The sequence below is a fragment of the Helicoverpa zea genome, chromosome 24, assembly GCF_022581195.2.
Source record: "Helicoverpa zea isolate HzStark_Cry1AcR chromosome 24, ilHelZeax1.1, whole genome shotgun sequence".
Classification (NCBI taxonomy): Eukaryota; Metazoa; Arthropoda; class Insecta; order Lepidoptera; family Noctuidae; genus Helicoverpa; species Helicoverpa zea.
Window position 1 is genome coordinate 7,657,206 of NC_061475.1, and position 221,580 is coordinate 7,878,785.

The following is a 221,580-nucleotide window of genomic DNA, read 5'->3' on the forward strand; positions in this document are numbered from 1 at the left end:
AATAATTGCATTTTTCTCTGTCCACTTTGAATCCGGCGCGAAAACGCTTGTCAGTGTCATGTCGTCACTTGTGACGTCACGACTGAAATTACAAGATGCAAGTAAACAACGCTCGTGCAATAATTAAGTTTTTTGTGTTATTAAAAATGAATTCGAAAGTGCATAGGTGTTGTGGGGTCCCCCAATGTAAGAACACATCCAAAACAACTCCTGATAAGTTATTTGTGTACGTTCCTCACAATAAAAAAATACGAAACAAGTGGCTTAAACTTGCAAGGCGAGATTCAAAAGCAATATTGCCCAGGGTACAACTTTATTTTTGTGAAGATCACTTTGATGTAAGTTATTACATAGTTCTCTAGATTCTAGCATAGTTTATAATGTAAATACCTATTTCGAGGTTAGGTTTCATCTCTCATTGTTTTTTAATTAAACTAGTATACTTACATGGAAGTTTTAACATTTCTAAATTCAGCTGAACAAAAATCTTTATTTGATGCCAAAAACTTTCCCAGCATTATGATATCATTTCTAGGCAAATTAGCGCTGTTTGCCTTGATAAATCCGGGCTCCATAACTCGTGTTATAAACAATTAATTAATTAGAAACAAAGATCGCAGTGGAAGTTCACAATAACGAAATGTGACGTTCGCGCGCTTTCGCGCGAGTTGTTTTCAGAGATGACGTCACGAGCTCTGATTGGTGTTCAAGATATCATGGCGGATTGCCTTATTTCGTAATTTTATTTTATAAAAATACATATTAATCACATTATTAATAAAGAAAACAATGCGCGTTTTATATTCCAAGCTTCAAGTTTAATTTAATAAATATATTATTTTAATGATTTTTTATTACTGTCATCATGCCTATTAAGTATCTACATAATTGTAATTTTAACTGTGTTAATAACTGCAACGGTAAATTAGTAAAATAGTGCGGTAAATTACCTAGTAATTAGTTAAACAATCTTTATCTTTAGTGGTAAAACGGACCACAGTATGAATTCACGGTAATTCGTCACAGATGACATGTAGAGGTAGGTAACAGGAATTCGACACAATAGAAAATTATGTTCATTACATATATTGTTGTTAGTAAATACTATGTTATTTTGAAATGTAGACAACCTTTCCTCGAACTGAAGTGACGTAGACCCATGTGGTCATAACCTAGTTGCTATATAGAAATGTGTGCCTATTACATACATACTAATTAATTAAATTATATGGAAACGTATGCCGAAAACCGCAAATGTTATATAGCACTAGCAAACCTGGCGAACTCCATTTCGTTTTATGTTAGTTTGTTTGTTGATTAAAAGATAAAGATTTTTCTTTTTGTTTTATATTTGATTTTCTTTGCTATAAACCTCACGGAGCCCGAGACCTTTTCAACGAATGGAAAACCGTGGAAATCGGTTTGAGCGTTTTGGAGTTATAGCGTCAAGAAGGAAAACCCGACTTATTTTTATATAGTAGATTATATCAGGAACTATTCCAATTTGAAATGTCAAGTTATCGAGTTCAGTTTTTGAGAATTGGTGCTTTAGACGACTTATTACCACATAGCAACTGAGAGTCTTGAAAAGTCGTGTAAAATGATTAGCTAAGTACGTGAGTAAAAACATGTTAAAATTGCCTACCAATTTATTTTATTATGTAGGTACAATTATTTGCCTCCTAATTACCACGACCGCACGCGACTACCTACATAGTTGGGGATAATAATTATTAGTATTACACAAAACGGTGACGTTTAATGACGTTTTATGATGATGCAACTATTACATAGGATCTTTCAGGGTCTACGTGATTGGTAACATGTTTGAAATAAGCCCTTTTGTTGAGCAAATCAAGATAATTAAAATACTAGGTTAGTAGCTACTTAATAACGTTACTGCGATTGATCAGAAAGTAGCTTTCAGTTGGTATCGGTATCTAAGACGGATGACCAACGCTTCATGTGTAGGAAAACCATAATTTATGGTACGTATACGTACTAATAAGACGTAGAGAAATTCATGACGGTCGCACGAGCCGATGAATAAGAGGTGAAGCTGCTAGTAACGCTGTCTATTCATGGATGGGTGACCATTTATATCATAGCTAGATTCTCGATGGGTATCTATTTCTCTGCCTTTACTGTTAATGTCCAATCGTGTCGAAAAAGTGCTGGTTTTCAGTCTACTTTGAATAAGTGAGTGTCTATCTTATCTTTATCAGAACCTCGGCTGTTGATCATTCCATCTTACCAAAGGGTAGTTCTGTTGTGGAGTTCATATTATACCTACTTCTAAACCATAATGTAACACCTTCTCTACACGTTGTGGAATGCAGATAAATAATATGAACATAAGCAAGCAGTGATTTCCAAAAAGTATTGTTGCTCAGCTAGCGCCGTGGTTGGTTGACCCCAATTAAATCGGGAAAAGGTTAGACATATGATTACACTAAAAAGTGGGAAAAACATCAATGATGTTATAATGTTATGGTGTATAGTATATAATAATAATATTGTTAACTGTGACGTTTTATGTGTAATAGCTTATGTCGATTACGTAGCGCTTACGTCATTGATGCATCAAATAAACAAATGTGACAATAAACAAATGGGGACGGTTATTATTTTTATTTAAACCAGCTGTTTTCTGCAGTTTCTCCAACGTTACCATGTCCCGGGAAACGGTGGCGTTCACGAATAACGTTGCTTTCTTTTCGTGTTAGAAGAGTTTTCAAAACTGCCTTTTTTAGATCCAGCTGATTATATGCCGACACTATATTATATATCGACACCTAGTTTGTAACATTTTTTTTCTAACCGTACAGTATTTAGGGATTTGCCATTTCAGAAGTAACTTGCTGCAAGCAAAGACCAAGCCCATTGTCATAGACAACATAAATGTCTCAGTTTCCTTAAAACAACTGTTTAATACTTCTTCTTTCTCCTGCCCTGTTCCCAAATATTACTTGGGGTCGGCGCAATATGTCATTTTCTTCCATTTTCCCCTATCACTCGTCATACTGACAATCACTCCCTTCCTATTCATATCATCTTTCAGGCAATCCATCCATCTTTTCTTAGGTCTTCCTCTTCCTCTCCATCCATCTACATTCATACTTAGCACACACTTTGTTGCATGCGTATCATCCCTCCTCATTACATGTCCATACCACGACAATCTTCTACTTCTCATCTTTTCTGTAACTGGCGCTACTTTCAGACTTCCTCTAATGTAATCATTCCTCACTTTATCCATTCTTATAACACCACACATCCATCTCAGCATTCTCATTTCTGTTACATGCACTCTCTTCTCGTCCCTCAACTGTTTAATACTAGTACTTTAAAAAATATGTGAAAAATCAAAGTAAACAGTTGTTTTAAGAAATCTGACGTTTATGTGGTCGGTGCTTTATATAAGGACATCCGCTGAAGTATGTGGTAGATATACCGAAATTAATTTCAAATGCACAATGGATAAGTACTAACGGATTAGCCCGAAATCGGCTGCATCCAATTTAACGATGTGCTTAGTTAATTACATAATTTTAGCATATAGCTACGTACTTACCTGTTTAATTTTCCTCTGGCCTTGCTGGCCTCAAAATAATAATGTGGCCCAAATGTAATTTGAGTGCCTAATGAACAATCAGACGTGATATCAAGATCTAAACTACTTATTTCTCACCTTATCCATACTTACCAGTTACTCCACAAAACTATCTCAACATTCTCATATCTGCAGGAAATCTTTTGAAACTGAACTCTTCTGGACTTACTTTGAAATCGTTTCTGCATTGATAAATTGTATTTTCATCCCACCATCTCGGAAAGAGTAGTTTTACGCTTTGATATCTGAGCGCAAAAGCCGTTTTTATCCTCTAGAGCGGCAAAGTGATTTGAATTTAGAACATCGTGTGCAATACTCCATTTGTGACAATCTTTATAAGACTTTTCAAAAAATTACATATTAAACAAATAAAATACTGCTTAAAATAATTATTCAATTAATTAAGTAATTTTTATTATTGTTTTTACATAGATTTTTAACCTCGTTTCATTTTTAAACTGAGTTTTCAAATAAATGATCTTTAATAGGTGCTTCTTTTTAATTTGATACTCATATGTGCGCGCCATTTTGTTTTTTTTTTTGCATTTAGTAATTTCCTCGATGAGGTGGGATGAAAAGTTACGTGTTGCACTCGAGTGCAAAGACTTTTCACCTTGTGCTCTTTTGATTCCCTCGCTATCGCTCAGGATTCTAATTATTGAAACACTCGCTACGCTCGTGTTTCAATTTTAGAATCCTTCGGTTGCTCGGTCATCAAAATTGAGCCCGTGGTTAAAAAGCAACTTTGCACTCTTGTATAACAAATAACTATTATTTTCTATATATACAAGAAGTGACCGCACCTTACAGTTTCTTGTATCTTATAGTAGCTATAGGTACCTTTAATTTATTTTGTTATATGTGTGTGTTTTTACCTGTAGTTTATAGGATAATGGGAATTCTAAAGTGTGCCACCTGGATCGGCATCTTATCGCAGTAGGTAAAAAACAATGGAATAGCCATTAGAAACAATTGCTGGATAATATTGTTTCCTTAACAACAGATCCGATGTTTTGATGTGCAGCAATCAAATGTGAGGAAAATAATAAATTTAATGGTGCCCGTTATCTCATGGGATATTTAGTGATGTCACTGTTTATGGCAAAACTGGAGTAGCTACATCTCTATGCTGAATATTTGTAACTTAAGTTTAAGGTCATTTAGGCCCAAGTGTGACAACATAAACTTCACTTATAATGAAAAAAAAAACAATTGTTTGCTATGAATTTTCACGTTAAATTTTCAGCCGTTTTAAAAAAATCAGACGTTTATGCTGTTGGTGTAAATTGGCCTTGTACAATGTAGTGCCATGATGAAAGTGTAAATAATTAAAACATGTGCACACAATGGAGTTTATCTCTAGTCAGGTCACATAACATTTTGACCTCATTTGAGAAATCACACGACTTCGTATACACACTTCCATATTTCACACTTACAACTGGCCTTCCATTTATCTGTAGATTTATGGTAAGAAGTATTGTAATAGAACAGAATTTTGTGAGACGAGGAAAAAGCAATAAAACACACAGTTTGGGGGACATAATATTGTTATAATTTTCACCATTTTTATATCAATTACATACGTATCTTCTTAACTAATAGTTTAGTAAATCGGAAGGTTCTAATGTACCTATTTTAGTGGAAACTTATAGAATAAATTAATGCAGATAGTAAAAACTTGTACCAAATGGACATTATACATGCTTTTTAGAGAAAAGACAATGCTTTAAAAATTGCGTATTAGGCTTTCTAATACATTTTACAATATTCTTTATTATAGTATTTATTCCAACTGCAGTTAATTCCAATATTCAAAACAGACAACTTTGCAAATGAGTGTTTCATTCAATATGTCATATTTGGCGAGTAATGACGTTGATATAAAATGATGTAAGCGACACTGTGAATTTTAATAAAGTTTTGTATTGAATGAAATTTACTACAGTCCTATTTAGGATTATTTATTTTTTTGTTTGTTTGTTTTACAAGGACAGTTTTTTATTTGTATTGTAAATATGTTAATATCTGTGTAAATAAATGTACTTAAGATTATTAATATGCGTTGTTGGTCGTTAATATCTAGTTATATCTCAGATCATATTTTGAGATTCTGTGGTAAGTGTCAAAAACTATGCCAAGTTAAATTTTATTTTAAACCCCTGGTATTGCCTCAACACCGTTTTTATTATGTATTCTGCATGTGTCATTGCACTCATGAAAAGTAAAAGGAAAAAATGCAGGTAATTGCGTGCAGTTGCGAAATTATGCACTTTTGATGTCATCAATTTGAGAAACTTCCAAGAAAGTCTGTAATTTGCAGTTTTGCTTGACTACGGCCCAGGGTATTTATTTTCACTTACATTAAAAATATATACAGTTTTAAAGATTTTGCTCGAAAGAGAAATTGTGGCAGTTCTTAAAGATATGAATTGGAAAATCTAAATCTTGTGAAAAATCTCGTTTAAATACCTAACAGTTTCGAAAATTACCACCTCCTCCCTACCTCCCTTTGACAATAATGATGCTCAGTTGTAATTAAGTATTATCAGATGTATTTTTCAATATTATAAAGTGCGAGCTCTATATACCTAATACTTTTTGCTAACAAATAATACATGACAAAACCCAACATCACTTATTGAGCATTGAAATTATATTATTTTAATTCAGAGTAAGCCAATTTCCACTAAAACAGATACATTGAATAGGAAGTTAATTCGGTGACATTAAAATGGACGTTCATTCAACTCAACTCAGATATGTGAACATCTACCCTACAGATCTATAAACACACTTACACTAGTTTACATATAAACTTATTACATATAGCATTCAGTACTGCTCGTTGCAAACTATATAGAAAAAGTTAAAAATCAAAACGAGCGAATAGTTTCTAAGATATATATAAAACTATGTTTATTTTTCGAAAGATTTTTTTTTAGCCTTTAGCTTTGAATATCCACGCTTTTGATGATAGATAGCTACCTATTATACATAGTGTTATTTAGGTAACATAAGCAATCCTAATATTTGCTGTCACTTACATGGTTTTAAGCTATTTTCTTTACATGCAGCGTGAAAAACATTGTCTACCTAAAAAACTACAATATTGATCTATAAAACGCTATATTTAAATATATATGTATAATATATTATAAACATTGTGACATATATGTATAGTACGCAAAGATATTTCACAGACACTCAATTAAAGTGCGGTTCCATGAATGCGATTATTTGTCGCTTACAAGGTGAGTTTTCAACGATATGTGTCTGGATTCTGTTAGTCTTAAAATACTAAGGTTTAAACTATTATTAAACTTTATTAAAATTAACAGAATATTTATTGATTATTATAGGTAATATAAATACTAAATAAAATTGTGCTCAACACAATTGTATCAAAATCTTTTGTAAATTATTCAAAAACATATAAAAAGAGTCGACGGGATATTTTCACAGTCGCATTCATGAGACCCCCTTTACTAAGAAGACATTTTCAAGTCAAAGATATGTTGTTAGTGTATATTTCTCAAAGAATTCTCACATTACAATATAGTATACTACAAATTGTTAGAAAACACGAACATTGACAGAATTTGACACGATCAATTGTCATCAACAATTATTTATTTTTATAGTAAATTTTCGTTACCATGTTTTTGTTGATAGCAATCGGCGCATTACAAAGTCTTACGGGACAACAGTAAAGTCTATCAAATCGGTAGATTATTAATATTCATTGAAAATAAAGTAATAGCAAAAAAATAGTTGAACCTTTTCAATATATGTAATGTTAACAAATTGATATTATTTCCCTTAAAACCTATACATTTTTATATTTTGAAAATCTTATACACTATTGTCCTGAACCCAATCGTTTTGGGATTTTTCATTGTTCACTTTGAAAACACGGAACACGAATTTTAATTTTGATTTTTCGCGATTTTCAACCAGGATCTAGAAATTTTTTACCGATTTTTTTGCAACTACTGTTATGGTAGATTTACAAAAGCATCATAGAATCTAACTACTTTTCGAATTAAGTAGATTGACACCATTAATCAACCAAATGCATCATGTAAATACGTAGGAAATTATAATTATAACGTCATAATTTTCCCCCAAAAATACATTATAACTCCACAGATATGGTAATTTCAAATTAATCAGCTATTCAGGACTTTTTTTTATTTTTGTGTCATCTTCCCATTTGGAGTACAATTTTGCAATTATGTAAATAAACAGATAGTTTTGTCTGTACCTTGAAATATCTCTTTTGAAATAAATTAGAGCAAGAAAATCGGTGTCATTCATATTTGTTACATTAATCATAAAATTGTATCTTTATGATTGATAATCAATAATCAAGGAGGATTCAATTTCGCATTCCGTGTTCCATGGTGAAACGTTTCGTCATATTATATTTGTATATGTATACAATATTTCTCGAATATAGCATATTCGCATACTCACTTGCAGTGTCCGGTGAAAATTATGTAATTTTTATCGTGCTTTATTTTTTTCGATGTTTCTCATCCTGTAACAAAAAATATATTATTTTTACATAAACATAATAATAGTTATACCACAGATTATATAATAGTTACTACGTAACAGATAAATCACTCCATACAAAAAAGTCCATACCTACTGTTATAAGCACCTACAAGTTCCCCAACTACCTACAAATTCCTATCTGCGTTATAAAATGAACCTTAAAAGCTCGAGCGCTTGATTGTTATTCCAATGCGATAGCGCACAGTTCAGTGACCGCAACCGTGCCGTGGCCGTGCTTAGGGTTGCTTCTTACAATTTATTAATATTTAAGTAGGAAAACAAAGTTACGCTTATTTTAAGAGAGCCATTTTTAAAACTGAGTTTTTAAATAAAAAGTAATATCAAGAATATTTTTCTTTAGTTAACTATTGTATTGCCTACTAAAATGGAGTATGGGTATATATTACTAACTAAATATTATTACCTAATACGTAAGCATAGGTAAGTACTTAAGTAAAGCTTTCGTCAAAATCAAAGTCGGTTTCCAACTATTTTTCGAGCACAAGTGCCATACCCCATATGGTACAACTCCGTCGAGTGTGTTGATACATACCTAAAATTGGTTTCTGCGTAGCGACACGCGTAATGTTCCGAGTTGTCATTAAGTTGGAACTATACCTACTTACACTCGAGATGTGTTTTGAGCTACAAAACTCACAATACAGTTCATATAACTAAGTAGGTATCTAAAGTAAAATAAGTACCTAATGATCTCTGTTGTTAAAATCATAAAGTAGAAATGTATTAATTTATAAAAAAAAATAGAATTACTAGATAAGTTCATACATATAAAATGTTTCTAAATCTTACAATAGTAGCATATAAACCAACACAACTCAAAATAATCCATCAGTTTGTGAGGTAGCTTAAAAAACCTAATAAAAACCAACAGCATAACATGCCATGAAATAAAAATAATAATATTAGAGCGCGCGCGGCGCGTGTGACTGTTGAAAGCCCTGAGCCGCGTGGGGCTACCGGTAACCCAGCGAGCGGTAGGCATTTATCGCGCGCAAGTACGTCGAGTGACAGAGGCCTGGTTATACTTTCACGTATACTTCGTTGCAACGGAATTGGCACTGTTTTATACATAACCAATATGTCAATGAGATGTGTAAAGCATTATCTAATACAAAAAAAAACCGGCCAAGTGCGAGTCGGAATCACGGACTAACGGTTCCCTACCATTATTTAAAAAAATGAGCATAAAAATCACGTTTGTTGTATGGGAGCCCCCAAAATATTTATTTTATTCTAGTTTTCAGTATTTTTGTTACAGCGGCAACAGAACATCATCTGTGAAAATTTCAACTCTCTAACTATCACGGTTCATGAGATACAGCCTGGTGACAGACGGACAGACGGACGGACGGACAGAGGAGCAAAAACAATAGGGTCCCGTTTTACCCTTTGGGTAGGGAACCCTAAAAAACCAATATGTGAATGAGATTTGTAAAGCATTACCTAATACAAAAAAAATAATTTAAGTTCAAAATAGGACGGAGTTTTGCGTCACTAAAAGTAAAAAAATACAAATATCCGTATTGACAACCACCTCCTTTTTGAGAAGTCACTTAATAGTGTATTGTAACTAACACTTCATAACATTACCAAATACGTATGTGGGATAAACTTAATTAATATAATGTCCATAGTATCGTGACCACATTGGCGCACTTTTCCTGTATTAGAAGGGTACTGAAAAGCATCATTATAATTGTTAGTGTTTCTATGGAATTCATATTCCATGAAGCCCCTAGCAAAGGTATATTCACACTTTGTTTAATAATTTGTTCATGAAATAGTAATAATGTTACTTAAACGAATTCGAGTTATGAGCTAGTTTAATTAAATTGGCTGGTATTAGAATCTCTGACATTCCTCCACACAGTTATTTGGGGGACCCGATACCCAATTTCTGACTTCCAGTCAGGCGTTCTGGCTTTTGACTACTCGTAACGCCTGCCAAAGATGTTCAAATGACTGTCGGGAGCCATTAGTTTACAAACGCAACACGAAAGATATCATCACGTAAAATCGAATTAAAATTATTGTTATCATGAATACATTGTCTTTTTTTATGGCGTTGTATGGCGGAGTTATACCATTTAACTATAACGATAACCAAACCATTTTCAGTTAGCAAAACGCCGGTTTGACCAATGGGCTGATTAGTGGTACAACTTGACCTTAACACTTTAAATTCAGTTGTACCCTTATAAGGTATTGTTCTATTTAACTTGCATATTTCACTAGTTTCCTACCTTCCTTATAAGGCATTACGTCAAAGTGAAAGTTTTCCGGTAAACCCACAGAACTTAATTACCACAATAATGAATTAGGTGTTCTTTGCAAATTAGAATGACGTAAAAAGTGGTCACCGTCGTCACTGAATAAAATGTTCGAATAGAATAGGTTTACCTAGGTACTCAAATTGCTATAGGTATCTACTACTAATTTTTTACCTACACGCAAAAGTTTGCTCGTCTTTCACACAAAAACTACTGAATGGCTTTGATAAAACTTGGCAATAATTGTATATGTGTAGCTTACTAGCTGCTGCAAGTAGTGACACGCGCTTTCTGAGGTAACAACTTTCCGCGCCCGAATAAAAAGAAACCTACATATATGTTATATTATTACACATATTTATTTTTATTTTAGGTAATATTTAGGCAATTATTCATCACGTCAGAAATGTGTTAATAATTAATTATTAAGGAAAACTTCTTTAATTATATTAATTTAACATAATTTCTTTATCTAATTATTTTATGTTCGGGTCGAAGGTTGATTTCTCTTTCGTCAATATTTAATGTATGAATCATTGTAATCGTTGCAAATGTGTATACATGTATACATGTATGGATGTTTGTTCTAGTTTCACACAAAAATTAACTTGGCAGTAATATTGCTCTTACATCAGAATATCATATAGGTTTCTTTTTATCTGGCGGAAGGAAGTTCTCTCAAGAAGAGGTTGAAACCGCTCATCATCTCCCGAGCCTTTTCCCAACTGTTAAGGTCGGCTTCCAGTCTACCCGGATGCGACTGAGCACCAGTGTTTACAAGGAGCGTCTGCCTATCTAATCTCTTCAACCAAGTTAGACTGGTATAGTAAGTTCAACTCGGTCTTGCGCGCGGCCTTATGTGTGGGTAACCCTTGTACATATACAGTGACTTTGTGTGCGTGACAAGAGGTACAGTCGGGTACAAATACAGTTATTTAGGGGTTACGGCTGTTTAAAGAAAACAGTTATTACGTAATTTAATGTTTATTTATTTATAATGATTCTGAATCGCTCCTTGAAAAATCAAATGATGAATTTTGCATTTTTAGTCCACACTTTTATTTATTGTCCTCGTACCCCGAGCTAGAAAATATGTAAGAAGTATTTAATTCATCTTAGATATTTTACCTCATTTATTTCTTAGGTACTGTCAATGTCAATTTGAAAAAACGTATGAGAAAATAATGAAAAACTGTAAAATGTAATAATAAAAAGCTTTGAATGTTGTTTCATTTTTTGAAACGCTACCTGACTCCTTAAACATTTTCTCCGTGAAGAACTAGACATTTTTGTAAACGACTGTACCCATAAGAAAAAGCGATAAGAACACGTCATGCTCGGACGACGTCACTGTCACACGAACGAAAGTTGTATATTTACAAGCCGACGCACACATAGGGCCGCGCGCAAATCTGAGTTGAACTATCTATATCAGACTTAATGGCTTCTGACTACCCGTAACGACTGCCAAGAATATTCGTTGACAGCCGGGACCTACAGTTATACGTGCCCTCCGAAACGCAGCCATTGGTGTCCAAGACGTCAAAAGCATGACAATCGTTATTTACTAGGGAAAAGTGTTGAATTTTCCTCTTTAATTGTATTAATTACAATTTCTTTATCATATCAATGTAAGTTCGGGTCAAAGTTTATTTATTATTTCGTCAATATTTATTTCATGACTCACTACTATCTCACGTTTTGTGGTTAAAATTACTTTCATATCACATGTCGATTATAACATTTTGCCAAAGTACGGTACAAAAACGTAAATATTAGATATAAAGCTAACTAAATGAATACGTTAATAGAATACAAATCGAGAACACCTAAAAGCAACAGATTTTTCCTGATTTAAGGTCTACCACAGTGTTACATGGAATCTACCAATAAAAGAATAACATCCAATATTCCATCTTTTTGTTGTTTTGCTTAATTAGAGATAGATTATGCCCATTTTCACCAACAATCTCTTAACGTTTCCCTAACTTAGTGTCACTTAGAATAAGGGCTCCCCCAATACATAAAGGTATAAGGGACACTTAACTTTGGTGAAAACGAAATTGGTATTAAGTGTCCCCTAAATTCTCTTACACATACAAATACCTAAATTTAGGGATCCCCCCTAAATTTAGGTATTTGTTGGTGAAAATGGGCATAACAGACACATAAATAATGGCCAACTCCTATCATTAGCACGCATAAGAACACGTAGAAAGAATATTGCCAATGGCCTTAAAATGCAATTTACTATATAGAGATACCTTAAAATTAAGATTAAAGGCCATACAAAATATCTAGTCATTATGTTTCTTTCTAATTCGTTAAGAACAGGGACCAAGTAGATAATTATTGAATAACATGGATTTTCTATTATATTGACCTTCCTCATAATTAGAACTACACATATGAACATCATATGTTGTAACAATGGCGTATGTAAATAACGGGAAATCCGATCCTTTAGAATTTATCACTCGTGGTTACATTACTACACATAATTTTGTATAAGAAATATACCTACCTATTTTGCCAAACGAAAATAAACTTTAATTTCTATCCTATAACTTTTCATTTAGTTTGCTACGCTTAAACGAATTAGAGATTTAAATTCATATGTTAAGAATCTAAATTATGTGAAAACCAAGTATAATATGTTAAAATTATCTATTGTAATATATAATAAAAAGTATTTTTTTTTGTTTATTTCTTTGTAGCCTCCTAAACTAATGAATCGATTTAAAAAAAAAACTTTCACTGTTTAGAAAGCTACACTCTTCCCGAGTAATATCTATACATATAATAAAATGGTAGGAAAGTTAAAACTGTACATTGAATATTTTTTTAAAAGAATACTTGGGGGGTGATCCATAATCGATTCTGAACCCAAATATGTAGTTTTTAGAATTTTTGTCTGTATGTCTGTTTGTCTGTATGTTTGTCTCGGATAAACTCAAAAAGTACTGCATGGATTTAAATCAAATTTTGCATGACTATTACCTGGGGGCCGGTTCAACACATAGACTATATATTATCACGCTATCACTTAGGGGGGTTGAGCAATGAATGATTAAATAAACGAAATTGGAAATTCTATATTGTTCACGCAGACGAAGTCGCGGGCAACAGCTAGTAGGCTATATTTTATCTGGAAACGGGCTACAGTTGACCCGAGAAGCAGACGAAACAACTAGTAACTTATAAAGAGCAGAGAAACAGAACAATTATTATTCAATAATAACTATGGGTTTTCTAATACCTACCTAACCTTCATACTACATAGAAATATATTTACACACATCATACTAAGTATTGTATCAATTTCGTATTTCAATAACGGGAAATCATTGGATTTCCTTTGAGTTTATTTTGCGTATATTGTGCATAGTTACAAAGTAATTACTACACATAACTACAATACTATGAGATAAAAAAATATTTATTTATTTAATACTTTATGTACATTTAATACAATGGCGCACTTAAGTAATATAAATATAGGAGGAAGAATACGAAAATAGTCTTTATTTCTATGCTATAAGTTAGTTTTTCATATAGCAAGGTCTTTTGCAGAAAGTCGAAAGTTTGTTATGCTTAAGCGAATTCACCTAAGTTTTAAATCCATGTGTTAAGAACCTTAATCATATTACATTCAAGTATAGAAAGTTCACTTTATATTACACTAGCCGTTTTCCCGCGGTTTTACCCGCGTCCCGTGGTAACTACTGCCCGTACCGGGATAAAATATAGCCTATGTTACTCGTGGATAATGTAGCTTTCGAATGGTGAAAGAATTTTTAAAAACGGTCAGTAGTTTTTGAGCCTATTCATTACAACCAAACAAACAAACAAAGTTTTCCTCTTTATAATATTAGTATAGATTACAAAGTAGGTTCTACATATTACTGCATTTACATTTACATACTTATTGTGAGATCAATAAAATATTTATTTATTTAATACTTTATGCTCATTTTGTACAATGGCGCACTTAACGAATAAAAATATAGGAGGCGGAATACGCAAATATCAATCGAAAATAGTCTTTATTTCTATGCTGTAAGTTAGTTTTTAATATAGCAAGGCCTTTTGCAGAAAATCAAAAGTTTGTTATGCCTAAGCGAATTTACCTAAGTTTTAAATTCATGTGTTAAGAATCGTAATCATATTACATTCAAGTATAGAAAGTTCACTTTATATTACACTACCCGTTTTCCCGCGGTTTTACCCGCGTCCCGTGGTAACTACTGCCCGTACCGGAATAAAATATAGCCTACGTTACTCGTGGATAATGTAGCTTTCGAATGGTGAAAGAATTTTTAAAAACGGTCAGTAGTTTTTGAGCCTATTCATTACAACCAAACAAACAAACAAAGTTTTCCTCTTTATAATATTAGTATAGATTACAAAGTAGGTTCTACATATTACTGCATTTACATTTACATACTTATTGTGAGATCAATAAAATATTTATTTATTTAATACTTTATGCTCATTTTGTACAATGGCGCACTTAACGAATAAAAATATAGGAGGCGGAATACGCAAATATCAATCGAAAATAGTCTTTATTTCTATGCTGTAAGTTAGTTTTTAATATAGCAAGGCCTTTTGCAGAAAATCAAAAGTTTGTTATGCCTAAGCGAATTCACCTAAGTTTTAAATTAATGTGTTACACATCTTAATCATATTACATTCAAGTACAGCAAGTGTACTTTACATTACACTAGCTGTTTCACGCGGTTTCACCCGCGTCCCGGGGAAGCTTCTTCCCGTACCCGGGTAAAACATAGCCCATGTTCAGCGCAGATAGTTTAGCTTCCTAACAGTGAAAGTATTAAATTTCGGAGTAGCGCTGCCATCCGTCCGGGTTTCCCCGGATTTGTCCTCGTTTGGAGGCCGTCCGGGGGCCGTCCGGGCGGGGTTTCAAGAAGTGTCCGGGGAAAACCCGGACACTTTTCATGTAAGGAAGCACCTCATTGGATTTAAGTATGTGTTAATAGTAAATGGATTACAAATTAGGTACTATTTTGTTTAAAAAAATCGTACTCCTTCGGGGAAAAAATGCGATTTACGCCAATTGTCCGGGTTTTTTTAATGTTTGTCCGGGTTTGGTGAAATTCGAGATGGCAGCCCTATTTCGGAGAATATACATTTCGAACATGGAATGGCGTTTTACGAGCAGATGTTAACAAATCTGCTATTTCAATGTTATTGTATTCTAATTTGTAATTAGAAAAATTTCATACTGAAAATAGCTTTCCTATTGATTGTTTTAAAAACAATAAATATACGTGGAATTTCCAGTTTAATTACGTAGATTATTTTTCCGACCCAAATATCGACCAATAGAATTGCACCATTCGACGTCACGTGGTACAACCTACATGGTATTATACTGAAAATTTTTTGAATATTTTCTCTGGTCGTTGCTACGTCAAACTGACAGGTTGTGGCCGACATTTGGGACGGAAAAATAATCTCCCGAATACCATACACCCAGTTTCACCTACATCCTGAAGGAACTAAGTCCCGCATCCGGATAAAAAAGTAGTCTACATGTTATTCTGATGTTATAGCTAAAATACTGATAAGTTTCATCAAAATATTCAAGGTGTTCTCAATAAAAACAAATATTAGGTAAATAATAAAATATGCTGATAATTTCTTGATATTGAAATAGATGGCTAGCAATGTCGGGAACACGGTCAAAGCTACCGGTGGTTAGTACCTTTTTTAACGACGTCAAAAATCATCAAATGACCCCTCCCGCTGTGGGTTAGCAGCGGTGTGGGAGTGTCAGACTCTTACTGACTAAAAACCGTCGTGTTCCGTCGTAGCCCTATTATGTACCAGGGCCGCGGTAACTCTTTCGAACAATCCCGCAGCACCGGTGGTTAGTACCTCAGACATAGAAGCCCTACTCACGATACGCTCCATTTCAAGGAATACCGCTTTTTGAATCAGTCCCCTGTCACAGCCACCAAACGAGAACCGAGTATTAATAAAGTGTGCATGTAACTATTACGGTGTAAAAAAATATATCTTTCAAAAAGAATTAAATTATTCATTTCTGCGAGAAAAAACATTAATTGAGATCGGTTAAGCGACAGTTTCGGTCAAAGGTAAAAGAAAATTAAATTCAAACTAAATTATTCTTAATAGTATCTTGCATTTAGTGACAAACACACATGTTTACAAGTTTAAAATGATATCACTGCGTTAGCATGCTATATGCGTCAGTCCACTGTAAAAGGTACCATATTGGTGTTGGCACTTACTACATTGTGTTTCTATAGTCTAAGCAAACTGGTACTGTTTGTATTTCTAAACGACTTAAGCGCCAAAGTTCATAAGGTTGATTTTCTCATGGCATTGACACATTACATATGTAGTGCAACGCAACAAAATTTCGTAAAAACCGAACTGGTACCTACTATTTTGATCTAATTAAACCGGGTGCAAATATGTTTTGGTAATATTAGTAATATTGTTGATCAACAAACTACGAATCATTCGTGAATTATATATGTGTTTACAACTTGAGAATTTGGGGTTAACCAAATTATGACCAGGTGTCAAATTGCCGTCATTTGGTTATCGTTATAGTTGCATGGTGTAACCCACCCTTACTTACATATTTTAATAATTCTATTCCAATAACCATAATCTAATCGAGATGGTTATTCCTTTTTGTCTCAATCCATCCAAAGGTTGTCAGTAAGAAATCACTTTTAGTAATAAGACCGACCCATTGTGCCACCGACTTTAAAATCACATGGCGTATAAAGATTATATCTATGTATCTATCTGTTGAATTTAAACACTCGAGTCAGAGAATAAAGAATTGTTAAATTAAGAATTTTACTTTGTGTTGGCTGAACGGATGACGGTAAGAGAAAGTACCTAGCGAGTACCAAAGATAACAAAACAATTAAATCAGAACAAAACATACCAAGAAGGCGAAAATTTTAATTTATTTTAATCATTTTCTTATTTTAGTTCTTTTTCTTATTTTACTTTCAATTGTAAAGTTAATGTTACCAATGGGAATTTCCCCATCGCCGCTTACTTTAAAAATAGTATTCAATGTTGTAATTTTGTATGAATCAGTTTGTTTTACAAACTTATATTAACAATTTTTAATGACGTACGGTATACCTGACGTTTACATGTAGTCAATTACCTACGTTTTATATGCATATTTTATGTAGTTATAAGGTTAAGGTAGGTTTTTCACTGACTCATAAGTGTATTGAACTTTTAGGTCATCATCAGCCTGTTTAATTAACACGCTTATGTAAGCTTCACTTGCAACTAACTAGGTAGGTATGTAAGAAAATCTCGGAATCTTAATTTTATCCACTTACTTACCGGTCGCTGTGGTTATTATTATTTTTTAACGATGTCAAAAATCATCAAATGACACCTCCCGCTGTGGGTCAGCGGCGGAGAGGGAGTGTCAGACTGTTACTGACTAAAAACCGTCGTGTTCCGTCGTAGGCCTTTTATGTACCAGGGCTGCGGTAACTCTTTCGAACAATCCCGCAGCCCCGGCAGGCCTCGGCCCTGCTGGGCCCCGCTGGGGACTTACCTACCGATCTTCGATCAGGATGAAAGTTTGCCCACGCTCTGAGTTCTGATGACAATACATGACTAGCATGTTTTTTAAACTATATTTTTTTATTATCCCACTACAGGGCACAGGACTCTTCTCATACAGAGAAGGAATGAGCGTTTATCACCACGCTTGCTCAAGGTGGGAGCGATTTCAAGACTTTAAAGTCCAGGTTTCCTCAAGATGTCTTCCTTCACATACTTAGTTATCAATGTCCAAATAAACTAAAAGTGCATATAACTAAGAAAGGTTAAATTGGTGACGTAGAATCGATCCCGAAAACTCTTACACGAGTTGCAAGTCCTTTTAACCACTAGGCCACCGCAATTTCCTTTTAATTACTAGCGGTTTTGCCTGGTTTTACCCGTGTTCTTAGAATATTATTTGCAGTACCTGGAGTTTGATGAGTATGTGATTGAGTAAACTATTTCGAATATGAATTATATAAAACTAGCTTTCCGCCCGCGGTTTCACCCGCGTCCCGAGATAACTGCTTCCCGTAGCCGGATGGTGACAAAATCTATCCTATGTCCTTCTCCTGGCTCTAAACTAGCTCCCTGCCAATTTTCAGCTAAATTGGTTTAGCCGTTCTTGAGTTATATATAAGTGGAGTAACTAACGCGACTTTCTTTTTTATATATAGATTTCTTTTATATCAGTTCAGCAGTTTTATGTTGTAAGGTAGGTAATAAACTTTCATATTTTTATATTATTATCCAGCATTGTTTTAAACGCAAAAATTGTGTAGGTACCTACCAAATTTTTTTCCTTAGGTATATTTCGTCACCGATGATGACGAAATAGAAGAATTTTACTTTGTGTTGGCTGAACGGATGACGGTAAGAGAAAGTACCTATTTCTCTTACCGTCATCCGTTCAGCCAACACAAAGTAAAATTCTTAATTTAACAATTCTTTATTCTCTGACTCGAGTGTTTAAATTCAACAGATAGATACATAGATATAATCTTTATACGCCATGTGATTTTAAAGTCGGTGGCACAATGGGTCGGTCTTATTGCTAAAAGTGATTTCTTACTGACAACCTTTGGAAGGATTGAGGCAAAAAGGAATAACCATCTCGATTAGATATGGTTATTGGAATAGAATTATTAAAGTAAGGGTGGGTTACATCATGCAACTATAACGATAATCAAATGACGGCAATTTGACACCTGGTCATAATTTGGTTAACCTCAAATTCTCAAGTTGTAAACACATATGTTATTCACGAATGATTCGTAGTTTGTTGATCAACAATATTACTAATATTACCAAAACATATTTGCACCCGGTTTAATTAGATCAAAATAGTAGGTACCAGTTCGGTTTTTACGAAATTTTGTTGCGTTGCACTACATATGTAATGTGTCAATGCCATGAGAAAATCAACCTTATGAACTTTGGCGCTTAAGTCGTTTAGAAATACAAACAGTACCAGTTTGCTTAGACTATAGAAACACAATGTAGTAAGTGCCAACACCAATATGGTACCTTTTACAGTGGACTGACGCATATAGCATGCTAACGCAGTGATATCATTTTAAACTTGTAAACATGTGTGTTTGTCACTAAATGCAAGATACTATTAAGAATAATTTAGTTTGAATTTAATTTTCTTTTACCTTTGACCGAAACTGTCGCTTAGCCATCATCCTCCGAGCCTTTTCCCAATCATGTTGGGGTCGGCTTCCAGTCTAACCGGATTCAGCTGAGTACCAGTGCTTTACAAGAAGCGACTGCCTATCTGACCTCCTCAACCCAGTTTCCCGGGCAACCCGATACCCCTTGGTTAGACTGGTGTCAGACTTACTGGCTTCTGACTACCCGTAACGACTGCCAAGGATGTTCAATGACAGCCGGGACCTACAGTTTAACGTGCCATCCGAAACACAGAAAATGGTGTCTAAGATATACTTAGAAAGTACATACAAACTTAGAAAAGTTGCATTGGTACTTGCCTGACCTAGGATGGAACCCGCGCTGTCGCTTAACCGATCTCAATTAATGTTTTTTCTCGCAGAAATGAATAATTTAATTCTTTTTGAAAGATATATTTTTTTACACCGTAATACATGCACACTTTATTAATACTCGGTTCTCGTTTGGTGGCTGTGACAGGGGACTGATTCAAAAAGCGGTATTCCTTGAAATGGAGCGTATCGTGAGTAGGGCTTCTATGTCTGAGGTATTAACCACCGGTGCTGCGGGATTGTTCGAAAGAGTTACCGCGGCCCTGGTAAATAAAAGGGCTACGACGGAACACGACGGTTTTTAGTCAGTAAGAGTCTGACACTCCCACACCGCTGCTAACCCACAGCGGGATGATTTTTGACGTCGTTAAAAAAGGTACTAACCACCGGTAGCTTTGACCGTGTTCCCGACATTGCTAGCCATCTATTTCAATATCAAGAAATGATCAGCATATTTTATTATTTACCTAATATTTGTTTTTATTGAGAACACCTTGAATATTTTGATGATACTTGGCAGTATTTTAGCTATAACATCGGAATAACATGTAGACTACTTTTTTATCCGGATGCGGGACGTAGTTCCTTCAGGATGTAGGTGAAACTGGGTGTATGCTAGCTAAGTATAAGTTTACATTTATTTATTTATTTATTTCATATAGGTTCTTCACAGCTGACAATCTTAATACATAAATTATAAACATAACAATACGCCAATTAAGAAGCACACAGTATATAATAATTTTAGTTGAGAGTAAACAAGCTGAAATATACATAGATTAGAATAGAATATACAAAAACTATTTGACATATATGTATTATTACACTTTATGATTTACGTGTATGTGTGTGTGTGTGTGTGTTCATGCGTGTGGGTATATATGTATATATTTGATAGGTTTGTAATCAATTGTGATCCGTATTGGTTATTTTAGTATAAGAGGTTAAGGGTTGAAAGGGTTTTTTTTTCATTTAAATTAACTTATTATGGCACTACTTATTCTGGGACAAAGATTCTAGTATAAGTTTTCTGTACGAGGAACGAGATGTGTTAAAAGGATCTAGTGAAGAGAACTTGCTGTTGTATATCGCTGGAATGCGGTTGTAGGGGGACATTTTATAGTAATTTGTTCTGGCGGAGGGCACCATTAATAATGAAGTGTGTCTTGTGCGTCTGCTGGGAACCTTAAAAAATATTTTTTCTATTAATTCTGGGCAATCAAATTTGTTATCAATAATGTCAAATAGGAATAACATGTCGGTTAGGTCACGTCTTTCTTCCAATGTATTTATTTTATGGTAATCACAAGATTCTTCATACGAATTGTTAAAAATTTTAGCTTTGTAATTAAGATGTTTAATAAATTTATGTTGAATGTTTTCAATATTATTAATATGAATTTTAAAAAATGGTCTCCAAATTACATTAGCAAATTCGAGTATACTTCTAACGTAACTAAAATAAAGCATCTTAAGGCATTGCAAATCTTTGAATGGTTTACTGTTGCGAATCACAAACCCTAGGGATTTATAAGCTTTACTAATGATGTGATCTATATGCGCCCTAAAGGTGAATTTGCTGTCTAGAATGACGCCTAAGTCCCTTACCTCTGACGTTCTGGGGATAGTTTCGGTGCAAATACGGTAGTCGTAATCGATTGTGTGTTTTTTCCTGGTAAAACTTATTATTTGACATTTCTGAGTGTTGACATTTATTTTATTATTATGATAATAAGTTGTAAGCCGATTTAAGTCTGATTGTAGTAGCAGGCAGTCTTCAATAGTAACGATTTTACGAAATATTTTTTTGTCGTCCGCATAAAGAAGGTGTTTTGAGTGATGAAAACAGTCCGGTATATCAAACAGGTATATATTGTAAAGAAGAGGGGATAACAACGATCCTTGAGGCACGCCCGAAGTGACATCAACAAAGTCTGACCTGTAGCCGCCCATCACTACTGCTTGACGCCTGTTTCTCAAATATGAATCTAACCAGCGCAAGAGGTTACCCTTTATACCCACAGCATATAGTTTTGATATCAAAATGGAATAATTTACACGATCGAGAGCTTTTTCGAAATCGGTATACACGACGTCTATTTGAGCGTTTTCCATATTTGAGATTACATATTAATGATTCAATTTCTATGTTTTATGGGAAGGCCCACCATACCGTTTTAAATCACAAATCCCACCAGATAAGAAAGCATGAAGTCTACGTCATAACATTGTATGTACACAGAATTTCTTACATACACTTCTATATGGAAATACCGAGCTAAAATCGGATTGAGGAAAATTGTATTTATTGTTTATTTAGTAAATATGTGTATTTATGGCGTATATAATTATTTAGAAATGTATGTCAGTGATTTTGATTCTTAATTTCTTACAACCAAAATAGGTGTGCAATTTTAAATCAAATATTAAGCTATATATATAGTATTAATTATGCTTATGCCTAAGTATTAACTGCGTAGATCTATTGATTAGAAGGTTAAGCAATGCTTGGCGCGGTCGGTCCGTGAATGGGTTGCCATCTTTTCAAGTGACAAGTTCCTCTGAGTTTCGGCAGCTACGATAAATTGGTGGGCCCCGGCTTCCATTTGAACATCTTTGACATTCGTTATGAGTAATCAGAAGCTAGCAAGTCTGACAAGCAGGCTTACCAAGAGACATAGAGAGTCAGTCCGTCTGTCATCAGGCTGTATGTCATGTACCGCTATAGTTAGACTGATAACATTTTCACAGAAGACCTATTTCTGATGCTGCTGTAATAAATACTGAAGTTTAGAAATACAATAAATATTTTACGGGTTCCCATGCAACAAAACAGATTTTTGTGCGCGAGTTCAACTCGCGATTGGGTGTTTTGTTTTAGTTTCGTTGTTCTGTCTTAGTAAGTTGTTTGCCTTTTATTATTATAACACGGACAACAATCATGTAATTAAATAATATAGTAAAAATAAATACATTACCTAGCGTATCTTAGGCGCGGATCGGTCGTTGCAGTGTTTGTTGCGGCGTAACGTGGCGCCGCGTTTGATCTGCTCCATCAGCGAAGTATGGCAGATTCGAGGGTCGGGCTGTCAGTACAAAATAAATAATTTATTTCTAATCACGGTGACATAAATAAGAGTCAGTCATTACAAACAACGGAAATTCTTCCTTGAAAACTGACAGCTGTCAACTGGTCAAAACATTCGATACTCCTAACTTTATCTCTGCTTTACACATGAGGTTGTAAATTATAAAAACGAAAAATGACTGCTGTGGTTAAACCACTGAATGGATTAGGTTATTTCTTTACAATTCACCATAGAATATCATAAAGTATATGTATAGGATTTAATGTGATTAGGTACGACACACCCAACATACTTTTTTTATGGGAAGTCATACCTGTGCATGTGCATTGATGATGTCCCGCACGGTGTTGGCGCGGGTGTTGTCAAGTTGGCGCCGTTGCTGCTGTATGGTGGCTGACAGCTTGTCCAGGAACGCGGGTTGTACTGCGCTCGGGACAGTACCTAGGAAATAAATATATGTCAGAGTCAAAGTCAAAATCGTTTATTAAGTAGGCTATTTAGATTAGTACGCAAATGCTTGTGCACTATGATATGTCCTGCGCAGATGGCAAATCTCCTAAAATGAGAACAGAAGCCGTAGCCGATAACCGGCTAGGAGGACATCATCATCATCACTTTTTAACGTCAAAATTACAAAAATGACAGCACTCCCAAAACGCCAACCTTTTACCACTTTCTCAGAAGAAGCGGCGAAGAAGAAACTTCTCAGCAACTATTATGAATAGATTACACTAGTTTACAGTACATTTGTTGCCGGGATTTTTTAAGCTGTTGTTGACTACTCATATTTAACCATATTTGAAACTATTAGTAGTTTTTTTTATCAGCTCTAGTTTTTGAGATACAGCTAAGTGCGGTTTAAAGAGAAAAAACGTGTATTTACCTTAAAGAATATTTGTTTAAAAATTATATTAATTGTTAAGTTCCAAAAAACTTGACTTTAAAGCTCTTCTCTTATGTGTAGACTTTGGGAAATGGCGTATCAGAGACCAGCAATAGTCAGACATCATTTAAATCCCAGAAACCCTGATAACGTTCTTCCATGACACGTTAATCTTGATGCATAGGTACGTTCTCCCTGCTCTTCGCTCATATCTCCTAAATTTTCCGGAAATCTGTCCAGATGACTGAAGAGGAAGTGAGTTTATGCTCAAATTGCATCCCATATCTCTTAATTGTAAGAGCAGGTCTTCGACAAGTTCAACATAATTTTCATTATAATTTTTCAAAATTCAATATAATTTTTATTCTCTGAAAGTTCAGGTGAATGCTGCACTGGACGCTGAACACATGTACTACTTCGGTTTTGCCATTTAGCTCGATTTTTGGTGTTTAAGCTGTTTATGTTCACGCTACAAAAGTAAGAGTCGTCGAGATGATTTTTCGATTATTTCCAAATAGTTCGTGTTTTAAGTTTAAAAGTACTTCTTTTACCACTTTTCCATAATCTTAAGTATTCAACGCACGATTTACAAACACGATCAGGAGCCCAAGATTTGTAATTTTTATCCAACAACATTCCAAAATATAAAAAATAAGTATTTTTAAGCGTCTCTGATGACATTTCTACTCTTCTCAAACACATATTTTCCACATAAGTAACAAACATGGTTTGGATTGTTCAAACAACGCCTCCTTGAACTACTCATGTTGTAAAAACTTCACATATTTGTATAATTACACTAAAATACGTACTTTAGCGACTGAAAAAGGTTCAGAAAAGAGAAAGTCAATAACAAGTAAAGTCGAGCTACAAAAAAATTTTTGCGGGTGTAATTAATAAAAACTAAACATAAGTGAATGTTACCAACCATTAAATCCACGGCAACAGGCAAAAAGTTTGATTTTGTAAACTAGTGTTATATTCAAATTATATAAAAAAAATAGGTACCTTTAAAGAGAAAGAACCGCATGTATTATTTGATTAACTCTCGTAAAATTCCTACATTAAAAAACTTGTACCCTACAATAGAACACTAAAAAGCCTTAAAACAATAATGTTATTTAGTACTAAAAGTAAATAAATACCTTTCCCCTTAGCGGGCGGGTCTGCGGGCGCGATGCTGGAGATGGCGCGGCGCGGGCTGCGCGGCGACGCGGGCGACAGCTTCGCGCTCAGGCTCGCGATCAGACCGCCTTCTGGAATATATTATGCTGGATAATCACTCCTACATACGGTGAGATGAAACAAAATATTTATTATACAACAATAGTAAAAGAATCGAGACCATCCGAAGCGGTACGGCATTTTTAGGTGCCCAGTAAACAGCAAAGCCAGACAAATAGAATGGCAATAAAGTTGAAATTCACTATGTAATAAAGAGGTATGTTCTTACGCAACGACAGGGGCGGGCAGGGCAGGCAACCGTGTCGTATCGTTAAGTAGTGGGTGTCCATGACACTTAATTTCGGTCTAAACAATTTCTATCAGCACTTTGTAACCAGGCGGCAGTGTTCTAGCTAGGGCAACGCTAGGGAACTGAGTATGTTGTGCCGTTAAGTAGTTATTTTATATTTGTACATACGTTCTAAATGATGTCTGTCAGCACTGTGTGAGCGGACGGCGATGTTTTTGCGTAGCGCCAGGGGACTGAGTGTGTCGTGCCGCGACATGTTGTTGAAGCCGGCTATTATTTTATTATTAGATATTAATATTAATATTTGTACTTACGTTCTAAATGATGTCTGTCAGCACTGTGTGAGCGGGCCGCGATGTTCTTGCGCAGCGCCAGGGGACTGAGTGTGTCGTGTCGTGACATGTTGTTGAAGTCGGCTATTAATTTATTATTAGATATTAATATTTGCACTTACGTTCTAAATGATGTCTGTCAGCACTGTGTGAGCGGACGGCGATATTTTTGCGCAGCGCCAGGGGACTGAGTGTGTCGTGCCGCGACATGTTGTTGAAGCCGGCTATTATTTTATTATTAGATATTAATATTAATATTTGTACTTACGTTCTAAATGATGTCTGTCAGCACTGTGTGAGCGGGCGGCGATGTTCTTGCGCAGCGCCAGGGGACTGAGTGTGTCGTGTCGGGACATGTTGTTGAAGCCGGCTATTATTTCCGACGGTTGAGCGTAAATCGTGTTGTTACCGTATTTCTTTTCTTGCTGCATTTTGAAGCCTGCGAATGGAAAAATGTTTTGACAATATAATTTAATTTACCTTACGTTTTCACACAATTAGGCACAACATTCCCTTTATTTTTTTCCGTGAGGGTAACTTTGTTGTTTACTATTTCTTGAGTAGGCACTACACCTTAAAAATATCAGGAATAGCAAATTGTTATTTTTTTTTTACAAAAACCACCGGACCCGATTCGTTTCTTTCATTCAGGGCTAGCTAGCCCAGTAATTGAGAAAGGTTATAAGGCTACTTTTAGTTCGGAGAAGTTCTCAAGCGACCTAACGGAGATTAATATTTCATTACATGTTTTTTTTTTTTTTATAATAATTCTTTTTCTTGTATAACTCACCCGTCTGTCCATAATGTGACTCGTTAGAGACTCTAGGCCCGAAGCTAGAGAACGAGTTGTTCTCGCCGTAGCTCGGCGTCGACGGCGACGACCCGTGCGGCGATCCGCGACTTTCGCCGTAAATCGCTGCCAAGAAATTATGAAATCAGTTGTAAAATCGTTGATGATTTAGAGTAGATATCTAAGAAGACACTACACTAAGAAGTGGTGAAAGGGGGGCGTTTTGGGTGCTTTAAGTAATTTTGACGTGAAAAAGTGTTAATAACTAGCCTAGTTTCAATAAACGTTTTTGACTTTGACTATCTAAAGCATGGTATACCCACTTTATAGTCATAATTACAAGATTTGAACAAAGGTTCAATATATGAATACCTATACTTCTATGTTAATAAAATAAAGAGGACGCATTTATTTGTTTGTTTATCCCACAGGCTTAAAAACTTCTGAACCAATCTGAAAAATTCTTTCACTCTGGCGCCTGTTGCTACATAATGAGCAATTAACCTAATTAATAAACCCGCAATTATCTATTAGGCGTAGAAAGATACGAACTTGCATCAAAATATCAAAATGGAACTTACAAATATAGCTAACACCAACACAAGTTATTATTTATTTCTAAAAAAAATAAAAAATAACTCACCAGCATTCAACAAATCCGAGTTCGAACTATTCAAACTATTCTTCCTCACGTACATAGAATTCTCGACATACGCCATAATTCTGTGTCCTGTCTGCCCGTAAATAGGGTTCAAATTCCCAGTGCTATTCAAACTTGTTGACGACGAAAAATTGCTCTTAGCTTGTTGGAAGGTAGACAGAGATGGGGTGGTGGGGGATTGTGGGTTGGCGTTATTCTGATTTTGGTTCTGACTTTGTAGTTGCTGTAAGCTTCGGCGGACGATGCCTGGGGAGGCTGGCATGTGTTTTAGCTCGGTCAGTTGTTTCACTGTTTCTGCTACGTTTATGTGAGCTGGAAGTAAAAATGATAGTGAATTTTTATGTAATCTTCCGATTGAATATAAGGAAATGTCTTCATTACTTCTTATAAAGAAGAAACGATTCGTTTTATAAAAGAACGTAGATTCAGTGACATTATATAACCACTATACTATTCTTAGAGAAAACGAATCGTTTTTCTAAATAGGAACTCGACTAAGAGTTTGTCGGAAGAGGTAAGTTCTTGTTTTCAGATGCAATACTCAGATGAAATCCTTTTCCTGATGTATAAAAGAAAATAATGTGCACTACAGCGTCTAGAAACAATGATTATGTCTCGTTTCAGCATTGTGCATCAAGCAAGTGCACGTAGTGAAAATAAGCTCATTTTATGCAGTTTGGAAACTTACCATTATTGTGTTAAAAAAAAAATAAGAAAACGAAAGAAAAACTACTGAACTAATTTAGATAAAATTCGAGTTTTTGGTGAAAGCTCGAGAGCTGACTCTAAGAATAGACATAGGTTAATGTTTATCCTGATGCAGCCCTAAGAAAGGACACAGGCTACTTTCTATTCTGGAATGGGAAGTTGTTCCCTCGACACGCAGGTGGATTTGCGGGGGAGCGCTGGTTATATGTTTTGGTGTATTATTTTATCACACAAACCAAAACTTCTTCTATCCCTCTAAAAAATTGGTTGTCTGGAAAAAAATCGCCGTTTAACGATAAGACCGCCAATTTTACTGTTCTTTGTGTGATTTTCTGTGTTGTTAATTCAATAAAGAATAATCTAATCTAAAACTAATAACTAAAAAGTGCACAAAATATGTATACGGTCATAATCACCGGCGTCGGCGTCGGGCTGTAGCAAGAAGGCGGGTGGTGGCGGCAGGTTGTCCGCTTCGGTACATAGCTGGGGGCTTTGGGTGTTCTGTGGAGGAAATATAGTTTGTTTTAACACAATACTCTTTATAGATTGTTTGTGTAAGACGCAACTGTATTGTGGTTTTATGAGCTTAGTCTGAATTAAATGACGAAGTAAATTTGTGTTTTTTTTTTTATATGGTCAGATGGACTGGTTTTGGGTGTTTAACTTGTAGACTCTTACCGTCTTACCACAAAAACTTTTAAACGTCAGTTTATGCCTTGTCTAAAAAAATGTCAAATTATGACGTTGACATATGGTTCATTTTGCAGCCAAAATTTTATTAGACAAGTGTAAAACAGGGTTTAAAGTTTTTGTAGTAAGTCCCTTATGCTTTATTAGTCTCTTCAAGTTAAAAGTAAGTCGATAAAAATTAAACACATATGAAGGTCCTCTCGTTTGAGACTTCTACAATGGGAGAAAAGAGTTAACATAATAAAGTTTTCGAAATCTCGGTTTGCAACTAAATTCCTTACATGCGTACGCGCATATGACACATGTCCACACTATGAACTTTGTTTCTGCAAAGCAACTTGCGCCATGTTGCGGACGGAACTTTTGACTTTAATTTTAAGTTATTTTCAATATCTAATAATTTACCGTGTTCTAACTAAAGAAATATAAAAATATTTAGGTATAGCATCAGTTTCTGACCTGTTGTCCCCTCTGAGGCCGCGAGATGGAAGAAGACCGTCGCACGGGCGGCGGCGGCTTGCCCAGCGAGCTCGACGACCCGCGACGGCACCATACTGATGCTGGAACATAATTATATATGTTAAATTTTAGCGCTAAATAAATTATTATGTAACTAAAGAATAGGTAAAAAACTTAAAACATAGATTAACCTTTGAATAAACACGAAGGAAAACTATAGGATAGGTAATTCGTTTTAGATGAAACAATAATGGTTTCTTCAAATATGGTGATGGCATGTGGCATGCAAAGGTTTTTGAGCTAAGTACTATTGGCGGGTAAAATTAATAAAAGTGAAGATTACCTGTCTTATATAATGGTAAGAAATTAATCCTAAATAAAGCTATAATAATAATTTGTAACTTAAAACATGCAAACAAATTAAATAAAATCTCGTGCTTTTCAACTCCTAAACAAAAACAACACAGTATAAAAAATCTTATCGTATGTAAATGGGTGAATACTTACAATTTCAGCACTAACGATAACTTTTAGCCTTATAAACGCTCTATAAGTACTTACTTTAAGATTCTGCTGATTTTGACGCCTTAAATAGGTTTCTTTCCACCACAGACCTTATAAAGTACTAGACTAGCCTTAAGACACTTAAATATCTCACCAGTTATTAAGCCTTCATTTTACTCACCTTTTACAGGCTGCAAGCTGTTGATACCTCTTTCTACCTGAAGTCTATGACACCTCTATTACCACAGACCTAATAAAATACTATACTAGCCCTCAAAACCGTAACCATTTCGATCAAAACTCCTGACCAGTCATAGAAACAGGTCTACGTTTGGGCACAGCTGGCTTCTTGCCGATGGTCGCGAAGGCTGGAGTCTCACTCGCCTCGTCTAAACACCTGACGGCTTCTTCCCGACTCCCGAGAAATATGGAATAACTCTAGCCAATAGTAATCTTACCTATTACGATCAAGAGTTTTTATAACTCTTTGGAATATTCTAGAAGTTCACTTCTGCCATAGGCCTTGTAAAAAACTAGACTAGCATTAGGTCACTTTTTTGTAGCTAATTATTTTACCCGTCATAGATCCGTAATCTTACCTTTTACAATCAAAAGCTGTTGATAACTTTTTCTTCCATGACAGTTTTATCACCACAGATCTTACAAAGAACTAGACTAGCCCTCAAAACCGTCACCATTTTGAGCAAAATTCCTCACCAGTCATAGAAACAGGTCTACGTTTGGGCACAGCTGGCTTCTTGCCGATGGTCGCGAAGGCTGGAGTCTCACTCGCCTCGTCTAAACACCTGACGGCTTCTTCCAGACTCCCGAGAGATATGGAGAAGGATTCCCTTGCGCTGGCCACTGATGCCTCGCTGTCACGGCGTAGGGTGACAATTTCGGATTCGACTGATTTTGCAAAAAAATTGGCATGCAAAGCGTGGTTACAAACATAAAATAAAAATTATAAAGTGGGTGAAAAACTAACTTAAGGATATCTATGCTTATAAGTTATCTTTAACAGGGCCTTTAATTCAAAATTATGATGATATTTGGCTTCATGAAACATTAGTCTATTATGAGATCATTTGATTTTGTATTTGATTTTCCCAGAGTAAGTAGTTTCGGGTAATTATTTGAAAAAATAGTCAGCAAATAAACAATATCAATAATTCTACAATTTTGATTGAAATTGGCACATGTGTATTGTGTATTTTTCCATGGCATTGTTATTAAACAATTCTTTAATTCGACAAAAAATTGCTTAACTAATATTTAAAAAGAAGAAAATTTAAAAAAATACAATAAAACTACTACAACATACCAACATCAACACAAATCACGAACATCTAACAAACAAATTTACACAGCACACTTGCTAATCTAAAATGAACCTCATATATGTACATCGATATACATATTCAAATCACTCAACAACAATTATATGAAGGAACTGAATTATGGCGAATGTTAGGGACATCATCATTTCATCCCCCGAGCCTTTTCCCAACTATGTTGGGGTCGGCTTCCAGTCTAACCGGATTCAGCTGAGTACCAGTGTGCTACAAGGAGCGACTGCTCTATCTGACCTCCTCAACCCAGTTACCCGGGTAACCCGATATCCCTTGGTTAGACTGATGTCAGACTTACTGGCTTCTGAATACCCGTAAGGACTGCCAAGGATGTTTAATTACAGCTGGGACCTATAGTTTAACGTGCCATGTAAGGGACACCAAATCAAAGATTTTATTTTTTACCGAATTCCTTAAAAGCAAGAGGTTCTCAATTATTCATATAACAAGTACGGCACCACAGTATAATGTGTTATATTATTATCTTGTTGATAAAGAAAAATCCAGATTTCTGTAAGTTTGTATAATTTTTCATGTTTGTAATAAGTCAACGGAACCACTGTTATTATTCTTTGTATAAGAAGATCTCAATCTTATCGATCCACTTTAAAACAATAACATAATGAGAATGAGGGTTCCTCTCATTAACTTTGAAGTAAAATAAATATTTTTGAAATTTTAGGCTTTAGAATTTCCCCGGCAACATAACCATCTGTTTTCCTTAAAACAATTATTTACCAAAGTAAACAATTAATTATAATGTAAAGTAAAAATTTAACTTATTAAAATTTTGATATATCCCATCATATATAAAATTTTGATATATCAATGATAACTAAAATTATAAACAGTTGTATTAAGAAAACTGATACAATGATAACGTTGAACTTATTTCAACTTCTTCCCTAATTCTCTAACATCGCCATAACCCAATCCCCTCAACAAACAAACGCCATTCTAAAAACACTCCTATACACCACTACATAAGGTCTATATTCTTACCATCAGGGTGCTGCACTTGGTGTTGGAGCGCGTGGTCTTCGGCAGCGAAAGCACCCTGACTGCCGTAACCGCTGGACGATTCTAGTGACGATTCACTGGCACTGCTTTCTGAGCACACCTGGAATTTAAGAACGAAATAATATTTATGAGACCGTTTTATTTTTTATGATAGTTTAGGACAAATGCCTTGAAAATATTGTAATGATTCCAAATTAATATTCTGTAACACCATTTAATGTAACTTTATTTATTTGCAAGTTAATACTTTCTCTTTGACTTTGCATATTTGTACAATTTAAAATCTCTCTTCTCTCAAGCACCAATGTGTGTTGGATTCTAGGACACAGGCCAGAACCAATGTAACTGTTGTAAGTTGCATATATTGTCTAAGTTTATATTGGATACCAATGACTAAATTTAAGTGAAGGAAAGCGTCTGAAAAGAAATCTGGACCATAAAGTCTAAAATCGACGAACCCGCTTTGATCAAGCGTTCCCCTCTATATGAAAAGAGGCCTGTATCCTGCAGTGGGACTATAAAATGGCTGATGATGATGCAAGTTTAGGTAAAATACCTTGAAATATGGTCAAGATTTTTCTTAATAGCAATTTACTTCTACTTTTATCCAAGGTCACCTATCAGCTAGTAACAGTACAGAAGAAGACTATAATACATATATTGTAACTATCATAAACATTTACAAGATATATATAAAACAATGATTAATTGGAGGGAAAGTTATGGCTATCATAAAATAATAAAAAAAAAACAAACAACAATGTTGGGAAACTTCATAAGATCATTGTATTAAATCTAAGCATACTCAGTTATTATTATTTTGTAAAACAAAACATAAGTATAGTACCATTTTCCTAATCTAAATATGGACCTAATTGTATGACAATTAGTAAGGAGGCAGCTTAGACCAGAGGGAAGGTCTTAGGAAATTTTTAAACCCTATGCAGGTACAGAAAATAGCTCTCAAGGATGAAATTGCAAGCGGACGCTGGTTATCCATAACGTAACACGGGATTTTAGACTCCCAAAATATAATCAATGTTATATTACTCTTTCAAAATTCAAAAGGTGTAACAATCATTGTAATAAAGTCACAGATGATACAAACAGATATTGTTATGGTGTGGTCGCATATGAAGCTATACGACGAGACGGTTAGATCGAAGTTTTCATACTTGAAACAATGATATGTTTACAGCCTTGAGTGAAGTAAGTCGGATTGAATGGTCTTGATACTTTTGTAATAGAGTATTCAATTGATTGACTTCAAATTTGGCCTATGAGGGAATCGAACCCGTGTCTACTAAGTACGAAAAATGAAAACATTCATCTCCGGCGATTATGAATCCAGATAGGTAGTTCATGCAATAACCCTAAGCTGATTTCTGCTGCCGATGTTTCTCAAACAAATAACACAGAAGATGAAAGTCGGCATAGCTAAACATAGTGTTACTTGTGAGATGATGGTAGAGATAGAGTTGGGAAGAAGAAAACATGTTGATCCCAAATAAAATTGTATTGTAATTTTCCGATTTGTTTTAACCCTAACACAATCAAGTTATTGGTAGTTTAAGTAACCCTTAAAGTATCAAGTCGCGTCGCTCCCCACACAGTGCGATCTCAATGAGCGCTAAGCAATATAACTGGACGAGCATGTAACGTGACGTAACATCGCCGGCAGTCGCGCGCGCGTCGTCGCAACGATAACACATAATCAGTCGAATATATAATTCTATTTAGTTATACTAGCCATGGTTACAGCCGGCTTCAAAATATTAGTCAATCTACTGTAAGTATAGTTTTTCATTAATTTTGGAGAATTTTCTTTCATTTTTGTGCGAACCGTAACGATTTGCGTGGAAAGTGTTCTAAAAGAAAACAAAAACAATTTTCTTGTAACGTTTCACCCGCGTTCCGAAGGATCTACTCCGCGCAACCGGATAAAAAAGTAGCTTTTTTTCTTTCTTGACAAATGAGCTATGTAACAGTGAAATATTTAAATAAAATCGGTCTTGTAATTCCTCAAATCAGCTCGAGCATACAAACACTTCTTGAGTTTCATAATATTGGTAACAGAGATAGTACCCAATCGCGAAAACATGAAACAGTTTTATTCCTGAAAGTTTTTTCAGGTAAAACGACGACGTCTCGTTATTTATAACTTTACATGGCTCAAACACAGAAGTAATAGTGTTATCGCAATTCTACGATAAGGAAGGCATTTTACGCTAGGTAGGCCATACCAATGGTATTTCTCTAATATCTGTGTGTTTGTTTTTCCTTTTGGATATATTTTTTTACACACTAATGTATAATAGTAGATACTATCTAGTGTCCCGTTTAACTTTTATCCAGGAAAGAGACATTTTATCCTAACTTGGATCGTGTGTGTTCAAACACTTCCCGAGGGCTACTTCGCACACCCGGATTATAAGTACCCTTGCTTAATAAGTGGCGTATTTAACTACTGCGAAAGTTTTTCAAATCGAACCAGTAGTTCCTAAGATTAGGGCGGTCAAGCATGCAAACCATCTCTTCAGCTTTATAATATTAGTACAATTATAATAAATAGATCATAAATAGATTCTGTTTTTGCGCTTTCGCAACAAAACAGCTTAACCATACATGGAATTTCCTATAGAAATTGATTGGTCTTTAGAGACACATTTCTTAGCCGGCCTCGTATAGTTATTTCTTCAGCGAAACGAAGACAGCTAGTTTACCATAACCAAGATGTTGAGCGTCCGTTTACAAAACATAAGCTTTATGTCGGTACTTCAAACAATTCATTGTTTAGTCTACACGCTACTTAAGAGGCTCCTGATACTTATGTACTTCTTACATATAATGAGATAATATGACGTCCTCTTAGCTTATCGGCTTCGGCAGCTGTTCTCATATAAGGAGATCAGCCAGCTGTGCAGGACATATTATAGTACACAAGCCTTACCATATTATTATAAAGAGGAAATATTTGATTGTTTGTTTGCTATGAATCGGTTCAGAAATTACTCGACCTATTTGAGTCTTTCACTGCAGGGCTAGCTACATTAGACCCGACGAACATAGTCTATATTTTATCCCAGTACGAGTTCCATGGGACGCGGGTGAAACCGCGTGAAAACGGCCAATTAGGTAATAAAAAATACCATTTTCACAAAGAAAAAATTGTGAAAGCAATTATGGTATTATGGATAATTATTTTAAAATTTCTAAATCTAGCGTGCAGAAAATAAGATTCGGTTCGGCTAAGTGGGCGTTAATAATCACTTGAGAATGCTACTAATAATATTATGTGTAAATACTATGCTTTTCATTCAATATAAAATTTATAACCGTGAACCACTTTTATTATTTCACAGACATTAATATTTTCAAATCGTGTGTCGGAAACATGGGCCTATTAATATTTATTTATTAAGATACATTACAAAATCAATTAAACGGTGGGGAATAGGACTTCAACTGGTGACTAATAAAAATCGTCATCACAGCCTTTTTATCGTCCCACTGCTGGGCTGCGGCCTCCTCTCACACGGAGAAGGATTGAGCATTAATCACCACGCTTGCTCATTGCGGGTTGGCGATTTCAGACTTTATAGTCCAGTAGTAATAATAACCTTGGAATATTCGCCAGCTAATTAATTATACGGGCAATTTTACTATATAAAAATATGAATTACATTTTTCAGAATCGCTGTAAACATCCGACACATACAAGCATGGTGAGTTCATACATTTCTAAGAAATTGATTAAAAACGCTCCAAATACTTGCGTTTTATCTGAATTTTAACGATTGAAATCCAAGCGTCGCGTCGTATGAAAATACTGCGCATAGTTAATTCCATAGACTCATACAAATTGCGTCGCTATTTAATTACTTACTAGTAAAAACCCATAATCTAGTAGCGTTGTTGCGTAATCTTACAAACAATTGTGATTTTTAAACCTTGGGTCATGGAATTTTCGTATTTACTTTTACATCGGTTTGAAGACAATAAAACTGTATGTAAATATTTATGTAAATAAATATGCTCAGGCATAGATATTGCCCTGCTTGAACATTTTATCTGAAACTATTAATGTAATATAATAAAATGTTTACCTATTTATTTTTCCTTCTCACATAATCAGATTTTTTACTTGAGAAAATGTTTTTGGAATCGATTCTTCTATCAATTGTATGAAAAATGTATTATCTTTTTTTAACTATCAAAAGATATTAAGGACACATAGAATACTATATTTAGAATAACTGCAAAAACAAAAAACACAGGTAACAATTATTTTTAGAAAACTGACATTCATATTGTCGGCGAACTTGAGCAATATGACCCACTAACCGTACAATTATGTATTTGCTTTTTTATTTATTATACTTTTTGCACACATTTTACAAAATGAGAAAACAATGTAAAAAGGCGGTCTTAACGCTTTAGGCGTTCTCTACCAGTCAACCTTTAGGTAGAGAAATTTAATAACAGCAGCAATTATCTCTTTCCAGCCCCCTAGAAGACGTAGAACTCAAAGCAGCGTACAAATCAGGAGAGATCCACGACCAAGACCCTCCGATAACGTTGGAAAAGATCAAGACTAAGCTGAAAGAGAGTGAGATCTTCGACTGGGAGGACCCGGGTCTTACTGAGAGGGAGAAGAAAGAGATGAGCAAGCTGTTTGATACTGTTGAGATTATGGTAAGAGTATTTTTTTCTAAGTTTTGCTAGTTTCCGCCCGCGGTTTTGTACACGTCAGGAAATTACTTCCCGCTCATGGATAAAAAGCTACTTACTACTTAATCTTACTACATTTTATTGAAAACTTGGATTATTTACTGCGCATTTCTATTACCTATTTATTCGTTGTTTTGCGAATTGATGACATGATTAATATGGCTAACGGCAATGTCAAAATTCAATCTTCAATCGCAAATGAACGTATAGGTTATAGAACTCTTCAGCTAGAAAACCCCAGAGATAGTAAAGGCTACTTGATATTTTTGTGCATTTGAATACCAGTAGTTTCTTTAGAAAGTTAAGTAGCTAACATTTCATGAGAAATTAAGGAATAACATTTCTTGTATCAAAAATTAAATACATTCTAAATAATCATTATGCCTGTTTCAGACGACATCGAGGACCCGTCAGCCGTCGAGCGTACAAAATATGTTCTCATCACTACGTTTAGTCGAAAGAGTGGTTAAAAAACAACTGAAAGAGGGGCAGATTTCTGAAGCTCTAGCTGCTAAATTCAATTGGGACAAACTGTGAGTATAATACTTTAAAAAATATAGAATTTAAACTTCCAAACTATCTGTAAATAAACTTACGTTTTTATGTAAATAATAATAGACTAAGGTGTCTTTGAAATAATGAACAGATTACTTTTCGATAGTGAAAGTTTTTCTTCCTTTAAAGTCAGGTTCTTATTTAGAAGATTTTGCCCACTCTTTGATTATTTTAAATAAAACTCCATTAAAATTTTAAAGAAATATTCATAAAAATCTCTTCCAAAAAGTTATACGTAAATCAAAAGCAAACCTTGCTTTGACAAATAAATAAAACTCTATAATTTTGTGTAATAAAATTTTATCGATATCATTCCAGCGCAATCACATCCCTACCATAAGCAATAGGTAAGAAAAATGTTATATAAAATCGAGTGAGGTCTCATTGTCGCAGGATCGCACCCACTACATCATTGCAGAAATTATTAGAAGCCACTTATGATACCAAGGAGTGAAACCTGATGACATTCTTGTTTGCAGATCGAATCGTCAAAGGCGCGAGAAACCATCGTACTTATTGGACAAAACGACCAACATGAGAATTTTTAATATTCACTAATTTTTTTTGTGTAGTTGTAGGATTAAAGTAAGGCTGGGACGCATCAATTAGAAGTTATAGATCCATCGATATAATTGTCGATATGTTTTTTATCGAACTGTTATACAGGACTATTTTTGTATGAGACCATTTGTATGTTAATTTATTTCAACTTTTGTAAGACATAGGTGAATTAAATATTATTATATTCCTCATTAAACGAGTATGTCACATGACTGGTTGATAATAGATTAAGATTGATGCGAATCAGTAAATTATTTTTTATTTATTTTTGACTGATGTACGATATACTTTTTTTACTAACAAATAAAGTGGTGTAAAAATTGCGTTGTTTTATTGATACCAAAGGAAGTATACCTTTTTTCTACTTTGTAATATTATTTTAAGTAATCTTTATTTATTTTATACCTTCTAGTTTCTACGGCCTAAGGGAACTCTTTCCCGCACCTAGATAAGGAGTAAATATATCCTTCTCCTGATTCTAACGTACAACTCCATAAATTTTCAGTAAAGTCTGCTTAGCTATTCTTGCGTATATAATATAGTTGAGTGTATAATACAGTGTAACTTACACAACTTTTTTACATACATACCTAGATTAATAAATATAAGCAAAATCAATATAGATTCAGCAGGATATAAAAAAAAACGTAAAACGTCATAATTCTTGTTGCTACAATAGGTATTGTTGGCAAGATAAGTATATAGATAGATGCTAAAACACAAACAAACAACCTGATATAACATACCTTCTCCTGTTGCGGATGTTCGGCGTTGTGCTGCTGCGCACGCGACGCCGCCAGTGTCGCTAGCTCCGACATGTTCACGTACAGGGCTTGTGGCATTTCTGTTAGAGAAAAGTAAAAGTTTAAGAGCAATAGGGAAATTTTATGATTTCTTGCTCACAGGAAAATGGTAGGCACTGGAAACTAAAAAAATAGTCTTGAAAAAGTTATAGGAGATATCTATGATTTATTTAAGTTCAGATGTCATTTTTATATCTTTGACAGTTGTTACGGGTAGGGTAGAAGCCAGACAGTCTGACAGCTTGCCTTATAAAGTGCTAACGTGTTGCCGATTAACTGAGTTGAGGAGGTGAGATAGGCAATCGCTCCATGTAAAACACTAGGCGCTAACCACAGCATAATGTTAAGCAAATAAATATATTGGTGTCGAGCTTTCACCAGCGATTTCAACGGCTACTCCACGCACTCAGGTAAAAAGCACTCTTCTTAGATAAATGGACTATCTAAGAATGCAATAATTTACAAATCGCTCTGAGATTAGCAAGTTCAATTAAACAAATAAACTCTTGAGATTTATAGTATGTATCCGAATATTATACCTAGTGATTATAATAATATGTTTACCTTTAGTAAGATGTGGTGGTAAAGATGAGGGTTTTGTCGGCTTGAACTCCTGTTGGCAAGTGTTCGCGTTGCCCGATTTGTTAGGCACGGCTGGGCGCTCTAGTGATGAGCATCTCTGTGGAAATATGTTGAAAATATAGTGGTGTGGTAGAGGATTAATAAAATGAAAAGATATTAAAGATTTTGGAGCACATAAGGCAAAGAAAGGGTTGGTTTGCAATTAAATTAAATGTGTAAAAAAGTTCAATTACATATAATAAGAAATTGGTTAGTTTGTTTTGGAATAATTTCTGGGTTAAATTGGCATTGTGATTATTAGAAAACTGATAATGTACATTTCTGTTAAATCTAGTTAAAAAAAAAAACTGTACAAATGTTGCTAACCACTTTTTAAATAATTATTTAGAATTTACATTTAAAACACACTCGTGCATATAACCTTTTTGATGTTAGGTAACACATTTCAGTTATTAAAATTTTTTGAAACATACATATCAAACCTTACAACCAAGATTTCACATAGGTATTGGTTTGTCTTTTTTGCTAAAAGAGTGTACATTTATTACTGAAACCCCAAAGTTCATAGATGTTAATGTCTTCAGAAAGCCATTACATATAACAATAGTAACTCACAGTGGGCAGCGGCGGTCGTGCATATATCTGCGTGTCTCTCGGCGCGTCTGCGTCGGCGCGCGCGAACGTGTGCGCGCACAGCGCCGCGCGCGCGTGCCCGCGCTCGTACGCTGTGAGGGAACAAATACATACTATATTCTAATGAACACATAGTAAACTGGACTAAAGTTAGGAGCATATTGGGAGTCAGTAGGTACAACATGTTCTGCTTAAATACCTCCATATCGTTACGTAATATTACGTCTTATGCCAGCTCTAAGATAATGACGAAAATCCCCGTAAATAGGCGTGAATCTGAATGTGGATAGTTTCCGCGGGGGCTCTCGCATATCTAGACACACGGCAGTGTGTCCGCCAAGTTCGAGCAAAAAAAGCGACACACCGGCCGTGGGTTATATTACACGAACCATTTCGGGCCAAATTCGACCCCCCTGTAACTCAAAATCTATTTTATTTAAGCATATCAAATTTCTAGTATCTGTTGAGACTCCCTCACTTATCTAAAATACAAAATTTCATTAATATACCTATTGTAGGTCTTGAGATATTGACGTCAGAAAATCGCTATTTTTACTATACACTCACTGACTGACTGACTGACTCACTCATCAAAAACCTAGACCACTTCCAATGGTCGTATTGACTTGAAATTTGGCATGGAGGTAGGTCTTTATGTCAAGGTAAAGGGAAAAATCTGAAAATGGCCAAGTGTGAGTCGGTTTCAAAATAATGAAGGTGTTTTATACCCGGTGTAAATTTATACCCCAAAGGAACTAAAACGAACTAAATTTATCTATATTTATATAATATATCTTCGAATGGTCGTACCGATCTGAAATTCGTTACAAAGGTTTTTATTTAGTCAAAGTAAAGTAAAAATCTGAAAACGGCCAAGTGTGAATCACTTTCGAAAATAACGAATGTGTAACTTTGATACACGAACATAATATATGATAACATGTCATGTCAGTCAGTTGGTAAATCTAGTCCATTAAGTTAATCTAGTTCATTTCTTTGTAAGAAACATAGTGCATATTAAAAAATCTGAAAGATAGTATAAATGAGACATTTCTTTAACTAACTTCATCATAAGAAAAAAATAAAATAAACAACCTTACAAAAATAAATGAAATCCCACCCAAAACAAAAATGTGAAAGACTGCCAAGTTCGATAATATGGGAATGCTTCGCCTATAAAAGAAGTGAGATCTGAATAAGTACCAAGTTCCATAAACATACCTCAGTTAAAAATAGTTACTTTTTAATGATGTTACTTGGCAAGTTTTAATAGAAAATTAAATACTTGATTCATTTTAGTTTGTTGTTTAGTTTGTTTGTTGCGTTTAGTAGGTTTATAACAAGGTGTGTGAAAACTTGCCAAGTAACATCATTAAAAAGTAACTATTTTTTAACTTATTCAGATCTCACTTCTTTTATAGGCGAAGCATTCCCATATTATCGAACTTGGCAGTCTTTCACATTTTTGTTTTGGGTGGGATTCAAACCTATACCCAAATTATGTAAAAAGTCCCGCGAATTTTCGGCAAGAGTACGGAGCCGCCATAACATTACGTCAATTACATAACATCTGAAAGATGTTCAATTCAAACAATCTATCCACCATTTCTCTCGTCCTCTTCCTTTACATTCATACTTTGACATGATCCTCGAAACATCAAAAAATTGAATCAGTCATCATAGACAGATACTCTCAGATTTATAATAAAAAAAACTAGCTGACCCGGCGAACTTCGTACCGCCTAATTATTGGATAAACTTTATTATTTTCGCAATTTTTTCTTATTTGCTCACCGTTTAAACCTTCCCTGGCCCTCTACAAACATTTTAAAACCAAAAAAAGCAAAATCGGTCCAGCCATTATCGAGTTTTAGTGAGACTAACGAACAGCAATTCATTTTTATATATAAGACTAGCTGTCCCGGCGAACTTCGTACCGCCTAATTATTAGTATTACACAATACTTTTTTTTTCTTATTTGCTCACCGTTTAAACCTTCCCTGGACCTCTACGAACATTTTAAAACCAAAATTAACCAAATCGGTCCCGTCATTCTCGAGTTTTAGTGAGACTAACGAACAGCAATTCATTTTTATATATAAGAAGATAAGAAGAAGATAAGATGTACATAATAAAACGTATTTACCTGCTGAAATAGTATGTGGTCTTCCTCCCATGATGGCCGAAGCAGCCCTCTCAAATTGTGCCGTGTCCTTCAAATCTGGCCAAGTTGCTGATGCTGGCAATTTTAAAAAAGAATGATCAAACATTTTGAGTTAACAGAAACCTACCTACAAAAAGAACCATAAAGTTTCTCAGCCATTCTTCTCCATAGAAAGCTAATTTTGGAATGGACCACTGCTTATTTGTATTTTATGAACATCAAAGGCCTAAATGAAATAAAACGGTGACTTATAAACGAGTGAGGATGAATGAGGAACGAGAAGTTTAAAATGATATTTTTTAAGTACAAGCAACAAACCTAACTTTTTAACCTTATTGGCAAACTAGACGATATAATATTGAATTAATATTCCTAGAATATGCAATGAATTTAGGTGACTTTTTAATAGCACAATATTTCCATGTTCATTTTGCTTAATTTAAGTGCTAATCTACATCAATGAAGCGTGATCTTCATCGTTCGCGTACTAATAATGTAATAATGTAAGTACTTCAAAGTAACTTTGTCAAGTAACATACCTGCATTACTGATGACGTCATGTGCATCGGTGTGTTCGTCATCAATGTGGCTCTTCGCCTGAGTGATACACTCGCTGCTCACGCTCTGATTGTCCGAACCCTACACATATTATAAACAAAAAATAATTACTTTATCGTCAAAACGACTGTTTTTACTTAAATAACTGTTTTAATTTGTAAATTGAACGTGACTATTCATAGTAGGTAATGTAGAGATGTAGTATTTAGTTAGATACTCTTTGGTGTTTTATATTTAATACCTGGCCGGACAATGATGTAAATATGTTCGATTAGAAATAGAATAGGTTTTGATATTGAAGTTTGTCACTTCACCCCCGAGTCAGAAAATAAACCAAAGTTAAAGTTCCTTTTAATGTTTTAATTAAATATCCTGAAGATCCCCGGTTCCTAGCGCGCCACGCGCTACAGTAAACAGTTGTTTTAAGAAAACTAACGTTTATAATATTCAATGAAATGAAAAGCGGAATGCTATATCAGGTATATAGCATTCGTTCAATAATTTGTGAATTTATCAGGAACAGTCAGACAGACTTTCTTATCCTAAGTAATTTAGAGATTAAAAAAAACTTATAATCACTAAACCATCTAAGGTAGGGAAAGTGTATATCTAAATAATACAAGCAACACTCCTATCTACAACAAACAAACTAAAGCAACTTTGGACAAAAAAAGCAAATTTTTATATAACTTTACAGATTCTAATATTTCTTTCCATATTTCCCATTGTGTTGCAAATCTTAATAAAATAATAAAAAAGTTTTGGCAAATTATTTCACTGTTTGGCTTGTATGGTTGAGCCAAGTGACATATTATGCTATGTCTTACCATCCCCAGTTAGAAGCCAGTTTAATCACGTTAAGACGCGACTTAGAGTTTTCCACCCATTTTTACTATATTTATATTATATATCAAAGTACATTATATCTATTTACATTGTCAACGTAGAGCGAGCGTCGCTGTAAGGCGTCTTGCGACCTGAAGCCTGAATCCGCGCTGCATACACTCGACAGCCGGAACGCGGACTGAGAGTAACAGAACATAAACAAGCAACTAAATAAAACATTTAAAGCAACAAATAATGTAAAAAAGCAAAAAAAAACATTGAATAAAAACTAAAAAAATATATTTAAAAAAAAGCGTGGGGTGCATGGTGTCAATAGTTATAAATATTTTATTTACAGATAATGAGTACAGTGATTTTCATTTCGATAATATCTTAAAAAGCACCCCACGCTTTTTTTAAATATTTTTAGGGTTCCGTACCTCAAAAGGAAAAAACGGAACCCTTATAGGATCACTTTGTTGTCCGTCTGTCTGTCTGTCTGTCTGTCTGTCTGTCTGTCTGTCTGTCAAGACCCTTTATCTCAAGAACGCGTGGACGTATCAAGCTGAAATTCACATGAAATACTCAGGTCTATTGTCCCTTTAAGCTGTGAAAATATCAAACTTCTAAGCCAAGCCAATCAAAAGATACAGCCGATTATGTCGATATTTTCAACAAATTTTCGACACTCGCAAAGGAATCAAAACCTACAGGATACTTCCCGTAAACTCAGAGTCTTGAAATTTGGCATGAAGCATAGTCATATAATGCAAATATAGGAAAAATTGCGAAAATCTCATTTTTTTAGTTATATAATATAAAAAAAAATATTTTAATAAAATGAAACTTACTACCTTATTTCTTACGAACGAATAAAGGTATCAAATTGAAATTTATACCAAATACCTAGGTCTATTGTCCCTTTAGGCAGTGAAAAAATCAAACTTCTAAGTTAACGCGATCAAAAGATACAGCAGTTATACCGCCACCTTAGACGAATTTCCGCCACACGCTAGGGAATCAAAACCTACAAGGTACTTCCCGTGAACTCAGAATCTTGAAATTCGGCACGAAGCAGCGTTATATAGTACAGATAAAGGAAAAATTGCGAAAATGATAAATTTGAAGTTACATAAAATATTAAAATATTATTTTTGCTTACATGACATAAAATATTTTTTTAATAATTATAAACTTACTACCTACCCTTTTTCACATGAACGCGTAGAGATATTAAAGTTGAAATTCATATCAAACACTTCTTAAATTATGATTGCCTCTAAACTGTGAAAAATTTTAAATCATTCAAAGGTCATTGGGCACCTTAGTATGGAAATCATACCCACGGCGGATACGAACGAAATATAGCACAGTATAATGATAAAGGCTCTGATTTACTATGGCATTAGTCGCATCAATGTGAACCATGGGAATCTAGAGAAAATCAGGTGTAAACATCAAATATTTTCCTCATTTCAATGGGAATTTAAACAACCAAGTTTGACGGATTTGAGAAATCATTTCTTTGTAGTGAAAGAGTATACTCGCCGTTTATTTCCATTGTCATCAGGTCAGGATCTGATGATGGAAATCCTGAGAAATCGAGGGCAACTATCAGAAATTGTAGGCATGCATAGGATTAAAACTTGATTCTCAGATGTGTGTCTGGTGATACTATCAAACAGTGAAGGTTTAGAGCTTACCTGATGATGAAGACGTGAGAAAGTCGAGAGAACTCTATGTATGTTTAAAAAAATAAAAGATCCCATTAGTAGTGAATTCTCATCACCTAAAATAAAATAAGCTCCAACACAAGGTTACGTTATAAATTGTAAACGAGTTCCCATAACTATATCTGATCTTTGCTATCGATCCCACAATGGCAGTTAAACCTATCTATGTGGAAAGACTTCGCCACTACGAATAAAATAAGCCCAAACACGTGGTAGTTGCAACATCTCCATAATCAAATCAGCTCCAAACCTTCACTGTTTACCAGTACCCTCAAAAATATACTCACATGTCTGGTTTTGACTCGATGCGTGCCTACAATATTCAAGAGTTGCCCTCGATTTCTCTGGGTTTCCAGATCCTCATCAGGTCCTGGTCATCCGAATTGGCATCTTCCTTCTTTATGAAAAGTCTTTAACAATAAAAACTAGCATTGCAACCTGTACAATCGTCTGCAACTGCTTGTCTTTTATATTTTTCAAACGATCCTGGACATTCGTCTCCATGGAATTTTAATAAAATATTTATATTCAAAGAAACGTCATACCATTCTCCACGATTTAAAACTACTTTGATTCATGTCCACCAATTTTACAAAGCGGGTCAGATATGCCCAATGACCTTTAAGACATAATTAGTTATTTTCAATCAGATTTCTGAATGATGACTATAAAATGTTGTATATAAATAACTTTAATAAAATAACTTTTACAAGGTACTGGCCTACTATTTTAGTTATATTATAAAATAAAAAATATTACCTATTTTGACTCTCACGACATTACCATAACTATGATTGTTCTAAACTGAACGGTTGGCACGAGACTCACTTTTTATCTATACAGGATTTGTACGGAACCCTCGGTGCGCGAGTCCGACTCGCACTTGGCCGGTTTTATTTTTTGTATTCACACTATTATTAATTTATATTCATTGAAATTTTTAACACTGTTTTCTTAATTTAAATTCATTAAAATTTATTTTCTATTTTTTCGTTCGTTTTTCTATAAAAAGCGTGTCTTTAGTTTTTTTAAACTATTATTTATTTTCTAATTTTTAGTTTGTTTTAAAACTATTATTTGTTTTGTAGAATTAAAATTCTCTTTAGTATACAAAAATTTGTCAATATTAGAGAAAACGGCTAAAGATAATTATTGGAAATAAAAATTAACACCGAGTCCTGCCTTATCGACTGAAGAGAAAAATTCTAGAAAATTCTAATTAATTTTCTTACCTTATCGACTATAGATGAAAATTATATAAATTAACAAAAATCATATTTTGCAAATTGAAAAGCCTAGAAGTCGGTGTCTAATGGATGTTACTAAGTTAATTTTGCCACCGACTTCTAGGCCGATGCACCTAAAATTAGTTTTTTTTTTTGCTTTTTAGTGTTTTGGGAAGTCGGTTTAATTTTTTTGTAAAAAGGTTATTTATTTAAAGCTTTTCAGTGATACGAATAGTTGTCACTATCCATACAAGTGGGAAGTTCTCATCAATACAAAGAATATAAGTCCAAACGAGGTATTTTACATATTCAGTTGTCGAGTTCCCTCGACTTTCTCTGGTCTCCATCATCAGGTCAGCTCCAAACCTTCACTGTTGCATAGGTCTTGTCAATACGAATAATTTAAGCCCAAACACGAGGTAGTTTACATATTCAGTTGTCGAGTTCCCTCGACTTTCTCTGGTCTCCATCATCAGGTAAGCTCCAAACCTTCACTGTTGCAAAGGTCTTGTCAATACAAATAATTTAAGCCCAAACACGAGGTAGTTTACGTATTCAGTTGTCGAGTTCCCTCGACCCTCTCTGGTCTCCATCATCAGGTCAGCTCCAAATCTTCACAGTTGAATAGTGCTTTTAGGCGTACACCTGAGTGTCAAGTTTTTACCCTATGTATGCCTACAACTTTCGATGGTTGCCCTCGATTTCTCAGGGTTTCCATCATCAGATCCTGACCTGATGACTATGGGACCAACTGGCAGCTATTCCGAGTCGAACAAAAAAAGAATCGCGTAAATCGGTCTATAAACCTCGGAGTAATCGATGTGTATGTGTAACCTCCTCCTTTTTGGGAAGTCGGTTAAAAATGGAATAATTTTATCAAATTAGTGTATTGTCATCGGTCCTCAATAAATCTACAAAGTTTGAACGAAATCTGGCCGTTTAAAGTGGGTCAAAATCGCGCCCAAAGAAGTCGGTTACAAACCTACAAACATACAGGTGAAGCTAATAAAAAGCGTGTAAAAAGTAATCATGATAAGCAACATAATTCATTAAAAAATTAAGCTAGTGCTAAGAACTCTATGTTTGTCTTTAAAGTGACTAGGTTAGTTGGAAAGTGTATGAAAATGCATTTATTCAAAAAAATACTGAAATCAGCACTTTTTTAATTACTACTGATACTTTTATTTTTATGTTCAATGTTTTGTTTATGTTATTTGAACCCAAAAAAAAAATCAAAGCTTATGTCGTTGCTAATAAAAACACCTTAATAGTAGAAACGAACCACAATGAACTGGCAACACTTAAACAACGCAGTGTTATCCACCAACAAAAGTAAATACATCTATCATGCCAGTATCTGTCTAAAATACAAAACTTTTGCATCAAATGAAATAAAAAAATCCGTAGCTATACTTCACACACTTTACAACAACCAAAACACAACACTTTGCCAATATTATATCATAGCTACATTCTACACACACACTATTACAATATCTATCACATGCACACAAACACATACGTCTGTAAGTACCTGTGTGAGACAGTGGTGCGAGTCGCTGGTGGGCGCGGGGAGGGTGCCGGCGGATGACGCGTTCGATATCGGGGTCGAGCAACTCACTGTCGACCCTGAAACACCTGGAAATTTAAAAATCTGTATGTTAATGTATAGGTACATATTTAGTAATCTTCTCGGGGTTGTGGGATTGTTCGAAAGTGTTACCGCAGCCTTGGTACACAACATGCTACAGGTGGAATAAAGATGGGTCAGTAAAAGTAAAACTCTCTCTCGCTGCATTCACAGAGGTAGGGGGGTTATCTGATTTCATGTACCAAAATATGGGCAAGCCTCGACTCATTTGTGTCTTCATTGTCGATTGTCGATTGATCGAGGCTAAATAAATAAATCGGCATGTGATATAAAAAATATATGTAGTTACTTTATAAGACTAATTTTGCATTGATGCTACAAAACCTATGTAATTCTTGACTTTGGGCATACAACTTAGTTCTATTTAAAATCACAGATAATAAACCTAAAGGTTCACACATGAACAGCACGGCATATAGCTGCTGTTGTTAAGTGCAAGTTCGCTGTCACCACGTACATATTGGCAATTTTATATGGCAAGTTAATCACTGGGTTAGAGCCGTTCATGTTTATTGTTTTTTTATTAGAGTGTGACCGAGTTGATGGCGTAGCAATTTTCCTCTTAAACTTTCAAAAACTCACCATGCTGCGTATGATCAGAGCACTGGCTGTTGAGCGAGGATATAGAAGTGAGTGAGGACTTGCGGCTGCCGAGCCGCGACGCCGACGGCGAGTGCGGCGCCGACCCACTCTCCGCCCAGCCGCTGTAGCAGGACTTTATGTCGCATATCACCTGGAGAGAAATAAAATGAAATATCTGGTTTAACAGTTACAGATATCAAAAACCTTTGTTATCTACATTCAAAAGGAGAAAAGCCAGAGATTAAATTTATCTGAGACACAGGCATAGCAGGCAAAAACTTACGAAAGAAATCTATGTCAGTTTGCTAAATCATCTGCCAAACCTTCACAACTATATTGAGATGGAGTTCCAGGGCCACTAAATGTAGCAGATTACCGGGGTTTAGCATATAGCTCCTCAGCCCAGTTACCCGGACAACCCCAACTCAACCCCTCTCCCCTCTCTAAAATTTGGCTTATTTTCGTTTTTTTTTTCAGCAATCCGCAATCCACTGCTTCCCGGCGACTTTAGTCGGAACTTCGGTCCATCTAGCGGTACTTCTAAATCAAGCAATACGAGTATGTACCTGTAAACTAGCAGCAGGTAAGGTCCTAGGCTCGGCCGTGTGTCGGATGAGCTGCTCGCTGCCCTCCTGCAGGTGCCCAACCTCCGCTAGCATTGCCACTTCACACTCCTGGAACATACAATGATACCTGTTGAAGTTTGATCTGACAATAAAAGTAAAGATTACATTAAGATACATTTCCGTTACGATCAAAATTTGTGAAACCCCCCGTAGTGACCCCGTATGTGAAAGGTGCACCGATAACATTAATACGCGAAGATTTTTTGAAAACCTGAATGCTGTTTTACGGAGACTGGCATTTTTTTTTTCAATGAGATCCATTTTTGGATATGTCAAGAAAAAATCGCAAGATTTTTCCAGAGCCTTGCGGCAGTGCAATTTAAATGATGATCGAAATGTAAATGGTTTAATTTATGTTATGGCTATGTGTGACTGGCCTCTGGATAGCCTCAGTCAAAGGACATCAAACCATCCATCGTGGGTTATTTTCCCGAAGTTTTTACAAAAGCCAGCTATGCATCTGTGGACAGGCCTTCTTTAGTTCATAAAGATGAACTAAAGAAGGCCTGTCTGCCTATCTGCCTCCACGACACAAAAACTAAATCAGCTCACCACAACGGGATTCAGCAGCGACACGAAGTGACAGAAGCGGCTTCGTTCCTCGATGAGCGCGGCTTTCACCGCCTTCTCTTCCATGTCTTCTAGTTGTTGTTTACGCTCTTGTATATCCTGAAAGAGACGAAACGAAATTATGTAAAACTGTTGCTGTTTATCAGTACTTTATTATTGAAGTTTAAAATGATCGCATATATGGGCATATGTTTCAACGCCTGTAATTTTTAAATAGCAAGAATGAATTCTTCAATTTAGCTAGTTTTGTGTCAGGCGCTTGTAGTGTAGTTATAGATATATCTACTGTGCGGATTGGGATCCTATTATTTATACATCGACTACATACATAACCACTACAGGGTACAGGGCTCTTCTCGTACAGAGAGAGAATGAGATAAATCACCACCCATACTTAAGGCAGATTGGCGACTTTAGATCCAGGTTTCCTCAAGATGTCTTACTTTACTTACCTACATGCTCACTGAATATTTTATATTCAGTCCCCCCGTTACACCCCGTTAGTATCAAAGTTCAATAATCGTTTCGTTTTACCCGAGTTGGTCAGTAATCAACCCATCACAATAACAACAATTCAACATTAATCTTAGAACAACGATTTATACTCTTTCACCCCTCACCTGCATACAAACATCAGCCCTCTTCTTAGCATCGGGCGGCGCTCGCCTCGCCTTCCGCGCATGTCGCTGCGCCTCCGTCACCCTGCGACGCAGTTCCGCGCGGGCACGCTTGCACTCCCGCGCGTGTTCGCGGGAGAGAGCACCAGTTGAGCAAGTGCCGCGACGCCATTCGTCCGCTCGCTCTGACAGCGGTGTTATTAAAGTGTCCATTAGGACGCTGAAAAGAGATTTTGTTAAGTTAGTTTTTACACAAGTGCATCATTATCAGCCTTTGGTTTTCCTACTGCAGGATATATGACTCTTTTCATACAGAGAGCGAATGAACATTAATCACCACGTTTTCTTAAGGCGGATTGGCGATTGTTTTGCATTTTCATTCACCTTTAATAAGCTATTGGTGTCCAAGAGACCCTTAGAAAGTACATATTTAAATTATAATGTTACGCAGCCTACTTGCGGGACTTTCAATCTATCCACACACTCGTACTTGAGAGGCAAGTACTAAGGCTACCACTAGCTCACCACGAATCAGCCTTTTTCAGGCAAAAACCTAACTAAACATTGAGCATAGTATCTGGACATTTCTGCATCACATTTGTAGTCTATACTAATATTACAAAGCTGAAAAATTATTGTTTGAACGCGCTCAGAAACCACTGTTCCGATTTGAAGCATTCCCATATATCGAGGACTACATTTTATACGGATGAGGTAAGTACTTTTTATCCGGCTGCGCGAGTTAGCATCTACGCGAGAGAAACCGTATGAAAAAGTTAGCAAGGTATATACCACACAGAGTACTCCCCTATTGCAGCACACAAGGAAAACCCAGTCTCCAAATGCAGTCGAGTAAAACCCGTTTTATCTAGCACCGGGAGTCAGGTTATCTGGACAATCATAATATTGAAGTGTACGAGGTCATGCACGGTCGACGGACGAGTAATAATATAACTTGTCAGAGAACAGGAAAATATTTAGTTTATATCTTGTAGTGTATGTGTATGTGTGAGAAATGTTGTTTGTTTACTTTTTGAGTTGTGTGTGATATTTACGTGGTTTGTAATAATTTTGGTCTAATGGGGGTAAATAAACTAGTGTGAAAAAATATGTACCCCTAAATATTGCATTGACTTTTGTATACATTTTATTTATCCCCATTGTTTACATAAAATGTAGTTTCTTAGTATGTTCTGCGCAAACTGGTTGATCTGCTTACATGAGAGCAGGCGCCATGGTCGAAATCAGCCTTACACGGCACTATTATTTATCCCCAAATCAATATTGATACGTTTGTCTGTTCAATTAGCAAAGTTTAAATACGGTTAAACCCCATGCGTAGCTAGCTAGCAGAAGCTACCATAATAACATACTATCAGATGAACAAGTTGATTTCTTTGTCTCAGTAGTTTAGTAGACAAACTGGGTCCTATAAGAAAAAAAAGACAATAAACTGGTAAAACTAGGGTTATATCAATCCTTATGGACTGGTTTATTTTTCTATACAATTAAAGTAGTGTTTTTCGTAATAATAGTGTAAGTGTTTGTTATACTTAATGGGGTGTTTTCGTACCGTGAAATCGACATTGCGCGTGATAACTTAATAACAACTAACAACATTTACGATGTAACGAATGACATTCTGTTCGCTACCAATTGGTTTGTAATGGGTCGTTTAATGGTCACAACAAATGTAGACCATAGAAGTGCTTAATTTTATTTATTCATACAATGGAAGCGGTCGAATATGGAGCAAGCTACCAATTGGCAGACGTTTACGCAAAGAGAGTTGAGGCAGCTTCAATGAGTTATGGCGGCTGTTCTCATATAAGGAGATTAGCCAACTGCGCAGGACTGACATGAACGTGCTCTCCGATGCACGTATGTATAACATCACCAACTTCCAGGCTCCGGGATGGTTTGTGTAAGTATTTACAACCCACAAAACGATTTCGTCCCGACCCGGGAATCGGACCCGAGACCTCGTGCACAGCAGTCGCACATGCGTCAGCTAGACCAATGAGGCCACAGTCATATCATATGATATCGGTTATTGCATTCCATAATGTATAAATTAGGTGTAAAATATAAAATAATAGAGGTAGATACAATTAGGGACCCTGATGGGCACAGCAAAATAATAACAGATTGAGTAATAAATACTATTGTCACTTAAAAACATGTAGGTACAATAAAAGGGATCATGTTGTGTGAACACGCTTTATGTTGACCACAAATTACAGTTAAATATGTCTGACGTTACAACAGTAGTAAGACGTCACTGAATCTTTCAACTTTTTTATTTTATATCTGTGGTTTTGTGCGGTATTGTGACGCACATACATTTTCTGGTCTACTCGCTCTAGCAAACAGTGACAAATTGCGTGCGAACATTTCTATAATATTAGCGAAATGATAACTTTTGTGTGCTAACACGTGCTTTCAGTGGGACATGCGCCGATTCGTACATATTTTACAAATAGTTCGCGCATTTTTGCAAAGAATTTTGGTGGAATTACAACAATCATTAAGGTATGACAATGTATTGCATTACACCAAAATTCTTTGCGAAAAATGTAATTATACTTTTGTATTAATGTCCTGGTGGTCTATTGGGTAAAGAAACAACCTCTCAAGTATGAGTGTGTGGGTTCGGTTTCAGGTCAGGCAAGCATCAATGAACCTTTTCTAAGTTTGCATGTATCTTACTTTCTAAGTAAATCAATCTACTATAAAGTATAGACTATATGTCTGTGCCTAAAGTAGAAATAATACAGAATCTTATATACTCAGTACTTTGTTTATAGAAAATTATCAAATGACCCCTCCTGGTGCAGCGTGAGGGAGTGTCATACTCTTACTGGCTAAAACCTACCATGTTCCTTTTTAAGCCCTTTATGTACCAGGGCCGCGGTAACTCTTTCGAACTATCCCGCAGCCCTGGCAGGATGTACTCAGTACTGAGGTACAATTAAGTGCAATGACGTCACAATCCATGTTACCTTACCTTATAAACGTCTTCATCCTCGTCTCGATAGCTCTGTGACGTAGACAGACGCGCGTCAAAGCGGTACCGATCTCCTTAGTTGCACCTGTAACGAGGAAATTATTGTTTAGGAGGATATTGCTTATTGATATAGGTATAAGATGAAGATGATATATTGTGTGCGAAACCACGTCGTAAACATATTCCGTCTTACCACAAAAACTTTTAAACGTCAGTTTATGCCTTGTCTAAAAAAATGTCAAATTATGACGTTGACATATGGTTCATTTTGCAGCCAAAATTTTATTAGACAAGGGTAAAACAGGGTTTAAAGTTTTTGTAGTAAGGCCCATTATCTTTTGTATAACCCTTCCTCAATAACTAAATGTAGCTGAGTATTAGTATTTTGCAGTGGGCAAAGAACTGCTTATCGGACCTCCTCTACTCATTTATCAGAGGCACACAATACCATTCTTAAGACTGTTACCCTAACCCTCTTATTATAAAAACTGCCGCAAGTAGTGGTTTAAACCAGACTGAAGACGTCTTGGTTTGTTACGGTACTTACGATAGTCTTTACATCCTTATTACAAAACGTAGACTAAGAGAAGACTGTTTGGTACTTCGATTTGTCTGTGGTTGAAATAATATCCACAGATTATAAGCAACAAATACTTAAATCATTCGTTCAATCGTTCCGAATTCTATGCGCCGTTCCTTTTTACATTATTTTGTTAAGTCTATTTTGATGAAAAATAATTAACTATGATAATAAAAAATATATCTCTGCAGTTGAAAAGATTACTTTTTATTATTTAAAGGTAATTTTATATTTCTAGTATCTTTTAACGATATACGTGATCCAATTATTCTCTTTTAAACAACTATCGAGTTTGCGTGTATAACGGAACGTCAGCGCGCGTATCCGAGTTATGTTTTGTTTTTAGGTTAGAAATAACTTGGATTATTTTCATCTCGATTTAAATGATTAAATAAGACGTTGTGCATCTAATTAGAACCTCTTCAAAATTAAGTGCACAATAACTTACACACAGAATATCGTGTGCATTAAATTACCACAAAATGAAACAACATAAAAGTAGAAAATTATATTTTATTCCGATGTCTATTTATACAGTTAAACGCACTGATACATGTTGGACACTGTTCTTCATCACACAATCTTGTTCCCTTTCTCATCTTGGCATTTTTGTACATTTTAGCGAGCTTCCAGTCTTTTACAAACATTGCATATTACTGGCAGAGATACGGCGTGTAAAACGCCAAAATAGTCTTGAATCTGTAAATAAACAGTAGACTGTATGATAATCTGATATATTTTCGGAGTTTCATCAAAATCCATGTGGTAGTTTATGCGTGGAACGTAAACAAACATCCATAATAAAAACTTCCTCTCTTATACAATTAATTAGGATGTTTTGGCAACCTACTTGCACTGTAAGGGCTACTTACTTTATGGCGAGCCCAGTTGAGCATCATATCATCATCCTGGATTATCATCATGCATTCAATTGACTATTATTTCGAAAAACGTAAATCGATATTTACATCGAAAATTGTCGTCAGGTAATTTGAAGAGATTTTCTCGATGACGCACTCTGTTGGGTCCCCGGACACTCTCAATAGTATTCTAACACATCCAAGTATTCTAAATCACACATATTTATATCCACTTTCGTTTTTTTTCATCACAAAACAAATAACCTCAAAAGTAAATAATGTCGGAATTTGACGTTTGTCGACTAAGTACTGCAGTTAAACCATAGTTAAACTAGGGGGCTCGATGGTTTATCTTTTGTACTACAGATAGTAATAGGACTTGCGATAAACTGCGTTTTGTAATAACGTTTTTTCAAGGTCGTACTTAAAGCTGGATTAAAGGTAGTACAAAAGCCGATACTTATTTGATACCGCGTTTTATAATAAGAGGGTGAAAGTCTAACAGTAAGTTCAGTTAAGAATCACTAAATGTTACGATTATCAAAAAGTACAAAGGACGGCTGTTCTGGTCTCATAATTTAAAGTTCTACATGACGCAGTAACTCGTCATGACTTAGATGGTCACCCATTCTTGGACCTACCTCACCAAGAGTATTGACTTTTGATCGGTCGATCCGTGTAACTTTGCCACTAAAGGTCTCTGCACACAGCGGGTGCGGCGCGGCGGGACGGGACGGGACGCGACACTGAGCAGTTGTAATGTACTAGATATTACGCGTCGCGTCGCGTGGGACGGCTCTGTGTGGCGGCCTCCGTAATAATAATATAAAATAATAGCTTTTTTACACTATCAGACTAAGGAACTTCGTCAAAAGCCAAATAAATTCCGGAATGTCCGTGAATATCAACAAGGTTATAAAACATGCACTTTTATGAAGGTGCATCAACATTATTATGACAATAATTTATGGAGTAGATATGGTATTTATCACGGCTTGACCGAAGATCAAGACCACCGTGATACACTATCATTTTAATTAACAATAACAGAAATATAACGGCAGCTATTTGAAACTGGACAAAAAAGTGATGATATGGAAGCCTGATTGCTCGCAATGTACGAGTTTTTAAACCTAAATGATTAAATTAGAACCTAAATAAAATATACTTAACCACTTCACTGTCCACGATGTAGACACAATAGTTAAACAATCGGTGTGTATCACATATGACTCATGGAACAGGGAAATTATTAAACGCTAAAGATAATGCTAAAATATTGTAGCAGTTGGTATACCAATATATGGCGTGAACCCGTGGGATATAACTAGTAGCTACCTTCTCAGTAATACTATTCCCTGTTTCGTTACAGGTCCTAAAAGTGTTTTCACACCAGCAGTTTTGTCGGAGGTAGGTACTTAGGTATACGCTCGATGACAAATAAAACTTACGCAGGAATTTGTTGTCAATTGTTCATTTTCGCTCATAAACCGGCCATAGATCCCGAACGAGGCCGCGCGAAAAAACCACTAGTGTGGAAACGTTCAAAAGGAAAATATTGAAAGGAAACCTGGATTAACCGAACACGATAAATTATTGTAGACGTAAATATCCCTGACAGGTAAATTAAGCTCATTAAAGTGACTCATATGTCGTATCATAAATTATTTTTATGCATAAAAATACATTTCGCAACAATAGCCAATCTTTTAACTTACCCGTACTTGCTTTTTCCCTATTATGATATTTTTTGTTAAATTTTCAACCGTGATATCACAGAATAAGGTTTAAAATGTCTTAATTGTGACGATTCTTGCGTTTCTGTTTTGGTAAATACCAGGCCTAAGAGATAACTACATTATAGGCTTTTAATTAGCTCAGATTAATATTTATCCTGTTTAAATTGTACACACAATAATAAGTTAGTATTAATTAAAACCGCATTTAACGAGGTCGCAAAAGATAACACCATATTACATTAATTGGTCTTAACAAGGGTCCAGGTAAGAGGTAAGATAGACGGTCGCTCCATGTAAAACACTGGTACTCAGCCAGATCTGGTCATACTTGGAAGCCACCACAACACAGTTGGAAAAAGGCTAGACACACAGTCTAGCTTACTTAGCTACAAGCATTTTGAAACTGACTATCCTCGAAATACTCAAACAAAACTTTAAGTTCTACTTAAAACTATTTCTGTAGCAGAATACGTAACGTAAGAGTGGCAGAGAGAAATAATGATGTTTGAGATTAACGTTCCACTAATCAGCCGTAAGTAATTTTTCTTGTTAAGAATTAACTGTCATCGCATTTTCAAGTGAAAAACTAACTACCGGTACTTATTCGTGTTCGGTAATACACTTATAAAAACAATACATAAGGATGGCTTTGCAATAACAATGTTTTTTGTGGTTTAAAAGTAGCTCATATTGTTCCAATTTACCTACTTATGCGAAAACAAAAACAAGAATACGTGCGTTTATGTGTAATAATGATACAATAGAAATAACATATAAGTGGCTTTTTCCTTAAAAGTTACGTAGGCTTCTATTTAACTACTGGAACCAAGACCAGGTGAAAACAAAAAACAAAATAAGTGACCTAGGCAATATTAGGCATGTAAATCCATAGATGCAATAATTTCTATGTCAAGTCATGATTGCTACACGTAGATATAACATCAAAATAAAAATTGTTTATTGTTCCAACACTTCAGAAGTTCAGACTTTCCTTATTTCAGAGAAAATGTAGCTAATGACGTATCTTAGAACCACCGCTGACAAAACAGCTTCCTCTAATAACCGAATTCAATTTAGTTTAACCATTTAAGCGGTCAAACTTAGAACACCATTTTTTTCCATCGGGAGTCAAACAGTCGGATCGCATACAAAAATCCTTCTAATTCAGCTTAAGATATTTTGCCCAGATTTTTACATGTTTTTTCTAGAAAACACTTGTATGTAAAAGGATAAAATAATTATAACTCCAAAAATGATTAAGTCTAACGGTAAAAATGATTCAGATGAAAAGGAAAAAGCGCTAATTTAACAGAAAATAAAGCTTAGTCACTTAAGAATCAACACCGTTATTAATTTATCCTCTCATTTTTCCCTAGTTTTAAAAAGGGCCGTTAAGGAAAATATGGAAATTTCTGCTTATAAGAGGAAAAATGGATCATTAACTTAATCATTTAATTATAAGACGTCTTTTGTTTTACAATCCAGTAAAAATTAAAAAGCCATCAGCTTTTTCAAAAATGTTATTTGTTGAAAAACCCCAACGAAATACTTGAAATTCCTTAAAACTCCCTTCCTCAAAATATTTGCCCATACCTATTAAGTTAAGTATTTAAATATACATATGTATCAAAAGTCTGCAAAAGACGTACATGATACTACAGGTTATAGGTTAAAAAGAAATAAAACACACACTGCGCATTTTTTTCCTGTTCCAGCTAATTCTAGAGATAGTTTACTGAGAAGAGATTGAAAAATTCTCCGACTACAATTTAAATTACCTATGTGATGTGATTTTCCTTACACCCAAAGCAGTAACCAACCAGCAATATAGGGATTTAAAAATATTGTGACCTATTAACTTCGCAACATCCCATCTTTCATCGAATTATAATGAAAAGATGAGATGAAAGTTTTAAAATTCAAACATTTTTGACTACTAAACATGTAATGAACTTTATTATAAGTAAGAATAAATGAAGCCAAACGTCTTCTAATTCTCCCTACTTCCAGTATTCAATAAGCACCAAAATAATTACTTTTACGTCAGTCAAAATGATATAAGTATCATCGAACATTAATGCCCATTTTCACCAACAAATACCTAAATTAAGGGATCCCCTAAGAGCGTTTACGGAACACTTAATAAGAATTTCGTTTTCACCAAAGTTTAGGTATCCCTTATCCATAGTTATTTATGTCAAAATTGGGAGAGCCCTTATTCTAAGTGGCACTTAGATTAAGAGATTGTTGGTGAAAATGGGCATAAGTCACCAAATATGGACTCCCAATTAATAATGTATAAACTATCATCAAAATCAGTCTACACAAATCTATCAGACCGTAGAGGAACACTAATATAATGGGGCATTCCGACGTGAAATCACTATACTTACTTGGAGACCAGTTCTGCGCAAATATTCGTCATCATTACCAACTATGTTCAAGCTATTATGAACTGTCTGTCCAAAAATATAGAGGTTGTAATCGCCTGAGGGTCTGACGTCACTCGGTATCCATGTGAGATGGTCCGTCGCCTCAACATATTGAGCATAGGATCGTCTCAGAGAGCACAGTTTGTCTGACCACCGACCAGCGCGGACGGGTTTCTGTGTTAGTGTTCAATAAAATATGCGGTGATATTTTTTCTATACAAAAAAAAAAACAACATACAAAAATGAATTTGTTCATCCTTGCCGTTTTCGCTGCGAGCGCCTGCTTTGTAAATGGACGTAAGTATTTTGGTATTACCCACATGTTTTTTTTTTTCATTAAGGAAGTTGGTTGAAAAAACTTTTTTTCGCGTATTCTGTGTAGCATCGTGTGCGAATTAGTGTACATATAAGTTCTTCGAACATCATAATATTTGCTTTATTATGTTTTATTTAAAGTTTCGACGGACAAAGGCCTTCAAGATTTGACTTTATCCTATTTTGAATGGCGGGGTTTTACCCAAACGTAATATGGACATAAATAAACAGTTTTTATTCAAACAGCGGTATTGTTAAACAATGTTTTTTTGTGCTTATTGTTATTGAAATATCATAGGAATAACGTTATTTTTACCTAATTAGTTTCTAATGTGAATAGCAATAGAAAAGCTTTCAATAAGATAAGAACAAGTAACTTATCGTTTTAATTATCATAATAGCATTTTAACAGGTTTGTTAATTTCATTAACTTTGTAATAAAGAAATCAACATCGCAGTAATTACTTCTGAAATTAAGAGCTTAATAAACGATTAAAACAACCAAAGACGATAAGACAATACATTGAAAACCAAAATAGTATTTTATCAAACAGTACAAAAACAATGACTATTAATTTTCAACTAAACGTGGTGCTAAAGTCTCCATATCTGAAAAAATATCTTAATTATCGTAACATACATTATTGGTGTTACTTCAAAAACTTAAACATGTGTCGAACACTTGTCTAAAAAAGTGTGGCTTCAAAATGGACCTTATTTCAGCGTCATAATCGAACATTTTTTTAGACAAGTACTAAACTGATGTTTAATTTTTTTTGTGGAATGACTGAATATGACCAGCATAATGTTTTGATGAACCATAACAAATCTAAAATGATTTCGAACCTTAACCAATAACACATTAGCAACAAATCGACTCCAACTACAAATCCGAAAAATTTAACAAGCCTTCTAGTTTTCACTAACGAGCTCAAAAACACGGCTTTGCTTAATGTAATCATGAGCAGATTTATATTAACAAATCGATTTTATCCGACACGACAAAGTAGGTATTCACAATTTAATTGAACATGGACGCGACATGAGCCAAGTAAATGGCTATTGTTACCGATTATGAGGGTTTATTTTTGCTTGTTATTTAGCCTCATTATTTTTATTTTAAGGCGGTTGCACCCGGGTTACGAAGAAACTGCTTCATGTATGCGGATCAAATAATATAGCCTATGATACTCACATAAAAATTGAGATCCTACAAAATCCTACAATTTGTGTCTTTGTAGGATTTTGTAGGATCTCAATTTTTCAAACAAACTTTTCATTCTTCATAACATGAACGTAGACATGTCCAATTTTGGACATAGGATGGAAAAACTGTAGTTTAGGACAGCCTCCTTAGAGATGGCGAGAGAATATAATACGAAGGATTGCAAGCAGAAATGTTTAAGGCATAAGTAAAGGTCGAATGAACCAAGGAGATTTTAGTTATACCTACAACTTTTGGTACGGTTGAGATAAAAATGATGTACATTGATTTTACGATCTACCTTCAACTATAGACATTAAACTCATGACATGAAACTTAAATTCAACAAAATATGTGCTAGACACGTGACAGTAATAAAAACCGATAAGAATGCTTGACAGTGTTTTAATCGCCAAATAAATCAATTCAGACATAAATTGTTTATTTTACGTCTCAAAAGATAAGGATGATTGCAATAAACATCAACAATATATTAATATCAGGTAATAACAACTGCATACTTATATAAAAACATATATGTAAGTTAAAATATACATGAAACCGGTTCAGTAATTGCATAGTTCATGTCCAAAGGGTATTTACCTCTTTGCGGTACCTTCAAGGAATGTCCTTAACTGATGAGTAACCGATACATTTAATGAGAGGAAGTAGGTACATATGATGACGAAGGTTTATATTACCTTCACAGGTAGGTAGGTAGGTATATATTCAATGTAAAGTTGATAGTAATTGAAGAAGAATAAAAGGTTAAAGACATTAAGGGAAAACTATAAATTATACAAGAAAATGTTCAAAAAGCAAAATACTTGTTAAGTACATCAAAGTGTAGCCCTACGTAACAAAAATTAAAACCAGGCAAAAAGACTTATCAATAAAAGAATAATACTTATTATACCGAGGAAAACGAAAAAATAAGTAATGGACCAAAGTACTTAAGTTTTCCATGACTTCCCATAAATTGATTAGCCGGACAAGCTTCTAAATACCAAAAAGGTTTTGTATCAGGTCAACGAATCTTATGACCTTACCGACATATAAGACAAACAAACAAACTTGACCGTATCAAATCAATTACCTAAGTCGAGTATTTTATTGCTCCTTAATTTTCCACAACAATAAGATATTAAAATCAGGACTTAAAAGGCGAAATTTAATTTTTAAGTACAACTTTTGAGATAATCTTTAACATAGAACTAAAACGGTAAATAAGCCTAAGTTTAATAAGTATGCAGTTGAAATGCATCTAAGGCACGCAAACTAACTAACTTCTGACTCTAATGAAGAACATTTGATAACCACAAATGATAAAGATAAAGTAAGTAATGAACATGCTAGTGGGTTTTCACAAATTGCAGAAGATATTTCGAAATTGATAAACTAACTAAAACACTAACGTAAAGCTGCATCCTCATAAACAAATTATTTATGTACACGGTAAACACACACGAAAGAAGTAGAAGTAACATAAAATAGTACAAAGGTACTGCTTATTTGTAATGAAATCACTTCCAGCAGACCCGTTGGAGATATTTCATCATCATCCTCCTGCCCTTATCCCAATTTTATTTGGGGTCGGCGCAGCATGTTTTCTCCTTCCATACTGTTCTATGTGCCGTCATCTCACAAGTAATATTCTTTCTTACCATATCTACTTGCACACACTCCATCCATCGTTTCTTTGTTCTTCTTCTTCCACTATATCCGTCCACGTTCATACGTATCTTGGAAAGATATTATATGGTGAATGAAGTCCATCTTGATTTCTTCTACCGACAGGTAGTTGGGTAGACTTCTGGTACCATTCTGCTAAGCTTTCCTATTTTCTAATCCGTAATACTTAGTTAAAACGTTCCAGATTTTCTCAAGCTAGATATTTGTAAAAGAGTTATCGCATCATTCTTATCAAAGAAATTATACGTCTGTTGTATTTCCTATACATTGTGTATAAGTATGACCTATGACTTCATTAGATAAGTATTATCTATACTTATATAATTTGCATTAGTCTTTGCACTTGATACGCAATCAGGTGAATTAGTTATTTCAGATTTATTAGTGTTATGGTTTCATTTCTCCCTTTTGTATTGTTTTCATTATGCAGTGGATTCTCTTCTGGTTATGCATCTCAATGATTATATTCTTAACTTTCAAGTTCAGAAGCTAAACAGTAATTATTAATAGTGTTATCATATTTTTGATATTGCAACATTCATTTTATCCGATATTTCGTCATTTAATAACTAACTAGCTGGTGCCCGCGACTCCGTCTGCGCAGGTTTAGTATTTCGAACAATATGTTTACAAATTGTAGCCTATGTGTTATTCTGATGTATAAGCTATATTATTGTAAAGTTTCATTAACATCCATTCAGTAGTTTTTGCGTGAAAGAGTAACAAACATCCATACATACAAACTTTCGCGTTTATAATATTAGTAGGATAAGGAAAATGGTGTACTTGAACTCTTTAAACTATTATGAGGAAAATCTTTAAAATCCCACATGCTGTTTATCATTTACGTCGTTTAATTTAAAATCTAGACTTTTGTTTAAATAATTAATGTTATCTCAAATAAACGCAATGTAATATTGTTTATTTGAGAAATTAACAGTGTTCTTATTATGATAGTACTAGGTAAAACAAGTCACACATATGTGACAATCAGAAACCGGTCCTAAAATATGAAAATGTAATTTGATTTGTTACCATCCATGCATTAAAAAATAATGAGAAGAAATATTAGTAACAATATGTATATCGGATTGAAGGCATTGTTTCAAAAATAGCTGGGTAACCCAACAAAGGATTCAATTTTCTGCTCGCGTAATTGCCTAATTCAATCATGCACACAATATTTTAATAAGTATTATAAACAAAAATAAATAACTTGTTAAACACAGCGAACAAAAAAATAATCAAATACATATATGAATTTTAGAAACCTCAAAAATTATTTTCAAATGATCATTACAACAAACTAAGCAATACTTGATGCAATTTAATTGATCAACGAAGAACTACAAGCATCTGAAGCACATGGGAACCTGTTGCCCTTTCAAACAGGATTTCTAGAAACTAGTCTTAATCCTGTTCTGGATATAGATAATTTGTATTTATAAGACGACAGCATTAGACAGGGTGACTGACAAGCTAAGTTTCTAATAGTTAAACTTATAAAAGATTAAGAAAAAGGAAACGATAGTATAGGTAGATTTTGATGATATTTTAATTTTCCTAACGGTGAGTAGTCTTAAAGCTATTTGACTCGGATTATCAGAAAAAACATGTAACAAGATAGCAACCGAATTTTCAAAACTTGTTGCTGATTAAACAGTGTAGGTCAAATAAAACTATGATTTATTGTTTACGAATATATTTCCCATTAAATTATCTTCAAATTTAACAGGAAAAGTCATCGTAATACTATTACAAGATGTACCTAATATATAAAACAAAATACATAAGATAACATTGAAACCAAAAAATGGTAGGTAAAGTAAGATGTTGATAAACACAGCAATACTGATGAAACTAAATAAAATAAAACCAGTAACAAGCCAGACATGTTAGACAGACCAACACACGAAGACATAAAGAAATAGTTTTCCAAAGAATACCAAAAAAAGTCAGGGATTACATTAGTGGTCTCAATAACTAACCATAAGTGTAATGTAAGTTGATTGTCCAAGTATACAACCTCTTCTATTTATGAGTCATAGTTTGTTGTATGTTTAGTTCGAGTCATTTTAAGTCTAAAATATTATGTAGTGTTGTTTTTATGTATTCCGTAACACCATCATATTTTATAAAACCAATTTCGTCACTATCACTTATCTGGAGATCCCAAAGTCTTGTGAACTTCTGGACCTTACTAAGGTACTGATTTCTCTACAGTGAGCCTTTTATTAAATCATTATACCTATACCAGCGTATAGCGTACAGTGGTAAGTGTATTCTTTTAAAAAATTACCCCAACGTGCAAAATCGACATAGGCTCATGATTTCTTTCTTTGACAGTCCCAGAAAGTAATACATTATCGAATGGTATGTCATCACTAGTTAGTTATTAATTTTCATCATATTAAAGTTTATTTTGTCAATTCACTTACTCTGTTTCGACAGAACAACAAACCACAGCTGCAACCAGTACACGAGGTAAACTCTTATTGACAACTATGAAATCTTTTCTTGTTTTTGTCAGCAAGCCAAAACTTATGTTAAAAAACAATAAAATCCCATTAGACGATGATTAATGCACAATCCTACTCCGTGTGAGAGGAGGCCTGTGCCCAGCAGTGGGACGATAAAAAAGCTGTAACAGTAAACAATGATGACTAAAGAAATCTTTATTCGGACTGAACTTTATTGATTCCACTAGTAAGAGAACGGATAGTTAATCTTCCTATTTCATTTGCACAGGAACTAATACTCCGGAGGGTAAGTTAAATAAGACTTTAGAAGACATTTTGATTAATCCAGTAGAGCATGATCAATAAGGAATACGAAATCTTTAGTTATTTGTTTTAAACAATTTTAATAACTTCCCTGTCCCATGAATCAGATGTGATACAGACGGATTGTTTAACTTTTGTCAATATCGTGGACAGAGAAGTGGTCAATATACGAAACACCAAATATTCAAATCTTTACTTATTTATTGACCCTTTTAGAAGCAGAAGTAGTGACTGAGTTTGCAATCCAGGGTGAGTTATAGATAGTACCTCTAGATGACAAAAGAAAATGAATGAGACTAGTTTTAATACTCACAGATGATGAAGTGATGTATAAACAAAGCAATATTTTTTGACAGATAAATTCATGGAATATTATCCACATATTGTAATCATTAAGCCCATGGGTAAGTTCTTAATAGATTCTGTTTGGAGTAGGATAAACTATTGTTACTTATTTATTTCATGCATATCAAAACTACACTCATTTTTGTACGTATGGTTTTTCTTCTTCCCTTCCAGCTTTGGATTCCAAAATCTGGAGTTGTTTTTATATCTTTCAATAATTATTCGAGTGACCTATTAGGAATTACGAATACTCTAAAAGCGTTTATGGTTTGACTGATATTCTCAGCTTTGAACTTTTTGGTCTTTAAGAACATTCTTGCGTTTTTTTTTCCACATTTTATATTCGGAAAAACGATAAATATTAGCCATCATTTTTGACAGGCAATTCGATGAAACAGTTTTCCAGCTATAATATGCCTAATTTCGTGCCATACAACGGTGAGTTTCTTTGTCATGATTGGATTTTGGTAGTTACAAGTGTGTTGTTAAAATAAAAATATTTACTTGAAAACTACTTTCACAGAACCCGGAAAACAATGTAAGTTTCATTTGCAATAAGATATAGAAAATACTGTTTTTGCTTAGTTTTATTCCAAATTCTTTTTTTTTTTAATACTTATATTGCTTATATATCGACAGATCAATATTGGAAGGTTTATACACCTGGGCAAATCCGTAAGTTTTTAATATTACTTGAAAGAACTCGTTTTTGCTAGCGGTTTCACCCACAATTCGTTAGCTCTCCGGGAACCGGGTAAAAACCTACCCTTCCTCGATAAATGAGTAATAAAATATATTTTTTTATATATTTTTTTTACATTTTATATTCGGAATAAGGATAAATATTAACCACTATTTTTGACAGGCAATTCGATGAAAAAGTTTTTTTTTTTTTTCATATTAATCCAGTAGACCTGATATTAGTGCATTCAAACAAACTCTTTAATAAGTTATTAAGAAAAAAATATATAATTACACAATGTTTTGCCATTTTTTTTTTACAAACTAATGAAAACTATTATTTCAACATTTCAACAGTTCAATCAATAATGCCGCCTGTAGTTTATACTACAAACGTACCCCAAAGTAAGTTTTATTGCGTTTTCATATATTTTTTAATACTTGATTCTTGATAATTATTTACATAGAATTTATTCACAAAAATAAACCAACTATTTATTATTAGATGGGGTACCCAATCCTGTTATTGCAAATCAAGTTGAAAACCCGATTAAACAACCAGTAATAAATCGCCAAGACTGTAAGTTATTTTACTTAACACGTTTTTAATCTTTAGGTGAATATTACCAGGAATAAGTAATATAACACTACGATTTGAAACTACTGCCTACTTGGACCAAAATATGCCTATCACTCGGCGACAGTGTGGCTTCCCAAGAGTGAAAGAATTTTTCAGTAGTTTCGAAGCTTTTAAATGAACGAAAAAAAAAACATCTATATAATATTAGTATAGGTACCCACTTAGATATCAACTTCACTGAAGCAAAAATTCAGGAAAATAAACATGATAACGGCAGTTTCGAAAATAAAAATATGAGGAAAAAGTAGTCGTAAATTATATTATCATACAACTATTGTTTTGTTTGTTTAAAGAAACTAATCATCAACATATAAAGAGTATATACTATACCAGTGAATAATTACTTCTGTGGAATTCCCTTAGCCCACTTATAAAATGGTATTTATAATATACACTACCGGTCTTACCGCGGTTCGGCCCGTAACGGGATACTTAAACTAGCATAGCATAGCATATGTTACTCGGGAAGAGTGTAGCTTCCCAGCAGTGTACGACTCAAATCTGTTCAGTAGAACCTAGGGTATAAACAAACAAAAAATGTTTCAAAATATTTGTATAGATTACGTTTTATTTGTCAGACCTTGAAGCAAATGCTACCAAGCTACCTGAACCTCATACAAGGGGTGAGTTAGTAAATTGAATTAGCACCTATTGATGTTAGTTTCTCTGTTACTCCCGTCTTGTTCTTGTCTTTGGCAACTCCTCTTGTCTTGTCCTCAATCATCGATTTTGATGAAACTTTTAATAGTTTGAACATCTATGCATAAGCTTTCGTCTTTAAAATACAACAAATACAAGCAAACTTACATTTAATACAAATTCCTGACTCATATTTTCAATTCTCTAGATACTGAATTCGGAACTACTGGTAAGTTAAATGTATTTCATTTGATAATGAAGTTTTCCCGATAAACCACTGGCTGTATATCGGCCGATATATGGCATTTCATATGGCCGAAAATTTGTTGTCAGTGAACTTGGCCCTAAAAGTTTAGAAGATCCAAGAATTATAATCTATACAGTTTTTAAAGAATCAGTTCGGTTAAGGGAATTATAATACCATAAATTCATATATTCTACTAAAAATACCACACTACCGATGTTTATGAATAATATTTTTAAAATATGAAAACTTTAGAAGCGCCAGCAAGTGGAAGCACAGAAAACCTCGGTACCAACACCCTTGTACAAACAGGTACTATTGAACAAACTTCCACTGGTAAGTTGTTTGAAAAACAATGATTTTTATATCTGTGTTTTTCTTTAAAAAGCTGTATTTTCTACATTACGCGCTTAAAAGTACCTCCATAGACTTTTATTTCAATAATCCATCAAGATCTTCGTTATAAGGCGTTATGGGGCTGTCTCTTGCAAAATTGACCTTCAAAAGGGCCTGTGTGATGTTCAGCCTACTTTGAATAAAATAACTTTTATAACTTAACTATCTTCAAATCTCCTTTATCTTTAAAAATAAATGTCAAATAAACAATTTCTTGTACCCGTAAAAGAAAATTGAATTTGCGAAAAATACTTATAGTGCCGGATCAGGTACCGTTACTCGTTTGTTAACATTTTCGACAACAGGAAATTACTAAATAGAGAAATCGGAATATAATTCATTACATACAAACAAAGTAGCTGTGTGAAAAAACATAATGTACATTTGCATAAAGAACATTATTAAAAATTATCAAATTATTAATACTGTAGAACAGCAGATTTTCAATTACAAAACATGAGCCGAACTTACATAAAATTCATTTTAAAAACATTGTAAAATTCGTAATACTTTCGAAGTAAATGTTATTTATATTAATTATAATTATTAATACCGTAGAACCGCCGATTACCGAAGAACCAACTACAGGTAAGTTTTCACAAATCGAGAATTTTCACTCAGTTTTACTTACTTTACTTTTTTTGCCGTAAGTAGTTTGTAATATCTTGTCGTAAATCTTTTTAACTTATGTAAATCGTGGTAGGTTATGATACTTGTGTTATTAATTTTCTTGGTGTACAATAAAGAATAATCTATCTACCAATCTTTTTTTAAAAAAGGTGCTTTGTAACCCATTCCTTTTTCAGCCAAAGGTTTGCCTACGATTACCCTCAATGATCCTTCATAGTTTAATTGTTTAAAAAAATATATTTCTCTCTGCGTTTCAGCATGTATGGTTGTGTTATCACCTGCCTAGGCGTTTCCTATTATCATCTAATTCAATGCTTTTCTATTTCTTCCAGAAAATTCTTGCCAGACGCCTAGCGGCGGCAGTGGCGAGTGCATTTCGGTCTACAACTGTCAAGTTCTTCTGGCCCTGGTCAACAAGAAGGATAGGACCAGCGAAGATGTGGATCTGCTGAAGAGATCGCAATGTGGACACGTTGGAAAGACACCAGCAGTAAGTATTACTGATAAAAGAGATTTACTTGACAGCTTTTCGTTACGAATTATGAATTAAATCCAAAATCCAATTTTCCTTTGCCAATTATACCTACACTTGTATATGTGTTCGTATACATACTTTTTTGACATTATACCACACAATACTGAACACAATTGTCTTAGTAAAATAATATAGATAAAGTTAAATACAATGCTAGGAATGCAAATGCCACGAAAATAAACGTCAAAACAATTTATATTTTAACGTACAAAGCAACACACAATCATTGTTATATGCTGCTTTAAATGTCATCAATATCCAAACGAACTTTGCCCTGACATTTAGAACCATGATTCAATAAGGTAGGATTTAAAAATGGTGGCAATGCTTTACTCTGAAGTGCGATCAATCCACTGACAGACACCCCTTGAGACGGAGGCTCAATGAATTCAGTGTCATCGATCAAGCTTTTTATACCTTCCTTTTTGATTTCCAATTCGGTTTCCTGGTCCACATTCATTTCACTTTTTATTTTCTTTATCCCCTTCAAATTTTAATATGCGTGAAAACTTTCTGACTGTTTTCTTTAGGATGTGAATTACCAAATGTGCTTAAACGAGAATATAGCATCACAGTTGTCCATTTAAAGAAAACCGATTCTTTATTTAGAACATATTTTCTTTTGTCCTTCATAGCTTTGTGATAAGACATCTACCACTCCTAATTTAAGTACGTCCCCCTTCAATTGAAGCACTTAATCTTTATGCACTAATTCCTATACATAAACTAACACATCTACTTAAATTTTCAGGTGTGCTGTCCCAAAGCTCAGCAGCAAGGTAACTGCTTCACGCCTGAAGGCAAGGTTGGGCAATGCATCAGCTTGTACTCTTGTCCTCATCTTGCTAATATGCTCAAACCTCCCGTGCCTGCCGAGAGTATCAGTTACGTGCAACGATCAAGGTGAGGGGATGCATCATTTCATATTTAAATCAGCTACGTAGATTTGGCTGCGGGATTGTTCAAAAGAGCTACCGCGGCCCTGGTACATAAAAGGCCTACGACGGAACACGACGGTTTTTAGTCAGTCAGAGTCTGACACTCCCTCACCGCTGTTAACAGTGCTAACCCACAGCGGTAGGGGTCACTTATTGATTTTTGACGTCGTTCGTAGCTTTTGATGTTTGAAATTAAATATTGCACTAAGCAAGATAAATTAAATAATCTTAGTGAAACCAACTCTGCACGTCTATTTGTATTAGCAGAAAAGGAACTACAAAACTTTAAATTAGAAGAAACACTAGATGCTAATCATTTAGCTGTACATACAGAATCATACGATCACAGAATAAATGTAGTATTCAAATCACCACAGTGTAAAACAGGGGAATCCTCAATACTAGTAGTTGATGACGTAATAACAGTTAATAACACTGGCAGACGAGGAAACATTGCAACAATAATAAAGAAACCTGTCAGACTGCTATAGGAATGTCAAGGTTTCAATGTTATTGATATACCTACGAATTTTAGAGATGATTTTTGAGAAATTCAGGTTATTGGTGACCTTTCTTTTGGACATTCAAAATCCGAAAAGAATCAATTTTCATTAAATAAATAAAAAAATACAAGTCAGGAACCCGAAGATCTTCAAAATGTATTCAAATCTAATCAACCAAGTATTGGAGACGTATGCAAATAAAGCAAAGTAATATAAACCGATGCACTTTCAAGGATATTGACTGTTTTATAAAGGTGCATACATTTACATTAAAGAGGAGGATCGTCTAGTCATTAGCCTATCATTCTACCCAGATGACTAAGTGTTGGAACAATTAAGTCAAGTTGATAATTAAGTACACAACTCTTTAAACCAGTTACAAATAAAACGTTTTATCAAAAACCTGTTTGGACGAGTTGTGATGGTAATTGAGGAAAACGTCTCATTATTGTTTCTGATAGAAGCTCCAACTCGGTATCTTAAATTTTGAATTCACTCAGTAAAAATATTTCTCTTTATAAATAGGTAGTAAAAACTATCGCTAAAAACTTATCGTATTATTTTTGAGACTTCGGGAAGCGAGTTCGATAAAATAAAAGGTTATGAAAGGTCAAAGAAGATAATATTTACACTAATCTTATAAGACTGAACTTGATCTTGCTATAACATTCACTATTAACCATAATTTTGTGAATAATCCAATCCTAGCTACAAAAAGAATACCGGAATGACCAAGAGTAGACGCACCGCTTGAAGCAGGATGTTATTGCAAAAAAGACGTGTAACTCACCTTATAGATGTATCAACTAAAAAACGAAAATCAAATGCGTAATAGAATCTATTAGTCTGTTACTTAACACAGATCAGATCATCTTACTTGACACATAAGAGGAAAGATTTGTTGCGTTATGCGGAATAGGCATTTTGGTTACCTTCGTTTTGGAAGTGTTTATGCAAGACAATCATAACGCAAGGAAAAAATATTCAAGGCCTTTTGCAGGTAGTTCTAGTGATCAAAGTAAGAGTAACCTACCATAAACTGTAAGCATTGAACATTTCATGAAATATGTACTGATGAAAAACAAACTTTATTTTACAGATGCGAGGGCCCAGAGCAATACAGCGTCTGCTGCGGTCCAGCTCCGAGTCGCAACCCATCCGTGCTGCCTCAAGGCAACTGTGATTCCAAGATGTCTGCCTTCCCCCCTGACCCGAGCTCAGGTTGCTGTGGTTTGGACAGCAGAGTCGGCAACAAGATCGTGGGTTAGTATAGCTGAAGAAGCTTATGCATGTCTGGTGTTTTTGGGTTAAATCTGCATTTATGACAAGATTCAGTGGTTTGTTTGTTTAATTCAAGTTCTTACAAATGCTTTTTCCTAGAATCAAATTGTAATTCATGTATGATGTCTGGAGGTGAACATCTGTTAATCGCCAGCAGTATTTCCCAAATTACATACATAAACTTATTCCCACAAAATTAAAATTCCAGGAGGAACAGCGACTACAGTAGACCAGTACCCGTGGCTGGTAATGATTGAGTACGTCAAGCTGGGAGTCACGAAACTGCTTTGTGGAGGAGCTCTCATCAGCGGCAAATATGTCCTGACCGCTGGGCATTGTGTGGCTGGAGCAGTTCTTGATATTGGCACACCGTAAGTAGATTATTTAGTATTATGTGGTGTTTTGAAAGAAAAAAAGGGATCTAATTGTAACTATGAATTGAAGATAAATGAAACGATGTGCTTTTACAATGTTGAATCCCATCAGTGAAAAGCCTCCCAAACTTTCAAAAGCTTTATACATCAACTTCTGTTTAATCTGTAGTCAAGAAACAATTTGGCAAAATCGTTGACACTAAGATATAATCCAACTTTAAAGAGAGAAGTAGTGTAACTTAGAACCATACTATAGGATTTTCAATTGCAGGAATAATAATCGACCCCGAATGAGTATCAGTAATCATCAAATTATAGACCAAACGACACATAACCTTTCAATTCTCCTTCCAGCCGGAGAGTACGTTTGGGAGAATACGACATTTCCCACGAAGGCGCCGACTGCGCTCCAGTAGAGGCTGGTGGTGAAGACTGTACTGAAGGAGTGACGAGGATCGAGATTGAGAAGGTCATTCCTCACCCGCAGTACAACCCAGTCAGCGCTTTGAAGAGGAACGATATTGCTTTGTTGAGACTGAAGGAGAATGCTCCGTTCACAGGTTTGTATGCGGTTCTTTTTGATTACTGGCTACTGATATAATTAATTCTGATTATAAGTGCCCCATAATTTTGCTACACGTAATATCAACATAAACACACCACAGCCATTAAGATGGGTTTAGGACTATTCTACAAAACTACTTGTACTATCAGGAATCTCGTTTCATTCCTGTTACAGAAAAGTTAAAAAGTGTCGCTATATTTGGAGTAATATTTTCATCTTCAATATTTCAGACTTCATCCGTCCCATCTGCTTGCCCAACAAGGACCTGACACTGCCTGAGAATACTCCTCAAAACTTCAGTTTGTACGCCGCCGGTTGGGGTGCCGTCAGCACACGACAATCTTTCAGCAACGTCAAACTTCACGTTGAATTGCCTTTCGTTAGCCAGGATGTAAGTAATCATATTCTTTGTTTATTTGACCAGGTACAACACCAGTCCCTTTTTTTATGGGAAATCACCAAACGATTCCTCCGGCTGTGGGTTAGCAGTGTGAGGGAGTGTCAGACTCTTACACAAAACCCATTATGTCACTTCGTAGGCCTTTTATATAACAGGGCCGCGGTAACTCTTTCGAACAATCCCGCAGGCCCGGACAACACAAGTCCTGACTTCTTCGTGATTCTTCAATTTCGTATACCTAGAGGTTTTTTGTTACAATGATGTCTAAACCTGTTTTTGATTTGTAGGTTGTCTAAAACTGTTATTTCTTTCCCCAGAGATGCCAACCTGCCTACAGCCAGCCCGGTCGCAGTGTGACCCTATGGCAAGGTCAGCTGTGTGCCGGAGGTGTTACCGGCAAGGACTCATGCAAGGGAGACTCTGGCGGTCCCCTCATGTTCGAAGATGGAAGGACCTATGAAGTCATCGGTGTCGTCAGTTTTGGACCCGTTCCTTGTGGCATGGAAGGCATTCCTGGTGTCTACAGCAAAGTATACGAATATCTGGACTGGATTAGGACCACTATTGTTCCTTAAATTACTTTTATTTTGACGTATAGTGACCTGAACCAACTCAGATATTTTTGATAGAAATGCATTTTTTTTTCTCGAAGTATAATTTCGTTGTCGTGTTAAGTGTATGTAGTCAATGCAAAAGTGAGATTTTGAGCATAATATTTAAAACTAAACTGTTTAAAATTAGGTCACTACCAGCGCTTATTTAATAATAAGACTCGTCCATGACTCAATTTGTTATATCTGGCCGTAATAAACTATAATGATCATTTTTGTTGCTTAGTTATCATGAAATATAGACCTTTTTGATACATAAGAAAATTTTGCGCCATCATTTCGTTCTTGATTTGGTACTTCAACTATTTCGATATTATTCGTATCAATCTTACTATGTCTTCCCGTTTCTTGTGCATTTAAGCGTAAATTCTGCTCAAGATTTCCAACATAGAATGCGTCACTCTAACTTTTAAGATTAACATAATTTAAGTCAAATAAGTATACTTAACTATTATTATGCTTCTTGTTGAACAAGTAAGGATTGAAGGTTGATAGTTTTTCAAATCTTGCGTCACTGTCATTGATTTCAATAGTTATTTTATTTTCTGTATCTTATTTCTGACTATCAATCTCTTTCCTTCGCTCCGTAGTACAGCTCACGCGATGCAAAGATCTCAAGACTGTTCAACTTCAGATGAGATAGTTCGTAAGTCAAACAACGTCTATTGAGATTACTACTATTAATAAATAAGTGTGAGATTTTTCTCAATACTGTAGTTTTTCTTTATATCCTAATCACGTGTATACGCCAATATTAGACCCATAGTCATCATTGAAGTTATACTCTCAGTATACCACAGTATGCTCGTTTGCAAATCACCTATGCTATCCTATGCTTTTCAAATGGCTCTTAGGTATGACAGATGACTCATTTATACTACTTGTCAAATCATGCTTGATTCTTGGACCAATTTTAAATACTATCACAAGTTTTCCTAAGAACTTACAAAATTCCATCGCAATAAAACTTACGATATTTCGGCTTTGCAATTTGTAGTACACCTTGTGTAGTAGAGTGAGATTAAACTACACCTAACTTATAAAGTAAGTAGAACTCAAATATAACTTACCTCTAGCATTCGTGGCAGCGTCTGCAATCTTCTGGAATGCGTCCAGGAAGGCTGCAATCGCAACCAGGGCTGACCTGCCAAATTGGAAAGCGAAGTTCAGATCGATAAGCTTATGTCCTTGTCTCATATCTATATCAAGGATGGAAACAAGTTATTCATCATCAAAATGCCATTTTTTTCGATAAATACCAAACTTCTGCCTGCTAAACTACCTAATTGGCACATATATTTTAATATCTTCATTTACTTTTCCCACCTATATGTTTGTCATTTCTGTGTCAGTGTTCTTTTTTTTTTAAACTATCTCGGCATACTATAGTAAGCCTGGACATAAGACAGTATTTCTAAGGGATCAGGATGAAAAACTATTTCAAATTGCAGAGACATTCACATTTGCACATATACCTACAACTGCTTAAATAAAATCTACATCAAACAAACATGAAAACCTCAAATACCAAACCGCAGCCGTGACCTTTACAAACGAAATATTTACTGGACAAGACGCACACAACAATAACTCTTTTATGTTCGGATCAGATGCAGTCGTATCATTGTCAATTTGCGAGTCAATAGCCACTCAATTGTCGTTCAGTGTACTTCTGTTACATTGCAATGAAGGGGGGTTATATTTCGCGAGTACGAATTGTATGATTGCACTTGAAAGGTCAGTAAAATGTATTACATTGCAATTGTTTTGACGATGTGAGGTTAAGTTTTTGCTACCCTTTTTATTCGTGGTGGTGCATTTGTGTACTGTTGTGAATTTGTTTCCTAATTTATTTGGAAGTAGTTACTTCTCAATAAGGTAATATTACACTAATATCACACTCGGCCTCTGCTTACGACTGACTACCGAACTACCAGGATATATAACTGTATCAAAAGATGTTCAACTACTTACTTCAATGCTGAGTGGAGTTTCGTAGCTTTTGATATAAACTCCTCCCACATCGGTGCGCTGTTCTGTGAACAAAGAACGAAATAACATTAGTTATAGAATTCACGATTTTCAGTCATTTACCCCAAACTTCACTAGCAGTAATCCTGAACTTAGTTTATATGTATGCGAGAGTGAGAATTAAAATCATAAGGACAGCACGTCACGAAAGCCAAAAATCATTTAAACCGTGATGATCGAATTGATCCATCAGTGTAAGCCATTTATCAATCAGCTGGTAAAAGCAATACATTAGCGCCTGCGGATAAACGAACAGCAATCAATCACATTAGTGCTATCCTGATTGTTTGCTGTTACATGTTTTTCAATTAATATTTTGGTTACGATTTACAACAGGGCTGAACGTATGTTTAATGTTATTATATCGTGGTTTTGTTTCAATTCACCTATCTCTTAAGAATCCATTCTCACAACTATGCAAATAAATAAGTCAAAAAATAAAGATTTTTAGTCTTCTACATAGGAAAAAACAATTTACCCTGCGCAGTAAGTCATGTTTTTCTATAGTTAGTTTTACGATGGACAATAATATAATGGTACTACTTTTAGGACTAAAGGTTATGGCACATTATAGCGGCACCGCAACAGCACGGCTCCACACCAGCATTTAAGTTGTCATTCAATTTAGAGCATTAAATCGTGTATATTATAATATATTTCGTAATGTCAATATGAAAAAGCCAACGGCGAGCAGTCAGCGTGCTTGCCGCTTCCACACAACTCGACTCGCCGCCCGCGTGCTGCAAGCGAGCGGTCCTCATGCGTACAGCGCGCCGACGGCGTGCTAATTGCGCGCCGACTCCGAGCCGGCAGCGAAACAACGTCATTACGTCGTGTTCAATCATAACATCAATCATAATTTATTAAATTTATTTATTAAATTTATTAAATTTATTAAATTACAAGGCACACCAACAACTTATTTACAAATGCTACGCAGATATTAGTATAGAATTGATAGTTCTGTGTAAATAAATCACTTACAGGCGTGCACAGCGCTCTCAGATAATAGCGTGGTCGGCTGTAAATAACTTAAATCAATAAAATAAAATTAAAAGTAACTAAAACATAAACTATACAATTAAGAAATTAAAATAAAATAATACAAAATTTGATAAATTAGACAATTAAATTAAACAAAATTAAATCAAGTAATAAATCAATAAAATTAACGAGATCCAACCATAAAAAAAAACTTAATTAACAATATTTATTGATGGGAGATCAGTGAGAACTACGAATCAATCCTTCTTTTATAATTTTAGAGCGAAATTGGGAGAGAGCATCCGAAAAGATATCAATGTCAGCATCTTGATTACTGGCACTGATCTTATTGTAAGTGACCATCATCCTATTAAGGGGAGCGGAGCGTCCCAGGTTTGTACGACAGCTTTTACTCACAAATGTACTACGTGCCCTAACCGATCTCACCCGACACCCGCGAGGAACGTCTAATTTGATCTGTTCAAGCAGTTCGGGAGTGCATGTTTGACCGTTCACTATCTTGAAAAGCAGAACCATATCCGCCAGAATCCTACGATCTTGCAGAGAAGACAGTCGTCTTAAAATAATATTGAGTTTGCGGTGACAGCAAGCTTACACCTCGCGGCCGGCGCGCGGCCGGCGCGCCAACGGCGAGCGGACGGCGCGCCGACGGCGAGCGGACAGCGCGTGGTTGGCGCGCTGGCAGCTAGCCGTAGTCTTGATTCGAGGCGACGCCGTGCTGCAGCCGTGCTGTTGCGGTGCTGCTATAATGTGCCACAAGCTTAAGTCTTTATCTATCAAAGATAGGAAGATAAGCCTCTAAAGACTAAGGAGGCTTTATGGAATTTGCTTTTGTTTTAGTAGTTCTTCTCCCTTAGTTCCAACTATACCAAGCACTATAATAAATACCCAAATTCCAGTTAAAGTGAGTCTTCCTAATTCATAAAACCTTCAACTCAATTTTCAACTTTATGACCTAAATCCCAAAATCGACATTCCCTTAAAGAAGCCGAAATGTATCTCAAGGTGGTCACTGAATGGACGGACGGGAGCAATTTGTGAGTACAGGTGAACGGATAGATGGTAATTGTTTCACTGTACACATGAAGGATGAACTTGTTTAGTTACTTAAACCGTCTGTTTTGAGAATCATTTTTCTGCCGAAGAAGCTGCAGATGCAAAAGGACATGTAAATGCCGATTTAATTCTGGTGTGTTAAATGAAAATATGTCAAAATCAAAAGCACAATTTTTGTAATAGAAGTGCTCAAAAAATTTGTGTTAAGATAAATCCTCAGGATGACGTATCAGTTTACAAAATTAGACTTCATAATGTTGTAGGTAAAAAATAACGAAAAAAGATAGATCCTTGTGTATCGGACTATGCAAAACTGGTTTCTTATTTCATAAGGAAAAAGTATTCAAAAGAACTTGTATGCGAAGATGAAATACTAATCAACTCCTTGATTGACAGGGTAAATAAAAATCACACAATACCTAGGTAATGTTTTAATATCAATAGACTTTAAATTAACTATTGTACCTAAGTGTATATCCTCAATAATACTTTGAAAAGACTATAGTCTTACAAAAACTGAGTTCAGTTATTTATTAATTAAATCTGAGCATGTTTTTACAGTGAGATGATTGCCTATTTCGGTAAATTAATCAGTAATTCACTGAAGACCTTCAATTGTCCAAAACACTAATCAAAAAGCAATATACCAAGTCATTTCAAGGTTCCATTTAATATGCCTTGACTTGCCCTTAACATCGTCAATAAAATTCCATTCAACACTACAAAACGCCAAATCACTTCTAATAAAATCTACGAACAAAACAATAAATTCATTATAATAACGACCTTTTCATTGATTACATTAACTAAAATGAAGATGACGTGCTCACTCAACTATTCATTGGGTTTAATCGAATTGTATGCGAAACAAAAAAATTGGGAACAATCAGATTCGCAAATGGGGACGATGGAACAATTCGGTCATCGTTGATTGCAAATGAAGTTATGAATGTTAATGACTGCAGACTATTAAGACATTAAGAAAGACTAGACTTGAATATTGATTGTAAAAAAAATGAAAGCAATTGATTTGCTTGATCACATTATCCGCAAGTACGTCACAAATAGGTTGTAAACGTTTAAGAGACCGATAAGCACGGAGCATGCAAGTTTAATCGTTTCCCACGTTACCAATTTACTCATATCGTGTAGCAGTAGTTAATGCCTGGGAAAAAATGTCCTTAGTCCTTAGGTGAGTTTCAATCTAACACAATACCCAGTTTTATGAAAATCACCTGAAATTATGAGATAGGTAGGCGCTTGGCGGTAGGTACGCTCAAAAATACGTCATTTGATACAGCTATGTAGCTACTCAGATGAAAGAAGACACACAAGTAAAATTTGTGTAAGGGCAGAAGAATGATGAGCGGGGAAGCACATTGATTTATTTTCGCTGTAAACGAATTGTGCCTCCACAAGAACAAATTAAACAATCGTTTCCCTAAATAGAATTAATAACCTACAGCTAAAAATAAAAGAAGCGTGGGCAGACCTGATAATAATATCATACGCCTACGATGTTTTGTACGAAGATTGTTTTCCCGTGGGCGTAATCAAACTCAATCAGAATTAAGACGCAATCGTTTAGGTCTTCAGATATAATGGTAATTTGATTAAGATGTTATCCTTCTAAATCTCATTAATCTATTTGAAGATTAGATTCTTCCAAAAAGCTCAAAGCTTCTAGAAACTAATTTATGAGTCTGTTAATTGCAAGCAGAAGAATTTTCTATAAAAACTGGACGTTGAAGAAAACTTAAAAGCTACAAACAATTACGCACATCAGCCAGAGTTTTTGCTGAATCAACGTCTAAAATCTTCGAAATGTTTGTTGCTGTTATAGAAATCTGACCAAGCGAGATTGTTTTACCAGTCTTTTTTTTTTTCAAAATCAGGATTCTACAGACATCTGTCTGACCGATATCAACGTAATGCCAACGACAAAAAAAAAACTTTTAATATTGCAGACCTAAGCAACAACCTTAAAACAAAACCAGCCAGGTAGGGATCCCGCTTGTATACAAAGTATATCAAATCAGCGTAGAATTTCACTTAAATGACTGAAATTTTAACATTGAAAAAGTCTGGTATCACAGCCGAGACAAACCAACCGCCTCTTTGGAAGTCAATGCGTATATTTAACAGAGGACGGAAGTCTAGTATCTACCTATATAGAGTAATCGCCTCTTTGGTAGTCAATGGACCTATATTCAGCAGAGGATGATATTATATGGTACTGGATGGTGTCCTATGGCAGAGATGATGATGATGATGAATAGTGAAACTTTAGCAACACAATATCGAAACAATAATAAAACAATTCACTTCGTAACGGTGATTGACTTACCGCTTAGAATGAATTGCAAGAAGTTTTTGTTCGTATTCAATGTATTTGTTAACCTTTATTATCAAGGCAGCTATACACTGAAGCTAGCGCCGCTGAACCGGAGACTACAGCCGTTGGATTTGTCCATGTTCCGATGTTCCTAAGCCTCTTGTAATACTACGCCTTTGAAGAAAACTAGGTTTATCTACACATGTATTGCAATCCCCTTATTTTTGTGAAACAAGCACATTTTTGTCAAATTACTTTTAACAAGTTCGTAATTAATCGTAATAGCATCAACCATCTTGATCTAAAATCTAAAAGTCTTATATCTATGGCTCCCCAATCATTAAAAATTGTATGTTCTCCAAATTGTAATCCAATAATATGACGGACAGCTTGTCATCTAGTGCGACATACATTTGTCAAACGAATTTGTGACCCGTGAGAACTATCAACAAAGTTGTATGTAAATGCTTTTATCAGTTTTTCAAATGTTATCAGCTGTTGACCGTCATCCCTGTTTAGGGTATCAAAAGTAGAAAGTTGTTTGTTTGTCTGGTACGGAATATGTACTCCAAAAACATAGCCAACCTTTAAGACTCAGAAACATTACAAATCATTCACTGATCGACTGCCCTCATCCTTATTTCATTGGAGCTTTACGCTGCATGTCTACTTCCGTACTTTTTATGTAGGTATTATCCTTTTCGGTCATATCATCTTCAACACAACTAATATAATACGTCTATATTTACAAACCCTCCCAAAGCCCAGCAAAACCAAAAGTACACTTACTTTACTCGACAATCCTTGATAGAAGACCTCATACTCATAAAACTGTTGCTAATATTAGTATGACCCCTAATCTCTGTTGATTTAGGATCTGTGGCGTAATTATAGGTGAACCCGATCAACTGAGAGGGGTCTATTGAAACATGTGTCAAAGGTTCCATATAGGTATGTATAAGAAGGTTGTATAAAAGGCTTATAGCCGTGGCAGCGGTCAGTAACCTCTTTTCTAAGTGTAGCAAACCTTTTAAGAAGAAGTTTATGGCTTGTTGTGCAAGAGTTACTAGTGTAGGACTTTTAAGTAAGTTGCTATGGGTGATTATTGTGTGGGATGCTGAACTATACTGAGTAATTAGATAAGTAAATAGTCTTCTTATTTGGATAAAATGTTTAGACGTTGTTGTATTTTTAGGTGTACTAAATTTTATTGCCGTCATAGTTATTATGTTTCTGTAAAAAATAATAGCGTACAAGATAATCAAGACCATCGCAACAACATCAGAAAGATGTATAATGCATCCTACCATCACACAGAAATATCTACACAATTTGCCTACTCAAAAACAATTAAGGCCCTGCACATACCAATTATACCACAAATACACCAATGTTTCATAAACAGAAAGGAGCTCAAAGGACCTTTACACAGGCAAAATTAATAAATCAAAAATAACTCCATCATAAAACGCTGAAAGATGAAAGGCCTTATTTGTTAAACATCACTTTCAAATAGAACCCAGCAACACCTTTCCATTGAAAGCTGAACCAAAGGACCAAATATACAAAACCACATTAATTACTTAATACAAGCCAGAAATACTCCTACTGGGGGAAATTCTATTTTTGATTCGAACAATTAACCCTCTTAGCCTACGCATATACCACAGACTAAACAATCGGCCGACTGTTGGCCCGGTGGTTTGAATTATTATTTGTTTGAAAATCGTGAATTCAATCAAAGTTTTTAGTCTGTCTGATACCGGACAAATATCTGATCTACGATCTCATCTGATCTATTCTTACGTGAGCATTTCCATTCTTCTTCATACTTATGTCTTTTCAATGTATTCCATTAATAGCTAGCTGTTCTGTATTATAATCTATTGATAACGAGTTGAGTATAAATTTATAATAAGCTCTATATTGCGTGCCTACCGTGTAATATACTGTTATTAATTAATTAATTAATTGTTAATATATTGTTATTCCTTTCTTCTTCTTCTTTCTCCTGCCCTGTTCCCAAATTTTACTTGGGGTCGGCGCAATATGTCATTTTCTTCCATTTTCCCCTGTCACTCGTCATACTGACACTCACTCCCTTCCTATTCATATCATCTTTCAGGTAATCCATCCATCTTTTCTTAGGTCTTCCTCTTCCTCTCCATCCATCTACATTCATACTTAGCACACACTTTGTTGCATGCGTATCATCCCTCCTCATTACATGCCCATACCACGACAATCTTCTACTTCTCATCTTTTCTGTAACTGGCGCTACTTTCAGACTTCCTCTAATGTAATCATTCCTCACTTTATCCATTCTTGTAACACCACACATCCATCTCAGCATTCTCATTTCTGCTACATGCACTCTCTTCTCATCCCTCTTTTTCAATGCCCAACACTCCGATCCATACAGGACGACAGGTTTAATGACAGATTTGTAAATTTTGCCCTTCAGTTTGAGGGGCATCCGCGCATCATTTTGACGCATTGTTATTCCTTTCAAATAAAATAAAAATAAAATACTGATTTATGAGCCCAAACTAACTATCGGCCGACTAAAAGTTTGCAGTGTGTTTGTACTCTTAGGGAAGGGGGATCCAACCCTTCAATATGGAACGCACTCATGTAGCCACGGTTCGGACAGTCCGAAAGCTCTTGAAGCGCGATAATGTTTGTGTCACATGCTACGCGTTTAGAGAGGACGATACGATGACGACACGATGATGATGGAGTGTACTTCCATGGACGGTGGACAGGTTATGCAGTGGAACCAAACGTGTAAGGATGATTGTTTGGTGATCGGTTAAATCAATCACACTCAAGAGTGTGATAATAACATTCTAGTTCGGGTGTAGGTATATCTGCAAGGGTCATCCATATTACCAGACCGGTTTGCGTCCCTTATAACCTGATAATGAAGAGTAATACTGTATCGAACTTACATTTTAAAGTGAACGTAAGTATTATATTTTGTAAACCCATAATGATGCACCGTTCTTACTTCTTTCAAAAGATTTCTTTAAACTAAGACAAGATCCTCCATGTTCTAAGAAAATAAAAGCTTTACTACAACCGACACGAGCACGACACGATCTCACATTAAACATTTACTACACAAATCCTACATCCAAGCCTCGTGCATTTATTACTAAAGAACATGTTAAAGTCATATAAAGTAGTTGCCAAGGCCAAAGAAAGATCCGAAAGGGTAGGATAGACCCTTCCATATCCCGGTCTCAAGGCCCAAGGGTCATAATTGACGGCTAAAGCTAGTTCAGCCGTAATAATATCTGAGTGTCACGCGACAGCCGTTACGCTTTACGATACGACAGCGGAGTAGGAAGATGCCACTTTTGTTTTAAAAGGTTGTTTTGCCTTGTTTTGGGTTTTTATCTAGACTTGTAGATTTTGGTACATACTTTTTGGATGGATGGCGCGGATTAAAGATGTTAGTAATTCTTCTATGAAAACCTCTACAAATCATCAAGGTATATACCGAAAACAATATCTAGGTATTTAAGTACATCTAAAGAGAAATTTGTCACTTAACATAATGTAGTAAATATAGCAAGAAAAATCATACCAAGAGATTCCTCACTAAATGCCTCGTCATTTACGCTGATGACCATTAAACTCACTTGTATAGGTACTATTACATAAACCAGAACTGATACAACCTTTAAAAGAGAAACTCTATACAAAACAAACACATCAACTGACAATAACGACAATTTGTTTACTTCCATACAGCTGACCCAGTTATTATGAAAATCGCACGTCGCATCGTCACCGTACCGTGTAAGTGATGCTATAAAAGTCAATGACCCGGCTGGGCCTTGTTAGGGGCAAAGCTAGAGTTGGCTAAAGGAGCCTTTAGGCCTTGGGAGAAGCAAGCTTTCGCGAATGGGAATTTCGAGGTCTTTGACGGTGAATTTGGTGATCATTATTTGTTACTAGGAAGCGTAGTCATAACATTCACTATGATCGCTCTAGCAAAGGTCGAGTCTCTGACTATTACGATGTTTGTCAAGACTGAGCTAGTAACTGAAAACAATACAAATTCTTGAGAAAAAGTCCTATAATACGGTCCAGCCGTGTTTGTTTGAAGTTTGAACAAAGATGGATAGTATAGATAGTACTATAATAGGTTAGATTACATCATGGAAGAACTACGGCGACCCACTATGTGCAGACAATCGTAAGACAAGTATTGTGGTAATGAATAAATAATGGGAAGGCTTTTATGAAATTGCATAAACTATGGAACATAAGGAATTATTTGCTTTAGATAGTGTAAGCAAATATAAAACAGGACGTCCTGTTATAAGGTAGAAGAGTAAGGTTATAAACACAGCTTCAACTGCAAGAATTGATGGTGCAATATAATGTTATACTGCCACAGATTTAATCTCATATTTATTACACATACGGAAGGACAGGTGGCGGCCTATTTTTGGGTTTATCTGATGTCATAAAATATCTAATGACTCCTGTGTTTGAGGAAATGTTCGAAAAATCTGTGTCAAAGACATTGACAATTGTGACACGGCTGCAAGTTAGCTTTACAAGTCTAATAAAAATATCCAATAAAACTCCTCCAATGCTATGAGGATGTCGGCTTTTTACGGGCGAAAAGTTTCAAGATGTAATGAGTCCGGAGTCACCTCTTAATCGTTCTATCCTAAATGCTGAAACAAGATAACCTTAGAGATGACGCGACTAGCGGAAAAGTCGTGATATTGGAAAGAACCCTGAAGAGAAATCAAGTAATATTGATAAAAGATTTGTTGCTGTGGAGTCCACAAATACTTTCAAGCTTCATAATCTTAATTCCCATGGAACGGTTACTGGGGCACTAGATCACAGCAAACTTATAAAACTAATGAGAATACTTCAAACTCTTGAAATAAACCAAAGTTTACATATTCCGCAACCACAAAATCATATCACACCACATTTTGACCCAGTCATAACTCGTTGCATCTAAATAACCTGAAATAAAACCATTTCATCGCTTCACCCCGCCAATATAAACTGTTTGGTTTAAACACGGAGCAAGGAAACATGACCGGAGATGCTATAATGCAAGTAGGTCAGCCGCCTTCTTCTAAGTCAAATGTGTACGGTGGGCATGACCAAAACGGTCAGTTAAGAGTGAACTGACGAGGCGTTCGGATTCCTTGATACATATGTCAACGATATTTGGTATTAAAAAAAATAGTCAGGTCCAAAGAAGGCGTATAAGGGCGAAAACGGTAACGTTCCTCGTACGCATTTTGGCGCGCTACATTCCTAGAGGAGTTCCGTTATCGAACCTCTGCTAGTCATTTTGTTCTCTTTGGCTCGGAACGTAAACTTGCAAGTCTGTAGACGCGAAATTGTGTAACCGAGGTTCTGTAAACCCGAGGCCGAGGTGTGTGCACAAGTCGTTAACGTAAACGTAATTGTAACCGTCTAATGGGATGGTATATTTGAGGTTTGTGTTAGAACGGTTCATGGGTAATTGAACTACTAAATAACTATTAGCGAAAGTTAAGTACTACGCTAGATAGGCATACGGCGTTAGTCTAGGCATAAACCCAAATAAAGCAATAATACTAGTAGTTAGAAGACAATAGACTTCTAGATCAACAAAAATGTATTGAAGATTTCTTTAGTCGATGCAATTATTTTCATGAGAACTATAGTGTCCATATAGGTCGCCATTAACAAGTTTATGTCTAAAAATGGAATTCCAACCTTTGTGAGTACCATAGCCACATCTCTGTATACCCCTTACAGCAAAACAGACATGATATCACATAATGTCATAATTCAAAGTTCATCATTACATCAGACCATTATATCCACTCCTCAGTCATTGATAACTTTCAAGAAACAAAAGAAGAATACTCCTTAACTCAAGAGTCAGAGGCGTGACGATTAAATACTTTTTGCAACGATTTGGGCTCGTTTCAACGGTCGTTGAACATGAGATCAGCAATGACTTCTGTCATACAGTCTTGCGAATCTGTTTGGGCCTAAGAGGAAGGGAAGATAGCGGAGATGCCATAAGGAAGATAGGTCAGGCGGCTTCTTGTAGGTCAAGCAACATACGGTAGGCGTGATCGGTTACTAAAACTAACGAGATGTTCGGGTTCTGTCAAATCAAAACTTATCTGTCAAGAATTGTTCTAGATTGATTGGTGATTTTATTTCGAAAGGGCGAGTTCTAGGTTTAAGGTGGATCTAGTGAAATTCCTCGTCCCCCGAACACCCGCATTTTCGCGCGTTACGTTCTTAGGAGATTTTACGTTATGACATCTCCGCTAGACGTTTTGTTTTCCAAGGTTTGGGCTGTTCATGGAACATTTATGTTAGTTTCTTGATTTATAGCTTCGGCTAGGTCAATGACCGAATGTACAAATGTTTGAGGAGCATCATCTTTGCCTATCATTACATGGTTCGTGAGTTTACTCTTCATGTCTTTGTAGTCCAAAACGGTTTTTGGGTTTGCTGTTTGATAATGACTTTCTGTAATAATGTATGTAGATGTACGAACATGATATGTGTCGGCCACGAATTAAAGTTGGTTCTTCAAAAAATAATTATGCCATATTTTTTAAAATTTATTACAGTTAAGCCATAAACTGATTTAATAACTTTTATAATATCATTTCACATGTGATATTTTACTTTTAACTTAGACTTCCTATTCGCAATTATTCAATAACATTATCTTAAATAGTAATAGTAATACCATACTTTAACATAAACACCCTACTTATCGTTCAACGAGACAAAAATAATGACGGAATAGGAACAGTTTCCACTGTAAACCAAATGTAGGATTGTCAGAATTCATTCAATGATTCTGAATCGTAAATGGATCAAACAAAACTATACCTGTAGGACAGTGTGGAAGGAGAAAACATGCGACCGAAAGATGATGATGATTTTGTCATCTACGATGAAAATAGCGACTTATCTATCAATTTTATTTAGACTTAGGAGGTCATCCGTGAAATGAACAAAAAAAAACTGTTCAAACTGCCAGCCCTGAACCAAATCATGTAAAACTAAACAGAGACGTTATAAAAACGCATTACGTCGTACAAGCGCTGACAGAACGAAACAAGATTAGGTGCGCGTGCCACTGTTTACTTTAGACCACGCACAATTGTACGAGTTTGTTGAACTATAGCACGTGGATGAAGTAGGAGTATGATATATGATTTTGTTGATAGGGTAAAGAGAAATGGTTGTTGAGCTTGAAGCTGTTAAGGAGAATATGAGGAATAAATTGGCATTGCTAAGAAATAACAAAGACATGACTTAGTAAGTAACTGATTGGAGGAATCATTTCATGACTCATGAACTAAAAGAAAGTGGGTAAGAACTACATGAAATCCCAATATCGAATTAAATTTAGAGACACGTTACATACGTGACGGAGACAGAATTGTGAAGAGACTGCCATTGGAAAGGATCGACAGACTTCGATAGTAGCAAAAACATAACAACAAGGAAGTGTACTCCGATGAAGATCTTTAAAACACTTATGATAACATATAACATTCAATTATTCAAAATCGTTACACCCAAACCCCTTGAACCACCAATTCCAGTACCATACGTCCCCACCTGTGTCCCATAAACAAAACTGACAGGTTCCCGGCACATATTTCACATCGACAACTTACATGTCATAACACACATTTGACTCCCCTACCAATTAAATGGAAGGAACTTTGGCTCCCCTTATAGACATGGTATGGTTGGTAGAGTAATTACAGGCGTAGACTTTTTAACTTGACGGATCTATGATGATATCACATGATTTAAGGATGTCGACCAACACACCAGTATCAAGATTTCAAACTGTAGCAACGACGGTGGCTGTCTCAATTGCGCAATTTTTCATTTATGAAATAACAGTTTCCACGAAATATTTTTCTTGGCAATGATGTAACTAAACGTTGGACGTCGTGTCGTAATTTGAATTGAAGTCTGCAGATATGCCTTTCTATAAACTGAGCGATAACATTCTGATTTTAGGCTTGCCTATACGAACTCATTTATACGAGTTTGCTTTACGTCTATCTCGAAGAGATCAATCAGTGAGCCATATTTCTTTATTAGACCTTTCAGGCTATGAAGTTGAATATGACATCGTCCTAGACTCTAAAACAGCAAAATAATGATATAAACAGGACGTTGACACAAGCGTGACTTGATGCAGTTAAATCATATCTGATTTGGGTGCAGCGGCATTCATAATTGTTGTGGCTAGGGACGTTTTTGGGGCACGTAATAAATAACTTATTTTTCCAACGCAGTAATCAAAAAGGACATGACATTGTTATGTTAGGGGTTCGAAGGGTAGGACTACAATATGAGAAAATTCATAACTTATTTGGGACTGATGAAATTCAGCAATTTTGAATGGTCAACGAGATTATAAATACAACTATATCTCTGAATAATCAGGATCCAATGTACATAACTTAAACGAGTTTATTTTTGGTTTCCCTTTAAAATTCTTGCAATGTTCCAATCAGTTTGAAAAGACAGACAAAAAAGTTTAAAAGGAAAGTTTTTCGACAAAAAACAGACGCTTCCCATAGCTATTTAAAGAACATAATTAGTTCAGGCGCCGATGATGGGGACGCAATCAAAGATTCCTAAAATAGACATGGAGCTAGGGTTAAGGAAGTAATATCATCACCTGGTAAAAATCTTTTTTATTCTACTCAAATTCAGAAATGTTCAGACGAGAGTGAAAAAAGTTGAGTAGCTCTTTGCCAATGCTGTTTTCATTGCAACGCAAATTATGAGATATGCGGAGCAGTTTTTAATTTTTCATAAGGTTGCTTTTAGTGCATTAAGCTCTAATGAACGAGCTGCCGAAATGACTAAGTTTGCATTTGGGAGAAGTAGAATGATGCCATAACTTTTTAGGCTAAAATTCTTATTTAAAGATCGTAGAGCAAGGAATTTTAATTCATGACACAATAAACCAATTCCTGACTGCGCTTTCAAAAACACCTGGAATGTAGTACAACAAACGAACTACGTAATCGAATTTGCATAAGCATAGATGCAATCACGAGATAATCTGATATAAAGTAAAATAGGACAAAACAGTGTTCCATCACTTATGTCCACAAGATAAGGATCGAAACAAAGCCGTTGTAAGTAATTGCTTTTGCATAAGCAGTTATTTTTTACAAACTTAGAAGGTAACGTGATAAATGTACGTGAAAACAAAAACATCGGCAAATATTGAAAGAGATTAAGATAGCAATGAATATAAACGTAATAAAGAAGATGCAATACAAGGCGACAAAGAAATGAATGAATAAATCAGAGACACAAAATGTTTAGGAGCACAAACAATATGAAACAAACAGCGCAAACTAGGAAATGGGAAAGACAATATTAGATTTCATACAGGGGAGCCACTGGAATAGAATTATGGCTGCAAAGTGGGGAAATATGGAAAGCGTTTAGGAATAATTCATGCTTTATTGCAAACGCTTACTGAATGGAAACTGCGCGTGTTTCAAAGGCTGAAAGGACTGTTGGAACATAAAATTTCTGAGAATTCTAAACAGGAATATTTTGCTTCTATGAAAGAGTTTTCATCATCAGCTTGAAAAATATCAGATGCTAGGATTCCTTTAACTATTCAGCCATTAGCTTAAAACATCGTGAACCCCAAACTATAAACCAAAGGAATACTCTCCAAACCCTTTGAGTATGATACTAACCAAAGATAAACAAGCTAATATTAGATCAAAATACATAAAAAAATCTAATGACGTCACAAAATGAGCCTCCCGATAATATCGAGCCAACTCGATTTAGAAGACGAAGGGTGCACTAAGAGCGCCTTAAATTCGTTTAAAGTCTTCGTTATTGTATCAGTAATAGGCAGGAAATAGGGCTTCTTACTTCCGATCTGAAATTGATTAAAAAGCAGATAATTCTAGTTCTATTTCAGTCAAGGTTTTTGCCTACACAATCTAGTACACAGAATTTACAAAACCACAGCAAACTTTAGCTTACAAGAAACTAAACACTAAAAGCAATTAACCTAATTGAAAATCTCGCTAGAAACTGCCCACTTTCTAATTTACACAGCTAACACAGAATTCAGTAATTTAACCACTACAGAACCAGCATTAAAAGAAAATGCTAATAAACACCACAAAAGTCATAACCCTTCAAAGCCAGGTAACCCTAAACACTTTAGCACACCTCAGAAAACCTTTACGCATACAATATTAACACATCAGTCTGAAATTTTCCGCTGACGATGGCTCAACGTTAAGGGCATTTAAGTTTAATCCCCGACCGCTCTCGTTTTGTATGGAGAGCTCTCCACGTAGACGCAACGCCCACTAGTCGCAATTAAAAACAAAAACAGGGATAGAATAGGGCTGCTAGAAAACCGTTTAGGCTCAAGAGCTCCTATTTTTCACACGCATTTCTGTGTTTTTTGTAAAAAAATAAGGTACGTATTGAAATACTTAAAAGAGACTAAAACGCAGACACGGTTAAATAATTAATTAGCTTTATTTCTCTATAGTGTGACGCAAAAATGCCTATTTATCGATGATGGTAAAATAAATAAGGTACTATGAAGAACAGGTAGAACGTAACTTTTGTATGTAGACGAATCAGTGACAATAATAAATAATACCAAATCATAAATAGACAAAGAGCATCCAAACGTTAATTTAACTACTGAAAAGGTTATTTATAAAGGAAAGACTGGCTCTCATTCGTATCTAATAACTAAAAAGTGAAATAAGCAAGCTTAGAGTCCTATACAACCTTGGACATAAAGATTTTCCTGTTATATGTAATCAATTTGTCAACCCTACTTTCACGAGGTCAGGTTTGACCTAAATCGTTTGTAATATTTAAAGGGTCTTAAAAGGTAGACCTATATTAATGAATAGGCTTTAAACTGGAGCACTGTGAGCTCTTTTATAGGTAAAAGTGGAACAAAAGATTGATGAAAGCGAAATTAAAAATAAGAAAAAAACTTGAAAAGTAAATGGAGCGCGTTCAGTCAAAAAACATGGGTATTACAAAATTAAAAACGAAAAAGGCTTTGGTGAAGTACAAACACGTTTTTTTGTTACTGACAGTTTAATTAAGAAAACAAAGGATTACGGTCTATTGAATGCCGTTCGACTGTTACTTAAAAAAATAAATAATCAACCATCGTGATTTTATGATGGAATCGAAACATAAATGTGATTTCTATGATGTTTTAACAAAACTTACGTCTTAAAATTATCCCATTAGTAGATTCACTTGCCCGACATTCACATCATCAACTTAGACATTAGCAAAACCTCTATTGACCTCGTAAGATCACCCAAAAAGGAGCTAAACCTTGTCTTATCCTAAATATTGTTCATAATCACTAACAATAGAACCAGTAGCAGAAACATGCAACATACACGAATAGATTAATGACTATGCTTAACAAAAGAGTGACAATGACAGAGAAAAATGGTTGCCATTGTTCACAATGTATGAAGACCTGAAAATTACACTTCTTCAAGCAAATGTGTCGACAAAAACACGGCTACGGATTTTATAAAGTTTGTTTTGAATATGTTAGTTTTTACACTTTTAGGAAGTCTTTGCATTTCCCTAGATTTACCTGCAAACATCTATGAAACCAAATTCAAAATAATAACTTGTGATATGACTTGAATATCTTATTTATAATTTTTGTACACACGTAATAAAGAAAGAAAACAGGGAATAGAGAATTTGCAAAGGTAATGCTTATAAAAAAAATCTCTTCGAGTATACCTGCACAAGGAAAATGAGAATAAAGGAGATGTAGACATAGAATAGAATAGAATAGAATAATTTATTTGCCATAAACACGTGTACATACATACACACGCATGTATGTAAAAAGCATGGGAACAGAAATTAAAATTAAAGAAAAAAGATGTATACTGCTTATGTCATTAGTTCTATCTGTAGATAACCCAGAATCTATAATGGCTTCATAAGATACCTACATGGAAAAGCATGTTCCGTCAGTTACTTGTCAAAAACATTCTCTAATGATGGATGATAATCGGAAACCAACAGTTTGTTCTTCACTTTCAAAATGAATTAAGTTGATGGTATTATTGCACATAAGACTTTCCACGTGTTCCGCATCGAATTCGTATTAGTGGGCGATGGAAGCTCATATCCGATCATTTCACATAATGTAATAAAGCACCTTTGTTATACTAGGGTTAAGGTTCAAAATGGCATGTCAGAGGCTCAGGTTTTACAACTCAATATAAAGGCGATCGTTATTATTTGGCCATTAAAGTTCAATATTGTTTGTCTCGTTACCATAGTGAATGTATCGTAGGCAGACGTAGTGATGTGAACGTGACTAAAATATCGACACAATAATTCGACATTCTGATATCTTGACACGTATTTCGTGTGTAGAATGCAGGATTTTCTTATTATTTAGAATTTTGCAGTCTATTTAGAAGTCTGCATTCGTTTTCTTATAACAGCACCGTTTGATAATGCGGTCAATCGTGATGTCTATTGTTACATTTCTCTCTTGATAAAATTATCGAAAACGTATACTGTTACATTTGTTTCAAAACTCACAACTCACTAATAAGCCCATAAAATCTATCGATACTTGTCTCTATCGATAGGTCACATCACCAAACGTCCTACAATCAGGGCGTAGGTCGTTCATTGTGAAATTCGGGCCGTACCTCACAGATCAGAAGATAGTCCCTTATTAAGAAACCGCTGAACAAACGCTAAATATTTCTCCGCAGACTTTACAAAGGCACTTCAATAGTGAAATTGTATAGTATTGTGGGGCTTGAGTTATGGACGAAAATACTCCGATAATCTGAAGAAATAAAGATATCAATGATGGTATTGTTGAACTGGATTATTCAAAAGTTAAAATACGACAATTATGTAAATAAGCATCTGGAAGAATGTCTAACGAAAAGCTAATAAAAATAACACTCCTGAAAATCATAATAATAAAATAATAATGGCATCCACAACCCATTTCGGCTACGGCGGGTGTTTTCATTTAAGGAGATCAGCCAGTTGCGTAGGACATATTATAGGGCACGAGCATTTGCGCAGACACAGGTGCACTCCCTATTCCTTCACTCTCAGAACCCGATGGGACCGCAATCCGTCACGACCGGAAGGAGATCAGGCGCAGGACCGACATTTAAGTGCTCTCCGATGCACGGGTGAATCCATCACCAACTTCCAGACTATGGGCGGTTTTGTGTGTAAAGTTTAAGAAAACCCACAAAGCGATTTCAGCCCGACCGAACCCGAGACCTCGAGCACAGCAGCCGCGCTTGCGACCACTAAACCAACGAGGCAGTTCCTGAAAATCATAGCAGATGGTTGACGATCAATTGCTTGCAAAAGAAAACATTCAAAAACCTTAACAGTAATAGCACCAGAGAGCTTGAAGTTTTTTCTCAGACATACAACAGACCAGTCTCTTCTAAAATTGGTTAGACATACGTACCTGAACTAATGAGTTTCAAATAAAACATCATCATTAACCGTATCGAAGTTATGAAACAACTTGTAACGCACTGACCCACTTTCATTCATGTTAGATCTGACCTTGAGTGAGACGAGACTAACTCCATTGATTGCTGTTGCCTTGCTTGACATTTCTATTGTGACAACGAGTCTTAGTACACAGTCTAGTTTAATCTTAATGTTCTTATCTTATTTAATAAGAATAACAGCACACTGTACATTTTTTGTCGGTCGATAGTTCGGGCTCATTGGTATGGATATGAATGGTAGTGATCAGGTATCAGGCCGACTTTAACGTTTGATAGGATGACTATTTAGTATAACTTTAAAATAAATTGTGGACGATCTTTCTCCGTGTGAGAGGAGGCCTGTACCCAGCAGTGGGATGATGAAAAGGCTGTGACTGTACAATACAGTACAGTGGACGAACCATCGGAAAATCTGCTAACAGGTTAGTCTGCGGCGAGCGGGGGCTACAATGTCTAAAACCTAAAGGTAATGGATCTGTCAGACGCATTCGATATCTAATTCTTCAGAGAAGATACGTGATTCGTTTTACAAAGTATTAGGAAAGCTGGTTGAATATTTCAGCGCAGGAAAACGAAGGATTAACCTGTCATATGCCACAGTAACTCAGGTAATAGATAATACGAAATTATATAACTCAAAACACGCAATATAGGCATTCAAGGATGTTAAAGTATTCATATAGGTAAGAGTAATTGAAGATCACATAGCAGCCGAAGATATAAATAATGGACCCAAAGGACCAACCACAAATATATCACAAAAAAAAACAACAGTATTATAAAATCAGCCGAGCGACGTCCATCAAAGCAATGGGGTCAAGTATCCAAATTTATTCTTCCTATAAGAGACCTTGTGTTGGATAGTTTTGGCCGAACGCCAGTACAATTTGGAGACGGTAACAATGATATATTTAGAAAGTTTCGTGATTAAAAAGTGGGTGTATTTCAAAACACACCAGCTGTTTATTCTGGTGCCCAAGTTGCAGAAAACTGGGAGTACACATTAAACTTGGAACATTTGCATGGTGAAAGTCTCGCTCCGTCGGTTCAGTGTTCTGAACTTTAAAGACTTTACTTAACAAGGCGAGCGAAACTTAATTAGTGAAATGGACGAACAATTTTCAGATGAACATCAAATTGGCGGAAGCGGTCAATTTTGTTAACCTCTACATTCAGATAACGTCTATTAATTAGTATTATGTTATTTTATGACTGAGATGTGTTTCTCATTATTTTCCTTTATTAAGCCAATCTTAATTGTAATAGACGGTTTTATTCATGTTTCTTGCTTTCGTTTTAGAAGTATTTTTGCCTTAAGACATTTGCGTGACGATAACTTAAAAAATGAATGATCTAAAACCTATGGTCATGTCCTAATCCCTAAGAAAGATCTTATAAAATTCCAAAGAATGAAGGGCTGAATACAAAATATCCATTTTATGGAGATAAAACCGAATTTAAGTCTCCTTCAGATCTTACAACATATGTTAAGTGGATTCAGAAACATGTCTGTGTTTTATAGACCTAGATTTTTGGGATGATTCTCGAATAATCTGGACTTTAGCGTAAGCTTTATTTAAGTCTACACTTTGTATTATTATTGTTTTCTTTACCCTCGCTTAGTACGATTTTTTTTATGTAGCTTCTGTTAGAAATGGCTTTTCATAACTTTTACGAAGGTCACGGATTAAAGCCTCATGTTTATGATGATGGCAAAATTTCTGAAAGTAAATAAGGCCTTTCAATTAATTACGGTAGTTCAAAGATCTTTGTGGTTACAGCTTTTAGAAAGATCGTACCGTTAAAAGAAAGCAAATATCAAATAACAACTTTTAATGTTTCGCTTGGCCTCCTTCTCTTCATACTTAATAGGTCAAGTAGAAACCTGAGAAGGTTTGATATTGATACAAACGAGAGACCTGTACTAATGACCTCTTTTGAAAAATATGAAAAAGTTAAGACATTTAAATCTGCTCCGAAGTTTGCAATATTATCTTAGAACTTTTGAATGGATAAAGTTTGGATCTTGGCATCCGATTATAATGGGAAATGTTTTTGATAATATTAAAGCAACGGTTAAAGGGTACCGAAGAGATCACTGCTAACGTGTTCATAAATGCCCTTCGGCAAAGTTGGTCTTTAATAACCGGGAGTAAAAGTATGGAGGGCCCAGCTAATATTGCATGCCTAAGGGAGCCAATGTTTATGAAACCAGTGGTGATTCATGTTGTTTGTGACACCAATAGCAACAAATCAATCAATTTCAATTAAAGGCATTCCACCACTGAAACTATTAAGGCCATAGCCTACAAAATCTCTTGTCGGAAACCAGAAGCCAAATAAATAAGAGTTACACGATGATTTTTATGTTACAGAATGTCCAGACCACCTTGAACGAGAAATGGGCCCACATTATACAATCCCAGCATACCAGATTGGATGCGGTCATTATGCTACGGTCCTCGGTACATTTGTGCTAACAACAAAGAGTAGTTTGAGTTTGACGTCATGAACAGCGTTATAATATGCAATCATCCGTAATGCAGATGTAATGGGGTCTTTTAGAGTTCCTTTTTTAGTTGGACCTACCTTAATGATTCAATTTAATAGGAGTCGAAACGGTGTCTGATCTTTTTCTCCTAAAATGGCGTAATTTCAATAATCCTGCTCTTATCTAGGTTTAGCATTTAAAATCCTCTTTTGTAGAATATTGAGGACAAGAACGGCTTTGGACGGTCAGCACTTGTAAGGTAGAAAGGATTTAGAATTTCTTTAGCATAACTAAATATAACTTATACTATTGTGGTTTCGTTTGAAATGTTTATGACGTAACTAAGGGTCGACACCAAATAATTGGATGACGATGAAAGATCAAAGGCTTAATAGAAGCTAATTAGGAGAGCACCATTGAGAATGACGCATTTTCTTAACGAGTTCGTCTTTCAATGTGTGACTGAGAAAAAACTTCAACCACTAAATCAAATCCTTCATCGGACCTCAACTTAAACTGTGCTTATAACCATCTCAATTTACAAAAGACTTGACTCAATAAATTCAATATACAATTTCATTTAACAACGAATAGACCTGACGGAACTTACCAAACAGCTTGACCATTGCAAAATAGGATACCCTGTCCTATATATTAGTCTTGTAATAAAAACAATGGGGGGTGTCAGCTATCATCTCACACCGTGAGACCAGTTGGAGGAAACAGCTCATTATACTGGTGGACTGGTCGTATGTCAAGGGCTAGTGTGTTACTTAGGAGCAATCATCTTTAACTAGTTCTGTGCTTGGGGTGATAACGTGACGGTCTTGGCTATGGCAATTGGTAGCCTGATATCTAGTTAGAGACCTGTCTAAAATGTTTGTGTTGGTTTTCAATACTGTAAGGAGTACAATCTAGTATATTAGATAGATAGATAGATTATTCTTTATTGTACACCAAGAAAATTAACAACCTAGGATATCACAACTAGGGCATGCAAAACCGGAAATCGGCCAAAATTTTAGGATTTTTGAAAACCGGTTTTGAGAGCCAAAACCGGAGCTCAGCTCCGGTTTTCCCATTATTGAGTAACAATTAACATTTTGATTTTAGTCAACATTTTTTTCGAATACCTTCAAAAAATAATTAATTTTGAGGCATCAAATGTATCCGAACCGAACACAGCCTGCATCCACCCACTTACACGCCTCCCTCCACTACCCCGCACCCCGCATATAGCAGACTTAATAGGTACCAAAGATACCAATATTATGGTTTGGTTAAAAAGAAATGTATCATACAATATTCTTTATTGTAGACTTAAATATATATATTACTTTAATATACTTTAGTGGGTATTTTAAAAAAAATGGTGTTCTTTTTAAATTATACTACATTCGATTTTTTTTGCTAAAACCGGACCTAGCTCCGGTTTTCGGTTTTGATTAAAAAAAAACGATGTTCAAAACCGGTTTTGATGACTTTCCGGTTTTGCATGCCCTAATCACAACAAACAAAGAACAGGACATTTGGCGATCATGTCGCTAAATAGCGATTTCTTCCAGACAACCTTTGCCTATATTTGTGCGTTATTATTTAAAGGTAGATTACAGAGAATTTCGGAATCGTATTAACTATTAACGTTTAATATTTCACGTGTATTCCATTAATTCTCTAATATCAAAAAGATATTTAATGCCATAAAGAAAACGACGGCTACAGCTCAGATTTTCGAAAGGCTCCAAGTACATGACTAGACTGCAGAATGCCTAAAGCTTCCGTAAAATGTTGAACTCGGTGAATTTCTTTTTAAGTTACATCAGACAGCTACTGTTACAAACATTCTTTCCTCTCTTGATTATATTTTTAGACATTCTTAGAAGTTCAAGTGGCTACAATGGCCCTTAGCATTGTTCCTGTACAAAAGACCCAAAAACTCGTATTATAACAAAGTCAACAGTATATATGAATATGCAATGGCATGCCGCGGGTTGTTTTACTATACGCTAGGAAAATATTATTTAAGATGTCAGGAGACGACTGCGATACGACTTTAACGAGGACAGAGACCAAAATTGTGGTTTTACTAAACGGAGAAAGTATCGAACTAATGCTTAACAACGTCAAATCTGAAGAATGATCATAGAGCATTTGGTAAGACTAGTGAAATAGGATATCTAAGTTTGAAATAACATAGAATCACATACTGAGGACTATGATGATTATGATAAAAAAAAACAATTATGATGCTATCGTATCATGTAAATACTTTATATTCTATACACGTATGTATGGTAAAATCTGACATCACAAAACAAAGTTGCTTACATCACAGAAATTATTGATACAGATGTTCGTAACGTCTACAAACTGTGAAAATGTTCCGACGATCCAGACTTAGGGAGTTGCCACAACTTTCTAGTTGGAAAAGCAAAACTTTTGTTTTATCCTAAGACGAAAACAGGCAGGTGAGGTTATGAATACTTAATTCCTGGAATATCGATCGTCGATACTACTTGAAGCGTTGTCTCGATGACAGTATCCCAGAAAATGTATTCTTTAGCTGTTACAAAGGTAGAAAAGGGACCTCATATATTTCCCGATGCTGACTAATAAATGTTATACGTTTGAGGAAACGTACACCTGTCTTTCAGGGTGTACTTTTTTAGTTGAATTTCGGAGAATTGGTAGCGTTTTCTTTGTTAAAAATATAAGAAAACTAGACATGTTTAAAAAATATTCCAGAAAGAATAGGCCAGGGAAGAGATAAAAGAAGCATGTTTGAAATGAAAGCAGGAGGCGTTCTACATGCTAAATTACATTTTAAAACTGTTGACGCAAACTAAACAAAGATAGACCTAGGTACAATCGAACTCGTTTATAATCAAGCAAATATTTATTTTATTCGGAACGCGTTGCTGTTGACACAAGTGGTACAGTCACGAGTGTGCAGTAGTGTTAAATACTACGTTTAGGTATATATGAAGTATATAATGACTCGTTTGTACTTGGGAATGAAACAACTCTTTACGAAGTCAATAGAAATGATATCTGAGCAAATGAATACATAACATGCGGTGTCTACGAAATGAATCAATTTTGAAGTTAACTGTTAGCGAGAAGAGACGAAAAGGGATTTCGTTCTCATTAAAAAAAGTCAATAAAAAGACACTAATTTACTATGATGATAACGGCCCGTATTTTAAACCAAAATCTTAACCAGACGTAGAAAGAATGCATTATGTAACTCTTTCTTTTAACCTACCTCTACAAGCTTTTCAACCAAAATTGCGGTGATTTGCTCATATACAAGTAAATGTATGGCATGACAAATGGTAGTGTTACGCTCAATTATTTGCTCATCAAACTTGTGTCAGTTCTATTGTTTTGGCTGCTTCCTAGTCTTTGATGTTAGGTTTATAAAGCTGAGGTAATTTATACGTGTTATACGGTCGTAGATTATTAGGTTAAGGAATTTCATTTACTTTCATTCTTTGTCAGTTTTCCATTCATTTTATTGTAAGTCTAGCACATTCTTCAGCTTCTTCCAGATTTCTACCTAGTTCCAGTTTTTTATTAAACCTTTTTCAAAATGATCTTACTATTTTTTTTTTTAGTATATTTTCAGATTGTGTTTCTATGGAACCAATTAGCATCGAAAGCCTGGTACTGTCAATCAAATTCTCTGTGTAATGGAAAATATTTGAGCAAACCTTATATATTACAACCCTTAATATTACATTTTCCTGTTATTTATTAATTACGCGATATATCCTCAATCTGTTCCACGTGGCTCTTAATTGGAACCTTGTAATATTTCCGACTAATAATATTGTTGAACGTAGCTCTACTCTCTTTTTACTTACATTTCTAACGTTTACGTAATCATACGAAATGTTCAGGTTACCTTACCTCGGCGGCCCTTTTGAGGGTCGACCCTATCATAAAGTAAAGGATACATGAGTACGCTCCAGGTAAGCCTTAGCCTTTTTCCTGAGAACACGAGAAAAGATCGAAACTTGTAATAAAGTCGTTCGACTAAAGTTCGACTGGAATTGTCAAAGAAAATTCTGGGTAGCAACGCTTTGAAGTAACGAATTCTGAATTCTAGGCCTTTGTGTGTTCCGATTTCTGAATAAGGTTATAAGGAGATTGTCACAACCAATACAAATGGAAATATATTTTCTTGATTCTCTTGTAATATTTCGTACCATTACGTAAGAAAAATAACAATAAGTACATTAGCAGTAAGAGCCAATCATTATTTATCCGTACGAAATTAATACAGGATTTCACTGTCGACACCAAAGATATAATAATTGAGCATATTTCCCCTATAAAGAACACACAGAAATCCTTAGAATCTCACATTGGCATACACATTTCGCAATAATTCGGCGAGCCAGCGCGGCGTAACGAAACGGAACGGACATACGATTGCCTTTGCACAGTAGCTGTAAGTGCTCTGCCACACTGACTACATTATAATTAGTATCGTCAAAGACAAATACTAGCTTCCGAAATAATATTGTAAATGGAAATGTGAGACTATGTTTGTTAAGCATTCACGGTGAAGAGGATGGACCAATTGAAATATTATTCGGTATGGAGATAGATGGAAACTTGGAGAAGAAGACAGGTTTATTTACATAAGGGTGCGCTTGTTATTTATTTTGGAATGCGGGAAGCAGTGATAGTGAAGTGGGTCTGTGATACCATTACTAACGGTAAAGGAGGATCATACTGAAATCTGAACTCAAAAGTCGGAAATCCCCAATCCACTTACATAAGTTTTCTGAATGAAAAAACCTTTGACCTGTGGTGGGACAAAAAATAAGGCTGTTGATGAAGACATACTACAAACTTACAAACGAGACCACGTTATTGTTTTCGGAAATGTCGTAAGAAACGCTCACGGCTTTGGAAATGTAAATTTCAATGTGTGGGTTCTCATTGATGTGGTGCAAGTACACTTGACTGAGTTTATGAGGTAACAAGTCATGTACTTTGCTTGAAAGTTAATAATGTGTAGGCAATTATTGCAATCAAAATCAATGACGAGAGGAAACGACATATGAATGAGAATTCTACGACTTAAGTATGTCTATGATTGTGATTATGATGAAAAATGGATTCGATTATAAGTCATCCATGCCTTCATTAAAACAGATCATTGAGCCACGCTTTTGGATGAGTGCAAACTTGAACCTATAAAGAGGTTTAATGGAATCTGGTAAAATGTGTATCTCTGATATACCATAAAGGACCGGAAGAAACGGCCACAACATCATAAGCTTAACAGCTAACTACATAAACTTACACACACAAAACAATTGTGTGCTATCGCCCTTAGTGAAACTGCTATTAACAAAGCCAAACGCTTCATCCTGTCTGATGAAACTGATACAAGGGAAACCTTCTGGGAAGTCTTGTGTAATCCACAAACTCATAATACATGCGGTCACGGTACTGACTGACAGTTCCTCTGCTTTTCTTGTAAAGGACGATGTTTTTGCACGACAAGAGGAAGGTAATGATTTTAAATTGAATTATGGAGCTTCCATAGTTGCATCAGGTAGACACGCAATGGATTCGTGGGTGTTTGTGACGTCACAGATCATTGGTGCAGTGAAGGGAGTTGAAATTGATTTCGTTTGTAGGTCAGTGAACGAAGTTGGTTTGTGTGAGTAGGATTATTCCGCTCAGGAGGATTATTCAGCTGTTATGAGGACTCAGAATAGTGCCCTGAGGAATTCCTTAAGAGAATATACTTACTTCTCCTTTATATCCAAATCAATTGCCTTATTCAATTCAGTGCAAAAGAATATTAGACTCAGTAACTTCTGATCGGAGCTATTTATTTAATACGGTTAATCTAAACTTACCAACCAGTCATAAAATTGTGACAACAGTTAAAGAAGACATCAAAGCCACCTTAACACTCAATTTACCTGCAACAAAAAAACAGAAACACACATTAGATTCACGCTCATCTGTACACTGTTTCACGCTCATTTGTACTGTTTGTTATTCATAGACGATACGACAGCAATTTTATGACGTTTATTAGTAACAGTCACAGTATGGAAATCTATTAGCAAGTTCATGATTTACTTGAGAAAAGCGAGAAACAAACGGCTCGTTTGTCCAAAGAAAGTAATGAAGGAGACAGACTAGAAATAGACGAAGAATAGAAAGCAAAAATAAGACTTGAAACATGGACGGAGTTACGATAGGAAACAGAACAATTACATTATCACTCATTATTAAATAAAATAATATAAAATTACATGAAAATCGATTAGAATATTTTAGGATACTTGGACAAATACTACTTAAATAAGATGTCAAAGTACCCTCATTATTGAACACAACAGCTTACAACAACACTAAACGTCGCGGATTCGGTATTAATGCGATAACTTTTGTTCAGGGAGAAACAATGGGAAATTACATGCTATCGAAACTGCTCCTACCTTGGTTCCGAAGTGCCTGAGCTTGTGTGAAGTGGCAATTTATTATTGAACTAAGCAGTGTTCACTACTTTCCGTAAAAATTAGGAAAATTGAGCACTTCATTTGTCTAATCTTGGCTGGGTTTTACTGTGCACCTAGATCCTGTTAGCAAAGACTTAATTGTACCTAGAATTTTTACATGAATCTCTATCTATTTCTATTTCTCATTCTATTTATCAACTATTTCTGGATAACATCCTATCTATGAAACCCAAACCAGACACAATCCATAACTTTGTTAATTTTAAATTCGCAGTGGCAGGCATTCAGATACTTTCTGTCACCTTTATCTCAATTGTGGGTACCGTTGAAATAACACCATATCTCTAAAAGGAGGTTAAAGTCCATGACAGTTTTATCCTCCCAAATTAAATTTTATCATTAGTATCCCACAGAATTATATGGTAATCTGCTTTAAGTAGCGGTGTCCGTACTTACCCGACGTTAAAATAAAATAAGCGACGCTCGTGAACGTCAAATTGTGTACAATTATATCTTTCCATGTGGCATAAATGATAAGTTTAACGCGAATGTTGGGATTTTTGCTAACACTGAAATATCCAGAACTGAACAAATACTTGTAATTCTTAATATTAAAATAAAAACACTCATTCTTTATGTATTGACGTAAATGAGAATATTTATCAAGTCAGGACAAATACATACAGCCACAGCATCAATCAATCGAAGCATCCTAATACCAAAATACTACAAACACCATAATGTATAACGCCATTATGTAGCTCCCCTGATGCAGTCGGTTGAAAAACAAAGGAGATGGCCAAATTTTCATAGAAAAAAAAACCCAGAATCGACAGCAATGAAATGGTTACCAATAGGTTCTTTATGATAGACCTTTGATGGTGCCAAAAAATCCAGACTGAAATCCATGGGGTATAGGAGCTATTTCATATTATCGCAAAAATAGGTTATGTTGAATATATGTTGATTTTAAAGATTATTAACATCAAGGGACATAAAAAAGCAAAGTAAACTAACATTATACAAGCCACTAGTAACAACCCCATAGTTTCAGAGTTGGCCTGGTGATTAAAAGGTCTTGTATTTAACCACTCCAGATACGATTAAGCACCGACCTTACCTACTTGGAGAGGTTTCGCAGATACATGCAACCTTCACAACTGGCTATGAAATGTTTTTGGAGAAATTGTCTTTGAAAATCGCGCCATGTGACATTGTCAAATATAACAAATGACTTAGCAATGTAAAACGGTCCAATCACGAGTCTGCATTCAACTTCTAACGAACATCAAACAGTAAAAGTAAACTTTTTTGTGAACTAAAATCTTGATCGAAAAAACGTTATAAAAAGAGAACCCCATGGTTTTTAGATGTTTTGAAATACTTTTTAAAATCCACAAATTATACTGAATCCAATCATACATATGAAGTTCCTGTCGACTCTGGGTTTTTTTTTGGCCATCTCCTTTGAACTTTGGTTTTAAAAAAAGGATGGTCTCAATCGCAAAAGAAACATCAGTCATCATCACAAGACCAATATGAGATAGGTAAATAAGAGGACCATTTTCCCGCTCCTCTCATCGACTTGGGCGCCCTAACATAAGGGTCACAGCACCGCTATGCCAGCCCGGTCGGCGCCAAAGCGTCTGTCCAACCGCGTACCGTTATGTGTATTACGTCACAGTCGCACTGACAACTTTTGTGACCGATATAAGGGTTTTATTCAGTGGAGATGGTGTGCAAAATATTTTGTTTTCAAAAAGTTAGCCTGTCCATACGAATAGACGAATAAATGCGTTGGAAAACAAAAATAATAAAAACACAAGCTTTGTCACAATGACAAAATGAAATAATAGCATAAAAGAAAACCGCCTTCCTGTGGAAATTGCCGATACTAGTGAAATTGAAATTGCAGTACAAATTGTGGTACTTAAATGTTGAAAGAGTAGGGAGAAATTATCTAAAGACACAAATTACGGAAAACAACGACAGAAGGAAAATACAGAGAAAACACAAGTACTAATCAGGTGTAATCAGTTTGTAAGTAAACAAAGCAAAGAACCGGTAATATTTGTACAACACAAGTGCAAAACGGTATTATTAAATCAAAGGACAGCACGCGATTCATACATTACATGTCTCACTCTCACGGCTCACTAAATAGATTTCCAGTTTAACATGTTAAAGCAATACAATGAAATGTTGAAACGAGTTCTTCAATTAATTGGGCAAGCATATCACGTATTCGCATTTAGCATATCCAGCGAGGAACCCAAAACGATAACAAAAACAAACAAACCAATAAAGAAAACGTTTAATTACATCCTCGCGTGCAAAACCCTTATTGATACAACAAACCAAATATATCCGATAAGCAACAAATATTTAGTACATCCGATGATAATAATTTATGCGAATCCTATTGGCTATAAAGTGAGTTCACTCGTTAGTCTACCCACTACTTGCGCTACTATGTCTGGTATAAATCTCAGTACCGAGACCAGATGGTACGATCGAAGTTATAAATCTGATTTTAATCACGTAATAGTTTTCACGAGCAAAACGTTGAGTTGAGTTACAGCCGCATATTAATAACCTGCCAGTTCGCAAATACTTGTTAAGTTGGCAAGTTTTGGCTTCAAGTAATTTAAGCAAAACACGCCAAGTTTCATATTGATTAAGAGTTTATGCTTTACTCTTAAGTCATAAAATATGTTTGGTAGCCCTTGAACGCACACCCATGGCATTTTTGTATTACCTGTGTACACAGTATCACAATACGGTTTTTTAAGAAGCAGATAAGAAACATCAGAGATCTCACGTCGAATAAACTATACAATTTCGAAGAACAATATCCAAACAATTTAATATCGTCGCGATTCACTGAGCCAAACAAGGTCGAAACTCTTGAAACAGCAAAAAAAAGGCACCAAGGGATACAGATAAGGAACTTGCAATTCCGTTACAAGACAACCGTAGGGGTCCAAATATGGATTCCGAATGTGGACTAGCAATTAAATACATTGTGTCACACGCGGTCCTCCCTTATGAAGGTAGGTGGAATGTCAGCAGACTTAAACAAGGTATACTACAAATTGTTGGGGAGTAGTTTATATAGGCTTAAGGAGGACGGAGCAATTAGGTGCTGAATTTATTGAAGTACTGCGTTAGGTGGCAAAAGGTTAAGAATTTCTGCAAATTACTGTCTGTGTCGTGAGTTTTGGTGTCACATAATTTACTCCGAGTTGTGTCCTATATTAGATTGAGATTTTAAAGATAACGGAAATAATGTCGTTTTGTAGTCATTAATGGCAATGTTTAAGGTCAGGAGAACAAATCGTGGAATGCGACCAATCTGATTGTTTGCTCCTAAACTTCAGGACCAAGGAATCATAAATAAACATAGCTATTATTTACTCCTGCCATTTTGAAAGTTAACCTACGAATAGACCAAATGACAACTTAAGCCTCATAGGCGAAACGTGTTCTGCATTAAATGTTGTAGCTTTGCAACTAACTTTATGAACGTCAGAGAGAATTTATCGAAAGCGCAAAGAGGTGATGATAAATAAATACTTCTTCAAAAAATATGTACCGGCAAATAATGAAGCATGAAAAACAAAGGAGGTTTTTTTTACTCCATTTACAGCCCAATTTGGTTTAACGCCATCAGATGGGCAGACAAAGGGTTACCGCAGTGGGTGACATTTATTATTCACAACACGTCACTTACTTTTGTTTGGTATGGCGTAGCTAGGAATTTTGTTATTATTTTTGTGAGTGAAGTGGCTATTCTTAGAACTGAAGGATTTTTCCCAGACAATTGTGACTTAGTTATGTGTTTACTCATCTTTTTCAATTCAAAGATCTGGATCGAATTTTAGACGACATTGTGAAAGGACTTTACAGCAATTTCTCCAAAAAATATAGGAAATCATCAAATACATACATTAAACAATCCATCGCTATCGCACTACATAGTTTCAATAAAATGTATGTCACTCGAGCAAACGCACCATAATTTTCCTAATGGTATCTCATTAAGTTTAACGACATTACTAGGAACATCATTAAAAACATCTCTAGCTTTACTACAAAATCCAAAGCTTTGAAATATCTCAAGGGACTTTCATCTGCGATCGGATAAAATTTTCTGAATAGTGAATCCTCAACTGCTGTAGTATGTTTTGAGTAAAACTAGAGAGTTGGGACTATAGTTAGCCTTGTTCTAGTTCTTGGTCCTCTTTCAGTAATAGTAGGTACAAGCACTGAAGTTTAAATTGGAACATCGTTGTTGCTTCTCGAGGTTGTCTGGAGCTCCGCAAAGCTTTGTACCTCTCAAACCTATTCATTCGTGTCTAGGGTATTGGAAAGAAGACTTTGAGGTTCTACTTTATATAAATCAAAGACTCTTGTGGAAATGTGTTTGTGTATTTTCTGAGAAATGTTCAACGAAAGCCTGATATTTAAGAGTTCTAGTTCGATTTTCTACGTTTGAATGATAAGTTGTTTATAGATCGTCGTTCGTAGTACTACATTTCGCTGCAGTTATTACTATTAACGCTCCGTTTAGTACTATGAAACGTACACTCGACACATTTGACACATTGCCAGGTCCCTTCTACATATACTTGTGTTATGTTCATTCATATTTCGCAATTCCAGAGCGTGTGTACTATTAGCGGATTGACCTAATTGTAATTTCTTATCCTCAATTAATTACAAGGGCGACAAACTATGAAAGTTGTTTTTAGTTGCAAAACACTAGGATCCTGTAGCAGAACAAACCATTTATTTAACTAATTTGACTCTGCTGATTTTATTCTAGCACTACCTAATTCACGGTCATGTCATAATCCTCACATAAATAGCCCTGTAACACTTAGGAAAGATATCAATACATATTGATAAAATCGATTCTGAAAGCCACCCAGATATCCTTCAGATCCTCATAACAAAACCATAAAAGCCACATCGACAGAATTCACAAGGAGCCCCAAGCTTAGCGACACAAGTTACGCTCTCCACTACAATGGTACACTCGACACTTACATTTGACACTTTGCCAAGCCATTTAGGATGTTACTATTGTATTGGCGAAGGCTTGTAATGGCTTTCAAGAGTTTCTCGCTCTGTTATGAGCAGTTTGATGCTTATTGTGAAGATTATAGGAATTGGAGTTTTTATGATGTTTTTGATGATATTGAGATTTGCATTTTAAGATTTTTTTAGATAGTCTATCACATAACTGTGTTTCCCCGAATAGTATCATAATGGGTTTGTACTTTCAGTGTTTTTCTTTAAGCGTTTTGGTATGATCCATGGTATCTCTTTAAGAAAGACTTAGACATTGTCCTATTCCTATTAGTAAATATAACAGTAACTTGAATTAAATCATGTTTGGCACAGGTGCTGCTGTTGACAGTGAGCCAGCTCACCGCATTTTCAATGGTTACCTACATAGACAACTTTAGACTACATATTCGATATCAGGTATATTAACTGAGATACGTTTGAGTGTAATATTTATAACTTGAAAACAAAGTGAAGGTTTTTCTAGGCTTCACTAAAATAAGAGGTGTAAATGTGACCACATAATATACAGATGATGATTCCCTCTTTCATTTTAAACCTGCATAAATATGGATGTGGATATGACAAAAGTATCTATCGCGCGCGGCTTAGGGCAAACAGCTCACGACAGTAGCGTGTATTCGAATTTAAGCTTTAGACAAACAAAGATATGTACCAACATTTTTAATCGATGCTTCTACGAAACCTACTGATTAGTTTACCCTTCTAACAAGACAAGTCGTTAACAAGTTTAGCCCCCGAATCAATTCAGGAGTGACCTTAAACACTGCGTTATTAACCTAAATTGAAGCGCCCATTAATGAACGCTTGTCTACGAGCTGGTATGAATGACATAATTCATTAACACATTGGGCTTCTGTACGTTGATGACTTGATCTGATGGTACTAAAAGGAGCTATTATGAAAAGTATATAACTCTGAACATTATTATCAGAACCAGGTGTATGCTTGTGTAGGTAGATAATATTCTCCAGATGTGGTTAATCAAATGGAAACCTCATAAAGGTCATCGTGTTGTGTTATGTCCTAATTATGAAAATCAAGCCTTCGGATCAGTTCTTGGCCAGTGAAGACAACGGTATCCCTAAATCAATGTAAGTATTTTGGAATTCATTCAAGCAACGTTGAACCGCACACTTTTATGGAAGAACTTGAATCATAAAATAAGTCTATATCACTGCATTTTTATTTATGATGTCGAAGCTATAAAACTTGACTTCACTAAAACGCCATATCTAGCTGAAGCTTACGTAATCAAAACTATTTTATATTTTACCAACCAGAAAGCAATAACGAAAACACACATGAAGTTGATCGCAGTGCAGCTTTTAATGAAAACGTAGTACCTCTCTCCAAAAACAAAACATTTGTTCTTCAAACAAGAGAAACATAGACACAAGACGCATCCTTCACTACGAATCGAATGGTACATTCATACATTCAGGATGGTAATGCATACGTTGAAAAAATATCTCTCGATATATATTTTGGGAAACAAAAGCGTCCACAGGCCAATGCTCTAGCACAAAGCACTCTCTCTCATACATCCATGCTTTTGTGTCACCCTTCTGTAGACCATGCATTTGAGGGGGCACTCCTATAGCTCTGATATTGTACAATGTTTGGGGTATAGGAAATGGTGGGAGCAAATGAGCGTGACTGATTTTTTGGTAATTTAAAAGCTTCCTGTTTAATCGTTTTGTTATCAACAGGTTAAACCAATACATAAGTTATCCAATAAGGAATAACATATATGCATTCTAAGCAGAAACGATTTGGTGAGAAAATCTTTAAGAGCAAGAGCTATTGTTACATAAAAAAATGAAAATAGTTTGTGGGAATATCAACTTCAGTCTTCAATGACAAAAGCAATGACAGTCATGTTTTGGAATGTATAGGAAACGTAATGTTGAGAAAATACATGCACTAGACACTATAGGCAAAATTGTGCTCATCCTCTATGCTACAAATTAAATGCAATTACTGCAGCAACACATAGTAACAACGTATAAATCAGTCAAACAAAGATTACTAGGCCATGTAATTAGCTTCAAACGGTAATCGGGTGATAGACACAAGTTTTTTCGCTGGTAGATTATTTCAGGAGCGTGTTGGATCGATGTTGAATCATCAATTAACCAACATAAACATTAATGTACGGGTAGCTACAGTCCGGTGAGTAGGTGCCGTAGACGAGGGAATACAGAAGGAGAAATAAAACGAGTCCGGAAAAAAACGAAAATCTAAAAACGCACACTTTTAAACACACGACTACTCACACATACATAACTGTATAGAGCTCTATACATAAGCGATGTGCACCTTAATATAACAAAAATCTAGTTCCTACGTCACAAGATGCGGATTTTGAGATGGCGACATCTGGGATGTTTTCTTAGGTCTCATAACAGCGTAAACTTTTCCAAGATAAGATGAAACTTTTTCATATCATAGAGAAGTTACATAGTTTAGTTTGTTCACGGTACACCTTAAAATTGTAACGAATATAATTTTGATGTTCAATTAATATTAAAATAGTATTTTTCTAGTCTATAATATGGCTTAAGCATCGCTTGAATTTCCTTGTCGGGCCCACAAGTGGGAATTCTGTAACATCTTATGTTGTGGTTTAGATCGTGATACCCGCTGTCACGCACCAACCGCAATAGTGATGCTACGCTACGATACCGATGCAATACAAGGTATGATAAAAATAACAATGTGATAAATTCATAAAGAATAACTGTAGTAGTGACAACTGATAAGGAATACAGCAATAAGAACTGATATCAATAAAAGTTCATGAACAAACAACTTGTTTTGGGGATAGGTCTCATATAGACGATGTAAACGATTTCAAGTAAACGATCTAAAAACAATTTCAATCTAGAATCATCTCAAATCCACATAACATTAACAAAAACCACAAAAACAAATACAGAAAAAAAAACATCGACAACGTCCACCGTAACGGTTGTTATCCCATCTCTAGCGGGTCGTCGACACGGCGCTAGTTTTTGCCTCACGTACACGCGCTTCCGTCAAGACGCAGCATCCTACATCTCTATCGACAGTTATGAGATCGCTCCGTCGACTTCCTGTTGGCCAGATAAAAACAATACCGCTATGGACGTTAATCGTGCGCAGATATTCATTATTGTTGTAAGCCTTTTTTAAACTTTTAGAGTTATTCTTGATGAACTTATTAAATCAAGCAAAGGATGACATATCAGGGAAACTATTTGCTAAGGATCTCTCCATTGCTTAGTAGCAGTACTAATTTGGCAATACGAGGTTCACAAAAGAAATCTGGATTTGACATAGAAGAGAAAGATGCTGTAGACAAAACAAGCTGATAGAAAATTTCAACAAGTCATAAGACAAAGCAGGAACTACCAGCTGAAATGACAGAATAATTAAGGACCCAGTAATAACTCCGTAAATTGCACAAAAGCCTAAAGATATACAAAAGGTACTAATTAACGTGACTAATGAAGCAAATGACTATAAATCACACATTCCACTATCCATTACATTGTCAAAATCCTTAGTGGGAGTATGCATCGGAAGTGATAAGTAGTATCCTGTATTAGGCGATTATCAGCTATGTGATCATCCTGTCACTTCCTTTGATCATTATTCATCATAACTAGGTATTTCAATTAATGTTAAATCATTATGCAACAAAATAAATATTTACGAAATATGAAATTGCTATTTTCGGTATAATTCCATAGACCTAAATAAACTTTTGCATATGGCAAATTATCAACACTCGCATTAGTATTATTTTGAGGGTCATTGGTGCATACCATTGCCTAAAAATGTACCCTTTAAAACAATATTTTACATCATCATCGTAATATATTATAATGTAATGAATCCCATAATGAGTCTTCATTATCATTTGGTCCTCTAGCTACAATGCCTTCTAATTATCTCAATCATTATTATAAACGAACACCCAATAACATACTTCAACGAGCGTACCTACTTGACCTACTACTAGAATTGTATGCCCAAGTGCATGTGTGTCAAAGACATCCATAACTGGACTTAAGTGGTTCAACTCCGGAAGGACAATTACCTACTCTGTGGACAGTACCATGACCTCTGAACACTATAAGATAGTTTATATACCTACACTGTTATGTGAAGAATTGGATGAAGAGGAAGAAAATACGGTACAAGTGACAACTTCTGTACCTGATAAACACGAACATCCAAATGCAAGTTTGATTAGAATATGACCCGTTTTGATCGAAAAAATTCTCACACAAGACTAGACTAGAGATTAACAATAAAATAACTAGTCTTGCTAGCCTGATTAGCTTATCCTGAACATGAGACTTACATACACAGAGATGTAGATGATGAAGTGACGCACTACATAAATAAAATTGGATTTTTTTTTTTACACATGATGGAAATATGTAGAGAATAAAAATCCACGTTAATCCTTTTCCATATTTCAATCCAATGACCATAGTTATACTTCGGCCGTTCAGAGAATGCGTTCCTGACACCTATCAGTTAGTCACGACTAGTGATGGGCACAACATAACACTGAGTTCGTTACCGTTCCTTCAAAATGAACCGCCGCATTATTTTAAGATTATTTTCGTTTTAAATTGGCGGAATCATTTGTTTTATATTTTAGTTATTTAAGTGGAAACCAAAAAAAGGTAATATTCATATAATAAAATTGTTTTATTTATTCTTTGTTACAAGTACATTGAATTGAATGTGCGAACAGAATATTAATCAGACTCCGATTTGCTTGAGGAGGTGGTGTCTTCATCATCATCTTCGCCTACATGTATAATTATATTATTATCAATAACAGAATCAATCCTGATATCTCGGTCTAACAAAAGCCGGGTAATCAAATAAAAACAGATCGAAAACACTTGAAAAACGTGGTCTATGCGCACGAAACGACAACGGACGACTGTTTTAGCGTCACAAAATGGCGGCCCATAACGCCATTTGGGGTTACCATTTTTAATCTAAGTATAAAAATGCGGTTTGGTCATAGTTTTATTTTTATTTTTCATAAAAGTTATAATTAAGTCTTATAGTCCATTATTTTCCAATTCTTAAAAAGAAAATCAAAACGTATTATTTTATATTATAACTGTATAAGAACAGATTACGATACTTGCCTGTTATTTTTAGCACAGCACTACAAAATATAAACCGCTGACATAACCTTGTAATAGCGCAGTATAGATTTAGAAAAATATTGTTTACCAAGTTATTTGACACTCAGTTTGGCACAAAATTATAACATTCATTGATTATTGATATAATAATGTTGTTTTAATGCTCCTCAATTGTTAAAACGGTAAACAACCAGCAAAAATATTTTTATCGTAACTGCAACGCCATTGCAAAGTTACGTCGTCAGTTCAATCGCGACGTGTCAGGAACGCATTCTCTGAATGGCCGAACTATAACAAGCATGCTATTACAAAACTACAGGCAACCAAAAAATAAAATATAGAAAACCGATCTGCTTCCATTTTCAACGAAAAATAGAGATCTGAAAAACATATTTTTGATAGACGAATAATATCCGGTGCCGATGAAAAAAAAAAAAAACTATGAAAAACAAAGGGCTCGTCGCATCGACAAACAGGATTGAAACTAGAATCGATTACTGCAAAAAAAGCTTCACTTTGAGTCTGCACAAAAATTCTTTTTGAATATTTTATTGGAGACGTTTTTGTGAGAGATTATTGTAGGTTTTCTTGTGATAATGGAAATGATGAAACGATGGTAGTTATGGCCTGAAATATCTGCTAGAAAAACGACCAAAAGATTTTACGATACACGTTTAGTTCAAAAGACACGTGTATCGATTCGCATATCTATTACCTAGTCAGTATTTTCTTTTACTAATTTCTACGTTACAAGATTTGAAGGAATTTGGAATAATACAATACTGTCTATTTTTGAATTGATGTATTTTATTATTACTCAGATCAAAAAATGGTATTTTCAAACCATTTTCAATGCACATTTATCCTTCAGATTAAGATATATAAGTTACATCTCTTCAGAGTGCAACAACATCAGGTACATTGGCACCACTTGAGACCACGTCCAAACTCACGTGCAAGGTAAAATATCACGTTTAACTAACGTAGGATTTTTTATTCTTTTAGACATCATTATACAGCTCTCAACCTTCGCTTGCTATCGCCTGGGGTCCTCAAAGAAAACTTGAATAATTTAAGTCTCGAATTTTACAGCTAGAATAATCCGAGGAAAGTTCAACGGTTTCGGTTTGCCATTAGATAAGGAGAGCCATTTTTTTTATAATGGAGGACATTATTTGTTTAATGGATGGATCCTGAGCTAAAATAAATATTATGTTAGTAAATATTTACTCGCTCTTATTCGTAACTTTATATCTTTTAGGGCCGAAATGCTGCAGCAGGAATAAATTGCCCGGTACGCTTTAAATACTTTTAAATAATACCACCAAAAGCAATGAACTTTGATATCCATAATCTTTCTCCTTTTTCATCGGATCAACTGTCATCTCCTTATCAACCACTCAGACAATACCTCTAATACATCGAAGGCAGATCACGACAGACTTTCCCTAGCATTCGTGATCCAAAACAACAATGGAACCGAAAGTCACGTGAACATTCGACAAGAGAATGATGCGTACAACGCTTTACATTGCCAGATTTACGAGCAATAACAAGCGGTTACTATCCCCAAGAGCCCGTGGATCGTGATCTGTTTAATATTGTCGCTCGATAGGCAAATGGATGCGGAGTTCATGGTGGTTTATGGGGAGGAAGAATTATGACATCTTTGTTTTGGAATCTTGCGTGGAATATTTTAGGAGGATCCAAAATACTGAAGATGGAAATACAGAATGAAATAGTAGTTTTGAGTCAGTCGGCTCTTTCTACGTTTTATTTCAATGACTACCTCAAGATTAATTAAAAGTATGATGAATGACTTGATCCATAACAATCCAAAGCTCATTAACCTTCAAACTATCTTCCCACGATATTTTAAACAAAATTCTGAAAACCCAAACAAAGCCATATCGTTTAATCGCGAATATCTACGAAATAATGAGTTCGATGCTCCTAAGACATTGGGTTAACGTACTCAAATTCAATTGAGATAACGCGAATATTTTCGGATCAATCCTACAATTTCTCGTTCAGTTATTTAACTTCGTACATTTAGAAATATGCGGTAGAAATGAAACATTCATCAGTCTGAAAATTTTGGCAAACCTTTTTATTGCGTCTGGATAGAAATATGTTAGTCTGTCTAGTCTTAAATAAAGGAGGAGAAAATCAGTTTCTACTAGTAAACCTAGACATTTCAATGGGAGTGAATAACTGATACAAATCTATAGAACATACTTATTGCGTGACCCTATAGAACAGAACATGTCTATTATTTGAGATAGATTTCAATCCAAATAAGAAATAGGTAAACAATAGTATTGTTTTCATGAAGAATTTTCTCGTAACTCGAGCCACGGTAAACCAAAATCAATGTTCTTTTTCAATGTTAGACGTTCGAATGCACACGATGTATTGTTTGGACAGCGTGGCCATTTTGTTGGTTTACAATTTCGATTTTACGGCAGCTATAACTGAGCTTCGTTTCGTATTTTTGGATCACTGCGGCTTTTTAACGATTATTTAATTTAACTCGTACAGTAGCTTGCCCGGATTAAATAAAATGAGGATTGATTATTCAGGGCAAAAGCGAAACCTACACAGTTTCGTTTCACTAAGAATTTCTCATAATGTAGTATCCTTTTGGAGAAGTCAAGATGTTGTTTCTCACGCAGAAATGTTTTTTTAAAGCCCCTGTAACTGACAAAACCAATTTTCCGGGACAGCAAAAAGAAAAATCGTCACGATAATAACATACGCAAAGAATTCTTATCTTCCGTTCTGAACAAATTTAATTCTACCTTCTAAAAGCCTATAAAAGGGAGATCTGCCGACAAATGAGAGGCTTTCTTGTTAGCAAGTCCAATTGAATGAGATTGCTTTGACTGAGCCTGATAGATTCGAGGCTAAACGTTGTTTTTGGAGTCAATGATAGATTGTTTTAAGAGTAAAGAGTTATTTTGTTAAAGGGGTTTTCAATGCTTACTACATTTGTTGAGTACTGTTTGACTCGAGCCATATAAAATCCTTCAATAGATATCAAAGATCTTTACCATTAAAAAGCCCTAACATCTATCAATAATGCCACAGATTTAAAAATTATCTTCATCCAAAACACAATCGATACTTCAAAGATAATGGACACATTACTAGACTTAGGTAAGAGTACTATTGATAACACTAGCATCATTTCTCTGATGCATAACTATGCAGAGACAAATAACACCCCGGACTACGAGAACAGCATGCTAATACACACAAAGACAATAGAAAAGCGAAAGGACACAAAAGAATAGAAACTCATCCACTTAATACTGCTATTTGTATTGAAACAAAGCTGCAATTTTGTTCAGATAAAACGTGGAACAGTTTTAATGAAAGATTTTACTGAGGCGTATTATTTTGTTGCTCGCACGTACGATATTTTTCAATGCTTATACAGGAATTTATTGAAAGCAATTTTATAGGACACGGAGGACTATAAGAACTTTTAAGCCGATTGTGAAGCTATTATATCAGCTTCAACAATAATGCTTTCAGGAACTAGGTACATATAGATGAAAGTAAAAAAAACATCTACTAGTAAATTACTTTATAAATCTCACCCTATTGGTCTTGTCATTAGAGGGACATAAAAGCTCTAGGTTTGATTCCATGTCGGACCATGTGCTACATAGAATTTAAGTAAAGATGGTGGCGTGCACTTGGAGAGGCCTATGTCCAGCAGTGGACTGCGATAGGCTGATGATGATGATGATGATGATGTTGGCAAGAACCTACATTTCTTCAAACGATTTTGCGCAAACAGATTCTTAGTTATTTTTAACCATATAGGTTCCATCTCTTTGAAATCAATAACAGACATGAGCATTTCTATAACAAGCGTTTGAAGTCCCTAGAAACGGCTGCGTCTAAATATAACCCATAACCTATTACTAAAATGGCTTCTGGAAATTTTTATCATCCTAATGGATCGTCCAAGTTTCAAAGTTTCAAGGCTAATCTTTATCAACATCGTGGCTAACTTTTAGATTGGCCCATTAATCAAGCTTGTCCATCTCAGCCCTACAAAATGCATTTTGTATCTTTTTCTTTTAGAAAACATGGAATATCTGCTCGCAAAGTTTCTATGAATTTTAAAATAGCGAGCGAAATGGTTCTTGCTTTCGAGGTCATTTCAGCACAGTTGCAATATCTTTGCATGAGAATGACCCATAAAATTAGATTAAACAAGCAGGGGCTTTAAATACATCGCGTTGTTACCGAAAGCCTGGAAACTACGTTGACTTTATTTATTTGAATTGCAGAGGTACGTTATTGCCTTCAGAATTTGGTTTGTGCAGGTTAGATTGTTCCGAATAAAGCACATAACTTCCAACTCTTATAATACTATTATTTGCTATTATTTCAGCAGTAACATACTATTCTTAATCTTGGAGCTATCCCCATTTATTCCGAATTAACACAAAATGCGATTTCTTTTGATACCTTTCCAGCCACATTATCTATACAATCTGTCATTTTGATAATCTTGAAACAGATCTACAGCTTTCTCTTCATTATGTTCTATATTATTTCCACTTACATCAATAATGTTTATTCGATATCGTTTCTAGAGCAAATTCTCGCAGACACGGTACCTTTAAATCAATATTCTTGGAGCGAAATCCAAAATATCAAGTATCAGAAACCCGTTAGTATCAGTCTCGCGGTTTGCGGCCAGACGTGGCTCAATTGACTCCAGCTATTGTTATTAATATAACTTCCTTGCCAAAGCATACGGAACGAGAATACGCGAACAGTAGGACGAGATTATTGTATCAAATGTTTGTAGCCTAGTTTGGTAGATACGAATACAATATCAGCTAAAGATTTACAATGAGTTGTCAATGGAGCTCAAAAGGTGAAAGCCAATTTGTGTATAATTTTTTTTAACAACTCATTAAAATTATCACAGGGCTAAAACAACTCATCCAGATGAAACTTCGCTCTAGTACAGCGGTCGGTGGTAAAACCGCTAGAAAAATTGAGTTATAATTAAATTCTGTATTACTGCCTGAATAGCTGGGTTTATATTATGTCGGATAGCGGGATTTTAGCTTCCGTTGTAAAGATAATAGTTTGAGCTACTGGTTTTACATAATACGATGTACCACTGAACTATCTGTTCGGATATTCAAATGCTACAAAAATAGATTTGGTAAATATGAAATGTGATAAAAAAGTTTATTCCCCAACCAGTGCCCTATTAGTTGGGCAAATTGAATCAACTACATTTGAATATCGGCAGCCCTTGTACGTCACCCTCGAAATGTCCCCTTGACGTCATCGAGGACACATTTGAGGTTCATCGGCTTCATTTCCTGCACTTTCCCTACTTGCCGATCGAATTACCAATCAAGGAAAGTGGATTCACATCCCAAGTGTCTTTCGATATCCTTATGGGATTTTAAGTCTTAAATCCTGTTGTTAAAGGCGAGGTTGGTATGAAGTATTGTTAGGAATTGTAAATTTTGAGGCGGTGTGATTTGCATCATTTGGGCTCGCATGCACGATCGAGTGTTGACGTACACATGAGACAATGTTCCAAGTACGTAATCACACGGATCGTGTATGCACGACTTGCTTGTTAGGATCTATCGATTAGGTTTATGAAGGGAACAGAAATTGTTCACATTGTGCAAGAGTACCTACATAATCTTGCATATGTGAATCAAAAACAGCCGGACGAGTTGTTCGATCAGGGTTGACGTATGCTTGCTGTGGATGGGTAATCTGACTAAGATTTTTTTTTTGCCAAATTCACAATATCAATTTATTCATGATCGAATCTATATTTCATCATGATCTTGTCATTGGCTGTAAACAAACAGATGCCGTTTGAAGTAGAAAAACTATTAACCGTCATGTGGAAATGAGGCGACATTGGATTTAAATGACGGAAGCTATAGCGGTGAGGAAATTGGAGGCACTTTATACGTAGAATAATAAAAAATTGTTTTGTCACATGAGTGTAATAAAAAACAAGTAGAATTATTTGCCAGATCATTTTAACAGTTATCTATATGTATGCAGTCAATGTGACTTGAAATGATGAATATAACCATCGTTATCATGAGCGTACTGTGTGTTCATATGAGGCTTCTCCAAAGTTAGCCATATAACCTTATGCACAACGTAATTTAAGACATTGCATTACAGAAACACTAGACACAGTACTAATCCAAGAATATATCAAGCACGTCAAGTAATAAAGCTTTACTGAACAGCAGGATTAAAAAGGAAAGCTAGAACCATACGTCAGTCTGCACAGGAGTTACCTTTACATATCTTCACGGGTGCAAATATAGTTTGTGTAGCCATCAAAGTCAAGAACGTAGCAGTAGCATTAGTACGAATTCAGCACGAGGTTACGTTTACGGTAACTAATACTAGGTGAAGGTTCCGTGGAATAGTGTGGAAAATACAGGAATCTGTAGGCATGTAGGTATCAATTGAATTATACAGAACTATCTAAAGCCCACCGGATTAGCAAGTTGAAGTGGCAATGGGCAGGCCATATTGCTCGCAGAGCAGATGGCAGATGGGGCCGAAAAGTGCTGGAGTGGAGACCACGGACTAGCAAGCGCAGCGTAGGACGTCCACCAAAGAGGTGGACAGACGACCTTATAAAGGTCGCCGGAAGACGCTGGTTGCAGGTCGCCTCCAACAGGTATCTGTGGAGATCTAAGGGGGAGGCCTATGTTCAGCAGTGGACGTCCTATGGCTGAGATGATGATGATGATGATGATGATCTAAAGCCCTTAGTGTGGTTGATTCTAATTTTAGAACCTTTGTTCAGGTAGTTGATGATAGGTATTAAATCGAAAATCTATTAGTACAAATACTAGGTATAAATTCTGAGCCACACAATACTCATCACAATAAACATTAAATGTGATTCGTACTTTGCAATGTAAACTAAGTCAATCTACTACATACTCCATTCATGAATCCAAATTGATGACACGAAAGGAATGATGGTAAAATTTACTAAGATCACAAAAATAAGATGGATACTTACTAAAATAAATGTTAAATAAACCGAAAGTATAGAAAGACAAGTAAAAGAGACAATTTCTAAAACGTGACCAGTGACCGGAGTTTCACACAGCAGAGAACAATTTACTATGATTAGTGAATAGAAGATGCGTGGGAAACTGCCATTGACATTGATTTAGATGAGATTGCACGCGATTGGTTAGATGGATTGATGTAATCTCACATTGTTTTTGTAAAATCGGTAGGCAATAAAGTCGAAAATAATGAGAATAAAGTGTGAACACTGACAAAGCAGTGAGTCAACTGTCAATTAATTCTGATTAGAAGTGTCCTTCTGATTATAAGAGAGATTAATAAGTGATTTTATTACGTTGAGAATCTTACCGATAAGCTCAGGTACTACCCCTGAGTGCAGAATAATATAGTTTGTTCACACTGCGCCACCCGTCCACATACTACTTACGAATACTTGGAAGTTCAATAGTAGTAGGTACTGAAAAATGCATTACCTGAAACAAGAAAAGTTAGAATAAATATAAAGCCCATCAAACGTTTAATGAACTAAACAGAAACCAGAAATGTTCCCCGTAGAATCATCTTTAATAACCTTCTAAGCAACAACAATTAATTTGTACCTTCATTATTTATTTAGCCCCGCAAGGATCACAAGCTGAAATTTTCAAATGTAAAGAAACATTTACTAGAGACGGCACCGACATAGCAAACAAGAAAAGCTCATAAAATTCTATAAAGACACATCGTATTTTACTTTGAGACGATAAAAATCTTAAGGAAAACGTGGCAAGGGAAAAATATCGTTTAGCTACGATTTGTTACTGCAGCACCTGTTTAGTTTTTGTGTTGTAAAATGTTTTAAGCTATAAAAGATTAGTAGTAGTGTTTATGGGTTCAAGAATTTTATTTTATTCAAACGATTGTTGTATCACAAATAGATCAAGATTGAAATGACAATCACAAACATTATAATCATAAACGGGCCTGCTGGAAAAATTTATTTTGAAATAAGCTGTGCCCTTACTGTTACAGCCTTTTTTTTATGGTCCCACTGCTGGGCACAGGCCTCCTCTCAGAAGGATTGAGCTGTGCCCTTCTACAATTTTTTTTCTATTATTTATTCTTGTCTGTGTTTTTATGTGTACATAAACTATTAAATAGATAAATAAATTATCATTAGGTACTGTTCATTAAGTTTCACGCATCCTATCTTTCCATATATGATCGAAAGTTACGTTTCTTGTTTCAGCCATAAACCTGTCATACCACTTCCCCAAAATTATCCTAATGCATCATATTTCCTTCCAAATCGATCTTGACGTTTCCTCCCCTCACGATAAACGATATTTTTGCTAAAATGGCCGACTTAATTACTTCGAATTTCTCATTCATAAAGTGGTATGGAACAAAGTGGCAATTTGGCTTTAATTAAAGTGATATTAAGGGTACCTTCAGTGCTAAGGTCTTAGGTAGCTGTGAAGGTATAATCGAATAGGGTTTGTTGATGTGGAATATTCAAGTGCTTTTAATTTAATATGAAGAGGTCTTGTACGCTGTCTTTTACTGCTGCAAAGATGATGTGCATTGAATATGAATGGCGATTTTATGTCATTTCCATAAATCTAAACCGAGGTGATGGTTGAGAGCCGATAGCAAAATTTTGTTTTTGCTGGATAGCGCATTCATCATCGTCACTGGTAGATAAAAGACCAAACCGAAAATAGGAACTTATACAGGTGAACGCAATACAGTATTCAACTAGAACCCCAGTTCGTACATGAGTAAATACGCTCAATACAAGAAAGCTATTTTTACAACCTTCCTTTACTGAACTAGTAAACCAAACTGAAACCTTTGAAGAGCCCAGATTTCCGCAGTATGATGTAATCGACGCGCATTCCAACACCTTACTCACCTACTTCTTAATTGGCTGAAAGTGGACTATTTCAGAAACCTTTTTCACCAGTATTTTCCCTATACTATATCTTTATTAATAATATAAATGCCTTAGAAAGGACAGGCTACTTTTACCCTAGTGCTGGAAGTTATATACCAATTACATATAATAAAGCTTCTAAAGTACCTCTGATGATGCAACCGACCCTATATCGATTCTTACGAAACACACCAAAAGAACAACCATCTCTAAACGAATGAACACCACTTTCCCCGTAACCATAGCAACAAAACAAATATTATAACAAACTCTAACCCACTCTTACATTATAAGAAGCAACACTGACCAGACGCCACAATAATTCATACAATTTATGGCAACACCGGAAGTTTTGTGTTTACAAATCTTGGATACTGTCCAGAAATAGTAAAATTGTTTTGAACTGCTATCGAAGAGTCTGGGTTTTTTCGACTTGGAGATTTATTTATGCGTAAGTTCTAATGTGGTTGGTTTGTCCGTGTGTGTGTAACGGATTTATTGTTGAGACATGTCAAATGTGTTTCCGAACCGAAACACGCGTAAGGTGGATTAAAAGATTCAGTTGATAGTAACTTTGTTGAGACAGATAGTCACCCAGATGTTTATTTTCGAGAGAGAGGGACAGAAAAACTACAGTGATTGAAGTAGCCAAAATATAAATATAATACCACCAATGGACGTTACTGAATGACCGTCAATTAAGACCAGGTTGACGAGTCCTGGCTTACCTCAAAACTTAAACGTCAGATGAAGTTTAAAATAGTACATATTTTAGGTGACAAGTTAGGTACAACTGAAGGAGCAGAACAAGAAAACAATTCAGAACTGTAAATGGTTAGCAACGTGCCACCGCAACCCATTTACCGACTGACTGATGACGGATTAGGGTGACTATATGACGACGAGGATTCAACTATTTCCTACAATAAAGGGGAACAAAATATTGTATCAGTAATGATATGAAGAGACAAGAAATATGACTCAGTTACTGGAAGTAAAGATGAAATTAGAGATACTGAATGAATACAAACATATTTAACTTCAAAATTATGCATATGAAAAAATAACAATTTCAATTCCAAGAAGCAGGAATGAGTTTAACGAAATATGAATCGTTTACTCAAATTTACATTGGTTTAAAATCAAAGTTTTTTGAAAACAGACAACGTGACATTTTCTCATAAAATTAGCTAAATCACATCAAGAAGAAATTGAAACATAAATATAGGACACAAATTATTTAAGTAGAGCAATCCTAAATTGTGGTTACACGAAACCATCTCCCGGCGCAACTAATGCAATAATAAAGCAATTCCGAGCTCGCTGGGAACTCCCGATGACAAACATGCACCCAGCTATGGAGCTATTAAGGCTAAAATATTTTAACCTAACAATTTACAAACCTAACTCTCTATAAATGATCCTATTTGTAGGAGAAACTTCTTTATAAGAAATAACAAAGACATGCAAGAACATGATATTTCTCTTGCTAAAGTTATTGATATGGGAATAGCAGCACCTAATAATTACGTTAAACTAATACACAACATACATGTAGTAAAATATTTGTGTGAACTGGAAACCAGTGACTTCTTCGATAAAGCAGCTTGTTTTACATTAGCTAATGAGCGCACGACCCGTTAGTTTCTTGCGGGGTGGAACGGGGCAACCGGCCGCAAAAAGGCTACGTTGATCAAGTTTAAATTATCTTCTTAGAACTACGGCATTCTGTGGTTATGTAAGCCTTAGGCGATTCGATAACCAAACTGAAAGGGCTTAACAATCCTTACTTGAGTGTTTCAATGTCTGTTTTAACATTTCTATTGGACACTAATGCATCATCGTAATCATCCCATGGAACTGTTAGTACTAATTGCCTCTTTTCATTAGCAATGTTGAAGCAACGAACGGTGGGGTCGCCATACAGTCTAACCGTACTCGAGTGAACATCGGGTACTTGCTTTGCTGCACGCATGAATAGCTTTTAAAGAAACAATTAGGCGGGAGCCGTATTGTCAGGTGGTACACTTCCGTGAGGGAGTGACCTACTTGGAGTTCAAGCCTCCGTTAGTTTTTAGCTTTAAGAAATAAAAGGGTTTTGGTAGCAGGTGCTTTTTATGAGGTTTCTTTTCAAAAGTAATGGATTTACTGATGGGATATTGTCAGATTACGATTGAAATGAGTTAAGTTGACAATATGACTGACTCTTAAATTGGCACCCACTTATACTCTATCTTTTTTGTCGTTTGTTTGTGACCTTATTAATCAATATAAAATATCCCATTCTTATTGAATGCTCCAACAGTATTCTCTACAATCGAATTACCAATTTTTCCAGCAACACCAGGTCCTATCTCCAAAACTCGGCCATTACATCACTGGGCTGAAAGTTTCCGTCCCCCGATCAGCTGTACTCGCCCCATCCCTCGACCGACATCCAGGGCGCCGACCCGTGCCATTATTGAACCGGATCGCGGAATACGATAACGTTTCTAATATCCTACGACAAACACATAGGAAACTGACGACGGTTTTTTCTTTAAATAAGGGTTTCCTATTCGTTCTATGTCGACAGGAATGATGATATGAATCTTCTTTGAATCTGAATTAATTTCGTAGATGACAACTTGGGATGGTTTGGTAGAAAGGCTGAAATATTTGATATGAAATTTCGGCATATAGATGATATACATATATATTCAAGATGCGGGAAATAGGCAGAAACGCGTGCCGGGATAGTAGTAAGTAATTAGGTCAAAGTTGTACCGCCAACATTTCTTATTAATCCCAGAGGCATGGTCGACACGAGAGTTGCAATAATCCTATTAACGAACTAATATCTAGATGAAGAGAAGGTTTAGTATTGATCAATATTATTTATTTTTGATTCCGTGTCCATATTGAAAAGATTCAGTATTCGTACAGAATTATATAATATCTTAAAGAAATCATTTTGAAGAAAATCTGAGCAGTTAATGCTATCCTTGCATTTACTGGTCGGATTCAATCTTCTGATATTTCAGCGTATAACCGAGAAAAAATAGCTGTACATTCATTGTTTATCTGCGGAAGTATTAAAAGAGCTAAGAGATCTGGGTTAGCGTGTTACACGTCAAACGCAGGCCTCGATTACAACACTATATTAAATTCTTCATCAAGAGTCGAGTGACAATGTAATATACATTATGCATCCTCTTCGGAAGCACAATAGCAGCGGGATTTACATTCATTTACATTAATTCTGCATGGATGTGAAGATTTTCTGACGGCACTGTTATTTTTGTAAAAAGATACTGAACAACACTCGGAAATTGTTTGCCGAAAATTATAGTGTTCACATTTCGAGCGCATTCGGCAAATATTTAAGTGGCTGAGAGGATCAATATATTCACAACCATTGCTTTTCATTGAGACCTCACAAATAACATCATCACTAAAATAACTTCTAATGCAAATAATTTATTCAATGACTCCAATAAAACATTAAACACTGAACCACAGTATAACAAAATGGCCAATAAAGCAAAGATCAATTAAATGTTTGCACCCAAAAAGCTCAAACAAGTCATTATTAGCGTTGGTTTACTGACCGACGTAACTACTGTTATTGAAACACGTCCCCAAATTAGATTAAGCTGTTAAATCGTCAACTGTACCGATTTGATTATCCCTGATTGTGGGTCACTTGTTTAGGTTGACACACAAAGGCCCCTGTGTAATGTTGAAGTAAAATGAATACCTTAGTTATTATACAGAAGGAATGACTGATCTAGGAGTTTGAGATGTAACGTTCGATATGAATTCTTAATTATTATGATAATTGTGAGATTACTGGTTTTAAACATATATATAAGAAATAATTATAGTTGATTTCTTGCCTTTAGAAGAATCTCGGATAATAAGAACTACTTATCAGAACGAATGATAAAGACTTGATTAAGCCTTGTTGAACTTGAACACCATAAAATATTATTAGCCTACATAAAAACGAGCACTCAGAAAGAAACTGATACTTTTATTGTTTAGTACCTGACACCGTTTTACACCCGTTCTCCGTTCTTAATACAGTTATATTATATCCTTACGATGGAAACAGTGAGAAAATTAATTAATTGAGTAATAAAATGCGAGCGCTTGCTAATTAATAACACAGTTTCACCTCATCCAGAAATTTGATTGTTGTATCCGTTTAATATTCTATTCTAAGACCAATTCGAAATAACTCAATGACGATATAGCTTGAACAACAAAAAATAATATCTGAGATAAGGGTTGCTACTAACAGTTAAGAAGAAGCAAAAGATCGACACAATGATTTTAAACTTGATCGAAGTCTCAAACAAATGTGCTCTAAATGTAAGAATCGAAACACCTAAACTTCACATAAGTACAACATTTTGAAAACCTACAGCTAAAGCTGAAATCAACGATACAAAATATTAGAAACAAACCCAGTCAATGATTACGGTGAATGAGTATCAGGGAACGAAACCTGTTTGTCGGGTCAACGAGACGCAGCGTCTACACTAGGCGTCTGGGATCCAAATATCGCAACCGTGGTGCAATTCGCGATAGCAGACACACCTACTTGCATTCTTGTTTATGCTGGTCATTTTACACTCTGAATACGGTTACATTGCGTAGTCTTTATGGGTGAGAACTTGTGAGATCAGTATGCAAAATTATATAGGCTGAGATTCAGAGGATTAACAGCTTAAGAACAGTACAACAGTCATACTAGATCTTGATGAACAAGGCGTCAAAAATAGAGAGTTATATTCTCACAATCGGCATTGTTGCTATTTCTGAAATCCAAATCTAGAACAAATAAGAAGCAAATGAACTCAAATACCACTAAGCTTACAACAACAAACAATCTTTATGCAATAAAACACACATATTTACTCTTTAAACTAAAACCCAAAGCAACGATCAAAATGTTTTAGATACAAAATTAAACTGCTCAAACGGCTGGTAAGCACGATCGGGCACAATTTTGCGAATAGCCTGCAATGTAGGTTAGGCACATTGTAAATCGGACTTCATTTGATTGGGTGTCGGTTTATGGCTATGCCAATTTTGTTGTTACACCTTTAAGGGGTAAACCGAATAACGTAGACCACACATATGTTTTGGCATGTTAGTATGGACGGGCTGAGCCTGAGTTTAAATGGGATTGTGAGCAAAATTTTGGTGGTCACAAAATATTAGGCTGACCTCAGTCTCTAAATAGCTACTGGTCTACTCAAAACATATCGAACTCCACACCCAAGTGAAGTAAAAAGAAATATCAAGGATACACCGATTATGGGCGGCTTAAGTTGATAATACAGAAAACAAAACCTAAAGACATACAGAACGGAAAATAGAAGGTAAATATTACGCGTAACCCCAGCAGAAATCTCCTTTTATAATACATATTATTATTAGAACCTAGCGTACATAATTTGTATACTGTTTGCCTAACGGTTTACCACATAATCCCTGCCAACCAGACTAAAGCTAGATCGATCGAGAATCGAGATTGATATCGTGGAGCAAACTGCTCGTTAACATAAAACTTAGAAGATTATCTGACATAAATATTTTATGATTATAATCATAATATAACTGTTGTTCTTGTACTGTTATCACTTTCTGTGATGTTGTGAAGAGGGTATGTAATAGGGCATTATCCTTGAAGAATATAGACATTTTCGCACACAAATAAAGACCACAATATAGGAACTTTTCATAATCATTGGGCAGAGATTGGGTATGCTAAACGATGAATTACAAACATTTAGACCCACTTGGGACACGTTGGAATCTAAACGTATTAAGAATTGGTAGCCGAAGGATTCTGCAACGAATTTCACTGTTTCAGAAATTATACAAATTCTAACAGATTTGCTAATATGTTTGCAGCATTAAAATCTGAGGGCACGGCAGTGCCCCAGCCAAGACTCGAGCAAAGCGGGCACGGCCGTACCATCTTTTCTCGAAGCGTTTCGCGGCTATTTCAGCCCCCTGTATCTTCCATGTGAATAAAGCTAGGAGTTTAGGTTTTCGATGACCAAGAGTAAGTATTAGAACAAGCTCAGTCTCAAAATTACAAGACATTTGAATAAATAGTTTACGAGTTATGAGCGATCATAGTTACACCATTTTGTCACTGACTCACTCACTGACCGATCATCAAAAGTCTAAGGTACTTCTAGCAAACTTAGAACCTTCAAATTTGGCACCAAGATAGGTTATTAGCTACATATAAAGGGAAAATTATAAAAACCTTAAAACTTAATAAAAAAATAGGAAACAAATTTATATTTGCGGTTTTTCAAGAACATTGTGTATGAATTTTGACTGCATTGATAACTTTGTTATTTATTTATGTACAAAATGTTACTATTTGTTTTATTGTTACGTAGTGGTATATTGTTATTATGTATTAAATATACAACATATGAATAAAAAAGCTAGGTTTAAATGAAATGAATAATGATAAAATCTTTCATATTAATGCAGTGCGATAAACACTGCATGCTCGCTCGATAGATGGCGTTGTCCTGGTCTAAATCGCGCTATGGTTTCGTTACATAGCTTAGTATAAGTAGTACTTAAAAAAAATCAAATAATTTGATGTGATAGCGTCATCTACCTCTGAAATAAATCTCTTTTATTCTAAAAGATATTCGATTAAATAAATCGACAATTTCGAAATTTTTTAGGTTAAAAAAAATATTGTTTACGTGCTACTTTAGGTGTACATATTTAACCTGGGAGGCCCAAACGCCCCCTGCCGTAAACTCTACGCGGGGGTCATGCGGTCCATGGCCCTTTACGGGGCCCCGGTATGGGCACGTTCGGCACGGCCGCGGGCTGTGCACTACCTGAACGTGCCCCAAAGGGTGATAGCCATTAGGCTAATCCGGGGGTACCGCACGATCTCCCGCGAAGCAGCTGGCCTACTCGCTGGACTGCCACCGTGGGATCTGGAGGCGAGGGTCTTCTTGCGCCTGTACGACTGGCGCGAGGAGGCTCAGCGCCGGGGAGAAACCCCGTTGCCGCGGCAAGTTGTCGCGCAGCGGGCGGAGCTCCGGCGCGATCTCATGGTGGCCTGGAGGGAGCGACTATCGCAACCCAGTGCAGGGCACGCCACCATCGTGGCGGTAAGTCCCCTCTTTGAGGAGTGGCTCGGGAGGAGTCACGGCGCCCTCACGTACCGCATGACGCAGGTCCTCACCGGACACGGTTGTTTCGGGAGGTACCTGCACCGCATCGGTCGTGAGGAGGCGCCCGGGTGTCACCATTGTGCGGACAGCCCCGAGGACACGGTGGACCACACAGTCCAGGTGTGCCCCGCATGGGAGGGGCACCGCCGGGTCCTCGTCGAGGCTTTGGGCGGCGGCGACCTCTCGCGTCCGGCCCTGGTTCAGGCCATGGTCCGGGGCGAGAGGGAATGGGATGCCGTCGCCTCCTTCTGCGAAGCGGTCATGCTCGAGAAGGAGGAGGCGGAACGCCAGAGAGTCCGCACCTCTCATCCCGGCCGCCGCGCTGGACCAGGTAGACACCATGGGCGCCGGGTGTCGCGAGATGACTCCCGGCCACCGTAGGCGTGGGTCTGTGGGCGGTGAGTTCGGGTGGCTCATCGTCCCTCTGTCTTCCTAGACGACAGACCCGTGTCGACGGCGCGCGTTGTTCCACGCGCTCCTCAAAGAGACGTCAGCAACCCCAGCGGGGCCCAGCAGGGCCAAGGCCTGCCGGGGCTGCGGGTTGTTCGAAAGAGATACCGCGGCCCTGGTACATAAAAGGCCTATGACGGAACTTTTAAAAAAAAAAGGTGTACATATTTAGTTTGTTATATATTTAGTTAGTTGCATGTAAGTTAATTTAATTTTCTATATACTTAGAGAAGAAAGAGACCTACAAAAAATAAATTAGATCCCACCAAAAACATTAAATGTAAAAAAAGCCAATCCTCTACGCAATTCCTCCACCGTAAAAAGTTTTGAGATCGCATAGAAGCCAAGTCCTGTTCTACTTTATTTGTAATAATAAATCAATATTTTGTGACTATATCAATAGTTTTGTTCACATTACAATAATACTGTCTTGGCCATGAGCACAAGTTAAAAGTCGCTCCTTATAATAATGTGTAAATACCATTGAATTGATAAATTCTATATGGACATGATTTTACGATTGGACTGATTATGGACTGATTGGAATTTGAGATCACCATGGACTAAACATGCGCCATAGTACATGTGCAGTTCATTGATGTTGGATGATACTGACTGTCGGTCATTTAGTAACAATTGAATAAACTAAAAGTATTTAATTCTGTGATATTAAACTTCATGTTTGACTTTCACCTCTCCAAGATATGCTGTATTATATTTGTAGTTTATTGTGCTCATGGCCAAGTCAATATTATTGTAAAGTGAACGAAACTATTGATATAGTCACAAAATATTGATTTATTATTACAAATAAATAGGACTTGGCTTCTATGCGATCTCAAAACTTTTTACGGTGGAGGAATTGCGTAGAGGATTGGCTTTTTTTTACATTTAATGTTTTTGGTGGGATAGAGCTTAGACGAAAAGCCATTATACCAAAACTCACGTTGGCAATAAAATCAAAACAGATCGTTTGCAACGATTAGAATAAAGTAGCAATTTCGTTCACAAAAGACTTTCAATATTTATTCAATGCTAAGTGGAGACCCGATAACCATATTTCTGGAGATAGTCACTAATGGATTTTCAAGGTTTTATTTAATGTAGCTGTGTTGGATAATATAATCGTCATTGTGGTTATTAAGTTAGATTTAATAATCCACCACATCAAGGTTCTACGACCTACGAAAATCTACGAATACTTCCATAGAATATTTTGATCCTTGATAGTTTCTACCTTAAGCTGGCTTCAGTAATTTGCATGAATCTTCCATTAATAATATTAATTTAGACTCAGCGCATTAGTTCAACATGACTTTGCACACGGCAAAATGTCATTTGTACCCATAATAATTTATTAAATTAATTTAATAGCAGGAAAAGAAAGCAAGGTTGATTATGAGTAATACGTACCTAATTACTATTTGCATTTGGCGGTTCCAAAGCATTTCTTCCTCTTATGTACTCTCTTATGTACACTCTTATGTACTCTCTTATGTACTCCCTTATGTACTCTCTTATCTACTTTCTTACATACCCCACTTATGTACGCTCTTATGTATCTACTTCTCTTATGTACTCCCTTATGTACTTCTCTTATGTACTCTCTTATGTACTCCCTTAAGTACTCTCTTATCTACTTTCTTATATACCCCCTTATTTACGCTCTTATCTACTTCTCTTATGTACTCCTCTTATGTACTCTCTTATGTAGACTCTTATGTACTCTCTTATGTACTCTCTTATGTACACTCTTATGTAGGTACTCTCTTATCTACTTTCTTATATACCCCACTTATGTACGCTCTTATGTATCTACTTCTCTTATGTACTCCCTTATGTACTCCTCTTATGTACTCTCTTATGTACTCCTCTTATGTACTCTCTTATGTACTCTCTTATCTTATGTACTCCTCTTATGTACTCTCTTATGCCTCTCTTATGTACTCTCTTATGCCTCTCTTATGTACTCTCTTATATACTCTCTTATCTACTTTCTTATATACCACACTTATGTACTCTCTTATGTACTCTCATAGCATTGTTCTTTGCACCATGACAAATAAAGCCTACAGAATATTCGTTATCCAATGACAGAACATCGAATGGACGTCGAAATTCAATCAATTACTTAACATGTAAAATTCATGATGCAATATCAATTATAAAACCATTCGTTTCTGAAGCATCCAGTTGCGAAAGATTCAGCTTTTAATTAACGTACATTAAAATGAAATCAGTTATACCACTATGATTAAAGTTTTCAAATGAGCTATAATGAATATAATTTCCATTGTTATTTATGTATTGGAAATGATAATTAAATTCGCAGTTACGTGTAGTGTATAAAGGGAATTTTAATTAATTATTTTCAGGTCATAACGAACTGTTATATAGTAAGCAATACTTGGCTTTATATATCCATTACATATGACTCATTTGGTAATCAGAATCATAATCAAAAATATAAGGCATATCAGGAAATAACAAATCCTAACACGGAAGCATTCACCAAACATTTCCAAAAGAACCAAAAGGGTTCAGAGCAAGCCCAAAAATAATCAAGGACATCCTGTGGTATTTCAAAAACAAATCTATTCACGGATTTTTCAATATTCCTATTAACTTACATTATTTTATTTTATTATTTTTTAATTTACAACCAGCTGCCTAAGTGTGTAACCGATCTCACGGATATAAAATTTAAGAACACTGTAAAATCCACCCTCATTAAAAAAGCTTATTATAAAATTCAAGACTTCGTTGACGATAAAGATATTATATGGCGATAACTCATCTCTCCATGTGTGGCTTCCCTGGCAATTAAACATCTTTTTCTTTTCTCTTTGGATTGTATAGATTTACTGTTTACCTTTCAGTTGCATTGTATAATTTTATCAGCTTACTATTGTTATGTAATAGAATGTTTGTGACAATATTACTTTTTAAAAGAGTGTCTATGGAGTTTCTTGCCGGCTCTTCTCCATGAGACCAACTTTTTGGAACCGTGCAACTAATTTGACGTTTCATAAGAGCCTGCAAAGGCCTATTTGAAATAAAAACAATTTGATTTTGATTTTGATTTTGAACTACTTTCTTCTTGTCAGTTTTCATAAATTCGCTTGCAGGCATCTGACGATTATTTTTTACCACACAGTCTACCTATTAGATCAGTTGTTCCATGGAGATCTCAAAGTACCAAAACTTGCAACAAAATGCTTGTCCTATCTTAGAACAACTTTAATGCTGTTCCATTAACCTCCAATAAGAAAACTTTGAACTCATCGTCATCAAATTAAACTTGACCATACAACAGACTTTACATCTTCACGCTTTTCATTATCAAGTGCTTCTAAGCACACATCTATAAATACACACTCGTTATATGCATGTGTGCGTTCATAGCCACATAAGCGTTACTAATTACCGCTATGAGACATAACGGCTTTACTGAGTATGACCGATCGTATCTTTGATTATATAGGTGAATTATTGCTTTTGTAGAATTTTTCTAATTGTACACCATCTGCCTAGTTTTAGCCATTTTGTTCTATTCAGCTTTCAATCTTCGCAAAATGAGCTCAGTACCATTTTTTGACATGAAGTGAAGTTGACATCAAAACTCCACGCCAGTTATTATCTAACCAGATTACTTCCTAGGGAGACTAGTACTAAGATACTTATCAAACTTTCGGTACATTTTGTCCGTGCCAAGTCCTTTTAAAAGTTGGATGGAAGTAAGAATGAGGGAAGTAACGATATGTGATGAAATATTGGATTCTGTACGAGGTAATAAAGCTTAAATAATGGCTGTATAGATAGTAGCTGGTCAAACCATAATAAATCATTATTAGCACAAGGGAGTTCATGAAAATCGTAGCGAAAATTGAAAAGTGATTATTGGGTCGTAAAAATTACAAGTTTTAATTTAACCATGCTTAACTGAAATGTAACCTCACGCCCGCATGACTATAAATTTCCAATTAAACAACAATTTCTCTACTGCTTTCTCTGTTAGCAGCTATAAAATCCTTTTAACAGCCTTGTTAGGTATTCCAGATACCGTTCCTATTCGCCTCATTTTGTTTAATTATTTGTGTAAATTATCTCCCGGATCTGACCTTAGCACAGTTTTGTACCACGGAACTACGGATTGCTATACACCATTGTACAGAGTAACGGTGCGTCCGATATCCCACGGCGCTTCACAATAAACGTATTAAAAGTGAGTTAAGACTACCGTGTAGGTTTGTACTGTATTTGTTTTTCAGACAAAGAAGGAACCTTCTAATCGATTGCCAAGAAATTGATGTAAGATTCCTAATCTTTCCACCCTTGGTTACTATGGTAACATCGGGTCGATGTTTAGTCGGAACCTTTTGGGCGAAACAAAGAAAAATGTTTTTTTCTGAGGCTGCTTTAAACACAGCAAAAATGCAGGATTTCAATACTTCATCATCATTTGCAATGTAACTATTAATACTAGCAATCGAAGGACCGAACTTTTTAAGTGGTTCTTGGACACGATATAATAAAAATTCACATTTCTGTAAACCCTAAAAGTACAACATAAAATGGGCAACAAAACCTTTTTTAACCTGGACAAAAATGAAGTTACAACGTCATAATACATTCCATAATCCTCTAGAACCACTTATTAGTGGATGCTCAACCAATTCCTTTGAATCCTTCGACGGTAAGCCGAACAAGGATTAAGTCTCCCCTTCATTATTACCAGGAATGGAACTAGTAAAGTTTTCCCTACGGAAAAATACCTAGTAGTATTAACAGCCGTAGACTAGACAGTAATCGGATTGGAGGATTAGCAAAAGTGCATCGTTGTAGAAGTGTCAGGCTTAAGTTGTGTAATTGTGCCTTACTAGGTACAATTCTTGTCATAAAAGTCTAGTTGTTAGTTTATGTTTGTGAAGTTTTTGCTCCAATACATTAAAGTATTAAGGATTATGTAAAACAGGCATATTTATCAGCCTTTATACACTGCGGTCAAATCGTAATTTAGGAATGATTGGTACATGTATTTGCTATCAATAGTACAGTTAGACCATCAAAAAATTCGTTATAGAAATTATCGTGAAGGGAGCTGAAACTCTGCACACCCATTTCGAGGATACCTTACCTTACAATATTGACTTCCAAGTATTCATCAGTACATACCTGAAAATAAATAGAAGACGTTAATACACAGAATTCACAAGTACATGCAACAAATGAGTCAATAAAAACGATAGCCAACAATATCAAAACCAAATCTTAAAATACCAGAACCAATTCATGCCGAACCAGTTCAAGCAACAATTGGATGATTGCAGCCAATTACAAACATAATTGATTTACAATAGATATTAGATCTAACGCAATTCGACACTAAAATGCCGACAATATCTACAAAACTTCGACTTTTATATCGATTTGTTCCGATAGCAACGGAATAGTAATAAATTAAAGTGGAAATAAATACATAGTTACAAAAGGCAATATAAATCGTATAAAGTAGAAAGTAGGTCATCAGGGCAAGGAAAACTCTTCAATAAATAATGAGAAAGACGATACAATTTTAATAGGTAACCGTAGAAATATCTGAAAGACTTTAATGAGAAGAGAGCAATTTTCTTGGTTATACTCTTTAACAGGTCAAATTATAAAGTTCATAACAATATTCTCTCGAACAATAAGCTTTCAAAAACCGAGCACATTGAAACACAAAATGATTTCAAGATCAATAGCTGAGATACAACTTTCTTAATTTAATTCTCAAGTTTCCTAATTAGGATTGAATCTTCAAGGTTTAGGCAATATTTCAGTCTCCATTCTCGAAACATTTAATTAAATTGGAGTCCAGTTATCATTGGCCCGAAAAGCATTAAATCTCAAGCGGCTGACAAACTCATCGAAATCCATTTGGACGTCAATCCTAGCTTTCGAGTACGATTCGCATTTATCAAATTCAGTGCTATGTTCAAATAAATCATTCTCTACATTTATTTGTTAAGTTTTGTTGTTTGGGTGTTTGGGTGTTTAAATGTCTTTGTAATAAAATACATCAGACTAATCAATAAGGTTATCTCATTTAGTATGAAAGTCTTTAAATAATACTGTGAAGACAATCATCATTAAAAGCCACCTTCTATAATGAATACTATGCAAATGCAATTTTTTTCACATCACAAGACCACACTCCTATTTATAATACGATTTATAACGATGATCGTATTCAATTGTGAAGGCCTTTAACATATTAGTCCCATTGATATTTATGACTCCGACCTAGAAAAATGTACACGAGAATAAAACTGCAATTTTTCCGATCACGTGAACAAATTCAAAGACCAATATTGCTTAATCTGATCCAATCGTAAAAGGCATTACGAATTCGTCGTGATAAACTAATTTTGCTGTTACATGCACAAAAACATACAACAATGTAATTAGGAGAATCGTTGCGTCAATTTAAGTATTATTTTGGCAATTCATTATTAATATGAAGTTCATTTTCCTCATAAATAGTATTAGTATTTACTTAGTGCTAACAAAGAGCTAGCTATATCTACTGTCTCTGATTTGGTTGTTTTTATTTCAATAACTTCATTAAAAATCAACTTTTTCCTCATGTAGGTAACATATTTACCTATAACAATACAATATTACACGAACTATATTTCACGCACAGGTTTAAATTCCATTTATCCTTTTGCTGGTTGGCCCATTCTAAACCATCATTGCACAATCTAAGATTCAAAGATGGTACAAGCAGAAATATGGAAGAAATTTACAAATTCTGAAAAGCATTTACACGATCTGCTCACTAGGCGACTCAATCCTTAATCGATATTTCAATCCTTCTATTATATAGACTTTTAGGGAATGTTCTTAATATGTGACGGAAAATGCGTCGAGCATATCGTATTCGTAAATGTATGATCGACGCACTAACGCACCATCAGTAAGGTGTGAATGATTCAATGTTTTATCGAATATTTGTGAGTTTTATTGTAACGCGACAGATAATACACTATGCATGTACCGTCAGAACCTTCCCTCAAGGGTTCATAATCATTCAAACACCCATTGATTTACACAGTAATCTTAATAACTAAATAAAAATGATCGTATATCCTTCCAGACATCGATAACTTTGAGTAGTTTATCGTCCTCCTTGGAACAGACCTTCATACATCAGAATGGTGCCTCAAACAAACTCTTTACTATGGTCTTATCTTTAACACAATGATACTATTATGAGGCTATTATCTTAAAGTCATGCTGCGTAAATGTAATGGCACTTTCTTAGCTGCACTTGTGCGCTTTCTAGCGCTAAAGATTTCTGAATTAGCTTCAGAGATTGTAAAATTTCCATTTTAAAATGTTCTTTGAGTTTACACAGATTAAACTTTGGTTCATAATCTGTTAAATGCTTGGATGTTCATAATTGAACACTGTCATGCTTTTGCTAATTGATACATCTTCATGATTTTTTCCTATTTCGATAATCCATCAAATGTTCTATTCTGCATTAATTGAAATGACGTGGTCCTTTGACAATAGTACCCGGTCAAGGGACAAAATATCAAAGAACCAAATAAATACTTTTCTACAAAAGCACTCATGAAAGTAAATCACGTGTGATCCTTCACATGTGATCAAATGTGATCCTTCTAAGACCCTGTTTACAAGCAAACCAATCGATTAATGATATTTGACAGCTGCGTCGTATCATTCAATTTTACCACGGAGGTACCATTACATCTAATATTACTTAAACACAAATCGAATAACACCGTATCCGTACTTAGTTTGTCATGTTTGGTTCCGTATGTTTGTACGCTGTAAGTAGATTACGTTTCAGATTAAACCGGTATTATAACACTTTGAAGATGTCATCGTTTATTGAATTAGGGGAATACCCAGTATAGTAGTATACTATTAACTTAATAGTTGCTAAAAGGTCTTATTTTGAACGCTGCATAATTGCCGCCATTCCATAAACGTCAAACTTACCTATTAAAGGATGTGGTACATGCATACTAAAAAATTGGCAACTAAACATTACAAGATCAAATTCTTAACGTACCTAATTCTTGGATATGACTGTCAGAATAGGACCATTTTATGTCTCAAAGGACCAGTTTCCCTATCTTCAATCTACAAGCCACAAAAAAAACAAAACAATAACTTGCCGTCAAGATCATTTAGATCTTCAACAATAGTCGTAAACCATACTAATAGTAGGTGAGAAGAGTTTTGAAACACCGCCAGGAGACTGATAGCAGTCCGGTCACGTATGTTCACGTACGTGGTTACGGTAATATAGCGTCTAATATAATGCACTGGGAAGTAAGTTCTGGACTTTCTGTGAAAGCCTTTATGGTGCGTCTTGGGAGTGCTTTACTTTGGAAGTTTCACACTTTGTAGAAAGATACATATGTGTCATCCATTTAACTAAGCGTAAGTAAATATGAAACTGGGACTGAACCGGATCATGATAGATAACATAAGTTGAAGTGGTATTCAAAATTAAGAAATAAACTTCAACTATGGAAATAGATTGCGCAAGACGGCTGGCAGGAGCTGGATGCGAGAAGCCGAAAATAGATCTCAGTGGCGTGCACTTAGAGAGGCCTATGTCCAGCAGTGGACTTCGATAGGCTGATGATGATGATGATGATGATGGAAATAGATTAAAGATGACAACTCTTTAGCGCAGGAATCACGAATTTCAACGTTTGAAAAACTATGCAAAATAAATAACAGTTAAAAATAAAGCCTGCCGACAAACGAAAACATTTAAATTAACATATGAAAAGAGTTGAATGAAAACACGAATTTTCCGCTCCAAAAGCTTTCATAACTGTATCAAAAAGGCGTGATTAATATGAATGCTCAAAGTAAAATGCCGCTTTAACTGACTATGAAAAACATTCCTTTTTTTCATTCAAAAAAAATACCGTATACTGATGTAATAATGACCTTGTCTAATAAATAAAGACCATTTTATGCTGAATTCATTAAACATAATCATATGACCCGTTAGATTTAGAAATACTTATAAAATATCCTTGTGTTATGTATGAAACAAGTTATTGACTGTTGCTTAGCCAACACGGCCTTGAAAGCTATCAAAACAAGATAGATCTTGCATTAGCATTCTAGCGTCCGAAAACGGTGGAACACATTTTCGATTTATCGTTAAAAAGTCAAACAAGACTTGTTTTAGTGTTGATATACCAATTATTTGTTTAGTTTCATACCTGCGTACCTAAAATCACAGTGTTGGACTCGCTATTTTAACCCTTAGGCATCAATTCTTTTGTGAATCTTAAAATTTCTTGTAGAAACTCATTCTGAGTTTTCAGATTACAGATTCATTTAAGCTAAATTGATGAGTGATCATTCAAATCTATCGACATAAATGTAGATGACATCATCATCCTCCGACCCTTTTTCCCAGCTATGTTTGGGTCGGCTTCCAGTCTAGCCGGATTCAGCTGAGTACCAGTGCTTTACAAGGTGCGACTGCCTATCTGACCTCCTCAACTCAGTTACCCGGGCAACCCAATATCCCTTGGTTAAACTGGCGTCTTACTGGCTTCTGACTACCCGTAACGACTGCCATAAATGTAGATGACATAACTAGAAAATAATCCTAACAATCGCACAGAAACAATGACCAAGTCAATGATAATAATGATGATGGCAAAACACATGAACTGATGTCTTGCCTCGCAATTCTTCATTCATAACTTTGCACTACCATTGATCATTCTACATCAGAATCAATTAGCTAAGTCATTCAAAGAGGCAATGCAGCAGAACTTCCGTATCTATTTACAGAATATTATTGCGTGTGCAATACTAAGGTTTTATATCCTATATATCACAATAGTTATACTTAATTAAAATTAATATAAACCTTCACGCTTTCTGAACTTAATGTTACGCGTTGCAGCAAAAGATGCGATAAGAGAATGGCAGAAAAAAACGAAAAAGTCAGTAAACTAATAGGCGAAGAAATTAATTCAGATCAAAAATCTTCATATCGGAATAGCACCAAGTATTTGATATCATGATTAGATGTTCAGAATAGTTTATGACTGCAGCAATACTATAAATTCAGGAAATATCATTGTGTTGAAAGTTATCAGCCGATTCATGAAAAGATATAATTGCACGAACGTTTTAAATATAAATCGACAATCCAAACGATAATAGTCACGTAACCAAATCAATTTCGAGTAACATTCAATCGATTACAAAGTATATGGACAACTAACGAAATATATCTGCTCGATTTTCCACGAATTTCGATTCATTGATACGCCGAATTGAGCAAATTGAAGATTTGCACAATGAATGGAGATAAAAACTTAATGCATTGTAATGAAGTGATTGAGTGAGTATGCCTTTGAGAAGTGAATCATAATGATAAGACACGAAAATGAACAAATGCCGATGTAGCAAGAAATACGGACAAAACATCATAAAGTTGCTAATATTAGACAGTTTTATTTTAAAAATGCAGCTTAATAAATTTTATGAAAAGCCGACTGTCAATTCAATGAGAATAAGTATGCATGTATAAAACAATATTTAAAATATCGATAGTCACCGATTGTTTGTAGCTAATTTCTATTGAAAGGTTTAACTTTCTTAACTTCATTAATTAGATTCTTAACACACTTTTTACTACAGAATTGTGCAATGAAATTGCCATTTAATTACTAGTTTCCTATCTAAGAGACATAATTGCGTACTCAATAACATTTTAATCCAGCACTTTTCTTGGGAATAAAAAAATATTTTGTAAGACAGTGACAAAGTGAGTGACAATAAACCAAAAAAAACACAGACAGACAAAAACGAAAAGGCATTGGATAACAGTGTGTAAAAAATGGTGAAAGATAATTAAGAGAGTACTACTAAAACCGTCATTGCTTAACGAGTAAGTTCACAATTGAGGATTGTTCAGAGGGGCCCTTGTCTTATAGGACCTGCTAACACTTTAATCAACGAGGCAAATGGTGGAACTGTCCCACAACCATCAGTCTCAAAAACCTAATCTAATATCGCAGAACGAAACGAAGCTGCGAACAAAACCGAAAGTGCAGACGTAACCCTAACCTTGCCTAGTAAAAATCAATACGCACCCCTGCTTACACCCCAAGCCATTAGGTTGAGGTTTAATTTAGGAGAGGTATGCAATGAAAAACCTTCTAATTTTTTGCAGTGAGACAGAATGTATTAACTATGGAATTTTTCAAAAGTAAGACTGAGAGCAACAGCTTGGCTAGTATTTAAAAAGATCAAGAATTGGTTTGCCAAATTCAACTTAAACAGCATTTGGTCCCCTCAAGCACTCCCTAATTCTAGTATTCCTAATCTAAACTTGCAAACACAAGACTACCTCAAAGATTACAATGATAATCTTGCTAACATTCAACAGGTCAGGCTGAATAACTTTAGGTATAAAGACAACCAGTTCCGAAGTCAAACGGCACCGGTTTGCAAACCGAGACTTAGCTAGACAATAGGACTAGCCATAATGTCTTTCGGTCAAGGTGGGTTTTATCAAGTTCAGGATCGAAAGATAATAACTTTCAACTATTATGGGCAAGTTTTGCAACTATCTGCGCAGACTTAGAATCTTCAGATTCTCAGACAGTAATTACTAATGAAGTGTTTGTCTTAGTAATTGAAGGAATGATGTCTGAGGATACAATTTAAGTTTAGGGAGAGCTAACAAACACAGAGATTTATCACAAAAGCGCTCCATAAAATCTGGCTTATTCTAAATTGATTATTGTAGTGTTGTGAAAACATTTACATACTTATCACAAGAACATAGTTTTTTATGTTTTACTGACCGAAGAATACATTGCAGTTATTTTCGGAATTGTAGATTGAAGTGGAATAGATATGTACTGTGGATAAATGGAAAAAGACAACTCAATAGCCAATTTAGGACCCATTTCTCTTTCCACCTTCAAACACACATTACCAGGGTCAAACACACAAAGACTAAAGTGCATACCCCGTTCTAAATAAGTTGAGACGTACATAACCTGTTCTGAAGCTTACGTGCACCGGTTTCAAACTAGAACGATGCAGCAGACAATAGAAATAGGTTGCCGACTTACGCCTTTGTAGCCAACGATTGCAACTACCTAGTTCGTCTGCCTACTTCCAACACTGTAATTGGGTTCCTAAGTTGAAGAGTAAATATAAGCTTTGGTATTGTCTAGCTCCAAAGTTAGTTGATTAATTGGTTTGACGTCTGTTGTCTAGCAAAATGGTATGTGGTAACGTTGTTAGCTAGTTAGTTAATGAGTTTGAGTTAGGTAGTCTGTTTTGGTGAGAAATTTGATCACGTTCACACTCTCGAATTGTATTGTGTTTTTAATAAATGCATTTATTAAAACACAGTACCTACTACTGCTGCTCTTCTTTCTTTATTAACCTATATATACCTCAATAACGGCTTGGAGACAAAATTAATGTAAACGGTATACTTCTGAATCCCTAATAATTAACTAAAAAACATGACATCATGTTCAATGATTTATTGCCGTTATTCGTGTTCTTGAGAGGCTTGGAGGGGCGTCGACATAATTGTCAAAGTTGCATATTTATGAAATGTAGGCGGAGTTCAGTTCTGTAATAGACAAAATTACAATCCTGACTTGTGGCTTGGAACGGCCCACTTTAACACCAGAGTTGTTATGAAACTAGGAAGAAAAGGAAAAACGCAATTCAAGTAATCATTGTATGTTTCTGAGATAATAATTAAGTAATATTTAGAAGTGCTCCAGTTACGTGCTAACTGTATGACCTTGATGTAACAAAACTAGACTATAGATTGTTAGCTAGCAAAGCAAAAACTTGTGTCGAAAACCGTCCACACAGAAGCAATACGGTAGCAATAAATCTTATCTCAAAAACCCTAAATCATCAGATAATCTGACAGGAGCAGATCACTAATGCAACGCACACGTAACAAAAACCAGCAGACCAAGACAAAAAACCAGGAAATCATTAACCAATGTAAAATCTAGACCAAATCATATTTCTGGACATAAAAATCCTCATAAAAACAGTCACAAAGCAGGGTTCAGCGACCGAAAACAACGCATTAATGCAAATTAATTACGGCAAAAACTTTTAGGCCAAACAGTCCCCGGCACTACTGTATCTTCAAAATTGACGTAAAAGTCACGATTAGAACTGGTTATTTGTTACAAAAAGCGGATGGATAAAACTAGTTTGGTGAACCAATTAACTGAATTACGTAAGTTTTGCAACGAGCAAGTTGAGGCAAGCGAAGCGTGGTGGAAAAAGATATAAAGGCAATTAAAAGTATCTTCGTCAGATTGAAGTGCATGTGCCGTATGGCCATTGGGGGGGAACGCTGCAAACCATGAAATAACTGCTATACCTGAGATCTCTTCCTTCTTTGGTGCAATGTTTCTGCAGGCCATTATAATTAGTTTTTAATACGATAGCAAAGATATCAAAATTAAACCCATATCTCGCAGTTACCTAATAATGGAGGTGCTTGAAGCTGAAATGCATTCAGCGTCTTATATCCAGGGGGGATAAAACAATAGCTCCAATCTGAGAACCATTCCTTAGACCTCATGCTAAACAATCGCAGTCACCGCAGTCTTCAAGTACAACTCATTACCATCATAATGTGCACACACATTCCTTTCATCACCTTTTAAAGCACTAGCTAAGAATCATTAACCAGCAGTAAAATCTTCAATAGTACATACACCTACACATATTGAACCGCCTATCACAATAAACTGTCCACGGCAAACGGCTGATATTTCCGTCGTATATTATTAGATGGCACGTGCTGCAGCCGGCATTTCCGCTAACGCTTAGTATAAGAGCTTCCTCAGCAGCGAACACATTTGGGAAATATAAAAATTCTAACAAAGAAAGCTCGGTATCTCCCGAGCTTCGTAAAAGAAATGAAGGTGTTACGTCAAGACTACTGCTTGATCTCCCAGAATCCGAAATTTCCCCATTTTAAGCATTAGCACAGTCAAGTTTTGAGATTCAATTCTTGTCATTCTGAAAATTGGAAGCGTTCCATAGAAGGTCCAACAATTCATTTGTGTTGTCATGGCACAATTCGGCATCAAAACACGGATCGATAAGACCCCGGCCATTATATATTCCGATATAATTTTAAGCGTCAAACATTTCTCAAACATAAAAGATTTGAAATCTCTCAAGGGCTCAACATTATCCGCACCGGGACTGTCGCGAGTTCGTTCCCGATGTCTGGTCGTCCAATACATTGAGCGCCCTTTGCGTCTGCCCTCAGAAAAGGTCAAGGTGACTCGGGAAGAGGGCTGAACAAAGAATGTTTTTCGCTATTGAAAATGTTAATGATTAAGAAGGTAAAATAAAGCAGTATTTAATACGAATATTTCAGGGTATTTTTGTGTCTAGTCTAGAGGGTAAGTTCTATGGACTAGAAGTACTTTTCGAAGCACAAAGACATAAGAAATAGTGGGACCCACTATAGATGGAAATAATGATAACGAATACTTTGTATCCATGATTGACTAACGAGACTATGTTAAAAAGTAGATTATCTAAGACAGTTCCTTCAAAAATGATAACGCAACTCTGGTGCATCTTAAAACACCAACAGGAAGTGCATAAACCAATTAGCAAATAAATTCAGGTCCCAATTAACCTGTTTCAACAATAAACGGCTCCAATAACTAAAGTATCGTGCTAACAAGCAACTGTTAAAGTAAATAGTGCATGCGATGTATAATTTATTTCTCCGTTAATCATACGCTTTGCTATACCACATCGGGTCTGTTTCGTTGAACTTGTTAAGGGGAGGTATTATTAAATAGGTGATAGATGGTATAGACACGATGGGAGGATTGTGTGATAGAAGAGTATGGAAGAAGAAAATATGCTGCTCGACCTAATATAGATATGTCAAATTGGGAAAAGGGCAGGAGAATGACGATGATGATGGCATAGTAAGTACAGAATCAATATTTTTGACATTACTGTTCAGGAAAGAGATTAATAAAACAGATTTAGAAATGACACAATAGTACCGCCGATTTAAAGGCAATAATACCGTCAACAAGACTGGACAGGTTAACATTAAACATTTTTGCAACCACTACATCATCAGACCAATCATGATGTCACTTATGAGGTCATTTTAGTGCATAACATTTAACTTGCTTTTCCTTTAAGCTAAGCGGTGCACTTTATATAGGTACTGCCTCGTTGGTCTAGCTGTCGCTAGTGCGGCTGCTAAGCACGAGGTCTCGGGTTCGATTCCCGAGTCGGGCCGAAATCGCTTTGTGGGTTTTAGAAGACTTTCACAAAGCAGCCCGGAGCCTGGAAGCTGGTGATTGATACACCCGTGCATCGGAGAGCACGTAAATGTCGGTCCTGCGCCTGATCTCTCTCCGGTCGTGTCGGATTACCGTCCCATCGGGCTATGAGAGTTAAGGAATAGTGAGTGCACCTGTGTCTGCGCAAATGCTCGTGCACTATAATATGTCCTGCGTAGTTGGCTAATCTTCTTACATGAGAACAGCCGCCGTAGCCGATAATCGGCTAGGAGGACATCATCATCATATAGGTAGTAGCGACCCGCTCCCGCTTCGCACGGGATAACAGTATTTCCATACTATTTAATTTAATGTTATAATTTATTATTATACATATAAACCTTCCTCTTTAGACACTATCTATTTAAAAAAAAAACCGCATGAAAATCGGTTGCGTAGTTTTAAAATTTTAAGCGTACAAAGGGACGTATGGACAGAAAAAGCGACTTTGTTTTATACTATGTAGTGATACGAAACATAGATGGTGTTACATCACATCGTAATTAAATAACATCCTATCACATACTTTCTTAAGAACACCGGATGCTACACCAGTCAATTTTCTAGAAAGTTCTGTTCTACAAAATGTATGCATGTTCTCCAAAACATAAGGTTCGATCATAAACTCCTACGCATTCCGTAAATAGACTGACACGCCATTTGTGACATGGTTCAAAACAATCAATAGCCAAAGAAAGCGTAATACTCTTATCCAAACGGAATATTCACCTTTTGCGTTAGAATAAGCGTGGGATGTATGTAGTAACTTGATGTATGTGGTCACCTTGATTCTGTCTCCGTAGCAACAAATGGCCCTTTCGACGGTGTCACTAGATATGGTCATAAGAAGTATTTTTTTTATGTTATTGGGTAGCGACAAAAGCTTCTGTTGGTGACTACTTATGTAAGAATAAATATATAAAATGACGTCTTCTTGAAAAGGGCAACTCGGCAACCAGTTCGCTACTAGTCATTGTAATGTAATATCAGTACCTATCATAATTGAAGCTACAACACAGCAACGCTTCTCGCAACGCACGTTTCAACTACATAGATAAACCCTTAACAAGTCTGTCCAAAATAAGAAGCTGTAAAAGATCTGATCGCATATCACCTCAAGAGACACTCAGTTGCAGTATTCAAATTGCCTAAACTAGATGACTCAGGACTTTGGATAACAAATTGCAGAAGCGTGAGATATTTTGCGAACATTCTGTCTAGACAGGACTACTAGACTGTAAATTATAGCGCCTCATTAAATATAGCCCTTTTGGACCAGTCAGCGTTAAAATGTTGTTCGTTAGTATTTCATTAATGGACTTTCTCAGTAACATACCAGTTAAGATTTGTTATTCTTCCTTCAATATACCAACGCAAGAAAACAGGCACTTTATTGTATGCGAAAACACTAGCAATTTTTTTAGAGTAAGTACAATTTTGCTACTTATTCGCGTCCTTTCAAAATGGCCTCAAAAACTGACAAAATAACTCAAGAAATGGACAATTAGTTCTACAAACTGCTCCCTAAGAAGTCATTTTGCGAAACGTTGAGGATAAATGAATTGAACAAAACTGTATTGAGCCAATGTGTTAGATCTTAATTGTAGTTCCACACGAAACTAGCGGACTGTGAACACAATGTTAGGATTAATATTTCATTGAAGCAAAAGTTACAATAAAACTGTTGTTACGTAATTTACAAAATGGCTCTGAACCGTTCCAAGATGCTAGCGTATTCAGAGCAGAAACATGCTGCATTTTGGGATTTCGAATAGTAGTATTAGACATCCTCCCCGATTTTGCGAAATCGATAACCTCTTTAGAAAATCATCAGGTCAACCTCCTCGAATGTTAAAAATTAGTTATAAAAGCTTAACTTAGTCATCACATGTAGTGTAACAGTCGACTGGCAAACGCTGACTTTGGAAGCAAGATTAGCACGAACATTGAAGCATTTTTCAAAAAGATACTCCATACAGATTAATGCGAGTCTCAAATATGAATTAAGTAAGCGCTTCAGGCCTTACAAAACAACAAGCATAAGATTACAGCAATCATAGCAGATAGAAATTAATACAATTTAGATAAGCAAACGTTTAATTCAGTTGAAACACGTAAAGTCACAGTCTGTTTGTATTGGAAAGTACTAATGTATCCGTTTTTAGGACACAGCTAGACATCTTAGAGCATTTAACCAACTGGATTTGTCTTTGTAGATCTTGTTTCTCAATTTTGCCGTATGCATGCGTAACGATGTGATCGAAAATGCATGAGTGAGCTATCACTGTTTGTTGCGTTGCCTCGATCGCGCGCGCAGGTATATTGGGAGATATTTTTGTAGAGATTTGTGCTCATGGCAGCTCCGGTTAGTTCAGTGCTCTAAGTGAGTAAACGTTTCTTGAAACCGTGTGTAAGTGAATGAGGTTTTCTAATATATTGAATTATGATCGCACGCTGTGGTGTCCGCCTTTCACACCCTGTAGAGGGAGGTAAATTGGGTTAGATCGAGACTCCCGGTCTAAAATTAGAATATTCATAGATTTTACCTGATGTAGACAACGTAAATGACGCAGCCAAGAACGATAATATAACGACGGCTTTTGAAATAGGCATGTATGCATTTACAATGCAGCACAAGGGCCAGGCCACAACAGTGCGTTGCGGCGTCGCATCGCAAAAACAACATTGCACAGCTATGCGATTAATATGATATGCGTCGTTGATTTTTGCGATGCGACGCCGCAACGCACTGTTGTGGCCTGGCCCCAAGGTAGTCTTCATACGTTTATTTGGCCAAAACTTACTGCTCAAAGTGTAAGTGCTGCTGTTAGACCTTTCTGAATACGAAACCAAGTACACAAACTTGGATTCCTGCCTACACCACATAAGATTAGTTATACCAACATTCCCAGGTGTTGATACGGAATAGCTGACCAATGCACTAGGTTGTTTACGTGATCCACAATACTATGTGCCTCAGATTACTTTTGTTATCTAGCTTAACTAAAGCTTACCTTGCTTGAGATTGAATGGTTTCCCATGGTCTTAGAATATCATGGTGGTTGTATCATAAAAGCAAAGGTATGTATCAAAGCAATTATTGAAAAAATAAGACCTCAAAGGTTTGATTGTCACAGTACATCATACTCGATAGTGAACTATTGGGACTTCGAGCTAAGAGATTCCATCAAAAACATTTATAATCTATCCAAATACAGACTGCTGGTTCTGGAATCTTCACGATTAGGATTTTAACCATTTGCTTACCTGATAACATTCTCGGCGTTTGCAATAACATTGCATAGGACGAAGCTGATAAATTGCGCACCCTGTATGCGGTCTTACCGCATACAAAGCCAGGCAGCCAGGGTTTGCAATTTCTCATCTTCGTCCTGTGTCCTACCAAATGAACGTATTTGGAATAGATCTGGCAACTTCTGGTACCTACACTTCCCTAGAAGAAATCATCATCATCCTCCGAGCCTTTTTCCCAAACTATGTTGGGGTCGGCTTCCAGTCTAACCGGATTTAGCTGAGTACCATTGCTTTACAAGAAGCGACTGCCTATCTGACCTCCTCAACCCAGTTACCCGGGCAACCCGATACCCCTTGGTTAGACTGGTGTCAGACTTACTGGCTTCTGACTATCCGTAACGACTGCCGAGGATGTTCAATGACAGCCGGGACCTACAGTTTAACGTGCCATCTGAAACACAGTCATTGGTGTCTAAGATATACTTAGAAAGCACAAACAAACTTAGAAAAGTTGCATTGGTACTTGCCTGACCTGGAATCGAAACCGCGCCCTCATACTCGAGAGAATTTCCCTAGAAGAAATCATATTTTTATAATTCTTTCTACCACCTTCCATCTTCGTAGCTTAGGTATGAAACAAAGTATACATGTAACAACTCAATTAATGAAGGTATATTTTTATTTTATTATCATCCACGTGACGGTTTTAGTAGTCACCGGCTGTCGGCTCGCCTCTAATTAGTGACAAGTATTTAAATTCGAAAGGAAACTGATATCCGGCGGGAACTGCTTATTTAGTTTGGCTTATTAACTAAATATTAATAAATTCGTATTAAGTAATGTATTATAGTTGTATTGTATAGCTAATCAGTTGGTATTATTTTAAGCTTTAAGCTTTTGGATCGTTATGAAAAGAAATATGATAATATACGTTTTGGCCGTGAACACTGGTACTCAGCTGAATCCGGTTAGACTGGAAGCCGACTGAATAGGCTCGGAAGATGATGACTATGCTTGGCCGTGGTTGACCCATCCAAACACTGACCGCGACTTGTGTGTACCCCAACCTAATTACATCAGCCTTAATAACAGTCAAATAACAGTTGTTCTTTTATCTTTATTTCACTTTAATAGTTGTTTTGGTCATTTCTTATGTCTTACACAAAAACGCTCACTCATTTGGTCATTAAATGAAAAAAGTTCGGTCAAATAGGTACTTAATAAAACTTGACCTTTAGATAACCTTGTCCGATGATATAATTATTGCAAATAACTAAATAAGAATGTGTGATATCATCAAAACACTTACTGCATGTTTATTTCTAGGTAATTTTATACCGGTGCGGTTTATTGGAAGAATTACAATATTGATTGATTTAGTAAGGGGTATTTCACAATGAGTAGGTACAGTTTGTATTCGATTTTGGTTATTAAAAAATATTTCAGCGCGTCCAAATGTCTATGAGCTTACATAATTACCATCTGCATAGCTTTTGCGATCCAAGTTGGGGTCAGCTTCTAATCTAAACGGATACTGCTGGAGACTTGAGACTTGACACATGGATACAGTCATAAATCTGACCTCTTGGTAAGCCTGATTGACAGGGTTTCTTGCTTTTGGCGACTCGTGCTGCTATAAAGAATCCGACTTCTAACCATGACTTTAGCCCAGTGTGACGCTTCCTTACTACCAGCAGAAACTGATCTCCCAACAAATCGTGATCGAAGACTGGACACGTTTAATTCAGGAATTCTTAGCATGTAGCCTTAAGCAACTATTAAGATGCATCGCACATCAAATGCATTTGATTAGCTTAAAGACCTTGTATGTGTATTGCGACTTAGTCTTAAAATAATCTGAATACGGCTGTATGTCTGTAGGTCATATACTATGATATAAGATAACTGCTAGTTGTGGACCGTTTCAAAGAGTTACCGCGACCCTGGAAGGCAATTGAAGGAACACAGACGCTGTTTTATATTTCGTTTGCTCGTTTCTTTGTTTTCGTTGTCGATCATCTTTGTTTCCTAGGCCTTAAGGATTGCTTAAATGCCTTATAAGAGAATCCAGGACTGAAATACGAAATAGGCAATTATAATAACCGTTCCCATCAATGCTTGAAGGAAGCTTTCAGATTATTTACGAAAGGAGTGGATGTTAGTATGACGGCTGACAGAAAGGTACGGAAGCGGAAAATACATTGCGCCGACCACAAATAAATTGGGAACAGGGTAAGAAGAAGAACGTGGGCATTTGGTCGTAATGATACTTTAGTTTGGTTCGTCCGTCAATAGGTGATTTAAGGACCAAGTGTATTCTCTGAAGTAAATACGTAAGTGGCTGTGATTGACCCACAAACATCGTAGTTTATAAGACAGTAAACGATTTTTGATCGCGAAGAGTAGTCGTGAAAGGTTATATTGACAAAACACTGCGAAAATAACTACGATCTTTAGGTTACCTAGTTAAGTCTAGCTAACCTATCACGAGATGCCATGGTACTGAAGACATCATACATCTTTTAATGGGTACTAGTAGCTTACGATTTTATACTATAGGTAACCTATGCTTTTTGTATAAAACTGTGAGTACACGGGGCAAAAGGGACGTTTCTTCTGTAATATTGCCTAGTTGGTCCAGTAGTCGCATAACGCAGATTGCTGTTGTGTCGGGCCGAAGTATCGCTTTATGGGTTTTAAGAAACTCTCAAAAAGCAGCCCGAAGTTTGCAGTATAATTTCGGTCCTGCGCCTGATCTCTCTCCGGTCGTGCCGAACTGCAGTACCATCGGGCTATGAGAGTGAAGGAATAGGGAGTGCACCTGTGTCTGTGCAAATGTTCGTGCACTATAATATGTTTCAGCTGGCTGATCTCCTTTGAAAGAACTTCTACCATGGCCGACAATCGGTCTGCAAGCGGTTATAATATCCACCTAAAACGTAGACAATTGGCAAAATGAAGGTACAATAAAGAGAATTAAATCTGTTATATTCTTCAAGAATGATATAATGAAAAAAAAACTGGAAGCGGTGGGTTTCCTTATATTTTAATTAATTTCGTAATTCTACTTATATCTCAGGAAATATTAATAAATCATGAAATAATGACCAAGTTTATTTACCTTTAATTTATATTTTTACTAGCTGGCTTCGCATATAATATCCTACTATTATATGAATATTTGTGTTACTAATGAATGATTTTATAGGTATATGTATAGTAATTTAAATTATTAATGCTCACTTTATGTAAGTATTTATTATACAAATATTGAAATAAATACCCTGAAATATTATATAATATTCAAAGATGACCTGATATATACCTAGTAAGGTTTACTGTGAACTAAAATGAGAAAGGGAGACCTAAAAAATGACCTAAACGAAACCCAGATTTGTACATGTGTTTTAGTCCTACAATAATATTAGAGGCTCAAGTGATAATAAGGTTTTGAATAATAGTCCAGGTCTAGTAACATAGAAATAGTATATAAATACTCTTGCAAGCATATTTAATTCTTTTAGTTTCTTTTTTCTAGAAAAAAACATGTTTTATTGCTAATTATATGTGTAGTAATAATATCACAGACACATAGCTGCTAAAAATAGGCACTGGATATGGATTTTGTTTGAATACAATTTTATCCAAACATGAAGCCAAATTGTTTCCCAGTATAATGACAATATAATTTCAGTAGAGTACGGTACATACAGTTTCTTCTCAAACAAACAAAAACCATAGTAGGGAAAGTGTTATGCATTCTGGTAAGCGCAGAAAGCTGATGTTGGGTTCGAAAGGCAGCATGCTCTTCAACCACATGCTGAATAATGATATAGCTGGAAACTTATCCATCATCCTTGCAGAACATTTCCACCATAGAAGTATATTATTTAAATAAAATTGGTGGGATGGATTTACATTGTTGTGGTGGTCTACTAAGGTCCCACTTGTGAATGAAATGGTAACAGGGAAAGTGCAAGAATTTTGACCTGGTTAGCAAAAATATTGGCTAAAAATAAGTGCTGGCTGGCTGAAGCTGTCTCTGACACTTTTTTTTTCTAATTACGAACGGCCATCCGATACCACCCGTCACTTATATCCGCAAGTAAATAATATGGCCCAATTTTTTTGTAACAACTACCCACATATAAAATTATTTACTGCCGTGCAGAATAACTGATCAGAAGCTATCGGAGCGTCAAGCATAGCTCGTTCAACGCGAACAGTTTACCGGGACAACTTCTTAGGAAATGTGGGGCGGCCAACCGGTTCATACTTCGTACAAAGAAAATCACCCAATGTGACCTACCTTCATTTCCGACACGATCTGCTGGTACAGATTCCATAACGGTGAACAATCCTTCTCTGTAGTCCCCTCCATTGTCATAAAAACACGCACTTAACACAAAAATAACACAATTAAATAGAACACAAGATTACACCATCGATCGCTTCCATGTAAATTTGGACTAACTGTTGCATTTTCGTATTCTAATGACTTTTACACGTTGTTATATTCCCTACATCTCACTTCACGTTTCGGGACACAATAAAATCCTTAGAAAACACGATATGTAACAAATCAATATTTATAAACATGAATGCCCTCTTCGTAATTTAGACACGGGGTAAAACGTTGTTTTGTCACATAAATACACATTAATTATGATTGGTTCTTCGTTATATTTTATAAATAGGCCGTTTGAGCGCACATTCATCCACGAAAACATGTATTTTCGCTTGTTTTCATTCACAAACATCCGATAGAAATTCACAAGACGCGCATACACCTGACAAAGCGACAGACGAGCACATCGGTCGGAATCGGTTTGTTTGGCTCTTGCTTCAGCTTGCCTGAGAAGAGAACGCTACGATTCGTCAATTCTACACGGGTTGCAAGCTTAAAATATGGCCGCCGACACCGGCCGGCATTCAATTTCTTTACTAACAACATTGGTTTAGTGATGTGAAAGATGCGACATTTAAAGTTACTAAGTTACTTCGCAGAAAGTTAAAAAAAATAGTAGAATTTCCTATAAAATTATGAAATATTTTTGTATTAAACACACAGTTGATACAATAACTCTTATAGAATAGAGGGAATAGAGAATGTACCTAAAAGTCTGTGCACCATAAACGTCATGCGCAGCCAACTGATCTCCCTGGATGGTTATCCTGAAGTAGCTTAATAAATTGAAATGTGGGGTTTCAGGGCTGCGGGCTTGTTCGAAAGAGTTACCGTAGCCCTGGTACATAAAAGGCCTACGACGGAACACGATGGTTTTTAGTCAGTAAGAGCCTGACACTCCCTCGCCACAGATAACCCACAGCGGGAGGGGTCTTTTTATGATTTTTGACGTCGTTTAAAAAAAGGGCTTTTCTTTTTTTAATACATTTTATTTTTAATTCTTTTTCTAACTCATGACTAGATGCCTCACCTAACCTAGGTACGTGAATGCAAGGAACGGAAGGTCATATCTTCTCCACGGCATATTACAACGAAACGTTTTTGTTGTCAACAATAAAAAAATAGAAAGTAGGGAATGAAACTGGAATAATAAGAGAAAAGAAGTCAGTCAGATTATCATCCAAATGTCCCGAGAGATTTTAAAGACAATTCAGGTCCAGAAATCTGAATATCTTGGGTTTCTTGGCTCAACGGACTCGTTGCAATGGTTTTTTTTACTTGGCTAAGGTATAGCTTGTAAATGTAATAAGCTTGAAAATGTAAAGCATTGCTTGTAAATGTAATAGGCTTGAAAAAGGGCCATTAATCTCAAATTTACTTTTCTTTCTCGGGTCGTGTCGGATTTCTAACGGCTATATGAAAGTGAAGGTATAGTGTGTCTGCTTGATCACTATATTACACAGGACATATGCGTCCCTGGGACCCAGGCTGATCTCTTTACATGAGAACTGCCCCCGTAACTGATAATCGACTTAGACGCTATCCGGAGTGGATGCCGCCCCCAATAGAGGTAGTGGGCACATCCATCCGATATTTGAAAAGTAGGTTGAATACATAAGAGGACATTATTACTGAGGGGTAGGAATTCTTTTAATAATGGCTCTAAAAATCTTAAGTTAAATAGTTAACTTCTCTGTACTAATATTATAAAGCTGGAGAGTTTGTTTGTTTGTTTGAACGCGGTAATCTCAGGAACTACTGGTCCAATTTGAAAATTTCTTTCAGTGTTAGATAGCCCATTTATCGAGGAAGGCTATAGGCTACTTTTTATCCCGGTACGGGAAGTAGTTCCCACGGGATGCGGGTGAAACCGCTGGCAGAAGCTAGTAAATGATATATGTAAAATAAATAATTTCCTTTTAAAGAAACTTAATAACATTAATTCTAATGTTTTATTCTCTCTTCTCTCTCATAGTGTTCTTGTACTTTTTATTTAACAAATATGCCAATTTATTTATACATTATCACATTTATAAACAAGGAAATAAAATTAACAAATCCTAATGCACATAAAAAGCCCTCGCCTTTTATTACGAAGGCAGAAATAAATATGTAAATTAATTAGATTTTATTTTTAAGTAAATTGTTTTATTTCGTTCTTCAACTCAGCTTACTTTATTTTCCGTAGACATAAAATTACGCAGATTTGCGTAGACAAATAAAACTAGTTTTCTCTACGTAATCTCTCGCTCGATATATTAGCAATAAAAACACTGTAGCTCTGTAGATGGGGGAGAACATTTTTGCGGTCAATGCACTTCACTACACTAGTACTGTCAGTTTTTGACATTTGTTTGGCTGTGTGCAGTGCAGTGTGACTGTGACGTCAAAAAAATCTGTCTATGCCGCTGCGATATTTTATTATTTCCGAAATCCAAACGGTGTGTTTGCATAAATAATTAGCATACTTTACGTAGTTATGATTATAAAAGTGTGAAATGTCGAAAGTAAAGAACAAAAAGAATATAAAAGCCGGCTGTATTTACAGGATAGCGCTTGAAAACTTTGTGTAAGTATACTTTTGGCGCGCAATCCGTGTTTATAATTTTGAACAATAGAATATCTTTAGAGGCTTTATGGCCTGTATTGCAATTACTGGTTATTGCGTATGTGACCGTGATATTTATTTGATTATTAAATTGGGAATACCTACCTACTAAAACATTGGAGTGGAAAATGAGTCATGTCTCAACAAGTCCCAATTAGATACATAAATACCTAGATACCTATGTACTTGTTTTTTCTATTGGAACCTCGTTAGAGGAAGACCGAAGACTTTATGATGTTTTGTGTTGAATTTATATGTTGCTGTTTTATTTGGCAGTTTGGATTAATATAAAAACATTCAGTACAGAATTCTATACACAAATAGTGTTTATTCACAAGTATGCAGCCCATTCTATTTACCTCTTTTCTGAATACATTAATCAATTTCTATGTATAATTTTACCATCTTATTTTTTTCTTTGCAAAATAAACAATTTGATTGGTAGTCGTAGGGCAGCTTACTACAATTTCATGTTGTTAATTGACTGTACTAATGCAGTTTTGTATCAAAAGAAGTTTATACTTTAAATTTTTTATATATTTGTCTATACTGGCCCACTACTGGGCAAAGGCCTTCCCTATGGCCTTCCATGTATCTCTATTGGTTGATTTTTGTGGTCAGTCCGCAAGGCTGCTATCAAAGTGCTCACACCAGTTTCCTTGGTCTTTCCGAAGTAACTATTATGGTAATCTGTGATTACTAGTCCAGCCATTTTTCAACATATAAGTTTGTTTGTTTTTTCCAGAACATACAAGAGTGTTGAGCTATATCCTAGTACTTCACTGAACTTGATAATCGGACCCAATGGGACAGGAAAGTCAACATTTGTCTGTGCCATCATTCTGGGGTTGTGTGGCAAGACCAGTGTTATTGGAAGGGCTAAGAAAGTAAGTATACATAGATCTTCTTCTTCTTCTGAGCCTATTCTCAACTATGTTGGGGTTGGCGTCCAGTCTAATCAGATGTTTCTGAGTGCCAGAGTTTTACAAGGAGCAACCCTATCTGACCTATTTTACCTGAGCAACCCAATACCCCTTGGTTAGACTGGTGTCAGACTTACTGACTTCTGACTAGATAGACACATAGATCTTATTTCATTATTTAAACAAGATGCATTACATCCAGTTTAAATTTAAATCCTCCCTGAGACTAACTAAGTACTAACTGCACTTGTTTAAAAAGAATCCTAAGTGTTGTTCTGATATTTTATCTATTTAAATACAAATCATCATTGAAATCCATCAGTACTTTTCGGGTAAACGTAGAAAACATCCATGTTGGATTGTAGACATCTAGACACATGATTTTTAGCAAGTAGGGTGTTTATTGCAGTAAAAAAAAATATATATGTAGGTAGTAAATTCAATAATGATGTTGTTTATTGACTATTTATTTTTTATATCTTTAGTATTCATCAATTATATGTACACCCTAAACTACCCATTTTCAAGGTATTCTCTAGATAAACTCCATCCAAAGGTTGTCTGGAAGAAATTGCTGATTGCTGATTGCTGGTTGCTGATTATCGATTCTTATCGATAATCTATATCATTCTAGATATCCGAATATGTGCGGAGTGGATGCGAAGATGCTACAATCGAGATTGAGCTCTACCAAGGACCGGGCCAGCCAAATGTTGTCATAACAAGGAGTTTTGATTTGACCGATACATCCAAATGGTCAATTGACCATAAGACGGTTCGGGAAAAACAGGTGCAAGAACTTATAGCATCTCTGAATATACAGGTCAGTCATAATTTTGTTACTATACTTTGATCTCCAAGTTGGAGAGGCCTATGTCCAGCAGTGGACTGATATAGGCTGATGATGATGATGATGATGATGACTTTGATCTACAAACTACAAGGAGATGTCAGCAACCCCAGCGGGGCCCAATAGGGCAAGGCCCGCCAGGGCTACGGGATTGTTCGAAAGAGTTACTGTAGCCTTGGTACCTAAAAGTCCTACAATGGAACATGATAGATTTTTAGTCAGTAAAAGTCTGATGGTCATTTGATGATTTTTGCCATCACAAAAAAAAGTCATTAATTTTGTTTATTTGAGGATATACACAGCTTTTAATGTGTTCCATGGGAACTAATTTGCACTCCTGGATAAATCAATTCAACCTTTCTTGATAAATGTCCTTCCTAACACTGAACTAACACAAGAATTTTTCAACTTGACTGGTAGTTCTTCAGATATGATATTCCTAATCAAAGAGACAACACTGAACACAGTTTAGTGCGGTTTTTACCAATAAGAAGAAGAAAATATAAATTAAAAATACATATATTAAGTTTAATTATAAATAAGAAATATATTAAGTTTCCTCTTCAAAACTAAGGCTGGTTTTGTTTAACCTCTGTAAATAAATGTAGGCTATGGACAATACCATGCAATGGAATGAATGCTACTATAGTTCGGCCATTCAGAGAATGCGTTCCTGACACGTCGCGATTGAACTGACGACGTAACTACATTCATTGATTATTGATATAATAATGTTGTTTTAATGCTCCTCAATTGTTAAAACGGTAAACAACCAGCAAAAATATTTTTATCGTAACTGCAACGCCATTGCAAAGTTACGTCGTCAGTTCAATCGCGACGTGTCAGGAACGCATTCTCTGAATGGCCGAACTATACTGGCTGGTACACAATATAAAAAATCAATATGTAGTATAATAGTAGTGCTAATCTGTGTTAACATAACCTTTTTATCAACTACATTCTGGACTTCCCTTTTTGTAGCAGTTGTTAAATTAAGTCATAATTAGAATTATTCTAATGTGCTTATCATCTGATAATGTCATTCATTTTGCTCTAACCTAACCTAACCTAATCTAACAATAATGCCTAATGTAAAGTATTATTATTTTAGTAAGTTATCCTCCTACTTTTTAAGACAGAATCGGAATCAAATATTTTATCATCTATCTTGCAGTTTTAAGCATATCTTTTTTTAAAAACTATATATACTATACTAATATTATAAAGAGGAAAACTTTGTTTATTTGTAATGGATAAGGTCAAAAACTACAGGATCGATAAAAAAAAATATATGAAAAATATCTGTGAGTAATATAGGCTATATTTTATCCCCACACGGGCAGTAGTTGCCACGGGATGCGGCTGTTTGATTTCCCATTAAGCTTTTTTAAACATATTTGAGAAATTCTTTGTGTTATATTTACCAATGATTACACAAGTCAACAAAAAAAATATTTTTCTTTGAGTCTGTTATTTAGTGATTATTTTCTGATTGTATACATCGAAAAAAAAGCAGTAACTCTATTTATAATAAATAAAGTTTGCTTTTGTACCTTTAAACAATGTAAAACGAATATTATAGTGTTTTAGCAGTTTTTTTCAGGAGCCATTGCATATAAGATACAGGAGAGGGGTAGGGGGGGCTGTGGGTGTGAAACGGGAGTGACAAACTGTCCCCGGCAGCGTGCGCGTGCGCTTTGCAAAGGAATAACGTATTTTATGTCGTGAGGCCTAAAATGTCTTTCAAAAATTGCAAAAATCCCGTGGACCCTTTTTGTTATATTTGTGGCGAATTCATTAAAGTGAGAGCCAAAAAAAATTGTTTGTCGTCAAATACGAGCCTTTGTGAAGCCTATGAAGCTTATTTTAATTTACCTCGGGCTTATTACTGATATGCTTCACAACTTCAAAGTTATGGGTTGCAGAACGTCTTTGAAAGTCCACATGCTACATGCTCATTTGGATAACTTTAAGGACAACTTAGGTGCATATGCAGAAGAGCAAGGGAAACGTTTTCACCAAGCTGTAGTGAACTTTGAAAAACGTTATCAAGGACAATATAATGAAAACATGATGGGTAACTACATTTGGTAGCTCATACGAAAAAGTTCCAACTTACACAGAAGAAAAACCAAGTCTGTTCAGTTTTAAAGTCTTTTTTGTATTCTTTTTTGTATTTGTGGGTTTCTATATGCCGTCTTGTATAATTAAAGTCAATAAAAATATATGAAATTAAAACTGTTTTCCTTCTACATATAATTGAAATTAAAAAATAGAGCTTTTTCATAAAAAAATAAATTTCGTTTTAGTAACTACAAAAGCAAACTTTACTAGATAATAATATTTTTTCTTTAATTAGTTAAGTACAAATAATCAAAATCAGAGGTAGAGAACGCAGACTCAAAATTCGTGTTGACCTGTGTTATGTATGTATTAGGGTATTTTTATTCAGGTTAAAAATACCCCACAACCTGCAAAGTAGGTCCCATATCTATAATATAAAAATGAATCGCAAAATGTGTTGGTAAGCACATAACTCAACAACGCCTGAACCAATTTGGCTAATTCTTTTTTTGTTGTGTTTGTTATTGTCAGGAGAAGGTTCTTATGAAAAAAAATAGGGTAAAGTAGAGAAGTCAGTTGACGGGAGCGAAGCCGCGGGCAAAAGCTAGTTGGTAATATAAAATAACAACTAAATTAAATTATAACATGAAAATGTAACAAATAGACAATTATTTAGTATTCATAGAATATTACCAGTAGGTATTTGAAGTGGATGATCTCATATGTCTTATCTATTCAATGGCCACTCCATGTGTAGACTGAACTACTGAAGGCCTGATATACATTGTCTGTGCTATTGTTATAGTTTAAGTAGTTTATAAAACCTAGATATTATTTTACTGCATCCATGAAACTGGCTTATAACAAAACATAAAAGGAAGCTTTATTTATTAATTCAACAACTTATGTATACAGTCACACACACGAAGAAAAATAGATTTTATGTATCAATCATACAGATTGTAATACCATACTATTATTGAGAAGAGTAAACCATGGAGTTTCTTGTCCGTTCTTCTCCATAGGATGCTACTTCTGGAATGGGCAACTAGAATCAAACTTTTTGACGTTCATAAGTGTTTGTAAAGGCCTAAATTAAATAAATGATTTGACTGTGACTTTAAGTAACAATCAAACGCAAAGTTTCGCCCTTTTAATAACAGTGTGATGAATCTATCAACCATAACATTTAATTCTCACTTTCACAGGTAGACAATCTCTGCCAGCTTCTACCACAAGACAGGGTCCAAGATTTTTCCAAAATGGATCCCCAACAGTTATTACGCAGTACCCTCTCTGCCGTCGGTGGTCAAGAGAGTGTGAACCAATTAGATGAGCTTATAGAGTGTCGGACACAGCAACGGGGTTTATCTACCAAGTTGCAGAATAATGCTCAAGTTATGCAAGAGCAGATACGGCTGAATGAAAGGTAATTTAACTATCTATTTGTACTGTTTAAATATCTAAATTTTACCAAAGAAACTAGTTTTTACTGGTTGTTTTGCTTCATCTTTGGAATTACTGTACAAGGTTTAATAAAATTGTATAGGCATTAGAAGCACTCAAGGTTGGAAAGGAAATACTTACTAGCTATGCTTTTCACACAATACACAACAACAGTAAAATAATTCTTTGTAAAACAGTGGCCACAGCGTTTCTTGCCCGGTATTCTTCACAGGACTCTTACCTACCTTTTGTGCAAATAAGAACACAATATCTTCTTCTTAGCACTACAGACTGCTAGACATTAGATTTTATCATAGCTTGCTTAGTCAGAGACAGTATTTTATGCATATAACTTCTAAAGTCATGAAAAAGTGACAGCAGTTTCCTTCTCGGATCACACGAACAAACAAACCGAAACATTATTAGCCTAGCCTTTTTCCAAAAGATAGAAAATGAATTATACTAAAAACTTTCCAGGCTCAAAGTAGTAATAGACGCCATGCAACAACGCAAAGAGATAGAGAAACGAATAGAAATATGTGAGAAGAAGAAACTCTGGTTAGAATATAATGAGTTGAGGAAGAAGGCTGTGGAGTTCTCCAAGGATAAGAAAGAAGCGGAGAAGATTGTGAATAGCCATAAGAAGAAAGTTGAACCGCTTGAGAAAGTTATAGATAAAGCTAAAAGTGAGATTAGCCAGATGGAACAAAAGAAGTTGGCTGCTGTAAGTATCTAATTATTTACATCTCAGCGTAACAAAAAAAAAGGTCTAAAGGTAAGATAAAGATTTAAAGTGATTTATTCAAAGTAGGCTGAAAATCAGCACTTTTTGAAGGTCAAATTTACAAAAGACAGACCCTAAAACGCCCGCCCTTCACCACATTTACCAATTTAACAACTACAAATATACACCATATTTCCTAACCACCATTATTTTATAACAGAACAGAAAAATCTACGCAATAAAGGACCAAGTAAAAGAGATGATAAATTCCGTCAGAACTCAAGAGTTCAAGCTGAAAGAATTCGAAGCTTCTTACCAAGAGAAGTTAGAACGTTATCGCAATAGAGAGAGAGAGTTGCGCGAAGCCAAAGCTAAGTTGGGGAAACTTACAATGGATAAAAATGTGGTTGAGAAGACGGTTGGGGACGGTGAGTTTTCTTTGTCAATTAACAGCCTTACTTATAAACGTGAATTAAATAATAAGTAATACTTAAGGGCTGTTTAAGAAAATTCAAAATTACTTAGAAACGTTGCTTAACGGTAAGCGTCTACAGGCCCGCATCGCACGTATCGGACGTATCGCATTATAGCATAGCTATGTATCTGAGTCGTCCATACGATGTGGATCAGTGGACGCCGTTGTGTGAATTCTTATACAAGGCAAGGTAAAATCCGTTACGTGCGATGCGTCCGATACTTGCGATGCGTCCGATACTTGCGATGCGGGCCTGTGGACGCTTACCTTAAGCATGTCTTAACTAACATTTAATCACCACTTAAGGCTTAAGTAGTAATTAGTTAAAATGATGCTCAGAGATTTGCATAAGTAAGGTTGTAAAAGGTTATTTACCAAAGAGTGAAAAAATTTCGATTAATTTGTGTAATATTTATTACAGCAACAAAAGTGAAGATGGAGTTAGCGGAACTTCACAAGTCTATAACAAAAACGAACGCGGCCATTGACATCTTGAAGAAGCAGAGGTCAGAAGTGCAATTTGACCTGGAGAATAACATCATGCCGCAGATCAGACTTTATCAGAACAAGTTAGTTTACAATTTCTCATTTATTTACACATAACTAGCTTCCGCCCGCGGGTTCGCCCGCGTGGTGTAAAAATGGTGAGGAAAAAAAGCCTGTGTTAATCCAGGTTATCACATATATACATAAAAAATTTCAATCAAACCGGTCCAGCCGTTTTTGCGTGAAAGAATAACAAACATATCGGGTGTGTCGTACGTTAATATGTCGATTAGCACAAAGAAAAAAATAAAATACGTAAAAATAAAAAAATGAACTTTTCAAAGTGATTTTTAACACGCTTATACATATTAGCTTCACTAGTAACTATGTATTCTCGTTAATGTAAGAAAATCTTGGCATCTTAATTTGACCCACTTCCCGGTCTTCGATTACGATGAAATTTTGCACACGCTCTGAGTTCTGATGACAATACATGACTAACTAAGAATCGTTACAAGAAGCGTGTTTTTCTAATTTTATAAACTATTGTATTTTTTTTTTAATCCACAGGAAACGTAAACTAGAAGATGTGGATGTGAAACGTTTGAACGTTCTACGCGATTACAGCGAAGATGCCTACACAGCTGTGTTGTGGCTGCGAGAACACAGACAGTTGTTCCAACAGCCAGTACACGAGCCTATGTTGCTAGAGGTACCTATGTCTTTATTTATAAAAAAAGAAAAAATATAACAACCAACCTCGCGAGTATGAGGGCGCGGTTTCGATTCCAGGTCAGGCAAGTACCAATGCAATTTTCTAAGTTTGTGTGTACTTTCTAAGTATATCTTAGCCACCAATGACTGTGTTTCGGATGGCACGTTAAACTGTAGGTCCCGGCTGTTATTGAACATCCTTGACAGTCTTTACTGGTAGTCAGAAGCCAGTAAGTCTGACACCAGTCTAACCAAGGGGTATTGGGTTGCCCGGGTAACTGGGTTGAGGAGGTCAGGCAGGGCAGCCGCGTCTTGTAAAGCACTGGTACTCAGCTACATCCGGTTAGACTGGAAGCTGACCTCAACATAATTGGGAAAAAGGCTCGGAGGATGATAATAAAACAGAAATAATTCGGCAATTTTCTAAAACAAAACTTATTTTTGTTCACAGATAAGTTTCACGGATCCGAAATTCGCTCGCTACTTAGAATCCACAGTATCTGGTCGTGATCTAGTGGCGTTCACTTTCGAATCCAGCCGGGATATGAACCTGTTTCTTCAGAAAGTTCGAGTGGAATTGGGCTTGAAGAGAGTTAATGCTATATGCAGTCAAGGCGGGCCTGTTGATAGACCGCCCAGTAATATACAGCAGATTAGGTAAGTTTTGCGATTGTTTGTTTGTTGCCAATTAAATATCCACATATACTCACATTTATTCAATCACTGAAAAGTTACTGAAAATGGAACCTATGTTTATATTTCGATGATGCAATAAAGGGGGGGGAGGGGGTTGACACAAAAACGGGGGATTTTTCCAGCTTGTGTGACATGACAATATAGGCTAGAAAAAAAATTATATTTGTTTATTGTTACTGTGATGAATGGATAAAGTTTGATATTTTATTTAGCCATGTGAATATCTAGCCTGTATTATTCTTTCGGGGCCGACGGTTTTTTTTTCACATAATGGCGTCCGTCCAAGGCCGATTTCGGCCACGGCGGTTGTTCCCATATCAGGAGATCAGCCAGCTGCGCAGGACATATTATAGTGCACGAGCATTTGCGCAGACACAGGTGCACTCACTAATTCTTCACTCTCATAACCCGATGGGACGGCAATCCGACGCCACCGGAGACAGATCAGGCGCAGGACCGACATTTACGTGCTCTCTGATGCACGGGTGAATCAATCACCAACGTCCAGACTACGGGCTGCTTTGTGAGAGTTTAAGAAAACAATTTTAATATTATTCCAGCTACCTAGGTTTCTACACGTACTTAGTGGACACGATAACGGCTCCGAACGCGATACTTCGATACCTCTGCAAGCAGTACTCCGTTCATCGCATCCCTCTCGGCAATGATCATACTTACCGCAACAGTGAATCAGTGCCCGCCAATATCAACTTCTTCTTTACTGGTCAGTTATAAAATACAAGCTATTTGCTACTGTAAATTAAAAAAATAAAGATCACGCTAAAGAAAGCGTGGAGCGTTTTGTCCAAATTAAGAGAATATTACATAAACTCTCCACGCTTTCTTTAGCATGATTTTTTTAGTTTTTTAAACCATATTTTTATTTTATACTTTTTAGACGGTGTATTTATATATGGTGGATTTAGTTCACGTTACAATTTTTCGTATTCTTGACAGGAAATCCTTTCATTTGATACCCATATAGTGGGGTTGGATTTCAAACAGCCAATCCACCATCTTGGAGCTGCCGCCATATTGGATTTGTAATGACGTTTCTTAGCTAGTCATGTATTGTCATCAGAATTCAGAGCGTATGCAAAATTTCATCCTAATCGAAGAACGGGAAGTGTAATTTAGTGTGAATATAAAAAAAAAACTTTACACCGATACTTATTAATTTACTGATTAAAATAATTGTTTAATTAAGTCATTATCATTATTGTATTAACATTGGTGTTTAGCCACATTTTATTTTCAAATTGAATGTCTTTACAGTTTTAATAAATATGAATGCTTTGTTACAGAAAACCATAGATTCTCCGTTCGCGTATCATCATATAGCGGGGAGAAATCTGTGTCGACCACCGAGGTACGAGAAGCGAAACTCATGGCGAACACTGTTGACCTTGAGGAGATCACCAACTCCAATAACCAGTAAGTTTTACTCACGTATTTATAAACAACTAGCTTCCGCTCGCGGCGCCACGCGCGTGGTGAGTTGATAAAAGGTAGCCTGAGTATTATAATCTAGCTAGAGTATCACTTATCTACATACCAAATTTCAACCAAATCGTTCCGGTCGTTTTTGCGTGAAAGAATAACAAACATACATCCCAGGGGCGTAGCTACCGCCGTATCTGCCGTATCAATTATACGGGGCCCCCGGGCCACGGGGGCCCCAAAAGTGTGTAAAGACAAAAAATAAAAACTTCCTAATTTATTTTATTTTACAAATATCAAAATTCTGAATAGCAATTCTTTTTTTTTCCCACCTTAAGCGTGCGTTTAAAAGTTAACAACACTCTACATCGTTATGGTGGGCTGCGGGACTTCCCCGTTTTACTTACTTCATCTTCAACTCAGCGGGGAATCCTTCATCGATATCGCGATTTACGTGTACGTTGTTGTACTTTACACTGGATATTAAACCACGGAGTTAGTAGCAGCATAAGGGGGGGGAGAGGGCGGTCCGCCACTGGTACCACGTCTCGGGGGTGCCATCTCGGTCGACACATATCTGCACGACCAGGATGGCACGGGCAGAAGGGACAAGTCACTGAGGGTGCCATTCTAATCTGCAAAGCCTAGGTTCACTACCAGTCACTGCATGCTATTCAAAGAAGACGGATCGCAATCCATACAAAATTGCCCCACGTCCTATAACAATGTGACGAATCTCAAAAAAAAGATAAAAATGTTAAAAATAATATGGCATACTCTCTAATTTCTTTTTTTCACACCTTCATATGAAAAAAATGCTTTAAAGATTGTGTAGGCGCTGTTACGAAAACATCGTTCATGGGACTATTTATGGAATATTTTATTAAATTATTTTTTTCTCAAAACTTAAAAATTTCACACTGATTTTTAGGGTATAGTTAGAGAGCTGATATTTTCACAGATGATGTATTTCTGTTGCCGCTATAACAACAAATACTGAAAACTAGAATTAAATAAATATTTTGGGAGGCTCCCATACAACAAGCATGATTTTTTTGTCCGTTTTATAAATAATGGTACCTACGGAACCCTTCATGCGCGAGTCCGACTCGCACTTGGCCGGTTTTTATAAAACATGTTTGGGTTTTTTATATCCCAAATTTCAAAAATAGCTCTTTATAAGTTTGCAATGACCCGTTTCCGGTTTCTTTACGTTAAATTAAACCTAGCAAAAACCACCACGAATGATTTCTACACGATTTTTAAGTACTTTTATTTACAATTTTAATCCATGATTATTGGGTGCTCAATAGTTAGTCCGCCGCGGGTGCCACCCGATGCTACGCCGCCACCGCACGGAGTGCAGTGCACTGTTTATTTACGCGCTTTATATAAATGTGCATTAAATGAGTGAAAGGAAAATAGATTATCCCAGCGGCGCTGAGAAAAGAAAAAGTTAACAGAAAAGGGAAGAGGTTATAAAAAAAGTGCCATATAAGGGCCTCCAAACAATTTTTTATACGGGGCCCCGACAAGGCAAGCTACGCCACTGATACATCCATACATTCTCACAAAAATGTTCACGTTTTAATAGGAATATTAGTAGGATAATTACTTGTTGCTAAGTAATTTCTAAACTAAGCCATTACTCAAGGTTAGAATTCTTATATAAAAAATCTTAATATATAATCTGAAATGGAATTCATTGGCAATATTTTTACCACGTGTTCTACTCATGATTGATTTTATCATTTAGGATACGTGACCCGTGACCGTGACCGTGGATGCTGTAAAGAGTCCGATACGTCGGGATTAAATAATCCGTACTTATATTATAAATGCGAAAGTAACTCTGTCTGTCTGTCCGTCTCGCTTTCACGTCTAAACCACTGAACTGATTTTAATAAAATTTGGTACAGAGATAGAGTTTTTATCCCGGACTTTTGAAGAGTTCTCTTGGAAACGCGATATAACCGAACTTGACGCGGGCGAAGCCGCGGGCGGAAGCTAGTATTAATATAACCGCGATAAATCCGTAAAAGAAGTTTTATTTAAATGTCTAATATTCGCGTAACTGTCAGAAATCTCTTCGTCGTTTTTCTCACAGATTAGCAATATTCGAGCAACAAGCGCAAGGACACAAATCCAAAATGGCGGAGATTGACAAGAAACTGCACATTTTGGAGGGAAACTTGAACGAGTTGAATTTGAGGAGGAAAGCTGTTAACGAAGGTGAAGAGAAAGTAAGTTATTCAATATTATAAAGTTGAAGTTTGTATGGTTGTGTAAACACACTGATCTCAAAAAAGAGTGGTCTTTGGAGAAATGTTTCAGTGGTCTTATTCTTATATAGTTTTCTTATTATTTATTATTGTCATTTATACAATATATTTTGTTTCAAAAAAATCTTTCATCATTAGAAAGCTACATTATCTTCGAGTAACACAGGCTATATTTTATCCCGGTACGGGCAGTAGTTCGCACGGGACGCGGGTGAAACCGCGTTATAACGGCTAGTGTCTAAATAAATAACTAAAAAATACATTCTTCCTCACAGGTACGTACAATCCTAGCCCAAATTCGCATACAAACCAAGAAGGTACAAGACATTGAAACGGAACCTACTTTCGATATGCAACAAGAAAGAGATCGCACTAGAAAGAAACAAAAAGACTGTGTACTCAAACAGTGTAAAGTACATGACGACTTGAATAGCTCTATGAAAACATTGGCTACGGAAATCAGAAATGGGGAAATTTGGAAGGTAAGTTATTTTTTTACTTGACCTTATCAAAGTCAAAGTCATTTTTTATTTTATTTTAAACTAGCTTTTACCCGCGACTTCGTTCGCGTGGAATAATGACTTCCGGCAGATTTTTGGTTTGACCAATAGATGGCTCTATATGTCCGGAATAAATTTTATTTTTATATTTTTTTGTAATAATAACTTACCTATGTCCTTTCTCAAGTTCCAAACTATGTCTGTACCAAATTTCAGACAAATCGATTCAGTAGTTTAGGCGTGAAGAAAAGACAGACAAACAGACAGAGTTACTTTCACATTTATAGTCTAGTTTAGTTTAGGATAGGCCTATGAAAGTTCTTTCGAAACGTCAAACTAGTTGTACGGTTCCAAAGATTTGGTCTCATGGAGAAGAACCGGCAAGAAACTCCATACAGGGAGGGGTAGTGATTTTCAAGTGACCATGGCTAAGAGTTATATTTAGACACAAAACAATTTATTTTATAAAAAAATGTATTCGAAAGATATCACAATATAACTTACAAATTACAGCTTCTTAAAATTAAATCGGAGATAACAATATTATTTCATAATCTAATGATCATCAGACTTTAAGAATCTTAGTCGCACTCCCAAATCAACGTTTACATTATTACTCTCTTTAAAATAACCGACATTGTAATACTCTTCTATTTCTTGCAAAGTTTTATTACTCGTATCCGGCACACACATGCAAATAATCACACCAGCGACAACAGTATATAAACCATAGATTAAGAACGCCCCCCACATGTGTATATAAACGCATAAGTATGGGAATGACTTTAAAGCTGAAGAGTGAAATATGCAAGTGCATATCACGAATATACATCCCCCCAAACCTCGGTGTTTTACAGGCATTAATTCTGTGGCTATTGTAAAACCTACACCGTTAGAACCTAAGCTAAAAAATATCATATAAACGACAATACAATATGCACCTAACATAGAATCTTTTGCAACTATATCTACACTTTGCAAATAAGTAACTATAGCTGCTGAAATCATAAATACAGACGACCCAGACATACTGAATAATAAAACCTTTTTACTGCTAAAGTATTTGAGTAAAATCGTGGTCACACTGTAGCCTATGAAAAAAGTTAGGTCTAATATAAATTTTATGTGATCGTTCTTATTACTAGTGGCATTAAGTGTAATATCGCTTGAATAGATTATCACAGCTGAGCCCCCGGACCAATAAAACACACTAATCAAAATACAAGTAAGAAAAGACGGTATATAGAAATCTTTGCTAGTTAACGTGGTACTAAAATTTTTAATCCAACTCCGTCTACTCGGTTTTAATTCCGAGTTATCCTTATGCGAATTGAGTAATCCGTTCAATTCTTTCAAAGATTCCTTATCAGTTCCTCTAAGCATTTTAAATGTTTCTTCACACTCTTGAAATCTGCCTTTATAAGCTAGCCACGACGGTGATTCAGGCCATATAAATCCGATCAAAAGAGCCAAAATAATTGGACAGCACATAACCAGTCCTGCAATTTTCCAATGAACATACCTGCCTATTATTCCTACTACTGACATGCCTAGCGCTTGAGCCGTGCCGTAGAATAACAAACACATGTTTCTATACTTCGGTTGCACCATTTCTGATATGCTTAGAAAGCTAATTGGTAGTAGACTGTGGCCTCCCAACCCGTGGAAACATTCGCCTATAATAAGGGTCTTGATATTAGTAGCTGCGTAAGTAAATATCCATCCTATTATGATGAGTATGCAGCTTAGAATGTACGCGAATTTTCGACCTTGGTATTGCATGAGGAATGGCATTAGGAAGCTTGGGATGCCTGCTAGGCCGTGCACGGAACCTGGAATTAAAATTGTTTTTAATGTAAAATTATTATGGTGGTGTCGTTTTTGGTAACTGAAAATTAACGTAGGCTATGATAACGTACATACAAAATTTAGCACTCAGTAGTTTTATATAATTAAATGATAAAGTTATGTATGAATGAAACACAAAACTAGAATGAACAAATGAAACGAAAAGCGAAAAATAGTTAAAAACAAATATTTGCAAACCGTATATAATGAGTAGAGTAGTTTTACTTTTTTTTTGTACACATACATTCTGGCAAATAAATGACTTTGACTAGAACTTTGCAGACTACATTGAGCGCCTTCAAGTAAAATTAATAACATTTTCTTCAAAAATACATACCTATCCATGATCCGTTATCCAAATCGAGGTGTATGATAGTATCGTTAGCTTTGAACTGCTGTAATAATACCCCGGGATAAGCCACTACGCCACCGGCCGTCAATGCAGCTAGGTGCGTTGATCCCGCCACTAGGAACTGAAGAACATATTCCAGTAATAAAATAAATTCACAAATAATACCCTCACAGGTCGTGGTGGCCTAGTGGATATCACCCTCAAGTATGAGGGTATGGTAAGGCAAGTACCAATGCAAATTTTTTAAGTTTGTTTGTACTTTCTAAGTATATCTTGGCCACCAATAACTGTGTTTCGGAGGGCACGTTAAACTGTAGGTCCCGGCTGTCATTGAACATCCTTGGCAGTCATTACGGGTAGTCAGAAGCCAGTAAGTCTGACACCAGTCTTATCGAGGGGTTACATTTTTCACAGGTAAGGAGATGGCCAAAAAAAACCCAGAGTCGACAGAAACTTCACATGTATCATTGGATTCAGTATAATGTGTGGATTTAAAAAAGTATTTCATATCATCCGAAAACCATGGGGTTCTCGGTTTATAACGGTTTTACGATCAAGAATTTAGGTTATGAAAAAGTTTGCCTTTACTATTTGCTGTTTTTTAGACGTTTGAGATTTGCAAAATATTTTTTTTTTGTTTGATAGGATATGCTTCCCAGATGTTCCCATAGTCATCAGGTCAGGATCTGATGATGGAAACCCTGAGAAATCGAAGGCAACTTACGAAATTAATAGGCGCGCATAGGGTAAAAACTTGACACTCAGCTGTATGTCTATTAGCACTATACAAGAGTGGAGGTTTAAAGTTGACTTGATGATGGAGAGCAGAGAAGATCGAGGAAACTCGATGACTGAATATGTGAACTACCTCGTGTTTGGGCTTATATTATTCGTATTGACGAGAACTTTCCACTTATGCGGATAGTGACAACTACAGCCTTGGCCAAAAGTATTGAGCACCTTACAAATTTCGCTAGATCACGGTAATTATGGGAGAAACCCGAATCTATCGTTGAAGTATTCTTTTATCGGTTATCTACAAAGATTTTAAAACAATGACTTATGCCGCAGCGGACAATAAAACACCTGAGTGCAAGAAAATGTGTCTTTTACAATTTTTGAATTTATTTTTTAGTTCGCTACCATCGCTCGTTGTGACAACATCCAGTGATCTAGTGCGCCTTTGGTATTTTATTTCAAAGTTTTAAGTGTTATAGTTGTGATATGCCAAAACGAAACGAACTTTCTTTAGAATAATGAGTGCAGATGCAGCTTCTGCATGAGCAAGGGAAATCACAAGTAGAGATTTCCAAAACTGTGAAATATTCGCGCCGATCCGTGCATTATGCTATTCAGCGATTCTCTGATACCGGATCACATCAAAATAGACCGAGAACCGGGCGCAAACGCATCACCATAGGCCGTCAAGATCGTCAGTTACTGAGAGAGTCATTAAGAAATAGGAAAAAAACATCTTCAGAGCTCGCTGCTGAGTTTTCAGAACAAATGAAGAAAACAATTTCTGCTCGAACTACTCGTAGAAGGCTTCAAGAAGCTGGTCTGAAAGGCTGTAAAGTTAGGAAGAAGCCATGGCTCTCCGAGAGCAACAAAAAAGCTCGGTACAAATGGGCCTTACAACACCGAACTTTCACCGCTGCAGATTGGTCAAATGTTGTGTGGTCAGACGAATCAAACTTTGAGGTGAGTAAGTCTATATAATGCCCTAACAAAATAATATAAAATGGTTTAAATTCTAAACGCATAGAGGAAGTTCTTTTTATTTCCGGAACTCAGTATTTTTCTCTTTATTGCAGATTTTTGGTACACCTGGTGTGACCTTTGTGCGTCGCCGGGTGGGCGAAGAATTTAAGCCAGAGTGTGTGGTCCCAACCGTAAAACACGGCGGCAGCAGTATAATTGTCAGGGGTTGCATGACCGATTCTGGAGTTGGCGAATTGTTCTTGTGTGAGGGCCGCATGGACTCTTCTAAGTACGTAAATGTGCTAGAAACTGCGTTGCTGCCTTCGTTTTCAAACTTTTCGATGACACGAACATGGATAGTGATAAATTACAGCAGAATAACGCGCCTTGCCACAAATCTGCCCGCACTATGACATGGTTTCGGGAAAATAGCATAGAGCTTCTTGACTGGCCTGCCCAGTCGCCAGATCTGAACCCCATAAAACATTTATGGGGTTTATTTAAGCGTCGAGTTAGGCGCCACACAATTAACAACAGAAAAGAATTGAAACGCTACCTGCGCCTAGAATGGAACGCGATTGCTGCTGAAGACTGTAAAAATCTTGTTAGCTCTTTACCAAAAAGAATTTCTGCTGTAATTAAGACAAACGGTGGACCCACAAAATATTAATTTTCAATTAATAAATAGTAAATTACAAATAAAAAAAACGTTTTGTTTTATTCCTATTTGATACTCCGCATAAAACTGAAAGATGTCATGGGTGCTCAATACTTTTGGCCAAGGCTGTATACTTGTCACTAAAGTGTAAAAACACTGACTTCTGGGCCGATGCACCTAATAAATGTTTTTTTTTTTTTTTTTACTATTTACCTTTGTAAGGTTTCACATAGCTGGGAAACCTCTCCAAGTAGATAAGGTCGGTGTTTAATCGTTTCTGGAGTGGTTCATATCAATATAGTGCAATGGGTAGGGGTCAAAATCAAGATCTTTTAATCTCCAGACAAACTCTGTAACTATGAGGATATTACTATTGGCTTGTATAATGTTAGTATACCTTGTTTTTTATGTGCCTCGATGTAAATAATCTTAAAAATCAACATAAATTCAACATAACCTATTTTTGTGAAAATATGATATAGCTCCTATACCCCATGGATTTCAGGCTTGATTTTTTGGCACCATCAAAGGTCTATAATAATGAACCCATTGGTACCCATTTCGTTGCTGTCGATTCTGGGTTTTTTTACTATGAAAATTTGGCCATCTCCTTTGGTTAGTGAGATCAGATAGGAATCCCCTCTATGTAAAATACTGGTACTCGGACGCATACAGTTGTACTGGAAGCCGACCCCAACATTGTTGGGAAACACATGAAAAAAAATTAAAGTTTAATAAACTAAAAAACACGCTTGTCATTTATTGTCATCAGAACTCAGAGCGTGTGCAAAATTTCATCCTAATCGAAGACCGGGAAGTGGGTCAAATTAATATTCCAAGATTTTCTTTCATACATAGTTACAAGTGAAGCTAATATAAGCGTGTTAAACTACGTAAGTAATATAAACAAATACAACATACCTGTCGTGCAAGAGGCGGGATATTCATAATGAAATATTTTATAATTATTTAACTCATATTTCTTGTGTTGTCGGCCGTACCTACCCGGTCAAAGGTGTCAAGCTGATTACAAGTTCTGAGTGTAGACTGTTGTTTAAAAGGATGCGAGTGAACAAATAACGGGGCTTTATTTTATTGGCAAGGGTAATCTCAGACGATAAGTTTTGAAAACGTGCGTTGAAACCGAAGAAATGTTGATAAGAATGTGCTATTTGCAAGATTTATTGTCCTGATCATAAGTTTATACCAAAAATTCTAAAGCACTCTATTCATAGAAGTAAGTGAATATTATATCAGGCGAATTTATTAAAATTAGTATTTTGAAGTTATTATGAAATCAGAAAATAAAAAGATTTTAAAACCGCCGTCTGAAATGCCCTTAACTTCGTTACAAAATAATCTGAATGAATTATTGCCTAAATGTTTTTATTGGGGTTGGCAGATTATGTTCGTCTAAAGTAGGAGCTGCATCGGATTGCCGTCCCATCGGCCTATGACAGTGAAGGAATAGGGAGTGCACCTGTGTCTGCGCAAATGCTCGTGCACTATAATATGTCATGCGCAGCTGGCTGATCTCCTTATATGAGGACAGCCGCCGTGGTCCAATAATCGACTAGGAGGACATCATCAGCAATACATTAAAATACATATAAAAAATGAAAAGACATCTTAGGAGACAGCAATCATTGGCTAGTTTTATGGCTTGGATTTAGGTATTAAAAATGTATAAAGTAGTTTTTCTATACAGAGATACAAGTACAGATAGGATGTAGTTATTTCTTTTTATTGGCTTTAAGTATTTAGTACCTGCATCTATTCATAAAAAATCTGCCTACGTTGGGGTTTTCCAAAAATTACTTTTCAATGATTTTATAAACATGTTCAACGTACCGCAAAGATATTGCTGTTGTAGCAATTTAATTATCTTTTGTTTCTAAATTGCTTTTTAAAAAGTAATAAAAATGTTATACCTGTTTTCGGTACTGGAATTGTAAAAAAATAAAAACTTCAATAAACCTAAAAACCTGATAACTGCGTCAAAGTCGGCTAATGTGCTGAAAACATACGCACATACATGCAAGTCAAACCGAAAACCTACTTTTTTAGGGTTCCGTACCCAAAGGGTAAAACGGGACCCTATTATTTTCGCTCCTCTGTCCGTCTGCCCGTCCGTCTGTCACCAGGCTGTATCTCATGAACCGTGATAGTTAGAGAATTGAAACTCTCACAGATGATGTATATCTGTTGCCGCTATAACAACAAATATTGAAAACTAGAATCAAATAAATATTTTGGGGGACGCTCATACAGCAAACGTGTTTTTTTTTTGCTCGATTTCGATAAATATATAATAATATATATACTAGCTTCTGCCAGCGGTTTCACCCGCATCCCGTGTAGGGCATGCAATTTCGGTAAAATAAAAATTACCGGTAAAAATTCGGTAATAAAAATATTTTTACCGGTAAACCGGTAATTTTTGTATTTTTTTTTTAAATGTGATATTATAACAATAATATTGGGTAGTCTTGAAGCAAAAAATTAATAAATATACAAAAATTAATAAGGTGTTAAACATTTTTTGTGACGTGGGCCGTAACAAAAAAACATGTCAGTACCATCAGTCCACGATGTCGTCGACAAAATGCAAGAGAAACGGCTGCGATAGTACGGACTTGTAAAGAGGAGACCATCTGAGTACATCGGCAATGTGATGTATTCAATCTCGATATACCCGGTCAAAGGCGCAGAGGCAGGCCGAAACTGTGGTGGTCGAGTGTCGTGAATAAATGACATGAAAATCTGCGAACTCGAAGAGGAAGATGTCCTGGATAGAGCGAAGTGGAAGAAGAAGATATGGATAGCGGACCCCGTCAATAGACTAAGAATTACCGTGAAAAAAATTTTTTTTTCACTGACTCCCTTTTTAACGGTAAATCATCAAATGACTCTTTCTGTCTAAAACCTATGTTCTTTCGTAGGCATTTTATGGACCAAGGTCGCGGTAACTCTTTCGAACAATCCAGCAGCCCAGGCAGGCCTTGGTCCTGCTTGGCCCCACTGGGTTTGCTGACATCTCCTTGAAGAAGGCGTAGAACAACGCGCGCCGCCGACACGGGTCTGTTGTTTATGCAGACTGAGAAACGATGAGCCACCCGAACTCACCGCCCACAGACCGACGCCTACGGTGGCCAGGAGTGTGACAAGTGTTGCTGGGGAGGTTGTCGCGCCACTTCTTCTTCCCAGCAAAAACACACAGGAAGTGTTAGAGGGCGGGCGTTTTGGGGCAGTCTTTTGTTTTTGACGTTCGAAAAGTGCTGATTTATCAGCCTAATTTGAATAAGCGTTTTTGAGTTTGAGTTTGAGTCCTCTCTCAACACTCGGCGCCCGTGGTGTCTTCCTGGTCCACTACAGCGGGTGGAATGAGGGGTGCGAACTCGCAGTCGCTTCGTCGTCTCCTTCTTGAGCATGACTGCTTCGCACGGCTTCCCATTCCTTCTCGCTCCGGACCATGGCTTGAACCACGGTCGGACGCAAGAGGTCGCTGCTGCCTATTGCCTCGACGACGACACGGCGGTACCCTTCCCAGGCAGGGCACACCTGGACTGTGTGCTCCATCGTGTCCCCAGAGCTGTCCGCATGGTGGTGAATTAAAAGCCCTTGCTCAGTAAGGTTGTAGAGTAGGTAAAATAAGCATAAGCTAAATTTTAGCTTATATGAGCTGACAGTTATGAGGAAAATCAGAATAACCGAATGAATATTTGTTTAGATATTACAAATTAAGATGAGAAAGAAGATTTGTATCTAACCTAGAGATGGTTAGGGAGCCACATAAGTTTACTTTCCTAAAAAACAGCAACTTTAACACTCTTACAATATGTAATGTATGCAATATTACATTATGATCAGGCTACATAAAGAAGATTTGACGTTAAATGAACAATTGCTATATTTTATCAGAAAAACGTAAAACCGGTAATTTACCGGTTACACATGATTTTTACTGGTAATTTAAAAATCGCGAAAATTGGTGGTTTACCGGTAAAAACCGGAACCGGTTAACCGGTATTGCATGCCCTAATCCCGTGGAAACCTCTGCACGAACCCGGATAAAAAGTAGCATATAGCCTTCCTCGATAAATGGGCTATCTAACACTGAAATAATTTTTCAAATCGGACCAGTAGTTCCTGAGATTAGCGCGTTCAAACAAACAAACAAACAAACTCTTCAGCTTTATAATATTAGTATAGATATATAGAATATTAGTTTGGATGGTACGGAACCTTAAGTGCGCGAGTCCGACTCGCACTTGGCCGGTTTTTTAAAGTTGATTAAAAAACCTCTACTTCCAACAACCTTTTTCCAATTATTCTTGCAAATTGACATATCGATAAACTTGCTTGAAAATACTTTGGCTTAACGGAATATGGCGAGCAGTACCTACATAAAATTCGTTTTCGAATTCGAATTTTATTCGTGAGGCTGTCAGAATTTACAGTTGATTGCGAAATAAGGCCCCGAGCACAATAATATAAAGAGTCTTGTCATCTTTTTTTATTTATTTTTTTAACGATGGCAAAAATAGTCAAACCCCGCCTGCTGTGGGTTAGTAGCGGTGAGGGAGTGTCAGACTTTTATTGACTAAAAATCCATCGTGTTCCTTCGTAGGACTTTTATGTACGAACAATCCCGTAGCCCCGATGTCTTGTCATCTGTCATAAGGATTAAAACAAACACGAATAGATTTAGACGTAAATTAAAATTTTATGAAGTATTTAGAAATGTTATGACTCCTTGACATTGACACTCAAACCATTACAAAGGTTTTATGGGGATTAAGATATAATTTATGTATGAATGCAATCCTTTTTATAATAAATAAATCATCATCATCATCATCATCATCTCAGCCATAGGACGTCCACTGCTGAACAAAGGCCTCCCCCTTTGATCTCCACAGATACCTGTTGGAAGCGACCTGCATCCAGCGTCTTCCGGCGACCTTTATAAGGTCGTCTGTCCACCTCGTTGGTGGACGTCCTACGCTGCGTATTATATTATTCAATTTATTTATTATATAATAAATAATTCAAGAATAATATGTTATCCACCAAAAAAGAAAATGATACAATGTTATTGTTCTGCTCCTTAGGATTACTGCATTTTGACTTAACATTTAGTTTCTGAATACACTTTTTTTTTCTAAACCTATTTTTTTTGTGATTGGTGATTTAAAGAACCGATGTTATAGCCAGTTGTTTTTCAATTTGCTTTGAAAATTGAACACCAAAAATTAATTGTAAACTTGGGTCATAGTGTGTGCTTAGCTTTAGGTACAAGCCAAACATGACAATACTGATTTAAACAATTTGGTATCGATTTACCCGTCAAATAGTGGAGAGATTTCGTGATTCTTATTTTCCAAAAAAACCTTTTGCGGCGAAAGGAACATTTTGTAAGTTTGCGCAACTCAAAAATACTTAAGTAATGATGACATTGCCAGTAATTTTGAATGTTTATTACATCTTGTTTTTTTTTGTTTATCTTACAATGATAAAGATGACTTGAGAACAGAGGTTGTTCTTGTCTTATAAACAAATCCAAAAACAAGTTTCGAAGAACCCCAAACTGACGATTAACGTCAGTGTAAAGTTTATGACCGTTTGATATATTATGTATCTTTTTTTAAATATTGGTTGTCTTCATAACATGAATCCTAACTAATATTTAAATGTGAAAGTAAATCTGTCTGTTTGTCTGTCTTCTTCACGCCTAAACTACTGAACCGATTTGTGTGAAATTTGGTACAGACATAGTTTGGAACTTGAGAAAGGACATAGGATAGTTTTTATTGAAAAAAAAAATATTATTCCGGACATATAGCGCCATCTATTGGTCAAACCAACCAAAAATCAGCCGGAAGTCACTATTCCACGCGAACGAAGTTGCGGGCAAAAGCTAGGTCGCTTATAATTACCTCTTTACTTAATGTTTCGATTTTTTTTTCAGGCAAAACTTGAGTTCTACAGAAACAGTATAGTACAACAGGAAACTGAGTTGCGAGAATTGAAAAATGAATTGAGGAATGTTCAGGTAAATATAATAATAATATATTTCATTTTTTATTCTAAATACATTGAACTTATTTTTCTCTAAAGACCTTGCCTTAACTATATAGACGATAATATAATATGATAGTTGAAAATATGTGTGCTTTGCAAAACTATTTCAAATAGCGAAATGAATATAATATGTATTGAGTTATATGTATGTATATCTTTAGAACCTAAAATTAACAATGATTTACTATTACTTAATTGATCTCCATTACCCAAAACCGTCTACAAAAACATTCTAACGTTACAATTTTAAGGCAACACCGAATATTTTTTAACAGGCAACCCTAGAAAACATAGAGAACCAACTTACCCGTGCAAAATCGAATGCCAAAGAGAAGCTTTTGGAAGCTAAAAGGAGTTGCAACAACAAACTACCGGATGACGACGATTTTCCTTACAAGGAAGATTTTGATGTCCTACCGGCAGATATTACGAGATTGCAAGAACATTGTTATGAGTTGCAAACTAGAGTGGATTGTATGGATCAAGGGGATGAGCAGGTAAGAATTTTGTCAGTAACTAGCTTCTGCCCGCGGTTTCACCCGCCTTTTCTGTGGGAACCTCTGCGCGAAATTAGATAAAAAGTAGCCAAAAACCTTCCTCGATAAATGGGCTATCTAACACTGAAAGAGTTTTTTATATCGGACCGGTAGTCTCTGAGATTAGCGCGTTCAAGCAAACAGACAAACTCTTCGGCTTTATAATATTAGTGTATATTATAATAGGGGTCTTGCGGTAACTGGGTTGAGGAGATCAGGTAGATAGTTGCTCCTTGTAAAACACTGGTACTGTGCTGAATCCGGTTAGACTGGAAGCCGACCCCAACATAGTTGGGAAAAGGTTAGGCAGATGATGATGATTAAAATTTGTCAGTTTGTGTTGTTTCTGAACTTGGGGTAAATGCAATGATCAATTGGCTTTCTATGAAAACATATCATAGGCACAGTTACTTTTTTTTTGCGGAAAAGGATGCAACCTTGTTTTTCCATAGGTGTAGAAGATATGTCCGATTATATTTAAATATGTAATTTGAGGAGGACATTTTATCATCAACTAGTGGTAAATGTAGGCAGTCAGCTTAAAATTCTGTCAAAAAACAGTTCACACGTCACTAATTCTGTCTAGATTTCAATCTAACTTGCAAAAAATATCTAAGTTCTAAACAATGCAATAACAGATTTTTCATGCTGTTATCTTGCGCGTCATATTTTGTGAATACATGATTTTTCTTTCTTTCTTTTTCTATATATATATGTAGGATCAGGATCAGCGCCGAGCGGTACACCATCAGGGTTTGGAGTCCCCATTTTATTGGGATAGATAAGACTTTAATACAAAATAACAATGTTTAATTACACAAAATAATAATCCACACAGTATACAGTTTAAAACAATAAATTAGGTAGACCACGAACAGACCTTACGGTCACAGTTCGTACAGTGGCATAGGCCACCCACATACACAGTATGTTAGTAAATAATATGGCGACACGAACAGACTTTACAGTCACAGTTCGTACAGCGGCGTAAGCCACCCACATACACAGTATGTTAGTAAATGATATGGCGACACGAACAGACTGTACAGTCACAGTTCGTACAGCGGCGTAAGCCACCCACATACAAAGTATGTTTGTAGATAATATGGCGAAACGAACAGACCCTAGACTAGGGTCACAGTCCGTACAGCGGCGTAAGCCACCCAAGTACAAAGTGTATCGTATGCCAATACAGCTATGTGAATATACAGCGAGGCTGTACCAAGGAAACCGACAGTTTTGTCGGGAGCAGGAGCTCTATAATGAGTCTAATCCGAAGATAGACTGATTTCGTCATCAAATGCATGTCCTTTTATAGGACGTTCGAACAATGACCCCTCTCCACAACAACTCTGTCCAAAGCGCGCGAAAGCGCGCCAAGCGTTTACTTGATACAAAATAATTAAAATTTAGCTTAGTCTAACTAGATTCTTACAAGACTTTTACATTGCAAAGTTGTTAAATTATCCAAGAATGATTATTGTAATTAGACAATCGCATTTAAACGTTAAAATAATCAAAATAACATGTTATTGTTGATATTGACAAAATCCATTTAGTTTCTGTTATTATAATAAGTACCTAGTCAAAAATTCAATTCACATGTTTACAGAGTACTTTATAAATCTAGTTTAGATTTATTAGACAAGAAATTGGGAAGATTACTTAATAATAATCGGTAATAAAAGAATCAAAACATTCATTTGGATATTACTATTGTTCACGCACCGGGGCGCGAACCATTTTTAATCTATGGTCATACATTGTTGTTTTTTTTTTTTTTTTTTCGTTTGGATACAGACAACGGTGATTGACATTGACATCTATCTGTCACATTTTTGTTCGGATATCCACAGTGGTAATTGATCTATCTCCGACACGGCCAGAACTGACATTCTACACGACCTCGTGTAATTATGTAACAATACAAATCTCTAGGTGTATATCGTTCGGCCTTTCTGACAAACAAAAGTCAAACAAAGTAATCAACACTGGGTAAATTAAGAAAAATCCTGAATTAGTCATAAAAATCTTCACAGAAATTGATTCGAAAATCATTCGTAATAACTATGCTGTTACTGACCATACAAAAGCTCAACAAAAGTAGGGACATAGTCCCCCAGCCGAAATCACACATTCGACAAGTAATTTGGAATCAAATAGACAACACGCACAGGCGTCAACATAGACAGCCCGCATGCGTCAAGATTGATATCCAAATCCAGGAGTCAACATAGACATCCAACCAGGCGTCAACATAGACAACCCAAACACAGGAGTCAACATAGACATCCAACCAGGCGTCAACATAGACAACCAAAACACAGGAGTCAACATAGACATCCAACCAGGCGTCAACATAGACAACCCAAACACAGGAGTCAACATAGACATCCAACCAGGCGTCAACATAGACAACCCAAACAAGAGTCAATATAGACATCTTGCAAACTCGGCTATTGTATGTCGGTAGCAGTCAAATTAACGTCAATATCATCATTAAAAGTAACTGGACATTCAGGCATTTTTCGCAACCTATCGTGTGCGTATTTGTAAGTTCTATTGCAATTCAAAGATTAACAAATATCACCATTTAATAAAGTTAAGAGTCAAATTGCTAGTCAGACTTTCAACTTGTAAATTACAGCAACCATTACAACTACGGTTGTCATTCACAACAACGCCTTTTTGCTCGACAGGCTTTGCATCATTAGTGTGTCCCATGACCAAGAGCAATCAGCCCATCCTGGCCTTCCAGGGTACACAACCACAATCGTCAGTGACGTGACACCAACAGTACCGCAGACATTACACAGGTCTCTTCCTGGTCACCCCGATGCCATAACATAGGTCAACGGGTCTTTTCCAAGTCACCCCGATACCCATCATTAGTACTGCTTAACATAACGAAATAATCAAGTAGGCATAACACCTTACCACCAAATTTATAGTCTGACTCACAATTGAAATCATAGCAACAAAAATAGGTAAACTATCAACAATAACAACATAAAACTGGATTGATCTCACCAGATCTATCATTCATGCTTCTCGTAATGTCTCTGTACGCAAGTAAACACAGCGTCTCGACTTATGCAGTTCACGCTGCAAACCGGGCCGCAGTAGAAGCCAGGCGTCGCGTCGCGCTCACGGACGCCACAGCCACAAACTAGCAGTGCAGAAGCAGGAGAGGCTCACGGGATTATCACATGCAAAAGCAATCGGAAATCGGTTAATGTTATCACAACACCAATTATTAGACAGAGTTGTAATATCAACACGTTTCTGTTCTATTTTGTCAATTATTTAGTGGAGGAAATAAAAGCAAGAAAGAAGGGGTATTACATAATGTCAAAACAGTAACAGTGAATTTATGTGTTTGCAAGTAATTATGAAAATGTTTTACTGCAATAACTACTACCAAAGTTTCTTATTCATAGGAATGATATCTACTTTCAGTTGCATTTCTGTCACAAAGCCTACGCAACTTATTATCAAACTTTTTGAAAAAGAATGGTACCGTAAACAGCTGCACTAGCGTCAGTATGTAATTCCATAGGATATACATACAGGGTTGTATCATTATATAAAACTACCAAACTAATTGTCTCGCGTTTATCTGTCGTGACTCGAGTACATAGTCATAAACATTCTACATAGGCATGAGAGTATTTTTGAAGGAGTTCAATTAACTGACTCTTATATTCAGGTGGAATATCAGTGTCAATCTCATTAAAATTTGGAGTCTCAGGAATAGAGCATTGATCAACATTCTTAACCTTTGTAATGGTAAGACTATTTTCGGTTAACATGACCGAAACAGCAAACCAATTTTATTATCTCACTATCTATCATGATATTATGACTTACATAGGCACTACATGAAAGAGTAAATGGTAGCTGTCTATTTCTACTTCACTCAGAATGTATTCGGTACATAATGTACTACAATTTCCTATTCCCATTATATTGACAACACAACCAATATGCTGGCCAGAGAATTGTTTAGCAAAAGTTTCAGCAATGAGAGAACATTCAGCCCCAGAGTCATAACAAAATGAATACGTCTCACCAGATTGACGTAGAACACCAGTGGTAGGTCGTACTTCGCATGCTTCAACTCGCTTCGTGGATGAATGACGGCTCGAAGCCTGACTCTCGGCACCTTCGCTTGAACCTCCCGGCCGCTTTCCAGTTGTCTTTGGGCAGCGTGGCGCGGCGTGTCCCGCCTCGCCGCAGCGGTAGTAGACGACATTCTTTGCAAGCGATGACGTAGCTGGTAGAATGTTTGGTTTTGTCGGCCTTCTTCCGACGGTTGATAGCTCTGCTTCTTTTGGTTGACTGTTATGAAGGTTAATGAGAGTAGCAGCGATAGTTTCTGACACATCGTAACGGGAAAGAAAGATACTTTTAAAGTCTGGCCAGGTCATGCCGGCATACGATACTTGGGAAAGCCATACGGAAGCACTGCCTTTCAAAGCTTTACTAAGGGCAATAATAAGTTGACCGCCCTGAAGGGGTTAGCATTGAAATCGGGTAAATCGGGATCAAAATCGGGCAAGCGAATTGCATTAGACGGTGTGGTGGGGGTCTTCATTGCATCAATTAGCTGAGCAATATTACGGCCCTGAAATTCTAACATTGCTCGCCATGGATCACCAACCCCTTCCGATTCCCGGGCTTCACCTAATCCCACTTCTGATGTAGGATCAGGATCAGCGCCGAGCGGTACACCATCAGGGTTTGGAGTCCCCATTTTATTGGGATAGATAAGACTTTAATACAAAATAACAATGTTTAATTACACAAAATAATAATCCACACAGTATACAGTTTAAAACAATAAATTAGGTAGACCACGAACAGACCTTACGGTCACAGTTCGTACAGTGGCATAGGCCACCCACATACACAGTATGTTAGTAAATAATATGGCGACACGAACAGACTTTACAGTCACAGTTCGTACAGCGGCGTAAGCCACCCACATACACAGTATGTTAGTAAATGATATGGCGACACGAACAGACTGTACAGTCACAGTTCGTACAGCGGCGTAAGCCACCCACATACAAAGTATGTTTGTAGATAATATGGCGAAACGAACAGACCCTAGACTAGGGTCACAGTCCGTACAGCGGCGTAAGCCACCCAAGTACAAAGTGTATCGTATGCCAATACAGCTATGTGAATATACAGCGAGGCTGTACCAAGGAAACCGACAGTTTTGTCGGGAGCAGGAGCTCTATAATGAGTCTAATCCGAAGATAGACTGATTTCGTCATCAAATGCATGTCCTTTTATAGGACGTTCGAACAATGACCCCTCTCCACAACAACTCTGTCCAAAGCGCGCGAAAGCGCGCCAAGCGTTTACTTGATACAAAATAATTAAAATTTAGCTTAGTCTAACTAGATTCTTACAAGACTTTTACATTGCAAAGTTGTTAAATTATCCAAGAATGATTATTGTAATTAGACAATCGCATTTAAACGTTAAAATAATCAAAATAACATGTTATTGTTGATATTGACAAAATCCATTTAGTTTCTGTTATTATAATAAGTACCTAGTCAAAAATTCAATTCACATGTTTACAGAGTACTTTATAAATCTAGTTTAGATTTATTAGACAAGAAATTGGGAAGATTACTTAATAATAATCGGTAATAAAAGAATCAAAACATTCATTTGGATATTACTATTGTTCACGCACCGGGGCGCGAACCATTTTTAATCTATGGTCATACATTGTTGTTTTTTTTTTTTTTTTTCGTTTGGATACAGACAACGGTGATTGACATTGACATCTATCTGTCACATTTTTGTTCGGATATCCACAGTGGTAATTGATCTATCTCCGACATATATTTTTTTATTTTGAAGGTTATCAAAGAGTATGAAGAACGAGAGAAGTTAATAGCGAAATTGAAATCCGAAGTTAGCAACTCCAGTGATACAAACAAGATGCTTGCGAAGAAAATGGCAGCTATACAGTAAGTTATGCTTCAAGTTTTTAGAATTTTCGAATTTTGAAAAGAACCGGCCGTGGGTGAGTCGGACTCACGAACATGTTTTGCGTAGCGTTATCAATATCTTAAGAAAAAACATGTAAAAACATGTTTGTAATATTTTTTTGTAAAATAACAGAAATATAACGTATTCTAACTGACTAGGTTGTCCGTTTTTATTCGTATTAAGAAAAAAGTTTTTAATGTACTAAGTAAGACCATTTACTTCCACAGAGCAAAATGGCTGCCGCCTCTAGAAAACCTACTGCGGGATATAGGCAAAAGTTTTGCGGATATGTTCGCTAAATTGGGCTGTGCTGGGGAAATTAAACTTGAGAAAGGAGGTAGCGACGTGAGTATACCTCCATGAAGTTCTAGTAAATGTTACTTGTGGGTAGATAGAAGAGTATGGAAGGAGAAACCATGCTGCTCCGACCCCAAATAAAATTGGTAGAAATGAGTTCAAATTTAATTTTGACATATTTTATTATGATCTTCATAGAACTACTGAGTATAAAAAGTAGGTTTACTAAGAAATTCTATAGATTGATATGTGTATTCATTTTGCCTTTGATTAAATTTGACGATGCCAGGAGGCTGGCAGTAGAAATACTTAGACCTTTATACTTATGCAAAGACTACTTTTCAGCAAGCCTACCAATTAAAAAATACCTTATTTTCCAGCGATTAAGTATTATTTTCATTTAAATATTTCCAGGAGGATTACGACCAATACGGCATAGCGATTCTCGTACGTTTCCGCGCATCGGAAGAATTACAGCAGTTGACTCGTCACGCGCAGTCCGGCGGTGAACGAGCTTTGTCTACTGCCTTATATCTTATGGCGTTACAGCGACTCACTACAGTGCCTTTCAGGTAACACATAAACAATGACTTACGCACCCAATGGAAAACATGATGTTACACAGACAGCAATACCTAAGTACAGTGGCCTCCAGGTAACGCATAATGACATAATCAGACGCATAAGTCACATACATACTGACATACACAGTGACACACACAATGACATACACAGTGACCTCCAGTGGCGAGGCGTCCTTATAAGCCGATTCCCATCGGCTTCCCTTTTGAATTTCAAGAAAGAAGCATAGGTATAAGTTATAATATAGGTGTAGGTATAATTAATACAATCATTTAAACCACACAATTTAAATATGTAGGTATAACAAAACGCCTACCACCGTAAAAAAAATTGTCTATAAATTACTTGAAACATTTTGCTCCTACTAAATAAGCCGCGGCTTCCTCCTCCATACAAAACTACGCTTGCGTGACGTCATCCACGCCGCGCCGCGCGATGTTCGCGGCATAAGGGCGAGCGGTAAGCCGGCTCACGGAGCGGCTTCCACCAATCAAAACTCGCGAGTGAACGAGAAAGAACGCGTCAAGAGTAGAGTAGCTATATCTGTCTACGCGCGAGTGACAGCGCTTTCTCAAATATGTAAACAAACAAATCAGACAAATTCACTCTCATTGTTCTTATTTTGTTTTAGATAATACCATTAACAATTTGTTCTTTGTATTACTTAATTGAATTTATTAGTGTGTGTATCATTTGGAAATAACATAGTTCGTGTGTGTGTTTTAGTTACATTATGTCAACATAGATGGCGTTGTGCATTTTTATGCAAATCCTGAATCGCGGTGTTAAGATTCTCCGCGATTTAATGACCCTATAATAGTTGGGAATTTATTTATTTTTATGAATTCACCAAGTATATAATTTTGATAATTTTGATTAAATAGTTGGCAGTATCATTACTCCCTACTAATTCCCGCGATCGCACTGTGTGACCTGAGTGCTTAGTGCGAGTTTTCGTGAATTTTTTTACGGACTCACATGAGAGCGCGTATACTAAGATTTGTATGGAACAAAAACAGCTCCACCTAGTGTCAAAAATTGGAACCTGTTTTTGTTCCATACAAACAGTGTTGCCAACAGTTGTAGAAGCTTACCACCAGAGTCAACTTTTAAAACCACCAGAAAACCACTAACAAAAATTTATCCCACACTTAAAATCACCAAATTCACCACTAAAAAAATATTGTTTATATTTTATTGTAACCTAAAACAATTTAATCATCCAAAGATGTAACTCGGCAACGATAGAAAATTAAAACAGACAAAGCATTACATCTGTTTAGCAATTCATCCGACCCGATCCGAATCCTTCACAAATTATAATCGGCGTAGTAGTTTCACAAATTGTTTAGTTACGCATTTGACCAATGAATGAGTACTTAATATAATTATATAGTAGTCGTTCACCTTTTTGTTTTGTAGATGCTTTTTTGACATTCCGTGAGACTTCAAATCTCCATAGTAACTCCTTAAAGTTGTACCACAAAACTTACATTTCGCTACTTGACCCGCAGTACTTTCAACATTTCGCCACTAAATAGGGGACTTAAACCACCAGTATTAGTGGAAAATCCACTAAGTTGGCAACACTGCATACAAATCTTAGTATACGCGCTCTCATGTGAGTCCGTAAAAAAATTCACGAAAACTCGCACTAAGCACTCTGGTACTCAGTACAAGTACAGTACTACAGTGTGAAAATAGAGATATCAACGTTGAAATGATGTATTTTGATACGTAGACAGTTGGCATCAGGTTTCTTTTTAATGTACCTATAGCATTTATCGCATTAGACTGTTTTCCGATCCGACAGATTGTTTACTTTAGGAAGGAACTTATTTTTCAAGGTTAAGTTTTGAGAATAAAAACGTGTTATAAAACTCGGGCACGCCGCTCGGGTGAATTACCTACCAATATTACGTCTATATTAAAATTACTAACGTCCTGACGGATAAATACCTACGATAAATATCAATGGCTAACAGGCCGTTGTAAATTAAATACTTAAAATGTATTGTTTCTAGTGCCAAGTTTTCTCAGATTCTAGTACCTAGTTAATATACCTAACTAAAGATAATAAAGTTTTATAGATATTAATAATCTGCTGAATTCCTCGAGAAAACATGTTCAAACTATCAGTCTCTCAGTCAGTGCTAAAAGGTGGACTGAGAAATTACCTCCATTACCTCTCCCCCCCATCCCTGAGTACTCCCCCCCCCCCAGTTTTTTTTTTGCTGCGGCTTCCCTATTTCATTAAACCACCCTTCGCCACTGGTGACCTCACAATGACATACGTAGTATCAAGCACAATGGAATCAAATCAAAAGTCATTTATTCAAAGTAGGCTGAAAATCAGCACTTTTCGAACGTCAAAACAAAAGACAGCCCCCAAAACGCCCGCCCTTCACATATATACAAATACATAATGACATAAACACTGACCTCACAATCACATACAAAATACAAAGGGACTCAGCTAGGCAAATTATACGACGAATATAAAATATTGGAATATAAAAATACTCCCCCAGGTTTCAGATTATTCACACGTTTTTATAATTTACATTTTTAACAATACCTTCTTGCTAAAGAGATTAACGAAACTTACTGAGTACGTACATACTTGTCACCAATATTTTAACAGTATTATTAATCTACCAACAATATTTTAACATTGTTATTTATTAATTTGATTTACTCTTAAAGCCGTGTAAATCAAATACATAAATAACATAGGTCTACTAGACTAACATTACATTTTCTTCGTTACAGATGCGTAGATGAAATAAACCAGGGCATGGATCCTATAAATGAACGTAAAATGTTCGAGTTGCTCGTCAAAGTGACCACCGAATGTGATAATGCGCAGTACTTCTTATTGACGCCTAAGGTAAGTGTTTTAATATTTTTGCACTCGTCTATTAAAATTAGGTTGAAAAACAGCACTTTTTCACGTCAGTATTACATGAGACATCCCCAAAAACGCCCACCCTTCACCACTTCCTATGTGTTATTACTCACACGTATAAGCAACTTGCTGTGCTACGTATTAAATGTCTCGTCTGTAACTTTCAACCATAATAGTTTAATTTTATCTGGATTCTAGGGAATTTGTTTGACAAAAGAAATATTAAAAATACTTGTTTTATTTTGTTTTCATTATGTTTCTGACCGATTCGGATAATTGGCGATTCGGTTAATCGGCATTCTACTGTACTAGAATCCAAAAAAAATGCTTCTCCGTCAATTAATATATTGTTATTTATTTTCACATTTCAGCTTCTAACAAACTTGGAGTACAATTCAAAAATAATGATCCACACAATTATGAACGGACAGAAGATAATGCGTTATAACAAATGGAATTATGACTCGTTCTTACAAAACGCACGACAGTATAGGATGGCGTGACACGTGTGTTTGTTTATGTCTGACACTTGCGCAAATATTAGAAATTTAAATAAAACTATTTTTACAGATTTTATCGCGGTTATATTAATATTATTTAATCTCGATGTTTCGGGATCTTTACAACATCCATAGTCACTGGCAGGGATTGTTACAGCCTTTGTATCGTCCCACTGCTGGGCTGCGGCCTCCTCTCTCACGGAGAAGGATTGAGCGTTAATCACCACGCTTGCTCAATGCGGGTTATTGGTGAACAGTCTTTATAGTCCAGGTTTCCTCAAGATGTTTTCCTTCACCTTATTATCAGCCATTGGTGTCTCTGTATCTAACTGGCAGGGATTTACTAATATTAATATAACCGCGATAAAATACGAAAAAGTAGTTTTATTTAAACGTATGATTGTTTGTTTGTTGTATAGACATTTTTTAATGTTAAACTTGTACTTATGTCGTTTTGAGTTACGCGATTTTGTGTCAAAATGTTTTTTTGTAGTCAGGAGTAAGCATGTATAAACTTGGCAAAAAATAAAGTTTTCTTCGTGAAGTTTTAATTTATAATTTGAAATGAGATCTATTTTGTAATATTGTGGCTTTCAAAATATTGTGCTAGTGAAAGCTTTTAATATTAATCAATGCAACTGGAGCAAATTTCTTTTAAATTTTGCCAAGTGTATTCATGCGTACAAGGATCCGGATAAATCCGAAATCGCGTAATATCAAGACGATAATTAATTAATGTTAAAATCTGAAACCACCAAAATAATAGTACAAAGTAGTCAATAGTTTTTTATAATCAATACAATACTACAGTATACATAGGTACTTCCTATTAACATAACATAGCATTTTTTAAAGATAAAATAGTAAATAATAGTGAACACGTCCTTATCTTGCATCTGAAAGAAATGTAGGTTATTTTTCCATGTTTTTAATATGTGAAAACTCAGTTTTCATGAAATACGAATAATTTTAATTGATATTTGTGTCATAATTCTTGTATATGTGGTGCCTAACTTCATGGCGTATTGTAACATTGCGTAGGTCTATGGTAATAAACCATTTTGAGGTCATACTCTGAAGTTAGTCGCAAGCCGCCAAGAAGTTTGGCGTGATCTGTACTTTTTTAAATGTCGTCTAAATGTCTTTTATACGTGTGTCTTAATTTTAAATTAATGTATATGTTCGGGGATGTGCGTTGTTTGTTGATGTTGAATGAGATGAGAAACTCGCGATTATCGTTAACTTTGTTTATTTACGAAAATCGTTACAAAAATGTTAGTTGAATGCACGCCCGTGTACGATGACGACCGAAAATGCACTAAAAGCTAAAAATTGTGGGCCGAGGCTCACGTGTTTGCGTAAAGGTGTTCGGTTACTCCGAACAGTATATTAATGTTATGTATTAATACATTTAATGTATGATCAAAGAAAATGTACGACGTGATAATCAAGCTGTGTTGAGGATTTCTTTATGTGTTAAACTAAGCCCAAGTTCACCGACAATTTATTCGTCAGTTTTCATAAAACAACTGTTTATATGAATTTTCAAGTTAAGAGGCTGACACCACCCAAAACAAAATACGTACGAAAGAGAACCCTGATGACGGGACGTTCGTAACATAGTATAAATTAATAGCTTAAAAATGAGTTGAAATAAAAATCAACCAAGTTCTGTATTTACATATGGACTCGTTAATGTTAAAAATTTTATCAATGTACGTTGATAAGTATTACAGATATTTTTGTTGGAAGATCATTTTAAGAGGTAAGTTTACATTTCTTTGTATCGAGAACCTGTTTTGAAATAACAGGGTTCTCAGAATTATGTTCAAGAATAATATACATTTTTTTCGCAGTCAAAAACTGTATAGATTTTGACAAAAAATTGTTTGAAACAATAAAATTTTATGAAAAACTGACGTTTATTTATTTTGTGGGTGAAATTGGGCGTTGTAATGTTAGTGTATAGTTATTTTTGTATCTGATTGTCTATTTGTATGTCACAATGGAAATATATTATAGGAATTCTGTATGTTTTGTGTTTGAGATTTTAATAGGTACTAAGGGCTTTTACATATTACGCCGCAGTGATATTATTTTGCCTTTATCAACCAAACTCGTACATTCTGATGGAAATTGCGTCAATGCGTAGTGTGTAAGGACTAGATTCCACCAAAGCGGACCAGATTTGTTTAAATAAAGGTCTCTGCACGGCGCGGGCGCGGCGCGGCGGCATCGGTCACACTGCGGGCGCGATCCCGTCCCGCCTGTATTCGTGTGTTGTATGCGTGACTTGTACTCCCGCTCGGCGCGGGAGCGGCAGGATCTTACGCGTATAATGAAATGGACCGGCCCTCGAATACAGCGGCGCGGGAGCGGCGCGGCGGCGGGCAACGAGCGCTGCGCTCCAGTCACGCGGTGACCGCCCGCGCCGCCGCCGCTGCCGCCCCGCTGCCCGCAAAATTCGAGGCAGAGGCCTGACAGTTACCGTCGCGTCGAGCGGGACGGCTCTGTGTGGGGTGTTCCCTAATATCTAGTACATCACAACTGCTCAGTGTCGCGTCGCCGTCCCGTCCCGCCGCGCCGCACCCGCGCCGTGCAGAGACTTTTACCAATCCTACTAATATTATAAATGTGAAAAATCGTGAGAATGTATGATGTATGTTTGTTATTCTTTAACACACGAAGCTAGCTGGTAGAATATTTACCTATACCAATAAGTTATCTGCTCAAAAAAAGCTACTGATCAGACCGAGATGATAACTTAGTTCTATCGATTGTTCAAAAATTTTTTCGCTCTGCTTTGGTGGAGTCTCGGCCTAGACTAGTGAGTGTAAATGCCGTTGCGTTTATTTACGTAGAATAAAAATCCATTTTTACTCAAATCATAATTCGTGATACACAGTGGAAAATTAAATGCAGGCATTTAAATAATAAGTCACTTTTATACGATAATTAAGTTTTTTATTCAGTATCCAAATACATTGCGTATTTCAGTGATAATATTATCGTAATAATAAATAATTATTTTTTAATAATAAGCTGTTTTATTTTGAAGCTCTGTGTGTTAATGGCGTTAGAAGTACAAAAAATACAAATCTATCACAACCTAAATACAATTTATATTAGAGCAATAATACCTGTTCGTTATTTATCTGTAAAAAAAATATAAATGACATGTGTTATTAATTAAATTCGGGAATGTATAGAAAACAAAACAGTCGCCAATTTTACCCGATAGTTACATCAACTCGACTTTCAAAACACATCATTCACTTTTCATTAGAATAAACGATTGAATTTTCTTTAACGCATACTTGTATAACTAGCATTTCACTACGTTTCTAAATAAGGCATTTTATGGTATGAGTATATAAGATGCGTTCCGAGGGATTCACTTCCCGCAATCGGGTAAAAAATAACTTACATCCTTCCTCAAAATACCAACTTTTATTTACAGTAGTTTTGTCGTGAGTTAGTAATATAGAGTACCCGCAAACTACAGACTTTTAGTCGGCCGACAGTTTGTTCGGGCTCATAAATCAGTATGGAAATGAATGGAAGTACGCACATAACAACGATCAGGTATTTAGCCGATATCAGATCGACTTCAAACTTATATGGAATTCATAATTTTCATTAAAAAAAAAATCCAATCATCGGGCCAACTGTGGACCTGCAGTTTAATCTGCAGAGTGTGGGTACTGATACTCTCGCATTTATAATATTAGTAAGGATAAGCTCTCAAGATTCCTTCCAGAATTTTCTCCCGAACAAAATTCAATTCTATCAATATTCCAACTGCACTCCTTTGCCGGTCCACTGCTCGTCCAACTTGACATCGCATTCCAAGTCTCTTAAAGCCGACTTTATGTCAAAGCCGAAGTCGGCTCCGAACTTCTCGTAAGCACTGTTGAGTAGCGGTTCGACTCCCAGCTCGTGAAATTTCGCGTTGTGTTCTTTACATCTCGCTACCATGTTGCGGATAGCCCAGCAGGCGTTTTTCTGTGAAGAAAATGTGAATATAAAGAAATCTGCAAAACTAGGAAATATGTAGTTAGGTGTGTTAATATAGTCTATCCTGAATGGATTTTGATGCAACTTGGCAAAACATAATATAGATACGCCTTGTATCCTTACGGCATCCCGACCAATAAAAATGGTAAATGCAAAAAAGTAATGAGTCCATCTTTTAGAAAACCCTAAAATAAATGACACGAATTTTTTCTTCTCTCTCACAGACCAATAGCAACGAAGATACAACACGTTTTAATTTTGTGTTACGTCATTTCTAGGTAGAAATTTTAATGCAAATAAAATTGGATATAAGGCATTAATGGTTGGCTGTGTCGTGGCAACTCTTAGGGTTCGTTCAGACAGACCGGTTCGGAGAGAAGAGTAAATCCTTAACAAGTAGAAAATCGAGTACTTAGTATTTGTAGTAAGGTTTATTTTTGGATGTGCACTGCTTTTGTCATTGCTCGAATTTCGAATTATTTGAAGACGCTCGGTGTGAAATAATAACCGACCGGCTCCAATCGACGTTTTGCTCCGATTGCATGCTGTTTAATGCTCGCGCAGTCAATCGGCTCCGGTCTGTGTGAAAAGAAAAATGCGCGCCGATGCTCTCCGACCCGGTCTATTTGAACGGACCCTTACGAACAATCCCGCAGCCCCGGCGGGCCTTGGCCCTGCTGGGCCCCTTGGCCCCTTGGCTCTGTGAGCATTATTTTGAAGTACCCTACCTGTACAGCAGCGCTGTCGGGATGTAGCTTCATACACTGCAGGATAGCTTGAGGCGCGGCGGCGTCCACGAACTGCTGCGAGTGCGGCGCCTCGCGCAGGCACAGCGCCGCTATACACTTTAGTGTTAGCGATGTCGCTGTAGCGTTGTTCTGCAATAAGTACAAAATAAGGATAATAATGGGGTCAAAAAGTGCTGGAGTGGAGACCTCGGATTCGCAAGCGCAGCGTAGGACGTCCACCAACAAGGTGGACAGACGACCTTAAAGGTCGCCTGAAGACGCTGGATGCAGGTCGCCTCCAACAGGTATCTGTGGAGATCTAAGGGGGAGGCCTAAGTTCAGCTCTAGACCAATGATGCAGTGCAGCAGGAAATAACATAGATAAGAAACAGATTAATTAATAGTTTAAAAACACTAGAAAAACAGGCTTAAATAAATGCACGCCTATTGTGGTCAAAGTTCATTACAAGACTTCTAACACGTCCAAATACATACATTTCATAATATTGTGAACTTACCGCATGTCTGTTTAGAATCAACACTGTGATTGGCACGATACCGCTCTTGACCAGATCTCGCTTGACGTCATCATGTCCCGCCAAAGCAGTAATTCTGTTACAAATATACATAAGGATATAAAATAATAAGTGTATAAAGTTGGCAATGTTGGAATTTAGGTCAGCCATTTCACTCGTGTGCGTTCGCGCAGCGGAATGTAGTTGAATTTAAAGATTTTAATTATGCAGATAATTAGTGTAAGACGTCCTTTAATTGTGTATGGTAAATAAAAATTTGTGTATGCAGCCATTGTGGAGAAATTCACCAAAAACAGATTCCGCTGGGCGAACGTTGGCGAACGTTGTCCTGGCGGAACTTTTTTTAATCCATAGACTTTAGAAGAAAAGAGATGTGTCCGAAAATTAGTGTGTATTTGTGTATAATTGATTATGTATGAATGAAATCAGTGCATGCATAAACACATGCAATGATGCATGTCGACGAAACATAAATAAATTAGACCCACTTTTACTTACCATTAATCAAAATTAAATAGGTCATCCCCATAACAACAATCTATTTATTGTCATGGCAACAGTCAACAGTTTACTCAATAAAATCCCTTAAAGTAAATCGTCACTCTACTGAACGATTTGGAAGACAATGAACGCAATACAAGAAACAACATATTGTTGCTCAAGAAGAATCTAATATCGTACAAATCAGACATTATACCAATCAAACCAAACGGAAATTTTCTGAACTGTCACAAACTTCGAGAGAATGACAACAGCAGAAAAAGGCGACTACCTATCTTTCGGGGATCGAAACAACGCCTTATCCACAATCAAAGTTTGGCACGAACATAACCAAAAAGTCTTAAAAGGAGACATCATCAGAACCACTGATAAAAACACAGCTATCACCAAGAACAGCATTATAAAAGTCAACCAGACATCTTGCGAAGACTTTAGTGATAGCACCGATCAATTGAAGCATAGATCCAGACATATAAACTATTGGAAGGCAGAATTAGAAAGAGCTATCAGAGATATGGATGCTGAAATCAATGTCCTAGAAACTCAAAGACAGCAGTTAAAAAATGCTATGGACACTTTGAAAATACCGGAGTATATAACTGAAGAATGTTTAGATTTGAGAAGGAATAGAATGCAGTCAGACTTAATATATGATGAGCCACAAGAAGATCTGTTTACTGAGTCGGCTTTGATAGAAAATGTGAAAAGACTTCATAGGGATCTGTTAAGGGACGTGGAATATCAATTGGATATGAATGTGGCTTCTAAAAATTGGTTGGAAAGGGATTGGAGTGATAAATTCTTGGCTTTTAAGTATGAGAGTCAGAACGCTTATTTGGAGACTAAAGCTGTGAATGTTAAGGATTCGGCTGGTGCTACTAGGCTCTCGGAAGGTAACACATTTTTTTGGAATTTAATACCCGAAAAAATATTTTTTTGCGAGCATTGAAATCGGTTAATTTTATAAATCAATCAAAATTCTTTAAAATATGATTTAGAAAGTTCATAATATGTACTACTTAGCTATGTTGACAAATAGGTGTTTTCCATTTTCATATAAGATTGGTTTGGGGGAATTCCGTAGATAGGACTTTCCGCTTATCTTGACTTTTACTATTGTGTCTTATCAAATCTAGACACATTCAAATAATCGGTGAATGGAAGAGAATACCTAGCTACGTTCTATTTTGGAGTAGGCTTCCAGTAACACCGATGAGTACGAGTGTTTTACAAGCGACAGCCTATCTGACTTCCTCGATCCAGATACCCAGAAAACGTAATAATAATCATCGACACTAATCAAAAAAACATTTTTCCAGGTCAATCCAACGTGCCATCCTGGGAACAGCACACGATAAACGCCTTAAACGAATTCAAGGTCACCATCGACAAATCTAAGGCTTTAAGAGCTAAAGTTGACGCAGTTCTCATAAACACCTCCCGTGATCTTCGCTCTCAAGACATTAAGGTCAACAAATCATTAAGCGAACGCATTGCAAGGACTGAACAAGTAAAAACAGAGTTAGAAAACCAGTTGAAATTGACCTTGGAAAAGATTGTGGAGACGGAGAATATTTTGGAAATGCTACATGAAGAAATGTTAAAGGTTTCACAGAGAATACAAGTAGCACAAACAAGGCTGAACACGAAGAATTGTAGACCGAATGTTGAGAACTGCAGAGAAGGGTCTTTAGTAGCCTTAATAGAAGAAGTGAGAGATTTAAATGATAGCATGAGTTTGTTGCAAAAGAGATCGATAGAGACGGAGAAGTTAAGAGCAGAGTTAATACACGAAAGGTCTTTGATAGAGAATGAGATTATCGTAAAGAAGAAGACCCTGTTTTTGGACAACGATAGATGTCTGTTTTTGAGATCGTTTTTTCAGTCTGCTGAGAAAATGTGTGGATTTTAAAGGATTAGCCAAATGTCTTAAAAACAGCCATGAAGGGCGAAGTACACAATATTTAAATTGCACGTCTCGTAGCAAAATGTTTTGGCACAAATGCTTATTAAAATATAGTTGCTTAATAGGGTGTTTGATTTTATTCCATTCCATGAAAAAGCAGATAAGAAGAAGCCTATTATCTTTTGTCAGGATGAAGACTGTATATCAATTAATTCCAATTAATTCGGTTTAGCAATTTTAGCGTGAATGCTGGTCGGACGGACTTACATAGCTTATTTTTATTGCTAGAGAATAAAAGTTGTTCTACCCGCATTCTAAGGCAACTAGATGCATCTTGCACTATGACCTTCATCGAAGGTCAAGGTCAAATTTCAAGGTCACATTTTACAAAAAATATTTTTATGTATTTATTACTTACAGTTTATCAGCCTGTTGTACAACGCCCACATTGTCGTAGTTGTCGGCCAGAATAGTGAAAAGTACTGAAACGCCACAGTCGCTCACCATCTTACATAGTTCGTGACGGACCAAGAGACTCGCTATTGTTAACATTAGTTCTGATACTAGCGGGGGTTTTGTGTTTTCTGTGAAAAAAATATACAAATTAGAATCTTTCAGTGAAGGCACTATAGTCAAAAAATGCATTTTTAACACTTTCGCTGCCCAGCTCACCTATGCAATTCCTATCCACATGCCCAAAAATATTTTGCATAATTACATAACAACCCGGTATTCGAGTCCAACAGCGCAATTGTATCGGAACGGGACCCTTATGCCCGAAAACCCGGCGTCCGGGTTCACTTAAGCCCCGCCCACCGAGCGTAGGCCTACCCAACAAAATTTACTAGAATATAATTATTGTGCATTTTTGATCAGAATAAAGAAAATAAATCCCGTCTTGTTATTTAATTTATTATGTTGTTAAAGAGACTATTTTTTTAATTTTAACGTACATTATGTTAAAACAGATTTACTTAATATGATTTATCTACATGTTTCTGTGAGCTTTTTTTTTAATCAATACAACGCCGACGTGCTTTGTTTTAACACCTGCATAGGATAACAAAGAAAATAAGTATCTAGTTTTTAGTTTAAATACTCGTAATCTCAAAAAACATGCCGACGCGCTTTGTTTGTCATTTTACGGGCCAGAGATAAAGAACCATAAATCTCGTTATTGCACAAAAGGCGATAGATGCACTTTTGTTTTAACTTTATTTCCCATTTATATTAGGCAAGGATTATCTTTGCGAATTTAACGTCTCTTGATTTGGACATACATCAATAGATGGCGCGCGTGAGCGCATTATTACTAACATCAAACAAGATCTAACCTAAGTACGCATGTACCAAATTAATACAATACTGGAATGAAGCAATAACTGGATGGAATAATACCAATTTACGTTTTCTAATCCGTTATAAACTAAAGCGATGTTTTTTCAATTGATTTCATTTATTTACTTTTGACAACCCTTACAGCTTACTTAGCTATGGACTCGCTATTCGGGTCCTGGGCATGAGCACATGCATCTATAGCTACACATAGCGACGACTCGGTATTCGGGTTGCGGGCATAAGGAATGAACTATGGGTCGACTCGAATCCCGGGTGCTGGGCATCGAAAGTGTTAAAAAGTTTGAACAGTATCGGGAATCGAATATAATGGCTTTTGAGTAAAAATAATTTAAAATCTATCAACATGAGTAATGTAAAACTGATTAGTTTGTTTTATTTGAAAACACTAGTCTCAGGAACTATTCTTATAATTAAAATATATTTCAGTGTTGTTTTTGTTTACCTAATACACTTGTATTACATTGTTAGCTGTGAAGGATCTACATTTTTTTTTGTACTAGCTCTCCCATAACGGGCCTGCTGGAAGAGATTACTTATAAATTAAGCTGTGTCTTTGTACTATTTGTTTTATTTTTCTTCTTGTCTGTATGTAACAGTGTACAAGATGTTAAATAAATAAAAGAAATAACCCACCTTTCAACAAATTAGTGAGTGGCTCCAACATTTGAGCGCCCAATTCCTTAGCGTGATCATGAGCCTTTCCAAACTCTACCCTTACATCATCATCTAGTGTTAACTTTCTTATTACTTGCAGTGTTTCACTTAGAAGCTGAAATAAGGATAAAAAATATTACAATAAAAGAAAAAGTCTAAATATAAAGTATCCCTATTTCTGACTGCATATGTCACCATCTTATATGAATATCAGCCAGCTGCGCAGTACATATTATAGTGCACAAGCATTTGCGCAGACACAGGTGCACTCACTATTCCTTCACTCTCATAGTTCAATGGGACGGCAATCAGACACCACCAGAGAGAAATCACAAGCATGACTGACATTTACAGGCTGTCTAAATCAGCAACTTCCAAACTTTTAGGCTGCTTTGAGAACGTTTCTTAAAGCCCACAATGCGATTTTGACCCGAACAGAGAATCATATCCGAGATCTCATGCACAGCAGTCAAGCTTGCAACCACTAGACCAATGAGACAGCTAATTCATGGATTGAGTGAAACTATAGGAAACTGCCAGTATGAAGATATTTTTAATTTTTCTATAGAATGTAGTTCTTATTTGATTTCCAAATCATATATTTTTTTCTATACTCACTTTAGTATTACCGGTAACTTTGAGCAAAAGTTTAAGGTTTTCAGAGATGTTTTTAGCAAATAGTTTCTGTCGGTTCATCTCGTGTTTGATACAGCAATTTGTGGTCCATTTCAGTGTCGCTATTATTATGTCTTCGTTTTCTACGTTGTCTAGAATACTGAAAGATTTATGTTACATTAATATTCTTCAAGGAAGAGTTTTGGCCAAAGGGTGCTTGGCCAAAGGGTGCCGTCTTTCGAAAGATGCCGACGCTTCGTGTGCATTAGTTTCGAGTTATCTATACATATAAAATATGTATTTGAATATGTTGTAATGTTATAATAATATTTATGTATTGGTTGGTTCTATGGGTCTTAGATGCCTAATTTAAATAAAAAAATGTGTAGAATTTTTATGATGGAGTGCTCACACGCAAAGCATCAAAGCAGAGTAGAACAGGAAAGTTAAACAACCAATAGGATTTTGTTATTGCTAAGTTATTTACAAACTTTTTTGACTCTACCCGATTTTTGTGGAGTTTTAGTTTGATTTAAAGTTAGAATAAAAGTAGGTTCAAGGGTTTAATCAATTCTTGGAAATCTAGAGGTGACACAAGAGAAGCTGCTCAATTTTTTCCTTATAGCTGCATAATAAGTATAAGTATAGGTGATAATATATTTAATACCTTTGATTTTCTCATGAAAAAATACTTACTTCTTAATCAAATCAACGCCTTTAGCATCCAACAAATCGGGCTGCATTTCCATCAGCGCTGCCATCGCGTCCAGCACACTTATCATCAACTTTGTGTCTCTGTCTCCAAGCTCTTCAAACAGTTTGCTATGCTGAGAGTAAAGGAGATCTAACAGCACTTTGTATGCACCCTCTTTGCCTGCCCGAACTCTATGGGCAATGTCTTTTTGACATTCTGACTGGAAACAAAAAATGTTTGTTCATATTTTAAAAGCATAAAAGTTGTGGATAAAAGTATTATATTAAGATGAGAGTTATAGGAAAGTAAAGCTTAAATTATGATAAACAGGAAAAATAGTGTTAAAGGTAGTTTAAGCTTTCTACGATTATAAACAGGAAAAATGTGATAAGTTCAGGTTTTCTGAGAAGAAAAAAAAAATATATAGAAAAAAACTCTAATCATTATTCAACCTTATTTCTTATGCTATTAGGTTCAAAATGGCATGTTTCTTGAATGTCAGACTTTGAATAATTAGTAGGTAATAGGTATAAGTTTCTATAGAAAATTCACTGGAAAAGATGTTGTCATTATCTATTTTAGTTCTTTATGTCATCCAATCTACCTAGATGAATATTTAGTATTGCATTTTTAATTAAATGGAACTCTTTGAATTGCATACAAAGATTCTATCTAACATGGACATGAAATTAATATTAATTCAGTAGCAGGTAGGTATTTCTCATCTATACATATAATAAAATGATAGGAAAGTCAAAACTGTACATTGAATATTTTTTTAAAAAAATGCTTGGGGGGTGATCCATAATCGATTCTGAACCCAAATATGTAGTTTTTAGAATTTTTGTCTGTATGTCTGTTTGTCTGTATGTTCGTCATCGTCGTCGTCGTCGTCGTCCGGATAAACTCAAAAAGTACTGCATGATTTGATTTAAATCAAATTTTGCATGACTATTACCTGGGGGCCGGTTCAACACATAGGCTATATATTATCACGCTATCACCTACGGGAGATGAGCAATGAACGATTAAATGAACGAAATTCGGAAATTGGAAATTCTATATTGGCCACGCAGACGAAGTCGCGGGCAACAGCTAGTTACCAATACAAACAGTGGCGGATTTACCAATAGGCCAAGTAGGCCAGTGCCTAGAGCGGCAGATTTAGAGGGGCGGCAAATTTTGCGAATTTTTTTACAGTTTTTTTTTTTTATAATTATACGAGTACACAATCCATATATAAATAAACGATTAATAAACTCACTGTAATATATGCTTAGGTTTATGTGATCATTAATTTTAAAATATTCCAATAGCGTTTCAATAAAAATAAATTGAAAAATCCGCTCGCTTCGCTCGCGGTTTCTTCATCTTTTCTGGTTTATTTTGCGCTCTTTGAGTCCAATCTAACAAAAAGTTAAAGCACCGAAGTAGCAAAAACAACTGACGCTCTACGCTGACGATTTCTAAGCTGTTCAGGAGGTGGAGGACTTTTGTGTCCCAAATAATTTCGCTTTTGTGTCCTCAAAACTCAACAAATTAAATATTAAAATTCCTCCAAAACAGGAAATATGGTCTGTAGTGCAAGCTTACTCACCAACAGAGCAGTCATCTACTTTAGAAATCGATGCATTTTACTCAACTCTCAACATCGCCCTAAAAAAGTACACATACAAACACTGCATAGTAATGGGAGATTTCAATGCTCAGATTGGAAGTCCACAAAATGGAGAAGATATTGTACTTGGCCCTTACATCAGAGGGAAAAGAACAAGGAACGGACAAAAACTAATAGAAATGGCGATGGAAAATAACATGAGGATAATGAACAGCCTATTCAAGAAAAGAACTTCAAAAAGATGGACTTGGGAATCGCCAGGCGGCAGTTTCAAAAACGAAATTGATTACATCTTAACAAATAGACCAAAATTAATTGACGACTGCGGCACCATTTATCTAAATTTTAATAGCGACCACCGAGTCCTCAGAGCACGTCTGAGCAGGTCAATGGGCACTATTAAAAGTCGACCCTTCAAAGTCAGAAGACCAACACCAAATAACAAACAAATCTTAAACACCATCAAAGACAAACTGAAATTAGTGACAGAATCATCCTTTGAGGGTATAAATACTCAGCAGAAGTACAACATACTACATGAAATATTGACATTGAGACCAGAACCTGATACTAAATATAATACGAAGGATAAGAAAAACTTGTCAGAGAAAGTAATTACACTCCTAGAAGCAAGATCAAAACTGTTAAATACTACAAAGAAAACAAAAATTATCAGAAACAAAATAAGCGAAATAAGTAAAGAAATCAAAAACCAAATAAGAAAAGACAGAGAACGCACTAGGCGTGAAACTTTTGAAAAATACATAAGCAAAACCGGAGGTATTAAAAAGCTCTAAAAACTTTAAAAGAAAAGAAAAACTGGATACCCAATATGAAAGACCGACTTTCGAAAACGAAAACAAAAAGATATGATATACTGTCAATAGCAACTACATTCTACGAAAACCTTTACTCCAGCAAGAACCAAATAGTAAACACCGACTTAAATAACACCGACGCGGTTCCACCTATACTAATAGAAGAAATATACAAGGCAATAGAAACACAGAAGAAGGATAAAGCTCCCGGCCCTGATAATATCAGCAACGAATTACTTACAGATTGTAAAAACGAGTTAGTACCACTAAAGTTCGGCCGTTCAGAGAATGCGTTCCTGACACCTGTCAGTTAGTCACGACTAGTGATGGGCACAACATAACACTGAGTTCGTTACCGTTCCTCCAAAATGAACCGCCAAATTATTTTAAGATTATTTTCGTTTTAAATTGGCGGAATCATTTAAATTTTTATTTTAGTTATTTAAGTGGAAACCAAAAAAAGGTAATATTCATATAATAAAATTGTTTTATTTATTCTTTGTTACAAAGTTACAATTTCTATGCAATAAAGTAAGTACATTGAATTGAATGTGCGTACAGAATATTAATCAGACTCCGATTCGCTTGAGGAGGTGGTGTCTTCATCATCATCTTCCCCTACATGTATAATTATATTATTATCAATAACAGAATCAATCCTGATATCTCGGTCAAAATGTTCCAAAATCAGGTTTTTAGTCTTCTCAACAACCCTTGCCCAGTCATCTCTTGTGACTTCCCCGCAGGCTTCTTTTAATAGGGTCATCATCTTTTTCGTGCTGAATGGCGGGGAAGTATTGTGGCGGGCGGCGTAACCTTTTATTTGAGCCCAGATTAGCTCGATCGCGTTATATTGGCAATGATACGGTGGAATTCTTAGAACGCGATGACCGTACTCCAGAGCCAGTTCATCGATTTCGTATCGCACATTTGCCGCTTTATTTTCTTTAACTAATTTAATTAGCTCTGCTTTTAGCATCTGCATATTTGCGTCAATGCCTTTTGCTTGTAACCAAGCCACCATTTCTTCTTTTTTATTAGCTTGGGTAGGGGGTTTCTGTATTTGAACCGAGTGATAGGAGGCATTATCCATGAATATTACAGAAGGCTCTGCTAGGCTGGGCAAAAGCACGTTCTGGAACCACTCTTTAAATGTAGTGGCATTAATTTCCTCGTGGTAGTCATTTGTGGTTTTTGATTGAAATGCCAGTAACGCGTTCTCCACAAAGCCGTATTTTGCAGAACCTGCGTGGCATATTATCAGACGGGCCCCCTTACCCATTGGTACTTTTGACGTTGACGCTTGTGTATCATCCGTCCAGGAACGGGAAACCGTGTGATTGGCGTTTAGCCATGTCTCGTCAATGAACACGACATTATCCCAGTTATCAATTTTTTTTGCTTCCCTCAAAAAACTTATCCTTTTTAAAATTACGTCGTATCGTTCTAATAAAATTTTTCTTTTGTCTGTTTTTTTATACGAAAAACCTATATCTTTTAAGATTTTGGTTAAAGCAGTTTTACCCCCCCTAAACAGTCCAGCTTCTCTTAAGGATGCCAAAAGCTTCTTCCTGTTGAGATATTCATTTCTGGAATAGTAACCATATATATGATTTCTGATTGCATCGGCGTCAAAGGTGTCAATATCTGTCACGGGTTTAGTTCTACGTTTCTTCTTCGGAGTACGTAAAATATTATCTTCCATGCCAGTCGAGCCGAACTTTTCTTTATTAATATTTGTTATCGTTCGTTTGCTAACTCCAAGCGCCTGAGAGACGCGTTCTTGTACTTGTTCGACAGGTATCAGGGGTCCGCAATTTTGCCGCTCCCGCTCAAAGTAATCTTGCAGCTTGATGATTAACTCACGGGCTCCACTTTTCAATGTTTGTCCACGTTTAGGCATTATTATGCACCAAAAGTAAAAAGAACGCAATAAAAAACACAATCGAAGTCCTATTTAGCGCCGATGTCAGTTTGAAAAGCAGAAACAGTCTTAAGGAGATGAGTTACGCACGAAGAATTTATGTCGACTAATTTATTTATACGGGCGGCGCCCTATTTATATGTGTACGCCTGCGACAACGAAAATCTGATTTTGAAAATTTAAAATTTTGAATTTGACATTTGAACTTCATTGTATTTTTCTTCATGACTATTGAAGGTTGCGAGTCGAAAAGGTTGTATGCGTTTCATGTCGCTACAAGTCCATTAAACATAAGCCGGATAATCAAATAAAAACCATAGACATAATATAGTAAACAGGACTGCGCACATATTATACTACTTACTTATTGGTGTCTATGAGATTAAGCTATGTGAGACAAATCCGAATTTGCTAAGATTATTAAGCACAGATTGGTATTGAAGTTTTAACTTACGCAGTTTGTTACCTTAAGATACTAATATAAGCTTTTAATAATTAGCTGAAATTAGCTGTATTAAATTCATAAAAGTTATCTTATAGTCCATTATTTTCAAATTTTAAAAAAGAAAAACAAATCTTTTATTTTATAATATAAGTATAACTGTAAAAGAACTGATTACGATACTTGCCTGTTATTTTTAGCACAGCACTACAAATATAAAGCGCTGACATAACCTTGTAATTGCGCAGTATAGATTTAGAAAAATATTGTTTACCAAGTTATTTGACACTCAGTTTGGACCAAAATTATAACATTCATTGATTATTGATATAATAATGTTGTTTTAAATTTATTTCATCAATTGTTAAAACGGTAAACAATCAGCAAAAAATTTTTATCGTAACTGCAACGCCATTACAAAGTTACGTCGTCAGTTCAATCGCGATGTGTCAGGAACGCATTCTCTGAACGGCCGAACTATAAAATACTTAAACACATTTTCAACGACATATTGCACACCGAGGAAATTCCTGCACAGTGGACTACATCAGCAATAATCCTACTCCATAAAAAGGGGGACAAAGGAGAAATTAACAACTACAGACCAATAAGCCTAATGTCGAACATTACAAAATTTTTGCAAAAATTGTCCTAAGGCGAATAACCAAAACTCTTGATGAAAACCAGCCCAAGGAACAGGCTGGCTTCCGGTCAGGCTATTCAACATTGGACCATATACTAACGGTAAGACAACTTTTTGAAAAAGCCAAAGAGTTTAAAGTGCCCTTCTACTGTTGCTTCATCGATTTCAACAAGGCATTTGACTCAATAGAACACAACAGTATCTGGCAATGTCTGAAGAAACAAGGAGTCGACCAGAAATACATTAGGATTTTAAAAAAAGCATATACACTAACAGTACAGCAAGAATAAAACTAGAGAAACAAGGGAAACAAATAAACATAAACAGAGGCGTACGCCAGGGAGATCCACTGTCACCTAAATTATTCACAGCTGTACTGGAAGATATCTTTCGGAGACTGGAATGGGACCACTACGGACTTAACATAAATGGCGAAAATCTTACACACTTGAGGTTCGCTGATGACATAATAATACTGGCAAGGAGCAAAGACCAACTACAATACATGATCACTGATCTGGATAGAGAAAGCCGCGAGGTAGGTCTGACGATGAACACTTCAAAAACCAAAGCTATGACAAACGCATTGGAAGACAATATTCTTTTAAACGGCGAACCAGTAGAGTTTGTAAAAGAATACACTTACTTGGGCCAACAAATCTCGGTCACTGATATAATGACAAAAGAAATCGACACAAGGATTGGAAATGCATGGAAACGCTACTGGGGGTTTAAGGAAATAATGAAGAATACAGAAATCAAAACGTACGTGAAAACAAAACTGTATAACACTTGTATACTCCCAGTCTTAACATATGGCTGCGAGACATGGGCTCTCACCAAAGCGCAATATAAGAAACTTGAAACGTGTCAGACGGCAATGCAAAGAAGCATGCTAAATATAAGAAAATCTGATAGAATAAGAAACACCACTATCCGAAGGCGCATGAAAATTGAGAATGTCACAACTAGAATAAGGAAACTAAAGTGGAAATGGTCCGGCCACATAGTCAGAGGCAATGACAAGTGGAACAAAAACATAATATCTTGGTACCCTAGGGACAAGAAAAGAAATCGAGGAAGACAGTACCGAAGATGGGATGACGAAATTAAAAGCATAGCAGGGAATATATGGACTAGAAGAGCCCAATACAGAGCAGAGTGGAAGGAAATGGAGGAGGCCTTTGCCAAAGTTGGGCAAACAGACCAGGTCGTTGGTGTCATCAACTCGTCAGAGTTGTTAGATTAAGATTGTATACTGTAAACAAGGTCTGAATAAAGGCTATTTTTATTTTTATTTTATTTTTTATTTTATTTAATATATGCTTAGGTTTATGTGATCATGAATTTTAAAATATTCCAATAGCGTTTCAATAAAAATAAATTGAAAAATCCGCTCGCTTCGCTCGCGGTTTCTTCATCTTTTCTGGTTTATTTTGCGCTCTTTGAGTCCAATCTAAAAAAAGTTAAAGCACCGAAGTAGCAAAAACAACTGACGCTCTACGCTGACGATTTCTAAGCTGTTCAGGAGGTGGAGGACTTTTGTGTCCCAAATAATTTCGCTTTTGTGTCCTCAAAACTCAAAAAATTTGGCGCTCGCTACGCTCGCGTCTTTTTCACTTTAGGCCGGTTTTATAAACTCGTTTTGGTACTTTACTGTTCTAAATCTTAAAAATTTTGCGCTCGCTGCGCTCGCGGCTTTTTTACTTGACACTGGTTTCTATAAAACTAGTTAGCGCTTTATAACTTTGCAGTGGTATGACTCCGGTTTCCTTATGTTAAACCTAGCAAAAAGCACCATGAATGATTTCTACACAATGTTTAAGTACTTCAATTACAATTTTAGTCCGTGATTATATTGTGTCGTTTTTTTGGGGGGGTGCCACCCGATGGGTGCGCCTCTGATATAGTACCTACCCGAACGAATGAACCGATTTTAATTTAGTATTTTTTTTGTATTACAGGTGTTTTACGGGCGACTTTCATGAAAATCAATTGAGCCGTTTAAAAGTTACAGAGGTTTTACGCTTTAAAGTCGCTGTCAGATAAACTTGTTAGGTCAACATTAAACTCTTCGGTACATAGCGGGTTGCAAAAATAATCTAGTAACTGACAGAAATATCATTAAGTTCACAATCATTAGGGGCGGCAAAAATTGAATGGCCTACTAGCGGCAAATTTGTAAATCCGCCACTGAATACAAACTAAAATAATCTAGAGGAATAATTTTTTTATTTGGATGTACCCTAAAGGTTCCAAAACAACTGAATCAATCAGAAAAAATCTTTTACTGTTTGAAAGCTACATTTTGCCTGAGTAACATAGGCTATATTTTATCCATATACGAGAAGAAGTTCCCCTAAGCATGGAGCAAAAACTTCAGGAAACAGCTAGTACAAAATATTTAGAGCAATTCTTACCTTCAACACATCCAATTCCTTTAAAACTTCATCAACATTATATTTCTTAGTGGCACAGAGATCCTTCAGTTTTGAAATAGTTTCCGACACCAAATGGTTGTCTCCCGATCCAAGTGCCAAGTCCTTTATTATATTTGATAGATCCACACCCTGGAAATAAAAGACAAATAAATTAATCTATACTTATATTATAAAGCTGAAAAGTTTACATGCTCGGCCCTGTTAGGACAAAACGCTGTAATCTGTAAAAGGTCAATTTGAGAAAAATGAGTTTAAAAGTTTACATCTTTACCTCGTTACCAAATTTTATCCGGTATAGATAATAGTATAATTCTTTTTAGAACTGATTTGTCATAATATTTACTCAATTTCAATAAAACATTTTATTATCGTATCTAATCAAGAAACCTATCAAAAATAAAAAAATTGTTTTGTTACAACAGCATGTACCTAGCCAATATTCGCCTCTGTTGTGACATAACAATGTAAGCGTTAATTACTGCGTTTTGAAGAGATATACTTGTGTACTGTTTTATTGTTATCTGCATTAACTCATACCAAAACTAAAATTAAATGTATTTAAGATATTGTACAGATTAACAAAATGTACTCTTTCTAGCTTTTATTCATTTATGTAAGGTAAATTACCTATTTTTTTATGAACAGCGTAGGTTAACCTCTTCGGAACTCTACAATTTTAAAGCTAGTGTAATTCCAAGGGAAAACATTTTTTAGTTCGCTTTTAAACAGCACAACTTCATTGTGGTCATGTACATGGGCTGTCGAGTTCTTTCGAGACCTTTTAAACGTCTCAACGTAATCATCTAAATCGTACAAGTTACCTGACTTGTTCATTTTGTTAGTTATGGCACCATGATCACTGTCATCAGACATGTAAGTATGGCCAGGCTTGAGCCTTGTGCTGGCGCCGCTGTTTATTATTATTTTAACAAAACGCAACAAACAAAGCTTGCAATGTTTTACCAAAATTCAAGATCGGGGGAGGCCTCACCCGCGCGAGCCGCGCGGCCGCTCTCCTATCTCGGTAAAACGCTGCAATCTTGAGTACAGTGTTTAGTAAAAACATTTCCTGCGAATATTAGGTTACCGTGAAGTGAAACATTGAGTTATTTTGGCAATGGGTACTGTTATTCAACAGTAGATTGAACCTGTATCAAGCTTAAATCATTTAGATTATGTTACGTTGTATTCCCATAAAACAATGTAACCCGGGTTGCAGCGTTTTGTCGTCACAGGGTCGTGCTAAGATAACCCCTTGACCCATGTTTGAATCTCAGCAACTGAACTAGACTGATTCGAAAAAAATCTTTCAGTGTTAAGGGCTTTTTCAAGTGTAATACACTTGAAAAAAAGTCGTGGTGGCCTAGTGGGCAAAGAACCGACCTCTCGAGTAGGAGGGCGCGGGTTCGAGTCCAGGTCAGGCAAGTACCAATGCAACTTTTCTAAGTTTGTATGTACTTTCTAAGTATATCTTAGACACCAATGACTGTGTTTCGGATGGCACGTTAAACTGTAGGTCCCGGCTGGCATTGAACATCCTTGGCAGTCGTTACGGGTAGTCAGAAGCCAGTAAGTCTGACACCAGTCTAACAAAGGGGTATCGGGTTGCCCGGGTAACTGGGTTGAGGAGGTCAGATAGGCAGTCGCTTCTTGTAAAGCACTGGTATTCAGCTGAATCCGGCTAGACTGGAAGCCGACCCCAACATAGTTTGGGAAAAGGCTCGGAGGATGATGATGACACTTGAACTAAATTCAGTTGTCTAATTAGGTTTCTAAATGATTTAATGAAACCTACCTTCCTAAATGCGATTACATTGTCTGAATTTAGTGACTGAATCATTTAGATGACTGAATTTAGTCAAGTGTAATAAGGCCTTTAGCTGGATATTTTATCAGGGTGCATTTTATCAAGCACTTCTCATGGGACGCAGGTGAAACCGCTTTAAGAAGATAGTAAATATATGTAGGTATCATACGAAAAGCTATATACAGGACATCGTGATTTATAATTCCATGATTAGATCACCTCAGTCTGAATTAATTAAGGACATGACTAACTCGATTTTAATGGCGATGATCAAAGACTTACAAATAAAACAACGTTCTAAATATAAATTTACATGAACAAAGAAATCAAAAAAAGGCTTTAAGGAAACTTACCTGTGCTTCAAATTGGGCAATAGCCTCTTTTATTGCTTCGTCCGGAGCCATATCAAATTCGTCAATGTTTTCTTTCACCACCTCGTCGTAAGTTTCTTGAGTTATTACACGAACCATTTTTGAAGATAACTTTAGGTTTTTAATTCAGGTTTAGAGCAAATTATGTAGTACTTTCAAAGGAATTTATCGTTTTATTCACATGAGGTGGACTGCCGAACGAATAATGACAACTTTTCGTAATCTGTCAAAGTCAATCTCAAAAATTCAAAACAATTTGATGTCAAAGTGGCTTCGTTCCGAAACCGAAACCGTTTGCTTAAAGCGAAAGAAACTTCCAATTATGTAATTTACTAGAAAAAACTATGATTTGTTGAACATAATGTAACTTAAACTGAAATTATTTACACATACAACAATTTATAAAGTAATTGCATCATGAAGTCATAGATATAATATTACTAAACAAGATTGCGCACGCTCAAAATATATATTTACGAAAATGAACTCTATTCTAACGCAATAAGGTACTAAATTGGTTGCATAATACACAGAGGCAAATCCGAGCCGAGAGGGATAGTTCGAACGGAGGCTGTTTGTCTCTTTCTAACACCTTGCCAGCATAAAAAAATGTTGTGATCAAAAGTTTTGTCTTCCCAAAAAACAATTGAATCACTTATATTTTTATCTTATTTTAACAATTGTAAGTCAACAAATTAATAACAATCGCATTAATTTATTCGTATTTATTATTAAAACATAAACAACATAAATTTTTATTTTGCTTTTTTTTATTTTCTAGCGGTAACCCTGAACATTCTTGGCGCGTAATCAGCATTTAAAATGTTGTTTATATTTTTTTGTATTAAATTAATTTAAACTATTAAAATGGTGAAAAAGTGTTGCGTTTCTACTTGCAAAAGTGAATCATAAGGTGGTTGCAATATATCGTTCCACAGGTTAGCTATTATAATAATAACATTTTCGTAAATCAAACAACTAGGGTGCCCATGAATTCTTGTTATGAGTCAAAATATGGGTGATGGATTTTAAAACTGTTGTACTATTGTTATAGTTTCCCAAAAAAATGTAGAAAGGCGATATAAATGGCTCAGCAGTCTATATGTGAAGCAAAAATACAAAAAAATCAGTCTGCACTTCGAATCTTCCCGTTTTTATTACTGCTAATTCCCGCTAATTATTAAAAGCCTATATTAGTAGTTTAAGGTCACAAACTGCGTAAGTTAAAACTTCAATACCAATCTGTGTTTAATAATCTTAGCAAACTCGGATTGGTCTCACATAGCTTAATCTCATAGTCACCCTATTAGAAAGGGACAGACGGCCTCCGTACTAACTGTTTCACTCGGCTCGTTTTTTGGTTAAAAATGCGCAGTCCTGTTTACTAATATTATGTCTATGCATGAAGTTCAATCATGTGTTAAAAACAGAATTTGACATTAAACAGCTTGTGTCATGGTGCGTTTTGAAACTTAATCGGAAAAGATATATTTTTAGCCCAAACACGATAACTTTATTTTGTGATACAAGATCTGCAAATAGCGGGGTCATCGAAATATCATTTAATTATGAAAAAACCTTAGGAAATTCTTTATACTCTCTCTTAATTCTGATATCGATCGATGTCTCAGGAAAACTAGAAAAGATAACTTCGGGCAAGTGTTATGCTTTGATTGTCACCTGGGTGACGCATACTCCCGTAAAAGAATCGGAATCGAAATATTAATTTCATCTTTTTACGCGTAATAAGTGAATAATCTTTTCATCGTGTTGTTTATTTAGCATTTATTAGGGTAATAGGACAATCAAAATGAGTTTTCTTGGTAAACTCTTCGGCGGGAAGAAAGAAGAAAAGGGGCCGTCGACACATGAAGCGATTCAGAAATTACGTGAGACCGAGGAGTTGCTGCTTAAAAAACAGGAGTTTCTAGAAAAGAAAATCGAATTAGAAATACAGACAGCTAGGAAAAATGGCACGAAGAACAAGCGAGGTAAGTTTACATCGAACTACTATAGCATTCGTAGCACGCATTATTTTTCGCAATCACGGACTCGATTCTTTGTTGACATGTAGGCATATGACCTTGTTTATCAATTAATTGTTAGACAAATTAAATATTTCGTTGGTACATCCTATTGTCATCTGCGATTGAGAGTTTTATCCTGGCCTAATACTACAAGGCTTGTAGCTTCTGAAAATATTCCAAAAAGATTAAAGAATAATAGTATATAGCCTAGGTAATACTTGTAAGTTAGCAACAAGCAATATTCAGTTTTCTTTGATTTTCCAGTCTCATAAACTTTAAAGAGGAAATCAAATAAGGTCATGCTGTACACCTAACCATAGAAGCATAAACTGTATTAAAACAAATTATATTTTAAATAACTTATTGCTTTGATACAAAATCCTTTGTTAATATTAGTATATTCTTCTTCCACTCGCTTTATTAATGCGAGATTTACAGACAAATAGTTCTGCCATTCTTGAGTTATACATAGATAGTATAAAAATATAACTTCCTTTGATTTTTAAAGGTAAACATGTGTATTTCATATAAATAGGTAGTTCTTGTGGGTATGAGTCACAAAAGGATGTTTAACTTAATCTTCTCAATTGCAATAGAAATTATTCAGATTCCAGATTTTAATTTACTTTCAGTAGCCTATTATTCTACTGAATACTGCACTGATCACGGAAAATAAAGATTCTTATTATAATAATATCACATTCCTGTGTGAAATTAAATACATTAAAGCAAGGTTGTTAGAATTACAGCAATAGTTGAAGTTCTGTAGCTCTACTCTATCATTCAGTATCTAATTTACTGAACTAAAGTTATTTCAAATAATTCTATTAAGGGCCCATTTTTCAATCATCAGTTAATTTCTGCGGTTTAAATATGGTGATTTGACATGTTTTCTAAACTAAAGCTGTCAAACATATTCTTCAGATTGACAGTTACCTTGTGATTGAAACATCTGATTTCCAAAAAGCGGTACAAAAAAATTTGCTATAAAGTAGGTACCTTAAATATTTTCAAATAAAAAAAAGCTATCAACTGTAACAAATTCACTTTTCATACAAAACTACAATATCAATCTCGTTGGTGACCTCATTCTTATGAACATACAAACTATGTATAATCTATTAGACTTGTCATTAACTAGCCATTGTACTAATACACTTTATTATTGTAGTCATTTGTAGAGATAACTAGAACTTGTTAACTGGGTCTTTACTTACTATGCTGGATCTAGATTTGGACATGGATTTAAGTTGCCAAGGAATATGAAAGAATAACCATACCTACAACATAATAATGGCGTCCACGGCCGATTTCGGCCACGGCGGCTGTTCTCATTTAAGGAGATCAGCCAGCTGCGCAGGACATATTATAGTGCACAAGCATTAATCACGCAACATATATTTGTACAATAAACACTGGTACACTCAAACCCACACGTCAATGACCACTGACTTAAAATGTAAATGATGCACCGGTTACGAAAATTTCCATGTGTTCAGCTACTTTTGGGGTTGACTGTACCTGATTAGTCCATAGTCACTATGTAATACTTACAGTAAAGTTTGTAAGGATGTTTGCCCTACTTTTGTAGTTCTGACTAAAATGACATATACCCATAGTAATGTCATGCTTCTTTCTTATAAGGCAATTAACGTTATGCTTACAGTAGATTTATATTTCTCCAGTTTCAAAGTTTTTTTTAATGTACACACTAAAAATAGGCATACATCCATTGTTTTTGAAGCAACTAAGAAAAATCCAGTCTCCAACCTTTACCAGTTTACACAATTTATCATAAATCTAACAGCCTGCTAAATAAATCCTCATTCTCCTTCCAGCGGCGATCGCAGCCCTAAAGCGCAAGAAGCGTTACGAGAAACAACTGACACAGATCGATGGTACGCTCACACAGATCGAGGCGCAGAGGGAGGCGCTGGAAGGTGCAAACACTAACGCTCAAGTGCTGAACACTATGCGCGATGCGGCTAATGCTATGAAGCTCGCGCATAAGGATATGTTAGTATTTTTATGTTTTATTTTTAAAAGTAGCTTCTTGCTCATGGATAAAAAGTAGCCTTTATGTTAATTTGGCATATAAGCCAAGATACATAGTTAAGTGACTGGTACAAGGGTCACCGATCATAAGGTTAAACAATCCTTAGCGTGGTTGGTCCATGGATGGCTGGACGTCTTATCATGACGAGCTTCTCCGTGTGTCCTTTGAGCATCTTTGACAGTCGTCACGTTTAGTGAGAATCCAAAAAGCCTGATAATCTTCAATAAGGTTTCATGGGCGACTGGGTTGAAGAGGTCAGATAGGCAGTCTCTTCATGAAACATACGGCTGGAAGCCGAGCCCAAAACAGTTTAAAGAGAGGCTAGGCAGATTATGACCTAGAAACCATTTCACAGGACTAATCTGGAGTTTTTTCACAAACGAATGCGGCTATTAACGAACGCTGAACAATAATATATCTTTCCTTTTTTCTAATAATCTGATTTATAATTCTCTTAAACTCACAGCGACGTCGACAAAGTACACGACATAATGGACGACATAGCGGAACAGCACGACATTTCACGCGAGATCACAGACGCCATCAGCAACAATGTCGCATTCCCCAACGATATCGACGAGGATGAACTGGAGAAGGAGCTTGAGGAGTTGGAACAGGTATGGGAAAGTTGATATTTTGTTGTAGAGCTCGCCAAATATGGTAGACTAGCTTCTGCAAGCGGTTTCACCTGAATCCCGTGGGAACCTCTGCACGAACCCGGATAAAAAGTAGCCTTATAGCCTTCCTCTATAAATGAATTAACACTGAAAAAATTTTCAAGTTATTTCAAATTGGGCCAGTAGTTCCTGAGATTAGCGTGTTCAAACAAACAAACAAACTCTTTAGCTTTATAAGTATAGATAATAACTGGATTCCGGTTCTGCCACCCACTGATATCTAAAAATTGTTTCTGTGACTATTCGCAGAATATTCTGAGCTGCCATAAGAGTTTGATGAGAACCAGACATTTATAAGATACTCATAATAGGTCAAAAGTGTAACCTCTTGGGACTTCAGTTTTTAATATATGATGTGTAACTGTTGGTTTTCATACTCTGGTCCTTCCAATTAAACCAATTATGGAATCGACAAAAAAAATCTGAAGCCATGCCTCAGTGCACCGAAAGAAATAATGCGTACAAAAGGTTTTGTTTTCAAATCAAGAATGTCATAAATATACCACATTACAACAGTCAGCCATTATATCCAATTATTTTACACAATAGAATCTCATCTCATCTCTGTCTCACTAAACCAATTCTCTATTCTTACATCCACAGGAGGATCTGGACAAGGAAATGCTGGGTATCAACGTACCGACGGACAAACTGCCCGACGTGCCCACCTCCGAGCTCGTGCACGACAAGCCCAAGCCCAGCAAGTCTAAGCAGGCTGGTCAGTAATCTATTAGTTGTATTGGTTGGTAATCAATTAGTTTAGTAGTTGTAATCTGTTATTTGAATGGTAATCACTTTCGAACTCGTGCACGACAAGCCCAAGCCCAGCAAGTCTAAGCAGGCTGGTAAGTAATCTATTAGTTTAGTTGGTAATCTGTTAGTTTAGTAGTCGTAATCAGTTAGTAGAAAGGTTATCTCATCGTGCATTTTAAACACAAATACCAGAAAGTCAAAGCAGGTGAGTAGTAAGTCGACGGGTTGTTGTAATCATTAAATTGAATGGTAATCGAATAACGGAATTTTATGAAATCGTTGAATTAAATGTTAGGAATCTTTTTTTTTATGTTATCTTTGACAAAATACCTGTTCAACTCGAGTTATCAAACAAGAAACTTCACAAAACCAACGAAAAATTCAATAGAGATTTAATTAACACGCTTGTATTAGCTTCACTTGTAACTATGTATGTAAGAAAATCTTGGAATCTTAATGTGACCCACTTCCCGGTCTTCGATTAGGATGAATTTTTTTACACGCTTTGAGTTCTGATTCTGATACATGACTAGCGTGTTTTTTAGTTTTTTTTTTTTTAATATTAATTTTAATATATTTCTTTCTGTTCAATTACAGAGGATGACGACGAGTTGGCACAGTTGCAGTCCTGGGCTACATAATGCGATGCACGCAACTCATGTATTTGTGATATCTATAGGTATTGTATAGCTGCTCGCTTTGTTGAAGAATTTGTGGGGATAATGGATCTAAAGCCCTTTTTTACTGATAAAATAAACGTCCGTTTTTTCTCATTATAAGTGAATATAATGAATATTGAACTCGAAAAAAACACTGTATTTCGGATGGTACGTTAAACTGTAGGTCTCGGCTGTCATTGAACATCCTTGGCAGTCGTTACAGATAGTCAGAAGCCAGTAAGTCTGACACCAGTCTAACCAAGGGGTATTGGGTTGCCCGGGTAACTGGGTTGAGGAGGTCAGATAGGGCAGTCGCTCCTTGTAAAGCACTGGTACTCAGCTACATCCGGTTAGACTGGAAGCCGACCCCAACATAGTTGGGAAAAAGGCTCGGATGATTAACGCGAAAAAAAACATGATCACAATCAATATGTAGGAATTCATAGTAAACTGTTGTTTAGAGAAAAATAGATGTTTATGTTATCGGTCAAAATGGCTGTAACTCAAGAAAAAAATCGAAGAAAAATAACTAAAGTAAGAAAATCTCATTCAATGCAGTCATCACAATATTATAAGAAGTTTGAAGGTTTTATCTTAGGCAAGGAGAAAGATACTGCTGAACGTAGGAACGAACGCCAACATACATATATACGTATACACAGATACATCATATATTAATAAAAATGAATCAAAAGTGATCTTATTACATTTGTCATAAAGTGCTATATTGCATAAACTTCCAGATTAGATTACGCACTGATAAGGCGAAGAGTTTTCATGATTTCTAAATATAGGGGTTAGATTTTATATAATTGTGTGTATAACAACTAAGATATTTTTACCGTAGAATCTGGATAGAAGGTGCTAACTAACCTATTGTTTCGATCTAGACATATAAAAAGGTACAGTAATTGTTAGCAACAACCCGAAAAAATATACAAATCCATTATCCCCACAAAACTCGTACAAAATATTGTATAAATATGTATTTAAAGCATGTCGACTAGAACTCGCTTTCGTATTTCAATAGTAAAGTAAAAATAAAATAAAAATAATGTACACTCTGCCTTATATACAATTTTCATATTTACTTAGTAAAAATATTTATTGTACTGGTAAGTGCACGGGAAGTTCAGTTTTCATTTTTTTTTGTTAAAATTATTAAGGTTTAATTTAACCCAGTTATTGTGCACCATTTAACTATAACGATAACCGAACCATTTTCAACTGTCAAATCGCCGATTTTACCAATGGGCGGCAAGTATGGTTATGGTTTGGTTATCGTTATAGTTAAATGGTGCAACACACCCTTAAAGTTTGTAATATTCACATTATTACCGGATTTCTGCAAAAAAAAAGTTTTTCAAAATGGCGACGTCGTCAGAATGGATACAGACATTTACACACTTCCAATATACCTAATTTTAACCTATTTTGTTTTCTATATTTGTAAAATCAAAAAAAAAATCTTTTTAAATACTAAAGTTGTGTGGTTGCTGGATTTCAACTATTACAGGTCAAAAAGAGTATGATAAGTCCTCACCATTTATACCATATAATAACTAAAGAAATAGCAATAATAATGCTTAGAACAGTAACTAATTTAAACGGAGTAAATGAAGCCAGATTTATTATGGTCTGTTTTTTTTTATCTACAGGTAATCTATGTATTCTTTTTGATAATGAAAGTATGGCTAATATGTCAATAGACAATTAATAGACAAGTTGTTATGAATTTTGTGCTTATGCTAAAGTAAAAAAAACGCTGTGAAGTTTTTTTTTTTATATTATATCAACTTTCTATATTTGTTGATTGGCATAAGTCATACTGATCATTATAAATTACACTGTATATTTTTGTGTACGTTTTTTTCTTTGTAAAATATTAAAATTGCTTAAGTTTTTTTTTAATGTAAATTGAAATTAATTTTCTATAGTTTTTTGGTATAATTATTAAAATCGCAATTTAAAGTTCATATTATCTAAAGGTAAAGCACGGATTAAGTACGGATAGCAAGAGATAAAATAAAAACTTTTGTTATGTATTAATTGTTAGTTAATAATTAGGATTAGAGCTAACTATCTGAAGCGTACATTTTTTTAAGCTGTAACATTGGTTCAATAATATATTTTATTTTAAGAATATTTTTGTTTTATTTCTTACACTATGACATTTTACCCTCAACTTTATGTCAAGTGATTAACTACCCTACCTATCTTGGAATTAAAAAGATTCATAACTTCTTACAAAATATTTAAAATCTTTCTATATACTAGGTAAGGCCAACAAAGAATACATATCTACTCAATTCATCTCAATCAGTTCAGCAGTTTTGCCATATACGCATAACACAGAGTAAAGTATCTACTACTTACTACCCAAACAAACCTATAATGCGTAATAGTTACAACATGACTAGCTGACTATAAATCTGCCTGTCAAACCATCTTTGTCAGTCAGAAAGCAATTCAAATAATTGTGAGCTGAATTTTGATATTACAATGTATGGGACGCTTTCCCTTTGCAGATGTATTCTGGTAACTATCTCATTAATCATTTAATAATATTAAGTGGATTATAATAAGTGTAATTTAAAAAAAAAAACTATTTAAATTATCATGTAGGTATGTAAAAATATTTGCATGCCAAGTTAGGCAAAATATAGTTAAAACTTTTAACCACTGTAAAAAGTGTCACCACCTATGTTCTAAGCAAATAAATGTTTCTTTCTTTCTTTCTTTCTTTCTATGTATCGTGAGTTCTAGATAAGCGTAATGACAGGGTAAAAAAATAATGTTTTTAATTAGTACGCATTTTACATTGGTCAAGAAATATTGGGCACGTATTTTTAATTTGAAATAACGCATCAAACCTTGAGGGGGCTTATAACGTCACAATTGTGTAAAACGGTAAAACGAGATGAGTTGTGTTATACTAGGTGCCAGAAAAGTTCAAAAACAAAAATGCATGTTTTCTGGTTTTTTTAAGTACACCGCGGGTATAGAACCATATTACATCCGTTAGTACCAAAATCATCGCTGGCCGCTTATAGCCCAGGGTCCATAGGAATTTGCCCATTGTCCTTTGTCCTCAAAAGTGACATAACACAAAATTCAATCGTATTGTATCTTCATTGTCATTTGTTTGTGAGAGAAAAGAAGAAATACGTGTCTATTATTTTAGCGTTATCTACAAGCCGGACTAATTACTTTCATTCGCCTTGCGTATTAGGGTAACAAACGAAAGCTGGATTTCGCGGTTTTGGTCGCGTCCCGAGGGTACATTTTCCCGTACTCGAATAAAATATAGCCTATATTGACCAAGAATAATGTAAGTAGAATACTAAGGATAAAATAATTGTTGAAATCGGTCCATTCGATTTTAATTCCATTAATTGCATAGTCCATACACACAAATCTTTTCACTTTTAAAATAGTGATTTTCAATTTATTATCATCATCATCCTCAGAGCAGAGCCTTTTTCACAACTATGTTGGGGTCAGCTTCCAGTCTAACCGGATGTAGCTGAGTACCAGTGCTTTACAAGGAGTGACTGCCCTATCTGACCCCTCAACCCAGTTACCCGGGCAACCCGATACCCCTTGGTTAGACTGTTGTCAGACTTACTGGCTTCTGACTACCCGTAACGACTGCCAAGGATGTTCAATGACAGCCGGGACCTACAGTTTAACGTGCCATCCGAAACACAGTCTATGGTGTCTAAGATATACTTAGAAAGTACATACAAACTTAGAAAAGTTGCATTGGTACTTGCCTGACCTGGAATCGAACCCGCGCCCTCAATGGTTTTCAATTTATACAGGATCCTTTAAAAGTCTCATACCTACGACTTTTAAAGTAGTTTAAAGTAAACTAACATCATCATCAGCCTATCGCAGTCCACTGCTGGACATAGGCCTCTCCAAGTGCATGCCACTGAGATCGATTTTCGGCTTCTCGCATCCAGCTCCTGCCAGCCGTCTTGCGCAAGTCATCACTCCACCGTGCCTGAGGACGTCCTACACTACGTTTGCCGAGGCGTGGTCTCCACTCTAGAACTCGTTTACCCAACGGTTATCGGTTCTTCGGCTAATATGGCCAGCCCACTGCCACTTCAGCTTGCTGATTCGGTGGGCTATGTCGATGACCTTGGTTCTCTGACGGATTACCTCATTTCTGATGCGATCCCTCAGAGAAATGCCGAGCATAGCCCTTTCCATAGCCCGCTGAGCGACTTTAAACTTGTGGACCAGCCGTTCCGTCAGTGTCCACGTTTCGGCTCCGTAAGTCATGACAGGTAGGACGCACTGATTGAAGACTTGTCTTTAGGCACTTTGGGATCGACGATGTTAGGACTCGACGTAGCTTCCCAAATGCAGCCCAACCCAACCGAATTCTCCTATTCACCTCGTCCTCAAAGTTGTTTCTACCTAACTGCAATGTCTGCCCGAGGTATACATATTTCCGAACAACTTCGAGAACGGCGCCGTGTATCGCAATCGGTTCCGGTAGAACATGTTCATTGAACATGACCTTGGTTTTGTCCAAGTTCATCCGTAGGCCGATGCGTAGAGAAGATTCAGCCAGGTCGTTCAGCATCTGTTGTAGGTCCTGCAGCGTTTCCGCCATGATGACGATATCGTCAGCAAATCGCAAGTGAGAGATGTGTTCGCCATTGATGTTGATGCCGCGTCCTTTCCAGTTCAGCGTCTTGAACATATTCTCCATTGCATTAGTGAACAGTTTCGGGGAAATAACATCCCCTTGTCTCACTCCACGATGCAACGGTATGGGCCTTGTTTGCTGATTCTGTACT

General features: G+C 35.9%; 8 protein-coding genes across 14 annotated transcripts; 5 read left to right on the forward strand and 3 right to left on the reverse strand.

The window, feature by feature from the left end:
• Positions 1-5,145: 5,145 nt before the first annotated feature.
• LOC124642218 lies at positions 5,146-153,246 on the reverse strand. Of its 5 annotated transcripts, none has more exons than XM_047180532.1 (27): positions 152,727-153,246; positions 75,805-75,866; positions 74,901-74,974; positions 53,444-53,528; positions 50,440-50,656; positions 49,802-49,918; positions 49,190-49,297; positions 48,624-48,774; positions 47,925-48,028; positions 43,541-43,630; positions 42,588-42,687; positions 42,031-42,123; positions 39,867-39,976; positions 39,234-39,348; positions 38,613-38,710; positions 32,002-32,119; positions 30,454-30,556; positions 29,956-30,044; positions 29,144-29,244; positions 28,411-28,495; positions 27,269-27,598; positions 26,626-26,751; positions 26,104-26,274; positions 25,175-25,285; positions 23,460-23,587; positions 23,036-23,143; positions 5,146-8,156 (listed from the first exon to the last, which is right to left on the reverse strand). In XM_047180532.1, exons 1-26 carry the CDS (start codon positions 152,802-152,804, stop codon positions 23,036-23,038), a joined length of 3,072 nt encoding a protein of 1,023 aa, XP_047036488.1. In that variant the 5' UTR covers positions 152,805-153,246; the 3' UTR covers positions 5,146-8,156. The 5 variants fall into 5 exon arrangements, with proteins under 5 accessions (XP_047036488.1, XP_047036487.1, XP_047036486.1 ...); XM_047180531.1 differs by having other exon boundaries at positions 25,175-25,282; positions 28,399-28,495; XM_047180530.1 differs by having other exon boundaries at positions 28,399-28,495.
• Positions 33,687-38,186, forward strand: LOC124642220. 3 transcript variants are annotated; one of them, XM_047180537.1, is made up of 6 exons: positions 33,687-33,808; positions 35,712-35,744; positions 36,525-36,714; positions 37,144-37,283; positions 37,624-37,652; positions 37,785-38,186. In XM_047180537.1, the coding sequence occupies exons 1-5, from the start codon at positions 33,771-33,773 to the stop codon at positions 37,643-37,645; spliced, it is 423 nt and encodes a 140-aa protein (XP_047036493.1). In that variant the 5' UTR covers positions 33,687-33,770; the 3' UTR covers positions 37,646-37,652; positions 37,785-38,186. The 3 variants fall into 3 exon arrangements, with proteins under 3 accessions (XP_047036493.1, XP_047036492.1, XP_047036491.1); XM_047180536.1 differs by lacking the exon at positions 37,624-37,652 and having other exon boundaries at positions 37,699-38,186; XM_047180535.1 differs by lacking the exon at positions 37,624-37,652.
• LOC124642219 (phenoloxidase-activating enzyme-like) lies at positions 59,194-74,539 on the forward strand. The gene is made up of 8 exons (XM_047180534.1): positions 59,194-59,351; positions 68,956-69,113; positions 69,910-70,061; positions 71,699-71,862; positions 72,089-72,251; positions 72,609-72,814; positions 73,050-73,210; positions 73,537-74,539. The coding sequence occupies exons 1-8, from the start codon at positions 59,297-59,299 to the stop codon at positions 73,792-73,794; spliced, it is 1,317 nt and encodes a 438-aa protein (XP_047036490.1). The 5' UTR covers positions 59,194-59,296; the 3' UTR covers positions 73,795-74,539.
• Positions 153,247-155,198: 1,952 nt separating the features above from the next.
• LOC124642488 (structural maintenance of chromosomes protein 5) lies at positions 155,199-192,555 on the forward strand. Its single transcript, XM_047180949.1, has 20 exons — positions 155,199-155,394; positions 156,179-156,320; positions 156,991-157,179; positions 160,479-160,699; positions 161,194-161,440; positions 161,661-161,868; positions 162,337-162,484; positions 162,972-163,113; positions 163,567-163,772; positions 164,372-164,535; positions 165,116-165,245; positions 167,359-167,494; positions 167,809-168,015; positions 178,564-178,647; positions 178,952-179,173; positions 185,099-185,208; positions 185,458-185,575; positions 185,942-186,099; positions 188,882-188,999; positions 189,389-192,555. The coding sequence occupies exons 1-20, from the start codon at positions 155,324-155,326 to the stop codon at positions 189,518-189,520; spliced, it is 3,153 nt and encodes a 1,050-aa protein (XP_047036905.1). The 5' UTR covers positions 155,199-155,323; the 3' UTR covers positions 189,521-192,555.
• On the reverse strand, positions 168,539-173,540 carry LOC124642490 (facilitated trehalose transporter Tret1-like). The gene is made up of 3 exons (XM_047180951.1): positions 173,514-173,540; positions 170,219-170,354; positions 168,539-169,865 (listed from the first exon to the last, which is right to left on the reverse strand). The coding sequence occupies exons 1-3, from the start codon at positions 173,538-173,540 to the stop codon at positions 168,589-168,591; spliced, it is 1,440 nt and encodes a 479-aa protein (XP_047036907.1). The 3' UTR covers positions 168,539-168,588.
• Positions 192,460-210,822, reverse strand: LOC124642489 (armadillo repeat-containing protein 6 homolog). The gene is made up of 9 exons (XM_047180950.1): positions 210,574-210,822; positions 208,393-208,542; positions 200,530-200,747; positions 199,837-199,993; positions 199,198-199,333; positions 197,624-197,789; positions 194,781-194,874; positions 194,263-194,412; positions 192,460-193,522 (listed from the first exon to the last, which is right to left on the reverse strand). The coding sequence occupies exons 1-9, from the start codon at positions 210,688-210,690 to the stop codon at positions 193,307-193,309; spliced, it is 1,404 nt and encodes a 467-aa protein (XP_047036906.1). The 5' UTR covers positions 210,691-210,822; the 3' UTR covers positions 192,460-193,306.
• On the forward strand, positions 195,149-197,299 carry LOC124642491 (tektin-3-like). The gene is made up of 2 exons (XM_047180952.1): positions 195,149-196,192; positions 196,619-197,299. Exons 1-2 carry the CDS (start codon positions 195,544-195,546, stop codon positions 197,209-197,211), a joined length of 1,242 nt encoding a protein of 413 aa, XP_047036908.1. The 5' UTR covers positions 195,149-195,543; the 3' UTR covers positions 197,212-197,299.
• A 1,354-nt stretch (positions 210,823-212,176) lies between the features above and the next one.
• LOC124642295 (charged multivesicular body protein 4b) lies at positions 212,177-217,815 on the forward strand. Its single transcript, XM_047180658.1, has 5 exons — positions 212,177-212,582; positions 214,457-214,634; positions 215,141-215,291; positions 215,955-216,069; positions 216,702-217,815. Exons 1-5 carry the CDS (start codon positions 212,402-212,404, stop codon positions 216,743-216,745), a joined length of 669 nt encoding a protein of 222 aa, XP_047036614.1. The 5' UTR covers positions 212,177-212,401; the 3' UTR covers positions 216,746-217,815.
• Positions 217,816-221,580: the final 3,765 nt, after the last annotated feature.

Coding starts and splice junctions, on each gene's coding strand:
- LOC124642491 (XM_047180952.1), top strand. CDS start 195,544: ATGACAACAGCAGAAAAAGGCGACTACCTATCTTTCGGGGATCGAAAC. Junction 196,193..196,618: donor TGCTACTAGGCTCTCGGAAG/GTAACACATTTT, acceptor ACATTTTTCCAG/GTCAATCCAACGTGCCATCC.
- LOC124642488 (XM_047180949.1), top strand. CDS start 155,324: ATGTCGAAAGTAAAGAACAAAAAGAATATAAAAGCCGGCTGTATTTAC. Junction 155,395..156,178: donor ATAGCGCTTGAAAACTTTGT/GTAAGTATACTT, acceptor TGTTTTTTCCAG/AACATACAAGAGTGTTGAGC. Junction 163,114..163,566: donor ACGAGCCTATGTTGCTAGAG/GTACCTATGTCT, acceptor TTTTGTTCACAG/ATAAGTTTCACGGATCCGAA.
- LOC124642295 (XM_047180658.1), top strand. CDS start 212,402: ATGAGTTTTCTTGGTAAACTCTTCGGCGGGAAGAAAGAAGAAAAGGGG. Junction 214,635..215,140: donor AAGCTCGCGCATAAGGATAT/GTTAGTATTTTT, acceptor TTAAACTCACAG/CGACGTCGACAAAGTACACG. Junction 216,070..216,701: donor CAGCAAGTCTAAGCAGGCTG/GTCAGTAATCTA, acceptor GTTCAATTACAG/AGGATGACGACGAGTTGGCA.
- LOC124642490 (XM_047180951.1), bottom strand. CDS start 173,540: ATGAATATCCCGCCTCTTGCACGACAG. Junction 170,355..173,513: donor TCCCGCCTCTTGCACGACAG/GTATGTTGTATT, acceptor TATGTTCTTCAG/TTCCTAGTGGCGGGATCAAC. Junction 169,866..170,218: donor GGATAACGGATCATGGATAG/GTATGTATTTTT, acceptor TTTTAATTCCAG/GTTCCGTGCACGGCCTAGCA.
- LOC124642219 (XM_047180534.1), top strand. CDS start 59,297: ATGAATTTGTTCATCCTTGCCGTTTTCGCTGCGAGCGCCTGCTTTGTA. Junction 72,815..73,049: donor GGAGAATGCTCCGTTCACAG/GTTTGTATGCGG, acceptor TCAATATTTCAG/ACTTCATCCGTCCCATCTGC. Junction 73,211..73,536: donor TGCCTTTCGTTAGCCAGGAT/GTAAGTAATCAT, acceptor TTCTTTCCCCAG/AGATGCCAACCTGCCTACAG.
- LOC124642489 (XM_047180950.1), bottom strand. CDS start 210,690: ATGGTTCGTGTAATAACTCAAGAAACTTACGACGAGGTGGTGAAAGAA. Junction 199,994..200,529: donor GGCGTTGATTTGATTAAGAA/GTAAGTATTTTT, acceptor TAAATCTTTCAG/TATTCTAGACAACGTAGAAA. Junction 199,334..199,836: donor AAGTTACCGGTAATACTAAA/GTGAGTATAGAA, acceptor TCCTTATTTCAG/CTTCTAAGTGAAACACTGCA.
- LOC124642220 (XM_047180535.1), top strand. CDS start 33,771: ATGGTTACAGCCGGCTTCAAAATATTAGTCAATCTACT. Junction 35,745..36,524: donor ATCCGACACATACAAGCATG/GTGAGTTCATAC, acceptor ATCTCTTTCCAG/CCCCCTAGAAGACGTAGAAC. Junction 37,284..37,784: donor AAATTCAATTGGGACAAACT/GTGAGTATAATA, acceptor TCTTGTTTGCAG/ATCGAATCGTCAAAGGCGCG.
- LOC124642218 (XM_047180530.1), bottom strand. CDS start 152,804: ATGACAATGGAGGGGACTACAGAGAAGGATTGTTCACCGTTATGGAAT. Junction 38,711..39,233: donor ACCACCACATCTTACTAAAG/GTAAACATATTA, acceptor TTTCTCTAACAG/AAATGCCACAAGCCCTGTAC. Junction 26,752..27,268: donor CTCGGATTTGTTGAATGCTG/GTGAGTTATTTT, acceptor ATTTCTTGGCAG/CGATTTACGGCGAAAGTCGC.